We start from the raw sequence: 287,064 nt of genomic DNA on the forward strand, positions 1-287,064 counted from the left end.
ACCATTTGTTCACAGCGGTTAGGGATGAGAAGCGGTGGGCGGTCGTGCTGAAAAACATGGAACTCCGGCTTATTTCGAGCAAATGCACTTTGTGTTTTTGGTGCATCCTGCAAACAATCAGTAAAACAAACCGAATTTAAGCAGATATAACACAAGAGATGAGGTTAATGCAAGTGGCAGGGCTGCTCTTTGAGCCTTGGATGGGTGGCAGCGAAGGAATGCAGACTCTCTGAGGAGTGCCCTGCAGAGAGGGCAATGAAAAGCAGAGTGCTGGTGGTGGCTCGCGGCCGGCACAGAGAAGTATACTTGGCAGTGAAGACGAGAGTCATGTGCCTCCATTTAAATGAGAAGGAAAGAGAGGCAGGGAAGGGGAGGGAGAGAAATACAGGCTGAGCTAAGAGGCTGGGGAGTCCGCCAAGCCAAGACACTTGAGGAATGCAGAAGCAGGCCTCTCTTTGCAGTAATGCCATTACTGCTGTCTGAGTCAGGCAAACAGCTCTTCCAGTCCAGTCCAGTCAGCAAGTCTCGCAGCCAGTGTAAACACATGACAGGTAACACCTGAAAGCCAAGCAGAGAGAGGTGAATCCTGGGAAAGAAGCTCCTCTTTAAGAGCTTCCCAGCAGTATAGTGTTTCTCTTTTATATTCTAAGGAACCATCCATGTGTTTGCACGTGTGTGTGTGTGTGTGTGTGAGTGTATGCAAGAGCGCGCTCTGTGTGGTGTGACTCCTTCGGCCCTGGCAGTTAGTTAATAAACGCAGGCCTGTCAACAGCTGCTGCTGATGTAATGTGGAACTTCTCCTCACTCTCCTTATCCTCCCGCCCCACCACGCCTCCCCAGCTCCCTCCTGCACCAGCACCAGCACCACCACCCTCCCTCCCTTCTATTTACAAGTCTCACTGGGTGTTGCTGCAGACTTCCAGAGCTGGCAGCACAGATAGTGTTGTGTGTTTGTGTGTGTGACTTCCCTCCTCCCCCCCTCTGTGCAACACTTCCAGGGGAATTTACAACAGCATGTTTTCAGCTGCCATCAAAGAAAGGTCCACATCATCAGGTTGTCTTCCTAGCCAAAACACTCCTGACAGTCTGGGAGCTGCAGACCTGTTGAGTGGAGAGGATCCGGCTGGCGCAGAGTAAGTTTGGATTCCTGCTTGTTTGTCTTCTGACATTATGGGAAACTGAGCAGTTTAAACCTTCATTGGGCTAGCTGATTAATATCAGCTAGTGCCAATTTGATGTTTAACTCAATTTGTATTGTTTTCTCCTGTAGTAGTAATAGTAGCTCTGCAACATGAAAGTTTTTTTTACTGTTTTTCAGTTGTTTTTATTCATTTAAATGGAACTCTTACTTTAAAACTCCAAGATTAATCCATGAAGCTGACAGTTGAGCTTTTATAGGCTAATGAAAGTATTTACAGCAATGTTTCCTCTGTCTTATATTATGCAAATTAATGCAAAGTCTGTGGAAAGGTAGTGAAAATAGTTTTTAAAAGGCCAGTTAACTTGTAATTAGTACCTGAAACCCCCAAAATGTAAATGCTTTGTGATTTAGCTGGTTGTAAGAAGCAATTTCAAGATTTCAGAACAAAATTTAGTCAGCTATTTACTAAGCTAATTAGCTTTGTAGGTAAGCCCAGTTGAAATCTGTGATTGCTATCCACTACTTATTTGCCACCCAGCATGTAGCCACATTAGTAATTGGCTAATTTCTTCATCTTCTTTTTTTCAAAATGAAATAAAAATAAATACACTTTTGAGAACTGCTTTTTGCTATTGAGAAGTCCAAATTTCAGGTTAGCATCTTGCTACAAATGAGCTAGTCTATTAATTAGCCTATGCATTAGCAACTAGGCTAGCTAATTTGTAGCTAGGTTAATTAGCTGAGCGAGGAATGTTGAGCTAAAATAAAAATGCTGTTTAGATCAAAACATGTTTAATAACATTTTAGCAATGTGCTAATTGGCAAATCATTTAGCTAAAGAAAGAGCTAGTAAAATTGTTTTTTACAATATTTTTTGTGATGTTTAAAAATATGAAATTACTGATATGCAAAATTGCTAGATGTTGGTGTGCAAATAGATATAAAGGCTTGTATTACTGTTTTTTAAAAAAAAATATATATATATATCAAACAGGTGGTTTATTTAATTCTGAAATTTTAAAATTGCTTGATTACAACCAGCTCAACCAGATTTAAAAAGAGTCTACATTTATCACAACTGTCATTTTAAAAAGCATTTTTATAATATATATTTGTGGAATTTATGTAACGTAAAGCAGACTAAGCATTACTGTAAACAGCTCAAATTAGCCTAAAAACAAAAAGTGATAAACTCATAAGAATACATGAATGTGTTTGGTTTTCACATCCTTCTTTGAGAGAAGATGCACATTGGAAAACATCTGCATAGATAAACATGCACAAAAACGCTGTTGTTTCTCAAGCTGTCAGCAGAAGCCTGCCGATGAAATGCATGTGTTCAGTTTTTCAGCAAGCTGCCCATCGCATGATGCTTGCATACCAAGCTGAGAAGGGGGCACAGTTGTGTATTTTGATAACGCTTGGAAAATTCCTCTGCCCTCTCTTGGCATGCTGCATCACTACTGGGCCTTTGGAGAATATTTTTCTTTTTTTTTTTTCTACCTGAAGCACTATCATGAGAGAGTTCAGTGGAGAGTCACGCTGCTGAAGCATGCTGCGAGTCCCCCGGCAGGATGTTCAGTTAACTTTTTTTTTTTTTCCAGGATGTGTATGTAAAATGTCCTACGCATCTGGTGGGATAATCGCAGGGAATTGCAGGGACTCCCCTCATGAACAGGATGACGACATTGTAGTCATTGTTTTTCTTTTTTCTCTCCAACAGACCTCTGACCCCTCCCTCCTTTTTTTTTAAACCCCCACATTAAATTGCCTGCTAAATACCACTGACTAAAGAGGGCAGACAAGTTCGGGCACAGTCTTTGTTACTGTAAGTGACTGAGAAAGACATCTCACTTGGCAAAATTTTACTTAGGAAGTAATTAAAGCAAAGTACAACACGAGAAAACGAGCTTTGTCAGTCTTCTCAACCAAGCCCATCTTTAGTGAACAAGTAGGCTAAGTCAAATATTAATACAATCTTCAAAGAAGCATCCCGACTGTGAAGGCTTCATGCAAATTCTGTAAAATGTATCATTAAATGGTATGAATAAATAACATCACAATGTGGAGGACTCCACATTGAGACAGAACTGGAGCAAAGCGAGTGAAAATATAAGCACAGCCCTGTTTAAAAATGCAGAACTGGGTGTCAAAAATCTGTCTGTTAATGCACACCAAATGATTTACAAATGCCTCTGAGTTATCCGGCGTGTCTCACAGCTTAAAAGCATAACGAGGAGCTCCGTTTGTTCCTTACTTATTAAATATACAGGATTGTGTTTTCTCCCTTAGTCACGCTGTCCTTGCCTGTGAGCGTTTGACAGAAACGTGGCAGACAACTGCCAACATTTGCTGGTTCCAGCTTCTGAATATCCAAAATCTGCTCTAGATTACATCTGATAGAACTGAACACTTGTAAGCTTTGAACTGTTTATGAATTTATGAAACAAGAAGCTATTTTAGCCCATGGGATCTCAAAAGGTGCATTTCTTTCATCTTGTGTGCAAAATCTTATCAACTTATTGTGGAAAGAAGTTTTCATTTGGTCTTCACCAGGCATTATCTTGTGCACAAAATATGTATTTGTCATATGAATGAGTCATCTTACCCAAGTAATAATTTTATGTAAACTGGGATCTTACTGAGCTAGTGAAGTAGTGGTAGTTCCTCTTTTCACTTGAGTAGTCTGCCATAAACTCCCATGCTCAAATGCTAAATTGTACATTATTAAAAATCAGCTTCACAGCCTTACTGCTTTACTTTATACTGTAAGGTAAAGACCCAACAATAATATAAGGAAAAGCCCAAAAATCAGATGACCGCCTATCAGTAAGCACTTGGTGACAGTGGGAAGGAAAAACTCCCTTTTAATAGCAAGAAATCTCAGGCAGGACCAGACTGAGGCTACATCCACACTAATGCGTTTATGTTTGAAAACGCATCGTTTTCTCTCCGTTTTGCCCTCTCATCCACACTGAGACGGTGTGTTCCCCAAGGAAAAACGCAGCGTTTGGAAAACGCTCTCGAAAACGGATACATTTCAAAACGGAGCTGTCCCGTCGCAGTGTGGACACTCGAAAACGCAGACTTTGGAAAACGATGACACATGTTGGTCACGATGCAGTCATGTGACCACTTAAACCAAGAATTCGGTGCTTTGTCTTGCCATTTCGCCGCCACATTTCAAAGAGCCGGAATGTAAATAAATGGCAGAGGGAAATGACACAGGTCGAGTTGTCTTGCGTTTCACGCATGCACGGAACGGCAACGTCAGCGTTTTCGGCCGTTTTTGTGTGGACACGCAACTCTTTGAAAACAACTGAAAACATGTTTTTCAGATGAAAATGCCGTTTTCAAATCTATCCGGGCTAGTGTGGACGTAGCCTGAGAGAGGGGCTGGTTGACTGAGTAACTGGAATGGCCTGATTGACAGATGTCCTGACCTGAGTCTGGTGGGGCTAATCTGCTCTCTTTTTACTTTGGTAGAACAAAAAGATTGGAGGTTGGAGGTCAGGTTAGCGGAAAACAAATATGCCATACACACAAGTAACATTAATGAGTCCAAGGCTAAACACTACCTGGACTCATAATAGTAACTCTTCTACAGTACAAGCGATTGGAATTAACCACATTCCTCTTTCTATACGATGAAATAATTTACCAGGGCTCCATAACCAAAGGGAAGCTTTTTGGATTTATAAATTATAGGCCACTAAATATCCTGGCTTAAATGAGGACTTAGATGTTACTTCTTTTTTTTTTTTTTTTAATAAACTTTATTTGCCCTTGAAGATGCATTTAAATGATCTGCAGTGTATGGTGCTCTGATGTGTTTTCTTGTCTGATTTGGACTGAATCTTGTGAATGTTTCTTGATATCTTTTTGGGCTCTTGCATTTAACCGGATTATTGAAGACTCATCCTATGGGTAAAGTTTTACTGGTGGAATTTTCCACTCTCACCCTAATTGGAAATTTGGCATGATCTAAAATATCGCCATGTTGGTGTCATTCGTACACCATTATAGTAATGTTGGTCCAGGATCAACATTGCAACTGACCTATGACAGCTGAGCATTAAGCTAGTATTAGCCTAATGCTATTAAAACTATCACTAGCAAACCATTGATTGGTCAATTGCAATATTGATCATGGACCAACATTGTTGTGATCGTACAGGAACAACATTAGCATGGGGATTTCAGATACACACTAGTGAAACACCATTACAAAAGATTCAGTTTGTTCATTGTTGCTTGTTGGAGAAATGTGTTGGAGTTTTGGGTTGAATATGGCCGTGCCATGAGAGTAAATGGATTTGGAGTTATGGGATATTATAGGTCTCATCCACTACATCTAGTCACCGTGTGTGTAGTGTTGGAGCTCCAAAATCTTACAAATATTGTGGCCACCTCAGAGGTTTGTACTTCAGTTTTGGTGAGTAAAATTCTACTGTTTTGTTAGTTGTAGATTGGTGACCAAGCTATAAATTATCTATATAAGGTAACTTCTGGCTCCAAAAACCAACGTGCGGGTGGCCAAAATGCTAACCTTGACGTATCAGAAAGTGGAGTCCAAAACCAGTGGGTAAGGTCATGGTGGTCATCTTTTGCGCAGTCTGTGGGTGGTAGCAGGCAAAGCTGACATTTCCAGATGTCCTTCTCCCCACCAACACTTTACTGTTCGTCCTGGGAGATCCCAAGGTGCTCCCATGCCAGATGAGATATACATTCTCTTCAGTGTGCTCTTGGTCTAGCCTGGGGTTTCTTCCCAATTTCCCAGAAAAACCTCCAAAGGGAGGCTCTCAGAAGGCATCCTAACCAAATGCTCCAACCACATCAGCTGTCTCTAAGCCAGCCACCCTACGAAGGAAACTCATTTTGGCTGCTAATTATTATTATTATTACTATTACTGTTACCCAGATCACATGGTCATAGGTAAGGTGTGGAACATAGATGGATAGTCCGGTACAACACCCACACCAGTGCTGATACTGGACAAGTCTGCTTTTAAAACCATTAAAACCCCCCAAACTACAAATTACCATGACATTCATGCTCACGAGGAGTGTCTGTAAACTACTGACCACAACTGTACATGTCAGTCAAAAACATGATTAGTATTTATGTTGCCCATGAGCAAAGTGTATTTATTAGTGTATTTATTAATAAATATAATTATTGTCACAAACCCACAAACTATTTTGTCTTGTGTGAAGATAGTACACAACATTGTAGCTGTGTCCCAAAATGTCGGCTGCATCCTCCGGAGGCCGCATTTGAAGGCCGATTACGTCACAGCCAGGCGACGAAGGCTGTCCCAATTCGTTGATTCCTTCAAATGCGGCCGACAAATGCGTCCTTCATTTCCCGAATTTGAAGGATGGGTCGGGTGTGTCCTTCGTGGCCCACCATATCCCAGAATTCATAGCGCGGCCCAGCCAATTTCAGTTTCCAACAATGGCGGCCGCTACTAAGTTTTAAAATTTGTCTTATTAATCTTTCTGGGTCCCAAAATAAACTTTTAACATATTTTCAGGCGAGAAAGTAGCTGTGTAAACTTCAAATATCAGCTCGGTTTATCAAGACAACGCATATTTGCAAAAAGTGCGCCAATGTTTTTGGAGACGTCTGTGGTCAATGGTCAGTCGAGCCAGCGAGAGCAGCGGACTCCCGGCTTCATCGTTTCAGTCCCTGCTGTCTTTCGCTACTCAGGTTAAACATGATTTATAAGTCACTCGGATAACTTAAAAATGTAATTGTTTGGCTTTTTTCTGTGTTTTATTTGTTCCGGTTTGACTGAGATCAAAGTTATTAGATTATTAGATTAAATAAAACTTTATTAATCCATCGGGTGGGTTCCTCCTTGGTTTTCACACAGCCAACTGATTAAACAGAAGTGTGAGACGGTCGAGAATTTACGCCAGTGTCCTGTTATATTTTAGATAGCAAGGAGCAGACGGCCGAGTTTATTAAACTCACCGAGACAGAGGTGACGCAGATCTGAAGGCTAGACCGTCCCATTTCACAGCCTCGCACTTCCGGCCTTCTTGGTCTTCGAAGGACCCGGCCCACGTAGACCGCGAAGGCCGGGTCCTCCAAAGGATGCAGCCTACGTTTTGGGACACAGCTTATGACTAACCACACACTTTCAAAATTATTATGACACTTTAGGGCCTCCATATTAGTAAGGTGAATTGAAAATGAAAATAAACTGCAGCTCTAATCGAGTTTGTCTTCACTCGGCCTCGCCAGCTATAGTCATTCTCACTGTGTTCAAAGGACGTAGGCTGTTTATTCAGTTATGTATAGGCTGTCCTTGTTCCTTTGCAATCATAATGACATTGAGAACTAAAGGCCTAAGCAAATAACCATGCTTTCCTGCACACAGTTATGCAGACATGTGCATTACAAATCCTTTCCATACCTTCAACACAAGCCCATAATTTTCTAATAATCTAGTTTAAGTGCCAGAAGGAGACACACATGCTCATGCCGCATGATCTCAGTGCTGATAAACTTGCGCATGCTGAGACTGGCCTCCTCGTATAAGATTAAAATGAAAGAACATAATCATGGTTTCACAAGCAAGCATAAAGCGTATGCGAATCATCCCTCGCCTGGATTATCAGTATTCATTTTAAAGAGCGTGTTACATTGACCTGTTAGCCTTGGCAATAAGCCTCACATCTTCACACCCACATGATAAATACTCACCTCACTTAACCTGATTACCAGCAGTCTAAACACTCATATACCGCGGAAGAGGCTATACAACATTTAGACAAAACCTTCATCTTAATGATTGGTTTCCCCAAACCATGACAGCAACAACAGGCCAGTGTAAAATGCGGCCTATTGTTTGGGACCCTCAGACGCTGTAATTCCACGTTAGGTTGTGCCAGGCTAGTGGTGCCAACTGTACCGGGACACATGCAGAGGCAGGATGAGACAGGCCGGCCAGCAGAGGGACTCAAAACATCCGATCAGCACAGGCCATCTGTGCTGCTCTCTCTCCACACATTAAAAACCCCAAATCAGGCACTCGCATGCTTCAATTTTCTCCCCAATGAATGGAAAGTAATAGCAGCCCCCACTCCCAAAACGTTACCCTCCCACTGCAGCGAATTAAAAGCGAGGCTCAAACGTATAATTTTCTCCCCGGTCATTCATTCATTCATTCAGTCGCAGCGGACATGGTAGTCTGGATGAATCATTCAGAAGAAGAAGAAGAAGAAAAATAAAGAGAGAACTAGGCTGTGGACCGTAGGGGATGCCTCTGTGCTGACCCCGTTTCAGCCACCCCCCCATCCTTCATTTAAGCCAGCGCACAGGGTACAGACACAAAAATGAATTGGTTCCTGGGGCAAAAGGGGGGTGCACCAATCAATGTCCAATCTCCATCCATTTTCAGGCCCTGGCACTTCCTGGCACCCCTGCCCCCCATTTTGGGATATTGATCACAGAGTTCAGAGTTACCATTTGGCCAAGAGGCTTTTGTTTCCAAGACCTAAAGGTTTCCACTAATTATACAAAAAAGCCCCCATACTGCTAATCTTTGGCTCCAGATGGCCATTTAAATATAGGCTTACATGTATTTGCTCCACTATTTATCATATAATTTATTATATAACCCGTGACTAAACCACTTCATACTGTATACATAAAGGGAGGGGGAAATCATTTCCCATTGCTCAGTTAAATGTTTTGTTGCACAAGTGCCAAAGTTCAGGCCACCCCCTGCTTAAACCAACCACGACAAGGACTTTCTTATTTGTGGCGAAGAGAGAATATGCGTGGGAGAATCCCTTACTATACTAGGTACAAAGGGCGGTATTGTCACTTGTGGCAGAGTGTGATCTCTGTAACACTTACGAATCAAAAGCCAGAGGGTGGAGCAACAGTGTTTCTTCAGGAGGTCCCTTTACTGTATGATTATTCAGCCCTGCTGAGTTAAGAGGGCCAGTAACAAAAAAAAAAAGCCAGGGATTGCAATAAATGCACAGCTGCCTAATTTATCCCACCTTACAAAGGAACAGTATCAAACCGGAGCCATGACGATCCATATTCATGGACAATCTGGGCTTGTTATTGCCATTTATCCATGAGGCTGTTTTCTGTACAGCGATCTCTCAATGGGTTTAAGTGTTATCATTAAGCTGTTATCCCCTCACATTATCCCTGTTGTAGTTTCAGAGCTGTCTGGGGCTCTGTGACTTCAGCTGGGTCCTCTCTTGTTCCTGGAGCAGATGTTAAAAAACGACTCCCACCTCAAACAACCCCCATTTTGTGTTGTACACAAACACACACATGCACACACACCATCCTGCCTTTCCTCCCTCCTTCCCTCACCCTGGCATCTAATTAGGCCTACAGCACAAAGACTCCCAGATGTCAGCGTCCTCCTGGCCTCCTTTGATTATATCCTTTCCATCCCACTGCCTTGGTTGCCGACTGGCTGGGGGCCGTGTGGACTATAGGCGTTGACGCGTGTCACTTTGTGTAGGTCAACACTAGTCCAGTTTAACATATCAGTAATTGCTTTAGGTGTAAATCACGGGGAATGAGGAGGGAGGCGGGACAGTTGCAGAGAGGCCCCTGGATTGTCATAAATGTTTGCAAAGTGGTGTCAGTTCTTGGAATATGAAGTATAACTTCAGCTAAACGCAGGAGAAAATCACATTATGTAGATGGAGACTGAGTTACTCTATTGTCTGTATCTCTAATAGCTCGTCCAAAACTACTGTTTGTCAATCCCTATTTAAAAGAGCATTCATCATGGCCAACAGCCCCTAAGTGTTTCATTTCCTTTAAAACCAAGCAACCGAGAAATACGAACGATCGGTCGACAGTCAACAAGTCTGTCGTCTGAGGAAAATTGGCCATGGCTTTGACTTTTACAGATGGCGGCCACGGCCGTAACTTTCAGCAGCAATCAGATTTCCATGCTTCCATGATCACCACATCTGCCCAGTGAACGCTTAATGGATGAGATATTGATTAGTTCTTTACTGTAGAGCCCAGGATTACACTCTATCATCAAGGCTTGGAAGTATTTCACACTTCATCGCCAACTATTACTCTTTAAGAAGTGCCGACGAGACAAACCAAAGCAATTACAGACTAACTCGTCTTCCTTGTGATAGCTGTGTAATGCTGTAAAATCTAGATCACACAAACAGAAAACATATCCTGTCACAGCCTCATCAAAGCAGCTTGTTCTGTTCACATATTTAAAAAAAAGGAGCGACAGAGGAATGTCTGACAATGGAAGTTGCGTGAGTAAGGGGTCTTAGTTGCGGGCCGTATACTAAAACCTTACCTAAAGAATTTCCAGTGTTGATACATGAACCTGTTGTTATGTAGCACTTTTTCACTACAAGCCCCACAATCACACACACATCCCTACAAGAGCTTACAAGTTTAGTGTGATTTGCCTTTGCTTTGCAAACTTGCAGTGTTGCTCAACTGTTTTGATCAAAGCCAAAAATTGTCGTGATGCATGCTCAATCATGCAGGTGACGAAATACCAGAAAGTTCATTCTGTTTATCTGGACGTAGTGTTTTCAGTGGGAGAAAGGTTTCGTCACTCATCTAAGTGACTTCTTCAGTCTCAGCTGCCTGCAAGTTTCTCCAACCTTATAAACAGTACTTTTGCGTAATGACTGAAACTAGAGCCACTGAATGAACACTGGGCTTTAAGGTCAGTTACATGATCATTGATATGCAAGCGCTCATGACAATTGATCAATGACCATGAGTACCATTCACAGAGAGTTGGGGAATGGCTGCAATCACAACATTGTCAGATGGTGAAAGATGTACTCTTAAGCCCCCTCCTCAGTTCAGAGATGGTTGTCCCCCTTTCACATAAATGGTCTTGATGACTTCCCACTCAAACCAGCATTCCTGTCCACAATGTACATGTCCTCATCGCTTAAAAGGTTTCCACTGGCTTTTAAATGTAAGTAAGAAGCCAGAAAATGATCTAGACTAAATTCAGTTAATTGTACAGCCCCTGACTTGTGTTTATGTGCTTAACTTTATAACTGTATATATTGTAAAAATGTTCCACTTTCTCTTGTTATCAGTGTTAAATATGCTTTTTTGATCTATTTTGTTCTCTGAGCTGTTACTGGATGTTACCTGGTACTAAGGGCAACTGACAGCACTAAGACAAAGCATCATTCGGTTTGTTCAAAGGTGCAGTGTTCCAGTGTTTTATTGCCTGCCTTTATCTCAATGTCCCTGATATGTGGCTTGTAAGGTGTTTGTTTCATCTTAATCACTTCCCATCGATCCACTGCCTCATCCCTCACACTGTACACCCAAAGGAAAATGCCATCCATGGTTTCTGTGTTGGGTCTGTGTAATCAAGCGCTGTGCTGTAATCCATTTTAATCATTTACTCTCAATTTCCTATAACCCCCTATCTCTGAATCCAAGGGAAGATTTACTTCCTCTCCTAATCTCCAGGGGAAAATAGACCAAACTAAAATGCATGCTAAACATAGACCATCATTTCATCTGTTGCAAAACACTTTCACAATTAGTCATTACAAAGCCAGAGTAAGTGAGACGGTCAGGAGTCCGATGTTTCTGTGTCATTAAAGACAGAGCATTTCACATCCTGTTTGCTGATTAGACAAATTCCTGCTACACTTGATTGCCCAGGGCTGTTCAGAAATAGGGCAGAAAGGGACAGTATCATGTTTCAAAATATAAGATCAGATCTGGATGAAAAGGCAGCGGCTGATCCTGATGTTTCATGTCGATAAGTTTGGACTTAACAGATTGGCAGTGGATGGAACATGTCATGTTGATGTGTGGGCATATTTGACAAGTGCAGTCATGCTGCTGAAGCTTTAGACAGGGTGTAACGGATAGCGCCTGCAGTGGATGCAAAAGGGTTTGTTTGTTGCATAAGTAGGTTTGTGAGGAGGGTAAGCACATATCACCTAAATTCTGAACCTAGTAAATCGTGATACAGAGCAGGACTGTAGGTTTAGCTTATAAATTTCATAAATGCCTTTTCCAAGTTCTGCCTATTCTGAACTTCTCAAGTATGATATTAACTATGATCTAAACCAAAGCCACCATGTAAAAGGTAGACTTAACCATTGTGTCACCACTTTTTAGCTACTTCTCAGGTTTTGAGTTGAACCTTTTAGCTATCAGCTATTTGATTGAAAACCAAGGACACTGCATGCTCACAGAATTGGAAAGCAGCTTGTTTAACACAGGGTGGCCATATTACAAGGCCTCAGTCATTTGGCGACCTCTGTTTGTGATGGAAAAATGTGAATTTCCTAACCAGTTGGTGAGTGGTTGCTGTAGATTGCTGGCATGAAACTGGTCACAAAGAGGTATACGGGGCTTCCCCCAAAACCCCCTGTAGCTGATTTGATCAGTAATTGTAAACCTTATTAAATGCTAAATTATCTAAACCATATCAGAGTTGCAGTCACTGTGGGCATAGAAAAGATGAATGCAACCTGAAACCAGGTTGCAACTTTAAATTCCAGTTTTCCTAATGGCCTAATGTTGCATAAAAGTCTATGAGAAAACAACCCTACTTCTCACATTATTTATGGCCTCAGCAAAGACTTTCCTTATTAGCTAATAGGTTCTAATGATAAAGCCTAATCTTTAATAATAGAATTAATACAGTTAATTAGTAGGTTCCTGCAATTGCCTCTAGATTGTATGTAAGAAACTAACTTATCTGCAAATACACTTATCATAGTTTTGCCAATGCTTGGCAAGTAAATGGTGAGCATTTAAAGACAAGTTGGCGTCTTTCATGCAAACTATGGGTAACCTTGAAAATCAGTTTGCAATTAAAGCAATCACAAGGTTTTTGCTGCAACACCTTCTTTGGGACTGATTTCAGCTAGCAAAAGCTCCAGTAACTACTTCCACAGCATGTCTTTTATCCTGTCTTCTTTCTCTCACCCCAACCGGTCGCAGCAGATGGCCGCCCCTCCCTGAGCCTGGTTCTGCTGGAGGTTTCTTCCTGTTAAAAGGGAGTTTTTCCTTCCCACTGTCGCCAAAGTGCTTGCTCATAGGGGGTCATATGATTGTTGGGTTTTTCTCTGTATCTATGAAGCGCCTTGAGGCGACTTTTGTTGTGATTTGGCGCTATATAAATAAAATTGAATTGAATTGAATAGTCACCAACCGGTTGAAGAACACACATTTTTCTTAAGTGATTATATTTTGCTGGGGGGTTGCCAACTAGTGTTTAGGCCTGTGAGACAGATGGCTAAGAGGGGTTTTTTTGTAATAAATGAGACTGTAGATCTAGATCTAAATGAGATTTAGATCCATCACTGCAGACTAATAACTAATAACACATTTAATAACTACATTTAATGCTAATCTTTTTTTTTTTTTTTACATGAAATGCAATCCACATAATTACCTGTATTCTTTAGTTTAATTTTAAACCTTTGCCTTAACTACATAACATTAGAGCAATTTGAGTTGCACTGACAGTGTCTCTGACCCCGAAGCATCCGACAGCTGACCTTTGACCACATGCTCACCAATGAGGAAGTGGTATGCTTACTCTGTACACCACCGCAGTGAGTGTAAAACCGTAGTTCTTTGTAAAGGAGTAGTATGCGTGAAGTGAAGTGTTTATCTTCTGCTGTGGCCTCAGTCAGGCCAGGTCGGACTGGTTCCCAGCGCTGTTTGGAGAGGCCTAGAAAAACAAAGAGCTGTAGATTGGGGTTTGGGGTTGGGTTAGAGGGTGGGATGCCTGGGTGACGCCGAGAGCAAGCGGTAAGACACGGCTAACAGGAACACTGTGATCCCAGTGTCCTGTGAGCTGTGAGTCTTTTGGCTGAAGGTACGGCAACAGAGACCGAATGAAGCGTTACACAAATAAGGGGGAAGGGATAGTGTGGACTGTGCAGCTCTTAACTTGGACTTTGATCTCACTGTAAAAGGTGAAAGCCCTCGTAACAGAGGAAATGCGACCCACCTGATATGAGGTTTTCCTTGTTGACTTTTTTCACTGTCCTTTTGTCCTCCACTCCGCCCCTTTCCCCTCCCTGAAGGACTGGCCAGGTGTATGGATCACTGCAGGGCAGCGGAAGCATGAACAGACAGCTGGAGAGGAGAGAACAGTTAAAGAGATTGTCTCTTGACAGCAACATACTGGTAAGTCATTCCTAAACACCGTCAGTGTGTTATTTTGTTAGACTATTAACTCGGTCAGGAAGTGGACAGTATTTATTGGCTAATGCCTAAGATTATAGTGGAAATTCACATGAAATAAATTTTTTTTGCTGATATCTCAATTTTCAAAGCAGTGGCTGCTTTTTCCTTTAATCGCACTGTTAAACCTTTGTGAGTGAGTTTTGTGTGGGTATTGCTTTTGGGTCCATGCTACCATTGCTTGTGGTTTGTTTGGACTGCATTTCCCACGAAGCAGTTGGCGGTGCTCATGGTAAATACCTGCTGTTTTTGTTTATTCAATCTGGTGCAAATGAAAAATGTTTCATTTCCTGTCTTCAAATCTTTCCCATTCATGACCCTCTTTTATTCACTGTTGAGCACAAAAATGTGATTTAAGAGATTTAAGCATTTTTTTCCCCAAGTGCATAAACACACCCACGTGTCAAACAGAAGTGAGAAAGGACAGTCTGCCACAACTGTTTGTGAAACACTCTTTGCCCACCGGTGACTGACAGGCTTATCTCTATGCCCGGCTGCTCTTGCAAATCACAGGAGTGGAAACTTGTTTTGTCTCAGGGTTAACTGAAGGTGAATCTGCTCGAAAGAGCCTCTTTGGAATGTCAAGTGCAGCCTTTAACTGGCTGCTGTGTTGTGTCTGCATGGGAGAAGAGAAGCTTACCCCCCCCTTCCCTTCGGTGCATACAGTACGGTCACTGCGCAGGAAATAATAAATCAAAGAGTCTTAAAATAGCATGAAGATATAGGAAGTGATGAAGTCATCAAGAACACGTTTGTTGCAAATGAAATGGCAAATGTTTAAAGCTGCAGTTTGTCCATGTGACTAACCAATTAAACAAAAAACACACCGCTAAACGCTGTAAAGCCGTTAAATAACGTATGCATGCTTATGCTGCAGGTCAGGGGTTTAATTTGTAGTTTGTTGCCTGCATTACAGACCATCAGTCTCTAAAGAAGTCGAAACATGTTTACACACTCTATTGACTTGACCTGACTTTATAGCTTTCTGCTGACCTTTCTTTACCAACTCCTGACCTGCAAGAGAGCCTCAATCCTTAGAGTCCGTACAGGAGAAACCAAGTGCAGACCCAGTGAACATGCTATTGATTTCTGTAGTTTTACAGTCTTTTCTTTGGACGACAAGAAATGGTGAAAGTGTAAACAGAAATAAGTAGAATTTAAGTAAATATAAATACACCCTGGAAGAAAAAAAAAGTTTATTTATTTGTATACGTTTGTTTCTTTGGTTTAATTTAAGTTTGTCCCCAAACTGTTCTCACCTGTTAAGGAGTTGAGGTGTGAAATACATCCTAGACCTCTGAAGGTTCTTATCTATATCGCATATTGTGATGTGTGCCACCTGCTACTCTTAAATTACAAATTTTGGTGTTTAGGCTACAAAACCTTATAAAAGCGCTGCATCACACCATGATAGTAATATGTAATTTATATCTAATTTATATATGCAAAACTTGACTTATGTATGACATTTTGTAACATTGTCATGTTACCTAGCAACCACCTGCCAATGGGCTAAAATGACCCTTTATTAGTGTTTGTGCAACTATAAAACCTTATAAAAGTGTTGTGTTTAACTTCACAATAATAAAGTCTAATTCATATGTTCAAAACTTGGCTTATGTATGATATATTTTAACGTCAACATGTTGCCTAGCAACCACCTAGCAACGGACTAAAATGACCCTTTTAGTGTGCTCACTGTTAGTAGCATCTAAATATAGAAGAATGGAAATGAATACTTAAAACAATAATAAAAAAGAAAAGAAAAATATTTCGAAATGTAAAAAATAGAGAGGAATTTAAAAAGAAATTGAATGGAATAAGTGATAAATAAAAAACTGATAGAAATAATTAGAGAAATGTACATAGATTGATAAAGAAATGAATAAAATTGAGAATTAAACAAACGAAATATTGTAAGAATATATAAATAAATGGGAAATTCATAAGTAACTAAAAATAAATAAATAAATGAATAAAGAAGTTTGAAAGAAACAATATAACCTCGAATAAATGTAGAAATATAGAAAAAAATGAATGAAATTATGAGATGAATAATTCCTTTTTTCAAAAATTTTTATTCATGCCAAACTAAACTAAATGGCCCTCCATACTTTTTATCTCTCCATGAATACATCTAACACGACGTTACATAACAGTCGGTGTTTTTCCCCCAGCAGCACCTTTACAGTCACTTCACATCCAGATGTCCACAGTCACTGTCCTCACTGGATCGTTGTTGCTAATCAAGGAAATGCAGGAAAATCTGTGACTGAAAGAATGTGATATACAACGATGTAAATTAGACAATTAAGAAAAAGTAGCTCCTCAGAAAACGGTCTTGATTTTCTCTGACATTAACCTTTGAGTCTGTCAGTAATTTACTTCTTAAACTGAGAGTTGAGGATGTCGAAGATTCACTGTGGTGACACACTTAAATCCTCTTAGGAAGGCGAGACACTTCCTGGTTTATCATTTATTCACCGCGGTTTAGCTTTGTGAATATGTAACTTCCTTTGACACAGCACACGATGACTGGATGATGTCTGTTTTTGGCTGAACGTGTGATCCTTAGAGAACTTCCAGACGTGCCGATACGGGCTGATGTGAGACACACTGTGGCTTTAATTGCTTAAATTGGACACACAGCGGCCTGATTTACTGTGAGCCTGAATCTGGGTCATGTTTGTGATATGGCTTTATGATTCAACATGCTCACATTTGTCCACTCAACTATCCATGCATGCATTTTTTTCTCTCCCTTTTCCTACTTTCTCCTTTCTTTTATCAAATATATCGGCTTCTTTCTGCCTTTGGTATGTTGTTAATTTCACTCTCACTTTGTGTCTTTGTTTTCTCCTATTAGTTTCCTTCTTTCCAACTCAACTCTTTCCTTCTCTCTCTAATGATTTATTCCTACTCAGGGCAGCAGGAGCAGAAGGAGCACTGGGTTGCTTTAGTAGTGGGACATGTAGACGCCTGGAGCATTTTTGGTAAAGGTCCAGTGTAGATCTGGTGGCAGTTTGCAGCAGATTTGATTCCATGCCATGAAAAGTGGAGCAAATCTTGAAGTTGAAGAAGAGGGTTATTATGTCGCTCGATACTCAAATATGCACATATTGCACGTTGCCACTGACCCACCGTCATGTCTTTAGTTAAATGAGGCTTTGTTCGACTGAAAGTCAGTCAGTTCGAGGCCGACCTGCGTCTTTATCCTTCCAGTGCTTGATGCGGGACATGCTGTCCATGGCCCTTGTGGCCCAGCTGGCCCTGGCACAGATAAACCCACTAAGTTCTGTAAACACTCCTTTTCCTGGGAGGATATGAGGCTCCGATACATTTATTTTTTCAGGCATCTGAGAAAACACAAGAGGCGGTTTCTGACATTCCGTCAGACGACAGGCATGAGCGTTCATGCCCTCGTTGTCCTTCTGTGTCACTTGAAAAATCAGGCTCTACTGGTTGTGTGACTGCAGATTAATCCCAGAGAGATGACCAGTAGTTGTCCCCTTTATGTAAGATTACACCCATGTTTCATGCAGAAAGTAGCTTGAGTTTCATGGCCTGCTGTGATGATGAAATGTATTTTCCACTTGAGGGACGCCCCCGAAGGCTTTTTCAGTTCACACTAGCAACACAAAAATGAAGACAAAATGCCATATGTCAGCTGAGGAACAGGTAAAATATTTATGTCTGCTCCTCTTGGATGGATTACATGACCTAGCTTCTGTCAATGTGGGTAATTTGGCAAGCAGAGGGCTTGAATGTCAGTTACATATGCGCCGTGTTTCCTCATCGTACTCATGTTCCTGAGTTTGTTTGCTGAAAGCTGTTCAGAGCTCGAGCTTTTCCGTCTTTCTGATTATGTTTGTGTTTGATGTATTGTAAATGCATGTGCAAGGAGTGGAGTCACAGTCACTGTTATCAGCATTTTATTCATGTAACAGTCTGGGTTGGACTATATAATCTGCATCAGGTTATGTAGCTCAGTGATGGCCCAGAGTTGCAGCAGCAGCTCTCGCGAGTAACTGGGGCAACATTTGAATTACATAACAGCTGTGTTGCTGGGTTGATTCTGTGCTTCTATTTATTTTTATCATTTGATGCCCGCCTGCGGAGGAGACTCTCTTCGTCATGCTGGGACGTGCACGGTGAGCCCAACGGCCGTGGACGGTCCGTGAGCTGCTGCTGCTATCTGCAGCCAGCCAGCTTTAAGTAGGTCATCACAGAACCTCAGTCAGGGTCTATCCAACACAGTGGAGTCTAACACACTGGTGTGGTTCATTATCATGTCTGAGGATTGAGGTGCTGAAAATAAGATTGTGTTTGATGATGTTTCAGGACTCATACCTGTGCATCCTTTGGGGTGCAAGGTTTCATTTTAGGGTGCTGAACAGCAACCAGATGTGACCATCATTAGTGGAAAGGTGAACTGAGGAATTAGTGTTAAGTCACTGCAAACACACTCACAAAAGCTCGAGCAAAGACAACTAACTGCACATCAGTTAAGTTATTTGTCAGATAACTGCATTAAAATTACTCTAAAAGAAGCCAACACGACAAACAAGGTTGAAAAGTCCTGTTCAGTTAATTAAATTAGCTGAGGGGATGTGTAGCAGACAGCTAGCAGCTTACACATCCATCACTCAAAATGCCCATACCTCCATTAATGTATAACCATAATAACACTTAAACGGTTGAGTCATAAGCAAACTCACACCTTGTGCAGCTGCATGAATGTACAAATGACCTATGGAGAACAAAACTGTTTTGTACTAGGCTGTAAACATAATTATTTCTGCTGTAAAGCTGAGCATTTTAATGTGGTAATCTGTGAGGACTGACTCGCTTTTGAAACGAGGCTAAAGGGCCCCCCTCCGCTTTTTAAAAATTTTTTTTTTTGCATCTTTTGGCACATATGCATTGGTTTTATTTTTCCATTCTTCACCCAGAAGTTGCTGCTTGTTGTACACCATTAATGTTGCATTTTATCTTCATTAAAAACACACAAATGAAAAACCTTTACTGTTCAGGTGAGTTTAGGATATATTTAGTAAGTGTGCAGCAATTCAATTAACTTCAATTAAAGTCTATGAATCTGGCTTTAAACCGGATTAATTCAAAAGGAAGCTCTAAATGTGCTGGAGGTTATCAGCCGATGCAAATCTATTCCTGATCTGGTTCCAGTCATTCTTTGGTGAAAGCGCCCCACCTGAATTGCTGTCATCACAGCGGTGATTGTTGCTGCTCAGCAGTGTACACAAACTGCATCTAAAGTGGGAATGTAGAGAAAATACTTGGCAGATTGCTTGGAGCTTTGCCTGCTCTCACACCTATGTGCACCTGGTCTCACTGTTGAATTGTTTTTTTGGAAACAACACAGACCTTGTATATTCAGCCTGAGATGAAAGGCCAAATTGAATCAACAGCACATGTATGTAATCACTACCTCATAGCACTGAGCCCTAGTTTTATCTTGTTAACCTCTTGACATTCATGGGAAACCATCTGGTTTGGACTTGAGGGAGTAGGGGATTGCATATAAAAGATGGATATAGAAATTAAGAATTGAAGTGCTTTAAACCTGTAGTATTTCTAATTTTCAGCAGGGGAAAAATGATGATATAGGAATCTAAGAGAAAATCACTACTTTTCACTTCCTTTCCATATGTTCCTTGTGAGTTTGTGGTCTCAATCGCTCATTTCAAGACCTATTTCATAAAACATATTGTTAGATACAGTCAGTGAAGTCAGGGCTCTTTAACGTGCATAATAATGAGCTGCTAACTGAGGCTAACAGCAGCTAACTGAGGCTAGCAGCTGCTAACAGAGGCTAACACAGACAAAAGCAGCAGCACATACCAACAGAAAAGTTAATTATATCTTCAGCAACTCACCTTCGTTTCACTGTCAACGGTGAAAAGTGAGCTTCACTGATTCATCTACTCATATCAGACTCCTTTCACAAGTTTTACAGCCTCCTCCAAAGTAAATAGATATGAACACCCGGCTGAGGTAAAGAGCGAATTGACACCTTAAACTCACTACAGATGAATAGTGGTTGTATGGTAGGATTCTGCACTTGAATTGGGTTGGGTAAGAAAGTTGACTGCAATCACCAAGTCAAAATACTGGTGAGATTTTACACAGTGTACCTTTAATTTTGTAAGTCATGGTCCTATTAGGCGTGAAATAGAAGATAAATCTGGGTATGCTTTTGTTTGTGCAATATCCCCATGTTCTCCGTCAGGTACATCCTGAGCTCGTCACATCAACATGATAGTGAGGGCCAAATGCTCAGCTTTTGCAAGACATGCGTTGACAAGTAGCATCTAGTTTCTGAAAATGTGCTTATTTTTCATTTATTATAATTTATTTACAACCCAACCCTATCTATAGGAGGTTGCTACCAAACTGGTGCTTATTAGAGAAGAGATTTAAAGGAACATCACAATGGACATGACCCCTGACATGCTCAACACTGCCAAAAATGCACTTCAGTATCATTGTCTTCTTTGCTTTGTTTTACTGTATGTCTGCAGAAATTGCTTAAAGCCAATTCTCTTCCTCACTTGTACCCAAACAAAAGACCCTCATGTGCTTCTGTCTAAAATATAGTGTCTAATGCATTTCCTAAAACAGTGAAGTAATAGCCAAGGATGCCTAAACTGATGAGAGCATGTCCCTGTTTTCTCTTCCACACTCTTTTCCCTGCCAGCATTTATGATGTGAGCAGCAGTGCAATCATGCTCGGAGATAATTGATAACAAAAGGCCAAATTGAAAACACTCCGCAGGGGAGGGTTAATAATCAAGTGCTCCACATTACTGATTAAACGCTTGCTACATAGTTGTGAGTTGTATTGAGTAAACAGCATGTGGTAGTGCTTTCCTGTTTATCTCCAAAGTATTTGGATTTTAGCTAAATCCCCCTGGCTTTTGTCAAGCCGCCTCCTCGTATAAAGTGTTTTACGTGCTGATTTGCTGCTATGTTGTTGTATCGGCCTGTTTCATTGGCTCATTCCCCAACGTCGAAAATAAGACAATAAAACTGTCCCAAAACAAACCCCAAAACAGACAAATTAGTTTGGTTTATGCTAAATTTAAGTGCAAATGAATTAGATGGCATGCCAGCGTGGAGTCCGCTAGGCAAGACTGGATTTCCTCTCCTTCCTCCCCCCTCATCCTATTATAGCTGGTTGTTACAATGCAGAATGGAGACATAAAACTAAGCAGGGGAGCAGGCTTTTTAGCTGGATGGGAAGAAATGCTCAGTCTAATCTGATTGGCTCCCACATCGTCAGGCAGACAAATGGAGAGGTTTGATATTATTACTGAGCAGCTCAAACTAATTGAGTGTAATTATACAGTAGAAATCCACCGACAATGCCGTCCCCAGCGTGGGCCTCGTTCTCACGCCATGTGTATTACAGGGTGCCAGGCTCATGGGACGAGTGCTCACTTAGTGCTCACTTAGTCTGTCAGCTTGATTCTTGAGTAACTGGTGTAAAGTGTGGTTCTGAAGCCCAGGCTGATTGGACATTTTGGGTGGGAGCCAGTTACATAAAAAAGATTTCTTCTCGGACTGGAAAGCTCCTTTCTCTCAGAGTCTCACACACTTTATCTTGAGTGCTTAAATGAAGTTTCTCGGCAGGGGTGTACCAGCCTCCGGCCGGGTCTCTGACAGCTTCCTAGGCTGCCAGGTGACATACCGTGCATACCTGGGCTCACCGCGTGGGTAGCCACGGGGCCGCAGGGTGTGGGAACCCAGCAAACTCCGAGACACTCGTCAAGTTTGAGAGACTGAAGTAGCGGCGTTTTTCTGCTCTTGTCTCATGGGAACGTCTCTGCTCTCATGTGCCTGATGATGAGCGATTACAACCTTGCCATTTCCCTAGACTCCAGTCTGAAATCCAGAGGTTTCCCCCATATTCCACCACACGCTGTGGATAAGACTAAACAGCCTCCATCTGCCTGTAAAATTGGCTTAATAATTATTATCGTCTGGTTTTCCAACCTCCAAGTTACAAGAATATTAATGTTAATAGATAGCTTATGTTTTTATTAAAGCAATTATTTAATATTTTGTGGATAGTCATTATAACATCAGGGTCTCTTTTTTCATCATATACAAAAAAAAAACATATACCGTTTCAAAGACAGATAATTCACAAAGACACGTTATACATTTTGATAACCCAAAAAAGAATATCTAAATGTGGTTGGAGATAAATAAGTATAACATTTACTTATTACTTACGCTTTTAAAAGTGAGTCTGGTATCCTCATCTGGCGTCCTAAATCAACAGTTTCAGTTTTATGACTGCAAATGATTTGAATATGGATAGTAGGCTGGATACTCTTGGGTAACCTAGTGCAAGGCATACACTTAGGGGCCTGCACTTAGGAATAGGCGAACAGCGATGTAGCCGGGCTGTTGAATGACTTTGTGGCACTGGCAGATTAAAAAAAAAAACATGGTTGGAGACTGTGGCCCAGCCAAAATTATTGTGATCGTGTGCATTGAACTCGAAATCTTGTTCATATTTGAAATGGCTGCTTCCAAGCAACCTTGATGTATGAACATGGTGATAAAACAGAACGAGACAGTCTTTCTGCTGTCGGTTTGTGATTTAATGGGGTCAAGTCGGAAATTACTTGACAATCTGTTTGTAATAATATGGCAAAGGTTGCAAATCTGTTGCTATAGACAGAGAAATTCGTATTAAACAGAAACTTACATTAACGACTTACAATCACAGTCCAGCCAAAACCTCAACCAAAAACTCATAGAAATAGTAATCTAGTTGGAATTTTATACATGGCTCAGCAATCTTGCTTTTATTTTGGAAAACAATCAGAATACAACTACTTGGCAACAAGCTTAATCGAGTAACCAATCGCAAAGAGGCATGTTGCAGACAGGGCATGCTCATGCGCGCAGCTTGACTTAGATCAAGGGTCTCCAACTCTAGTCCTCGAGAGCTAGTTTATCAAATAATGTCAGAAAATGAGTTTATTGCTCTTAGCAGAAGTTCAAGTACAGTTTAGAGATTTATTTCAGGTGAGCAACAAAAGATAACCTCGTTTTGCTTTGGGTGATAATGAACCAGGCTTTCTAAATGACCTGCTTATTCTCAGCTTGGCATGAAAACCTCTCAAGTGCCCCCTTACTGAAATCTCTGAGCCGTGTCACAAGTTGCGTGCAGTTTGTCTGCTGAACCTAGGTCCACATTGTAAACAGCGCTATCTTCAAGGTTTATAGCTCATCGCACAATCAAAGGCGCTTTAATAATCAGTCGGAAAATAAAAGAGGAAGCTTTTGGGTTCATTCCAGTTTGATTAAAGAGTGTTTTTACTTTGTAGTGACAGTGAGTTTTCTGCTCTGTGTGCATCTCCTCTTGCCCAGGGCCCACTGCCAGCCCTTGTAATTGGACGTCCATTATCCATCGTCCAATGAGACCATCCTTTGTGTCCTTTGAGTTGAGGGGCCAATTATGAGCTCTCCTCTTCCAATCATGAGTGAGATCAAAGTTGATAGCCGGGCCGCGTGCTGTCAGAGTCACATGCGTTGTTCCCCAAACATTAGCGCTTTGCACCAATCTCTATTCAGCCTGTGGTTTCCCCTCTTTGGAGCCCAGTGCCAGAAAAACAGAGGTCTTTTGAGAGGGCTGAAGTCTGCACAGACAAAGAAAGGACAGTCTCCTCTCTATCAGCCAGCCTTATCTGCCCACACAATCAAACACGTTAAACCACTCGTTGTGTCCACAAATTTACTCTGGACTCAAGTGGAAGTTTATCAAGATAAGCAAGTCACACATTTTAGGAGTAAATTCTTAGTTATTCAAGGAGATTGATGGTAAAAATATTATTTGTTTCAGTCTCACTGCACATAAGGCTTTGATTGTGCCACTGTTATGCCTTATACCACACTTAAAAGTGTGACCAGATCAGATGTTCACAGCTTTCCTGAAGGAGTTATGCTTTTCCTGGTCTTGCAACATTTAGTCTTTTTTTTTAAATCATATCTATATTTTTTTAAGTCTCACAAACTGTGCTTGAAACTTGAATCATATATCCCCATTTATTCATGAAACAAGAATCCATTAAAATAACATATGTATTCACAATATATAAACTCAGTGACCTCTTTGTTAGGTATACCTGTTAATGCAGAAATCATATAAATGGCAGCAACTCCATTCATTTAGGCATGCAGGCATGGTCAAGGTGGCTTAGAGATTTTCAAACCAATCATCAGAATGAGTGAGCCAGTGGAGAAGAAAGGTGATTTAAGTCGCTTTAAACGTGGGATTGTTGTTGGTGCCCGATGGGCTGTTCTGTGTACTTCAGAAACTGCAGGGATTTTCCCACACACCAATTTCTAGGGTTTACAGAGATTGGTCCAAAAAAAGAGAAAATATCCAGTTAGTTTTCTGGGAGAAAATCTGCCATCGATGCCTGAGGTCACAGGACAATGGCCATACTGTTTTGGGAAGGCAGCAGTCACATAAATAATCACTTGTTAGGACTAAGCTATGCAGAAGAGCACCTTGACAGCAACAGAAGACCACACCAGGTGCTTTAAAACTGAGGCTACAATTCGCACAGGCTCACCAAAATAGGACAAGATATGTAAAACCTCACCTGGTCTTGATTTCTTTAGCAACATTAAGATAGTAGTATCAGACTGGTGTGGGGGATATTTTCTTGGTACACTTTGGGCCCCTTAGTACCAACTGAGCATTGTTTAAACACCACAGGCTACCTCAGTATTGTTGTCCACTGTGCAGCCACTTTGTACTCATCTTCTGACGGCGTCTTCCAACAGCAACTTGAGTCATGAACATGACAATGAGTCCACTCAAATGGCCTCCATAGTCACCAGATCTCAGTCCAATAGATTCTCATCATGGATGTGCAGCTGACAAATCTGCAGCAACTATGTGATGCTGTCATGTCAACATGGACTAAAATCTCAGAGGAATGTTTCCAGCACCTTGTTAAATCTTTGCCGTTAGGAATTAAAGCAGTTCTGAAGACAAAATGGGAATCCAACAAGGTACTAGAAATGATGATGAACTGTTTTCTTCCAACAATAACTTCTAAGGCCAGCTATCCAAAAGTCCTATCCTAGCAGAAGATGAATTTGATCCCACTGTGCCACTCTGCTGGAAATCTCCCCAGAGGGGACCCTAACTCACAATCCATGACTTAGGAGACCAGTGCCTTATCCAGTAGGCCAATTCTGTTTGTGGAAGGGGAGATTCTGGCCATGGATGTGCAAATTTGTAACAGTTGATGTGCTGTCATGTCAACATGGACAAAAGTCTGTTTCTAGCACCTTTTTGAATCTATTCCATGAAGAATTAAGACAGTCCAGTGGAATTTTATACAAAGCTGGTGTAGGTTTTAAGCTAATTTACTTTTTTCTATTGAAATAGGGAGTCAGTAATACAAGTAGATGACTTGAAAGGCAGCATTTGTGTTGACATTTTCATCTCAAGGGGTTTTATCCAGTTTAGTCAAGGATAGAAAAAAAAAAAAAAACAGTTAACAGATCCTTGCCATCTAATAAGCAGAGACATTATTTCCATTGCTTATTCAAGGAGGGAAACTTGCATCACTAAGCAACCAGGAACTAGTAACTTAAAGTGTAGTCCATATAAATTTGGCCTTTTGAAAAAATTATAATTTTACTGTGGAGAAATGTTATTAAATACAGTGAACTTGCGGCAGCTTTGATTTCAGCGTGCCTCACCATATTCATCCTCTATGAATGTCTGACTTTTACAAGCCCACAAAATGAAAATGGATTTATATTTCAAAAAACTGAAGTCATGTTTGAAATCATCAAAGGAAAGCTGGCTCTTGTTGGGTCCAGTCATTTTAAATTTTGAATAACAAGAACTGTTACGGACCTATAAGCCTTTTCTCTGATATGTTTTTTTGTATATAGCTTAAAGAGTGTCTACTGCATGGCTCCCAACATGCATACTCTTTTCTTAGAAGCAGACAAACTTGAAACATGAGCCAGGCAGAAGGGCTTAACCCACGGTGTTAACCTCGTCCACCTGGCATGGAAGATCCATCTCCAGGGATGTTTGTTTATCGTATGCAGACGAGGCACCATATTTGGATCAAACTGGTGCTGCAGGTTTGGGTTTGAAACTGACAGAGGGCGGCTAACAGGATTGGACGTGCAGATTAAGAGCCCAGTGAGAGGAGGCTGAGGAGGGGCTGCATCTGTCAGCAGAGAGGAAACCCACCTCCTCACCTTGCAGCTGGGGTGGGGGTCGGGGGGGACAGGCTCCTTCTATAGCCTCCTGGCAGACTGGGTGTGGGTGTGGGAGGCAGAAGGTGGTGCGGCAGCACGTCCTGGCTATTCTTCTGCACAGAGGCCGCCCTGTGATCACATCCTCCTCATCGGATGCTGAGCCAAACCCTCAGCTGGGCTCTGAGAGGGCTCTTTCATGCACGGTTTCCTAAGACCAGGGCTTTAAATGTGGAGAGCTGGCTTGTTGTTGGGTTTACTGATCAATGTAGACACATGTCCATAAATTCTTTAGATGTTTTCTAAAGGTGTGGGCACATAATTTCTTTTTTTGGTTAGTTTTGGATGTTACAGCTGATCAGAGGAGCTTGGATTGAGTAGTTTAATAGATTTCGTGTAAGAGGGAGATGAAGTTCACTAGTTAGTTGCCTCTTGAAAAATCCTATATTTTCTTTTTTTTTGGTTTGTTTTAGGACCATAGGGTCACAGTGTAGTCTGTTCAGAGACAGAGGTCCCATTTTAGCCACAGTTTTATCTGATAGGAGATCATGGTTTGTATCCTGTTAGTGTTTTTTCACTTGTTTTTTGGCATTTTCTGACTCATGTTGTTTTAACTTGTAGATTTCTGCTTCAGTTTTCACTTTGCTGGTTGGATTAAGAGATAAGGATTGAAGCTCATGATGACACATGTTACGGTCGGCCTAAGATAGTGTGTCACTAACCAGTTCCAAAGGAAACCTTGTTTGTAGGTGTGACACGCCTTGAGAAAGTGCAAGAGAAAACAGCTGTCAACATATTTGTCCTTTGAGACCAGATTTCACAGGTGAGGTGTGTGTCTGACTCACTTTCGAGAACTTGAGACTTAAATGATAAGAACTCAAACACAAATAGCCCCGCCCAAAAGCGTACCCTGCTTTATCTTCTAATTTATTTCACAAGAGACCACAGTTTCTTAAAATAAACAGTGAAGAGAGCTGCAGCCCACTTAAAAACCAGAAAATTCCACAGGGACCACCCAATCTTAACCCTAGGAACACTAATTATGCTCCTGAGTTAATTTGACCCGTGGCAAATTTACTCATCCAAAAGTGTCAGAAACACTGGCATTGATTATTTTATAATTTTCTTTTATAATTTTGATTTTTGTTGTTTGTTTTCTGTAGTGATGCAGATGACATGTGACATCTCTTCTGTTCTGGGTCAATCTGACCCGCAACATAACAGGAGGGTTAAATCTTCACTCACACGAGACAAAGTGGTGTACTTCCTTTCAATGTTGTTAAAAAACATAAACAACACTGACTTTTGGCTATAGATTGCTAATGCTACTTACTCGTATATAAGTTAAGGCCAATATGTGACCACCGTGGTACTGGGACACAAACGTTAATACAAAAGCAGTAAATATAGGTAATGTCAAAAACTAACCATCTCCTATGATTAATTCTCTTTGTATATTCATAAATAGATTGGTATAAATATATAACTGTATATATAACTGTGCATACCTATATTTTAAGGTAGTGACCCAACAATCAGACCATCCCCTATGAGCAAGCGCTTGGCGACAGTGGGAAGGAAAAACTCCCTTTTAACGGGAACAGAAAGACACCTCTGCCAGAACCAGGCTTAAGATGGGATGGCCATCTGCTGCAGCCTATTGGGGGTGAGGAGTAAGCAAAGAGAGCCTGAAGTTTCTAATTACTAATAATGAAATGCAATCCGCGGGCTAAGTTATCTTTGCCCGCACTGACTACAGGGATCTGGCTAGCTACAGGATTTTTAAAGCTGTGGAGCTGGGTCTGAACCTGGTCTCCAAACCTATGAACAGTCTACATTTTTTACACATGTCATTGTTACTAAAGGAGCCTGAAGAATAACTAAACACTTGACACTGAGGAAGATATGCTAGTAGTAATTTGGCCAAGAGGTAAGGTAGCTATGCTAAGCTAGCATATCCCTAACGACACACGTGAGTGAATAGTATAAATATAAGTTGAAGTTGATTCAGCAGATAATGTGATTCTAATGTGCTACAAAACTGATCTATTAAACTATGAGATTAACCTGCAGAAAAACACCACTGTGTATAGCAACAGGAATAGATAGGATACCGCAGTGATCCAGTAGCAAGGTGCGACGAAAGGAAAGCAGGTCTTCACTCTCTATACCCAGATGCTATGTTCAGCTCATATAAAGTTTATCTTTCCTGGATGGATTATAGTGTTTATGTTTGATTGAATCTATCAGAAAATGCTGGCTCATGGTCATCTCACAGATGAAAAACATATTGATAAAATAGTATATGAATAGCTGGCGCATATTTAGTAGTAAAGTTCATTAGTCGGAGACAAAGAGTTGTTGCTTGATCCTTCAATAGGGGCTGTAGCCAGCAGTTATTTTTACTGTTCATTAATCTTCCATTTATTGTCTTAAAAACATTGAAAACTAGTGAATTTCTGCTTCTGATCTTAGTCTGCAGTTGCCCTTTGCATTGGTTGGTGGTCGTGAAGGGCCATAATGACCTCTGAATCACTTACCCTCTGCCTTCCAGGGCGCTCTGTCGCACCTATACTGGTCTGGCTTGTCGGGTGAGTTCCTACGGAGCTTCCTCGCACCTGGAGAAAAGGCTTAAAGGTGAAAACTGAAAGTGCTGGGGGCTAATTGATTTTTCTTCATTGGATTCATACATGATGCACACGCTTTGGAATTTGACTACCTTGTAATTTGCAAATAGTTTCCAACTTGATAAATGATGTAAATTATTTAGTAATTCCTACCTCACTGCTGTCTTATGGCCATTCCAAACACAATAATTGGCCTTAATTTATAATATTATATTTATGTTATTTCACCATTAATCTCATTGCAGCTTTGACAAATGGACTGTCTCATTTGCTAAAGATCTATTACTAAAACATTCAGTCATTCCCATCCAGATTCAATTTTCGGACCATTCCAGACCAAAACCATTATATGGGCATTAGTGTCATGATCCCTTTTCACTGACAAATGAAGCATCCCTAAATTGCCAAAAGATGCATTATGAAAATCTCTGTCTTTATTATAGAGACATGGATCCTCATTTAAGTGATAAAATGTTCATTATGTATTATGCATAGCTTTGTATTGTGTAATGGCTCACACTGGTTCAATGAACAGATGACTGGCAGCACTGGCGTCAGTCAAATAACTCATCTCTAAACCAACAGTAAAACCACAATAGAATTCAAAGTACTTTTCTATTTAATTAAAGTTCCATTACCAAATGAAAACTGCTTTGATGGTAAGCGGTTACTCATCTGCAGGAATGCTTTTGGGCAGGGCAATGATTTTGCACCTGCATCACCTCTGTTTGCTTCATAAAACTTGGCCAGTGTGAAGCTTCTGTCAGATGTCATAAATTCCTCTGCGAAGCTCACCCAGGCGTCTGATGACTGATGAGTTCGTAATCTTCGTTTGAACAGGAGCACCACCTGCCACTCATCTCCCATCAATCACAGTGATAGCTTAAGGTCATGAGCTTTATTCTCTATCGGAAAAAAAAGTATAGCTTATATAGGTCAGCAGGAGCAGGACTCATATTCATGGTTTGCTGCTATGCCAGCTGTAAAACTGCACATGTATGCTTTTTTTTGGTGATTTATACATTTGCAAAATGTAACTATGTCATTTTAGGAGATGTCAGTGGAAAAACCCCTCTGAAATAGTCCCACTGGAGCTTCTAGATCATGTAATTTATACCAAGCAGCAACTGCCAGGGCTGAAAATTAAAGTCAGCTCGGAAGTGCCAAAGACTGCAGTTCCTCTGGCTCCAGAAGTGAGTCAGCCCCCATAGGCTCTAATGTTGAAAAGCCAAATGTTAAGGCAGAAATAAACAAGTTTTTAGCCTGGTACAAAAACATTTTGGTGTCTGTAGTTCATTTCCCCCTTTATGGCTGTTGTACAAGAGGGGAATTTTTATATAAATCCTAGAGTCACTGAACACCAGATTTTTTAAATATATAGTCAAAATGATTGCTGCTTGTTAACAAAGCTTGGCAGCATTAACTTATAACTCAACACTGTACACATTTGTACACAAGTGATAACTTCTGGCTAAATTGAGATCTGCCAGCCATTTGTGATGGCTGGTAGCAACGTTTATCTTTTATATATATGGTCTGTGGTATATACGTTATATAGTCTCACTGCTGGTTGAAATATTGAAGCCTAGCTGATCTTATGAGTTCAATCCTTGATGCAAGATTTATAGTAAGTATGTGAACTGTCTACTTAAGAGTAGAATCTGATTGATATAGGACTTTTAAGACAGATACAGATTTTTGCTGATTTAAAACCAATCTAGCAGATCAAGAGATATTTTTTTTCTTTCAGACACACAAAACCAATCAAGAATTCCCCAAAAGTTGTTATGTGTAGTTATTTATGAGTCCTTGCTAAGATAATATGAGAGTATAGTTAAAAAATACCTTTTTGCTTTATTGTGACAACAAGCCAGGGATTACTCCGTTATGCTCTACGGAAATCTTCTTAGATTAGATTTTTGTTGTGTTTGTGGTATTTTCAAGCATGTGTGAACATAAAAGTTGCAGAGTGCTCTCTTATGGGCAATATAGCACCAACACGGTCTCTTCTTTGCTTTGCATAAATGCAGACACTGATATTGTCAAATTGCTAATATCCACTGATATATTGGTCGGCTCTACTTAATAATAATTTCTCGGTTTTCATACCCAGAAGTCCAAACTTTTACACCCCTCAATTTCTAACAACTTTTCCAAAAAGGACAAAGACTCAGTGGTCAACGTTTTTGTAGTTGACACCATTAAATGGTTAAAGTTTGAGAATCATCTACTGAAACTTCCTACAGACCAGATAGGAACTACATCAATCAGGCACGCAAAAATAAACTATGCTCGGTGTACACTTTAGGAAGAAATGTAGAAGTTCCCCCGAAACCACTTCCACATTTTTACACTCTGAATGAGAGAACTGCCATTATCTATTGTGTGGCCTACTTGACCAAACCACTGTGAGTAAATCCAAACCCCCATGTTGACATTTGAAGTTCATTCTCAGCATGTCACTCAGGAAACTGGTCAGGTGGCAGAAGCTGACTCGGGATCTTGAAAACAACGGAAAACGATCTAACCCAGAGGTCAGTTTAGAGGCTGTTGTGGAACCTTTTGATGCGATCACGTGATCTTCCTTGGCAGATTGAGCTGTAGATTGTCACGTACCTTGGAAACAAAGGTCTAGAATACTTTTCCAGGGTCCAAACTACATTTAAGTAACTGTTTTTTAAGCATGTGACCACAGTGAATGGGCTTTATCAGGGCAACTGTTCTAAAAATGCAGATGTTCAAATGTTGCCTCTGACCAGTGTCCTTATCATCTAATATTGTGGCTAAATACAGAAGATTACTGCTGTGTTTAAATCAATATGGACAGTGGCCAATATATTAGGACTTGCACTGTAGCCAACGGAAATCCAGGCCAAGACTTCCTGTTCCGGTTATTGTATTTGAATGCAGATAAATTACAAAAGGTAATAAAACAATGGCCAGCCAGGTTGAGATTGCATGTCAGCTTGTGTCTGCTTTCAGCTGCTCTCAAGGCTGTTGTTTTACCTGCATGCAAATAAATTCTCACCGAATGTGTTGAGTCAATAGGCAGTGAATTGCAAATAGTCCCCAGAAAGCTTCAAAGTACCAAAAATTTTGCTCCTTGTTAATTAAGGTAGATAAAAACAAGTGGTTTATAAAGACAGGATCTGTCCTCTGACCTTCCGCTTATATGTCTTCCAAGTAAAATGTCTGCAGATCGGCACAAAGTAGTTTCCTGCAAGAGTTCACAAGTCATAAGAGCTGTGATGCTGAGATTGGGAAACAGTCGTTAGGCGAAAGTCAGAGAGGTGCTTCATTATCTTCACTCTTTACACTTACATGGCCTAAGATTGTTGTTAAGAGCGGTGGTAACAGAAGTGGTAATACTGAAGTGGCAGAATTGTGAGTTTCTGGTCTGAAGCTGAAGTCGCCAAAAACGGGCCAAACCGCCAACTCAGAGTCTGAATCAGACTCCTCTGCATGACATGAGTTAATGTTTTATGTCTTCACACGCACTCACAAACACCAGCAATTCACTGCTTCAGCCACAAACATGTAAACATGAGTGCACACACAGTCTCCTGGGTAACTATGTGCTGTAGGTCTTGCCCAGGTGATTTAATCCAGCCTGACTTTGCTGGTTAAATATTGACAAAATGCCGATGTGGCCTTGCCGAGGAGAGAACTCAGAAGAGGCACTTTGCTGCCAGGGCTGCACGACTGCCTGCTGCATCATCATTCCAACACACACACATACACAAACGTGCGCGCACACACACACCGCTGAATGCAAACGCACACATACACCCAGTGGCAGGCAGCAGCTGAGACTCAGCTAGGGCAGAAGTGTGGAACCAAGCGGAAGAAGAGGAAGCGAGCAGACGGGAGACAGCGAGCGCAGAATGAGCCAGTTCGTGGACCACGGCGTTGTGTCGGTCAGCGGGAGGATCCGAAGCGTCCCCCTGCTGGAGCTCCTCGCGGTGAGTGCCGGTCCATACGTTTACCCCCCCCCCCCCCTCCCCCCCTCTCCTTTCCAACCCTCCGCAAGCAAAGGAGGTATCTGGGGCAAGAGGAAGGCTGTCTGGAGCTGGATGTAGGTCTGACTGGGTGATAATCAGGCTAACATCCTGCCCTCCAAACACAACTATGTTGCTTGTGCCCCAGACAGGAGGCAGGAAATGCCCTGGATAAGAAGTGCAGGAGGGAGGAGTGAGAGATGTTGATGGAGGGAAAGTTAAAGCCAAGCAGAGAGCAAAGGGAAGTAGTAGTTCAAATCTGGAGTGTGCGTTTTGTATTTGCATCTTCGGTCTTCAGCTAAAGTGGCTGTTTCTTGACTACTTTTAAATGTAGGTGGCTCTCTAAGGATGCTCTCTGTTGGACTGTCAACAATTAATCAAAAAGAGGAATCAGAGTGTTTTGAGCCTCTCTTTGCTTTTCACTGTGTGCATGTCCAAGCCTCGCAAAGTGCACGGGAATGCCGGAGTCCTCGGCAGCGCGTCATGCATATCCAACACTTTATGTGTTTCATATGTAGGTCACTCGCTGGCAAGCTATGACTACTGCTAATTAGATGCGAGAATTGAGATTGTTTTGCATTTCTGATACCCCTCCAGAAGGTCTGAGTCAGGGGACCTGCTGCCATCTGTACTTATTTACCCCATGTGGTTGAGATGGATCGCAACATGTGACAGTTTATTAGTGGGATGTGGTGATGGGTTTGCATTTTGGGGAGGAGAATCCAGCATTTGAACTTCTTCTGGCAACAGGAGATCTAAAAATACACCACCTTTTGTTGGAGGATGCCTTTCAGATATGACAACTCTTTGATGCTCGACTCTCTGTACTCTCAGATGGGTTTATATGTTTTGAAATGGAAGACATGCAGTGCTTATTGGATTGGCAGGAAAACAGGGAACACAGCAACAGATTTTTTGTAAAAAAGGATTACTTTAGAGAGGATTTTTAATCTTTACCCATCTATTTCTTTCATTCTCTCTGTCCTTCTGTAAATTCCTTTTCTGGGTTAGTAAGCCAGAGGTGTTTTGTGGAAATCCAGGGGTTCTTAGCCTCGGCCACTGCTCGGACACAATTATGCAGACAAATGTCTCCGCTGAGCTCCGAGACTCCATATATCCTTTATCTAATTACATTAACAGGAGCTGGATAGTGACTAATGGCTCGTGGAGGGGAAGGAGGGGGAAGCAACACACGACGAGGAGCTGGAGAGGGCCGCGATGCATGATTGCATTTTTCCATCCTATTTCACTCTCTCACTCTTCCTTGCCCAGATCTCTCCCTGTGCTCCTTTTAGAAATCCCCCCCTCAACAATCCCAAACCTCCACACATGTACATACAAACATACGCACACGCACACTCAGTCCCACGAGTCTTTATCCAGCCTGAAAGACTTTTATTTTGCAGAATACGTCCTGCTTTTTCTTTTTCTTCTTGGCCGTTATGCAACGCGGCATCAATGTTTGCATTATAGCGCTCAGTATTTCACCACTGCAGTTCCAATACTGACGCTGCACTCAAAGCCTAAATCAAAATAAAGCTGTGTCAGGGCCACGAGCGACTCTTCCCTGTTAACGTTGCTTTTACTGTCAATTGAATGAAAGCATTAGGTGCTCTGAGGCCGAGAGCAAATGCTGACTTTTTGCGCTCCGTTTGCTTGCGAAGCACCTTAAAAGACCAGGAGTGCTTTTTTTTTCCTTTTCTTTATTCTCCTCAGCTGGCAATGACTGTGCTACCAAAATAAAAGCTCGCCCCATGGCCATAATGAAAATAAAGATATAACAAAGGACAAAAAGCTCCTTTCTGTACTCAATATCCATCTCGTTTTGCATGTTTTCATCCATTACATAATCCCAGGCGGACCATAATAAGCGTACCGTATCAGTTCCCTTAAACGTTTCCATTTTTTTTTAGTATTATGCAAGATGGAAAGACTTGCTGGAAGCAGCTATTATGTTGAAAACTGTGACTTGCTAATGGTTTAAAACCAAGCGTGCTAATACAAGTAGTTTTTTGCATTTCATGGCTTTTATATTGGAGGTCATTTATCTGAATTTCAGGAGCTGGAACACACCCCAAACACTCCCCTTCTGGTCATAAATGCCTACTTGCATCAGTTACACATTTCCTCTTGTTTTCATACCCCAACCTCCCTCCCCCTTTTTCTCTGGTTGTCAGCTCCTCTCACAAGTATCACGATGAAGACTTTCCCAAACCAAAGCTAGTGACCTAGCTTATTTCTAGTGGTGAGGGTGGGAACTGAAAAAATACTGATTGAGGCAGTTTTCAAGAAATTATTTCTGCAGAACATTACAGCCATACACTTTTATTAGTGTTCTTCTCTCTGTGTTATTGTAAGTTCTTTACAGTGTAACGTAATGCAACTCAAGGTGACTGTTGTTGTGATTTGGCGCTAAACAGCAGGTTATTAGCATTTAGCCAAAAAGCAACACGTCCCAATTGTTGCATCCTAAAAGCAGCTGTGCGATAGCACACCTGTGCCTCGGCAGTGAGCGAACGACTGACTGAATAAACGAGGGTGTGAGCCTGGACGCGACCTTTGTGTTTTGATGGAGCTGAGCTGCCACATCGCACTGCACCGAGAGACAGAGATGAGCTGCTCGCAGCTGCAAAACATTAAAACTAATTATGGGTGGCGGCGAGACGGCTCGAGGAAGAGCTCAGAAAACAAAACAATATAAATGTATGAAATCTTTGGGAAAACATTTTGCTTTTCCCGTATGATGTTTAATTAGCAGCGGCATCCAGAGTCACAGTTTGATGGTGATGATGATTGATGGCAGGCATCGTTTCTCGTCACACAAAATCAGTAAAAACACCACTGCGGCTTTTCAAATGCGCTGGTTACGGCATCCCGAAGAGCTGATGTGGTGTTTTTAAAAAATGTCATAAGAAGCGTAGTTGGTAAATGATTTTAAATCGCAGCGTCATCTACTGTCTTTTAATTATCTTTCCTCGTGGTCAGTGAATAAATCTGGTGTCATTAGTTTCCTGTTTTGTCCTTGGAGGTTTGCAGCAGGCTTACAGGAGCTCAGCAGTCTACTGGCTCACATTACTTTATGCTAATAACCCCCAGCTGCAACCTGCACCACCCTCCTGCCTCCCTGCCTTGCTTTTGCTGCCTCACACACACACACACACACACACGAGCCCCCGGGACAGTCACGGGAGGGCCATGAAAAGGAAGCCGAGATGATTAATTAACTCTGCCCTCGTTTTGATACCGCCTTATTGGCTTTCAACAGCCGAAACTCGGCTTCGGAGCTTTGCATACATTATGCTGTCGCCACAACAGCTACCACCCAAAACAGCCACACAAACACACTTACGAAAATATCGAGGTCACGGTGTTCACTGGCGCTGCGGTGAATACGCAAAATTTCAATTTGTGGGCAGGTAGTGTTGTTCAGCAGAGAGATTTAGGTGAGTTGGTTATAGTGAACGTTGGGTTTTTCACTTATGAGAGAGAATCTGCTCCTACGGGAAGCCGGCTGTCAGACACTGACAGATATATCGATCTGAGAATGGTTGTAATTATAACTGTTGAAGCTGCAGCGATGCGCAGTCGCACAAGCGGGATTTACTGTCTTTCACGTCTTGCTCAATATCCCAACAGTTACTCGTAAATCTGTGGCAGACTGTCGTTGTCTCTTATATGACCTTCACCAGAAAATCAGCCGTGAATACAGTTGCCTTTGAAAGCGAGTGTTTCAAGAAGCTGGGTAATCATTTACTTTCAGTTATACAGTTCAGAAAATTCATGCTTTTTTTGCTACAGAAAAAAATCATCAGCAGAAAAATCGTGTTTTGCTCAGAAGATGTGGTTGTTGCACAAGTTTAGTGGAGAACTTAGTCCCCAAAGAGGATCCAGGACACACTATATGGACAAAAGTGCTGCTTCACCTGCACAGCACCCCTACAGAATCTGCTCAGCAATCGAAATCAGTGGGATGCTAATGTTGTTTAGCTAAAGACAGACTTAAATTACAATGAACTTATTAGAGAATCTGGATAACTGAACCAAACTAGGCACTAAACAAGACTACTCAGGACTTGTCTGTCGCTCAAAGAGGCCACACCCTAAACAATTTTAAGCTTTCGTACACTTTAAATTACCGAGTCATGTAAAACTTCCATGTTATGTACAGCTGTCACGAAGGTGGAAATTACTCATAAAGGCCAAAACCACTTTTAGCGTCAGGCTGTAAATGTGTTTATGTTGCACTGTGAAGTTTGACATTATATCATGGAAGTATATTGGGATTGATTTACATCGCAGACACCCTCAAGTGGCCACTAGAAGGAACTGCAGTTTTTGACACCCCTGTGCTGGCTTCATTTTGCAACCCTGAAAGTTGCCGCTCGTCTTCAACAAGCATCTCCTCCACGTCCTGGTTACCACTAATATTCGCTGTCTTTGCACTGTTTTTATGCATTTACTAACACGACCCCATGAGGTCACCACCACACAGCTGCTGCTTTAACTCCATTTAACAACTGACCACTGCTGTCAGGTTTTTGGTGATATTACGCAATTCAATTCAATTTTATTTATATAGCGCCAAATCACAACAAAAGTTGCCTCAAGGCGCTTCATAGATACAGAGAAAAGCCCAACAATCATATGACCCCCTATGAGCAAGCACTTTGGCGACAGTGGGAAGGAAAAACTCCCTTTTAACAGGAAGAAACCTCCGGCAGAACCAGGCTCAGGGAGGGGCGGGGCCATCTGCTGCGACCGGTTGGGGTGAGAGAAGGAAGACAGGATAAAAGACATGCTGTGGAAGAGAGACAGAGGTTAATAACAGATATGATTCAATGCAGAGAGGTCTATTAATACACAGTGAGTGAGAAAGGTGACTGGAAAGGAAAACGCACATTCTTACTGGTTATGTGTGCAGCATGTGAGCATTCATGTGCACTCAGATTATCATTGCTTGCTCATGTGCAAGCAAATACACTGAAAAAGAGGTTCGTGTGTGCCGCCACATGGTCATCTCACGTGTGTGTAGCTGTGTTCGTGCATCAGCATCGGTGTGTGCGTCTTTTGTGTGCCCGCTCTGAGCTCCAGGTGCTCCAGCTGGTTGTGTCCCCGCACAGTGGCCCGGCCCTGACCGACCGTCCTCTGGTCCCCTGTGCTTTTCTTTTGATGACAGCCTCTTACAGACGGCTCTACAGCATTAAAGGGCCTGTCAGGTCCCAGCAGCAGAGCTAGACAATACAATAGTGCTGCTGTATTTTGCCTATACACTGGGGAGAAAGCCTGCTGCACAGTTGTCTTTCATTTTTCTCCTTTATTTGTTTTGAGGCCTCATTCATCTCTTTGGCTTTTTCACTGCTCAGTTCCCTTCCTCTCTGCGCTGAAGCTCTTTGCTCTCATACTGTGCACACACTGGGAGTTAATGTGTTTGTCCGTGTTTCATCATCAACTCCCTCCCAAACAAAAGATCACCTGCCCGGCTGTGTGAGGCATCACAGGTTTGGAGCCCAGAGGGGAAAGCATACATGCAGCCTCATGTGAAAGTCTGTAAGTTCTGCGTCAGGACAGCTTCATATTATCTTTCAGAATGTGTTGTTGGTATAGTCGAGGTGTGGCTGGATAACCTGCGTGTGACGTTTCAGGGCTTCAACAAACAGGGACATACGGTTTAACTAAAGAACTGAGTGGACCTGAACAGGTTTGAATAGAAAATTTAATGAAGTTCTGTAGAAATTCTAAAAAGCGTTGGCAGTGGAGCAGATTTTGACAAAAATAAAATTGGCTACTAAATACTTCAGGGCATTTACAAGAACACTTGTCACGGGAGTGTGAATGCTGATTTGTATCACAGTGTGGGGCTTTTAGTTCAGTTCAGAGTGAGCTTGCTTGTTCCAGATTAGTTATCTATTTATTTGTGGTTATTTTGTGAAAATGTTTAAGTTCATTTGAACTTTCTAGAGTTCTAGTTTTTATTTTATTTATCTTTTAGTTTAGTTTTAGTTTAATTATAATAACCTCAATCTAAAAAAGCAACCTAAACTTAATTTTAAGCTGCTTTTGGAGCATTTGGCACAGATGTTTGTAGCTGAAGCTTTTTTGCACCAGGACACATCAAGGTAATAATCTGCTGCGTTTTACACATTTCAAAAGCTTTCATTGGCAAATAAATCAAATGTATGCAAAAAGTCAAGCCTTCACGCTCATAATATCTGCAGCTGTACGCACGTGTCATTAGGGTTGGGCGATATGTAAAAATTTTCCAATCGACAATCATCCGTCCAATAATCGGGTGGAGCAATGTAATCATGTATGGACTGATTTGCGCATATACAACACAGAAGTCCAAACATGGATGAGCTAATTTCCCCCCCAAAATTAGGGCTGTCAGTGTTAACGTGGTGTTAACACGATTAAAATGTTTAACGTGCACAACCCATCTGGAGCGCAGAATGAACAAACTTTGGACAAACTGGCCGAAATGCATTGACAGAGACATTTCAGGGATTTTGACTCAGTCTGTGCTCCAGATGGGTTAATTGTTAATCGCATTTGTCGTGATAACAGAGCGTTAACGCTGACAGCACTAAAAAATTTGGTATTTCTTTGGCTTTAAACCAGATGAAAGAGGTAAATCTAAGGATGTAAGCAAAGCGGCGTGCCACTTGTGTAGACGTATAGTGCGAGCAAAGTACTCAAACACAACTAACTTGTATGAGCATGTACATGTCCACCATCTGGCTGAGTATGCTAGGCTATCACCAGCTTCTGCAGCTCCATCAAGCATTTGGGAGACATGCACGAGAACATGCAAACTCTGTGGAGTCAAACGCAGGACCTTCTCAGGACTGCTCCACCGTCCTGTCCATGGATCCAAAATGTTAATTTGATACTCTCAGACCCACTTTGTGTGCTGGAAAATACACAGATTGTCACCAAACTACCCCTGAAACTTTAGAAGAAGCTGGTCTCTGAGGATGTTTGTTGTATTGGTCAGTCTTTAAAAAGCAGGTGGGTATGCAGAAGCTCCAGGCCGTCAATGTCAAGAACCGATAGTGCAGGAATTATCACCAACAATCAGGATTTGGCCCAGAAGCTGCAGAAGCTATGAAGAAGAAGGTTCAGTATTTTAAATATTGTATTTTCCAACCAATGTCTTTGAAATTGTTAATTGATTAGTTGATGAACTGATGCTGATTAACTTACACAATGATTTATTTTGCTACTCAGTAAACTAAAACAATAACCTACTGTACCATGAAGTTATCTAACCAAAACCCACTCAAAAACTCTGTAACTTTCAGATGAAGAAGTCAAAAATAGAAAGCCATTCCTGTAATCGCTGCAGGGGTACGTTAGAGGAAAAGAAAAGGTGGAAACTACTGGTTGGAGTTTCAAGTCTGATAACGGGAGGCTTTCTGGTTTGTGCTGCTTCTTGTTGTAAAATGGTTTTAATTCTCTCTGACATATTTTACAAAAAATCGCCAGTGGTTATTTTCATCGTATAAGCCATTCTCTGCAATGTTTCTCCACAATATCCTGCGCTGGAACTCGCTCATATGCAAACAAAGCGACGGAGCGGAGGCAACAAAAGCGGAGGGACCTGTTTTGCCTCAAACTGCTGCAGTGCGTCGCGTTATAATAAGGTGTTGTTTGCAGGGAACCCGGTCTCCTCTGACGTGGCTAATGCACCCTGTCAGAAGCGTTTGCGGCTGATGCTAGCCTTGTCTCCACTCTGTTAAAAGTCACTGAGAAGGGAGAGAGGGAGCTGAGTGCAGTCCGGCTCACCACATTCGCCTGCCGGCTACACTTTCACCAGTCAAGAGGCAATGACCTTCATGCCAGCTCTGCTATCGTTGGGTCCTGTCAGGGCCGATAGGTAGTCCGTTTCAGTCTTTTCCCTGCCTTGGCAATACAGACCATAAACTTTGCTAATCACACTGCAGGTTGGAAAGGAAGCCTGCTTCTTTTTTAAAAAGCAATCTGCATTTCAACACTGTACTCGATTGCTTTCTTGAGGCTCTAAAGCACTTATCATGACACTGTGGGCACATTATCTCAAATGCCAAGTATCCAATTGAGGTGCAGGGCAGAGTTATTACAATGATTAGAGGAAAGAATTCTTTGATGGCGCACCATTTTAAAGGAAAGTCACTGGCTCGAAGATTATGCAATTACACACTGCAAAAAGTCTTAGTCTTAAATTAGTTTAGCTTCATCCTTCCAACCTGGTTCCAACCTTTAAATGCTGATTTCTTAAATAATCAAAGATGAAGTATTAAAAAAAACTGAACATCCTTTTATATTGGTTGATTTATAAGATGAAGCTATTTGAATGCTAAACGCCAACATTAAAAGCTTGCTTGTTCCTACCAGAGCAAAACGGGATTAATCAATATCATCTGCATGCAGCAATGTTTGTCTGTGTGGCTCATCCAGCTGCTGGAGCCACTGACATTATTGAGTGTTGCCCAGTTTCTAAAGATATCATATGATCTGTATACCTTGCATGAGTCTATAAGTCAATTTTATGGTGATGTGCTCATGGCACTCAATGATTTTCCCTCCCCGTGGCCAGACAGCAGAGCAGTGATTGGGGTTTTATGAGGCGGAGCGAGCCTCAGGTGAACAGGATTGAATGAGGGATGCTTTCGCAGAGGACCTGTTTGACCCTCAGGGCTGATTGTCTGCAGCTCCAGTGGTCAACAATCGCCATTGTGTGTGGTCCCATGGTCAATGAAGGGCTATTGTGGGAGCTAACCAGAGGGCTATCGCACAGCAACCCAACATCCATCTGGCTCAACAGCTGTAGGAGCCAATAGATTTCCATGCAGAAAATTATGCAGCGCAAACAAGAGCCTTATGATTATTCCATTACCTTCATTCTCTGGGATTATCATGAATTTGCTGAAAATGGCCCTCGTGTGATTACTGCCCAACAAAGCATCCTGTATTTGGCCTTTGTTGAGTATTGCAATGCAATCCTGCCTCCTTCAATTTATTCACTCAAAAACAGGTTTTTATTTTGGAGGTATTCCCTGATTGGATTTTCTCTCTTCCCCACCCCTCCCCTCTCATATCCCTGCCTAAGCTGAGACACTGAGGAGAGGTCAGTGAAAATGAAGTCGAACTGGTTGAATTAGTGCATTATTAAGCCTTTCTCTTCCGACCCACTTCCCCAACTGCTTGCATGGCTCGAGTCCAGCGTGGACCGGTAACCTGGAAAGCATCTGAATAATCTCAGGACAGGTTTCACAGTAAATGGACCTCTTATTTGCTAAAAGGGTGAAATGGGGTAATGCTGAAAGCTTCTAATTTTTCTCATTGACTTAGTCTCTCCTTTCAGGCCTCATTGCCCAAAACGCCACGATCAGTCATCAGCACCTGATATGCAACACAAGAGTAGGGAAAGTAACAATTTCCTCCCCATAAAAGATGGTGAAAGATCAGTGATAACCAAACACGGAGTTTCTATCCTTAACTCTAAACTAAGCTCACTAGGTGCTTGCTGTTTAACAAAGAGATATGAAAGATGTTCTTACCCAAAGTAATGACAGAGTGAACAAGCATGCCTCTCAAATTATGAAGTTGTGCTTATTCATTTTTTCTTAATTAACTTTGGTTCACCAAATTATTTAAACAGGAGATCTGACATATTTGCGACCGTAAAAAATATCCACACTAATCTAAACCAGATGAAAGGGCTAAGAGTAATGAAAAGAATCCCCCATTTTAGTTTTTATGTCAAATACATTTAAAATTGCATTTCAGCAGTGAACAGCTGATCAGGGCAGATATAAACTGGACTCTCTGCTCTTCGGAAGCTACATGGTTCAATCCCCAGCCTCTCTAATCCGTGTGTCAAAGTGTCCCTGAGCAAGATACTAACCCTAAACTACATATAATATTAAAGCCCTCCATTAAAGCGCTGCAGTGAATGTGAATGTGTGGCAAAAACTCTATATTTCCGGTTTATGTAGCATGTTTTCAAGATTTTTTCATAAACTTTGACTTATTAAGTTGCATTTTTGGGGCTACAGCTTCATGGGACTCCAATCATTCTTGGCCATGTTTCCAGCCCCTCAGCACAACAGGATATTATAGGAGTGAGAGTTGTTTACCCTACCATGGAAGGAAAGGATCTTGTCTACTCACCCCCATTAATGCTACAGCCAATATGATCAGCCCAACTTTTGACCTACAAGTGGAACAATGCAGAGTGCTCTAGCATGTCCTGTATTATGTACCATGGTAAAAAGCTCATGCTGAAGGTAATGCTTTTAGGGGCAGAGGGCATCTGATGGGTGTGCTATTGTAAACTCTCAGAATGAAGCTGGTGCCTCACTTTCAAACAGCCTATTGGAGGGTCTGGTTGAGAAATGGCTTCCAGAGGGTTCAGTGAATGCTGGAGCATTCGCTAAAAGGAGGGGGGGTGCCCCAGATAAAGAGGGTTAGCCGAGTAAACAAATAATAATGATGGAACAGTGTTGTTATTGTAAGAGCAAATAGCTGGTGTAAGCAAAGGAAATTCAGGTCCTTGCTCTGCGAGATTTTCCCACAGTAGCGACACTATCACGTTCCGAAATATCTGGAAATATCTCAAAGAGTTTCAGTGCTGTGAGGATATGAACTTAATTTTAGCACAAACAAATAATATTTGATTTTGGGCTCCTGTTTGGAAAACGAGTTCTTGTGTTGATGGAAATGTAATTTATTTATCAGATAGACCTTTAACCCCACGCCTGTTTCAAGGAGAAATCCAGTGTATTTCAGCCCTGCTGCAAACGTCTACTGATGTCACCTCATCTGAGAGGCTTAATGAGAAACAGCACTGATGTCAGATTCCTCCCCGGCTCCCATCTGGATGAAATAAAACCAAAAAAATGGCTGCTAAAAATACGACTCCACTTGAGATGATAACAAAGATTTAGTGCCATTCACTGTGTAAATACAGCGTGTGGTTGGCTCCAGATTCATATTGAAATTCCTTCCAAACCTGGATGAGCTCTGACCGTAAAAAGCTTCCCGAAAAAGGGCCGCAATAATACCTTTAAAAGTCAATGATGGTCGATTTAAATATTTTATGCTGCTGAATTATTGGACCCTCAGTCTTCTGTCAGATCACTTGACAGAGTGCGGTAAGCCGCTGCAGTGAGAGGTCTTTGTTCACATTAACCCATGAAATGGATGCAGTAGCCTGGAGATAATGTCTTCAGGCTTAAACTATTGCACTCACGTGGAAATTGAAATATAAGACCAAAAATCTTCCCGTAAGCTTTGTGAGGCGGCACTTACCCGCAGATCGGAAACAGAGTCAGCGTCATGTTTCAATGATGGTCACCCGCAAATTGCAGACACATTTGTAAGACCTACATGGTCTCTCTGTGACGAGTTAAAAGTGTCAGAATTTCAGTTTCCATCAAAACAGCATAATAATGTGTTTGCTTTTTAAATCCTGTAGGGCAGGAGCAATAACAACATTTTTTCCACAGTATTCCAATTTTTTCCTGCCGGCACACCCTATGACCGTATCACACAGATGACCGTACCATCTGAACATTGGAGCAGAAATCAAGATTCATCAGACCAGAACATCCAATTTTCTATTGTCCAGTTTTGGTGGTTCTGAATTGTCGTCTCAGTTTTGTGTTCTTAGCTGACAGGAGTGATCTTCTGCTGCTGTGGAGATGCTCATCTGCGTAGCCTGGCTGTAACAAGTGGTTATTTGATTTCCTGACTCCTTCCTATCAGCTTGAAGCAGTCTGGTCATTGTCCTCTGATCTCTGGCGTTAACAAGACACCTTCTCCCAGAGAACTGCTGCACACTGGATATTTTCTCTTTTTCAGACTATCCTCTGTAGGGCTGCCACGATTAGTCGACTAGTCACGATTATGTCGACTATTAAAATCGTCGACGACTAATGTAATAGTCGCGTCGTTTGAAGCTTTGTAAGACCCCAAAAGACGCAGGAATAAGTAGTAGGATTTAAGAGTGTAATAACGGACTGAAACAGAAGATGGCAGCACTGCATGTACAAGGATGCCAGCTGCCATTAAACCTTGAAGAAGAAGAATCTGTGTCCGGTATCGTAGCTGTGTCCAAATTCAGGAACCGCATCCTCCTGAGGCCGCATTTGTAGGCCGATTACGTTACAGCGACAAGACGAAGACTGTCCAAATTCGAAGACTCCGACAAATGCGCCCTTCATTTCCCCAGATTTGAAGGATGGGTCGAGTGTATCCTTCGTGGCCCAGCCTATCCCAGAATTCATAGCGTGGCCCAGTTCAGTTTCCAGCAATGGCAGCAGCTAGTTAGTTTTAATATTACTCTTATTATTCTTTCTGGGTCACAAAATAAACGTTTAACATGTTTTCAGGTGAGAATGTAGCTGTGTAAACCTCAAATATCTGCTCAGTTTATCAAGACACCACATATTTTCAAAAGCGCTCCGACGTTTTCGGATACGTCTGTTACCCACCAGCTCGATAGCTAGCCGGGGGCAAGGCTCACTAGAGCCGGCAAAAAACACCGGACTCTCGGCAAATCATTTTCAAACCCCCGCCGTCTTTTGCTACTCAGGTTAAACATGAAATATAAGTCACTTAGATAACTTAAAAATGTTATTGTTTGGCCTTTTTCAGTATTTTATTTGTTCCTGAGTAAATCGCTTTGGCTGAGATTAAAGTTATAGTTTTTACACAGCTGAATAAACGTCAAGCAGACAGCTGATTATCAGAAGTGTGAGATGCTCGAGAATATACTCCGATGTCCTGTTATATTTTAGATAGCAAGGAGCAGACGGCTGAGTTTATTAAACTCCACCAAAACAATCTGCAAATTTTATTCAAATTTATCATCTTGTCTTTATTTTTAGTTAGCACATACCTTAAACACTTAAAGCTGTAAGCTAATGATAGTTATATAAGAGCAGATGCTGCTGGTGCAATAAGCTGTACGTTTTACATCCAATGGATGCATGATCTGATTAGCCAACTAATCGCAAAAATAATCAGTGACTAGTCGACTATCAAAATAATAGTTTGTGGCAGCCCTAATCCTCTGTAAACTCTTCTGAAGGTTGTTTGGCAGATCAGCAGTTTGTGAAATAGTTGGACCACCCGTCTGGCACTAAAATCACCTTTCTTCCCTATTCTGATGCTTAGTTTGAACTTTGGTAGTTCATCATGAACACGCCTAAATGCCTCATTGCACTCATTAGATGATACACCCCACCCTTTGTGACTAAAAATATTTGTTTAGTTGTCAGTTAGTCATCCGCCTGTCCACTCCCCCCCCAAAAACTATCATTGCAGTTCTCTCCTTTAAAGTCACTGCTATTTCTGAAGCCTCGAAGAATACTCGAGTGGTGGTCATGGGCACCTGTCTGTTTAGGGAATTCTGTCCTCATTCATTTCCCCCCCACCACACTCAGTTTTCTTTCTGGTTGGACCTCGAATTCAAACAAACCTGTTGTGTTAACCCCGAGGCTGCCGCCGCCCCCACGATCTGTCTGGAAAGATGCAGTGAGCATCCAGATCACAGCAGAAATAATTCATGACCACTGTAATAATCATAGCACAGAGTCCTGCTGCAGAGGTCAGAAGTCGCCATATCCTATCTCCTTTCACATTTCTCATTATTATTATTCTGCTCCAGCTTTCCTTCCTGAGTTAAAAAAAAAAAAAGAATCACCGCACTATATCTGGACCCTGTGTCTGCCAGGCCAGATAGGGGATGTGGATCTGATAAGTATGAGTGGCACAGGTGGGTTTGTGGATGACAGGAGCCTACTGCTTGTCACATTACCATTTCTCTGCTTATGGTTTCCTTGCATGCCTCCGAGGCAATCTCTGTCTTCCCCCCCTACCAGTGCCTAAAATCAGAGGCTGACATTAATGCTTTCTCTAGCAGGAATGCAATTCTTCGCCTCCGAGCTCGCTTCGACATCTGCCCGGCACCTGGGCTGGCCGACTCAGCGCACAGACAGGCCCTGTCAATAAATCAGCCTCTGGATTAAACAGAGGAGAGGCCGTGATAAAGCTGAGTCCCGAAGCTAATGTACGTGAGCTGTCAGGGAATCTGACAGAGTGTCTCAGGCAAGAAATATCCTGCAAAAACACACGCTTGGAAGGGATTTCGTCCTGTTTGCGGGTTTTGATTTGTTACCTGAGATGCTGTTCTCTCTTGTCCTCTCAGCTGAACTCTGGCACAGTAGGTAATGTTTTCCTGATTTCTTTTTAAACCTAGCTTCATGGGTTTTGTATCAGAATTGTACACACACACTGAAATATAGAAAGTACCAGCAACAAGCCAAAAGTATTGAGTGCAAACAAAGCTTCCAAAGAGTGTACAATAAGTATCAGGCAGATAGTGCTAAATGGATCCTCTTGAGGTCTTTTGCTCGATCTATAATCTACCTAATTTCCCATGTAGTGAGCGCCGTTGCTGCGGCTGGATCGAGCCTTCCTCCTGTCGGAGAACTGTTCGGCTACAGCGTGGCTCGGTTAGGTGTGGTGCCTGTCTGTCAAAGCCTGCATAAACAGAAGCCCAGCTTACCCCTGCGAACCAACCAACATCTGGTTAGCATCAGCCCTCTGCTCTGATCTGCCCCTTCTTCTGTCACTTGCCAAAGGATTTCTCTCATGCTCGTTTTTTCTTTTTTTTGTTCCTTTTCTCCCCAAAGTGTTGTCACTCGTCCTTTGGCTCTGGACTGACTGATGTTTGGCTTAAATCACTGACATAATCAACAGTGTTTTACGTATTCTCTTTATATGTATGCCATAATTAATAGTAGCTAGCTGCTGCGATTTAACTCTACGGTTCTGGTCTTGGGAAACTTCAGTTGAAGGGGATTATTATTATTATGTTTCTCCTGATTTTTTTGGTCTTGTGTTTACTGTTACAATAGTGGAAGCTCATATTAAACATGGCTAAGTTTCAAACAATGAGGTCAGTGTATATACAAGTAATCCCTGTGAGCCAAAAGCTCAGGATTTAGACGGCTCTAAATAAGCTGTTTCAGACAGTTTGTCCTACTCTTGGCTCGCTATGATGTCAATGGGACCAGATATCCCTACCCAAACAGCACTCTCCATCGCTATTATGGAGGAACGTAGCCAGTAAATCACGCTCCATCCAGCACAGCACTATTGACGTAGCCTGTATGTGGTGTTTGGGTGTTGGTAGCTCCTATATAGTGGAGACGCGTGTTTGGTCATTGGGAAGAGGTAATTTCTTCGTCCCTTAGCGCTGCTTTGACTTTGTTTTACCTCTGCCTGGGCAGCTCACATACAGAGGGCTTTGGTAGCGCTGATTTAGCTTGCTTGTTGTCAAGACGATGGCGCCATGTCACTTACCTCTGCTTCACCAAAGCTGCTGATCTGTCTGAAAAATCCAGCTAGAAAAGCGTTAGGTAGCCGGGATATCTTTTTCCAATTGAAAGCATGTAGCATCGGTATAGCTTAGTGCTACAGCTATAACTTAGGCAACAGTTATTCGCAAATCTTCACCAATCTGTCTCAGAGTGTTTGCCTCCCCCCAGGCGACCTGTGCGAATGTGGTCACTGCCATCCTTCGCTGTCCGTTCAGGTTCAGGTTACTTTACTTGTACCTGTTGGTAGATTTTGTGTGCAGTGAGTCATCCATCCTCATGTGCACATTTTCAAAACAAACAGACAACAGACAAGCGTGCAGGTGCAAAGGCACTTCCGTGTTGACTGTATACTGTCCACGACTTTATCTGAACCTTTTAGATCTCACCCAACAGAAAAAATAAACCTCCTCAGGTAAAGTCAAAATCACAATATCAAAACCGCGTTTTAGCTCTCTTTCCCCAGCAGCCGTTGCAGTTTTAAATATCCCTTTTCTTTCTTTCTTTGTACCTTTTGTCTCTTTCATCCTCTTTGACGCTCACTTGCTTTCTCGTTCTCTCGTGTAGCAGCCTCCCTGGTTTCCCCGGTGCTCTCCCGCGGCTTGTCAGGTCCAGGTTTCCTTTTGATTTCTGTCATTGCCACCCTCCCTCCCGCTCAGAGTACACCTGGCTGAATATTGGCCCCCAGATGATAATAAAAACCCAGCGAACCCCCAAGCTTGTAAAATCTGGGCACAGGCAACACAACAGACTCCCCCCTCCCTGTTTCCTAGATTCCCATCCTGTCTGGAAACACTGGTACCAGTGTGGATACACTAAGTGTTTGTTTATATTTGGAAAGGTAGCATTCCTCGACCGCTCCTCCCTGATGTGTGTTTTGGCAGAGAACATAAAAAGGGATTAAAGAGACAAAGCAAACGGAGAAAGGGGATTTATGTGACAAATGGAAAAATATATAATGCAGACAAAGTTCAGTAGCTCTTTAATCCAATTCAGCCGTGAGGTTTGGTCAGAGCAGCCTTTGCTGGAGTACTATTCTTGGCTGAAAAATGCTTCTTCAAACGCCTCCATTCCTGTTGATATATTTATTGATTTTTTCGAAGGTTTCGACATCACATACAAAGAAGGAACAGCCTTACTCATGTGCACAAACTATATGATGGTGTCTTGGTACTCTTTACGCTTAACTGCTTCATTTTTGTTGACTTTTATTTTTAAATTTACACACAGATTCAGCAAAAACACATATAAACTCCTAAATCCACACGTGTATATTTTCACATGGGTGTACCACGCATCCACAGGCTCTTCCACACAGGCAGCTCTGTGGAAGTGATCAAATATTGACGTCTGAGCTACTTTTTCAGCTCCCTCCCTGAGAGATTTGTGGCATGAACAGCTTGGCCACTGTTCCCAACAGGCATGAATGGGACACTCTGTCAAACCCAAAGAGCGGAGAAGGAGCGTATCTTAATGTTTGGAAAGATAATCTGCTGGGATTTGGATTCCTGACGGTGGCGAGGTGTTGATGTTTGGGCTGGGCCCGGCCGTAGGTGCTGCTGGAGGAAGAACATCAGATAACCCAAACTGCTGAAACCCATTCTAGATGATAAACAGGCTCCCTTTTGTATCTTGAAGTAATCCTTGGTGCCTGACACTCCTCCGTTTGGAGCAGGTAGGCAGATGAAGAATATCCTGCTCACTGGAGGCATTTGTTACACGAACGTCCTCTACTCAATGAGGCCACTGTGTGAGCGTTACAGTTTAGGTACAATCAGGCGTAGTGTAAGCACTCAACTCAGATTCAGCAACATTTAATGAGTGATGGTTCATTAACTGCGTGCCAGAAAGAGATTTTTATTTTAGTTTTCATTTCAAAATGTAATATTTGCTAATGAACACTCAAAGCCGGGATTGTTACTGTTATAAGCTGTTATAGGTCAGTCATCTGGCAATAACATGCAGTAACTTGAGGCTTTTTCCAAAGCCTCATAGACCTCCATGATAAAATTTTGAACTTTACAGCAAAAATAACCTTTTTTTATAGCCTAGTACAAACAAAGGTGTTAGTCTGTGTAGCTAAGTTCCTCCTCTTCACAACTGTATGCAAAAAAAAAGATAGTATATTTCAATTAAACTAAGCCCGAAACCTACACATAATCAGGGCACTGACAGGTGGGTGGACTTCCACCTCCCCATCATATTTTCGGTAATGAATTACCTTTCATGAAATTCTTCTTACTTTATCTACCCAGCAGTACAACCATAAAGTGATATGCATGTTGCTAACCAAGCTAGCTAGCATTAGCTGCAATCTTAGTAGTTACAAATATGGTGTCTTCTGTCTCTAAACATGGTCAACATAAGGATCCAAAGTGGTAACTCACAGTGGCTGATAGCAACCACCTTGCAGCTGGCAAAAGTCAGTGGTTGTCCAGAATGCAACTTTTCTATGATGTGAGTTTTTTGCAAATCAACAGTTTGGCAACTGGTTGTATTCTGGTTACATTTCTATAAAAATAACATTACTGAGTGAAATTAGATCACCATCCTAAATCGACTATGTCACAATTTGTGGAAGAAATATGAATTTGTGTTTTAATGTGAATTTTTGTGTTTGTAGATGGCAAAAGATTTGTGATTGTGATTTCAGTTAATTGTTGTATTAAGTAAGTAAGTAAGTAAGTAAGTAAGTGGTCGCAGACCTGGTCCCTGTCTTAGAAGAAACCAAAGGCAACAAGATGGCACAGTTGCAATAATTTGGTCATGGGAAATTTATTTTGGTCTCCTACACACCGTTTTCCCCAAGTGTGACTGTAGAATAATGCAATCTTTATAAACAACCTATAACAACAACGATAATAATAAAAGTAACATCATAGCTTAATAACAACCTCTAGCGTTTTTGTTCATTTAAACAGTTTTATTCCTTGCGTTTTTTGAAAGGCACTATACAAACTGTCAACCATTATAGTAGCAAAAATACAGTATATACTATAAATCTATAAAAGAACTGTAAAAATGCTAACATAAAACTTCAAGTCATCAAATTTAAAAAAAAAGAACTGAACAAGTCCACATGTACGAGCCACAAAATAAAAAGCTATAAATATCTAATAACGGTAAACTCCATTCATTTCACTGCTGTGCTTAAAATTAGACTAGAATTAGTGAGTGATTTGTGCAGCGTGATCAGTAAGTTTGATTGGCTCTTTGGGAACGAGGAGGGCAAAGCCACATTTCTGCCATTAAGGAACTCTCCAATAGATTTCTATTAAGGATTCTTCGAGTGCGTCTCTCTCTGTAGTGTCTCTGACTGAACCAAGATAGATGATAGCCTCTGAGGACAGAGAAGAGCCGACCTCCCAAGGCAGTAGAGGTCGTGACCTTGTCTCTGCCCATTGTGTCTTCTCAAGAATCAACAATTTCCTCTATAAATTCATCAAATCATTTGGATGCAGGAAATGGTTGTCCTTTATGCGACCGATGAAAATATCTGGGATCACATCCGCCACTGACAGCAATCCTCCCTGACAGATCAAGCTGACAGCACACAGACCTCTATGTTTTTCCCACATGAATAATAACACGCATTAACCCAAGAAGCTGCCCGCTCCGGCGATAAACAGCAGGGCTATCAGTGGAGATATCGGGGTCTGAGGATATGAGAGCCTGATGGCTGAGCTGATATTATGACGCCAGGTCATTGGGGATGTGAGTAAAGACCACTGAGAGATGTATCACCACCACAGAGCCCCGAAACATCCTGATAAGACTAATGAATTTAACTAAGGCTGAACTAAACCTGATACAAGTCTTACTGGATAATATGATAGGATCACAGTCATTAGAAATTATACTGGGGAAATGAGAATACATTTTCATTGACGCTAATTAAATTTGCAGTGTTTACATCTTTTGCTGGTGATGTTCACATAAACTTTGGAGTATTGGATGGCAGGTGTATTCGGCAGCAGACGCATCTGTGTGTTTGGCAGGAAGCCCAGACTAACAGCCCTATCAGATGTAGTATATCTCCCACACCTTGAGAAGTCACTGTCATAACTCATTCTCAAGTGTACGGTGAAAAGAAAACCCCAAAACAAAACGCCCAGAACAAAATCTTAAATTCTGTTGGCATAACCTTTGACTTGCAGTAGCCCATGTGGGACTGTTACTTTCTATCAAACCTGCAGCTTTTCAGGCTTTTCAGATGCTTTTTCAGTCCCACAGGCCTTGCTGGCATGTCATCAGTCTGCAAAAAAAAAAAAATATTCCTGGAAAGCAGAGATAGGTTGGCGGGATGGTTTGGGACGCAGGGTTAGGGAGGATCGAGGTTGTGACCTTGTCTTTGGCTGGGTGTTATTCCCAGAGGCTGCAGACCTCTACAAGGTGTCTTATCAGTCAAGCCAGGCGGAGGTTCTCATCTGCAGACACATCAAGGTGGTGGAAGGAACTTACATCAGCGAGGACTTAAAGGAACGTATCCTGACCTCTGCAGCAACCAGGTCAGAGTTTTATCTAGCTTAAAGTTTATTTATTTTTTCCAGTCGACTCCAAAGCGCAGACGCTCGTCGGGGATGTGGCTCCATCGCTCCTAATCTCCAAAAATGTGTGAAAGAGCAGAGTGTGCTTGCAAGGCTCATATGGATGAATAATGCATCTGATGTTTTATTACTGAGAAATCTGGACCATAAATCTTAAACAGATTGCACTGGCTTTGAGTGTCAGACAGTCTGCCTGTTTGCATGTTTGTGTGGTCAGAAGTGTGTTGGGTTTTATTTCACTTTATATATATATGTTCCCTCTCTGCTTCTTGGTGCCAAGGCAGTGGGGGGGATGGCACTCACATTTAAAAATTTCATAAAGGCACACAAGCAGTTGGAGGGGGGCCTGGATATGGGACTCGAGCCATGGCGCGAGTCAGGGGAAGCTCTTTCCTCGGCAGCTACTGAGCGCCTGCTTATCAAACGCTCTCACACACTTGAGTAAACACGGCTGGATAAACATTACTGAGAAGCAGCGGTCGTAGAGCATGAACATCTGCAAACACATTACCTGACAGGTTAACAATAGCTCAGCCTCTGCTTTTATTATAGCTGCAAAAATCAATACTGTGCACAGCACTGGCTTTTAATGAATGGCTTTTTAAAGTGCAATATCATCTGTACCATGGGCAATCTTTCCATTCATTCACCTTAAAAAGCTTTCATTCTGCACACAAAAAAGAATAGGCAAAATGTGTATTTATAATCAAAACGGTTTCTTATTTAGGAAACCTCAAGTGCAGGAAATAAATTACAAAATAAAGAATAAAACAAGCTTTGCCAGAATAGCTTCGGTCCTTCTTGATTTTTTTAAGTTTCTGGAACTCCACTGAGGGACAGACATCATTCTTGTAAAAGATATACCCTTCATGTATTTCCTTATTAGTCCAAAATCTTCCATAGGTGTTCAGCTGGGTGTAGACCTAGTGACCACAAACTCCATGGCATATGAAATCTTAGTAACTGGTGCAAGCTTTTTATATGTCCACACTGCAGGAACGTGGGACCAGGTTGCCAGCGAAAGGACAAAAGGAAGTACTCATCAAAATATCCAGTGATCCCTCATGCCTCATTGATGGGAACAAGATCCTAAAAGAGGCCACTTCGAATGAATGGCTCAGGTTTTAACCCCATTCTACGTTATACCTACAATAAGGAAATAAAATAACATTTAGACATTTGCTTTAAAAAGAGACTTCACCTTGTTCAGCAGCTTCAAGTCCAATTGTCATCTTAAAACACTGAGTATGAGAAACAATTTTTAGTGAAATCTGTTACCTGTAAAATTAGATTTACATGCAACAGTCCAACAAATCTCGCCTTATTCAGTTTAATTTACCACAACGTCTCCTGAAGGTCTGTTGCTCTGTAAGTGCACATCTTGCTGTCAGGTGAAGTATACTGGGACTTTTGTAAAAGCCTCTTCATGATTTAGTATACTTTGGAGGTGCTTACGTACTCCTTATGAGCTTACAGCTCTTAGGACATTTTAAGCACTGTAAGGAATTGCATTCACCAGAGCGCTGGTCCTGAGAAATATGCCTCTGATAAAGTCTCAGGTCAGTAAATTCTGTGTTTTTTTTCCCCTCTCCAGTCTACACGTGAGTACCTGGGCCTCGTGGGAACGGTACAGCTTTCACTCACGCCGTAAAACCGTCAGGAGTAATGCCTGGCTGAAGATATAACACGCGGCATTACATACATGAGTCATGCTTTAAATCTCCGCTTTAAATACCCTCCTATTTCACATGACAACAAGCATGCTGCATTCTCTACATTCCTTCATGTGTGCTGAGGATTATTTCAGTGCCCTGTCATTAGGACGAGGGCTACGTGATGACAACACTGACTTAGCCAGCTTTACTTGACTTTGATGTGGCCTGTAAATATTTCCCCTGACACAGGGCTTTTTGCAAAGAAGGTTCCCCTTTGTGGAGCAGTCGTAATCATTATGGGATTGTGTTGCTAATGGTGTTTCAGAGACAGATGTTTTACCCAAGAAGGTTCTCTTGGCCGTTTGAGAAAAAGTCACACATTTTAGTTGATGAATTGGCAGATGTTGGTTTGTTGAATGCTTGTTTTCTTTAGACCAGTGGTTCAGCATATTTGAACTTCTTCATCTTCAGGGCCACTCATGTTCAAATGTGTTCACTTAATGTCAGTTTTAATTGGATCTAGGTAACTTTCAGTTAGAGTTAGCTACAGTTATGGTAGGTACACCCTTTTTCATACCAGAACATATTGAAAAATAATCTGGTCTTTACAAGGTTTAAAATTAGGTGATGATATATTATCATACCAACATGCAGAAGTAGTTTGTGAAAACCAATCACATCTCATGATTTAGTAGCGTGTAGAACTACCTTTAGCAGCAATAACTTATTAATAATTCAGGTCTAAATGACTTTATCAGTCTCTCACATTTTGTGAAGGAATTCTGGTCCACTCTTCTTTACAGTGTTGCTGCAGTTCCTTGAGACTTTATGCACAATTCTCTTACGGTCCCAACTCAGCATTTCAATCAGGTTGAATTCTGGACTTTGACTGGCCCATTGCAGCAGTTTGATTCTTCCATTTTTCAGCCATTCTGTTGTAGATTTGCTGCTGTGCTTGGGATCATTGACCTGTTTCATGACATAAATTGGGCGAAGCTTTATCTGTCAAACAGATGTCCTCACATTTGACTGTAGAATACTTTGCTATACAGAGGAGCTCACGGTGGACTTAATGATTACAAGGTGACCCGGTCCTGTCGTTGCAAAACAAGCCCAAATCATGACCCTCTACCACCGTGCTGACAGCTAACATGAGGTGATTGTGCTGATGTGTTGTGTTTTGTGCATTATGGTCAAACATCTCCACTTTGGTCTTGTCCTTCTAAAGCACATTGTTGCAAAGGTCTTGGGATTTTTTTCAGGTGCAACTTTGCAAACCTAATTCACCTTAGGGTGAATTTGCTGGGGCCTCCACTCCTGTGGCTGCTGTCTTGAACGTTTTCCACTTGTAAATAATCTTTCTCACTGCAAATTATTTGGAAATGGCCTCACACTTCCTAGAAGGCAGCAGAATTTGCTTCTTTAAGGTTATTGCTGATATATGTATCTGTGCTTTCACCTTGCTGTTCTAACTTTTCTGCCATACACAAGTTACACCTTTTTATTCATAATATATAAGCAGTTTCAACTGTTTATCCACACTACTAGCTAGCATACCTCCTACCAAAGCATGAGATCTTCCTGTTAGAGTGTACTTTGTTTCTTCTGCAGAACACATTTCACAGCTACAAGCTTCTCTCCGCCCACCCATGTGGTCAGGATGAATTCAGAGAACACAAACATGAACAATCATTTGCCATGGTTTGCACTATTGATTAACTACTCCTGGAGCCAACGGTAAATTTAACTTTGGGAACTTAGCACTGAGCACTAATGGCCTTTTCGCCTTGGGTCTGAGTGCCATTCTGGCTCTGTTCTGTGACACTCTGAGACTGACAGATGACTTTAGGGCAGTGTTGTTAGGCACTGTAATTGGTTGCTTTCCAAACATGAAAGATTTGTCATGCTGATTAAGTAAAAATGGATGATTCCAGCGATGAAAGGGATGATGGATGGAAACTGAGTTAATGTCTTTTGTTGTCATTTTTTTTTGCATGACAGAAATTGGAAAATGTGACACCACACTGTTAAGCATCGATCTGTTGTCGTTCTTTGGCCCTATTTGCCTAATGGTCACCAGAGTGCCCTTGAATGCCAACTCGGCAGGACACCTGGGCCTTTGCCATGTTCTCCTGGCACTGGTGCAAGCTGCTGGTGATGGCTGTCTTTGAGTGGCAGTCTCAGATGCGAGATTAGGTCCAATAATTGCTTAAGAAGCAGCAGACAAAACAACTGTGCTTAATGTATTTAGATCAGCAGTCTCTGAACATCTGGTGAATTTGCTCTCAAGGCCACAGCTTAAAAAAGCCCATGTAGTGATAACAGAAGTACTTTAGGTCTGTTCAGGCCCCAGATGTGGTTCACAGGGAGGTCAGAATCATTCTGTCCTCATATTGCTCAATATTAAAAGTGCTGTGTTACAGGCTGTGAAATAGTTCAGTGTTTCATGTCTGCAAAATCAATAAAGGCGTTGAAAGCCCAAAGCCTGTGCCAAATAGTTGTATCTGATATCATTGTGTATGTGTTTTTCCACAGTATCATATGAAGTGTTCAGGGACCATCATTGCTACTCACCAGTCATGTTGTGGTAATGTCAGAGCTTCCCTGTGAATCGGGGAAAAGACATTAAAACAATGCTTATAAGTAGAAGTAATAGCATAAAGATCGGCAACGTTCATGTAGTCATGACAATGTGTGAAGCTCAAAACTTTTACCCAGGAGACTGGGTTTGTGCTCTGTGTGAAACCAAAAGGGAATATTAAGCTGACTTGTTGTTTCTGCTTCTGTAAATGATCTGTTTTACCTGTTACTTTGCTTAGGCCTGGGCACCAAGCAGCAGTATTGTGCAAAAGTCTTGAGCCATCCCCCAATCCTTTGTGTTTTGCTAAGAAAAACAGAATCATTGTCATGCTGCAAAATGAAGCTGCTGCCAATCAGATTCTTTCGAAAATGTTTTGCATGGTGGATCAAAATCTGATGGTACTTCTCTTCAGAATTCATCAATTTTGACAAGATCTCCAACATCACTGGCTGAAATGTAGTTCACACTCAATGCTGCACCTCTCTGCTGACCTCCTCCAAACACAATGATCACAGTTCAAACCAAAAATGTCAAATTTGGATTCATCACTCCATCAAACCTGTTGCGACAGATTTTCAGTCCGGTTCTTCTGTAGTTTGGCACACATCAGCCTTTTTTGTTGTTTCCCTTCCTTAAGAACGGCTTCTGGACTTTCAACCTTCCACCAAGACTGTTTCTGGTGAGGCTTTAGTGAACAGTAGATCTGTTCATTCAGTCAGGTGTCAGGTCCTTGGTGGATTTTTTTGTATTATTGTAGGGTCTTTACCTTACCACTGGCCACTGTTGTTGTCAGTTGGTGCTATATGAATAAAATGAAATTGAATTGAATTGTTAAAATATTCTTCTGAAATACTAGGTACCAAGACTGAAAATGAGGTAAAAAAGCAGCCAATGTCCAAAGAAACAGTTGAAAATACCTTCAGAAAAACATGGAGCTGAAGACCACTGAAAAGCATTACAAGGAAGAAAGTTATGAAGAAATGAGGGGTGGCTTAAGACTTTTGCACAGTAGGGTACTGCTATTATGGCAAGAAAAAATGTTAAAAAAAAGATTAAATCATAATCACGTAAAGTATATTATAATGGCAGAAAGCCCTTAAGTCAGCATGCTGTGTTATCGCAACAGTGTTACTGGTCAATTGCATTGTTGGTGCTGGGGTTATGTTGGTTTTGACCATTAATGCAATCTTAGACCATTTGTCAAATAATTGGTCATTTTTGAGGCTGTGTTGCTGCTTTTGGCTGATTATGCGGGATTTCCCAATGTGTTTCCCAGAAAAGTGTATTGTTATGATATAGTGTATCATTACAACAAGAAAAATTTCCATATTGACCAAACTTGTCTCGTGTGGACACTCTGCTGTATTTTATCATCAAGGGTTTTCCCACAAAGTTTGGAAACGTTTGTTTTTCATTTTTCTCCTTGATTTCTGGTCTACAGCAGTGACTTTGTGCTTTACTGAAGGGATTTATTTTGGTAGTGACTAATTAGAGAACTGAGATTACAATAGCTGCAAAGGGAGTTATGTTCAGATGGAGGCCAAGGTGCCGTAGTTGCAGTAAAAGCAAAAATAAAAGGATTTATACTTCACAATCAACATACATGACATAAAAAAATGGATGGTTTGCAGATACTACGACCATTTTTCCCCTCCTAGACTGAGATTTCTGGCTTAGGGACTTCTTCTTGGGAATCCCCATTATTCAATTACACTCACAGCACATGATGAGAGTGTCTGGAAATCAATGGAGAGCATCTGTCCCACAGAGATAACCATTTACCCATGAGATGTATCGTGAGCTGTCAAGCTAATATCTAATTAATTAGTCTTAAACCTCCACCGCACTGATCTGACAGCACAGCGTGTGCTCTGCTGTGTACTGCAGGTAGACACTGAGTATCTGAAAACCCAGATGTTTGAAGTATGGTGCCCGCTGTATGTGGCCTATTTCTCACAGTTACAACCCCCTTCTGCTATATGATGTCAGACCACTAAGAAGCAAATCATTAGGCCAAAGCCGAGAAATCCTAACATCTGTTTCTTCCATTCTGCTCTCAGCCTTAGCTCATTTTGTTTGTGCTGTAACTCAGTAGCGCACATTTTGTGAGTGTGGGCTATTCCCAGCTGACATTACACTGCCGGGCTTGCTTCTGGGCCAGCCATTAGAAGTTACCCAGAGGTACTTCTGGAATTACACATGGAGAGGGGATAAGAGGCTAAACTGAATTATCACACCTTTTAAAAAGCACTCCTGTCTTGACGTTCTTTGACATTTATGAAAGCAACACGAGGATGCAGTCAGGGTGTAATTTTGCATGTATTCCTTTAATCAGTGTTAGCATTTTGACTCTTTGATCTTTTACACATAAAGTTTTCTGTCTCTCGGCAGGAATACATGGACGCCAACAAATGCATTGATGAACTTCTCAAGCAGCTCGAGGAGGAGCGCCGAAACGTCCGAAGGTAAGAGGTTCTGCCTGAAGATATCAGCAGCTGCCTGCAATTCATTGCCAACCAGAGGCTGCAGAACAATGTTGTTTGGTTTTGAGCTTGAGACAAGCTTTGTGCACAGTTCTTGAGAAATGCTTTTTGTGTTGGAAGCACACTAAAAGTGGCAGACAAAGGCGGAGACTCCAGGCTCAGTTTGGGGTTGACTGGGGGCATTTCTCATGGAGGTCCTTTGGAGCAGATTTGCACAGACAATGGAAATGAAGAGCTTATGGAGATGCCAATCTAATGACCTTGTCCCCTCAATGCTGCTATCATCCTTTCCCTTCCAGCGATGCACAGCCCCCATAGAAAAGAGAGACAATTTTTAAACTTCACCCTCTTTTGTACAACCCTTTCTCCATCTCAATGGAGCTGAATTCCCCCGGCTCAAAGTAATTTTCCCCCTGAGTGAGCAAAGAGGGGCTGGGGGTTGGACAGAGGGGAAAGGGGAATAAGGGTCTCAGGATGGGTGGCTGCGGGGGGTTAAATGACCACTGACCATCCCCTTTACTCGGCCAGGACAGCCTCTTAATAAAGGAAGTGATGTGTAAAGGAATGACCCTCTCATCTAAGTCATCCCCACCCAACTTTCTAAGACATCTTGTGTGAGAGCCAGAGTGACCTAATAGCCACTTAGATGACCTGTGCAAACTGACCTGGGGACCAAATGGTTTCAAAAGCCTTGAACTTGTACAACTGCAACTGATTGAAGTACCCTGATTACCCTGGAAGCTGCATGTGAAACACAAATGCCCAGAGTAGTGTAGATTGGGCATTAACTGGTCATTAACCTGCCAGCGCCCTACCATGGAGTCCATGTGATGTCTGATTGCCCACTGGTGAGAATATAGTGGATAAATGCCAGTGGGCTCTCTTCATGGTGCTCCCTTTTCAAAGCTCTACCTGTCCAGCTTCTGTCCAGCTTCTGTCCAGCTTCTGTCCAGCTTCCCATTTACTGTTTTGTACCCCATGTGAGAAGAAAAAAAACCCCTTTGGAGTGTACCCCAACCTGATCATTATAAGGTTGTCCAAACTGGCTTAAAAACAAGGTTAGTACCCTGTTTCTGATTGGGTAAATTATACCTTTAAATAATCTAATGCTACTTGGCGTTGTACTTTGAAGTGCTTAAGCGTTGACATGTAAGCGTTGTGTCTTAGCCTTTGGCCACGTCTCTTCCTTTTGCTCTTATCTCCGCAAGGCATCAAACTTGGTCTTCTACAATGTTTTTCTAGCCATTGTGCCATTGTGTAAAACGCTCAGTCAGTAAAAGTAGACAAAACGTGAGAAACCAAACCAAACCACTAATGGTCAGTTTGGTATGCTTTAAAAAGGACTAGACCGATTCTCTAAGTATCCCCCAATGCACCCCTGCCTTGTAGAACTGACATTTGTTTCCCTGAGGTTCAAAGATATAAACTCACTCATAACTCAAAGTAGTTTTTGCCATTTGAAGTACATCTTTCAACTCAGTATCTTGATTGAAAGAATCATGGATAAAGGCTCAAGTTTTTCACGTAATGCTGGTGTCTTGAGGAGAAGTGCCATTTACAAAGATTGCTTTTATCTTCCATGGGCTCTAGTGAGAGATTCAACAGTGAGGGGCTCTGCATTGTTGCAAGCCTCTAGATGTTGTAAACAAACCAGTGGAAATCCGTACTTTGAAAATTCCTCGTCTTTGAAGCTCAGTTTTTAGAAACAACATACCACCAGCCAGGATTTGTTCTCATTTCTTTTCCAGTGTTGTTCGATTCAGAGCGGCGACAGTGATGAATGATTTCACAAAGGCTTTTGTTCAGCTAAAACATAGACCTCGACTTTAAACCCCCCCAAAAAAACCCCCGCCTCCTTCCCCTTATTAGGCAGCATCTCACGATGCTGTAGATGTCTCCCTCCACCCCTAAGAATATGGGGCCCATCAATCAGTCAAGAGGAGAAAGAGAAGCCCGTACATTCCTCTAGTTCTTTGCATCCTTCCTTATGACCCAGTGACCTACTACATTCATGGCTCTCATTGTACCATATTATGGGGTAGTTTCACACTGGCAAAGTACACCGATTGGACAATTATGGCTGATCTCTGTCCTAATTTCACTTTTTTTTATGTTAGAAGGCAGATACTACTTTCATTTGATTGCTAAATATGCACATCTTGGTCTTAATTTATATTTTGATCAAATGGAAAATAGGTGAAACTTCTTTTGTCCAGTTTCCTCAAGTTTTTTAAGGACACACTGCACACCATGCTGAGATATGCCAAGTTTTTAGCTAATAACTCTTTAGAAATCACCTTGTTAGTGCAAAATACTATTTTATGTCTGTCAAACTGTGTTATCTTTGGAATATTATATTTAGACACAACACTGGTTCATCCGTTGAGTGTTTTATGCTTGAATGTTTCATACGTCAGCGTTAAATGATAAATGATGGCTTAGGAAATGATAAATAATCCTCTGAAAATGGCCGGTTACAAGGACTAGACTAAAAGTGAGTGAAAAAGTAGCCAATGTCCAAAAAAAGCTTCGAAAGACCTCCAGAAAGCCTGGAGGGCTATTGCCTGAGAGCGCTTGAATAAATTTCAAGAATATCTGGCTCATTGGAAGCAAAATCTGAAAGAAATGAGTGGTGGATTGAGACTTTTGCATTTTTATAAATTAAAAGAAAACATGGATGTGGTGTGTTGTGCAAAAGCTGGAGTTTTCACTGATGTTTGCCAAGTGGGTGTCATCTGTACCAAAACAAGCTCCAAATGTCGCAGAGCTACAGGTGGTAAGTGTAAATTAATGAAAAACATGGATTTTTAATTATCTGAATCTAATTAAAGATAATTTTGAGTGTCAGAAACACCTGCTATATCCTCGTCATCCTAAAGCCCCATGAGTTCACATGCAGATACACAATCGCCGTCTCTTGCACTCGGTCGCAGCATCATTGCTCGATGGAGCACAAAGCCCCAGTGGGATGCTGGCCGGCCTCTCCCACTCGATCTATTCAATGTGACCACGTCCTTGACAGACGGAAACAAAAGCTCCACGGCACAGTGTCAACATCAGATGGAGCAAATCCAAATTTGGAAACATCAGACACGTTGTACAGTTGGACACCAAACCCAGGGTTTCCAGTTATTCATCATTTGTTTGCAGGGCACTCATTAAACATGATGAAATGTCTTTTTAAAGGTTTACACTCTCATTAGTGGTGGCCTTGATATGCCGCTGACACACAGTTGAGTCAGGGCAGGTTGGATGTGTTGAGGAAAAAGAGTTTATTAAAGTCGTTGCTGAGTGACAGACATGTGGTGGTGGTGGGGAACATATGGATGCTCTGCAGCACTAAAAAGCATGACGGGCGGGGAGTGAGTTTGCATGACCTCTTTTTGACAAGCTGCTGTGTCAAGGCACCGTGACTGTGTAATCTTCCCTGTGGATTAAAACAATGCAGATTAGTTTTTTTTCCTCTTTCCATCTCTACTTTCCCACTGTTGATTTGTCAATGTGCTGAGCTGGGGTTTTTTGTTTTTCCACAAATCTTCCCCTGACCTTGTTTTCAGTGGCCATAGCTGGCCAGTGTAAGGGGTCACATGGCCCAGAGCTGGTCTCACCTGCCATTTTCTGCCTGCTGGAGCAGATGGCGTTTGTCTGTGACCCTTTCCACACCTTGGAGGACAAGGAGGGATGAGGAGGGTGGCTGGAAGGCGGTGTGGGGTAGGACTGAGAGGGGAGAGGGGGGGGGCTCCCTCATAGCAACTGGGAAGTGGGGAGTTGTGATGAGGGAGCAGGGAGGGAGGCAGGGGACTCAGCTGGAGATGCTCGGGGCTTAGGACAGGTTGCAGGGAGCAGGCAACTGCAGCTGCAGCCCAAGTCGAAAGGACATTAACGACGACATCTGCTGATCAATAAGCTATTTGTCATGTTCATAGAGCAGCCCCGCTCCGAAGACGGCAGAGATAGAAAGCGGAGGTCAGATCAGATGTGCTCTTAGGTGGGGGATTATAGCTAATAGGACTTGCTTTGTGTAAGTGAATTTGCCTGTGGGTGGAATTGAAATTGGTCCATTTTTTCTCCGAGAAGCAGCTCAACATTTCTGCCTATTTGTCCTTTCTTGATCATACAATGTTTGAGCTTTAAGACCAACTATCAAAGACTGACTGGAAAGTCAAGAAAGTCCTTTCTTGAGCTGCAAATTCTCAAAATAGTTTGAGCTATTAAAAGTTTTCTGAGAGACTCTGAATTTTCTTAAAGTTTGTCCGTTTTAAGGGCATTGCTCGTACAAAGCGCCTTCGCCTTTAACCGAGGATGGCGGCGTTAAGTGAGAGAAAGAGCAAAATGAGTGAGCCTGTAAACATGCCAGAGAAAGAAAGACCACAGGAGCACCAAGCTGGGAAACAGCTTTACAAATCTGGACCTTGCTGATGTTGCTACAAGCCATATCTGGCCTCAAAGACGCCTGTGTGCTGCCGGCGGTCTGAGCAAGATGAAAGGCTGTAATCCTCAGCTGAAGTATGTGGCGAGGCCTGCTCTGCCGATGAGGAGGTGGATAGGGTTCAGCCTCCCGCAAACCCCTCCGACGCCCCGAGGATCTGCCGTCTCGCTTGGGCGAGAGCCATGCATTTTACAACTTTAATTGGATAAGTTGACCGGTCTAATGCAATAATTTGATCACGCTAAGCCTTAAAGAGATCTAATATGCTCCCAAAGTATATTTGTGCGCCCTCTGAAGTAAATGACTGAACGTAATCCATCCATTAGAGGTCACTTTACGGCCCAGGAGTCCAGACTCCAAAATATCTTAAAGGAGCAGTTAGTGGGCAAATAAATCAGTCTGTGAAACCCTCATTTAAACCTTCATGCGGGGGTGGAATTTGCCTTTTTAAATTAGTTGGTATTTTCCCTAAAGACTTTGTTATTTTTTAATAAAATGCTCGATTAAACCTTGTGGAGTGTAAACCATGAACAGCCAGTGGTAAAATGACAAAAGTCTCTGCTTTTCATGTGTAATTATCTGGTTTTGCATATTATTTTCCTACTTGATGGCCAGTACGAGTTGTTTAGCAGCCCAGTATAAATTATCAGTAGGTGGCCGCCAATAACATAACCATGACTGTGTGGTTTCACTCTGCTGAAAGGAAGATATGATGAGTTAAGTGTGGTTTAAAAAAAATCTAATTCAGAAGCTTTAACTGTGACTTTTTCTTTCAACTTAGCTTTCCCTTTGTTATAATATTTGGTTAATTTTCACCCATTTGTTTGGTTAGTTTTAGGCACCAGAGATGTTTGGTTTGGTTTATGAATGTTTTTGTTAAAATACACCCTTGTAGCATAAATCTTGTACTATAGAGCTGAATTTATTGTGTACCGTGTGTTCTATGCTCTGCTTTGTGACCAGAGGTTACATGCACTTCACAAAGCCACTAGATTTATCTTGCTGCTTACCTTAAATATGGTATATAAGGCAAAACACAGTTTATATAATTCTAATGAGCTTGAAAGTCAATATTTGAAAGTCAATACCTTTATTCTTCAGCACAGTCTGAACTCTCTTAGGCAGCTTTTGTGTCATGTCTTCAAGTAGTCTTCGGGAATAGTTCTCCATGTCACGGGCTGTGAATTATTAAGGACCCAAAATGCAGGTGGCTTCTGAGGTGAGCAAGCTTTATTGCGACGGTGTTGTACAACACAAAAGAAAGGGTGGTGAGAAACAGAACTGAAAATACTCTAAACTGGGAAAACTAAAACTTAAACAACAAAACCTGAACATGAACGAGGGTACCTTGCAGGGAGAACAACGCGGGGAGAATGCACAGAAAGACGGGGCAAAATACACAGAATGACTGAGGGGAATAACACAGACGAACCAGCAACGAAAACGAGGGAACACACACTATAAGTACACACCAGTAATCAGGGGATGGGAAACAGGAGGCAAACACACCTGGGAGACATAACAGCTGACGAGGCAGGGGAAACGAGACCTTCAAAGTAAAACAGGAAACACACCGACTGAACACAACACACACCAACTAAACACAGGCTGGGGGACACAGACATAGGAACATGAAACGTGAAACAGGAGAGTACAAAAACCCAAGATAACCAAAACCACAGAATAATAATAAACTTAACATAAACACGGAGTCACAGACTCCGGACGATGACACTCCAGGCTCCTTGAAGGACATGCAAAGCTCTTCTTTGGATGTTTCTGCCTTTTGTTCTGTTCTCTGTCAACATGATCCCACACTGCTTCAATAATGTTGAGGCCCGGGCTCTGGGGAGGCCAATCCATGACTGATAGTGCTCCACTGTTTTTCTTGACAGTGGGTTTGGGTTGTTTTCATGCTAAAAAAAATTAAATTGCGCCAATTAGACTCTTTCCAGATGTTACTGCATGGTGGATTAAAGTCTGATGGTACCTTTCTGTGTTCATAAATCATCAATTTTGACAAGATCTCCAACAACACTGGATGAAATGCATACCAAACCATAACAGAAACTCAGTCGTGGCTGTAGACACTTTTTTACGTGTCTCCTAACCTCCATCACACTTGTTTCCACTAATTTTCAGTCCAGTTCTTCTGCAATTTTCATACTTCAGCTTTTTCTGCAAATTCCCTTTCTTTAAAAATGGCTTCTCGACAGCCACCCTTCCACCGAGACCATTTCTGATGAGGCTTCATTCATCAGCTGAAGGTCTACATGCATCTCTCAGGTCCAAGTTTCTTCAGATTTTTTAAGGACATACTGTCATGGCTGTGTGCAGGCAAGCAGGGAGGAAGGACCCAAAATGCAGGACTCACTGAGGCAAAGTTGAACTCAAAATAAACAGCTTTATTGCAGGTTGCAGACTGAACAAAAGACTAACTATACTGGGGGGAAAATAAACTAACAGGCAGGCGTAACAGGTAACGGAACACACAGTGAAATCTGAGGGTGAGCAGACGTTAACGACGCGACACTGACACAGAGAAATACAGGGCTTAAATACACAGATGGCAGTAATCAAGGGATGAGAGACAGGAGGGGAACACACCTGGGAAAAATCACAGCTGACGAGACAGGGGAAACGTAAACTGAGTACACTCACAAAAGACACAGACCTTCACAATAAAACAGGAAACTCAGACACCGGGAACCAGACAAGACGCTGAACTGAACAGACAGATTCACAAACAGACGGGGTGACACCATAGACAGAGATACAGACGCAGACTCAGAGGCAGACCGAAGAGAACTCAAATAATAATCATAATAATAAACTAGAAAATGATAATAATAATAATAAACTTAAAGCGCTGGGTCACCGACCCAGGACCATGACACATACTACACACCAGGTTGAGATATGCCAAGTTTTCAGTTAACAGCTCTTTGAGATTCACCATATTGATGCAAAATATTATTTTATGTCTGTCATACTTTGGTATGACATAGAGTCAACCAAAGAAATATGAACAAAAGATGTTTTTTGTGACAGGCTGCTAGTAACAAAGTGTCTAAAGATGCAATTTAAATTGCTTCTTTGCTGAGTTGTCTGTTAAGTGTAGACACAACATTGATTTCTTTTTTACTTCTAAAATGATTCATAGGTCAGAGTTACGTGGCTTAACAAACAAAACATTCCTCTGAAAATGTACAAGGACTTGACTGAAAATGAGAATGAATGGGAAAAAAATGTTATAAAATGTCCAAAGAAATTTGTTGTAAATAGCAGTAAGTTGTGTGACTAGTGGCTAGGGCTGTGCGATATGTCCAAAATCTCATATCCCGATACAAGAATTCTGTCGTCCCGATAACGATATAAATCACAAAAATGTAACATTTTCTGTAAATTCTGTGAATCTCGGGCAGCTCGACCTGCGGGAAGTGTTTCCAGTTGTGCGTCCTTTACCCGGAGTCGAGTGTTTTAACTGATGCATGAAACTATACATTTTTAGACATAAGTTGTAACGGCGCCGTTTTCTTTTCCGGCCGTAGTGTGGTTATATAACATATAAGAGAAAGAGAGAACTTTAAGAAATTAATATAGCCACTACAGCGACCATCAAAACGATGAAAAAATATTGCCGTGAACAGTTTATTTTGCGACACCACAAAACAAACGATAGCGTAAAATGAAACGATAGACGTTTTTATATCGTCATCCGATATATATCGTTATATCGAACAGCCCTAGTTAACATGTGTAAGAATTTGTTTGCTTGAAGGAAGTAGCAAGTCGACAGAAAAGCTTCTTGTTTATCTTGACCTCACTTCACTGTGAACACAATGATAACCTCACTGAAGCCTGAAGTTAAGGAGGTGACACCGCCGCCCTGTCACATAAGTCAACACGTGCTAGGTTATCTTCTCAGAAACTCGCTAACTCTGTCTAGCTGGGACGATCTTCCCCATCCCCCCACACCAAAACAGTCCAGCCCTAATCCATGCACACAGTCCAGGCCCTGGTAAAATACATGCATCAGTTTTATGGAGCTCATGAGAGGAAAAGGTTAATCGAATGGTTTAATGAGGCCTTTTACCGAAGCGTCTTCAAGGTCGTTTTCATAGGTGCATTCCCCTGTTCATTGCATATGAGGACCTGCCAGTAATATGCTTCGCCTCCCATATCATTCACCTTAAGCCTTCGTGTTTCTGATGTTTTCTGATTGGTTTCAAGGTTAAGTACACTGCAGAGCCGTAGTATACTGGCTGTTTTTCTGAAAATAGCTTAACCTAATGGATCTGTCCTTTCCCTGTACATGCAGTGTTTCAGTAAACCATTTTCTAGTGGTTTCACAATATGGATATGCAGCGTTTTAAAGGACTTGTGACACTTATTCTTGGCATTTCCACTGAATGGGGTATTATCTGCATTCCTAAAAGCAATTAGGTGCACTTAAGAGACTTTTTGCCAGTGGGATTTTGTGTAATGTCTAATTACTGCTGGTGTTTCACCGGGTTCTCAGACACTCAATTTAAATGTATTGTACTGTAAAGAAACACTTCTACACTTTAGTATATTACTTTATCTGATTTCAGCTGAATTGACTGTTCACCACAATGTTCAGCTCTGTAAACTTTAGTTGAGTTCTTCACCGTACAGTGAATAGATTTTTGTCAAGATCAGCTCTAGGGTGAATATGTTATGACTCCTTTTATGCTCCTGAAAGTGTGCCGTTATTTTGACTAAAACATGTGCTGCGAAGCACTCCGGTAAACATCCTCGCTTTAAGATGAGCAGATTGAAAGAGCCCGTGTGGTTTTCATTGTTGACACAACCTGTGTGGTGGTAGTCACAGTGGTTGCAACCATGCTATTTACCCCCAGCTCAGGGCTCTCTGGAAAACATCCTCATGTCGTTGAGGAAACAGGAAAGGGTGAAAATGTGTGAAAATCAAAACACTGCAGTCCTGAAAGTGGGTGTCCTGTGATCCTCTGATGAAGTGATAAGTTGTAAAATTGAATGTTTCTTAAAGTAAAGGTAGAATAATGTTTCAGGACAATGTGCTGGTCAGTTTTAAACAGAACTCTGGAGTCAGAGCCTAAGTGGAGCAGGTGGGATGGATAAACAAACCCAAAGGGCTACAAATTAGACTACACAGGCCTCAGCTAGTATGTTAAATGCTCTTGACAGTACAATTAGAAGAAGACTGAACAAGTATAGTTTGTAGGGTTTTTCAGGAGAAGGAACAAAAGTGCCTAAAGACGAACATGGCAGCACAGCTTAGGTTTGCATCTGAACATAACACAAGACTTCTGGAACAAAATCATTTGGACCAAAGTGAAAATGTGTGGTCATAAAGCACAAAGCCAAACACCTCATATCTGCTGTCAGCATGGCGATGGAGGGGCGATGATTTAGGCTTTTCTTGCAGCTACAGGACCTGGACACTTTGAACTCCTCTGTATACCAAAGTATTCTAGAGTCAAAAGTGACTTTATCTGTTCGACAGATAAAGATCGGCCCAAAATGGGTGCTGTGACAGGACAACAAATACAGAAGGGCTGAAAAAGAAAAGATTCAAGGTGTTACAAAGGTCCAGTCAAAGTCCAGACCTCAACCTGATTAAAAAGCTGTGTTGGGACCTTACGAGAGCTGTGCACAAACCTCAATGAAAGAAGAGTGGGCCAGAATTCCTCCACAATGATTTGAGAGACTGATAACGTGAGACACAGAATAATTACTTCAGTTATTTCTGCTAAAGGTGGTTCTGTAAGTTACTGAATCATGAGGTGGACTTTTTCACAAACACATAGAACTGATTTTAGAGAGACAGGTGGAAACAAATTTAGGTGGGGCAAACAATCCCAAAGGAGGGGAAAGAAGTAAAACTAACATTTAAACTCAAACAGGAAGTGACCAAAGGACAAAAAATTGACACTGAAACATGAAAACGGAGGCGGGAGAGAGAAATGTGAGTGGTTAGAAAACAACAATAGAAACCACTAAAACAAGTGGCTACCACAAGGGCCACAACATATGCTGCCGAACATTAAATCATAGCTATTAAGAAGACAATAACTGTCCATCTTAACAAGAATTAACACAAAAACATGATGTGCTTAAGTCTCTGTCAGTGGTGTAAGGCGCTGCATGGATGAGGTGGAGAAAGCAGTTACAGATGCAGGAAGGTGGGGTTTTAATAGTCCTGTAAAACCCCACCCAAGTGTCCTGCATTTTGGGATAATCTTCCCCATCTCCAGAGATGAGCTCCTGCAGCACTGCTGCAAGAGGGCCCGGGGCTGTAACCAGAAAGTACAGCATGTAAACACAGTGAAAAAGTGAATGTCAGCTTCTGTTAACCTCTTGGTAGCTGGAGAGGCTGATGGTTGCTTTAGATCACAAGGATTGCAAAGCCTTGTTAAATGTATTACATGTAAAGATCAATAGTGCATCAATTTAGAGACTCCCCATCTGGTTTAATGATTGGTTAGAGTTCACAGTTTTCACTTTTCGGCTCTGAACATAGAGCTGGTCAGAGGTTCAATCCTCATCTTGCATATTTGAGTCAGACACTGAACTCCATATTCTCCCGATGGGTCCATTGGTGTGCTTGATGGGTAAAAAGCACTTGAAAGGCATAAAATGAAGCGGTGAACGAATGCTCGTGTGACTGGTTGAATGTGGCTTGTAGGGGAAAAGCGTTCTGGGGGCTCGGCTGGAGTACAAAAAAAACATTTAAAGCGTATCTAATTTTAACCTGCATTTGACCATCTCTAAACCAGTACCTAATCGAGCTTCTGATTGCATAAGAATTAGAGGATGCATTAAATGTTGTGTATTCTGAATTCGCTGCTTTCTTTAAAAAAGAAAAAAGTCTTTCTGCTGCGAGATCTAACTGTCCCTTTGATTAGAGGAGGATAAAACTAAGATTACCCCATAATAGCCCCCCATTTGTGAATTGTAATCACACAAGGAATGCTCTTTTTCGTAAAAAAAAGATTTACTTAAGTTTAATTAAAGATACTGCCATCAGCGTTAATCCAGCTCATTTCACTCCTAATGACTTTAATCATTTCCTGAGATCTTCCAGAGAGGAAAATCTCGGTGCACTTGATGATGTCTCACTGGACTGGCATCGTCCCCCACCCCCCCATCAACCCCCTTCCCTGCTCTAATGAAACATGACCGAAGACTGCGTTGCGGGTTTTCATTGTATTACACACTTCATCTTGCAACAAAGAAGTGAAATGACACACATGTAGACGCTCACTAACATGCAGGGAGTCTCCGGAGGGAGCCCTGCCGTGTGATTTGCATCTGTCTTGTGCAGATCCAGGGCAGGCTAGTGTTGGGTAAACAAACAGGCCTGCCTGTCTGCAGAATGGCATTTCCTTTACTCATCATTGTGCACAAAACACTCCCTGAACCTTTTCCCAAAAGATTCCCGTCCATGTTGACAGCTAAATATCCACGCCTAGCACCACCGACGTGTTTCCAAATGACTTTGCACCTCTTGCTTGCTCAGACATTTTAGATGGTTGCTCTCAGAAACAAATCTCAAGCCCAAACGTTTGGGCTAATCTAGTGTACGATTAAAGGCTGACTGGGAACACACACCTAGACGGTAGAATCGACCGGTCTGGTAATGAGCTCAAGTGACGCACGCCGGTTGCCCCTGGTCGCTCATCTGTGATCAAGCTGCAGGGGATTAATGTCACGGAGGGAAAGTGTGGCTGACCGCCAGAGCAGCGGGCCGACAGGATGTTTGTGCGTTCGTGTGGTGCACTTACTCTAACTTTTCTAAACATTTCAGGGCCCTGTACTACACCTGAGTGCACCTACGCTTCACTACAGTTGAAATATTGCCAGCTGCAGTGCTTTAAAAACTATCTGTTGTATTTAGCTCCATCTGGGTCAGCATTATCATGCTGCCCACAAAGTAATGCATCAATTATTTAACACTAGAAGGAACTGTTCTTCATAATGAGCACTTTCAAGCCCTCTCTAGCCTCGAGATATCGCTCTGATGAAATGCGAGGCATATCCAGTTCGACGGCAAAGCAAGCTGTGCGTTCGTTTTACGTGATGTGTTTATATTTTACAGGCCAGTCCAGGAATCGGTGCTCGCTGTTGTCTCATTTTAAATATTTTTTTTTTTGGGTGGTAAATTGAGCCAAAAACTTTATTTTGTGCCAGATAAATCCATTTAATAAGGTTACTGAAAGCTTTGATTCCAGCATGAACTCTCCAAATGGGAAATTTGTTTTGAACTCACTTGCAAAAATGCAGTTTACACATCGTGACAGACTTGTAATAGAGTATTTTTGCATGGCTGAATTGCTACTTTCACTTCAGTAAACGTCCTAAATACTTCTTCAACCGCTGCACACATACTACTACTACGAGCACCAGCGTCCTTCTAAACCGAAAGGACCTCAGAGGTGCTGACACTCACGCTGCATGCAGCCACAGCCAGCATACCTCAGACCACCCTGCACCCTATTACAAATCCATATCGACCCACCGGCCCTCCGGCCACTGTCCCAGCACCGGCCTGTCTCCTTCCCTGTACCCCCTCCTCCCTGTGGAATGCTAACCTAGTCTGAGTGTGTGTGTGTGTGACAGTGGTGGAGCCAGGCTGGCTGTGTGGGCGGCCGAGTGTTTCCAAACAGTGGAATCTGTCACTGACACCCCTGGCAGAGCAATAAGCGGCGCCTTAATGAGCTCAGCAGATCACTCAGCACACACACACGCGCGTTCATATACGCATATGAATTTTGCAAACATCATGTGCACACACTTACACAATGGTGTTAGTGGACTTAATTATCACTGTGACAACGTATGGATTATATTTTGCACGTATTGCATGAAGACACGCACGCAATAAACTGTAAATAAAGGATGGGAGTTGCCACCCTGACTTTACATATTAATTAGTGAAGTGACGATTTAAGCTCACGCTCACAGGCTTGGTTAGCAGGGTGCATAAGTGCATAGCACAGACGCAGATAACTGCTAATTAGTGCTGAGTATCATACAGATAAAAGAAAAGAATTTCACCCGGCAACACTGGCACGAAGAATTCTTAGGCTGTCAGTAGTGTTGTTATTACATTAATAAGAGTCCAAAGGGCTCTAACAGCACAAATGCAGTCACAAGATCCAGTTCAGTAACAAGTAGAAAGACATGTATTGGCCTGGCTAGCTAGAATCACCTGTCATTATGCCACACACAACTTTCAGCCCTAATAATGGGGGGGGGGAAAGGGTTTTGTTGTGCTGGGCTATAAATATGTGCTTACAGTAAGGGTGGTCTACAGGGATTGACTCTTTCAGACATGGCTTCATTTTTCAGTCCCAGACGTTGTGCACGTGTACAGTCAGACTGTAGTCTATATAGTAGTGTGCAAAAGTCTTGAATCACCCCGTGTTTCTTGATAATTTGCTTTGTAAATGGGAAATAGATGCAGTGATTTACTGAAATATGTGCGAACATACATGTAAACACACACTAAAGGCAAAACAACAGTGATTGTACAATTCTAACAAGCTCAAAAGTCAGTATTTGGTGTGACCACCTTTATTCTTCAGCACAGTCTGAACTCTTTTAGGCAGCTTTCTTCCTTCCACTGAGACAATTTCTGATGAGGCTTCAGTAGATGATCAGCTGATTCATCTTTAGAAATGAAAAGAAAACGATGTGTTTCTGTGACAGGTTGCTAGAAACAAAGTGGCTAAAGATACCATTTAAAACCAGTTCTTTGCTGAGTTGTCTTTTATGTGTAGTCACAGCACTTGTTCATCCCTTCAGTTATGTTTCTTTTGGTGATTCATAGGTCAGTGTTATGTGGCTTAACAAAAAGTACAAGGACTGGACTGAAAATCAGTGAAAAAGAAACCAATGTCCAAACAGACCAGAAGAAACAAGAAGAAGAAACTTGGAGACGTTTTGCTCAAGAGGAGTGAAAAAAACTTCAAGAAGGTCTGGCTTGGAAGCAAAATATAAAGATATGAGGGGCAGCTGAAGACAAATATGCACCCATGCACATCCACCAGTGTATACCTAAAATGTACGGACTTTAACTTCACATGCTTTCACAAACCCATTCATTATGCAATTACAGTTGTCAGCCCATGCACGCACACACACACACACACACACAGCCACATACAAACATGCAGATATGCACTTATGGTACCATCATTATGTAGTTAAATGGAAGTAAACAATGCTAAGCAAACAAGCATTGCTTATTTCCTGCAGGAAAAAAACACAGTGAGCCTCACATCTGTTGCACTGCACAGCGCTACTCGCTGTTTCGGCACTCCCCGTCGATCAAATTAAAGCCAACGGCACGTTCAATATTTCTTGATTACTGTGCGCGTCCTTGTGTTAATGCTGACTCAGCCATTCATTCATCTGTCTTTATTTTTTTTAGCCCAAATGGGACAATGGTGTGTAATTGGTGACCACCTGCTCGTAAAATCAAATCTCGCTCGCTCCACATTCAGATTTCCCCTCACGAGACAGCTGCGCTTATGATAAACACAATTACCCCGCTCTGCGTGACACTTTGGTCACGAGCGCAATCATCGGGCATCATGAATCTCTCCGAGTTTTATGATGACAAATGGCAATGTCGCTGCCGGCTTTAGGAGACATCTGATAACGAGTGTCACTTTTTTGGGGTTTATCTACCTTCCCTTATCTTGACGTGAGCAAGCCGCTCTATCACCCTCCTGCAGACTCATTTGGCTTCGCGTGATTGTTTGCTGAGGACATCACTGACAGTGGCTGTAGAGCACAGTGGCAGCGATGGCCCCAGCTCTAAGTTTCCCCTGGCCTTTCTTTACCCTCTTTAACTGAGCACTCCTGTCACCGGGACCCTTTTAATTCTCTGCTTTTCACCCGTCCGGTGCCCGCCTCCTCCTGCACTGGTCCTATTGGGGAGCAGACAATAGAACCCCCCCATCACCCTCCTCTTCTTCCCCACTTTTGCCTCTTCATTGCCCCCCCTTCTTCCCATCTCCATCCTGCCTGGGTTGAGGCTGCGGGCTTCATGCTGCAGTTAGTCACAGCCATTCAGCTGGGACTGATTGTGATTGTGGCAGATGGGCCGGAGTCACTCGGCCCAGCAGACCCAAGCACTTCTTTCTTTTTCCTTTTTTTTCTCCTCCTCCTCGCCTTCTCCTTCGCTTTTCGTCTTTTCGCTCTCTTCCTTGCTCTTGATCTCTTCCTCGGTTGTCTCTATCTGTCTTTTGTCAGCACGCTTGTCTCTTTGTGTCGCGGTATTTTCCCCGTCCACATTTCTCTCTCTCTCTTTTTTTTTTTGTACAAGGGCTCAATTTGGCCGGCTTAGGCCTCAGAGTAGGTGGTTGTCAGATCATTTAATGGGGACTGACACCCCCCCCCCCCCCCGATCTCCCCACAGAGCTCCCAATTTGACTATTTTCCCATATTTGCAACTTTCTGTATGATCAAACAAGGGTGCCAGCCTCAGGAAAGGATCAACCAGGTGTGCAGGGAGACAGAGCGACTACCTGAAAGTTGCAACTTTACCACATTTTTGCATGTGTGAGCTCTTCTGTCCCCCCCCCCCCCCCCCCCCCCCCCCCCCCCCCAACCCCTTTTGCTATGAAAGGAGTCCACTTAGTAGAACATTACAAGCCGGCTGCTGCTTGCCTGTTCATGTCCCCTTGTTTGAGGTAAAGATTTGCACCCCCCCCCCCCCAGCCTACAACACTGTTGTCACCCCCCACCTCCTAAAAAAAAAAAAACTCCTCCTTCTCCATGCAAACCCCCACCCCAGCCTCCCGGCCCTCTCTTTCCCCCCTGAGGAAAGATCCACCTTCAGAGAGGCAGCAGAGCAGCCGTCTCCCTGAACACATGTTAAACGTCCTGTAAGCCCGAGGAAGAGGAGGAGGGAGGCAGTCACAGAGAGAGAGGGAGAGGGAGGCTCGGAGACAGACAGCATGAGAGAGAAAGAGATAGAAGCGGAGACAGACTGAGGAGAGAAATATTCGGAGGAAAGATAAAGCCGGGAGGTGGGGTGGTGGGCGGCAGATCGGAGGCACAAAACACTCGGTGTGTTTGTGCGTTTGTGTAAAGAGGAGCCTCGGAGCGCTGAGGGAAGCGTGCATGTAGCAGGAAGGGAGAAGGGAAAGCGGTGTATCGGGAGAAGTCGGTGCACGCCGGCAGAGTGAGGGAGGCAGCAGAGTAGGGGGAAAAGGAGGGAGGGGGGGGGAAGCAAGGACTTTGAGAGCGAGGAAGAGGGAAAGGCAGTCCGGGGCAGAGCCGGCAGCGCTCTGTTTGTGGATGTAAACTTTGTCATCTGCGGGATCAGTCGGACAGCAGCTGCGGAGCAGGAGGAAAGCGTGCCAGTGGATTACCATGCGTGTCCTCTGAATGCACCAGGATGCTGCGTCTCCACGAGGGTAAGGAGCGAGCCGGCGTCAGCCGCTCATGACATGGCAAAAAAAGAAAGAAAGAAACCTTGTTTTCTTGTAAGATTTGATTGTGACTGAAGTACACTTGGCTTGGTTGGGGATTTAAGATGTGCATCACATGCATGCCGGCAGATTCACTGTTACCAGAGCTTTTCCCGGGTTATCCTCGTTTAGGCTTCCTTACTTTGTCCCGAGCTGCAATATTTCCAATTAATCCCCCAGAGGGGGACATGTTTCATATAGAAGGACTGCACACATGTGCGATTTGCACTGATTTGTGAGGGGAATCGCATGTTCTGTTGCTAGTGGCAACAGCATGGGGTCAGGGGTGCTGCATAGAAAAAACAACCCACTTTGTTTCTGACTGATAACACCAGGAAACAGACAAAGTGGAGGTTAAAGAAGCCCAGCTTTGCAGGGATTTGTATGTGCAGGAATGCATAGGCTTCAATTCTTTCCTTATACACTCACTCTCTCTGTCTCGCTTGCTCAGGCAGATTAAGATTTTCTATCCAGCCCACTAATCCCACACTGAAATGAGCTGAACTGGTTGAGGTGGTGGACAATAATATGGAATATTATGTATATATAGTCTTTCCCAGTGAAGTGGCATTAAGACCTGCAGTGTCAAAGTCACGGCAGGTCAGTAGGGGGGGTCTTCCCTTATAGGCAGCCTAATTTGCAGCAGACAGATAGATGCTCAGTGCTTGGTGCCTGCAGTCATCGCAGGGATGCCGGGGCGGCTTTATGTTTTTGGGCTGACTTTGTTATCTCTATAAACAGAACTGCTGGGGAATAGAGAAATGAGAGCATGGGAGAGCATGGGAGGTATCATCACTCTCTTGCTGGTGTTGTCAAAGCGCCAGAGAGAGAAATGCCATTCTGTCTTTTTTTGAGTTAAAGAGAGCTTTTTTTTGCCCTGGGAACTGGTGCTTCCCATCACAAGAGCAAAAAATAGCATCTGGCATGGAGTGGATGCTTTACAGCTGGGAATGCCAATGAATGTAGGCAATCTATGTGAAGGGTAACAAACAGCAGATTAAAAGGTGTTAACTTAAAGCACATTACAGTTGCAGCAGTACCCCAGTATATGAGGCACTTAGGTATATACTGAGGTATTCAGCAGAGAGCGGCCAAACAAAGCCCTAAAATCTCAGCTTCATACTTGACCCTGATCCCCCCGACACACACACACACACACACACACACACACACACACACACACACACACACACACACACACACCATGTTATCTGCTATTTGTTTATGATTTCTTTTGCACCAGCACGTTCCTGACGCCAGTTTCCACCGCAAAAAAGGTAGCACCAGTATTGCAGACGTCAGAAGCACCTACGCGAACCAACCTTGATTTATTTACTCCTAAATCCTGCTGCTGGCTGGTTCTCAGAAGGCCACCAAGAAGAAGTTATTGGAAAGGATGGAAAAGGAGACAAATTGAGGGTGGACATGTGTCAGCTGTTTGGTCTGGTTTCAGTTTAGAGCGTTTATCGGGGAGCACAGGAGCAGTCATTGATATCAACCCCACCGACCAGGGGCGAGGCAGATGTGTTGCCACAGTGGGCAGTTTGAGCCTGTTGCCCTCTCTGAAACCTACCTGGGGATTACTGGATAAGAGGATTGCCAAGTGGAGGGATTTCATTTTATAGAATTAAAACTGTAATTCTCTCCATCCCAGCCATGCCACAGTGCAACCATTATTATCATCCGCCCCCCTTTCCCCCCCCCGGTGCCACACTCTTTTATGACACACTTACTTCATTACTGCATCGTGTGTCCTACATTTAGCCAGCTTTGATTTAACGGTCAAAAGGAGTTCATCACGTGCTGGTGGAAGTTTTGCCATAAGTTCGTTGGTTGGAGTAAACAGTGAGTGCTGCAGTGGTTTGGATGCTGGATGCTGAGCCTAAACGACCCACATAAGCCTTCCTGGAACGTGACAACCATCCCCACTGAAGGGGAAAACAGTCAACCCTACAATATGCTGGACACGCGTGTTAGAGTTTGCTATATTTGAGGATTATTTGCATAGTTAGCTCTGAAAAAATCTATGGTTTCTTTGCCCTGTTTGTAGTGCAGCAGTAGTCCCACCACACTGCAGATTTTGGGCTGTTTTCCAGTTTTTGCTAGCAGATTGAAAAGGACTGATGCACCTTTACTGCTTCACACGTGGGCAGAATTATTTGATTTCTGTAAACAGAACAACAGAGTGTACCACAGATGCCAAAAACAAACAACTTTTAACCAGGAAACTGAGTCTTGAGTCCTGTGTGGGCCCATTTTTCAGTTTGGGGTGTTTTCAGAGGCTATTTTTGGTTATTAATAGAAGAAAATGATGGTTTGGGTTAAAATAAAGTATTTGTTGCTTATCTGAAGTTGATGCATCTACTACAACAGCCTTCAGCTGCAGGTCAAATATCTGGATTCCTCAAAATCTTCAAGAACCTCAAAGAAGTCCAGCAGCACCAAGCACTTTTGACCACTTTGACCTGCCACTTCTTCACAGCACCACCAGAGGTTGTTTGCATCTTGAACACATTTTCAGGTCACGTTGACAGCTTATGAAACAGCCTACGGGATTGCTGTTGGAGGACAGTCTTGACAGATGACATAACCTGAGCGTTTACTTGTCAAACAAAGGCTGGGAAAAGACGACTGTATTTTCTTTCCACCAGTCTGCCTCACTCTCACTCCTGTGCATCCGATTTTCCCAACTTTTCCTCCTCCCCTTTGGTCTCCTCCCCGTATGTGGCGCTCTGTATTCGGTGACCCTCAGCTACCACTCTGGGCTCAGGTCAAACAGAATTACTGAGGAATGTCCCTCTGTTCAATGGCTGGCCCAGTGGGCCTCAGCATGGGAGCACTTCCCCTTCATTGACAGCCAGAGGACTTTCATTTTGAGGGAGGGAGGGGGTTGAGGGCTCCTTCCAGACAAACTTTCCCATATAATTCCCAGAGTCTTTGCAGCGCTGATCGGCACCGTGGAGCCGTAAGCCAGTTTAATGATGTATACGTGTGAGGCACATCTCAGGATCTCGCCCGCTTGAGTCTTGTTGAGACACTCTGCTTCTGTGACTACAGGCCATCCAGCTCAATTAAGGCTGCTTTGAATGCATTCCTCCCCCCCATCCCCCTCGAACTGCACATAGGATCCCTAAAAACAGTATGCAGAGCTCCGTCAGGCTAATACAAACCTGTTTTTGCCAATACATCATCTGAAAAAAAAAAAAAAAAAAAAGCTTGGTAAAGAATCCTGACATTTTGCGAAGCAGCTATTTTTTTGGATGCAAGCAGCCACAACACATTTAATTCCAACTGAAGTCTCATGCTTTGGATGTTAACAAGTTGGAAATGCAGAACAATTGGATTATCAGATGTCTTTTTTTCTTTTTCTATCCTCCTCTGTCTCCCCGTTGGCTCAAGTTAGAGCAATGTCACTCGGGGAAAATATAAAGTTTAATGGTCTGACACAATTTATAACCAATAAAAGGCTTTTATTTGCTAGCTATCAATGGTCTATTGCATGAGCTGACTGTTTTGCCTGGAGACAAAGCATTGCCCAGACACCCTCGCTGACTGTTAATGATGTCATTAGAGCTGGAGCATTTTTGTGGTTTCTAAACAGATGAACTTGCTCCATGTGAGTTCAAAAAGGTGCGAACACTTTGGGTTGGGTTTTTTTTTTTTGCATTTAAACTGCCTGTTTTCCAGTCAGAACTGGCTTAAAATATTGCCTCTGTACAGAAAGCATCTTGGCTTGCAAATTTTTTCCTTTGTAAGAGCTTTTATTGATAAGTCTTAGTGTTGGAAAGGGGGGGGGCAAATCCCCAAATTGGATTTGTTTTTTAGGTCATAGCACTGCATGCCAACAGTTTACAAGATAATATGGTGTTGTCCTTGTTTACTTTACACAGGCTGACACACTTTCACAGTGCGTGCACGCACCTCACAAGTTTTCTCGCTCAAAGCGGTCTAAGCCTGATTTGCCAGCGCTCCCACTTGTTTCATATTTCTCTCCTCGTCACGGTGACGCTTTCAACGGAGCGAGCCGTTTATGAGGTTGGAAAAGGGGGTCAGTGTCGTATTTGAGGTTGCACGGGGGCGGGGAATGTCAACAAACTTCAGCTCCCCTCTATCTTGGCTGTAAATTGTCGGATAATAGTGGGAGAAACATGCGGGACCGTGTCCAGAGGCTGAAGGTGTTGGCGCAGCTGGAAAGGAAATGGAGAGAGGCTGCTGGAGAAGCTCACCTTTTGAAGCTTTAAAACTCTTTTCCAAACACTTCTCTTGTTGTATTTTAGCCGTTTGGTGACAGTCTTTACTTAGAGTGAATTACGGCAGCGTGCAGATGCTTTTAACTGCTTGGTTACCAACATGCCAGAGGGCAAGAACAGGAGCGCTATGGCAATTTTGTGAACACGTAAAAGAGAATTACTGGGACCAGACATACTTAAAGATGGAAGCTACAGTGCAAAGTGACTCTAAGTAAAGCGATGCAACTAAATGCATGAAAAATTGCCTTCAGCACACATGGAGAATAGTTATATTAATGCCATGGCTTTTGCAACAGCTGCCCAGGAACACTGAGGACACATATGTGTGCCCGCAGAGGTGGATTGCAGTAGAGATGGCTGACCCTTGGCTCAAATGTGTCTTGTTTGCAGCACCTTTGTCTTTATTGTATATGCAGTGGCCGTTTGTCCGCTTCTGTAAAGGGTTACTGTTTGCCTGCTTCTCTGAAAACGATGTGTTGACAGCTGTTGTAAAATACCCTGTAGCCTCTGCATGGTCTCCATGAGTCAGCAGAACCTTCTAGCATTGTAGTACAGTAGTACACATGAGGCTCTGTTCCCCAATTACCTCAGTGCAGGCTAGCCGGGGTGTGAAATACAGAACAATGGATGAAACATGTGACTTGGTTATATGTATGTGGGTGCATTTATAGCACTGAACATGCAAAGGGTGCTACATTAGCATTTGCATCTTCTGGCGGTAATGCACTGTTCAGGGTTACTGGACTTTTAAAGCTGAGAAGCCTGTGTGGAAAGGCTCACTGGAGTGGTGTTATTAAAACCTTCTGATGGTAATTTGAACATGTTTGTGCGTCTTTCAGAAAAACAACCTTAATGATTATATTAATCTGAAGTCTTCTGAAAATGTTGCTTTGTGCCTAAATGTGCACCATGCTCACTTTTCCATTGAAGATACAATACTACTGAGTTCTAGTGACCTTTACTTGTCACTTTCAACAAAGTACATCTCACAGTAGCCATGTGCAAAACTATGGCTATCTGCTACTGTGAGATCTACTTTCCATCCATCCATTTTCTTAACATCCAGTTCATGGGTCACAGGGGAGCCTACCTCAGCTGTCATGGAGTGAGAGGTGCGGTTCCCCCCTTGTTGTCGCCCCGTTACGCTCCAACCACGTACGTATATGTTGCATGTAGTGTGGCCTAGATCATAATTGCTTTTTTGAGACTTTCTTACAATAATTTGAGAACAAACTAAGGGTTCACGGAGATATCCTTTTGGCATCTAACGTGATCAAATAAGCAGATGTTTGAACAAGCTTCTGTATCTGCCAAAAAAATGTCATTTTCAGACTCTCCTTTCTATTACTATCTCATTCCAAACATGTCTCTATCATATCTAAAGGAGCACTTTAGTCACCTTGCCATAAACGTGATAAGGGGAGTAAGTTAGTTCTAGGAACCAGAAACTTTTGAAGCTTTTGAAAGCTGAAATGGCTCATTGGAGGAGGATTATTGAGACTTTTGACTTCAATAATTTGAGTGAACACTGACTGGAAGTGAAAACTTTCCAGCAATGAAGCAAGTTGTTCCTTTCTGTTAATATGATGGCATCTCATCCTATGAACTTTTAATGAATACAAGGTATATGTTTGTAATCTTAAAGACGTCTTAAAGTATTTAAAGAACAATTTACGTAATAGGACCTAAGTCTGAATGACAGTGTCACTTTATCAGACCGATGAAGGCATCAACAGTACACATACCATGTCTAAAAGGATGGAAAAACATTTGAGAGTCTTGTAAAAACTCAATGTTGATGGAAAGACTATCACAGTAACTGCTCAGCATCATCTCATTTTCCACCCAGGTCACCTGTAAATACCCAGACATCAGCATGCCTCAAAAGAAACACTTATTAGAAGATCAAACAGCGCCTAAAATCCTCCCACACGTCGCCCTCTTAGTGTCACAAATGTTTCTGTAGCTTTCCAACACAAACCCACCCATTTCATACCACTTCGGTCAGGTGAGGAAGTAAAATAGCCATCTTAGTCTCTTGATTGTCGTCACTCTTCACCACATCGCCAATTTTACAACTCATTTCATCCTGCTTCTGTCTATGATAGCAGGCTTTTATTGCGGCCTTTAAGCGTGGCGTCTTGGCACACGCTGAGACATTCTTGGCCTTTAGACACAGTTGGGCTTCATCTCAAGCGTACAGAGCCTGTATAGATCTGCAGAGATGTTTTGTGTTCATCTCTGGAGAAATATAATAATTTCCCAGGGAAGAAAAAATAAAAAACTGGTTTTGTTTATCTTGTCCGTTTCACAAAAAACAGGAGAACTCCTATATCATGAGGTAATTGCAGTCTTTTGTGAAATGTGCCTCACTTAAACTCAATTATGTGTCAGAGGGTGCGACATAAGTTAGACAGCCATCACTGGGGAAAATTTTAAGCAAACACAAGATTACAACTTGTTGGAGTGTGAGTATGTGGCTGGGAATGCTTTTTGATAAGCTCCGTTTTCCTTCTCTTGCCCCATTTCCACATATCCCCTCAACTGTGTTTGCTAAGGTACAGCAACAGCACCTTTCCAGTTTGGAGTCATCTCTCATTTATGAATTGCACATGAAAGCTTCAAAGTTGTCTGTAAATGTGTGTGTGTGCATGTCTTTGCATATCTTTGCAAGTGTGTTTGTACATGTGTGCTCAGCCATGTGTTTAAGATTGCCCCTCCGTGTGATCATGTCTAGCCCCATCCTCATTCTTCATGAGCCACGCTGGTGAGTAAACCCTCCCGACAGACAAGAAAGGCAGGCGGGCGGGTGCTGCGGCCATTTTTAAAGCACATCTGCTCATCCGTAATGTTTCGTTTCGTCTGGACAGGAATGCATCTGTGGCTTGGAAACAATTGAGGTCAGGCCCTGCTCGCAGAATAAGAAAACATTTAGGGAGACAGACAGCCAGGCAGGCAGGGGTAATCCACGCTTGGCGAATGCATTCCTCTCAGAGGATTCCTTATGTCTGATCTTTGTTGCTTCATAAGTTTTGGAGAAGTTCTGGCCCACTAAACAGTGCATTTAAATCACCGTCTTCACTCTGATTTTGAATATTTTTGCAGAATTCTTTGAAGAGTTTCATGCCTCTGCAGGTGGCAGCTGTTGCCAGAGGCATTAAGCGATTCCACCCCATACATATTTGTGATACTGTATGTCTTAAACACCCTAAAAACACCATCAAATTTGGCACAAATGTAATCAGATGAAAACAGAAGGCATTTTCCACATATTTCTGCAACACCAACGATGATAGTGAATGGACTGGTACTTACGGAGCGTTTTTTTTACTCTGTTTAAGCGTTCAAAGTGTTTTCTAACTACAAGATTCATTCATTCAAGCACACACTCATACAACCACTTTTTTCCTATGCCTAAACACTCTTACGGCCAGAGGGGCAAAATAGCGTGTGATAGCGCTGATATGTGTTGTTTAGTTTTGTGGGTGATTTACAAATGTTGCACTTGGTAACGTCTCACCTGTCCCCAAAGACCCAGTCGCCTTCTTTAGAAACAGCCAAACTCGGAAACTTATCTGCCAGTTCGGCAAACAGTCTGAACACAGTAGTGGCAGGCATATCTGCTCTTTAGGAGTGCTTGCAGTTTTTCTTGACTCACCGTATCTGTAGTGGGAATTAGCATTTGAAAGAGTTCTGGCAATATGAGACGAGAGACATTAATCACTTTGACAATTTTGATTGATTGATTGAGATATATGAAAAGTTTTAGGCTTTTTGTAAAAGCTGTTTGTCCTGATGAATATCTAAGCGCAGGTTTTATGTCCTTTATGTCCACTGAAATCAAAGCGGAAACTCTTCCTATTATTTTAGGTAGGAGTGTGGTCTGTTTAACACGACTTGACTCTACTGTCTTGAAGATGGAAGATGAGGAGACACAGAAGAATTAATGAGATTTTGCTTGTCAAAGTGTCTCCAAAAGCCACATTTTAGACCTCAACTCAAGAACTTATCCACTGATTGTGCCAATTTTTCTACATAGACACTTAATAGGATAAAAGAAGCAATGACTTTTTGAGGTTTTGAAGAATTCCCTGAAGTTCTTTTAAGTGGGAAAGGCAAAAAAATTTTCACACAGTCTAGTTCACAGAGATTGCCGCCATCAATCACACGCTCCAAGATTATGTCAATGCTTAGAGTCGGAGGAGGGAAAAAAAGAAAACAAAGCTACCCGGTGCGTTCTGTCAGACTCCTGTGAAGTACCGAAAGCTAGATGTTATCTCGGAGGGAAAAGCATAAACAACTCGGAGCGCTCAACATGTTGTTGACTTTGGATTAATCTCGCTAATCGTGATCATCTCAACTCGCCTAACTACATTGCTCAGTGTAGCACACACGTGTCCAAACAAAGTCCAGTACGCAACTCCTTAAATTAAAACTAAGTATGAGTCATGATGATGAAGTTATGTATGGGTGTTGAGATGACCCACATTCTTAGTGTTTGTCAAGCACACTTTTGTCCAGATTCACATCACAGGGAGGCATTTATCATACATACTTGGTCAGACTAACAGTGTTTCTGAGTGTCTAATGCAGATTATTGCTCCACAACATCAAACAAGGACTATGTTGCTGATTAGAAACGTGTCTTTTTGGAAAATAAAGACATTATTAGGCCACATGGCAGCCTGAAAAGGCGTGTGTTCTTTGTGTGCTCACAGCAGAACCTCATCACATTTCACCTCGTCAATAATTGATGGTCTTCGGTGGTGAGGTAAGGCTCATTGTGCCGGGTTGTCTGGCTGCCTGGCTGGCTGGATGGCTGGGTGTGTGAGGTGCTGACATGTGGCTCATGTTTTTCCGCTGCCCTTCACTGCAGACGGGGGTCCGTGACGAGCGACAGGAGGTCAGGAACCAGCTGTGGCTGGGAAACGGGGGATCGCCGCGGGTCAGGCCACTCCTCGCCATCCACCGCAGTGCTTCGTGGTGATTGATTGAACCTGCCTAATGCATTGGGACCAATTGAACGGTCACAGATGTGCAAGCCCCACCCCCTCAGACGCCCGTGCAGATGAAAGTGTTTACACCGACGCTGATTTTGATGCCATCTCGGCATTTGGGGTTCGACTGCAGAAAGGAATTCCTGCATTAAAGTCTTAAGGAAATGATGCTTTAATGATACGTTGCCTTTGTTGGCACAGGACTTTTTAATTACACATAATGAAGTGGGACTTTTTCAAGTTCATTTTCTCCATGAGAATGTCAGGGAACCCATGCAGAACATGAGAAATTAAAGTTGTGCAAATCCATTTCACACCCCATCTCGACTTTACTCTCTTGGCAGTTGTAACTCTGTTTTCCTGTCAGGCTGGCTTGGATGTTGTAACTTATCAAACGCATCAGTAAGCCTATTGTCCCGCACTAGGGTTTGGGACTGGGTTGATTTTTTTGGGCGGATCGGTACAGAGAAGGTTACATAACACAGCTGTAGAAGGATTAAGGATGGGAATGACTGGTCCGGAGTCAGGATCCCTCTGAAGAGGGCGCCCTATGTGGGCCATGGGGATTGCGTGCGTATCAGGGCTCTTAACCCAGCAGGAGTGCAGACGCTAATACATAAATGCATGGCAGCTCTGCTCTCATCCAAACATTTATGCATCCCTCCTGGCCACTCTGTGTACAGTTGTGGCTGAGAACGATTGAAATGTTTAGCTCCCCCATAAGCCTCGATGACAATACTAGAGAGATGGTTTATATTTATGCATCTTTTATGCATCAGGATGCATGTGTTTATGTCAAAGTGAGTAACTTCTGCAGGGAAAAAGCTGAACCAGTATGTGGTGTTTAAGAGGACAGATTAAACGCACTTGATAGCGGTGTACAGTACCGCGAGGGAAAGAGGAAACCAAAATACAGGAGACAGCGCTTCTCCCTCTTTCATTATGTGCTTAGCAGCAAACAATGTACAGTGGATTAAACCACCTGTATGGAAGAGCCGTGATAACAGTGATGAAAACACGGGCTAAACGTCTGCCTCCCACAATGTAGTTCAAAGCGCAGGGCTCCACAACATGTCAGCTCAAGCTGTGATTGATCCTCTCTCGGCCCTGACAGGTCGTGTCTTTGCATGCATGCACGCCACCGCCGCTGCGACGCTAGAGGAAAGAGCGGGTGCACACGGAGGGTTTACACAGCGTCTGAGCTCAGGAGACTGAGCAGAGGAAACAGGGTTGATCTGCTGTGAATGCGGCGGGGCGGGTGTTATGTTCGCTCTGCGCTGCGCTGTCTGTCTTATCTCAGAGACGGGGCGGCGTTTGACGCTGAAGGAAATGCATGTGAAAAGGAAAGACTGTGATCTGTGAGGTGTGTGGGTGGATGGCAGGTAGTGCGAGTTAAGAATGTAACAAAGCAGGTGCACAAACCAGGCATGTAAGCCAAGATTTTCATCACAAACTAGATGTTAAATCACTGTTTAAGCTTTAAGTGGACTCTACTAGAGCTGCTTTATATGATTTATAGTTCAAAATAAGATTTATTTATCTTACACAAAGCCACTGTCTGAAACCAGCTCCTTCCTTTATGAAAACTTCATCCTGACTGGTCCCGCTTTACAAACAGAGATTAAACAGCAGGTGGGTGGGGCTTCTGTGATGACTGTGCTAGGGCTAACTGCTCATTTGGAGCCAAGAGTAGAAAAAAAACTGTCTGAAACTGAGTTTGTTTGAAGCCTGAGCCTGTGACTCACAAACTAAGCTTAATATTTGAACACTTGACCATGTTTAATACAAGCATTGTAACTGTACTAAATCCACTTTAAAGTACTGCTTTTTGACATGATCAGACTACATGACAACCTTACTCTCGTTGCATTTTCATGAAGTTTCAATTTGTGTACTGAAGAGAAGTGCACTTGCAACTGGGGTTATCAGGTGGTTTGGGTATCTCCACTGGTGCTTGGTGGGATTCCCTTCTTTAGTAAGTCATCACCGCTATCAGGTGATTGCAATCAGCAGGAGAAACTGGAGGCCCACACCTCTCGCTACCGGCTGCTGAAACTCACTGAGCCAAGCTTCGTGACGGGTTTCAGTGGAGGTGGAAAGTGTGCACACGGTCAGCTGTCAGCTTGTGCTTTCATCACAAGATCAGGATGAAGAAGACAAACGCTTTCAAGTGTGAAATATATAAAGTTGGGGCTTCGAGTCCAAAGAGAATCATTCACTTTTGCCTCACTGAAAATATTTTTAGCTCATTTAAAGGACATTTTTTTGTAATAAGCAAAATATCCAGGGCTGAAAATCTAAGCAAACATGGAAGTGTGTAAAACTGCAGTTCGTCAAGTGGCCACTTGAGGCTCACTCTAAGGGCCCCATATTAAAATAAACAGGATTACAGCGTGCTAATCTTCTGCAGCTATATTGGGGGTACCTGCGAGCAGCCCTAATAACACAGCCTTAATGTGTTATTAGGGCTGCTCGCATTAAGCTAACCATTAGTGAGCTTTGTCATGCTTTCTTCTAGGTCCAAAAATTCAAGATGGTGACAGCTGTAATGGTGTAGATCTAGAATCCAAAACTCCACAAACAAAAGGGTGATGTCACTGTGGCCGCATACATCTTTTATATACAGTCTATGGGCAATAAACACAAACAATCTGACAGGTTATAAACAAAACCCAGATTATCCTGATTTATGTGGAAGGCTCTGGCTTGTCTCTTCTATTTGCGTCTTCCCACTGTGACGGATTACATGCTTTCAGTATGGTTTTGATAATTTGGCTGCATCGCTGTCCAAACTGTTGGCTGATTGTTTGCCTGCTCATGTTTCTAGCCCCTGTAAAACTTTGTTAATGTTATCATAACCACTCGAAACAACGTCCATAACTGAGAAAATAAGACCCGGCTTGTTATAAAATGGAATTACCCTTTAAAATGAGGCGTTTAGGGACCGCGTGCCTGCGTTTTGACCCGTTTGGACGACATTCATGAGAACATGTGGAGGGAAAAATGAAAACATCGTAATTAATGTGTTAACATGGCTCTTTGCATACCAAACTAGAGCCTTCTGCGAGAGATGGGCTTGAGATAAAGTCCCTGACTCTAACAGCCGTCAGGTTGGACTCTGTCTGACTATTTCGGGGCCAGTTTACACAGCTGGTAAAAGTTTACGACGTGATGGATCTCGCATCCATTGGGGTTGAAATGCACATGACAAATTTGGAGTGGAATATGTCAGTCTAAACACAGGCATAAACACACACAGAGTACATTACAGATTGCATTCATGTGCGCTTGAATGCAGTTCAGATATCATATAATTCCACACCAGCGCCAACTGGATGCAAGACGTCGCCAGTGAGCGTTTTGCACTGGAATACTGTTTTGACTACCGCTCGTGCCAATTACTATAATTACGTTTAACACAGAATGTCAAATTGTTCTATATTTGGCGGCGATTTTTGCCTCCGGGCGCAGTTGGCTCATGCTCCGTTGCTCCTGGAACATGCCTGTACATAAGTGGCCTGAAACTTAACCCTTTACAGCGCTGTGACGCTCAGCCATAACACAGACTGGAGGAATGCCAGGCCGGTCCCGTTTAACAAAACAATATCTGCAGTGAGAACTTCCAGAGTTTTTTTTTTTTAATGAAGGTGGTGTAATGGTGTACAGTGTGCTGTAATGGGAAGAGACACATTGTGTAATGTAAACACGAGTGTATTAGTCAGGTGTGGGGCATGCGTTCACACGGAATTTATGAATGCAGTAACCAATGCAGTAAAAGTCCAGAATACACACCCAAACGCACACGCGCACACACCCCTGCTTGCTTTACAGCATCGGCACTCTGCTTGACTTCCTCCTGAATTCGTCACTGCCACAGTGCGTGTTTCACAATCGGCTCGTTTAGCTCGCCTTTGTCTTAATCAGTGTTTTCCCATTAGAGGAATCACTGCAGTGGGAATGCCATCCAGGAGCAGGAGCAGAAACGTAGCCCACTTTGTATTTTTCCTGTTCAGTCCAGACGGTCGATTCATCCATCACCACCCGCCTCTGTCAGCTGTCTCTTAATCACCGAGGGGTTTTCCCTCCGGCAGGTAAGCCCCTCAGAAACAGCGGCGTCTTGTCAAAGACTGCGAGGCGGTGAGGAGTTGTTACTCATGAGCTATTTTTGGGGGGTTTGGATGTCTGCTATTGTTGAAGAAATGTGAAAAATGTGCAGGTGATTGGGATTACTCGGGGCTGTCTGGTGTATCTGCTTCTTTATTGGGTCCCACAGCCCCACATTAGGTGTGCTGTGAAGACAAAACAGTCGGGAACAAGACTTGGACAAAAACTTTGCTCCTGAGCTGCACACCTAAGGTTTTGTAAGATGATGCAATTCATTTATTAGGTTTGGTTTTTTTGACTCATTACTGTCTTTTTTAAGTAAGTTAATTATTTTCAAGCATTTTTTAAAGCAACTATCATATTTACCTCCTAGCAGACCTGGCTTTCAAGCCGGTCTGCAGAAACATTAATAAGTGGGTGATAACACATCATGTGCCTCTTGTAATGCACGTAGAGGACTATATTTACAACAATAATGACTTGAACAGATTCACTCAGAGGCTACGCTGCCAAAGGAGGCTTTTTGATCCCCTTACACATTTGTTGTTTTCCCAGAAATACGGATAGAAACACTTGTATACTGACAAGCCTTCAGCAAACACATTCACAGTCTGGCTTGTCCTGGAGCACCGCTTCAGTTGTTGTGGATGCCTCAGGAGGGGCTTTAAAACAGGGTTTTTTATTATCCGTGCTAGTGTGCCAAGATTTATCCCATTAAAGTCTGGAATGCCCTCACGTGGGAAATGGATTGGATGTGCACAGTCAATTTCTTTGTTCAGCTCTGTGCGTATTTGTGTGGAAGAGTTTGTTATGAGTGTGTGTGTGTCTGCCTGTAAGGCTGTAGGGTCTGGCGCGAGGATGCCCAGCTTTTTTTTTCTTTTCTTTTTTTTTTGTTTCCTCTGAGCTATTTTTGTCTGGATAGAACCGCGAACTCTGTTTTGCGTAGTTAGCCGACGACCTCGCCTCTTCCATGTGTGTGTCTGCTGGTTTGCTTGCAGGCGTGTGTGGGTTCTGCCAAAGTTGGAGATAGATGGAGGGCAGAAGTGTTGGTTTCTTGTATAGTGAGCTGATATTGATCTTGGATATCTGATACCAACCACTTAGTAAACAAGAAATGATTAGCTAACTCGAGGAATTTGATTTGCCCAGTAGAGAGCTTGAGTGTCCTCTGATGATGATAAATTTGATTTTGCAGCTGAGGGGAGGCTTCTCTTTCTATTTTCATCACAGCCTTTACGCACGAATAGAGGGAGTGAGTCTTAGGTGTGAAGACAGTTGTTGATGTTTTTGTAAGATAAAAGTAAGATGAAAGATGGAAACAAAACAAGAATTGCTCTAAATAAAAGGATGACTAAGTGGTTTCAGGTTTGTGAGGCATGATATCCTATTGGAGGAATATCAGGATTGTCTGGCAGCTGGACGTCTTTCTGTTGAAGATGTTTCATCTCTCATCCAACAAAAGTCGACTCAAGGCGCTTTACATTGTAAGGTAAAGACTCCACAATAATACAGAGAAAACCCCAACTATGAATCCCCCTATAAACAAGAACCTGGAGAGACTGGGGAGGAAAAACTCCTTTTTAACAGGAAGAAACCTCTGGCAAAACAAGACTTAGCCATCTGCCATGACTGGTTGGGGATGAGGAAAGGGAGACAGGGCAAAAGTACCCATGCTGGGTGTCCCTTAGTGTATTAATAGCTAACTGTAGCAGAATGTACTAAATTGGTGACATTTTGACTAAAATTTTTGACGTGTAAAAAAAATCCAAGTGGTCCCGGGATTGATCCTTGAGGGACACCTTTGGTATGCTTGGAAAATTATGAGTGGTTGCCTGGTGACTGCATTGGATTTTTCTTTGGTTGCAGCCAGTTGCAACAACCAGCTGATCAGAGGTTGAGCCTGTAATAGCCTCAACGTCTGGGTGACCAGCTTTGATCTCAAGGTGATTTCACAGGTCACCTGGTGTGAGGCAACCAGCCTCAAACTACTTCGGTCTGACTCAAATTGATTCCTGTTGCATTGCAATCAACCTGAGTCACTCTCTGATGTGTCTCCTTGCACTATTAACAAATGCAAGAATGCAAAGGCAATGAGATTGCAAGTCCGTTCCACGTAGTCAAAATAATGTAACCTGTGCCACTGTTTTCTTTCACAGCCTTTTTTAAAGCGACTTTTGTATTAAAAGCTAGAAGCTAAATGCTAATTTATGCATTTTATTGGGACAAACGTTTTGTCACTCATCCAAGTAACCTTTTTAGTCTAAAGACTTTCATAATCAACTTCATGGGATTTACTTACCTGGATGATTAAGCGTGCATTGAGGTATTTAGCACCTAAACCTAACCAGTGAAAGAAGTGAGGATAAAAAGAGAGGGAAAAATTTAATTAATGTTCAAGGTCCAAAGAAAACGGAACGAATGGGATCCTGGTTGGAAACCCAACATCCTCCTCCTCCCTATCTTCTGTTGTGATCTTTTGAGGACTCTTTCCAACTATCTGGAAACCACAGATGTAGTGCTGGCACCAAGGCCAAAGAGCTACCTTGTGGATAATGGAGACATGCAGGTGGCCTCTCATAAAATTGCATTATCAAACACTCTGGGACAAGAATGGTTTGCATTTTCTAAGACATACTAGAGTCCCACAAGCATAGCACTTACAGGATCAGTGGACTAGTAGAGAATGAATATGTTTTTGGGTACTTCTTGATTTGCCACTTTGTTAGCACTCAGACCTGGCACACTGGGCTGCTGACTGACTGGCCACACACTGACTCATTCTTATTTTCCTTCCCCCCTCTCTCTCTCTCTCCCCTCCATCTCCTGTTTCTTTGGTTTAGGGAAAAGTTGGCTGTGGCTCGCCTGCAGAGGGAAGTCGCACGGAGCAAGAGCGAAGGAACAATGGTAAAGTACAGTGGAAGTGCTCGGCCCTATCATCTTCACGAAGCCAGAAAAGCCACAGTATGTTCACTCCACGTACATACCCACACAGAAACCGTCAGGCTCAGCCAAAACTGTTGTGTTGGCTGAGTGTCTCGACACCTCATCAGAAGCTCTTGAAGGCAGTAATCCTGTAGAAATGCATGTGTAGGCAATAATAGAAGCAAGTACAAAAATACTGTGTTATGTGACAGTTGCCTGTTTGTGGAAAAAGCAGTGCGTTGCATAAATTTGACCTTTTCTGCACAAACTACAGGTACTTGAATGCACTGCCAGGCTCTGTGACCATAGAATGCTGCACACTGCGTCGTGTCTCTGGTAGAAAGTGCTGATGTGCCGTTCTTTTATGAGTTCTGGAGGTGGTCATTAGCATACATATGCGCTCAAAGCAGCGTATATGTTTGTGTCTGCGTTTCCACAAATGTGTCTGAATGCATTTATAGAGTGTGTGTTTGTAAGCGAGGTCAGGAAGCGAGAAGAACCGGGTGATGAAGCGGGGCTCAGCTGATTGCAGCCTCCGAGCAGACGCTCTAACCACAGGCCCAGCTGTTTCACTGCACCCCAGTGACGCCTCTGATTCTGTGTGGCAGCAGGCCTAAAGCTACAGCACACAAGGGCCGACACGCTCCGAGATCTCCTCACCGCTGCGTGTGATTATTGATCCCCAAAGGAGGAATGCTCTATTCTTTCTTCATACCTCTTCAGAGTTGTAGAGGTCAGAGCACAGGGTCAGATACTGAGCAGAGCTCCCTCCTTGGAGATGGGCAGGGGTTTGGCATGTTGCTCAAGGGCATTTTAGCACAGTAGATACTGAATTTATCGGCTGTACCAGATGTGTAGCTAAGTTTGTGCTTTGGCTTGTAAATATAGACACTAAAAGAGCACAGACAGAGACCAGCTTTACCTCTAGGACTTGTTGATGTCAGCAGATGTCAGAGGAAATCACGCTGGAGTCAGCCAGCGCTTGCTTTCTGACCTCTGGTTGACTCCAAACTGTCGCCCCCAAGCATGGCCCAGTGTGTGAAACAAGAAGGTTCATTATTGATTTTGAAAAAGGTTCAGCATTGATGGGTTGACACACTGTTGATGAATGGAATATGAACCTGACCATCACTGTTCCTTATAGGCTAGTTGTTTAAGTTGTGTCCAGTGTGTTGCGAAATCAAAATGTATATGTAGATGAAACTGATTTGGTGTTAGATCTCAATAGCTATTGAAAAAATTCATTCACTGTGTGTTTGGGGTGTCAGTTTTGGGATTGAAATATTAAAGAAAACAAATGAAACTGAGACTTTTCAAAGTTGTTGGGAAAGAAAATTTTCCTGCAAGTTTGCGTGATCATATTTTTGTGATGATATTTGGGCGATGTGGTCCAAAACAGCCGTCCTTTTTAAGATACATTTGGGCCAGACTAAACAGCCCAAAATCAAGTTAGTGTTTGTTGAAGAATAAAAGGGCCACGGACACTTGGTGATTGGTGGTATTTACCTTTAAAATCAAATTTTGTACAAACCCAAAAGATCTTTGTTTCAACCACAGAATGTCTGTAACAGACTGAAGTAGCCACTTTGAAGTTTGTGGGTTACTGTGTTGAAGCCTCTTGTTTAGTTGTTTGGTCACTGATATCCTATGCTACAGTTACAGTAGGGAACAAAACAGTAACTGGAGACCTCAGTGTGGCCAAAATGAGTGAGACTGTGTAAGATCACCACTCATAGTCAGATGAGATCTTCAAAGTGATTTGAAGGCGATAAAAAAGTCAGTCTGCTCTCAGTTTGCAGTTGAATGGGGTCAAATTGACAATTAGATGCAATCTGTTTGTGATAATACAGTGACCGAGTGTGATAAATGATCAAAAATGATAAATCTGCTTACATTCAGACCCGAGCCACAGATATGAAACAGAAATGCTTCCACAAACAGCCACGTAGCTGCTGCAAGAGGGTGATTTAACTGCAAAATGACATTGGTGCTCGATAACCTTGCTTTTATATAGGATTGTACCCAGAAGACAACCAGTTGTTTGAGTTACATTCTGAGTTCCTACAAACTTCTAATCCGATTGTCACATTGTCCTGTGGTTGATTCATTTTGTGCCGTGAACACAGTTTTCTTGGAGACCCACATTCTGGTCCACCAAACCAAATAACAGCCATAAGCAGGAGATGTGTTGATGCACGCTCAGTCATCAAGGTGAAGAAGTCCCAGAAAGCTGAATCTGTTCATCTGGATGTTGTGTTTTCAGTGGGAAAGCTCTGAAACCTCCCAGGAATACCCGTGAGAGAGTCGAAGGGAGTCCATTTGGACGTTGCGTTGGACATCCTCACTGAGAACACATCATTCAGATGAACAGATTCAGCTTTTTGGGGCACAAGTAGGAGAGTTCATGTGGACCACACCAGCAGAGGTTGGTTGCTGTTGCCCCCCACTTTTTCCTTTCTTTTTCCTGCGTGTGCTTACACCAAAGTGTCCACACGTTTGCGTGTCAACACCTCCTCCTCTAACAGTAACCCAGCTTCCTCTGACCTCAGTGCAGCCCAACCAAAATATATCTTTCGCCATGCTGCGAGCCTCCCCAGAAGGCCCGGCTCTCCAACTGACACGACTGGATGACATGCTAATTATTACTTTAGAGGGCGACGTGAGTTACTGTCTGCGCATGCACAGTGTTGAGAGAGGGATGAGTTATCTGTGCCAGACAGGAGGAGGGCGAGGGAGGGGGGGTATGGAGGAAGAAAGGGAGGAGGGGGATATCACTAAGCTCCATTTGAAATTGGGATTATCCCCATTGGATTCCCCTTCCACTCTCTCTCTGGCATTCCTGGGAGGCTTCGGAGCTCAGGCGAGGTTCTTCAATAGGAGTGAAAAAAGAGGCTGCTGCGTAAAGGAGATAATTGTCAAAGTGCTGCCAGAGTGAAGTGGAAACTGGAAACCACCCCCAGCCTGCGTCCAGTCATAGACCCTCAAAACCCATCGCCTTCTTCCCCAACATCCCCCACATCTTCGCCTGCAAGGGGATGAACCGATAGAGTCAGATTAAAACAGTGCAGACTTTTGAAGTGGCACTACCCCGCCTCTGTATCTGATGCCTCTCTTTAGCAGCCTCTGATCGCTGCCTCGATCTGATCGCATAAGGCGATCAGAGATGCCGCGAGAGTGTGCGGCAGTGTTTTTGCAGCGCCATCACGACTCCATTGTGTAGGAAAAAGAAAGGGAAGGGTATCTTTATGATCGTGCAGGGCGCTAGGAAACATTGCCACGATCGTAAGCCTCGGGTTTCGCATATGAAACAGCACTAACTGCACAGTTTACTGAGGAGTGTGTGCTTTAATTCGGCGTCCCGCCGCGAAGCACGAATACTGCTGGCAGCTTGAAGCTGCACAACTCTTGTTATGGATCGTTTGGGAGAATCACATGAAACCTTTTTAAATAATTTGCAGGGCAATCAGTAATTAGGCCTGCGCTGCATTTCACCACATATATGACCACACAAGATGCGTTTTGTTATTAGTGAAAATGATCCGCCTGTCTTACGCCTCTCACTGCTTCTTAAACTTCACATCAAGGCTCAGACGTGCTGCTTTTGGCCCACTCTGCTGAAACTCCTGCTAGAAAAACAGCAGGTTTCCCTTTAGGTGTTTGACAAAGCACAGGTCGGGGTTTATACTGCGAGAGCCTCGGCCTCTTTCCAGCAAGCTCGCTCCCGTTTGTTCGCGGCCTCGTCGCTGCTGTAGGTTTTCCCTGGAATTCTTCACGCCCCGATCCCAGAGGCGTGGTGCGGTGAGGTGCCGGGCAGGGCAGGGCAGAGCTGCTCTCTGTCTCCCACTTTTCTTTTGATGCTACTCCGAAGTGCAGTCTAAGTCCATCAGGGGCAGGATGCCGAGGTTTCCTGTCAGGGGCAGAGAACAGAAGTCTGCGTGTAGGCTTGTAAAGGCGGCGCTGCCTGCTCTGTGGGCTGAGGGGGCGGAGGGGGGCTGGGCTCGCCATTAAAAAGGCATTTAAAGCTGTTAGGTGAGATTATGACCGCTGGAAACGGCTGTCTAAACAATATGTGAAAATAAATGATCTGGCTTTGAGAACAACTAGCTTTATTTTTCTTTGGGTTTTGTGGATGCTCTGTGATATCCGAGCCTCGCCTCGTGCATACCCACACACTGCCGTTTCCACGGGCGTTCGGGCTGATTGCGGCGTTTGATTCTTTCACGGTTGAGCGAAGCATACATGCAAGTGATAAAAGGGAATTGTTTTTTATTATTTGCCTCAACTCCTCGGCTTAATTGTGCAACTTGCTCATTTAAAAATCTGATTTCTCCGGAGCATTTCATGTAGAAAATGAAGTTAAGATAAAGGAGGACGATGGGGGAGGCGCTGCGTTTGTGAATATAAAGTGAGAGCACAGCATGGTTAAATAAGCCTCCAAGCCACGATAGGAATCAGCTATTTCTGTACATGAAAATGGATTTTGCGTATGCTGCAATCTTCAAGAGTGTGTGACATAGTTTGTAACGCCACATCAAGTAACATTTGCGGTTCTCTGATGAGGGAATGTCCCTTTTTTAACAGGTTGTTTCACCCGAATCTATCTTGTTGCTACTTCAGCTTCAGGATTTCATTCAATAATTCAACATAGTCACTGAGGAAGCAGCCCTGGATAGCTCTGCAGTATGTCTGTGTTGGACTTTTACAAACATTTACACACTTTTATAGCTGGTATCAAGATTCTAAGCTAAAGCATGACTTGGGGTAGGCTTTAATGTAGACTGATAGAGGAGGTGTCAGATATTCCAGGAAATATCGGACTTAAATCATCCACCTACTCGTCGAGAGGTCGGTGGGTTGATCCCCTTGCTCTTTTCACCTACATGTTGAAGTATCCTTGGGCAAGATATCGAACCCATGTTGCTAAGAAAAACAGCACTCCAGACAAGGGGTGGTGAAGAGCGAGGACCCAACATTAATGGTAAATAATTTTTATACAGTGCTTTTTAATGCATTTCTTATATTACACAGGATGCATCAAAGAGCAACTGAGTTTAGTATCTTGCCCAAGGCATACAGGCTGGAGCAGTCAGGGATCAAACCACCAACCTTTGGATTAATAGATGATCTGCTCTACCTCCTGAGCTACAGCCAGGCCGAAGACAGGCAAGCTTGTTTAACAAAAAAGCAAGATGTCTATTTTGGCTGATGGCGGGCAGTACAAAGCATTCAAAACACAGGAAAACATGTTGGAAACCCTGTGGCGAGGAGGTGGTGACTATAAATACTGAATTATTTGCTGAATTAATCAGCAAAGATGACACAAGGGATCAAAACTAAAAGCAAAGCACAATGAACTAACTCTCAAAATAAAGCAGGAAGTGGGAAAACCAAATGGGGAAAAAGCAGACACATGGATGAACTTAGCAGGGAAACTTGACAAAGGTGAAATGAACACTGAGGGAGGAATAAACTCCAAAGCACCAGGGAACTAGGAATAGCACTAATTACACTAAAGGTAAATGTAAACACTAAACAAACCAGAAATTAAATAGATCTTAAAAATAAACAAAACTCTAAAGTCCAAAAACTTAAAAACGCTCAATAAATGGACCACAGGTTGTTCCACTTTCTCAAGTGTCACTACAGCATAGAGAGTAGCTGGCGAGTGTTTACAGCAAGTTGCTATCTCTCTTGCAAACTGCTAGCAACAGCATCAATATGCTAGTGACCAAAGCAATCGCAAGGAGTTTGTTTTACCTATTAGTGCCTGTTAGCAACCACTTGCCAACCAGTTGGGGAATATAAATTTTTCCTGAGCAACCTTGTAGCTGCCAACCAATCTCTGCATCTAAAACATCCTTTGCCATTTTGTTTTCTTTTGTTTTCTTCAGTACTTGGATTCGCTGATGGTTGGTTGGAGAAACAAGATTTACCAGCATGATGATTTTTGATGTCAGCTGTATGGTTGGCAATATCCTTTTAATTTAAGGTTCCTACTGTACCAGGTCTCAGAGGGTGGTATCTTTAGGACTAAATAGTAGATTTCACAGATGACACCGCTCTTTTGGACCCTCCTGAACATCTTAGTATTCTAGAAAATGCTGCAACTCCTGCTGGATTGAAAGTCAGCGAGCCAAAGACTAAAGTCACATCCTTTAGCTATAGAGATCATTTTAGACTTTAAACACTGATTTTATCACAATGTAACCTGGAATAAGGACAAGAAACTAATATCAATGTGGCAGCCCAGGCATCTGCATCCAGCTGAAGTTATGACTCTGACTCTCTTAATATTTTTACAAACACCCTAAAGACCAGTTAATCGCTTCACAATACCAGCTAACACACAGTGTCTATTAACAGCTATCAGATATATAATTATGTGAACTTTTGCAGGAAACAAACAAGATTTATTCTTTCTCAGTGTTCTGGCACATACGAGCAGGCTTTTGTTTGAAGGAGAGTTAGATTTGCTCCTGTTGGCTACCCCTTTGTTGCAAAAAATCATCTGTATTTGTAAACAAAGACCGGAGGCAGGGGGGGGGGAGATAAAACAAGAAGCCTTGGCCTGGATATCTGCTGGCTACACAGGCCCCCTGAGGCTAAGTCATCAGACTAGCTAATGATTGGCTGAACCGCAACAGACACCAGAAAACCGTATCAAAGAAGTCTGAAAGCAACATAACAGCAATTACTGTCACAAACTTACTACATTAGAAAAATACTGTGTTATACTGGAAGATAGCGACATTTTGTCCCTGAAAGGCACCAACATTTAAAATAAACGCAAAGAATGAGACAAAAACTTTCCTGGACTTTTCCAAGATTACTAGATAAGTGTGTAGCATTTGCATATTATCACCAAATAGAACTTCTGTCATAACTAACACTGTTTAAATAACCATATGTGTGGCTTTTCTGCTCACCTGGATTACATTTATCCAAATCAAATAAGCAAATAAGGCACACTGGCAGGGCTCCGGGTCGGCAATATTAATTAATTTTGAGCACGGGGTTTAATTAGTTAGCTGTAAGTGGATCGAGGTATGATGATTATCTGACAGTGATTTATTGGTGTGTAAAAAAGAAAAAGCACCTTCAGAGTGGACATGCTCCGTAGCATGCTGCCAGCAGATAAAGGGGCTCTCTGACGGGCTTAAAAAGGAGAGGCTCCACGTGGAGCTCGGGTGCTCAGGGACCCTCATAGAGGGTTTCTGACAGCTGTTTGGAGGATGTGTGACAGCGTGGAGGTTTGGGAACTGGGGGGGACTCAGGTGCTGTCTCTGCAGATTGGCCTTATCAGCCACGGGCAGGGGCCGCGGCCGCGATGGGGTCCCCCCGCAGGACTCAGCACATTCACCGGGTGACGAGCGCTGACAGCCAGGTCCAAATCGCATCTCCACACCGTCCCATTCTGGGTGTGTGTGCGTGCGTGGGTGGGGTGGGGGAGCTCCCTTGGCAATGATAAATGGGCCACTCGTATGATTTTGCATATTCCTGGGGTGTGTGTATTATTTGCCACAGTGCCCGTGGCTGTCTAAGAGAGCAGTGGTACACTCCAATAGTGGCGCTCCATGATAATTGAATTGATGGAGTCTTTTGGTGTGGGGTGGGGGGATAAAACAGTGTTTGGGCTTACTTTAGTCACAAGTAATCGGAAAACACACACTCGTGCACTTTGATGCTTTCTCTTCTGTTTCTAAACAAACAAGAGCATAATTATAATTTTTATCTTTACGACTTGTATCTGGGAGCCAGCCAGGCCAGGAGGCCCGATCCTCCTCGTCTTACACTTTCATTTGAATCCAGCCTCGCTGATGCACACAAACAGCCCGGTGGCATGTTTTATTAATGAATGGAGAACCTGCGCAGTGCTTTGTGTCCCTGATGTTTGCTTTGCCAGCGAGCCTCCGAGCCGCTCCCGGCCCCTTTGATTAGGCAAAGAGCTCCAACTGAGGCAAGGGGGGGGGGGGGGGGGGGGGGGGGGGGGGGGGGAGATGTCCTGTGTAATGAAGAGATTATTGGGCCTGTACCCCCTAACCCTGAACGAGTACAGTGTATATACAGTTGCAGATGGACATCCTACAACACGATGGGACACACACACATGCACTTAACCTGATAAGGTCGCAGCACAGCACAACAAGGAGAGGCAGAGGCCTCTAATTAATTTAGAGTCCTTAGTGGATCTTAGAGGGTATGGGGGGGGGTTCCGAGTATTCTAGTAATTCAGCTCGGATGAATACCATTACCATCTAATGTTGTCCAATTACCGAAGCGGGAGGCTTCATTTTGGGCTCGAGTGCAGCTAATAAAATCCAAAGCCGCTCGGTGTAACAGATTCTTCATTTATTTCTCAGGCTTTGCGTGTTGATGGTGATAAATTCTGTCACATACAGATGGATATATTTTTTTATTTATCTCTCTGTGGCAGAGGTCAAATTTAATCCCCAAACCACTCCCCCCTCCACCCCCCACCCCCTGATGCCCAAATCTGGGCTTGTTTCTGATATATGTGGTATAAAAATCCAGCAGGAGCTATTTTATAGATTACACCCCCTATTTCATTTGACATTGGCTTCTTTCTCCTTTTTTTTTCTATCCGCTGCATTGTTTAATAGAACAGGAGCATGTTGCCCCCTGCAGGACAAAGAAGGCGGCACACCTCGCCTCATCCCGTCCATACAACAGCGACAGGCTGTCAAGAGAGCGGGGATTATCTCCTCAGCGGCCGGATTAACTAAAATAAATGTTCTCACAGAAAGTTGCCAGGCGTGTTTTCATCCTCTCGGTGTTGACTTTGAGATCTCTTCCCAGGGCTTTTTTTAAAGAAGTGTTGTCTTTGTGGCAGCAGCGAAGCCTTATTAAAGAATATGCTTTCAATTAGAGCACCAAAGGAGGAAAGAAAAAAAAAGAGCGAAGTTGCTGCAGACAATAAACATTTCAACCGAGGAGAAATGTATTGCCGGGGATTTCTGGCCACAGAAAGATACAGCAATGTTTGATTTAATGTCCTCAGGCCTTGTAAAATTGCAGAAATTATATATTGAACAAAAGCAACGCAGGGCTTTTACTACAATGTAGAGACTGTAAATCCTGTGTTGTTATTGAGGTTGTTGGCAAGACTCTGTCAGCAGACACGTAGCGTTCGGTGGTTTATGCCTGGAGGCCTGTGTGGGCAACAAAAAAATCAGGACTAAAGCTGCTACTGCGCTTTTTTTGTTTTGTTTTGCTGAACAAAGCCATGCATGTTGATGCAAATAAAAGGCCTTTGTGCTCATTTGCATCGAGGTGAAATTCAGCTAAACTGCTGCGACGCTGGAGGCTGAAATCGGCGCCCGTTTCTTTAAACGCTAAGTGGAAAATGTGTCCTATAAAACATAAAACAACTTTATGTGTCATAAAGAAAGAAGAACCAGAAAAGTAATATATATATATATATATATATATATATATATATATATATATATATATATATATATATATATATATATACGTCCAGCTCCTGGCAGGGGGATGCACTACTTTACGTTCTTGTATGAGTGGATTTACAGCAGCCATTACTCCTGACAGGGAGAGCCTCACCGCTGCACATAGTAGCCGCGAATTTACTGCCGCGGTGAAGACGGGGACTGGTTTTAATGGTGACTCTGGTTTAATATTCCCCCTCAGCAGCTGAATCACCCAGTTAGGATCTGCTTTTGTAATAGAAGTAACAATGTAGAGACACAAGGCTGTTTATAAGGAGAGTATGGTCATACGGAGTAATGGAGCAATGCGACTCGGTGTCACATAACAGTTGTTTAGATGTTTTTCTTTCCAGTTTGGTTTAATGGTTTTTCATGAGAAACCCGGCATAAAGGAGGGCCTCATGTCGAGGAGGATGTTTTGTCCATATGCCACACAGAGTGACACGCTCACTGTGTCTGACCTATATTCTTTCACACCACAAGATGTCCCCATAATGCTTGTCTGTGAGAAAGCACTCCAGCTTCTTTGCAGGCATGCACTGAATAATACCGCATCATGACTGGTGCTGACGATGAGGGTGAGGATGGGCAGTAAGTCACTCCATTTGCACTGAAGAGAACTGATGAAGAACTGACAGGATAATCTGGTGATTCCCAACATTTTTCATTGGCTCTAAAGCTCTGATTGACTCCAAAACAACTAGAATATTTAAGCATGTGTGCACACCCTCTGTTTAGAGTTAACCAATCACATTTAGATTCATGTTAAATAGTAGCCAGTACACATCTGTAAACAACTGAATTGATTCTCATTGAACTCTTATATAAAGTTCAAATGTTTTATCCAGAGGATTATCCAGAGACTTACTTTTACAGCAAAGAGCTTTCAAAACTTCAGATGTTTAAAGGAATCTGTCAGGAGAGGTGCAGGAGAATTTCCAAGGTAACAGATGTGTTTCCATAGATATACTGTAGAGTACAGTGAAGGCAGTTATTTAAAAGGTTATTTAAAACTTTTATTCACTTATGTACAGTAGTCTCTGTTTAAAATACTAATGCATTCACTTCAGATGTTTTCTTCCACAGAGCCAGACTTTGTGGTAATGTTTAAAGTGCTCTGGGGGATTAGTTCTCTAGGCTTCCTGAAGCTTTTTTTGCACGTTGACTCCTTTATTACTCATTTTCTGTCCAGTCCTTGTAACTGACCATTTTCAGAGGAATGTTTTGTTTGTTTGTTGAGCCCCTTACACAGACCTATGAGTCATTTAAGCACAAAAAAGAAACTTAACTCAGGAGATTAACTATTCTTGTGACTATGCATAACAGAGAACTTTGCAAATACCCAATTATAAGATGTGTCTTTGTGCGTTTTTGTGACAGGCTGCTATTACCAATCTGTGAAAGATGTCAAAGATACCACAGTTTGACAGACATAAAATAGTCCTTTTGCACCAGCAAGGTGATTCCCAAAGAGATATTGGCTGAAAATGTAACATATCTCACAATGGTGTGCAGGGTGTCCTTAAAAAATTTGAGGAAACTGGACAAAAGAAGTGTCGGTATCTGTTCATTTGAACAGTGTCCCGTTTTCCTAGCCAAAGAAAAGAAATCAGAAGTGAGTCGAGACTTTTGCACGGTACTGTATATCCACATATACGTTTCTCACCACCTCCCTGGGTACTTGTACTCCTAGGTGGGAATAAAAGGATGATAATCATCTCTAATCAACCCTTGTTAAGCCAAAGTTGAATCTCTTATTCACCAAACACTGCATCTTTGTTTGCAAAAGAAGAAACTTTTTCCCTTTTTCTTTCTAGTGTGTGTCTTTGGCCTCAGACCCATTTGCAGATATTTTACAATCTTGTATTTTTAGCTGATATTCCTGGCAAGGCTTTGACAGTTGGTAGATCACCCAAATCTACGGAAATGGAAGCCAGTGGCTTTGTCATAGACTGTCAGCAGCAGCGACAGATGCTTGGCTTTATGTACAATAGAAACTGCCAGACCAAGAGAATGATCCCAGCTTATTTGCTCCGTCAGCTAAAAAAAAATCCTCCGCCTTGCTGCTAGGAATTTGCTTAAAGCTTTTTCTGCAACTTTGTCAAGAAAACTGGAGGAGGGAGTGTGCCACCACAGGGACCTTAGTCTTTGAAGTTGGGTTTGAGGCAAGGATGTCTTTCTCTTTTGGGATCCAAAGACAGAATCCTTCAGAAATGAAGAATCCAATTAAAGAATTGGAAAAGACCAGAGAAAACTGGCTAAATGCTTCATGGAGACCATATACACCACAAGCAACATTTATAAAGCTCTGATATCAAGGAATGGAAGGCAGAGATAAGTAGGCATAAGTGATCCCACCTTCCTCTTACTGAGGAACTCCAGCTTTTTAATTCAGGATCTATCAATAGTTGGGTCGAATGAGGTCATGTTTACTCATCATCATAAGTATAATGTAAAGGAAAAAAAGGTGAAACACGCACAAGAAGAGAGGACGGTTGGCATGGTGTGAGGAAGAGAGGAGCAGGGTAAACATGCTATTCATAGCTTCAGTGATATCGGGGAGCATTTTCTGAAAAGATCTGAAATGAAATGAAAAGCAGGAGAAAGACTGAGGCACGGGAGGGCGGGCTCAGTGATTTCAGATGACATTTAGTGTGAACTTTCTGTCATAGAGACAGAAAGAAGCGGAGGTTCATTATGAGCGTTTCAAAGTAACAACAAACTACTGGAAGTAATGCCAACCGAGGCGGCCTAAATGTCATCATGCCCTTATTCTTTTATTTCCTCTCACACCTAAAGTCAGGGGAAAAAGCGGCGAGGCGTGGATTGTTTTTTTCAGCTAGGACAAGCTGTGTTTGGTTTCAGATGTTTGGTGAGCAGATGTTTTGGTGATTATGATGCTGAGACAGCCTGTGTTTGCTTGCCCTGATCCGAGGAGGGTCGAATATTTGGGGAAGGGGGTCGTAAAAATTGTGGCATGTGACTCGAGGGTGATCTTTTTTGCCCCAGGCCACACACTGCCTGAGAGTTGATCGTCCTTCTGCTCTTTCCCACAGCGAGAAAAGCTGATCCACGAGCTAGAGGAAGAGCGACGCCTGCGACTGGAGAGCGAGAAGCGTCTCCGGGAAGTGACGGAGGAGTCCGAGCTGGGTCAGGCGCAGGTGGTTTCACTGCAGCAGCAATTCTCCAGGTAAAAGAACCCAGGAGCACAGAGCGGGCTTTAAATCCCATTTTTCAGCCCTCACTCATTACGTTTGAACAAAAGGAATAAATAAAAACAAACAGAGGACGAATTACAAAGTTGCTATGATACTGATCCTGATTTATTCAGCATCAGCAAATATTGTATTCAGCCCTCTGTAACCCTGTGTGGGAGGGGATGAAAAGTACGAGCGTCTATAAAATGATTGTGTTTCACTTGAGTGATTTCATCTCCTTTTTATGCAGTGCTATGAAAAAGTATTTGCCCCCCACACCTGATTTCTTTGTTGTTTGTTGTTTGTCTTAGTTGTTTTACCCTGCGTAAGTACAAAATTCAGTTTTTCTTTGATGATTAACCACATTTGTTAGAAAGCTGAGTTCAGTTTCACAAGCCACACTCAGGCCTGGTTACTGGCAGCCCTGTTGAATCCAGAAATCACTTAAATAGAACCTGTCTGAGAAAGCGAAGCAGGTTAAAAGACCTCAAACAGCAACACATCAGGCCATGATCTGAAGAGCTGAGAAACAAAGTCACTGACATGTGTCAGCGGAAAGGGTTAGAAAGCCAAGAAAGGTTTTGTAACTCCAATGAACCACAGTGAGAGCCATTATACACACATGGAGAAAACTTGTATCAGTGGTGAACCTTACCAGGAGTGACCAGCCTACCAAAATTACTGCACCGGAACAACATTAAAGAACCACAGGCTTCACTTTGAACTTTGACCTCAGTTAAGGTCAAAGTTCCCATTTCACATTTACCAAAAACATCTTGATGATCCCCAAGTAAATATCCTGTGGACTGACGAGACAAAAGCTGAACTTTGTGGAAGGTTTGAGTCCCGTTACATCTGACATAAAACTAACAGCATTTCATAAGAGTGGACCAAAATTCCTCCACAATGATGTGAAAGACTCACTTGCACTTATCACAGAAGCTTGATTGCAGTTCTTGCTGCCAAGGGCGGAACAACTACTTTTTAAGGTTATGGGCATTAACAAGTAGGTTTGGATAACTGTTTTCCCTTATCCATGCCTTTGTTTAATATTCAAATTTGCTTTGTTATCTGAAACATGAAAGTGTGACAAATTTGCAAAAAACCCCTCAGAAATCAGGAAGGAGGCAGATACTTTTTCACAGCACTGTATCTGTAACATTTTAAAGAAGAAAAAAAATTACTTCTTAACCCCATTTAAGGGCAACCACCCACACATAAATCCTTGAACTGCTTTTCCATTTATTTTCTGTTCTTATTTGAGACTTTATGGATGTGTCGGACACCACGCTAGATGAATAATCCTTGGGTAATAAAAGGTTTTAAAGAGATGACCTCACACGCTTTCCTTTCACTAAACTGCAGGTCATCACAAGCCATCTGCAAGAAATTGTAATCAGTGAAGAAATGCGCTTAATCCTTCAGAGGTTTGACTTATTTCGAGTCCCTTGCATTACTTGTTGTCCTACTTTCATTTGAAAAGGCCAAAGCATCTGGTCATCGAGTAATTATTGTCTCTTTGCTACAAAAGTTATGACAGGAGTTTGAGTAGATTTTACTCAAAGTCTGTAGCTCGGAGTCAGAGTCTGGACCCCTGGATGTTATTTTCTCTCTGGTTTGAACTCTGTTGCCCTGGAAAAGGGCACCTGTGTTCACTTTTTTTTTTTTTTTAACTTTTCATTCACGAAGGAAAAATGAGCCATGCTAGACTTTTCTGTCTTCTAAAATATGTCTTTACCAGAGGCTTAATAAAACTGGACTTTTGGACCCAATGCTAAGAAAAAAAGATAGATGTGCAAGAGTGAAGAATCTCAACTCCCATATTCTTTATAAAAGTGCATTTAAAGGTATTTAAAGCTATGTCCACACAGAAAGCATTCACAGTGACATTCAGTGAATTCAGGGGGGAAAATACTGGTTTCCTAGTCAGATACCTGAATGATCCAGACCCAAAGTGGGCATTCCACCCTTTTCTAGCTGAGAATCATGGGCATAGGGTTAAAAAGATATTGCAGACAATACTGAGTATAGTTGTATGGAACAATACAGCCAGTTTCTGATTTCTATTCTGATCAATGCTATCACCCAGCAGACAACCAACAAACACGACTGGGTCAGACATGGAATGAAAAGGGTGAGCTGGGATTGAGGTGGGTTGCAAAGCAGCTTGCAGAGGCAGCAAAAAAAACGGAGCCAGGTTAGGCCAAAATTGGCGCGGTGAAGATTCCAATCTGTCCCAATGCGGCTTTTGAGTTAGTAGTGCTTTTCTACTCTATTTGAGCACTCAAAGCGCTTCCTTACTACAAACGTCATTCAAACAAGTACCCTTTTCTATACCTGTGCACTTTTAACCCAACAGCTCGGGGGTTCAGTATCTTGTCGAGGGATATTTTGGCATGTGGGCTAGAGGAGCCACAGCCACCATCACTGTACTAAGCCTTTGCCTGGGTACTGAGTTTAACCCTTTGCTCCAATTTCTTAAAACTTCACAGTAAGCTGCAGTAATGGGTGATCCAAGTGATCAGAGTAAATCTAATAAAACAAACTTTTAAGGAGATATCAGTGGCATGTACAGCAGCCTGGAACATTTTTTCGCTGAATAGTCCAGAAACCAGTAACTATCCCTTTTAGTGAAAGCAATAGATTTTTGCCAGCAATTTTCTGCAATCAGCACAATCTTTCAGTAACCTTCAAAATCGAGACCTTGTTCCCACTTTTTCTATTTCTCACATTCTTTTCTTTGCTTTTCCATTTCATCAGAGCACTTCAGTGTCATTTCTCTGAGACGCTTGACCTTGTCTTTTTCAGAAAAAGATCGTCCGATACATTACTTTTGCTTTGCAGAAAGGGAACCCATAAGGCGTGAAGCCCTTAAACAATGCTCTCGTCATAACTTCAGTAACCTCTATTTCATGAACTCGTCCTCCTCTTTGCAGCTGCTGAAGTGTGACAGAGAGGGACAGCAAATCAAGAGCCGGGGCCCGAGTTGATGCCATAATTAGGCGATAGGCATTCAGTATGCAAAAGGACGGGGCTGGGGAAAAAAAAGAGTCTGGGGGATTTTACATTGACTGCTTATCTTCTCATTAAGTTGGTTGGAGAAAATCCGGTACGTTTTAATGGTCCCAGTGTTATAGTGCAGACGAGGGCAGAGTCGCTGCCAGGGGAGGAATAAAATATTTAAGAGCCATTCCAAAGATTTATCACATATTTAAAATGTTCCATTGATGCCTCTGAATTAAGCTCAGCGGTGTTTCTCACTCATGTTGGCCTTCCTCGCATTCCTGATGCACATTTATACAGTTTACACTGTTTCGGAGATAGCTGAGGGGAGTTCATTTTGCTTTATCCTTCCTAAACCTGAAGCAGTTTTCTGTTTCCGGCATTTCCCCTGTCCACGTCTTCCATCGGGGTCACCTTCTGACCTTTACGTAGACTTATTGGGTTTTTGCACAGGGTTCCCGGCATAATAAAGAGTGCAGATACAGTGCACTCGTTCCTCAAGGCTAAAAGTGAATTAGTGAGATAGTAGCTCGCAATACAAGAGTCAATGTGCTGAAGCCAGAGTGAGATGAAGTACAGCAATTCTATTAGGGGGGAGATATATGAAGCTTATCCCTGATTGGGTCCTGCACAGGTCCCCGCAGAGCCAGATGAATTTGTCTGCATGGCAGGGGTTGTCCAGATAGATGGCTCTCATTGGGCGTCCGCCGGCTACCGTTCCTGCTGCCAAGCAACGCCGTGGCAGTAAAGACAAAGATTCCATTATGTCCTTAAAAAGCGCTCATCGAAGCGGGGATGTTCGGCCCTACCTCGCTTGGCTGTTGCCATTCCAGCGGTGTGGCGCGCTGACATCATGCTCGATTGCTGCAATTTCCCCGCGTCGTCAATGCTTCTTAGCAACTCCCAAAGGGAACGCGGGGTTAGGGCTGCAAGTTCGAAAGATATCTCCCCGCTCCCCTAACGCCTCTGCAGGATTTCACTCTCAGAGCCTTAATCTTTGTTTAAAGCGATGCCCGAGCGCTTATTTGAATGTGAACGAGTCCACTAACAAGCATGTGGAGTGTGTTTACTGGTACCTGGTCCCTTCGCCGCATTAGCATGCTTACATGGCAGCCAATAATCTGCGGTGGCAGATGGGACAACAGTGTGGTCACTTTAATTAGCCAGTAAAAAAAAAGAAGCCTTCCTGTAAACCTTTGCCCTACTTGCATCTGCTGTTTCAGTTATTGGCTTACGGATGCTTGCCTTCAACCGGCAGACGACACTTATTTACCTCTCTGCTGGCTGACTGATTGATTCGGGCTCATTATTTGTTGTGCATTTGTTGTGTGTGTGTGTGTGTGGGGGGGGGTAGAAACCTTAGTTCATCAATGTGTCTTTTTGAGTTAATACCCACAAATCATGTTAAGTGGATGTCCAGTCTTATAAATAGACCGTGATCTGCTTGACCTCAGGCAACAATTGATTTGCGTGTCGCTAATTAATTGAGGTGGCACTTTTGGAATCACAGAGATGAGGATGGAAATAAGGCGGACCAGTCGGAGCGATAAAAGCCAGCCAAGTTCTTTAGCTGGGGTATCAGACTCTATGCAAATAAGTAATTTCTGCTCCGAATTCTTTGCTTTTTGAGCTCTCTGCTTTGTTGTGTGATGATGTGAAGCAGGAAGGTAATGAGCTGCTTGTTACAGCTGCTCTTTACTGTATCAGATACGTGAACAAACAGCAACACCAAACAGAAAAGATCAGTCGGTCACCCCTACAGCCAGACAAACTCCAGGGAATCTCGGCTTCTTACAGCCTTTGTTTTGTCTGCTTTGCTTTTTTTCTTTCCTTTGTAATGCTTGGGCTATTTTTTTCCCCTTTTTTTGGCAGGGGTAACAATTTAAGGCAGGAATTGGCAAAACTGAAACAACTGGCTTTTTCTTTTCAGCTTTCACCCTCAAAAAAAAAACAAAAAAACAAGAAAGAAAATAAAAGAAATAGCTCAATTTGCTCCCGAGATCAGAAAGCTGGCATTCTTCAACTGACTGGCCACTTAACTCTAGACATAGGTCTATATCCTCTCCTCTGCATGCACACGCACCCTCCCCCAACCAGTTGGGCTCTTAGCCTGGTGTGGGTCACATGCCCAACCTACCCTGACCGACCCCCTCTCTAAGGCTTCCCCCCACTACTTGCAAGGCCTCTGCAGTCATTAAACTCCAGCGGATTAGCGGGAGACTTCAGCAGCGTCCTCGGCCCACCCTGGACGTCCCTGCAACTCCACACGGACACTTTAAGAGCCGGGACGGGCCCAGTAGGGGAAAAACAGAGAAAAGATGGGGGACACAACTTAAAAATCTTCTCGTCCTTCCCTAAATGATAGCATAAATTAATCTCAGGGACAGAAACAATCGAGCGCATTTGGATGTCTGTTCTCTGAGGCCTTGACTACATCTCGGCTCCAAGCTCAGACAGGATGACCGCCGGGGAGACACAGGGGCCACTGGGGACCCTGCATTAAAAATGTGGCTTGAGGATGAAGAAGACAGTTTTTGCAGGTAATGAGCACAAGTGCAAATTTCATTTTACCCAGGAACTTTTTGCAGTGATTTGTTTTGTTTCCTTCCTCACACTCTAAAAACTTTATTGGACTCATCTCTCTGCCTGTTCTTGGAGGTCAGACACTTCCAGAAAGGAGTGAAAATGTGAAGTCCTTGTTTTCCAAGAGATTCCTCTCTACTTCTTTCTGCTCTATCTTTAAATCAGGCTCTCTGTCGCCCAGAAGACGGGCGCGCTCATTGACAAAACTGGGGCGTTTACAGCCGACTCGCTCCACTTGACTTTGACTCATTACTGTCTTTGAAGGGCCCTCTTCACACAGGATATGGGAGACTTATGGCCAGACTAACAACAGCAGCAGATGACGACGGGTGCCTGCAGATTTACAGCCCAGCGGCGTGCTCTTTTCAGCACGGTGTGTGAGAACATGCATGCACGCTTGCATACGCAGCGTATTTAGGAGGCCGGTGATGTAAACATGCAGGAATGGCAGCGCTTTTCAAGTCTGGACGCGTTGTTTGGACAGTCACGCTCAGGTTGAGATCCCTCCGCGGTCTGCAGCATTCATGTTCTGCTCCCATTACCACCACCGCCGCCACAGCTGGACCGCCAAAGCCTGATAGGCTCAGACAGGGGGAGCTGAGTGATTGCGCTCTGTTTGCAGATCAATGCCCTCTCTTCTAATCATTCAAGCATCCAGCCACGCCAGGTCCGAGTGTTTTAATTTGGCGCATTCGAAACAGATCTTCCCCCCTCCTCCCACTCCCTCTGCAGGGTTTAGCCAGATGAATCAGGCCCTCCTTTCAAGGCGACACATCTTGGGTCATTAACAGGATGGAGGAGGGGTCAGTCTTTTTTGAAGTTACTTCCTTGCTGTTGCCCAATGGGGGAATGGGTCTGTTAAATAGATAATAGGTGTCTGGACTATTTTGGGAGCACCTCATATTTGAAAGGATTTATTGGTCCGTTTCAGCCCCCTCCCTCCTCTCTTTAACTTCCAAATCTGACCAGGGAATTATGTCTGATTGAACTTAATTTGGGTTATTCTACTCTATCACTTGCACTAAATTACTAGCCCATAAGAGGGCTTTGGTATCAATCTTCCCATTTTTCTTTGAAGATAAGACACAGTCCCCTCACTTAAAGCGCTCCACTGGGCTTCTGTGGCAAAAAGTGACCCATTATCTGCTTGTAATTGTGTCAGACGGCCACAAATACTTGCACATGCCCTCTCCATTGTACCACAGCAACTTCCACCTTGGATTAAACATGCTGGTTATGATGTTAATAGGTCAGATTACAAGCGTGTGTGGAAGTAGGGCATCCATCTACAGCAGCAGCAGCTCACCGGCTTTCTCTGGAGTGTGAAGCTGGTGGCTGTAGCCTAAAGCCAAAGAACATGTAATTCAAACTGATCTCATGGTTGCACTATAGATTTGGCTGTCTGGCAGCTGCTCTGAATGACACATATACACAGATGTGTTACACAAGCAGCTCACCTACTTCCTAAAGGGTCGATTCGTCCGCCTCTGCCCCTGTAGTTCAGCTGAGGTGAGTTTTAAAAATATAAACACTGAATTTCTTCCTCTGAAATAAATCAAAGAAGGGTCACCTCGGTGTAATAATCTGCCTGTTTGCCATTCATTGCTGCAGAATGCTAAGCAGGAAATCTTTATGGTAATCTTTACTTACAGGATACAGAGTTCAGGTTTGATTTTATTCACAAATGATTTCTCAGTTTTATTCCAGTATTTAAATTTGGCTGTTACTTATTTATTTGTTTGTTTTTGCCTGATTTTTTGCAAGAAATGCTGATCAGTCAACCAGTTACTTTCTATAACAACTTAGGTCTCCTTTTTTTCCCAAACTTTCAGAAAATAGCCAGTGTTCAGGCTTACATTTTGAAATTGCGCATTCGACTTAATATAAAGGAAGGCTAGTCAGATTTTACTCAGTGTTAAACGGAGAACTTGGAGTTCACATGGGTTGCAAAGTGGCTTGCAGCCCCTTTGTCAAAGGAGAATAAAATGAAAGATTAAGTAGTATGGCCCAATACTTTTGTCGATGCAGTGTATATTGGACGCTTGATGTACAGTAGAAACCATGCACGAGTGATAACAGACATGCCATTGGCAGACTTGAATTTGCATTAAATGGAGAAAATTGGGTTGACATGTGTTGTAAAGCGGCTTGAAGATGCCAGTTACAAAGCTAAATAGTAGACTTCAATGACTTCCATGGGTGACATTAAAGATGGATGTAGCTTCCAGGTCTGAAAAGTGAAGCCAATTCAGAAGTGCCTTAAATCTGTAATTCTTCCAGCTTGTTAGATTGCCTAGAGAAGTTTGATTGTTTAAAAGTCTATGAGGAGGACGTCTATGCTTCTCGCTAGACTTATGTCCCCAGTAAACATTTTCCTAATAGGATTATAGTTTAAATAGCTTGTTTGAAGTTAAGTTTAATACAGCATAAAGTTCTTATTGTGAGTAATTATCCCATTTAGGGTAAAATAGATGACAAATAAGAGAATGATTTAAAGAGTGGCAGCTAAAAGCTTAGCTCAGAGCTTTTAAATCCAGTGGGTACATACATCTTTTTGTCTAACCATTAGTAAAAGAAGCCTGAAATATATTTAACTTATCCAGACTAAGAGAAACACATACATATCCACACTTCTTTTGGGAAATCAGTACAACTGATTTGGTTTCTTTGCTTTTCCTTCAAAATGGCTTGACTGGGTTTGATCAAGCAATGTCTTCCACCCCTTCTCTCCATCTTGACCCCTTCAAATTCCCAAAAGTCCATGGTAGGAAGAGGCTGTAGGCTCTGGGTGTAAGTAATGCGCTACACGCTGTCATCACGACTAAGGTCTCCCGCTGGGATGTCTTGCTCAGTCTGTAGCTCTCTCACACATGTGGGATGCACATGCCTGCAGCCCATAAGGGAGATGCTTAGAGAGGCTCCAGCTAGATGCTCTCGAGAGCCGATGGCTTCTTTGCTGCTAAATGCTTCCTTTGGCCAGGGGTGAACATCTGGGACAGACCTCGTGAATTTGTACTCTAAATCCTTCCAAATGTAGTGGAAGTGCTGGGGGTTGATGGGGATGAAGGAGGAATCTAAATCTGGTCGCCTCCATATGTCCTTTTTAATTTACACTCTTGCAGGCTAGTCCTCGATTGCACCCGGTCTGTGCAGTCTGTGCGGCGCTTCTGCTCAAAACCCTTTTGTGGTTATTTTAGAAGTCTTGGATGGCTGAACTGTTGTGGTTTTTGCACATTTTTACTATTTGTCGTTGTCGTCACAGCAGTCGGCCAGCAATGATGTATGAAATATGATTTACGGGGCACACTAAATGCTCCGGCCGCTTGATCTCTTTTCCCCCTTGCGTCTCTTGCATGTGTGTCTTGTTGGTCAGGTTAAAGTTCTCTGGCGAGAAGCAGCGGTCACAAGGGCGAGGACCTTTGAAATGCTACTCCACTGTAACATGCATGACTGATATGCATGACTTTTACAACTCTGACCTGTCCTCAAAGCCAAACTCTTCACCACCAGTTTTGTTTGCCTCTCTGCTTCATTTAGGTCACGTACTAGAAAGGGTCTCCTTGCGAGTTTTCTGCAAAAACAGCTCTAAGAGGATAAGAGTGGCTTAGCATTGTGTTAAGCTAGGCAATCACCCGGTGGGTGTGTGTTGCTGGAAAGGAGTCTGAGAAGAAGAATGGACTATTTCGGGGCCAAAAAACAAGACAGTTTCGCAGCGCCTTGTTAAGGTCAGATAAGGCGATTGAAGCTGTCGATGAATCAGTCACGCGAGGGCCCCTCATGGCCTCGATTCAGCCGCACAACCAGGTGATTGTTCTCAGTATCGTTTCACCAGCTTTGGGATATTCCAATTGTGCTCCGGTCAAATCAGATTAGAGGGTTTCAGTCAACCGAAGCCTGACTGCGGCGCTGATAAAGTGAGAGTGCGACCACAGTCGGAGAGAGCAAGAAGAGCGTCCTCTTGTTCACGTGAAGATTCTTTGAGGATTCAGATATTTCATCCTCACATTATGGTCTTCATTCTCTAACACATGCCTGTGGGACTTTCTGTGATAAAGAGGAAAAAGAAAGTAAAAGACCTTGCTTTTATTTCTAATTCGGGATAAAGACAAAGTGCCTGCCGAGGAACGCTGGCAGCATGAATATCCCCACAATAGGAGTGTGTATGTGTGAGTGTGTGTGTCTCCTGCTTCATCTGAGCTGTGAAACTTGCAAACATGCACGTGGCAGGAGAGCACTGACTAAAATTAACCAAAAATGTGATGGTAGAAAGCGACTCGCTGGAAGTCCTGTGGAGCTCTCTGATCGTGCGGTGAGCGTCCTGGCATGCTGCCTCCCTCTCAGCTTTTCTTGCACGGAAAGTGTCGATTTTATGAAAGCCAAAGCCTCTTAATCACTAATAAAGACCCACACAGCTACACATGTGCGTGTACACAAACACACACACAGGCTGACAAAACAGGGGGATCCCTGTCCTTACTTGTGCAAGTCCCCCCGCCACCGCCCTCCCCATGCTATCTGAGACTGCTGGCCTGCTTGCCGCCCAGCAGGTGCCCTTCTCTTGTGTGGAGGGCTTAACATGGGACATATGGGAAAGTCTTTGCCTGCCAGATCACTGTCTTTGCACAGGCTAGTGCCGGATAATGACACGTTGGAGACACAGCAAGTACAGAGTGATAACAGGAGCTGTGCCGTCAGGCTGACTTGGTTGACCCGGCCGCTGGACTGACCGTCGATTGAGTGAAAAGCACTCAGGCTTATATGATGACCGCATGACCTATTTTAGCCCAGAGACCCACATATCTGCTGTAGTGTCTAGGTCACTTTACAGCGGATGACTTCACATATGGAGCTCAGGGACGTCTACACGGTGCTTCTGGCCTTTTTCCGAAAAAACGGCGGCAGTAAAAATGGAGAAAAAGTCAAGATGGGGTGAGTTTTGAACTGCAATTTTCAGCTTTTGGCAGAGGTTTTTGGAGCCCTTTGATCATTTTCAGGTCTGTGAAGGAATTTGTCATTGAAGGTTAGAGCTGAATAAAGGGGGATGCAGTTTTGATGAATAGAAATAGTTTTGAATGAAGCGTTTGAAGTCATTGTGGCTTCTGACAGCTGTATGGCAAAAAGAGGAAGAGGACTGGAAGTTTTTCATATGCTAACTGTATCACCCGCTCTGTTCTGACAGTGCATCGTTTTGTACCGCTGCGGATCGCTGTCACATGAAGAGCTCTGAGCTCGTGTGCGTTCTCCGTGTGTGTGTGCGTGTTTGAGAGGAGGCGAGAGGGGTGTGTTAGCCTTAACATCGTCGACCCCAGGCTGAAAATTGATTGGAGTCTTAATTGTATTTCCTGGACTGCTGACAAGCACCACACTTGAAATTCAGCCGGTGCGCCACAAGGGTCAGGAGAGTCAGAATTGGCATTTGCCTTTTGTCCTTTCCTTCGTCTCTCCTTCCCAGAATGATGCTTTGAGTAGGTCCCTGCAGGCACTTTGAGATTAATCACACTATCACACTGAGCATGTTTTTTATGTAAACTAATGCTCTGTCATCTGAGGGTTATATTCCATCCATCAAAAGCATTTAGCGTACTCCCTTTCTCTCACATGTAAATATGTTTCAAGTAGCTGACTTTAGCAGAGACAAATTGCACTGTTTACTTGTCTTGTTTAGCTGGGAGCTTGTCCTGTTCTTTACTTAGCTCTGGAAACATACGTTTGCTTATTTAAATGCACTACTTTAATGCTCGAGGTACCGCATTACTTCATAATTACCTCTCTCGCAAACACTTTCTAACAAATTAATGCTAATTATTCAAAGCACTCTTAGTCATAGTGCCGGCTGCATGAGTTGCTGAAGAAAATGAGATTAGAACGAGTAGTTCAGGCACAATACGTCAGATCACAGTTCAAAATTCAAGCAGATGAACTACAAGTCAGTTCCAAAAACTGCTGATGCTCTGTTAGCTGTCAGGAATAAGAGAATTTAGTGATTTTCAAATAAATTGGAAACTCTATTGAATATGATTTTTATGAGATTGAAGAAATTAATTTGCTTGTAGATTTAAGCATTTACGTTATGATTAGGGCAATAAAAGACTGAAAAAGTAAGGTAATGATAAAAAAATAGAAACACCTAGTGCAACCTATGAGGTTAATTAGTAAGATAACTGGATGTACACTCTTCATTAGGTCCGTCTCTTCAACTGCTCATTAATACAAATGGCACATGGCAACTTCTACTGAAGTTCACAACGAGCATCGGGGGAAAAAAGTGATTTAAGTGACTTTGAATGTGGTATGGCTGTTGGTACCTGAAGGGCAGATCTGATTTCTCCTCACACAACCATCACTAGGGTTTACAAAGGACACACTTCTAGAACTGAAAAAGAGAAAACATCCAGGGATCGGCAGTTCTCTGGGTAAAAATGCCTCACTGAGCCTCACTGAGGAGAATTGGCAGAATGCTTGAAGCTGACAGGAAGGCAAAAGTAGCTCAAATAACCACTTGTTATGAGCAAACTACGCAGAAGAGCATCTCAGCAGCAACAGAAGACCACACCAGGTGCCATTCTGTTTAGTTAACAACAGGAAACTATGGCCATAGTTTACACGGGCTCACGAAATCGGACAATACTAGATTGGAAAAACGTGTCCTGGTCTGATAAGTCTTGATTTCTGTTGTGACATTAGCATAAAAACATGAAAGCACTGATCCACTGAACACTGGTTGGATGTACAACTCTGCAGCAACTCTTTGATGCTATCATGTCACTATGAACTCTGAGAAATGTTTCCAGCAGCTTGTCATATCTGTATTACAAAGAATTAAGGCAGCTCTGAAGGCCAACAGTATGTAAAAAGGTAGTTCACCACTCTGCAAAGGTTAGTGAGGACAAAAAAATTGAAAATTTCAAAGAATTTGCAGATTCCTGCATCTACAGTATATAACATCGTTTACACAGTAACAAAATTCAGAGGAACTGTGTTCATAAAAGACGAGGCTGAAAACTAATATTCAGTGGCCATGTACCTCGGGCCCTCAGTGCATTGAAAACCGGATTGATTCTGTAGTTGGAAATCACTGCGTGGGTGCATTCATTGTTGAATCTTCAAATGCAAGTAAAAATTTCTAGTGTTCAGGAAAAAAAGGGGATGTTTCGAGCTCAGAAGATCTCAGATCTTATTGGAAATCCTGGAGACAGGAGCAATTAGGGCTGGGCGATATGGCCTAAAATTCATATCGCGATATAATTTGAAGCATGTGCGGTAACGATATATATCACGATATATTCTTTTCTTCTGTATAACGTATTTTCCACACTATAAGGCACACTTAAAATCCTTTCATTTTCTCAAAAATCGAGTGTGCCTTATGTAGGAATTCTGGTTGTGCTTACTGACCTCGAACCAATTTGGGCAGAAATCTGTTAAAAAATGTTTTATTACAACTTTGGTAAGCAGCACTGCTTGATGGATTGTCAGAGCATTACGGCTGCCGTAGTGAGGAGCTTCGCGGAGTAATCTGGGTCCAAAACTCTGTCAACTTCAGGTCCCAAAGTCAAACGAACACTGAGAGTTAAAAACGGTCTAAATTATTTCATCTTTAATAAAATCATCAGCGTTGCTGCTTTATCAGGTGTAACAATTAAGTTTTACATCCATGAAAACAGAAGTTATTAAATTTAACGGAGTTAGAAGTAGCAGGAAGTTAGCTCGCTAGTTTCCACCTAAACATTTCATACCATGTTCTGACTGATTTTTGAAACTAATTAAAACGTACAGCTCTGCTACGACTTCCAACATAAATGAAGACAGAAAACTAAACAGCAGTGGTGTTTGCAGGGTTACTGAAGTTGGACTACCTGGTATATAATGTTGTGCTACGTGATTGCTAGCGACACAGCTATGTTAGCATAACATTAGCACAGTGAAGCTGGAGGATGAACACCAACTTTTTCTCCACTCGATAAAAGTTAACATGAGGGATTCTGGTGGTCAGGGACAAATGCAATCGCATAGCAGCTTTTGGCTTTCCCCATATTTCAAAAGTGCTTCATCTCTTTGCTATGACTGTCGGCCGCCATAATTTGCAGACGATAATGGTTGTAGCCGCTGCGATGCTTTCGACCAAAACAGGCGCAGCTTGATGACATCATCAACATGCGCTATCGCGATAGAGCAATATAGTCAAAATCTCTATCGTTGGCCAAATTTATATAGTTTCTATCATATATCGTTTATATCGCCCACCCCTAGGAGCAATAACTCTGAGGAATATATTCAGGTCTGGAGCCACGTACGCTGCCAGCAGATGACTTTTTTAGAGAAGGCCTTGCCTATTTCAGCAAGACAACGCCAAACTAAAGTCTGCAAAAAAAAAAAAAAAAAAAAAATCTAAGCAGCAAAAAGAGGAAAACACTGCTGTCAAAGCCACAGAAGCTGGTCTCTTCAGTTCCCAAATGCTTACAGAGTGATGTTCAAAGAGGAGGTGATGCAACGCTGTGGTAAACATGTCCCTGTCCCCAAGTAACAAACGAGCATTAAATAGAATTTCAACAACATATTTTTTTAATATGTTGCCTTTATAACATTTCCCGGTCACATGTGGACATTAAATGATTTGCAAATCTGTGGAAATGTGGTTGTAGCTGTAGCAAACGGAGAAAACGGGAGAGTTATCGCCACGCAGAATAAATCTTTAGTCCAGATGGAGCCAGATTTTTCTTTCTGTCAACAATGAGGACCTCCAGTCCCCCAGCACCACCGCTAAACTTCAAAGTCTTTCTGCCCGAGCCTTCAAAAGGACCAAAGTCTATCCAGTGAGATGCTACACACACACACGTGCACACATGCGCGCGCGCGCACACACACACACATCTGTGGCTTCAGTGATCTCTGAAATGGAAGTGGTATGGAAAACGAGGCACCTCCAGAGCGCACTGGGTCTGTTTAGAAACACAAAGGCTCTCTTTCAGGTGTGCCACAAAACCAGACCTTCTCCCTCCTCCACCTCCTCCTCCTTCTCCAGCCACAATATGAGCAGCAGGCAGGCATCCTGAGGCATCAAAGTGTTTCTCACCATCCCGCCACTTTAGTAAAGTGAAAGTCACCGAGGCCTTGCCAGTTCACAGCGAGTTATGCAGGTGTGGACTTGTGTGCAACAAAACCAAACGTTTTGCCAAACCATGTCATTCATGTATTCATTTAATTCTTCTGCTTCGCTTTCCCGGCTTATCTGGTGCATGTTTTCATGTATTAGAATAATTTCGACTCCATCTGTTGTGTTGCTTAATGAAATGTCATCGCAGTTTAGGTTTAAAAGCCCCCTCCACACACGTACACACACATTTACCCCACACACTGCTCTACATATTTATAGTGCATTCTCATAAATTGTTGGCAATTCGTTCCTGAATTGTCGCGGATGAGATCAACAAAATAATGAAGTGCTGCTCAGAATCAGCTCATGCACGTCACGTTCGGTTGGAATCAAAAGTCGCAGCTTGAGAAACCGAGTGTGAAACTGAAGGTTAGGTGTTTTAAAAAAAAGACCTTTGTGACTTCTTGAAAAATTGCTAGGGATTTATCTCTCGGGCTCATAGATATCTCAGTGGCATGTTAATACACAGAGGCAGACACTGGTGCTATATCTGTTGGTGGTCACCTGCCCAAATCCCCTCAGCCCCAAGGACGGCAACCGCTTGCAATGCTGATCATGTTCGTCCTTGACCCATGTCGGCGTCTCCGGACACCGAAGCTGTCCGTGTCTACGCCCTCTTTCCTCCATAGGTTGTGCTGATTAAGGGCAGCATTTAAAGCAGAAACTGGAGCAATCTGCCATCAGCTCTGCCTGACTGCTGCTTTGACTGTTCGATCAGCAGCTAGCAGCCTGATTACAGCCGGCTTTATGGCTCAGCCTGGACAGATGGTGTTCCTCCTCTGCCCTGCCTCCATGTGCTCATTTTCACCCACTACCACATAGCTGACAGCCACTGCTGATCACTGAAAAACCACCAGGAACATCGTTGTGCTCTTGTGCCTTTGGCTCCAAAAATATGAATGGATCAAACCACTGGTCAGTCACGACATTATAAAAATGAAGACAGACAAAATGAGGAGCATTGGTTATTGTCGGGTCCTGGCATTTTTATAGTTTCTACTTTGCACAGTCCACCAAAATCTGTTGGAGACCAAACACACAACTCCCCGGTGGCACCAGCTTCCTTGAAAATGGCAATGCTCCCTACCATAACACTAAAATAAGAAAGACAACAAGAAAGGGAAAGAATAGCGTCCATGGGAGAGGCCAAGGAGAAAACCACTGCTGACCAAAAACAACACAATGGTTCGTCTCACGTTTACCAAAAACATCTGGATGATCCCAAGAAAATATTCTGTGGACTGACGGTTTAAGTCCCGTTACAGCTGACATAAAACTAACAGCATTTCATAAAAAAGATCATCACAGCAACAGTCAATCATGGTGGTGGTAGTGTGATGGGGCTGCTTTGCTGCTTCAGGATGACTTGCTGTAACTGATGGAACCATGAATTCTGTTCTGAAGGAGGATGTCTGACCATCAGTTTATGCTCTGAAGCTCAAGAGCACTTGGGTTTTGCAGCAGGACAATGATCAGAAACACACCAGCGAGTCCACCTCAGAATGACTCAAAAAAAATTTAAAAAAAGAAGGTTTTGGAGTGGTCGAGTCAAAGTCTGGACTTAAATTGGATTGAGATGCTTTGCATTGTCCTTAAACAGGCCGTTCATGCTGGAAAACCCTCCAATGTGTCTGAATTAAAACAATTCTGCAAAGAAGAGTGGACGTAATTCTTCCACAGTGATGTGAAACACTGATTTCCAGTTTACACAAACTCTTGATTGCAGTTCTTGCTGCCAAGGGCAGCACAACCAGTAATTAGGTTTAGGAGGCAGTTCATTCTTTTACACAGGGACAGGTAGGTTTGGATAAAATTGATCCCTTAATAAATGAAATCATGATTTAAAAACTGCATTTTGAATTTACTCAGGCTATCTTGACACATGTAAGTGTGACAAATATATAAAAAACTAATAAATCAGAAAGGAAGGTTCCTCACAACACTACGTGAGAATCCTGAAACCTTGGAGAATTTCTTTGAATTACACAAGTATTTTTTAAACTGTATAACAGTGTCCTTGTAGCCCCCACATACAGTTTATGAATGTTTGACATTCTTGTACAAATAAGTCAAAACTTTGATAACATTGCCTGTAAATGTTTAAAGGACTTCCAGAAATTGATTGAAACTCTGGTTGGTTAAACTTTTTGAATGATTCATGCACTTTTGCACTGCCTCAGTAAGTAATACAAGGCCTTCTGTCACACTGACAGACACATGAGTCACGACTTTGAGGCTAGAGAAAAAAGGAGGTGATAGTCCTTGCTAATGCAAATAGCATGCGGCAGACTGGGTTGAATGTCGCTCTGAACGTTCAAATTTACATCTCAACTCTTTCCGTGTGGGTCCTTCCTTGTGTAACTTCACCGCAAATCAAACCAATCAAAAGTTGAAGAAGAAGATGGTGTCATGAATCCAGATGATTCCCAGCTGACAGTGTCAACGTTTTTTCTTTTGTCGAGACTTTTTTTTCAATTTATTTATTATTTTACAATGACTGCCTGTCACTCTGGATCCTCTGGTGCTCCTGAATGTCAGTTTCATCTTATCACTTCCATTTACATGATCCCAGCTGGGCCCGAGATTATCTTTCACAGCTTATCTGGTGCTGGGGTAGGTTTTCTTTTCTTTTTCACAGAATCACAAAGTGAACGCCTGTGAGGTGAAAGGTCACCGTACAGCGCTGGGGATTGAGAGGGGCATGTGGCTGCTATTCAGATGGAAATAGGTAGAGGTGTTTTCACTCTTTGGTACCTGTTCTGCATGCAGCTTGCAGCGTTCGCAGCACAAAATAGAAGCAAAAGATTGTTTCTGAGCAGACGGGGCCTTGAAGGTCAGGGCCGCTCGCTCGGTTTGTGCTGCCGCGATTGCGCTTAATTCAAGTCATCAGCGGACGTGAATACGGCTGTGCGCTGACACACGCCTAGAAAATCTCACACAATAAGTCAGTAAACACTGCGACTGCAGTTTTTTGCACTCAGTCTGGTCATTTTGGACGACATGTTCCTCGCATAGCGAGCGGAGCAGAAGTTGGGATTCAGTCCAGAAAAATTACGACTCATCCATCTTGTGTCTCTGGCTCTGATTCAGTCCATTCGCTTTTCATTTTCACTTCTGAGCCATTTGTGTGTGTGTTTGTGTGGGCTTTCTTATGGAGAGTATTAAAAAAAGGGAAGAAGAACGCAATGATCCGTTTCAAACAGCAAGCCTTTAGCTTGAAAACAGATTCCATGTCAGATGTTTTTAGCCGAATATTTGACTCTGCTCATCATTTTGAGGCTGCTGGTATCACATGGGTTGGGTTGTTTTATATACTGTTGAGGTCATTTGGACCTTGGCTCTGAGTTACTATCTTTTTTGGAGTAGTGGAACCTAAAACCCTGAAAGGCACCGTTATTAGCCTTCATCTATCTCTGTTTTTGCTTGGGTGAGCGTGCATGAGAACAAGAAGTCCTCAAAATTAAATTAAAAAATGCACCATCCTGCAGAAAAACACATCTGCCAGTACATGCCTCAAATCTGAGGGTGGTGGTGAAGGTTTTATTAGATTTTTCAGGAAAGATGAGGGTTTGGTTTACAGTAAGACAGGAAAATACAGTACATGAACTACCCCATCTAAAAATGGGGCAGGTGCAGGGCCAGAAGACATATCAACACATGAAAAAGTCCAGCTTTACCCATTTATTCTTAATATTATTTATTGTTTGGGATCATTATCGTGATGAAAAATGAAGATGTTACCAATCAGATGCTTTTACCAACAATTTTGACAACACTCAGACCTAATTTCATGTGTAAAAAAACGTATTTAGAGCTAACAGGAAAATAAACTGTTTTAAAACTACACTTCTTCACTCCTACATGTTTTGTTGACCCTACATGCACCCTGAGCTCCTCCGTACGCACACAGTGGCAATGTATAACATTAGCATACTTCCTCGTTTGCTGGGTTGATATTTAGCAATGATGTTGTATGAAATTAAATAAAATAAAGAACTTAATATTAGTTTTAAGGACATTATAGCCTCTGACTTTTAGGTCTCCACATTTCCCACTAGTGCATCTTTTTTTTCTGATGATGTGTGTTTTGTGTGTGCAGGATGGAAGAGACAGTGCGGTCACTGCTGCAGAATCAGGGTGTCCTGGAGCAGACTGCTGTGGACACGGTGGACATCATGAAGGTCTACAAGGTAAACTCTCATTTCAACATCTCATTACAGTGAGACTGTGATGCCAGTCATGGTCCAGAGAGAGGTTATTCTTAAAGCTGCTTCAATCTTAGGAAAAGGTACAGAAATAATGAAAGGACAAATGAAGTTTGTTGTTTTCAGAATTTATTTACTGACATGCAGTGATCATTTAGTAGAGACATGCGTCTTTGTCTTCCACTGTTTGTTTTTTCTTATTTAGCTGAGAGCCTGGGTATTGACTAAAGCCAGACTGAGTCAAGGTGAAAGAATTCATTCCCGGCCCTGTTATGTAAGAGAAATAGCTGCTGGGATTGAGCAGAAATGCAGAAAGAATAAGTAATACCGTGTATTTTTGAAGCTTGGGTCACCTTTGGGGTCTCACTTCACAATTTGGAGCTGAACATGTTTACACAGCAGTGCAGAAATGCTTCGCTCGGTCTATCATCAGTAGGGCATTATCTGAGAGGCCTAACTATAGAAAACAAATGTTCTTTTGCCCCCAGCTATGTGTGCTGCATTCATTTGTAGTCTTGAAAATACTTCAGACTCTTAGAGTATTTATTAAGCCTCACTGGTCGTTTGTTTCTTATATGTCACACTAGGGGCACACGGTAACTACAGTGTCCATAAAGCAGCAGCCACATTATTGTCTTTAACTTCGAGCCGGTGAAATGAGAGCGAAATGCCTCGAGGGAGGAGAAGAAAAGGGCAGCCACTAGTTCATGAAGTATGCAATAAAAAGAGTGTCTTTATTAATGACTACATGTGTATATCACAAGACAGGAATAGATGCAGAAAAAAAAAATCCTTGACTGATGAGTGCGAATCAAAGTGTCCCGAATAAAGAACAAGGACCGTAAAGTTCACTGTCAGTGGCTCTGTTGCTTATTCCACTGAGTACATGTGAAACATGGGTTTAGCAGCCATAATAATAGACTCATGTCTGAAAGTTGTCCTGAGGCGCAAAAGCTTCATCACAAAAATACAACTCGACAGTGCAGTCTTATGAAATATATATCAAATGAATCCACTTTGTTAATATGCAGATAACGTTGTCTGTTGTCTGTGCATATAAAATAATCCCTTAAAAAGGGAGTGTGAGGGGAAGAAACACTCAGTCACTGGTGTTAAAAAATTTGGGGTTCTGAGCATGAAGTACCAAATCTGTAGTTCGTCTAATGGCCACTTGAGGCTGTTCTCCAAAAGCGATTCAATTCACCCTGGACACCCATGTTAGAAAATACTTTATAGCTATAGAAAGCACATTTACAGTTTAATACAAGAGTGTGTCTGACTTCTGTGCTTCCTTCTTCACAAAAACTCTGAGTGGGGTTAATTGTTTAATAATATTTGCTAACCTTTGGTTTGAACCTTACTCTCCCAAGTGAAACTTCTGTACTCTTTATCTAAAGCCTTAAAAGGAAAACAATGGACAAACTTGAAGAAACTCAAGAGCCAACTTTAATAAATTGTCCATTAAATACTGGAATTAGGGGTAGCAACTGTGCTAATGGATTTCTGCTACTACCCACTTCCACTAATTGGACTTAATTGGATCTCTCTAATGTTGTTTGCGATTGAATTATCTGAGGAAAAATATGACCTGCTGTGATGTATAGAAGATTGTGGTTTATGAATTAAGTTCGAGTATTTTACTACAGTGTAAATAAATCTATACCGTAGATACATCATAACCATTAACACTGAAGAAACCCTATGCCATTTCCTGACATGCACCTCCATTGCCTCGATGAAGCCCAAAACGCCTTCGATTGGCCTGTTTATGCATTTTCAGCTACTTCTTCTGCTGCCATTTTCAAAAGCGACTGTAAGATAAGGGATCAACTTGAAGAGAGAAAATCAGCCACCAAATTGGTTTTTGGTGCCAAAATTGCATGAACAGGTATAAATGCTGGCAACTGTATTGGCTACTTGCCTTGGCTCAACACAGAAGTCTAAAATAAGCTTTAGTCTCTTACTTAGGCACCTGTTATCAGATGGCACCTTGCTAACTACACTTGCTAGTGTTAGCTTATAGCTTAGAACTCGTTGTACTCCAAACATGGTAACTTTTGCCGTCAAAATACCAACAAGAACGCTAACACTGCAAAGCTTTTTAACTGCAGAAGGTGGAAATCTAGAAAAACCCATTGCAATTAAACAACAGGGAGACTCCCCTCTCAATTGTTCTTTGCCCCTCCGACCAGTCAGTGCTAGTTTTTGTCTTCAAGTGAGATTTGAACTCTACTCTCCCAAGTGAAAGTTCTGTGCTCTTTATTTAAAGCCTAAAGACAAACCAACAGGAAGATCAGGAATCTATATCCCCCTCAAAACCTTAGCTAATATATTCTGAAAGGCTACTATATATACAAGATATGTTTTTATGGTAGCCTATATTGTACTACATTACCATTAGTATGTTAGCATGCCAGCTCTCTACACAGTGAACTGCTAGCTAGATTAAAGCAAATTAAAATGGATATACATCACATAAACCTTCATGGAAACGATAGATCACAAAATGATAACAGATATGTGAAGGACTTGGATTTCTTTATCTTTTTTAGCAACAGAAGTCAAAAATTTAAAAACAAGCTAAACTCAGTGATCTGCTGCTTGATGTAAACTGTAAACATTTCCTCATGTCATGATCAGCAGCGGATAGAGAATATACTTGGAGAGTTATTGTGCTATTCCCATATGGTGTATAACTAAACACCAGCCGCTCCTACGCAGTGATGTGCTTCTGCTGCCGCTGCTGTATTCTGTGTATTCAGCAGGCAAACTCAATAACTTGAAAGGGCAACGTGAGGGACAAAGTTCCCTCCCCTCTCCCACTCCAGACTCTCTCTGCGGAGATTATTACAGAGCCCTTTAACGCCGTCTGATGAGCAGTCTCTCAAATCACAGGCTTCACAGGCGAACGAAAGCAGACTTAAAACCTTGACTATAAAGTATTGCCTTGAACACAATTGTCTGATGGAATCGAACAAGATTGAAAACCTAATACGTGTTTAGACGACATTTAATCAAGCGGTGGGGTGGGGGTGTATTCTGAAGGACATTATTTCCAATTTCTTTTAGAAGAAAGTAGCAGCTTGGTCTGTGCAGCTTTCAGATTTAAAAAAATATGAGTTGCGGCTATTCATCTGTGATGCTAACCTCATTTTTGTCCAGCACATTAACCGCAGGTGTCTTCAGACTTCATCTGCTGAGGAGGAAAATTTTAAGGCACATGCACAGTGATATGTCGCACTCAAGTTCTCACTCTGCTCTTGTGACTTAGGATGCAATAATACCTTCATTGTCATCTAGCTAACATGGGTCACAAGATGATGAATTTGTGAGGGAAAAAAAAGAAAAATGTGGCTCTGTGCATCAAATTTGGGTCTTTACCATCCAGCTTTTCCTCACATATTTATTTTATCCTGTGAATCTTTGCCTCTTTGAAAACCTGTTCAAAAGAAAGAAATCAAAGACTTCTGGAGGAGAAAATTGCCCTAAATGATAAAGCACTGAGACACTGCTGATTTTAAAGAAATCAGCCACTCTTGAATATCAGATAGTATTTTACTTCATTCATTTATTCAAGTGCAAGATTTGGTGTAGGAAAATAACAATTCTTTTCTCAAGAATCATCATTATATTCAAGCTGTTATGACTGAGGTTCACTACTGGACTCCTGAATGACCCAAACAAAAGTGCTTACAAATCTCCAGAACCAAGCACTGTATATCAAAGTTTCTAGCTTAACAGGATTAACGTGCTGTTTATCTTGTTGGGAGTTGGAAGGTATCAAACTGTGTCAGTTAAATGAATTACTGGGATGTAGTAACAATGCAAACAGATAAATACCCAGTTTTGCATTTTTGTAAATGGTGAAACCTCTAATAAATATTCCACTATATTTAAAAGAAATCGTCAATCGTCAGTCCACTAAATGTTATCGCCACAGGCCAAAGACAGAAAAGTCACCAAGGAAGTAAATGTCACCCCTTAATTGGCCAGACTGGATCCCTCATACCTGAGAAGGTTGCTGGACGAGGATAGTACGCTGTTTATTTGCAGTTTATATATCGGGAACTATTCAACAACACATTTTTGAGAAATATTTGCAGGCAGTGAAGTGAAATATTGGAAACACTGGTTGTTCTCGATTCTGTCATTATTTGGCTGTTTTTGTCCATACCCATGATTCTCTAGTAAAACTAGAATTTTACTAATTAAAACTCAGTTTTAGTGCATATTACTGCTCACCAAGCACTATTATTTGTCGACTGACTTTTAGTGCCAACTGGAAGTTGATGTTAGAGGAAGTGCGGCTTTGCTTGCCCAGAACTCCAGCTGGGCAATCACTGGTTGTGGGCAAGCACTGACTTGGTTTTCCTTGAAAGTCCAAAGACCAATTCTGAGTATATCTCATCAAAAACAATTGTTATTTTGCCCCCAGGTTTATATAATTTTTCTTATTTCAGAAGTTATCTTATACTGGCTACTTCTTGTCTCTTACACTTATTAAGGTACGGTGAAATGCGACATTTAGAGAACATCAGTGCTCATATTTTATTAACATGTTCAGCCTATGATGAGCGCTTGCAAAGGTCACCAGCTGCAAACACTGGAACCACTATTTTAGGTTTAAAAATGCCAGAGAGCGATGACTTTAATATCTAAACTACTGCCAAAGCAAAATTCACCTCAACTGAAAAGTGGAGTCAGATACGTTTACAGCTTTTAAAGTAAGAAATGCAGAACAAAGTGTGCATCAGAGTTTTCATCTAAGGTGATGTCTTCAAATTGTTTTCTCAGACAAACACCTGATAGAAAATAAAGAAAAACAAAAGCTGGAACAATCCACTTTGGGGCTTGTTTTCTTCTTTAAAATTCACTGACATTACTATTAATTTTTTTTGTTTAAATTTGTTTTTTTCAGCCCTTGTAGCAAAGAAGCAGATGATCTTTTTCCAGCAAATATTGATGGATAGATGTTTTCAGTAAGCATCTAATGTGAGACTCCAAAGATCCCTTGAAAAGCATGAATAGTGTTCTAACTGTGATCAAGAGTTTTCTTTTAGCAATTTGACGCTAGTCAGACAGTACCTCATTATTAGCTACTTATAACCAGTGTTTAATTATCACAGATGCCAGGAATCACCAGAAGAGAAAAGATTGCTGGCAACGAGACTGGGTGAGACAGACACTGTGTAAGGGCAAAGAGGGAGAGCACAGGAACCCCATTATACAGAAAAGAAAGCCCCTGAAGGTCACTGCCACTCTTTAGAAAACAAGAGAAACATGATTAGGGATTATGGGATGTTTTGGAGCTCTGTTGTTGAAGCTGCTTCCCTGTTGTCCCATCTGATCCTCTCCCCTTTTCCTTTCTTCTTCATTCACTCCCTCCTTCCCTCTGAGTTCTGCCTTTCACGCCTCCTTAACCGTTTTACCCTGAAACATTTGTCATACCTCTATTTTCAATCCTTTCCTCCCATCTGCTCTGCTTTTTGCTCGCCAAATTCATGCTTTGATTTTCTGTTCCTTATTTTTCCCCCCCTCTAACCTCTTTTCGCTGTCTGTGCATCAGGATAAACTCTCTGAGGAAGTGCAGAAACAGCACGACGGCCCAGTAGAGAAGGGCTCCCTGCCGGTGACTCGAGCAGAGCTGGACCCCAGGCTGCTGCTGAATCCTGAACATGATGCCAGCCAAGCAGAAGAGGATAAAGACAAAACCAAGCTCCTGCTGGAGCGCCTCAAGGCCCTGGAGGTACTAACTCGCCACCACGCATTTCTGTTGTCTCTTTAAGTCTCTCCTGCTTTGAATTTTTCCGCTTTCTTTTTCTCTCTGCCTACCTCCTTTTCCTTCTGAGTTTTCTTCATTCGTGCCTCTGTATACTTCTTGCATCCACACTCCTAGCCACCCCTGGCTATCCTTTGTGGCCAGCCCGTCTGACAGTTGTCAGAGTCCTTGCTTGGTTGTGTCTGAAAGCATGACAGCTCATCAAATTCTCCGGTCTCCTTCATTTGGAGAGCAAAGTCATCCTGTGAGAATCACCGCCGGGGCCTCGGGCTGTACTCCAGCTTTGGTTTGTTTTCCTCTGCGCTTGGGGATTTGAGCTATACTCCGCCACGAGCCAAAGCAGCCAAAGCAGATGCTCAGCCACAGCGATCTACACTGATTGTTTTTTGTGCTGAAGCCACCAGACACATATCTGCTCAGATCTCTTCAGTAATTAAAGTGCCCAGGCTTAATTAAGTTAGGCTTTTAGTCTTCACTGATACACTCCTAAGTGGCTCCACGTGGCTTTTTGGTTTTGGTGTGGTGAAGGGTGCGTGGCACTCAGTCTTACCCCGAGTCATGTCACTCATTTCATATATTATCATCCCAGTGAGTTGATGTCATCCTTTGTTATTTGTCACATGCATACGGCCAGGAGCTGCCCTCTTCTACCTTCTAGTCTGGCTCAGGAGGCTATTATCCTCCGCTGCATCAGTGATAAACAGAGAGCAACACAGATTATCTAGGAGGAAGTGAAGAAGTAGAAGTAGATGTCATGACCATTTCCAAACCCCAGCCAGACACTTTGGTGCCTAAGCTTAACCCAGGGGTCTCAAACTTCCAGCTCCAGAGTCACATGTGTCACATCTCGTTTATCCAATTCCAGCAACTCTTCTAATGACGGTGACAAAAGAATTTAATTATAAAAATGAACAAAGAGGTTTGTTGTTTTGCTTTTTTTTAAAGATAGTTTTCTTCCTGGTGTGCTTGATCTGTGCACTTCAGTTATAATTGAAATGAAAATGTTACTTTTACTGAAGCTATTATGCTATATAGAGCACGCCTGATATAGCATTTTTACAACTGAAACCGAGATTTGGTGATTTTAAAAATCTGATGTTTTATTTCTTTTAGACACACATTACAGTAAACTAATTTTCCAAACATATGTTATGCGTAATGATTAATCATTATTAAGGTAATATGATAACACAGTTTAAACATGATCTTGTTTTATTGGCACGACTCGTCACTCGTACTCGTTTATGCTCAGCTTGGATCATCTGGTTATTGTTTGGTTATTGTTGGCTGCAAAGGGAGTGCCCTCTGGTGGACAAACTATGTAACATCAACATTCAACATGGTTGAAGGGTGTTTTTCCTATCCCTGGTTTACTTTTTAAATTTTCATTTATTGGCCTTTATAAATAGCAATTCCAAAATAGCTACGTTCAGTCGATAATATCAGCCCAGGAGATATATATCAGTCATGCTCTAATGCTACATGTTTTATTAATCAAAAGCAGGCTTGAAGTACGCCTTTATATGTCAGTAGGTTTTTTTTAGTTATTTCAAATATAAAAACTTATTATATATAACAAGTACACAGTATTGCACCTGTTACTTATGTTAATGGTGTAATATGTATTTAGCTGACTTCATTATAACCCCCCACACAGCAGTGTCTCCATACAGCTTGTTTAAGCCAAACCTTGCTAAAAAGTGGCTCTTTTGATAGTAAAGGTTGTTGACCTCTGATATAAACAAACAGCACACATATTAAATAAAAGCAGAGTGAATAAAATTGAAAATAAAAGGCAAGTTGTTAGAAAGCTTGTATAAGAAAATAGTTTTGAGCTCGGGATTAAATGGATGAAGCTTCCACCACCATTCTTGCTTCATTCTGCTGAATTTGGTTGCTGTTTTCTGCCCTTTGCTTCTGCTTCGCTTGGTGGAGCAACTTGCATTTAATGAGGTGGGAATTACCTACTAGATACTACAGAGTACCTTCTACTCAATTTAATGGGTTCAAAACAAGTGCTCACGAACATTTTCGTGTACACAGGCTGATAATAAAACAATCCAAATATTTCAGCAGATGCCATCTAACAAATAAAACAATCCAAATGCGTGTAGGAAAATAAAGATGACACTTTGGTAGCAAGAAAGACACATGAAGGAGAAAGAAGTGAAAAAGTAAAAACAGTCCTCAGAGTGTATTTGATCTTTTCTTCCTTTTGTTTGTTCGTCCCTGAAAGAAAACAGACCCTAATTACAGCAAAGTGGCAGATAATTGCCTGCCTGTTGCTCCTCCAGCGGTGAGTTATCTTCTGAGACTGGCGGAAAGTATGGTCAACCTGTCCCTGCGATCCATCTGGTGAAGCGCATTACAGAGACGCTACATTTTAAACAGCTTTATCAAAAGTTATCTGCCGTTTTTATTCCTTGCTGCTGTGTGGGTGATGGATGCACCCCCAGCTAAAGCAGCAGGAACAAAACAGAGGCAATACATCACTGCCCCTCATTGTGCATAAACTCCACTGGCACTAAGTAAGCACCGCCCGGCTCCTGTTTCTGTTTCTCTTCATTAACTTGGCAGGCACGCGCTGCAGTCTGTAACTGGGGCCTAAATGAATACACATAGCACATTCTGGGAGAAATGGCCACTGGTCATTTTACTGATTAGGTGATAAGGGCATTAAAGCTAAAATTACCCAGGAGTCCACAGCTGACAAACACAACCTGATAAATATTTAGCAAAGACCCAAAAATGAAAGCGTGTGAGCCTGTTGTAAGACGTGTAAGGGTACATACATTATATATGGATTAGTTTGAGTCTCAAGATGTCTGTACTTTACATATTGGTGGATAAACTGGATAAGCTATAGGTTTGTAATTGCAGTAATATTATTTGACAGCATACATATATTCCTATCAGCTATGTAAATTGTTTTGATTTTACCCATGCTAGTTCATTACTAGGAAGCACCAAATGACAGGGAGATAAAGTAGAGTACTAGTTGATGAAGAAAATGACTAAAGAGCTAAAGAGCCAAAGAAATGTTCTCAGAGAATGGTGGAGCCCAAAAATAGAGCATAAAGAAGAGTCTAAACCTTAAATTATTAGGCGGCTAAACAGTGATTAGTGAGAAAAAACTACTGTCAAAAGAAGATTGTACAGTAATTTGAATTTTGCAGTTCTGTTCTGGAACATTCCCACCCTCACATTTACGTGCACTATATGAACTAAAGTGCTGGGCCACCTACACTTCCAGGAGCTGCTCAAGCATAGAAACTGACACCATTAACATGAAGCTTCTGGAGCACAGTTTTTGTGCTGAGGTTAATGCCAGAGGACTTAGCATAGCATTGTTTACGCACTCATTGACTCGGGTCTGTATCTCTATGTAGTCTGCCTTTTCCTGGCTGAGTTCCTTTGGACCTTTAATGCTTCCACTTTCCAGTAACACCACCTACATTTGATTGCGGAATATCTAGGAGTAGGAGTAACGCTCTAATCCAGTTAGCTCTTTAGCATGACCCGTGGCAAGGTTTTTGATTTCAGGTGGGGTTTTTTAAGTCCCATTGCCACAGAGGTATAAAATAAAAGATTAAGCTGTGGAACCCAATAATTTTGTCCCTACAGTGTAGATTGGAAGCATTAAAGGTCCACAGCAGGTCCAGTACAAAGCAGGCATCAATGATAACAGGAATGCCATTTGTTATGTCAGACTTTACTCAGCGTTAAATGGAGAAAATGGGGTTCAGTGGGGTTGCAAAGTGGCTTGCAGATGCAAGTTAAATAGACTTTCATGACTTCTATGGGCAACATTAAAGGTGACTTAACTTCCAAGTTTGAAAAGTGAAGCCAATGCAGTAGTGCCTTAAACCTACATTCTTTTAAATAATCACTAGGGGGCGACAGCTGTGGTTGCAAAAAAAACATCCAATGCTGTAGATGTCTGTGGGAAAACGCCCCTCAGCCCTGACCTGTGTACACACTTTCCAGATGAGTTCATGAGCTCAGTCATTCATTTTGGATTGTATAAATTATTTAAATTAATTAAACACATTTTCTAAATTATGGTCATTCTAAGGATGAGAAGCACATTAAATGTTTCACTGTTAGATGCACCCCTCGCTTGTCACATCTGGTTTCAAAACAGCAGGATGGTAACCGTGACAATATTTCAAACCAGTGGGTGATGTCATGGTAGCTATATCGGTCTTTTGTACTGTCAGTGGTGACTTCAGATGAATCCTGTTTCATTTCTAATGGCAACAAACAGCTTTAAAATGGCCCAAAATAGATTTTTCACATAACATGAACATTATTAAATAATCGAAGGTTTTTAGGTTTTATATTATTTAGGCATTTGCTCTGCCCCAAGTCATGAATAGATTTTAAAGTTAGTTACAAGAATTGTTATTTACACTGACATTATGACTGCAGGTTTGTTGTGGTGTTATAATAATACACTGAACTATGGCAGAATATGATAGTGGGATTACCCGGTTTGACTGAGAAGGTTTATTGTCAAATTTTTAGTGCCTGTTGTGCTGAGTTGTACTATTTTCAATGACAGACTAATCATTTTACCTTGATTCTTGGTCTCAGAAAGCATCATCCATTCCAGTCTCAACACAAAGTTCATTTTCTGCCACCTGCCAAGGATGTGCTCCCGCTTAAGTGTTTTCCCTGGTGTAGACACCTCAGGGCTTTCAGTTCACCGCCATTCATTCTTCTAACAGCGACATAACTTAATACAATGAAATGTTTTTACTATTTTGACATAGTAACCTTGAAATTAAATACTATATGATTATTTAATATAAAATTTCTGGTGTCTTCTGAGGGGCAGGAATGTAAATAATCCGTCCAAACCGTGCTACCTCACAGACCTAAATGTCACATGCATGTGTTTCCATGTGCAGCCCTGTTGCTAAGAGAGCGGTGCACTTCCAGGTTGCTCATCTCTATAACTACAGCACAAAGAAAGAAGGAAACGAGCACGTCCAGTCGCCAACACTTAAAGACTTGCATGCCACTAAAACAACATAGCAAAACTGGTAGCGCCTCATACTGAAGCTTGAGTTAAAGAAAATGAGCTGCCGTGTAGGCGAAGCTCTGGCTTAAATCATCACATATTTTAAAAAGTCATGCTCATTTCTTTTTGGGTGTGAATAAATGGGAGCTGATTTATTTGTTTTTGTTCTTCTGCAGTTAATGATGGGAATATGAGTCTTTGCTGGCACATTTGAATCATAAATTAAGTTGTGTAACAGTGATAAATACACGGTCAGGGGGATTTCCCAAGCTAAATGCATCTCTTGAAAATAGAAACTAACACATGAAATGCTCGAGCTCTCTTTAATTGCTCAGGCCATTCATTAGATTTGCACTCATAACCACACGTTGCAGGCTTTGAGGCTTTAATTAGTCAGTGTTTCTTCGTAAGACAGCATTGTTGGAGTGTTTTGGGTTGTAATCATGTTTCCCATGTTTTCATCAAGGGATTGGTAGTTTCTAGAAAAGGGCAGAGGGCGAGAGAACCAAAGAGTCTGACAGCTCCTAATATGCTGCCTGCCTCTGACAAATTGGAAACTCCCAAAGATCAATAGGACGCCACCTCATCGCTTGGCAAGCAGAGGAGATATTCTTATTAGGTCCGGGCTCCAAACGGCTAGCTGCCGCCCCAAAGTTCAGCATCATAACTTCCATCCCCTTGACCTTTTTCTCAGTTGCACTTGGTAAATTTTTATTGGCTGTCCTGATTCAAAGTTGACATATGACCTTTGTGAGGGAAGTCTCAGTCTTAGCCGGAGCTACGCTCGATTGCTGCTCCTGTCTCTGTTGTTTTTGTTGCATCAAACATAACTGGAGTGTGTGTTGTTTGCAGGAGGAGAACTCCACCCTGGCCTTAGAGAATGAGAGTCAAAGGGAGCAGTACGAGCGGTGTCTCGACGAGGTGAGTGCACACCTTGTTTATCTTTATTCATTCCAGGCAACATTCAAGGACGTTGAGTGGCTTGTGAGATGTTTTACTTACCTTAAAACTGAATTTGTTTTGACAGAATAAAATAAATTGTATTGTGGACCTGAAGATTAAGGTTTTAATGAGGTCCTGAGCCATGCTATGGTTATCTTACTGCTTGGCAATTTACTCCAGCCACAGCTCGAGGAAGGCTGGAGAGAATTTGTTGATAATGACAATTAATTTTATTTTTCATGCAACTAAATCTTAACGCACACTCTTTTATCTGACATTTTTTTGTCTTTTTTCACATCCTCTGTTTACTTTTAAACTGTTAAGTAACAACACACACACATTTACATAACTCTATACTATCCAGGCTAAATTAATAGAAGATATGATAGTTAATAGCACTTGCCTTTGGAATTTTGTTATGTCTATGTCTGCACTATATGTTAAATAAAGAATCTAAAACTTCACAACTACATGGATACTACTTATTTTCCATACTTTTAGCAGCTGCAGTATGCAGCGCAAGTAGTTGGTAGGCCATCAACAGTATATCTATAGGATGCAAAGACAGGAAGGAAGTCAGGAGTGGGAGAAAGGACATGAGGATAGGCAGTCAGTAGGTGTGACAGATGGGTTCAAATTGGAGGTTGGGATACCTGATAACAATTTTCTAAAATTGAAATTCAAAGACACAACTAGAATTTCACTCATCAAAACTGAAGCATAGACTTCTTTACAGGCTGTCAATACAGTTACTCACACATTAAGCCGTATTATTTGACAACTAGTTGCATAAAAAATACTCCAAAAAGCACCAACACATCAAAGCACAAAGTATCTGAAGTTAAGCCTAGTGGACAGCTAGCAGCTAGGTAGGCACTTAAACAAGGCCAGTTTGCAACAATGTATAATTTTAGCATTATGATAATACCCCATTCTTTCTTTCTTTGGTTTTGTTTTTTCATGCTATAATTCACCAGGAGCTAATGCTAGCTAGTGTGAATAGCATAATACACAACAGAAATGCGGTAATCAGCGCTAAAAATGAAATACAAAGAAACTACTAGAATTTCACTCTTCGAGACTGATGGACTGAAGTACAATTATACACACATTAAACTGTAAAAGGCACTAACACTACAAGCACAGTCACTCAAATTAGCTTAAGCTAAGCTTATCGTACGGCTGTTATAGCATACGGCTGGTATCCATCCCTCTGTAAAGTTCTCATGGAAGCTGAAATTATTTATAGAGCCCAAAATGTTTCTTGCATTAGCCTTTAAACATGTTTATTTCTGCTGTAAAGTTGGTCATTTTAATATGAAAATCTGTGGTGATTGACTAGTACTTGGTGCCAGCCTCAAGTGGCCATTTGAGGTACTGCAGTCTCTTTTGCTCCTTAGCTACTTATTTTTCCTTCTTTTTGTAACTGTAACGTGCAGTTAAGTGCTTGTGATGCAAGTCTGAAATGTCAGCTTGTATGTAGCTTCATCCTGACGTGAACCAGTGTTTGTGCAGAAATAGTTTACATAACAATATCACTTCTGTGCCCTCTGGTTATTTTGTGAGAGCTTGTTAAGCACTGTTTAGGGAGCCACATGAGGGAAATGAAGCAGCCCCGGCTCTGGGCTGTGCCTGCTTGCTGAATTACTCCGGGATGGAGGGAGCGCTGCTAAAGGAAAGCATGTCCAGCAGGGACAAGTCGCCCAATTTGTCCTCAAACCGACAAGCTCAGCAGACTGAGCAGATCTGCCGCAGGGTGGGAAAGACTGGTGAGAGCATAAGGGGAAATAAAAATGAGAGGGGGTGAGGAAGAAGATCGAAAGTGAGCGGTTAAAAAAAAAGAAAAGAAAGTACAGGGAAGCGGGGACATTGTTATACAGAGCTGCATCCTCGATGGATTGCAGCTGGAGTAAACTCAGCCTTCGTCTCCTTTCTGCTTCCCTGCTCTCACTAAGATGGCTCAGCTCGGTTTTGTTGTGTTTATTTGTCAACTGTTTTCCTTTGTGGTTGACTTTCGGTGGAAGGACGGCTTAGCAATAATCCTGTTTTAATGATGGAGACTGTGTGCGCCCCTCTAACTAGAACAACAGTGTAACAGAAGGGATGATTTTTTTTATGTTACACCAGCTGTCTGTCTGAAATTTTAAAGTCGTTTGTTGTGTTTGTAACTTGTTTCCAGGACGTACAGCGTGCGCAAGTTCACATCCTCTGTCAAACACCATTAACTCCGGTTTGTTTGATCACAAGAGGCAGATCTGTAACTTTGCGGTTCCACAAGCAGGGCTCATTTTGCTATGTTTGCCCCCATCTCTCTTCGTTCAATAAACGAGAAACGAGGCGCTCGAAAGAGCCGATGGGGCTTCACGGGGTATTAATGAGCAATCAATGGGCAGTAATCGTAGACGCTCCTCCATCGGCGTTGCGGTCTGAAGTGCGAACCGCTCTGAGACCAAGACCCGGGCACAGCAGCACTTAAGTCAGGCACACCTCTGATACCCTACATCAACCAGGCGCTGTCAATACCACCATTATGCTGTGAGAGCTCAACATTGTCTGCACGAGTGTGTAAAAGAGACACACACACCCAATAGCGGAGGAAAAATGTGCAATGTATTGTGCCACAGCGGTTGCTTGGGCTCATAATAATTCATCCGAGGTGTAAATTGGCTGAGGAAGTACAAACACTCCAAAGTGCAGTGTAAGGGTTTCTATAGAGGCCCGGAAGGGTCATATGAGGTCAAGACTTTATTATGGTGCCAAAGCAGATAAATTATATTCTGTGATGTTTTCTTTTTCTCTTTAAGGTTGCCAATCAAGTCGTGCAGGCGCTTCTAACCCAGAAGGTTTGTTACTTCTTTTTCTCTTAATGCATGCTAATATAAATTAATGGATATACTCTCAGTGTTGTTCTAACTGTCATGTGAATTTTACACTCAGACGATGCTCTTTCTATTTGTCCTCCTGAATCAGGATCTGAGGGAGGAGTGTCTGAAGCTGCGAACAAGGGTTTTCGATCTCGAGCAGCAGAATCGGGCGCTCGGTGTTTTGTTCCAGCAGAAGATCAAGCCGGCCTCGGACCTGCTTCTCCAGGTACGCTGCCCTTCCCAGAACCTACCCTCCTGTCGATACACTACATTGTAGGTGATCAAATGGCAGGAAATGTATCGTTAAACAGCTAAAGAACAAAAAACAAAGAAGAACAGAGTGTGTTCCTCCCCTCAGCTGACCAGACCGGTCGCTGCAGACGGCTGCCCCTCCCTGAGCCTAAGGGAGGTTTCTTCTTGTTAAAAGGGAGTTTTTCCTTCCCACTGTTGCCAAGTGCTTGCTCACAGAGGGTTGTCTAATTGTTGGCCTTTCTCTATATTTTTGTAGAGCCTTTGTCTTTCAATACAAATCACCCTGAGTTGAATGTTGTTCTAATTTGGGGCTATTTAAATAAAAGTGAATTGAAAATACAGAGGAGTTCATGGTCCACTCAGTGACTGTGAGATGTCCAGGTCCTGTGGCTGATGATCAGTTAATCGAGTGCTTTAACCCTCTTAATGTGAAGCAGTAAGGAATGATTTAGTTTGCACAGAGCTGCAGAGAGTCTTGTCATATGCAAGCTTTGCAGGATCATACCGTCCTCAGCTACTCTTTTGCCAGTATACTTTATTTTAGTCTCGCTACTACCACATAAATGTTTAATCCACAAAGTACTGTATATAGATATTTGAACTCAAACATAAGTCTTTGCTCTGGCTTCTCCAATCGAAACAGCCACCTCCTCGGGTTACTGGCAAACTTGAGCAGCAGACTGAATATCATATTATATAGTCAAATTTTATAGTTGTTAATATTATTTATCCTGAAAAAAAATTAAGGTATACATTTTAAAAATTAAGTAGGTCGGTTTGGGGTCCTATAGTTTTAGCCTGAGTTTGCATATCCACACTCAAACATGGTGGAAAGAACTCCTCCAGTAAACGACCCTGAGTGCTTCTCATGCATTTGAAGTTTTCCCATTTTTAGTTGTTTTTAAAGAGCTCTGGGGTCCTAACCAGAGAAAGAGACTGCTAAAAAAGAAAAGAAAAAACAACCCGTAAACACTTTGATTGTTTACGGGTTGACGTCTTTCTCTCTAAGCTTACATATGTGCCATTTTAATGTTACTTTTATAGTTTTATGTTGAGGATTCACATGAAATTGGGACTCCCTGCAGCACGGCTTTCTACATTAAAAACTATGTTGGAAGTCTTTAAATGGCAGATACAAACTTAAAACATCTCCTGCCTTCCCCCAAAGTAGAGTGTCTTCCCTGGTGCCCTCTGGAAAACAAATCCCCTCCTCCAAATCAAAATAACACACTTCACATAAGTTCTGAAATGTTTGCAGCGCCAGGGCTATAATCTGCAACTGTCCACATCCCACAAACAACAAAGATTTGAACCCTGTAGCCATCACCAAACATCACTGTACTTATACTCCCCACAAACCCTATATTCTCTCAGCAGGAGTGGGTGTTTTTTTCTCTCCTTTTGGTCCCAATTTACTGAAAAGTGTCCATGTGTCCATCCAGCAGAATCTTTAAGGTGTAATTATGAGGCAAACGGACCTGCGGCTGTGTTTTTACGCAGCTATTGTCAACCATGATACGAAGTCAGAGGGGAATATGATGAGTCCGGAAAGTGGAATGTCACATAATTGTGGCTCTTTCTGGTCAATATGAAAAAAAAACATATATATATATATCAAGACACCAAGAGAAGAAGAGCAGGCCGTCATCATGGAGAAGAGGGAGAAAGAAATTATGGGTAGATAAGGAAAAGGAAGGACATGAGATAGCAGAAGGGGGGGGGGCATTGAGGGCAAAAACAGGAAGTGGTACAAATGCAGAAAATGAATTTAAAAAATGAGGAAAGAGAACTACTGTGGTTGTAGGCGTGTTATAAAGATCCTTTCAAGGTACTTCTGCTGCCATTAGCAGACAGGCAGGAATATTGTTAAGTGAAAGTGCAATATAAAAGGCTGGAAGAAGGATACTGCCGACACCGCAGCAGAAACCAAAGAGGTGCAATCTCACTGAAGAGGTGTATTAAGGCACTCAGGAATATGATAGAGTTTGAGATCAGGTTCAGTCGTTATTGAGATCCCATGCGGGTAATTGGATTGCGGCGTATTGCTTTATATCCCTCCGGCATCCAACCGAGACTGTTTTTCTTCTTCTCTTTCCGGCGTGATTCAGACATTATGAGTACGTACGTAACGTAAGGCAGGTGAAAGGAACATAATCATGTAACGTGTGCGTGCTACAGTGCTGTTTGTGTGGTTTCTACAAGCGTGTGGGTTTTTGTCCGCTCATTATTTAATAGCAACATTTTAACCATCATCAGGGTGATTCAATGTAAGAGTTAATCATAATGTGATCACGCCTCTCCGGATGCTCGGCGTGTCCTTTATGAGGGCTTCAGTCGTGTGTGGGAGAGCTGTTAAAAACAGCTATATTTATCCACGTCACAAAAGCTCGGGACTTCCTACGGAATGGCTATATTTTTATCTGTCGTGCTGTATAATTATTATTTTTATAGTTATTTTTTGCAGAGTTAGATAAGAAGATCGAGGCCACTTTCTTATCTTCCTGTTCATTGTAACACTACAACCATAGAATCTATAAAAGACAGATGTAGCTGCTATTCATGGGTAGTAGTGGTGGTGAAGTGCCTCTGAAGCCTCGAGCTGAGCAATTCCTGTTGTTCTTATCTTAGTGTTTTCAAACCAGATGTGACGGCTGAGAGGCAGAACCAACCAAAAAATGAGTACAATGAGCATAGCCAATGAGCATACCCTTGATAATCCTCCTTTCTGACTCCAATAGTGACCACGAGCTACAAAATGAACTTTGTGTTTTATTTAATAACGCCTGAAATCAACAATTGAGCCCATTAAGTCATCAAGAAAGTATTTATGGAGGTCCCAGAACAAGGGAGCTTAGACTTCAAAGCCTTACCTCACCCCCAACCGGTTGTGACAGATGGCTGCCCCTCTTTGAGCCTGGTTCTGCCAGAGATTTCTTCCTGTTAAATGGGAGTTTTTCCTTCCTGCTGTTGCCAAGTGCTTAATCTTAGGGGGTCGTTTGATTGTTGGGGATTTCTCTGTATTGTTGTCGGGTCTTTAACTTACAATATAAAGCACCTTGAGTTGAGTTGTTGAGATTTGGGGCTACAGAAGAATTGAACTGAGCTAAATTGAATTAAATATACAACCAGAATATCATGGGCCGGGCCTCTGACCCAGCACTCCAAGTTCATTATGTATTGTGTATTTCTAATACACAATACACACGGTCTGCCCCCGCAAACCGTGACACAGAAGTCTGTGTATTCTTCTTATAAAGAATACAGGATTTGTGTTAGCACAAAGCTCTCGACTACACTACAAAATGTCACATTTATTAAATATGGTCAAATGGAATATACTGCATTGGTACGCATTCACTTTATATCAAACACATTTTCCTTATTAATTAAACATTTGAATAATTTGTTTCTTCTGACTGGTCTCTGGGCCTATGTTACTGGGGCCTCAAATAAAAGCTAGTTGATAGTTAGCTTAACCCTCTCCTCCCCCTTTTTAATGGATTACACATTTAGTGAAGCTGAAAAATGCAAGAATCTTTTTTTTTTTTACATAGCTTCTCTGTTTACAGCTGACGTGCTAAACACACTGAACCAATTACACATTCATCTTATAGAAATGAGGCTGTCATTATTTAAATAGTCATGAATACTCAGTTGTGAAATCTGCGTAAGCGCACAGCAAAGGACAACAAACGGGTTTGGATTTTGTATCTGTCAGATTACAGATAGATTTTGTGTTCAACTTACTAAACCAATTGAGCAGAATTACTTAAGAGAATATGAAAATAACCGGGGTGAGTTTTCATTTCTTTTCTGTCCTACACCCTGAAGCCGAGGGAGACTTAATCACCGATATGAGTGTACAGTTTCCCATTTAGCTCTGGACCTTTTTGCTTATCAGTAATTAAACGTTCCCCAGTTCCCCGTGGGCATCTTGAGTTCCTCTGATAAAGAACCATAATGCATTTGATAGTGAATGCACCGTTTGTGCACCTTCTCTGCCTTCAGCTGAAATGTTTTTGTGTGAAAATGCCACATATTCATTTCTGACATCCACATGTTAAAAAACAAAACAAAACAAAAAGCACGATTTCTCAAACTCTGCACTACGACCAGCTATGTGTAGTACCAGCCACTAATGCTGCTTGGGCTAGTGGCAATTGAGTCACCCATTACTGGGACAAATGCTTGTTTTCTTTTTCAAACCTACCTCTGAGCCCCAAGGACACAGCATGCATGCCGTGACCTCATTACTGCTCATGCGGTTGTGAAAAAGTTGTAAAAACTTTGTGCACAGAAGAAAAAAAGAAGTTTGCAATAGCAGATTTAAACAAATACTCTTCCACAAACATAAATAACAAAATTTGCAGAGTGGAGCTTTGGAATGTCTGTTTTTAATGGAACTCCATGTATCTTACTTTATTATATTGCAGCGGAGCATTTGTCTTAGTTCCTGCTACAGTGCAGTGGGCAGTGTGTAGCTGGAAATTTAGGAAGAGCCTTTGTGATGAGTCAGACGTATAGATCCGGTCATGCAGGTGAGCATTATGTGGATGAGTAGGTGTGTGTGTGTTGTGAATTAATCTGCGAGCACGGCTTTTCTCTCTTGTGCATGTGTGGGTGTGTTGCAGGACGATGTGTTTTTGACAGCGAGTGCCAATACTGACGTATTTGTTTGGAAGCTATTCTGAGCCGACGTTCATTATCTTGAAATATGACCACTGTCAAAGCAGAAAACAACAACAACAAAAGAACAAAAGCAGGAAGGCTTTTTCCTTCTGTTCAGTATATCTTGAAAAGTTTGGCTCCCAGACTAATGAAGTTACTCCAGACGTTAGCTAATAGTCAATAAAAGGCCATTATTTGCATGATATATTGCAGTCATCTCTGCATTAATGGGATCTTCACAATTTACATTTTTGACTTTGAATGTCAAAAAGTTCAAGAAGCGTACAGTCGGCCTTGTCAGCTAGCATTTCCTTCACCTATCTTTCCCCCCGTGACCCTGTGACACTATTGACTGAATCGTTGATGAGGATGCTGAGGAGGTGAAATCCAGCACCGTCATGATAAGATCAGAGCCCCTCCGTGACAGCTCAGCCACTCCCATCCTGTGTGGACAGCATCCAGGCCCGGCCGTGTCGCATCAGAGCTTCATGCACAGTTATCTCTGTGGACAGAATAAAATAATAACCAAACAATGTTTATTTAGATGGTGCTTTTTACAAGCAAAAACTGCAAAGTGCTTTATAGACAATAATCGAATTTTAAATTTAAAAAAAAGAGATCAACTACAAATACTGCACATTTATTAAAATATGGTTAAGAGCACTGTGAGGGTCAAAAGGTTTAATGTAAAAAAGCACAAAAGCAGAAATGGAACGAAGCCGGTTGCTAAAATAGCAACGAGTGTTCAGCTGACGCAGGTCGGTCACTGCGACCTCAGCAGCTCAAACACCGCCTGTTCTTAGTGAGATTATGTTTAACAAAAAATAATTTCAGATAAAAAATGTTACAAGGAAAGTGTGAAGAACTAAAAGATTAACAAAGTAAAATGACAATTACAGAACCTGAACTGTATTTTTTTTTTTCAAATCCTGTAGATGTTTTTTCATCTGTCTTAAATTAAAACTTTTTCGATATGGTTTTGATGTTTTCTTGATGAAACATTCTTTGGAAAAGGTTGTCAGCTTTGTTTTTTTTAACAACCCATGTGAAAAAGACAGCTTTTTATTTAAAAACCTAAAACTATCACATATCATAATAATAATAATACTAATTAGGCCGTTTATACTGCACAATAATTAAAACATGCTTAAGAGCAGTACAAGACAAAGTTTAGACGTCACAGAAGCAGAACTGTCACAAACCCGGGTACAGAATTACCCGAGTCCTAGCTGGCACAGGTTGATCAGCAGCTCAATCGCCGTCTGTTCTTGGGAACAGTGGGATTGTGTTTAACAAACAGTTACAAACAATTTTACAGAACCTGAGACTGCACTGTATTTTGACAAAATGAAATCAACTCAAATTTTATTTTATTACATTTAGTCCTGTAGAAGTTACTTTTTTTTAAATGCTGTGATGCTTTCTTATAATTTGTTTTTCAGCAGTTTGTCGGCTTTTAAAAAGAAAAGTGAAAATTGCATATTTTTATAAGACAAAAATTTGCACTTAAAATATATATTTTTTATTTAATCAAAGAAAACCCCTAACTCTGATGCATTTTTTTATATGTTAGGTTTTTTTTGCTCTTTTGCTGTTAATGCCTTAACACACACACACATATATATGTATATGTATATATATATGTATATATATGTGTGTGTGTGTATATATATATATAGTATGTATATATATATATAGATGTATATACGTATGTATATATATATATATATAGATGTATATACGTATATATATATATATATATATATATATATATATATATATATATATATATATATATATATATATATATATATATATATGTGTATATGTATATATATATGAAATGCACTATTGGTTAAGAAGTGATACTGTACATTGAGCCCAAACTAGTACAACTGCACAATACTATTTTGCCTTTATTTACTTTTGAAAGAATGTGATCTCCTAAGCTTTCCAGTGCACAGAACAAACCCTTTATATTTATAAATCTGATGAGTGTTCGGCAAGATCATTTTAAAAGTTAAGTTTTGATCTGTAACAGGCAAAAAAAAAAAGATAGAAATCCTCCCTGTAGCTTAACTGTTTTTGAACTCACTGAAACCCGAACACGTTAGAAAGAACTCTGTGCCAGCATCTAAAGCTGGATGCTTTTATAAATCCTACAAATGTTAAGGAATACTGTCTTTATACAGTTTGTTCAGCGAAAACATGGAAAATGGGCATCGATCTGTTTCCATGGCAAATTACCACCTTGTCGCTGATGGTACAAAAATCAGTCACGCTAACAGCTTATTCACAGGCTTTCTCTAATACAAAAAGCAGCTTTTCTTTTGGATTTTTTTTTTGTCTGAAGTTGGAGTGAAAAATCCACAATGAATGCAACACAGGTTGCTTGTTCTAAAGAGACAAAAGAAAGCAGGGAAGTTTTGGTGTCATTAGAAGTTGTGTATTTTTTCTCTTCACAAGTCGATATACACAGTCGGCAAAGAGGTTTATGGAAGTAAATAAAATGGAAACCATTTTTATTTTAAAACGTTCATGCCATTGAAGGAAAATTTGAGGAGATAATTTTCAAAGCTCAGTTTCCATTTACCGAGGGTGACTTTTGCTTTTATAACACCCAATTTATTTTCTTCAAGGGGTGCACAGCATGTGAGTCGCCACTTACTTTAATGGTAGAAACTGAATTTAAAAAAAAAACAACAAAAAAAACAAACGAAAACAAAGCGACCAGTGCGTAGAAGCACATGAATATACTCCCTAAGTGAGCATTAGTTCTACCCTTGGCAGGAAACGCAGCACAAGATCAAGTGTTCTGTTCCTGCAGATTTCTAGTTTAAGTTAATTTGAGCTCAGGGAATCCAGTGTAATTAAGTTCTGGGATTAATATGTGGAAATGTATTTGGTTTTGTATCCTTCCCTCTTAAGCATGAGAGTGAAATAACAGAAGAGACTAGCACAAATAAAAAAAGGGGAAAAAAATCAAAGCAATCCCAAACTCCCTGATGCAATTATTTCCTTTTCACATTATTATTATTTTTTTTTTCTGGACGATGACATTAATGACTTTGAGGGAGAGGGATGAATCGGGGCTCCGTTTGGCACCAGTGGAGGGAATCAGATAGGTAAAAATATTGCTCCGCCTCAGCCTACTGTGCAGTTGTTTGAGATTTTCAAAAATGAATTCAAATGATTACTTTGTTTAATTGCTTTCTTTTAATATTTGTCATTCGAGGGAGATTTAGACAATACTCAGATCAAAATCCTCACGCCCAGCCGAGATGCTACAAAAAGGAATTTCAGGCTATGCTGTGCGCCGCATAAAGTACTGATAAAGATCTTCATACCAATTATGCTCTTCTGTCATCTCAGATGCTCCTCTTGAGATCCCCCAAAGTCAAAAATTCATCTTTGCGTGTACTTCCCGTTTGACTTTCAGAAACTCCACTCTCGGATCATGGATCTGTCTGCAGCAGATTTGCTCCTGGAGCCAGAAAGAAGCAAGGCTTTCCTACTTTCCAGGAATACAGACTCCCCCTCTAATGTAAGCCTAATGGGAAACATTAAATGTACTTTTTTCCCCCTACCCATATAACTCATCCAAGTGTTGCAGCACAACTATACCCCCATCTCCCATCAAGAAATCATTCCAAGATATTAAAATACAGATCTAAAATCCAAAGCCGTGACCCCTCCTGTGCTCTCAGCAGGAAAAGCCAGCAGTATCACTTGGCACTAAGAGGAATATATCCTTGTCATATTACCAGAAAACCATCGATTGAGACTCGTCTTCAGTAAAAAATGACTCCACAGGACACTCTGGAACATTAATCATCTTATATATTATGCATTAAGGCCCGAAAATGAGTTTGCTCCATTTCCTTTGCCCTTTTACCCCTCTGAGGATGCCACCTGATAAACCCTAATGCGTGCCATCGGAGCAGAAAAAGAAAATGAAATAATAATGGCCGAAAAGCGAATTATGAATCATCTTGTAATCAGGATGAGCAAAACGTCTACATATCCTTAAATAAGTCGTGTTAAGTGACACGCACACGAATGTGAGAGTAGAGAATTGAAACCTGTGCCATGGATGTATCGGATTCCTCATCTTAAACTCCACTGTCATTGTTAGATTGTCTGCAGGGAAATGCTAATTGGACAAACATCTGCCGCGGTGTGGTGACTGCACACGAAAGATGATTGATATAGGTATTTCTTTAAGTTTAAAAAGTGCAGTACATCGACAATTTAGTCGACTTTTCTGTGATATTTGATTGGGTGTGTCACGTTTTTCTTCAATACCGTTCATCACAAAATCAACAGCATGATGGCAATTAGATATGCAGCAGTACCCAACACATACACACGTTTGATGTTTAGTCGGACTAAAGGAAAGCTTATGTAACTCACAAACATTGTTAAGCGGCCATGTAAGTGACTCCATCTTAATGCTATGTCGCCTCTTTTCTGTGTCATAGGAGGTTCAGTTGAATGGAAAGGCAGGTCTCCCTGTGGCCAAATGTCTGAGCCAGCTGAGCCTGACAGTGCCAGCGCCCGTGTACCCACGCAGCAGCTGTAGCAGCAGTGAGCTGTCGCTGTCGAGCGCGTGCAGTGAATTCTCCAGCGGCTCGTACACCTGGAATGATGGACGCTCCTGTGGGAAAATGGTAAACCACCTCGCTCATCAGGCTCATTAGGGGTGCTTTAGTCTTTATTTCGAGACCTTAATTAATCCCAAAACCTTCATGCCTGAGTTTGCTGATTATGTTTCCAATTGGAGTTTAAAGCTTCTGAGAAAATGTGGGATTTCATATTTAAAGACAGTCCTGCACCATCCTAATTCCAAGCATTTAAAATATGTGGTGGAATAAAAATAGCTTGCACACAAAAGCCAACATTATGATTTGCTTTTCTCAGTTCTATTGCTTTACGTACTAAAGAATATGTGTTCTTACTACACAGAGACTGACTCTGCCTCCTTTCTCTTTCCCATTTAGTCGTCTCTGACGTGGGAGAAGAGGCTGAGTTTGGGTTCGTCAGCCCCTAGTAATATCTGTGCTGCTCAGGAGGAGCACCTCCCCACAAGACGTAAGGAGAGCCACATACTGGAAGGACTGAGAAAGCTCCAAAGGAGGAAACACAGGAGCTCCTCCTGTTCCTCCAAGGTCTCCAAGTCAGGCTACAAAGACTGCATGAACTCCAATGAGGGAATCTACTCACTGGGCATCAAGAGTAGCAGTAAAGGGGTGTCTAGGCCTACCCATGTGGGGAGAACTGCTCGGGGAAAGCAGTTCGCTTATGATTCTGATGATGCAGATGATGAACTGGCACATTCTAGTTGTAGAGATAACATTCCCACCAAGGACAACTGGTTTCACTGTAAGAAGCTCTCACACAGCATCTCAGACAGTTTATGTAGCTGGGAGGGAACGCAAGACAGCGGAGGTGACACTATCTCAAGTCCTGTGGCTACTAAACACCCTTCTGGGTATGACTCAAAGGAGCAGCCTGAAAGACTCATGAGTTTTATTAACAGCCTTCTCCCTGAAGGAGGGCGGATATCAGCTTTTACGAGACCATCGAAGCTGCACCTCACCCCTACTGAACCAGAAGTTCCCCGTCTGTCTGATGCGGATGATCTGGAGGAGTTAAAGTCTGAGTCAAGTGACATTCGAATGTCCTTTAGCCAGCCACCAGAGCAAGCCGAGAGGGACTCGAAGAGGTTGTCAAGAGATGCTGCCAAGCTGATTACACAGCAGTGCTTGCGGAGAGACCAGGTTCGTACCCAGTCTGCAGATGGAAGACCCAGGCCTTTCAGCCTGATTAAGGAGCCCAAAGTGACCAAATGCACCCAATCTGAGGAGAGCGTGTTGACAATATTTGATGCAGAAGGAGAGCCTATTGAATTTTGTGCAGAGAAACTTGCAGCAGCTGCTGGGACTCAAAAAGACATTCAGGGTAGCAAAGTAGTTCCTGACTACACAGAACTGGTGCCCCAAGAGAGGCCAACAAAGCAGAAACCCTCAAAATCAAAAAACTACAGTGTTCTTGAGTCTCCAGAGAAGCCGTCTGAATATCAGATCAGGACCCACAAGCCAAGGGAGCAAAGCAGTAGCAGGGAGGGAAGTGCAGAGAGGCTATCAATGCAGCTGACTCCACAACGGAAACTTATCAAACCACCAAGCAACCGAGCTAGTAAAGGCCATTCCATCCCTCCCATGAATGATGCTGCTGGTTCCAAGTCCAGTAGTTCAAAGATACCTGGTAGTAATAAACCTTCAGGGTCCCCACTGAGATTATCTAAGAGTTCTGCCACTGAACCAAGTAACAGCAGGAACTCAGGACCCCCTGGGCAGGAGAAATCCCCCTCCTCTCCGACAGTTAAAATGTCCAGATTCATCAAGACACCAGGAACCTGTATTCAAAGCCCAAAAGCGGTGAACTCAAAGCTCCCCAGCAGGGCCGAATGGAATAAGGGCGCCTCATCGAGTTCCCCTCACCTCTCAAGGAGACACCTGGAGTATGCTGACAATGGCGAACAGCCAACCAGAGACAAACACTGTGAAAACAGCAAAAATAAACTCAGGTCCCCCTCTCCTCCCCCTCCCCCGGGCCGCACCACCTCTTTACTGATCAGACCAAATTACGAGGGGTCGCCAACCACTGTGAGGGGTCCACCCCCAAGTTACCACACCTCACTTTTACCAAATATGCAATCAACGCTACCCATCAAGGATAAAGACTGTTTAGACTTGGATGCAGGCTACGGGACTGCACTTGCACCTCAGAAACTGGTTGACAAAACCAGTCAGCACCTTCAAAAGTCCCCTGCCATGACTAAGACACCTGCTAAAGGCGATTTCAAGCGGATGACCACAAAAGACTACCTCCCTTCTGCAAACTCAGGGTGTGCTCGAGAACCTGAAACCGCACCTAAAACCTCGAAGAATGTCCCTCCTCCCTACAGTGCCCTCAGAGGGTCCTCATTTCAGAACTCACCTGCAAGCAAAAAAGGATCTGCTAATAAAAATGTCCATCAGTCAGTGCAGAAGACCTCTATTAGTTTACCTATTTCACTTCAGGACACACCTCAAGGTCAGGCAGAGCCACAAACTGGCAAAGCTTTAGACAGCTCTATTATTATGTCCCCTAACCTAGCAGAAAAAGCCTCAAAGACTCGCATCCCAATGGGCTTTAAGGCATTTTTAAAGTCTCCTCCTAGCCATAAAAATAGTCCCTCTATACCAGGCAAACAAGAGAAAGATCATATCAACTCAGTCTCCAAGGAGACTGTGACTTCAAATGCTTCTGCCCAGTGTGACAACTTGCAGACAGAGTACAATATTGATTCACCAACCAAGATGTCTGTTACAGAGGGGAAAGGTGAAGTCCAGTGTAGGTTACTGGAAGAAGAATTACAAGCTCTTGTGGTGCCAGAGGAAGGGGGTGTTTGTGATAATGGGAAAAGGAGTAGTCAGCTTTTTGGCAGATCCATATCTATTGCTGCCAAACCTCATTTAAAGCCAGCGTTAGGGATGAACGGGGCAAAAGCTCGTAGCCAGAGTTTCAGCACCAACTACATTGAAAAACCAAGCATCAATTGCTTAGATGGGCCGGGAAAAATCAGAACTCAGATCATTACCAACTCAGGTGAAAGGGGTAACTCTCTGTCGAGACAGAGTTCCTTAGAAGCGACCTGTGCTGGGTTAGCAGAGAGCCCTGTTCATTCCCCAAGGACAAGACTTAGCCACTATGGAGGCATGACAGGGTCAAATAGTCACGGCATCCTCCCTGAGAGAGCTTTCAAATCGGGTTCTAAAGTTGAGGGGTCACAGGGCATAGGGAAGGGGGAGGCAGTCATCTCACCTTCTCACAAAGTGGTTCGTAGTTTACCCATCAGTGATAGGACTGGTTTAAACATCCGTAAGCCATCGAAGGTTGCCTCTCATCCACAGTTTCATCCTCCGTCCTCTTGTGTCTACGGCTTGGAAAATCCAGTTAGAGAGACAGAAGACAAAGCAGCATTCCCTAATGAGCCAGACTTCAGCAGGGAAGTCAAAACCCAGGCAGACTCCCCAAACAAACACCCAGATATGGAGGAGAAAAAAATCAGCCCAACAGTCACCACTATTGAAGAGAAAGTCATGATGGGAATTAAGGAGAACGTGCAGAAATGTCAAGAACAGGAGAAGGTTGCTGCCACCGAGGCCAAACAGAAGACAGGTCCCTCTCTGGCAAACTGGTTCGGCCTCCGTAAGAGCAAACTTCCAGCTCTGAGTAGTAAAAAAGCCGACTCTCCCAAGGGAAAAGAAGAGAAGAAAGAGCTGAAGATCGGATCAGTTCTTGGAGGCAAACAGATGAAGTCTGACAAGAAGAAGGATAAGAAGAAAAATGATAATCAGCAGAAAGAAAGCCAGGAGGTGCAGGGTCTGTCTGAGATGAACAACAAGCTTAGCTCCATTATGGACCACTGCAACAATCAGATGGGTCAGATTGCCAGTCAGATCCAGTGCACGACGGCCTTTATTGGAAAAGACCAGTTCGTGAAAGAGCTTCTTGGCAGGTGAGTTAGCAACACCTTTGTCATTAAGAAAATCAAGTATTATTATCCTAATTGATCGGATGCTGTGCTGATTATTTCCTGTCACCAAGCTTTCTCAGAGATGCCTTCCTACCAAGTGAATCAACGATTCAGAAGCAAAGTAGTAGCTCTATTACATTAAACATGAACAATCCCTACATTAAGCTTGTGTGTTTAGAGAAACACAAACAGCAGCTGTCTGTTTGAGGTGTGACTCTTCACTAGAGAGTATAAACAGTTTGCGGATCAGACACATAGTCAGCAACACTCAGGATTATTGTATGTTTAAGCCACAGTCATCTACTCTCTTTGCTCATTTTCCTCTTCAAAAACCCAGCTGACAGATTTTTATCCTTCAAACACTTGTGAGGTACCACTTCATGCAGGTTGTTAACAGTGCGATGACATTTCCATGTGTGTCTGTGTGCGTGTACACATGTGTTTACCTGTGCGTTCATGAAGCGAAAGAGTGGGTCAACGCAATTTATCAGCAGTCTCGCTTTCTACCTGGCGAGTTGATAAAGGAAGTACTCGGCACACAGACATGAAAAACAGATCAAATCTTATTTCCTGACAGGACCGCTGTGAAGGGCAACTCCGTGGCCACATCGCCGCCTGGGATCTCCACGCCCAAGAAACACAGCGAAACGAAGGGAGATATGGAAATCTGTTCAGATACTGCTGTAAGTGGATAAACATGCACTGCAGACTTTGTTACAGTTTTTGGGGCAAGCTTGTTTGCAGTGCACGCATACGTGCAAAATTCCCATAGGTTTGCACACTTGTACAGTATGAACATGTTCACAAACAGATCCACAACACCTCTGCCTCTTCACCATCACATCCCCTGAAGGCTCAATATTGATTCGCATTGTGTTCTGACTCAGCCTACAATTCATCGCCTACGTTTTTTATCATCAAACCCAATCCTGTGTTGTTGTTGTCTCCACAAAGCTGAAGGTTTTTAAGCTATATCTCGCATAGAGGCAGCCATCAGGCTGTGGATGTAGTACAGACTTAAATTAGGCTCCTATCAGCTGTTAGATTTTGTAAATCATATCAGTGCACTTTGTAAGCAAAATGCTAAAATCATGACCTTGTGGGTTTATTCTTTATTACCTGTCAGTCAAAATGCCAAAATATGACGGAGAGCCTGAGAGCTTGAGAGCTTGAGAGCGACTGAAAGAAGGGAGACAGCAATAATAAAAGAAACTGAAAGGAGCAGTCTGAACAGGGGGAAAGAATGACAGTCTCACCGCATAATGTAGGAAATTTAATCCAGATGATGTGAAATTTTGATAACATGGAGGAGCCCCTTATCGCAGGCACTCAATTTGACAAAAGAGCCATTTAATACCATCCTCCAAGCTTTCCGTCTATCTTCTCCCCACAGAAATACAACAAAAGAGCCACACTTTATGACCTACAAGCTCCTTTTACACCACCCCCAAAACCACATTTTTAAAATAACCTAATTAAAGTATGGCAGAAAGTCTGTGACAATTACCTTACTTCTTTCTGAACAAAACTTTCAACACATTTCACAAAGCCAGAAGCTTGTCCAGTCCTCTGGAAAGTCATATAGTACGTGAATCGGTTTAACCGATCCTTTTCATCCACAATTTTCTTTTGCACATTACCTAAAAGAAAGCCTTTTAAATTGATAAATGTTAACAGCTTATACAAACAAAGCTGCATTTATACTGTCTAATATATCCAGAAGGTATCCTGGGGTATGTGGACAGCTTATCTCAACTCATCTAAAAGAAGAAAATAATTAATTGATTAGCAATAGAAATGTAACTATAAACATGTATAGGGATTTGGATTGCGTAAGTAATAAAAAATTGAGAAAAGACATGTCAAAATACCTGGATAAATGTTGGCATAAGCAAGAGAAATTTTTTGCAGGAAAGTCACAGTAGCTCGCTAAAATTAGGGTTAAAAAGGGAGAAATTATGACCTAACAGCGTAAAAATTTAGATGAAGAAATGAAAGAGCAATAAAACTTGCACCATCTAGCTAAAACTAGCTTAAACCATTACACAAGCTAGCTAAAAATATGAATCAAACATTTAATGTATTACTATCAGTTTGAATTGTTAGCTAAAAATGTATTTAAAATACTTTTTTACATGTAGAAAATATAGAAAAACGTGTGAAATAGTTATGAATATTAAGTTTAACATACTGGTTGAAATTGTTAGATAATTATAATAGATAGACAGTTGAAATGACTTGCTTAAATGATGTGGAAAAAGCAGAGCGGTTTAGCTAGCAGTTAAAAACAGTTTCTGCTAAATATGGTTGAACAAATTAGTAAACAATGTTAAATATTTTAGCTTAAAGTATTAAATGCCAGATGAAATTATTAGCAAAATAAGAATAGATGAACAAGCTGTCAGTAATCTAATAGTTGGGATATTTCACTAATGCTACAGTTGTACTAGTCATACGATACTAAAATTATTCAAAGCACGGGCTTTCACTGTTATTTCAAAGTTGGGGACCACTCCCAGTAAATGTATGCCAATCTGTCTGAGAGTGATTGCAGGCAATCTGAGCTAGACTAGGATTGTTTGGAGAGCGGTTGCTGCAACGTCTTGCAATCAGTTGACCAATGTGAAAAAATTCAGGGCAGTTACTGAGCAACCACTGATTTTCTCTGTTCAAGCAAGAAGGTTTCTGTCCTATTTGTACTGTGGTGTGACTGAATTTAATTGCTATGATTGGTTACTAAGCTGAAAGTGTTTACAGTTTAAAATAATTTTCAAATAAACGTGTTTGAACTTGAAAAGTGGGGATGGTGAAGGTGTTCTCAGGTCTATCTGACAAACCATTAAGGGTGTGTCAGAAAAAAGGTTTAAAATCTTTGCTTTACGTCATAACTTTGTCACTAACATGGAGTTTGTTCATTTTCTAGACCCTCATAATGACAGAGAAGATCAACCTAAAGGCTGAAAATGTAGAGGGACACATCCCAGACGCAGCTTGTCAAGACCACATGTTAGGTGAGTCTGTGAGTTACTTTTCAGCTTTCGCTAAAGGCAGTTTAAATGAACAATATCTTTCCTCTTCTCTGATTTGAGTTGTTACTTTGCCTAAACTTCACGTCTTCTCTTCTCTGGGTTTCATACTCTATCTGCAAGTGTTTATCTCACTGAGTACAGGTTTTCATTTGGCTTAAACCTGTCAAAAATCAACCGGTGCAACAAAGCATTAACACATTTTTACAGTTGCGATTTCCTGATGTGACTGACAACTCAATTTCGTCGCCAAATGATTCCCCTCACTGCCAGACTCACCATTACTGTGGGGAAATAGCAGCAGTTGCAAACGGCACGTTGACAGTCTGTTCAGGTGATTGACATGCAGCCGGGTGATGTTTCACAATGCCTGAGCAGCTAAAGAAGTGAAAAAATAAATGCATCAAACAATTGTGAGATGAGATGATGACTGTTATTATGTTATTACTGCAGAGCGACAAACTTACATTGTAGATTGTAGCTTGGTGAGGGGAAGGAGGGGGTGTAGGTGCTGTTTACTGGATGTGGATTGCACCGTGTTCGTTACTCGGCTGTCACTCACCGGGTTATTGACAAATTGTTTCACAGATTCATCTCAAAGTACATAATGGCATGCTTCTTGAAATGTAGCTCTATTGCAGGTGTGAATTTAGATTTGCTGATAGCAGGGTAGCGATTTTGTTTTTTCTCTTAGTTTTATTAAAATAAATTAGATGGGTTATAACCCCAGCCAGTTTGTTTCGGAGGGAAAAGAGGGGTGTGCAGATAAGTCTGAATCATTATTTTATTTGTTCCTTCATTGCCAAAACTTGGGAGAACACTAAAAATGTAAATAAAATAGCATATTCTGATGGCAAATGGTTAGGATGGCTGTACTGTCAAACCATTTCGTGCCCTAATAGCTGTTGTGCTTTATATGTGCTATAACTGCAAGAGAGAAGAAATCGAAAATAATAAAAGATGTGAGTGAAGTACAGGTAAGAACAGTATCGCAAATAAAACTTCAAATAAAATAAATAGTATATTCTAAAATCTCAGAAACGCTACAGGGAGCTGAAAACCATTAAAAATGTGTCCTTCTTAGAAGCCGAGTTGGAGCTGCCACTTAGAGCAGCTGTCTGAGGAAGCAAAAGACCCGAGGGCCAACCTGTACATGCATGTTAAAAATAGAATTGCAGGACAGCGTGTACAGCATGTAAAAGAGGTCACTTAAGGTGATGAAATTCCTGACTCTGTGATTCCTTTTAGACAGGGCAAAGCCCTATGGGTACTTTTTTTCAAGCATGTAACTTTAGCATTTTTGTGTGATTTTCAGCTGTGATAGGTAGGAGTTTTCAGAGAATGAAAACCTCCAAAAACCAGACACAGCTGATGAACATACACTGACCGGACACTTTGTTAGCTACCCACAGCTACCCACTCCAACTTCAAAACTGTTTCAATTTTTCATGGCACAGATTCAACGAGGTGCAACATTCCTCAGACTTTTCTGCCCATATTGACATGATAGCATCACATAGTTTCTGCAGATTTGTCAGCTTGCACATCCATGATGTGAATGGGCTTTAGTTGCTTAAGCTCTGGCGACTGTGGTAATCTTTTGAGTACAGTGAACTTTTTGTCATGTTCAAGAAACCAGTGTTATTTGAGTTTTGTAACAAGGCACCAACAACAACTATGCCATGTTTAAAGACACACCTTACTTTACCATTGTGATGCTCCTGAAAGGATAAGAATCTTTGATTGCTGCTGCTAGCACAGACAGCTTAAATAAATAAGCCACAATGTACCGGCTTTTATGAAAGTTGGCTCGCCAACGACTGCTCAGAGTGGTGGCTTTGTAAATTCTAGTATTGGGTTAGACCCCCTTTTGTCTTCTGATCAGTCTTAATTCTTCATGGCATAGATTCAACAAGTTGAGATTATCTGAGTTTTGTGACACAGTGTGTTATCCTGCAGTCATCAGAAGATAGGTGCACTGTGGTTTTAAAAGGATGGACACGTTCAAGCTCAGTTGGTACTTAGAGCCCAAAGTTTTCCATTTTGTTTACACCAAATTCTGAATGGCGTGGCACAAATCGAGACTGATCAGACAACAAAACATCCAATAATCTGTTGTCTTGTTTTGGTGAGCCTGTGTGAATTGTAGTCCCAGTTTCCTGCTCTTAGCTGACAGGAGCAGCACCCACTGTGGTCTTCTGCTGCTGTTGAGATGCTCTTCTGCATACCTTGGTCATAATGATTGGTTATTGTACTTCCTGTTGCTTTCCTATTAGCTGAATATGGTCTGGCTATTCTCCTCTGACCTCTGGCATCAACATGCTGTTTTTACCCAGAGAACTGCCAAACACGGGATATTTTCTATTTTTCCCTGTAAACTCTAGAAACGTCTATGTTTTTGAAATACTCAGACCAACAACCATGCCACATTCAAAGTCACTTAACTCGACTTTCTTCCTTATTCTGATGCTCAGTTTGAAGTTTAGCGGGTCGTCTTGATCATGTCTACATATCTAAATGCACTGAGTTGTTGCGTTACTTATTAGATTAGATATTTGCATTAATTAGCAATTGAACAGGTGTACCTAACAAAGTGGCCAGGGACTGTAGTTAAGAACTTAGGTGCTAAAGAGTCAGAAAGTTGGTGGAGATCAAAACGGAGCAAAAACAACTGAATATTCAAAGGTTTACTAACAATAGCTATAAAGTCTTAGTCTCCAAATGTAATATATTTTAACTAGATGGAAAAGCTGGCCATTGTTCTCTGGGGTTGCATCTTAATTAGTCCTGTTTGTATGCAAAACATGCATGCTGGTGACAGTGAAAAATCTATACATCTGCCAGTTCTCACAATTAAAATAAATGTGTTTGTTAAGGCTGAGTGCAGATGGAAATAATCTCCACAGAAGCACAGAGTTGGCAGATTGAGCTGCGAAGCTACTAATCAATCACAAAATACTTTTGGCTTGAGCCACTAATAATGGGTCTGAGCCATGTCACCAAAAATAAAAAAATGTTAATTGTTTCTGTATTCTGGTTAACAGGCTGCCTTCTTTACATTCTGCCAACTAAGCGCTTCCCGACAGCCTGAATTAAATATTTAATAAAGGTTCAGCTGTGGCTGCTCGTTGCTTTTCAGCACTGCTATAATGTCACGTCCCTCCAAAGTGCAGCATTCACAGGCTTTAATGCCAGGTAAACACATCAATCATATAAATAGTTTACATCCAGCCGGTTTATGATGCAAGCAGCTCGAGTTATGAATGTGGGCTTGGAGGTTCACTCTGGTCAGTTATTGTACTGTGCATTAGAAGAATTTCCCTCAAGGCAGGTATTTTTTTCCTCATAAAGGGACAATAAATAACGTTTTGACTGACCCGGAGCTCAAAATGACTCTAATACGTCTGCAGAGGTTTGATGGCACTGTTGATCAATACTAATAATTCAGCTATTACTTCACCAGGTGCTGATGTGTGTGCTGTTCAAAACTTACTTTGTAGACTTTTGTTTTTAGAAAATGGCGCTGCCTTTTTAAAACAAACAAGCACAAAAGTACAAAATAACAGAAAAAGACTGTATTCTTCAGCCAAAGAGGAATAATTTCAACTGGATGTTTGCTCCAGCAACAAAAGAGATAGTACACTCTGTTGTATTAATCCAGCCTTACAATTTCTGTTGTGTTTTTCTTCGTCGAATAAACCCATTTCCACACAGAGGAGGTATCAATAAGGCAACTCTCTCTGCTCAAACCCTGGAGGTTGTATACAGAAGTGATAGGGAGCTCATGAAAAACTAGATTATGTCCAGTCGTTGTTCCCTCTGGGTAGAATTACTGTGGACCTTGTTATAGTTTGGTTATAGAGGGCATTTTGAACTGCCAGGCTTGGCATTCAATTACACAGCCGTGTAATCTATGGCTCTCTCCGCCTTTCGCTCCCATATACAAGTAAACATCCATGTGCATACGGAGGCTATGACATGCACTGAGATCAGCATTTCTGTTTATTCCAGTACATGTAAGTGTCCTCGAGGGCCTGATAGCAGATACATTTGCAACTAACAGGCCATCTGTGCAATGAACATGGTGTATCTGTACTTGCACAACACTTATATAAGGACTCGTTTTCACAGTATGTTGTAAAATCTGCTTAAAGTTGGCGACATGCACCAATTTTTCTTCTCAAAAACTCGCTCAAATATTCCCCTACTTTGTGCATCTATTGGCAATGCTTTTAAATTTAGATAATGTACATTTAAGTAATGTATTTGGCTTCCTTGCTAGAAAAACATCCAAAGAGAAAATGAATAGATGGTATGAGCTTCACATCTAAGTGTAAATATTGTTTTCTGTTTTTCTTTCTAGCGGTAAACTAATTCTGAAGTATGCCCGATTAAGTACTTGCAAATTCTTTTTAAACTCACTGTGAAGCACGACAGCGCTGAAAGAAACCCTTTAAGCTTTAGTAACACTGAGAGGCAGAATCTGTAAATATCTACGCATTTCTGAGAGACTGAAGAAAAGAAAGCCTTCAGGTTCGCTTTAAGAGTTTTTAACAACCAATACTTGGAGATGCAGAACTGATGAAAAAGTCTTGAACTTCCACTGTTTTTCACTTCAGACAACTTTTTAGGAGGTTTACACTCCAGTATCTCCGATCATACTTCTCATCTTTCTTGTTTCCCAGAGAACCAGACTTGAGCAATAGTTCTCCAGACTTTCTGAAGGTCTTTCAAAGTGTTTCTTTAGACATTGGCTTCTTTTTCACTCACTGTCAGTCCAGAACTTGTTCCCAACCATTTTAAAAGGAATGGCTTTGTTTGTTAAGCCACTTAGCTCTGACCTATAAATTATTCAAGCATAAAAAGACTCCTAACTCAATGGATGAACCAGTTTTGTTTTTGTATATAACAGACACCTTAGTAAAGAGCCTATTTCAATTTTTAACTTTGTTATTAGCAGCCTGTCACAAAAACAATGTTTTTCCAATTTCTTAAGTACAATCTATGAAAAATACCAAAGATAACTGTACTAGTATGGTATTTTTGCACCAGGTGATTCCCAAAGAGATAATAAGTAAAAACTTGGTCATACCAAAATCCGACTTTCGAGCTCGTTAGAATTCTACAAATTTTGGTTTTGCTTTATATGCTGTATTTACATGTATGTTTACACATGCTTCATTAAATCACTATTTCCCATTTTCCTTGCAAAATAGAAAGAAGTGGGGGTGGCTCAAGGCTTTTCCCAGTGCTGTAAATTAATCTGAATCTTTTTGACCCAAGAATTACTTTGACGTACTTTTATCTCATTATGCAAAACTCTGGCAATGTTTAATATGAGCGTCCACCATTGGAGCAGTATACACAGCTGAAAACAAGAAAAGGAATAACAGGTCCCTGGTAAGAAAGCTAATTAATCCTCAGTGGTTTTCAGTGTAACTCAGCAAAAAGTTGCAAACCACTAATAATTAGCCGATGTAACTGTTGGCCATTACCGTTCACAGTTACAAGGGCCTGTGCTGTGCTGAATGGCCATCCATCTGTTCCAGCCTGAGTCAAGGCTCTGCAAACTGTGGTTTCTAAACGACATCCATCTGTTCCTACTCGCTGTCACATCGCCTGATTACAACCCAGCGTGCACTCTGATGAATCCAAGGAGCATGTCCTCGGGTTGCAGCTCAATCGTGTATTTAGTTCAGAATTGCTGGCAGCAGGTGTTTCTTGTGTACTGTGTACTATATGAGAACTGTGTGCCTCTCACCATTGTGATAACTACAAATGGGCATCAGAAAGGAGCTTCCAAAAAGTACTGTGTCAGTTTAAAATGTTTTGTTTTCTCTCTTTTTCCATTTACATTGTGTTTTGAACCTGCTACAGATTCCTTGTTTACACACAACCCTTTCCGCTGCATGTAAATCCAGGTCCTCCTTTTCTTTTCCTGTGTCGTTGTCTCCTGCTTCTCCCAGACGTCACACTCCTCTCCCTGTCACTTTAGGCTTCGGCTGTCAGATGAGAACCCTGGACAGTGGCATCGGCACCTTCCCTCTCCCCGATTCTGTCACCCGGGCCAGCGGTCGCCACATCCCTAAATCTGAATCCAGCCCCGAGGGGGTGACCGGCGGCTCCTCTGAGCTCGATCGGGAGCCTCCCTCTTCTCACCCTGACCCCTCACAACCTGATGTGAAAGTGCCTTCCCTTTCAAAACCCCACCCGCATGTCTCTATGAGCATGGGTCACTCCCTGTCTGACCCCACTGTGACCTGCAGCAACGACAACGCCCAGGACACCCAGAGCCGCCTGCCCAAATTAGCATCCTCAGGTAAGACCGGAATATTAACTGTAAACAAATGCCTCACAACATAGCCTTCTTTTTCCTGTTTGTAGACCCTTCATAGTATTGACCGGTCATTTTAAGTGGAATGGCAACCCGTTGAGTCGAGTTCCCTGTGGCATCGCAGACAAGTTGTACTCATTGGTGTAGAGTGAATCAGATTGACTGCAACATGATGGGAGTTTCATAAATTAGAAGCAGTTACTTACAAACTTTTGCTGAGAGCGATTGCAGTCAGCCAGAGCTGGTCTCGGATCGTTTGGAGACAGGTTGCCTTCCAATAAGCAACCTGTTTAATCGTCTTGTGATTGAAACTGTTTCCTTAGAAGTTGAGGGCATTGCACAATCAACCTCTGGGGAACCAATTGGTTGCTGCTAACTACTTGCATTCGGTCACCAAATGCAAAAGAAAAGAATCAATGCAAACACTGGGCACCCACCAATTTTTCCTAAATGGAATGAGGTTGTAGTCCTGAATGGAAATCTGTGGAAGATTTTTTTGAAACAGTAGAGATGGCGATTGCCCAAAAAGGCCAACTGTTTGCTTTGAAACAGTCAAAGTGGAGAATATACCCAGCTAATCGTGTTGTTACACTGACATGAGTGCATCGGTATTGGATTAAACACCTAACCAAAATATCAGCCAAGTAAATATGGCTGGCTAGTTTGTGAATCTCTTGGATGAATATTTGATTCATAGTTAATCTGCCTTTCAGGCCAAATGAAAAAATCCACTACAATGACAGCAGTTTCATTTCTGAAGATTTTCCTTTAATGTTTCAAGTGATGGTTGATGATTTTCTGCGGTATATCTACCTGCAGTCACCCTAGCTTGTGCATTCACTTGTGTAAGCATTACATTTACAACTTGCAGTGCTTCTTAAATCAAAGCAAAGGTGCCAGCCTCATTTATATCTTACAGATAATAGATGTCTGGCTTTATTAATCTAATATATCACTGATACTCATCAGTGCTTTGTACTGTTAGCTTTGTACAGCACTTTTTTTCTTTAAATTAACTTGAAGGTCATCAGAGCTGCCAGGATGTGGCACCACAATAGAAAGAACAGTACTTTTCATTGTGCCTTTCAGGCTATTCATGTTTTCCATCGAGGTCACAGTGGAAATAAATTTAAATCCATGCCTGTAAACGTTACCGTTATCATGTTTGATGGACAAAAAGCCTAGGCTCGAAAGCCTCAGACAGTTTATTTACCTTTCAGGAAGTTAAGTGAAGTATTGAATGTCACTGTACTTTATGTTAATGCATTTTTCTCCTGACTGCTCAAGGGCTCCCGAGGAGCAGACAAGAGGAAGCCGTTTGGTTTATTAAACTCTGATTAAAAGAAGAACCTTGTTTGTTCAGCTAATTCAGAGACTAATGCATCAACACTGACATCTGATACTCAGTTGAGATAGTAGAAAGCCATACACTCCCACTCCCCGAGGAAAACCAACAAACGCAATTAGATAGGCGCGTCACCGCAGCCATAGATCATAAAGCACCTTCTGCCTCAGCGTCGGCCATGATGCACGGCAGAACTGTGGAGGGTAGCATGCAATCAGATGGCTAATTAAAGCTACAATAACATGCAGGGATGAGCACTCACACCCGGAGATTTATGCTTACAAGACATTAGGCGGCATCTCGTTCACCCCAGTGCTGCGGTGTCACTGCAGAGGCAGGAATCTGAGGCAAAACTACAAACATAAAGTGGCTCCTGTTGAGTCTTCCCTGTGAAACAAGTTGATTAGGAAAGCCTTAACAGTAAGCTGTACGTCTTTATCACAGGTTTTACCTCTTTGTCCTTTCCTGCATCATTATAAAAAATTCAAAAACAGTAAAGGATACCTGAACAGACAGAACGTCTGTCACATTGTTTGTTTCGTAATGGGTGAGAGGAAGAAGGGGAAAGGACTTTTATGATCTCCATGCAGATTTCTCAGATGGAGACAGAACACGAGCCAAAAGCAGCCCGTTATTGTAATGCAGCTGAAAGAGAGGTTTCTGAATGCGAGACAATTAAACTGGCGTCTGACAGCACTGGGTAGAGTGATAATAAGACGGCCCAACGTCATTTGGGGACGACAGCTGAAAGCTGTTCTGTTGGCTGCCAGGAGTCGTGGATGGAGCAGTCACAGGGTGGACGCTGTTAATGTTTCATTCAGATATGCGAATGGGAAATGGGTTTGTAGTCAGCTGGATGAGTTTCGACTGAATGGATGTACAAGATGTATTCATCCCGTGGTTCATCAGCCTGTCAGCTAAAGGAGAAATTACCACGAGAGTTACAGTGGTCTTTCCCTGCTCCACTCCCACGTCTATCTGCCCTACGTCCAAATATGTTGCAGTTTGTAGTTTATAAGTAAAAGTCCTTTTCGATTGTCGCTCTGAAGTATTTGACTGTTCCTCAAATGACTGTCGTGGTAGACTTCTGACTTGCTAGCTTTACAGCTGTTTCTCCTGTTTGTGCGGTAGCATCTAGCTGGCTAGCAAACCATTCCTTCTGTTTTGTTGCTGAATATCCTCTAGTTGAATTATTACCACTTTTTGGCAGCAGTGGCACATTATACCCTATCAGGCACATCGATTAGCACAGAAAATATATCCATTTTTAGAGATTGTTTGTTATAAACTTCCTGCCTCATTTCTCTTTTATATCCCTCGATTTCTAGATGCAATCCAGACAAAGAGGTTGAGTTTTTGTGCCCCACGCAGCAACATCTCAGGTTCCACTGAGGACAAAGAGACAGAAGCAGAGAGGAAGATGAAATCCAAGGACCATGATATGCTGGGCGTAAGTCGTTTACACTTAGTCTAAGTTGACATATTTGTGGTTCTTAAAGGGACTCGAGAGATACCCAGACACTGTCTCAAACTTTACACAGTTTCAAAGATGAAATTCTTTCATTAGCTGCAGAGTTGAAAATGGTCATTGCTTGTTTTTGAGTAATGAGGTAATAAAGTGGTGGCCACACACTAGCATTTTTCCCACTAATGTCACCAGGGAGGCTGTATACTTACCAACTGTTGAGGGTAACGTGTTGTGAAGGAGCTTCTTAGAAATATCTGTTTTTGTTGCAGTTAATTACTTTTGAATTAAGCAGTTACAGTTTTTTAATGCGTTTCTTCAGCGCTGCTAAGCTAGTGAGATGGCAGAAAAGACAGCCTTTTCTTCATGCAAGTATTCACTTTATTTTGAATATATAGTTGAAAGGAGACAATAACTGCATCACAGTGAAATGCAGTGTGCGTGTGTTGAGAAGAATAATGATGGCCGTGCTGCAGCTACACAGCATCAGTGCCTAGCTTTTAGGTCAGCTGAAACTGTCACTTCAAGGGGGATTAATTAGCTTGTTGCTGATTATGTAGTAGAGGAGAATACATTCAGATGTAGAAGTCCGGTAGGATATACTCCAATCTGACAACATAACCAACATGCACAAGCTAATTATTACCTTTATTTAACCAGTAAGTCCCATTGAGATCAAAGAAATCTGGCCAATATCTACAGCATGATGTGCAGTGTACAGATACTCACACAATCACTTCACTGGTTAAAGTGTGTTTAGAATCAGATGTTTCTGCAGTTAGTCCATGTCAAAGGTGCACAGGAAAAAAAATTAAAAGAAAAAGAGTAACCCAGAAGTACTGTAGACTTTACTCTCCTTAGCAGGTAAGATCACACAGGCCCAGAGACTGGTCTGCAACCTCGTGGCAACCTCCAGTCATGAGTGAAAAAATGCGTAGTCTCCTCACTTACGTTCCAGAAGGCTTTTTATTTAACAGTTAATAGTCTCTGTTTCTGGTTTGTGTCACGCTTTTCACAGTTTCACTGCCATTTAGCAAGTAGTTGAGAAGTGCAACTGCTGCAACCACTAGAGACCAAAGCAATCAAAAGGAGGTTACTCCCCAGGCACAGTAAACCTCTTTGCAACTAGTTTCACCTAGAAAGCAACTTTCAGCAGCCAATTGCCAACAAAGTTATTCTTGGTTGCCAGGGGGGTTGTCGACCAAACTCTAGACCTGTGTGACTGAGGTCTTATAGACCTGGGATGCAAATAGTGCTTTTCTAGGGTTACTGACCGCTCCAAGCACCTTTACACTACAAGACACATTCATATGCACTAACGTAGTGCCTTATTACATGCTGTTTAGGTGCTTTAGCACCACATCAGGGGCATTTATAGGGTTAGTATAGTTGCTAAGGGGACACTTTGACACTTTGGGATTGGGATCTATGGCTCCCAACCAGTCTCCAGGCCTTTGTGGCTCTGTAACATTACCGACTGTTTTATAATGTTGCAAATAACTTATAAAAGTAAGCTTTCTCAAAACTGTGGGTATCTACATATGAATAACTAAATTTGCTACTGAGCTAAAAAAAAGAGAGAAGCTTAAACACCACTTTGCTTTGCAAAAAGTTAACTTAGTCATGAGGGCTATATTTAAAGTTTTTTCCTGGTATCTTCTCTGTGCAAAAACCAGACTGCATAATAGCGCTCGTATGGCTTTGAAGGCGCGTTATGTCTCTGTTTTAAAATTACTTTTTTGTTGTCCGTGAATAGGAAAGAGCCTTGCGAGTGTGCACGTACTCAGGCAGCAGCAGCGACACTGAGACTGAACCCGAGGGGACGGGAAGCACTTTGGGCTCGCCGCAAAAGACCCTGATCAACAGAGCTAAGAGGAATGACTCAGGTGTGGTTGAAAGTTGTAGTCGCTGAATCTTTCATGAAGCTTCCTCAGTCGTTATCTTTTGTAGAAGTTGGATCAAGTTTAACAAAAAATGCATTTTTTGTGAATCTGTTTCCTGCGTTTCTAGTTGAGCAGAATGAGGACACCCTGAAGAGAAGAAGTGTGGAAAAATCCTTGTCAATCATGGACTACTACCAACACGACATGTTCTCGCACCTGGAGAAGGACAGCAGGAAGATTTCGCAGTACAACCTGCTGCACAAGGAGTCGGCCCTTGATGGAAAAGCAGGAGACAGGCTCAGTGTGAGTATTCAAACTCCTCATTGTTTCCCCGCTAATCAGATTCACTCATTAACAGCTGTTTTACAGGCTTGCTGCCGATTTCCATCAAGCATTTTATTCGTGTTAAACCTTCCTGTCCAGGAAGCCGTCCAGTAGGTCACTTTCTAAGTGTTTAAATTTGGAGGGTGAATGTTCTGTATATTAATAGTTATTATTGATTGGTAGGCCTCAGAATACCATTAGAAAGAGAAAATGCACTACGCCCTGTGTTTGTTGTTCTAGGATAAATCAATTGGCTCTTAGCGTAGCCCAAAAAGAGGCACTTTAAAGTGTTAAAAGCCGTGCAGCTCCCAGATGTATGCTTCTTTATGCAGCATAAAGAGGATGAGTATTGAGTCACAAAAACGGCGCCTGACCTCAATGAAAGTCTTCCCAGGATGGAAGATGCATAATTTTGCTTTCCTTGCAGCAGAGGCAGAGGGAGGAAGAATAAATTGGACCGTTAGGATTCTCGTATGTCGCAAACTTCGGCAAGGAGATTCCTCAGATGGTCAGACTCCCGAAGCACAAGAGCTCTTTCAAAGTCACTAAAACTCCAAGGGTTTTTCTTTTTTCTTCCCGCTGGAGTTGTTTGCGCTCCCAAGGTTTTTCTCTTTGGCCGTTTGGAATCGTTTACAGATTTTCACGGAAAAAATCTGCCTAATTGCTTTCGATCGCCTCACCCTCTTGTGTCAGCGGGTATTTGCCTACAAGTATTTAACACTGCTGAATGACAAATTAGAATCAGAGACCATGAAATGGCCTGCAGCCTGCAATATGCCGGCTCCGTGGGACAAACTCTCTTACAGTGCGCCTGCCCCAGCAGCAGCAGCCCTGACATAAAAATCCATAATTTAAAAAAAAAAAGGCCTGAGTCAGCACGACTTTTTAAGAAAAACTATTGTCTATTAGAGATGGGGGAGAAAAATCTCAATTTATGGTGTGGGCTGGTTCTCGACCTCTGAAGTCATCTTGGAATTTAAAATGAGATCAGATCGAATCTATTTGTAATCATTTACACCCACAAATTAGAATAAATAAAGCATTTTTTTTTTTAAATTTAGATCTCATTCCCACCATTAAACAGTCAAGTTTTGTTGTGCACATGCAGCCTCCATCTGAACCACGCTGCAGATTATTATGACAAATTGCACTGGGTGTAGGTGATGCAGTGAGTCCAGGGTGATTCAGCAAGTAAACACACACCTGAGTGTCCTGAGAGCGGCACTCGAGCACAAATGAATCCCCCCTAAGCTCCGAGGTCAGTTTGCTGACTCTGCCAAGTCAAGCAAAAGCAGCGTTTCGATCAAGTATTACATTATTGTACAGAGGCCGAGTCACCATTTAACAAAGCAAAGTTCAGCGACTCCACTCGAACTACAAGCGAGGAAACAGGAAGAGAGACATTTCTGATTCTGATCCGAGTCCCGGTGGAGAGGCAAAGCATCGAACGGGAAGTTTTTGAAGTGGCGCTGTGCGGCCGAGCTGCAAGCACAGCTCCATTAGCCCACACGCAACGGACTCAAACAGGACAAGCAAGGCTGTGTTTGTCTCATCCTCAGACCTGCCTGTCATGTAATTGGATGCGCAAGGCTACATTTCCCAGTTGAGCGTTGGCTTGCAACACTTACAGGGACTGCTGCAATAATGTGAGGTCAGAAGTTCAACCCCTGAAACACCCAAGAAGCACGCCTTGTCAGAGTGAAACCCGTGAAAACTTGCTGTCATAAAGCTGCTCAACTTTCTTTAAAAAGCTGCTTAGTATTGTTTCACAGCTGTGAGATTATATTAGTCTGTGGATGTGCCTAATTCTAATATTCACGTGTTTTTGAGCACGTACTTTAGGCCCAAAGCTGCAATGGCCCCAAATGCAGTTTATCAATAGGCCTACATTGTACAGTAATACAGCGATAATGAGTGTTAGCTGCTACCACTTGGGAGTAATGGCCTTGTGTGTCGTAGCGTTGGAGGTTTATGAACTGATCCAAGAGATTAAAGAAACAGCTTCCTCAATAATATATCAATGTTTAGCTGACACTGTCATGAGGAGTCATTTACTTGTAGACCACTTTGCAGGTTTCTAACTCTAATTTCAAGACACTTTGCTTTTGGTATGAAATGTGTCGTATTTTTCTGCTATTCGTATTATGGTAGTCATGTTTACTGCAAAAAGTTCAAATAAAGCAGCAACTTCCATGCATGAATAACAAAAACAACGACATTTCAGAAACTGCAGTTTCTCTACTGGCTCTGAAAATGACTCGTTCCCCATAGACTTCCAGTTTTACAGAAGAAATAAACAACTTTCCACCCAGCAGCTAAAAACTGTTTTTATGGTTTTAACCAATTTTCCCCCAATTTAAGAGCCTGGCTGCTTTCACTGGAAGGTGGGTGCCAACGCAAGTATCCACACCTGTCTGCTAGGCTAACCAAATAATGTGACGAATGATATCTGTTCCTGCTACCTTTAGCTTACATCTCAAGTCCCATTTCTCTCGAGGTAAAGCTGGTTGTTTGTTAATCCAAAGGTTAGTGGTTTGCATGTCAAACTGTCCTTGAGCGAGATACTGACCCCAAGCTGTCCCAATTTAGAACTCCTCGAATGAATGTTAGACAAAGTGCTTAAAGAACTTGTAATACCTGTTTTTTGGTATGCCTTTAGTACCAACTGAGTTTGATTATGTCTATTGCTACAAGACAGGATGGATCTATGCATGCGTGGGCCCTGTGATTGGCTGATACTGACTAGGTATTTGGATTAATGAGCAGTTAAACACACGTACCTAATGAAGTCACCGGTGAGTGGAAGTACCAGTCCATGTAAAATGTGACTTTTCAAACCCAGGGAGACAAATCCAGATGAAGAGGAAGTCTGATTAGCTTTAATAAAAGGTAAAAGGTGTTTCAAATGCAACAACAGCACACCTGAGTTTGTCTAAACTTTTTCTTAGGTACAAATAGTATCGTAAACTTACAGTTTTTAGACAAAGCACCAATAAAACACATACAAATACAGGGCGATCGTGGCTCAAGAGTTGGGAGTTCGCCTTGTAATCGGAAGGTTGCCAGTTCGAGCCCCGGCTCGGATAGTCTCGGTCGTTGTGTCCTTGGGCAAGACACTTCACCTACCTACTGGTGTTGGCCAGAAGGGCCGATGGCGCAATATGGCAGCCTCGCTTCTGTCAGTCTGCCCCAGGGCAGCTGTGGCTACAACTGTAGCTTGCCTCCACCAGTGTGTGAATGTGAGAGTGAATGGGTGGATGACTGGACGTGTAAAGCGCTTTGGGGTCCCTAGGCGGGACTAGTAAAAGCGCTATACAAATACAGGCCATTTACCATTTAAAAAACCCAAAATACAAATAAAAAAAGAGCAGCTGTAAAATTTAACCTGTAAAGTTTGACTCCACCTTACTACTGCTGCATAGTAAATTTACTTACTCCCATGGGAACCCACTTACTGAAGCATCCTATCGCTCTGTGTACGTTTGCTGTGATTTTACTAGCAGCTCATTCCACTGATTTCAAACTTCTGCGTTAAAATAAGCATTCGTGTCAACAATAACCTTATTCGTCAGCCGTGAACCGGCCATAATGATGGATGACTGCTTCTGAACCCATTTACCCCGCATTATTCCTCTGAAAAAGACAATCTATCCGAGTGTCATCACCTCCTCACCCCTGGCTGTGCACGTCCACACCTGTGCGGCCGCTCTCCTTTTGTCGTGGCTCGGGAGCATTTGACTGTCACCGGCTTTAGTTTGGGGAAGTTTGGTGGCTGGTAGCGGGCCTGTGTCAGAGCCCCGTGATTTAAGCGCCTTTAATAACCTTTCACAAACACTCAGGAGAGTGATGTAAAGCTCAGCGGCTCCCATCAGGGCCCTCACAGCCCGTGCTGGCCTCCCATTCATCATCCTGACAGCACCTGACAGCCCCGCTAACGGCATCCCCCGCCCCCTTCTCCTTTCTATCCTCTCCTTCCTCCCAGTCTCTCTTTCTCCCACGTGTCTTTGCCTGTCTTCCCCTTCAGTTTTGCCCCTCTCTATTTCTGTCTCCCATACAACTCTCTTTGTCTTTCTTCAAAGTTGACTTCGCCCACTTTCGCTCTAAACAGGTTTCCTTTGTCTCCTTCTGTCTTGTTTTTGTCCTCCTTGAATGAACTTTTGTGCTTTTATTGCTTTTCCTGCTTACTCATTACTTTCCCCCCTTTATTTCCACGCTTTGTCTGGGATATTGCTGCAGAAAAACAGCATCAGAACTTGTGCCAAGGTGTGGCATTGGTGATATTCCTGTGGCCCAGGTCCAAACAAAACCCTTCTGTGTAGCACAAATCAGCAGACTCCTCAAGTGTGGAACAGCTTGTTACCTTGGGCAGTAATTACATGGTGAGGGTTAGGGGAACATTTCAGTTGACATGCAGTTTGAAATAAGGCCGCTAGATAACCAAAACTGCATCAGTGTACAAATAAATATCAGCAGCAGGAATATGCGCTTCCACCTCTGTCACTGTCAGGCTGATAGCATCGCCAGAGTCAGATGGAAAAGACCCCGAAATAGAAAGCGAGAAGCCGCCATCGCGCTTCCACCACACTGGCCCGCGATCAAATTACTCGCGCAGTGGTGACAGCAAAGACAACACATAGCCTGAGACAATAAATAAGTTATATTAACATTTCCCCTCCCACCACCACTGTTGTCCTCATTGTAAAGTAACCCAGACGCTACGATCACACAATGCACGGACACGAAGTTGCTGAAATTCTGTCAGCAACAATAGAAAATGAGTTTTCCAATTACTTCTCCCTCCAAACTTTTCTCAAACCTGACACTGACCAAACTTGTGATTTGTTGCCTCCTTTCAGCACAGTTCACACTGAATACACTTTCACGTCATTGAAACTGGCCATGAATAGTTTCTAATAACCATTCAACACCCAGCTTGATGTCTGTCCACAGCTGCTCTGATTTTCTTGCTGATAACATGGGAAAAAATTGTTTTGTTAGTATTAACACAAATCTCGCTTCATAATGCCTCCATGTGCTGAATACAGATCTGCTTCTATGAATTTTTTTTCTCATCACATCCTTTCGGCAAACTTAAATGCCAGCAGTGGACTTGTTGCTTTCTTTTGAGGATGAACAAATAACATCTATGTCAAGGTACTTGAGCTCTCAATCTTGGCTCGTGGTGACAGGAAGGTTTGCTAATTGGTTTACAGTGCAGATCATCTTATTGCAATAAACCAGTCAAAAGAAGCAAGTCAATCCTCCATATACATTCATGTTAAAAATACATGCTATTCAGGAGAAATAAACATGTTTGCAGCCTGTTACGAAACTAAACTAAACTAGATGAGTGTTCCTTTAATCCACCCATTTTAATTGTATTACGGTTCAAAGTTATGCAGTATTAAAGCATCATCTACGTATAAATATATAATGATGAACCATGAATGTACGTACCAGCATAGCCATACGTTTGACACTCACTGATATGTCAGTAAATGGCAGTCGTTGCAATTTACATCTGGACCAACTGCTTTGCATCAGCTGCTTTATTAAATAGAAAAACAAGAATAATATAGTTATAAATATGCACTGATTAGCAGTGTTGGTCAAGTTACTTGAAAAAAGTAATCAGTAACTAATTACTGATTACGTCCCCCAAAAAGTAATCCCTTTACTTTACTGATTACTTATTTTCAAAAGTAATTAATTACTTAGTTACTTAGTTACTTTTTAAAAACACGATTTACAACCTGAATAGGTGATAAAGCGATAGATCTTTCAGCCCAATTCTACTTTTTCTGCATAATCCATCATACAAAATGTAATCAAATGGAAAAGTCTCTTTTTTTTAACTTGTTTTATTAGTTTTAATCTTTTAACTTTATGCATCAAGTAAAAATTTAATTATATGCAACATTCTCTGACTCGAAGAAATTTGTTTAATATTTAAACCTATTTTCTGCACATTCCAGCACATAAAATATATATTTTTTTGTGCTAACAGTCACTCTTTCAAATAGATGCAAGTAAAACACAGCAGAAAATAAATAAAGTCAAAGACTAGCGGTCCTTTTGCTCTATTTTCACCTGTAAAGCAGGAGTAGGGTAGGCGGAGGTTTACCCTGGTGCAGGTGTGCCGCAGCGGTCAGTGGAAGAATCTGCGAGTTTCTCTGTGAACTTCCCATTACGTCGTAGCGCACTCGGTGTTTACTTGGAAGTTTAGGGGTTTTTTTTCGCTGTAAAAAGAAGTTTTCTTCCCACGCACAACGGACACTAATGTTTTTGTTACTTTTTATGGAATCAAACTCAAAATAAGGTCAGTACTTCCGCGCTTTAAACGCTGCACGCTCACTCTCTCTCCCGCACTCCCGCACGCATATGTTATCCATTGTTGATCTGCACACAGCTGTTGCCACGAACGTCGCACTCGCTTACGTCACTGTCATGAGACATTCTCGCAAAAACTCACGGTTTTAGTAACGCAGCGTTCCTACGGGAAAGTAACGGTAATCTAATTACCGTTTTTGCAATAGTAATCCCTTACTTTACTCGTTACTTGAAAAAAGTAATTGGATTACAGTAACGCGTTACTGCCCATCTCTGCTGATTAGTGTGTAATTATGTTTTCTAACAAACTGCAACTGCAGACTCAAGATATGAGGCGTCATGCCAGTGTTTTATTATATGAGAACGTGTCCTCTCCACCAAAGAAGCAGAAACGCGAAGGAAAGAGAAAACGCAAACAACATTTTAATAAAATGTTATCGTCAAGCCTTATCTCCTGAACACTAACACGCAAAAATCTGCATAAATATACTCATTTATTCCTGATACTGTTATTATCAGCACATTAGATATGTGATGCTCCTGTCTCTGGACATCTGACAATGAGCTCGCTAAACAGCAGCAACAGCTGGTTATAAGCTAACTTTATGCCAGCTAATGTTAGGCTTGAGAGTCCTAAAAATCACACTTTCCCTCTGATAACAGTTAACCTACTCCCCCCAACCGGCTTCCAACCCGGCGACAGGGCCCTGTCCATTCCGGGGGCTGTCCACGCCTCCAGCGGTGGCAGCGACTCTGGTCTTGAGGCCGGCCACGCCTCCAGCAGCGGCGGTGATGCTGGAGGCGGCCACCTGGCGAGCCAGCACGGCCCTGCAGGCACGGTCGTGAGCCCCCGTTCACTGGCGGCTGGACCAGCGTCTGTCGTGTTGGAACAGCTGGTGTCTCGCTCTCGGCCCCAGGTCGGCCCCAGGTCGCCCCCTGAAACGGGGACCTCCATTGCCTCCGGCTGGAGCAGCTGCTCCACTGTTTCCGGCTGGACAGGACCCTTGTTCACATCCTCCGTCACTGCCGCCTCCGCTCCCGGCTCGAGCAACACCTCGCGCGGCTCCTCTTCCTCCGGCCGGCACAGACCCTCGCGCGCCTCGTCTGCCGCCTCCGGTTGGAACGGATCCTCCACCGCTCCTGGCAGGAACAGCCCTTCACCCGGCTGTTCCCCCTCTTCCGGCAGGCGCGGATCCCCACGGGCCATGTCCACCACCTCCGACTCCCGAGATGCCCCACGCGGCCCCTCCACCGCTTCCACACCGTCAGGATACACTGGCGGCGGCGATGCTGACCAGGCTTGGAGCAGCATCGCCAGGTTCGCCATTCTGTCCAGGTGACGCTCGGTCTGGACCCGCAGCTCTTCCCGCTGGGGCGCACCTCCTCCGCCTGCTCCCGCTGGGTGGCCTCCATCTCGGCCGCCCTCTGGGCCAGTTCCTCCCTCTGGCTTGGTTGTAGGCCCGCCATGCCACGTCCTGGGTTTCGACACCAGTGTGGCGCGAATAAGGCACGGCGGGACCACAAATTGTTATTTCGAGCCATCTTTATTTGCTGCGGCTGCAGCTCACAGACTGCCAGCCGCACATGAACCACACCACAAACACTACACCAACCCCTGAGTCCCCGTGTTTTAACACGGCGGGCGTGATTGCGGATGCCGTGCAGGTGCGTCCGCACGGCACCGCAGACCACGCCCCACCACAGTGCTGCTTTCACAACATGCTTGTGTCACCTTTGGTGCAGCTACCATACAAGGCTGTCATGCAGGCTATGAGAATTCTCTCTGTTGTGCATGTGTAGAAGGTGATGAGCAGCTGTTGGAGTGGTTTGGCTCTCATCAGCCTCCTTAGAAGGTAAAGTCATTGTTTTGCCTTACCTGTGGCTGCTGATGTGTTCTCATTCCAGGAAAGGCGACCCCCCCCCCCCCCCCCCCCCTTTCCCCAGGACCTCCAAGATGGCAACTGTTACTAGCTCCATCTTTTATTTACAGAGTGTGGCTATTACAATTTTGGTCATTAAAAGCTACTAAGTATAGCAGTGTGCATACAATTAGTTTGACTTCATGAGAAATCTGAAGGATTACAAATCTAAAGCATAGACGTGTAACATCTGTACGACTCAGAATATTAACGTAAAAAGGGAAAAATACATAACAGCATGGGAAAACGAGAAAATGTTTCTTGCTTGAGCCTTAATAAAAGACCATTTCACTCAGCTTTTGTAGCAAGCAGGTCTGCTGAATTTGAGTTTAGACATCCTATTACTGGCATGTGATGCAGAACCAATTGCTGATTCGGGCCCTCGTGTTTTCAAGAAGGAAGCTCTCACTGAGACGTCCGCCTGGAGCCTGAGTTATGTGTGGAGCCATCATTTTGGCTGCGCCCGCAGGTGGTACAGAGACCTGCACCGGGAAGCTTCGATCTGCTGGTAATTGTGTTCCTCCGAAATCAAACCCAATCAGCGATAGCACAGCCAACCCCCCTTTCTTTTCTCTCCTCTTGTTTCTGACGAATGGAGGCTGGCTGAGAGAATCAGCATCTGAAGACTGTTTTTCACTGTCGCACAACTAATCACAGATTCACGTTGTGCACTCTTTTTTTTGCCCCCAGGCAGTTTAACGACAGTTCTTTTCATTTTTGTACAGCTGACAAAAATCTGACACAAAAATAGGAAAGCTATGAAAAAGCACGCGTGGGTGTCAAATTAAAACTCGTCCGGTCTAATCTGCATTCAGCACCTGTTTTTAATTTGGAAGTTAACCTCCGCACCTGCCAAAAAAAAAAAAAAAGCTCCTCCTGTGTGTCAGATGTGAGTCACACGTCACCTCTGGGCACATTTTTCCTTTAATATTTCTTTTGATTCCGGCCTCTTTACAAATTTATGACGACTCCGCCTCCCAACAAAGGTCACCGTGCAGATTAATGGGCCTCGATGGGATGTTAGGGTTTTGTGTTGATTCTGCATCGGTCACAATATGAGGTGATTACTTTCCTGTTTAACTTTTCAGGCATTTTCTTTTACATTTGCATGTTTAAAACTATTCCAGGATTTGATGCTCTTATGAGACCTGCTGCATTTAGAGGCAAATGATTTCCTCTCTTCCCTCTCAATCCTTTCCTCATCATGACATAGTTTACACCTGGGTTGGCACGTGAATGTAATTAGGTTGTTAGTAAGAGAACAAACTGAGACGACTTCACTAATGTTTCACTATAGAGCAGTGACACCCCTGTATCGAGCACGAACAGCTGTCACTGCATACATCTACAGAAGCACCACAGCACCAAACGTGGAATATTTTGATAAGATAAGAGATGAGGCTAAACCCTAAATGGGCACACTTCCATTACATACAGACCTTAGAATGAATTAAAAATATAAATAATAAAAAAATTAATTAAAATAAGCTGTTCAATCAGTGGTTTAACAGACAACAGGACTAATTAATTAATTAACAGCTGTGCTTACACTGTGCTTCCTGCTACAGTTCAAAATCACGTGACTTCAGCTTCTTGTACATTGATGCTATGAGCCTGCTCCTGCTCTGTGGCTGGAAATGTCAACCCTGTGGACTAGACTAACAGCAACAGGCTCATGTGAAACTTTCACCCTACAGTATATTAATTAGGCTGGGATATAGCAGCATTATGAACATAGACATTTTTACAGAGTAAACAAAAAAGGTGAGCTAATGTCTCCTTAGGTCACCAACTTTTACATATTGTTAAATCAGAAATAACCAAATTAAACTTTTCTCGTTGTGGCTTCTTTGATAAAAAGGAGAAATTCCTTGCTTTATGACTTATTCGATCAAACCCTTTTGTTTTTTATTTAGGTGGAACTTTTGTAATAAAGGCTGTGAAAGCATGTATTTATGGCCAAGTAAGACAAATGTGATTACGTTTTCAGTGTGATAAGAGGCAGATGAGACTTTCATATTAAGGGGAACTTTTAAAGATCTCTGTGTGTGCGTGACCCTTGCAGTAAGAGTTTGCATGGGCCAAATTGTGCTAATAAAGTTCAGTGGTGTATGTGTTTGTGCTCCTTGTGTGAAGTAGTTCTGGATTTATGTCCGAGGGGAGATACAGCTCGCAGCTAAATGCTAAACGGTCCGGGTTTGGAGGGTCCCTAGAGGTTGTCCAGCCCCTGCAGCTACTCCTCTGTGTACTTACCCCTGCAAAAAGCACCTATGAAGATAGCTGCTGTGCTCCCAGGCTCGATTTGTTGCAGAAATAAAGTTGTTTACAGCCTCTGAGGAGGTGTTTTGATGCTGAGGGGTACAGTAACTAGCTTGTTAAAGTGTCTTTTGAGACACGCATTAAAAAGATACTGGGAAGCAGGTACATTATGAATAAGAACAGACTATTTGTAGGTGTATGTGTTGTGTTGCTTTCCCTCTGAAGGGATTATTTTACTCTGTGATTGTGTGGCAATGGGTCATATGACAGTGAAGCAGACGGCTAATGCATGCTTTTACAGGTTTTGTAGCTGAGTTAGCTAAAGGTGTGTTTTTTGGTCCGGCACATTTTGGCATCAGCTAAGAGATGAAACCACTCCTGCTAATTGAAGCAGTGTCAACAAACAGCAGCTTTTTTACTAATGTAATCCTACAAAGCAGATGGTCAGAGGTAATGCAAAAGAAATAATAACGTTGAATGGCACAGTTAATGTAGCAGGAAGAGTGCTGAGGGGACCAAATTCCCTGCGATGAATGCCTGCCAGCACCCAAGACGTACATTTGGTCGTTGAGCGTGACAAAAATCTCAATATAGATCACTGTCATACTCACTGTTGTTAGAGTAGAGACAGGGCAGCCCAAAAGTTCACACTGCAGCATTTACCGTAACATAAAGAGCGTGTATTTGCTCTTCATTAACAGACGTTCCTTTCTCTCTGCAGAAGGAGATTCCCATGGAGAAGATGCCCGTTAGCGCAAGCCAGCCGCTCTCTCTCGACTTCTCTTTGGAGTCCTTAAACAAGCTGAATCAGAGCAGCTCCAGCAGCCTGTACCCGGACACGGGCTCGGGCGGCCGCAGAGCTGACTGCCACGCCGACGGGGGGAAGAGCGGGGAGAGCTGCTTCAAAGGAGACGAGGCCTCGTCCTCCTCCAGTTTCACGAGCAGGCCCGGGGTGGATCCCGTGGGCTCCCTTAGTGACTCGCTGTACGACAGCTTCTCTTCCTGCACCAGCCAGGGATCCAACGAAGTCTGAAAAAGCAGGGCTGTAGAGATGGAGTCCAGTTTTCAAGACATTTCTCTTACATCTTTGGACTCCTCAAGTGTTTCTTTGGGTTTCAGATTCTGTCCTTCTTATTGGAAATCATGCCTTGATTGGCTGGAGGTTGAACGACACAGTGGACCTATGGAGTGGATTTTTGTGTAGATTACATCTGTTTTTCTAGGGGATTACCCCTAACAGGGTTGGGCGATACATTAACATTTTCTGCCACATCTCCACAACGAATTATTTTGGCAAACTGAGGTACACCTTAGCATCTTAAAGCAGCCATTCCCAAATTAAAAATATATATTAATTAAAAAACAATCAATTTGAAGTGGCATCGTTTTGGAAAGCCGACATTTTAAAATGTTTGTATTTATTTATTGTAAACGCCCAAACTTTGGGAACCACAGATGGGATAACAGCAACTCTATTAAACAATCAGGGTAAAAAACCAGGAACATTTGGCATGTCAGTGAAAAACTTTGATATCTGTGTACAGCTTTCCACTCTTGCTTATAAAACCTCCAGAAAGTAAGGAGCTATTGCACTTTAGAGTTAATTATTTACAGCGACATTATAAAAGGTGGACGTACTTCCGAGTATAACAAAATAAATAAAGAAATAAAGCCAACGCAGAAGTGCCTTAAACTTGCATTATTCTTTAATAACCACCAGGAAATGCAGACCTGTAGTTCGGGAAAGACTTCTGTCCTGTAGAAGTCTATGGGAAAATAACCCAGAGACAACATAAGTAAACACTTTTGTGATGAGTTTATTAGCTCACTTGCTTAATTTGGGTCATACTCAGTAAATATTTAAGTCCATTCTGTACATTCTTTGAAGTTTAACGATTATCCCGGGTGTGCCATGTCCGTCGCTCGTCAACTGCAGTTAAAAAACATCGGAAGTTTGAACTTCTGAAACCAATGGGTGATGTTACCATAGCCACGTCCATCTTTTATACTGTCTACGGTTGCAACGCAGAAAATTAGCAAACTAAAATGTCAAAAATCTCCCGCAATAATACAACCGCCAATCATCTGAGCCGGTCACTGTCCTATCGCCCAGCCCTAAACACTAGTTTGTTTATTTTCTTCTTTTTTCTCAACCTTGCAAAAAATGTCTTGGTTTTGGTTTGGATCTGCTCTTGATTCCCTCTCAACCTTCAGCTAATCTTGGAAAGGACTTGTCTCAGTTACAGCCCTGCCATGAAAGGACGAGTGCCGGTCCTCTCTGCCTACAACAAGAAGCACTTAGAAGAGCTACAGACGCGAGGATGAATCCTCAACCTAAAAAAGAAAAGAAAAAAACAGGACTTTTAAAGGTTTGGCTTGGGTGTGGTGGACTGGACAGCAATACACGTTTGTATCATTAGTGACCACCCCTCCTCCTCCTCCTCCCACCATGCTGGGGTACTTCTTATCATTGCACTGTAACAAATACTGTACAAAGATGTGTAAAATAAAAGAAAACACGACAAGCAGAATGGGCAATATTTGCATAAAACTCCATGTTTGAAACTCCTTTAAAACCCAAGGTGTCATTTTATGGATTGCTGCTATGGACAACGCCCATTGAAAAGTTACCCCCCCCCCCCCAAAAAAAAAAAAAAAACCCCACCTGATTCATCTTTGTCTACTCTCTTGAAGCAATATTTTTCAAAGAAATAATTAAAGTTTTCTTTATTTTTTAGTCATTTTTTTTATCATTTTAATCTTGTTGTGTTTTTCCTTAAGCAGTTAAACACCCAGTGGTGGCAAACTATCTCCGCAGCTTCTCTAACGAGGATGTTTCCACATGGTACATGAATTAATGAGACCAGGTACAGATAAAACAAGCAAATATAAGGTGTCGTCGCCCGTAGCTCAGGGAACATACTGGACTAAAGTCGATTGTAAAAATGAAAACGCAGCCATCGGGAAAGCGTAGACAAATGGCTCTCCAAGCATCCAAACGTAGTCTCATGTAGCATAACACACCCAAACTCTCCAAAACCTCAGCTTTCCTCTCGTGGCTGTATATTATGTTGTATATATTAAAAAAATATAAGTTAATATCAGAACGGGCATTGCTGATCGATATATATGCAAGTAAGAACAAAAAGAAAGTAAAAAGATGTAAATTGTTTGCCAATCGTTCAACCTGTTTTATGTCTGCTGTTTGGCGTCTTGTGTTTTCTTTCGGGGGTTCTTTATCTTCTTCTTCTTCTTCTTCTTGTTTTTAAAAAAAGTAAAAATATTATTTTGATCAATAAGAGCTCACACTAAAATGTTTTTTATCACTTTATTTTAAAAGACATATTTGAACTTTAGGAGGACTTATGCCAAATTTCTCTCTGGAATTTGACCAGCTGGTGCTAATCAACAGAGCCAACTGTGTGTTTTCGATTTTTCTATGAAACTGTTAATATTGTATGAAGAGAGTCTGAAGAGGACTTGTGTATTTTTCTAGATGTCCAGTATTTATACCCACATTTTGTACTGTCAGACTGTAGTGTGATTGTCATGCTTCACCTCTTTCCTTAAACCTTCCTTTGTAAAGAGAAAGTTACCAGCAGTGTTACTTTGGTAATTAATATTATTGTTATTATTATTATTACTGTGTGCAATTTGTCTGTTACACTAGACTTTAATGCTATATTTTATGTAACTATTTCCTAAATAAATATGAGAAACTATTTCCTATTTCAACCTGAGCTGCAGGATGTCTGTGTGTTTTTCTGAGCAATATAGTGAAGGAGGTGCTACGAGCACCTTCATGCACCTTCATGCACGGTGATTCATTTGACCTTTCTTTGAGTGTGAAAATCCAGGTTTGGAGAAAGCCCTCCCCAAAATGTTTCATGGCGTGTAATCACCGCTTCCCCCTCACAATCTGTCAACAGGGGCTGAAGCTCAGAGCTCTCGCTGCAGAGGGATTTATAACCATTAGTCCCCTGATGGGCAATTATACGCATATAAATAAACGCAATTAGTTTAAGCACGCTTGGAAGATTTCTCTTTCTCTGTGTCTGCCTCTAAAGCATAGGCTTGTAGGTTATTTGATCAGCACGCGAGCAGATTTAAAGTCGAGGTTAAGTAGTATGCTTTTTTTTCCTTTTGTTCTGTGCACCTCCTCAAGGTGAATCACAATGTAAAGAACTGACAGTATTAGACCAATAACCCCTGTGAGCAGCATCTGGTGACTGTGGGAAGGAAGAACTCCCTTTTAACAGGAAGAGATCTCCAGCTGACCAAGTCTCAGGAAGTGGAAGCAACTGGTAGAGGATTAGGAGAAAGCGAAGAGAGGAAAAAATAAGAGAGACATAAGTGCACTGATTTATTATTAGAAAAGACTGTATTAAAATCTCATGAAAACATCACAGAATTTGGTGATGACTACACAGCGGTATTACAAAAATAAAAATGAGTCACAAAGTGCAGAACTTAATGGATTTTCACAGCACTGAAAATATGACTCATAAACTGAAAAGTAGTTCAAGTTCTCAAAGTGAGTTTCAGAGACGTGCAAACGGTCCGGAAGCCAAAGCCAACGTAAATTGCTGCAAATAATAAAATGGAGCAGTAATCAAGTGATTATAAAAGTCTTCCATAAAAGATGGGTTAATTTTACAAGTAATAATCAGGCACACAGTACTATGTACAATGTGTATGCCAAATTCTGAAAACATCTGAAGGTAGCAGCAGCGATTGAGACTCATCAGACCAGGCAACATTTTTCCAGTCTTCTGTTGTGCAGTTTTGGTAAATTTGAATTGTAGCCTCAGTTTCCTGTTTTAAGAGAAGAAGAATAAGATGACTCTTGGTTGATGTCAGGAGTGGCCCTCTGCTCCTGTTGAAATGCTCTTCTGCATACCGCAGTTGCAAAAAGTGGTTAGTTTAGTTAGTATTGCCTGTTTTTACCAGCTTGAACCAGGCTGGTCAACAACAAAGAATTCTAACTGAGAGAACTGCTGCTCACTGGATATTGTCTCTTTTACAGCACATTCTCTGTAAAACCTAAAGATAGTTGTGTGGGGAAATCCCAACACTCAGACCGACAACCATGACACATTCACACTTAAATCACCTTTTTTCTCCATCCTGATGCTCAGTTTGAACCTCAGCAGGCTGTGCCTGAGGGCCTGGAGTTGCTGCCATGTGATTGGCCAATTAGATATTTGCATTAACGAGCAGTTGAACGGGTGGACCTAATGAAGTAGTTGATGACTTAATTAGCCACATGTTCACCAACAGTGGTGTTCACAGGTGTATTGAGCACAGATTAATAAGCTCAGGACCCCAACACCTGCAGCGGAGGGAAACACTGGAGCAACAGCGATGGCACAGTCTTCTCCTCTGAGTATGTACTTAGAATCCAAAACTAGATGATAGTTTTTAAAAAAAGATGGATTGCCTGACTTAATTTAATTGTAAAGATAACATTTTTCTGCTCTGTGTAGTTTGTACTGACAGATGTTACTTAAATAACAAAGTTTAGCTCAGTGCACACAGGCAGGTACAGTTTTGTTACAGTTACAGTGATTCAGTGATAATTATCAATAGATAAATCAATCTATTAGTGCAGGGTCTTTACTTCACAGTGTAAAGTGATTGTTTGGTGCGATATAAATAAAACGGAATTAAATGCATTCAGTGACACACGCGCGCGCAGATAAAAATGTTCACATTACATCTTTTATTTTCCAAAGTAAAGTGATCACACGATACGTCATTAAATGGCGTGAATACCAGTAATAGTAAACGCACCGTGGCCCTCCACCCCACCTTAGAGCTGACTCAGTTACATTAATTGATATTAAAATGTGCGTCTGCACGCAGACTATTTACGCCATTAAAAAAACATACACGCCGCGTGCGTGTTTTATGTGATCCACGCCACTGAGAGTCTGACATGACCGAAAGATTTTAAAAGCAGACGAGGGGAAAGTGTCTCCTTTTGCGGGGGCTACGGACTCCATCCACTGAAATATTCTGGCGAGCTGTTAGGAAGCACCAAAACGCGCCAATCCAAGTTTTGCGCACGGGGGATTTTATTTGTTATCCAAATCCACACGCCAGCCAGAAAGAGTCACGGTGAGAGGATAACAAGTAATGATGCGCAATTAGTGCGCGGGCACAGGATGAGAAATGGAAACGCCAACTGTGCGCTCCAGTCACGTGAATGCGCTTTACGATTTCTGCGCCCCGGATCTGTCTCCAGGCGCTGCGTGGAGAGGAGACGCGCACTTTGCAGGCAGGAGCTTCTTCTTCTACTACTTCTCATCCCCTCTCTCTCTTTTCTCTCTTTTTCTTCGCTGTCACTTCAGTCAGCCGGGAGAATGAGCGGATCCGAGTCCGGGCTGCCTCTGCGGCGGGTCGACCTCGTTGTCTTATAACAACCTGAGGGAGTCTACGCGTGTTTGTCCCCCCATTCTTCTTCTCTTGGTCTCATGTTTCCCCTCCGAGCATCATTTGGGAGAGAATGCGTCTGCTCGTTTTCGCGACTTTGCTCGGAGTCCTCCTCGATGCGGGTAAGTGCAACTTTGGGGAGACCGCAGTGGTCTTGTATGAAGATAGAAGTCATGTCCACGCACAGAAAGGAAATGCAGACTTCGTTTAGAGCCAGTCGAGATGAACTTTACTTTAAAGCCGGTGTAACATTTTGGAGACTCGTCTTTGTGCCAATAGATAAAGAATAAAAAAGAGAAGCTTTCCAGATGTTTTTAGATAAGTGGAGAAATAGCAGGCAGGATTTATGGTTTTGGAGAAGGAGTGCTCCCCTCCCCACCCCACACCTCACACACCCCGAGCTCATTTTGGAGCAAAGTGGGAACGATAGTAAGACCGATCCACGGCAATGACGCCCTTTAAAAGTGCGAACCGCTTGTTCCCGCTGCTGCATGACTTTCTGCCACATCGCGCTGATAGTATTTAGTTGTTCCGAAGTGCGTCAGGTGATTGGAGTTAAGAGCATGGCGATATAGAAGCAGCAAAAAGGATGTGGTTTGTTTTTCTTATCAGCTTCTGTTTTCTGTAGCGGAACTAAGAAAACGGGGGATTTGGAGCAGTTTTCTAGAAGTGATGAGCAGAGCTCGGGAGCTGGATGCTGCCCTGGTGTCCTGGTTTCAGGAGTCTGCAGGTTTTGCTTGGTTTAAATGTATTAGGGTGGTGTTGTGGTGGTGGATATGATATGAGGACCTTTAAAGTTGGAGGTGAATGCTTGCTGCCATTTAAATGATCGCACCAGTGATCTCTTTAAGCTTGAGTGGGATGTTTAGGGCAGGCGTTTCTGCAGGGATGGATTTTTGAGCTGCTCTGATGAAGATATCCTGGCACGGAGCAGTAAGTGAGCATACGCAGTGATCTGATGAAAAATGCTGAGATTTGATTATATAAATTTATAGACTTTGCTTTTAGTTATGATGCAGAAAGGTGGCACTGAGTCTGTAGATCATCTGATTTTCAACCGCAGCAGTCACTTAAACAGGACTACAACGTCATTGTGGGCACTGTGATGTCTAATTCATATGTTTACTTACGCTAACTTTCTTTTCGCCTCACGGTTTGTGCAGATCTCTTCATGGCATGAGGCATCTCACGTTTTCTGGCAATAGGAGAAGAATAAATATTTTTGTGATTTCTGGGCTCCTTTTTTTTCTCATACAGTATAAAAGTTCATAAAGGCCTATGGTGCTCTTTCAAAATAAAGGCTGAATATATGTATTTCAAATTAATCCTCATGATTCAGCTTGATGACTGCAAGAGAAATATGTCTGCTGCATCTGCGATGACTGACGGAGTCCAGTCCACCTTTTAAATTAGAGCTGATCTTTTAAAGCTCCACAGAGAATGATTTATTTGAAAAATGAGGACCGAGTAGGTCTTTGAACAGCTCCTGTGGGGTCTGCAGGTGCCCCTGCTGGTAAGTTAAAAGAAGCGGTTGATGAAATTGGCAAAAACCCACATAAAAGTGCATTTTGTATGTTTACAAGAGGTTGCAGTAGCAATCTGGACTCTGGTTTTAGTACCTCAGGGGATGAGGATGCAGATGGGTCATTGTGCACTGGCAGATTACATTTAGCGCGGCAGCTTTGTGTTGTAAATGGAGTTTTATCAGCTATAAAATCCACGGGTTACCAGGGAATTAAGAACAGCCACTCTGAGCTTTGCTGATGTGTTTTCTTTACGGCTTATTCTGTGTGAATTTATAACCTCTCTGCTGACACTCGAGACATCCAATAAAAGAGAGCAAAGAAAAACATGTGCTTTTATGTGCTTCGTGCAGTCAGGAGACCTTGTCTCTGTCCATCTGCTTGTAGGCGTAAAGTCAAAACACCCAGCGGGAGATAAAAAGATGACAGTGCGCTCTCGTGGAGCGCCATTAGTCACGTTTGGAGCAAATATACCGTTGAACAAATGGTATATGTGCTAAAATCTGTACAAGCATCTATCGCTCAACTCTGGGAGAACACAGGGGAGGAAATAAACACACAGCCCCGATTCACAGATACTGTGAACAATTATCAATAATCCAAGAAAAATAGTCCTGTGAAGAGCAGCTTCAAACTTGAGAAAAGTCTGACAAACTTCATCAGTCGTCACCTGTGCTGTTCATATGACGAATAACGGCTATCTAAAGCTACTAACGGCTTTAAAGCTGCTGTTTGAAGAGGACAGGCTGAAGCCCGTACACACCCACAGGATCAGCCATGATGAGGTTTACAGTGAGGGAGAAAGGGTGACATCACCACACACCTGTGGTGGCCAGTTGCTATGGTGCATAACGCCACTCAGAGGAGGGGGAGGTGTGAAAAACCCTGTTGTCTGAGTCACTGAGGTCCAGGCTCTGGAGAGGCCAGTCAATCAAATAAATGTAGCTGTTGCCAATTTGACACTTTCTAGATGGTTTTGCATGGTGGATCAAAATCTGACGGTAGTTTTCTGTGTTCAAAATGTATTCATTTTGACAAGATCTCCAACACCACTGGCTGAAACGCTGCCCCAAACCATGACAGAGCCTCCACCGTGTTTTACAGGTGGCTGTAGACACTCGTTGTTAAGTTAAACTGGGACTGAAAATGAGTTTAAAAGCAGGCAATGTCCGTGGACCTAGTGACTTAATTTAATGGCCAGCAGGGGGTGACTGCTTTTGCTTTTCAGATTGTACACACTCTCCTTGGTTTACGACCTCAGTAAACACTTTTTCTGATCGTTTGATGGACTCAAATGCTAGATTCAAGTTCTAGGTAATGATTGGAAAATTAAAAAAATCATATTGCTTGAAATTTCATAGCTTTGCACAGTCACATTAATCACAGAGCATCATTTATTATCACTCAGTGGTGCATAATAGAAGAATGCAGCTTATGTGCATATTTTTAAGTCTTTAACGTATCAATAAGTAATATCAAAGTTTATTCGGAATGGCTCCAATCTCTCAGGAAGCTAAGATTCCACCTGCTGCTAATCTTGAGTTTGCAAACCTCTTGGAAACAGTGGCTAGGCCTATCTTTCTCATTTTCTTCACAAGATAAAAAAAAATCTAGCCACCTTTTTAAGCTCCGCGTTTTTGACATTTGACAAAAAAAAAAACAAATGTTAAACGCATTCTTTTGCTTATCAAGCTGTGACGGGAGGATTGATTATCCACGTGAAGAACTCTGTAGGGCGGGAAACAAAAAAAGTCCTGCAATAACTGAACATTTCTGCTTCCACTCTGTGTGGCAGGAGATCCCCTTCAGATTCAGTGCTACCAGTGTGAGGAGATGAAGCACAATGACTGCTCCACGCCAGAGTACATCGTCAACTGTACCGTCAACGTACAGGACATGTGCCAGAAGGAGGTGCTGGTCAAATCTGATGGTAAGCCGCTTCTCGTTGTTAGCTCATGAAGTCTGGCAATGCCCCAGTAGAGGCCCCAACGTTACAGAGATTAAAGAATTATGTATGCTTGATGGAGGAATGTCTTTCTTGGTTTTCTCATTCCTTTACGCGCTCCAGAACAGAGTCCATAAAGGTTGAGAGACTGGGATTAATGCACAGTCTGAGCCAGCCAAAAGTACAAAGATAGAGTTTCTGTTTATCAGTAGAAAGAAGGAAGGTGACCGTCTGGAAACCAGAGATGAAACTGAAAACACATCGCTCAGAGAGAACGTGACTTCTTAAGTTTTCTTCTCTGCCATTTAGGTGAGGCTGCCGTAATTGACTACGCTCGTTTTGGTCGTAGCATGACTTTTATTTTCGAGTCACGTAAGTGGTGCCTACATAAACAACTCTTTAAATTAACTGTGATGTTTGCAGATGTGTGTAATTTTCTCTGTCATTAGTGACAAAAAAGAAAGTACCCAAGGATACCCAACTTCTTCCATCCCAAAATACCTGTTAATCGTTGTGTCTTATTGACTGGTCCAAAAGAGCAATCCCCTGTGATTTTCAGTAAAATAGACATTGTTATCTGTAATTTAGTTCCTTTGCTCTGCTTTGAAGGAAAAGAGAAGCACTGACTGATGTGTAGGCTGACTCTAGTGTAGGACTCGGTATCACAGAGGGAACACTGCGCTGTGGTACAGTGTGTAAAAATGTTCCAGTTGTAAACCTACATAAACGTTCCCATCCATTGCTTTTATTTGCAGGCTTGTTTTCACATAAGCCTTATTTGTATTGTGATGTTGTTTTGCTGATCCAAAACCCCAGCCGACTGAAACTACTTCATTCAACTCATTTGTCAAAGACAAGAGGCTTTCATTCAGCTGCCACTGACATAAGATTAGATTAGTTTTGTGCCGCCTTACAGGAAATAAAATAGCTCAGTCTATAGAGTGAAAAAAACTGACAGTTTGGAAAAGAGGTGGGACAATTTTTTAAGCAGACATTTTTTTAAAATCCCAAACTAGTAAACCTACCAGGGGTGACGTGGTAGAAAATGCAAACAATGATTAACAAACCTCCATTTATTGTCTAAAAATGTATAAATATGAAATAATAAAAGGAAAAGTGGATACAACCACAATACGGGTGTAGCGTTTGAACTTTTATTTTACATCCAGAGCAGTATAAGGTAGAAAGTTTAATTTGTTTTGTCCACCAGAATATTATTTTGAGCTATCTCAAAATTTGGACTTACTGAGTATCTTAAAATTTATTAAGTTAAAATTTTGGCATATCTAATTTGAAATTTCAAGGGTTTTTTTTGAGATGCTATCTAACATTTTAATTTATTGATGGTAAAACTAAATAATTAAAATTCAGTAGAAAAATCAAGCTTCCATAAAATATTTATCTGTGTATTTATCTGCTAACATCTGTTTGGCTAACTAGCATAGCCAAGTGTGAAAAGTATTAGCATAGCATTTCTTCAAAGACTAAAGCTCATCATTAACTTTAAGGTTGTTGAGTTAAATCTTATTTAAAGAGCTGTGAAAGATTTCATCCAAGGTGTTCTCAGTTTCTAAACTGAAATTAACGTGATTTTCATTACATTTTGAGGACGTTTACACTTTAGCATCCCCAGCTAACATAATCAAAAAATGTGCACAGACAACAGCTTGTTCTTCTAAAAGTCTTTTCTATTATAGTGTTGGGAAAAAAACTTTTTCAGTTTTATTCAGTCCTGTTCCTTTAGTTCAATTTCTTCCATGTAATAAATGTATTTTTTATTTAATCTAGATATTAATTAACCTAGTATCAAACATATTTTTGTAACATTTCTTCTAAGGCCCAAACAGTCATTAGCTATCAGTTTGCCTTGTTCACTCTTGGGAGCTTGTGCAAAATGCTATTAGAATCTGAGCTAAAACTGTCAACAGTAACCTGTTCTTTGTTGGATTTTGGTGTTTACATATAGCTCGATTTTTTTTAAAAAAGAAAAATTTTCTGTTGTAGTACTGATATTAATATAATTAATCCAAGGCTAAAGCACATCATTAATTATCATTTTATTGTGTAAATGTTTTTCCTGCCTTAACAATTATGTTATTATATATATATTAATATCAGTTTAATTTCTGATATTATGCAAATCAGAAATTAAACCAACATTAGTGACTGTAATCTGGTTTTTGCTCCGTTTTTACTAAATTTGGGAATGTTTATTTTTCAACTACTCCAGCCATCTTTACACGGTATTGTGCATTAGCTTTCCCTAACACGTTTGCTAGCCTAGTATTTGAAGTAAAAATATTCTTTATTTTTACAGACTGTCAATATTATGTTTGCAGCTACCTGCAAAAGTCCCTTCAGATAACAAAGTTATCATTGATTGGCTTATCAGATTTTTCCTATTAGTTGTCAAATCTCAGACAGCACGTGGCTTGATGAAGTGTCTTATAATTGGAAGTTTATAGGTTCAGTGTTTGCAACAAAATAGCCTTGCGTGGTGTCCTTGAGTAAAATATTGATCCCTCATAGCATTGCCTCAGATAGTAATTTTAGGCTTTGCCTTGACAGACAGAGAAGCAGTTCTGTAGAAACATGTGCCTTATTACCACATACCAAACAAGCACTATCAAGGGGAAAAATGCTAAGATGCACATTTTTCCTGCCTTTCCACTTAAAGGAACTTCCTGCTGCAGAAATTGAATTTATCTGAATTTGATTTAATCCACACTTTTTTATTGTCCAGCAAAGGAATGTTTCATTTGCAGACAACAGAAACAACCACATGAATAATACAGTAACAATACCACATAGATGACAAAATGCTTCCTATATGAAGCATACCGTAGAAAAACATAACAAATAGCAGCAATAGGTACCAGATAGAGAAATGTTACTTGATAAAGAAGTTAAAAGATAAAAGAAGATTTTTTCTGTTTGAACACTGGAAACATTTAGAGAGCTCTTGATTATTTTTTTCAGGGATACATTATCGGAAATCGTGTGCATCCTCGGGGGCTTGCCTCATTGCCTCCTCTGGCTACCAGCAGTTCTGCACCGGCAGGTTGAATTCAGTCTGCATCTCCTGCTGCAACACCCCACTCTGCAACGGCCCCAAGAGGAAGCGTCCCACCAACTCGGCGGCAACGACCACCCTGCAGACGAACCGGCCTCTTCTTCTTTTCCTGCTCACACTGCTGCTCCTCCTACTGACGTAGATGATGTTCCCGCCACAACTTCGCTGTACAGTTTGTTTTCTGTCTAAACCATTTAAAAGAATTTACCTTTCCAATCAGAATTACAGTCAAGTTTGTAAAAGAAAGCATGGTGTTAAAACCACATAAGCGAGGGGATAATATGTAGATAGATTTAATGTTTTTTGTTTTTGTTTTTTTTAAATCAGTGTGACCCAAAATGACTTAGGCACTGAGCTTATCAAACACAACAGTAATTACTCAAGTCAGGGCCAAGAGACAGATTTCTGCAAAAACCAAAGGGTTTTTACAAATTTCCCCATGGGGGCCATTAAAAAAATGCATGTTTCAGACACTTTTGCTTTGCTCTCACCTTGCACACAAGGAAAGTGCATCCATCATTCATGCAGAGTATATTTTTCCATAAATAGATATTCCCTACTGCAGAGCCAGTAATCTATTGCTGCTGAACTTCTACTTCTAAAATAAAGCCTAAGTAACAAAAACCCCAGTTACTTGAATGGCCACTTGAAGGTCACTGCAAAAGGAACCCAGTCCCCCGAGTACCTTTAAATCAGATATACACATGCTCAAAGCATGACCCCCCCCCCCCCGAAAAAAAGAGCTTTGGTTTGTTTCTTTTCGGTAAAACTTAATTTTTATGAAAAGCCGCAGTTACCAGAGACCAGTCTGCAACCATCTGGCAACCACCGGTGCCAAGGGACGAATCTGTATTCCTCAACCAGTGAGATCATGATTGCTTTTGTTGGTAGCATTCAAAGAGGTCTCCTTTTGATTGCTTTAGTCACTAGCCGTTTGCCAGGGTTGTCAGTGGCTGACATGAGAGACACCGACTTATCTGCAAACAAATCAAACAGTGGAAAAACTACAAATAATGCAATGCAAACTAGAAATGCAGTGACCAAATAAAGGTATCTCCTTTTTTAATGTGTTGCTTGCATCAAAAAGGTACAACATTTACTTTGAAGGCAAAGATTCTCTGTGTCTGGTTTGCATCTTTTTCAAATTTTACTAAAGATTGGGAAGTAGTTGGTAAGTGTTTGAAGACAGGTCAGCATCTTCTGTGTAAACCACAGGTATCAACAGCAGTCTGCTAGCAGCCAAAGCAATCTCAAGGAAGTTTTGGCACAGCACCCTCTCTGCTACCAATTTCTCCTGGTAAAAATCAGCAACCTCCAACAACTGCTCTCCATGTGGTTGGTTTTTCCTTGTGACCGCCTAAGTGAGGCCCAAGGCTTCAAGTTAAGCATGATTAAAGGTATGGACAGTACTGCAAGGGATGAAGTACCAAACAAAGCCTCAATGGATAGTCTACAAATCACTGGGTAATGTTATGGTGACCCGTCTGTCTTATATATACAGTCTATGAGCTCAGCCTGTAGCTTCACCACATAGAGATGGAGCTAAACTAGGTACAGGACCTTTTGTCGGCCCTCTTTTAGGTAAAGCTGATCAAGTGTGAGTTAATGCTTTAGTTCAGAGGTGGGCAACTCCAGGCCTCGAGGGCCGGTGTCCTGCAGGTTTTAGATCTCACCCTGGGTCAACACACCTGAATCACATGATTAGTTCATTACCAGGCCTCTGGAGAACTTCAAGACATGTTGAGGATGTAATTTAGCCTTTTAAATCAGTTGTGTTCATTCAAAAACCTGCAGGACACCGGCCCTCTAGGCATGGAGTTGCCCGCCCCTGCTTTAGTTATAGCTCACAACAGGTTGTCTTAGTTGTGCACAAAACCTGGAACCTATGAGAGGAACCTGACCTGGGAGACAAAGGACACTGTGCTTCTTTAACAGATTAAACAAATAAGTCTTGTTATGTCATTTTGACAGTTTTAGAAGTGAAGGTAGGTGACTCTTGTCTTCTAGACAGAGCGAGGGGGATTGTTTTCCCCTTCTTTCCAGTGATTAGCTGAGCTAACTACCATCTGGCTGTAAAGGTAATGGGCAGATGTGAGACTAGTATCAATCGTCTCATTTGATATGCACTAGAAAGCAAATTAGCATATGTCCTCAATCTATTACTCTTAAATTAGCTAAGGGAAATCTTAATGCTGCTCTCTACAGTGATAACTGCTTTTCCTGCTTTGCAACAGTTTGGAGGCCCTAAACAAATAATTTTTCTCATCTTTTAATAAATGAATGTGAGTGGAGTGCACAAAGCCCTGATTTCAACCAAAATTCAACATCGTTGGGATGAAAACCAAAACAGCGAGTGTTGGATTGTATGTGTTGCCTGAGTTCACTGGCTGTGAGATATTTAACATGAAGGTGAAAAGACTAAACACACACAGAAATGGTTTCAAAGTTACTGTTTTAAGATAGTTTTTTCTTTCTTTCTTTCTTTCTTTTTTTAAAAAAAAAACAAATACATACGATGTGCTTTTTGTTGCCACAGGTCCATCCCGGGGTCTGGACCTTACGAGGAGATTTGGACACCACATCGGCTTCGTAGCTTCTCAGCTTTATGGAAAACTGTCAGTGTTATTGATAAAATGGCGTAACCGCTGAGAGTGACACTGAAACCCCAGAGAAGTGAAAGCATACAGAGCTTTGTGAATCATTGATTGCTCGGGTTTGAAGAGGATGCGGCTGAGGCATCTCTCGCCTTTTTTTCTTTCTTTTCTCTGTTTTTTTTCTCTTTTGGCTTTTTGTGAAGTGGAGCGTTTATGTGAAGAAGCTGGTCTCAAGTTATTTTCTGGTTATTAGATGCTGTAAAAAAAAAAGTGCTGGTGGAGGTTATAATACTTTTGAGCTTTTTCATTTTCTGGTCTTACGGTTTGAAACAGCGCTGCTGGTTTCATTTTCCTGTCGATGCTGTAGCTGTTTATGCTCTGAATACACAGATTTGACCTTACGAAGCCAAACTTTAGTTTTATTTCTCATATGTTACCGTGAAGACTGCACTTTGACTGAGGCAACAAGTTGAAGGTTTCCCAGCTCTCTTGCATCTTCCTTTCACATTTATGCTTATTCTCCACTATCAACCGTCATTTCTCTTTGTTTCTGCGCTCTCAGTCATAGGGTTGCTTATGCGATATAAAACACTATTAGTAGGCATTAATATTCCTGTGTAGAATGATCTATTAAATTGTCTCATAACCTTCATATTACATAGTGCAGAATAATAAGAAAAAAATATAAGTACAAATAAAATTCTCACTCGAGACTTGCTTCAGGTGATCTCTGTCATATTTCCCTTTAAGTATCCTTCATGGCCCCAAAATTATGGTTCCCTCTGCATGCTGTAAAACAAATTTCATAACTGAAACCTGATTTGATTCTCATATTTCAGTGTTCAGATGAGCATTTTAGAAAATTTCTGCATTTATATTTGCCTCTAAATGATCTGTTTGCCTATTTATTCTTATCACGGATATTTGTTTGGCTATCTGTACCGTATCGTATTTATTCTGTGGTGAATGTGCTGTGGACGGCGATGCAGACACTCCGGCGCTGTATTTTAATGCCACACGTGAAGGTTTTAACGGTCCCGAGGAGAGCGGAGGACAAGAAACTGCAGTTCAAGAACGTCAAGAGGAAAGGCATACTTGAGTTTATTACTTCTAGATTTGAAAAAGCTGTGTCAGAGACGGGCCATCTGATAAACTTTTGTCTTTTTATTGATCTTCTGTGAAGAGTAACACTGTATTCTGCTGATATGTGATGTAAATAAATGTTGCAGAAATGTTGCAGAAAAACTGCCGTTAAGCAGCAAGACGTCGTGATTTCACTCTAAGAGCTCGTTCACTTTCTGTTTGAAAACTAAGAAGCTTAACAGATAATGGAGTGCAAAATATTAAACATTTAATAATAATTCTGTTACTTTTTGGAAACTTCTTGGTCTATGTAATAAAGACAATTTAAGGCGGGGAAATTGCAGGACTTCTGACCAAAGCAATAATAATTCATTAAAATGACAGTAGAAGCTAAAAAAAAGGTGATTAGAAATTGTATTTAAGTGAAATAACAATAAAAACAAACAGAAACAATATTGTGTGCTTATAAAACAAACTAAAATTTATAATCTATGGATAGGGAAACGTCCTCGGCTTTAGTCTTCGTCAGTGTGGTCAAATTCGTCCAACAAGCACCGAGACAGTCTGGACATTTATTGAGACCAGCATGTCCGCATGTCGTCAAGTGTTTGCATTGTAATTGCTAGTCTGAACCTATCAAATCTGCCCCTAACAAATGTCACGCACATTACAAATGCTTTCATTGGCCACTTTATACTTTTTCTAAAAACCAATCCCCCACACTATTACACCACCAGCAGACTGAATGGATACAAAGCAGGCTGATCCATGTTTTCATGTTGTTCACACCTAATTTTGACCCTACCGTGTGAATGTTGCAGCAGAAATCAAGACTCACCAGCCCATGCAACGTTTTTCTAATCTTCTTTTGATCAATTTTGACGAGCCCGTGTGAATTGTAGCCTCAACTTCCTGATCTTACCTGACAGGAGTGCACCCGGCGTGGTCTTCTGCTGCTGTTGAGATGCTCTTCTGCATAACTTGGTTGAAATGAATGGTTATTTGAGTTGCCGTTCGCTTCCTGTCAGCTGGAAGCAGTATGGTCATTCTCCTCTGACCTCTGCCAACAACAAGACATTCTGCGTAAAACAGATGGTTGTGTGGGAAATCACAACAGTTTCTGATGCTCAGCTTGAACTTGAGAACGTGACCATGATCGGTTGTGTTCATGAGCAACAAAAAAACAACTAAAACTAACACTGAAACTAGGAAACACCAAACTGAAACTAAACAATATAAAGTAAAAGAAAGGTCTGCGTCCTTGGCAGCACGGCCTCACCTCTGCTCATCAAGGCAACCTCGGACCCTCAACTCTTATTAGTTTAGCCAGTACTATTAGATCAAGCACCATTTTCAGTTCTGCTACCATAATTGGAAAAGGAGTTCTCTAATGACCAGTCAGCATTTATAACATGATAAACTTACATTTGGTAACACAGGGGGCAACTGCAACACAGGAGCGATGGTTACTGAATGTATGCCTGTGTAGATGTTCCCTTAGAAATCAACAATGAATGGATTCCTTTAATCATACATTTTTATTTACGATATATCTACTGACCTTCTGTGCTCCGACTTACAGAGGTTACTGCTTAATTAAAGTTAATTTGTTGAAAAAATTGCTTTGAACACAGATTCTTTTTCTTCCTTTGCAGTAATTAGAAACAAATTAAGCCTCTTAACAGAATATTGCTGTAAATTTACAGCCACGCTACGTCCAGATGAACATGGAGGATTGAGCATGCATCAAGACATTTATTTCAGACAGTTTGCAGCCTGCTTTCACTTATCGTTATTGAGCAGGAAGCACAGTCTTGTTACGTGAATCTGCAGTTGATAGAAAGACTGCCAACAGTGTAAACGTGATAAAAGTGTTATATCACACAGAGGACTTTATCAGAATGAACAGCCTGTTTTACACCTCTGTCTTCGAGTGGCTGTTTGTCTGGTAGCTCGGTCTTTGAAATTTGCAGCTCATGTATCTACAGATTCATTTTTTTTCTGGGAAAAACAGTTTTCCTCCTCAGTGTATCATTTTAAATACACTGCTGTGAAAATCAGTTTGCCCCCTTCCTGATTTCTTAGTTTTGGGGTCTTTCTTCTTCTTTGTTTTCCATAGTTGTTGCACCTAAATGTTTCAAATCATCAAGGACATGTTAATATAAAAGATAACCTGTGTAAATACAAAATGCAGTGTTTAAATGATGATTTAATTTATTAAGGAGCAGCTCTCAGGTGGGAACACCCCTAAGCTGTGACTTCATGTGTGCTAAACGCTGCCTCGTGAGCTACTTTTCCAGTTTCTTTCCCGACCGTTTTGAAGACTTTTGACAGCCCAGTTGTGGCTGCAATGATAAGCGTCACCAGTAATGGATGATTGACTTGTAAGAGCCATAACAGTGTTTCCAAGTAACCGTTTTCAATTATACGCCTGACAATGCAGCGGTGCATTGTTTGAGACACAATAGAGCAGCTCCCACTCGATGAGTCCTGCAGACTATAGAGAGAAACGTGCAATAATTTTTGGCAAAGCGATAAAAAGACAACCGTCGGCTTGTTGGAGCCATCATGAACGCGGCGACGTTACTCACATTAGGGGAGGTTAAACCTCAGTTTTGTGTGTGTGTGTGTGTGCGTGTTGCTGCTGCAATTTAAACTTTGTGCCTGTCATCAGTGAGAGTCCTGCAGTGTGAGGGCGCGCCTGTATGACTGAGCATCATTAAGCATGAATGCGGAGGAGGGCGAGGGAGTCAGGGCTGACGATCACAGAGGGGAAGTGCCGACTGCAGACCTCTGGGGGATAAGAAGCAGCAAAAAACAGGAGATTATTAAAAATAATAAGGCCCTCCTCTGCCTTGCTCTAATGACGCAGTCACAGTACGACTCTGGCAGCGGAAATACTCAAGCTGACGAGGGACCTCAACTCATCTACTTTTGTTTACTGTTGTCTGGAAATGAGAAGGAAATGATCAGTTCTGGTGTGGGAGGCACAGATCGCAGGACAAGAGAGGACAGCGAGATCAGAAAAGCTCCAGAGGGTCAATTAGCCTCAGATACTGTACACATAGTTAAACTAAATGAAAGCAACCCTCCATCAGTATGTCCAACCTCCTTAAATTCCATTAGCTGCAACCAGCGAATCAAAGCCCAGCTGTGGGCCTTAAATTAAGACGAGACTCTATTAACAGATTGCACTGTCTACACCGTCAGGCCTGCAAAGTGGGTAGAGCCAATAATGATCCTGAATCTGATGACTTGGCAGTCAAGCTGACACAAACTGCTTCCCTCCAATCCACTTTAGAGCACAAACACAAATCTCCATTCCACTAAGTGGGGCCAATAAACACAATTTAGCGCAAAGGGGGAGATTAATCTGTGGCTGTGAGGACGTTAACAAGCATCGGACGAGTGTTAAATACACTCTGCACCTCAGCAGAGAGAAGCAGCTGAATCAAAGAGGGCCAAGTAGAAGAAAATTTATTTATTTTTAAATCCCTGCATTTAACGGAGGCTGTTTAAAAGGTGCAGAAGCTGCTCTTTGTGTGATTCCAGTGAGTGACGCACTCTCAAGGTGGAAGGCCTTGAAAACGTGAGCAGTGGTGCCCTCTAGTATTCAAAAGAGTGACACACAAAAATATGAAGCTCTGAATGACACACTATAAGAGTTCAGAGTGGGGTCAGCACAGTGTTATAGACCTCCAAACTTCATATCGCCTTCAGATTAACTCAAGAACAGTGGATAGAGAGCTTGACTGAATGGGTTTCTATGCCATGGTGATTTACGGCTTCTATATATCCAAGCTTTACATTGGAGAGTTGTGAAGACCTTTTCTCCCAACTTTATGGGAACAGTTTGGGGATGGAGTCTTCCTGTTACAACATGACTGCACACCAGTGCACAAAGAAAGGTCCATAAAGACATGGAGGAGAGATTTTGGTGTGGATGAACTTGACCTCAACCCAATAGAACACCTATGGGATGAACTAGAGTGGAGACTGTGAGCCAAGCCTTCTCGTCCAACATCAGTATCTGACCTCACAAATGTGCTTCTGAAGGAACGCTCAATAACTCCCATAAACATTGAACCTGTGGAAAGACTTCCAGGAAGAGTTGCAGCGTGTGTTATACAGTGGGGCAAAAAAGTATTTAGTCAGCCACCGATTGTGCAAGTTCCCCCACTTAAAATGATGACAGAGGTCAGTAATTTGCACCAGAGGTACACTTCAACTGTGAGAGACAGAATGTGAAAAAAAAATCCATGAATTCACATGGTAGGATTTGTAAAGAATTTATTCGTAAATCAGGGTGGAAAATAAGTATTTGGTCAATAACAAAAATACAACTCAATACTTTGTAACATAACCTTTGTTGGCAATAACAGAGGTCAAACGTTTACTATAGGTCTTTACCAGGTTTGCACACACAGTAGCTGGTATTTTGGCCCATTCCTCCATGCAGATCTTCTCAAGAGCAGTGATGTTTTGGGGCTGTCGCCGAGCAACACGGACTTTCAACTCCCGCCACAGATTTTCTATGGGGTTGAGGTCTGGAGACTGGCTAGGCCACTCCAGGACTTTCAAATGCTTCTTACGGAGCCACTCCTTTGTTGCCCGGGCGGTGTGTTTTGGATCATTGTCATGTTGGAAGACCCAGCCTCGTTTCATCTTCAAAGTTCTCACTGATGGAAGGAGGTTTTGGCTCAAAATCTCACGATACTTGGCCCCATTCATTCTGTCCTTAACACGGATCAGTCGTCCTGTCCCCTTGGCAGAAAAACAGCCCCATAGCATGATGTTTCCACCCCCATGCTTCACAGTAGGTATGGTGTTCTTGGGATGCAACTCAGTACTCTTCTTCCTCCAAACACGACGAGTTGAGTTTATACCAAAAAGTTCTACTTTGGTTTCATCTGACCACATGACATTCTCCCAATCCTCTGCTGTATCATCCATGTGCTCTCTGGCAAACTTCAGACGGGCCTGGACATGCACTGGCTTCAGCAGCGGAACACGTCTGGCACTGCGGGATTTGATTCCCTGCCGTTGTAGTGTGTTACTGATGGTGACCTTTGTTACTTTGGTCCCAGCTCTCTGCAGGTCATTCACCAGGTCCCCCCGTGTGGTTCTGGGATCTTTGCTCACCGTTCTCATGATCATTTTGACCCCACGGGATGAGATCTTGCGTGGAGCCCCAGATCGAGGGAGATTATCAGTGGTCTTGTATGTCTTCCATTTTCTGATGATTGCTCCCACAGTTGATTTTTTCACACCAAGCTGCTTGCCTATTGTAGATTCACTCTTCCCAGTCTGGTGCAGGTCTACAATTCTTTTCCTGGTGTCCTTCGAAAGCTCTTTGGTCTTGGCCATGGCGGAGTTTGGAGTCTGACTGGTTGAAGCTGTGGACAGGTGTCTTTTATACAGATGATGAGGTCAAACAGGTGCCATTCATACAGGTAACGAGTGGGGGACAGAAAAGCTTCTTACAGAAGACGTTACAGGTCTGTGAGAGCCAGGGATTTTCCTTGTTTGAGGTGACCAAATACTTATTTTCCACCCTGATTTACGAATAAATTCTTTACAAATCCTACCATGTGAATTCATGGATTTTTTTTTCACATTCTGTCTCTCACAGTTGAAGTGTACCTCTGGTGCAAATTACTGACCTCTGTCATCATTTTAAGTGGGGGAACTTGCACAATCGGTGGCTGACTAAATACTTTTTTGCCCCACTGTAAATCCATTGCAGGAAATACCACTGAAGCAGGACAAAAACAGACTATTAATAAAAATGTAGGGCATTTTGGACATTAGGCAGTGCACCTGGGTTGTGGGATTATCTTCCACATGCCTGTTTAACCTTGCAAAAATTTTTCTTTTCCTTTGCATTCTAAATTAAAACCTCTTTAACACTATTTAAATACTATTTACCCCGTTGGTACAGTTCTGTTGTTTCACGGTGATGCAGAAATGCTGTTTTTCCCTCAGTAGGAGAAAACACGCCTCAGCTGTTTTATTTTATTTGATGTAGGGAGGAAGTCCTTCTTCAATAACGGCTTCTGCTCTGCTGCCACTGACAGAGATGAAACAAAGTGCTTCAGCCACAGTTCTTGATAGAGATTTTTCATTAAGCAGCCGGACTCCACAGGAACGAGAAGAGGACGGTTTCTATCAGAGGCTGCAGAGCCAAGGGCCTTTATGGGAGACTATGTGGTGAAGAGACTCTTGTGTGAGTGATGAGTCTGCCTGAGGACAAAGGGCCGATGTTCTCGGGACATAGGATTGGCTTTAATGTGGGAAGGTGCTCGAGAGACAGAATCAACCCCTAAAGCTCATTCCTGCTCATATATCGTCTTTATCAGCAGGCCTCCGCGCTGCGGTGGAGGGCTGGCACCAATTCGTCTGGCTTCTGATGGGACCTAAATCACTGATATTATCTGGTGAAGTCAACAGAGCGAGACGAGGTCGCTTTCTATTTTTGATATGGGGAAAACCTGCAAAGACAGACAGCATAAAGAATAAACGCTGGATACTTTTAACACCGCAAATGTTTGAAGTCTACGTTAAAATCGAGCTCGCACAGAAAGTACAGGTCATTACAGAACAGGTTTGCTGCTCTTTGCAGTTACATTATGTTATTATTCATATTAATGGTGATGATATTGTTCTTATTTTTTTATAATTATTATTTCAATTTGCAAATTCAAAGTGAAAAAAGAAAGATGCTGCATAAATTTTATGTCAGCAACATATCCATCCATCCTTCTATAATAGTAATATTATTGATTATTGTGTGACTTATTCATATATATTTATATATATTAGGTTTTATTTTGGAGACAGTGGACAGCATCTTGACAACGTGGTGAATGGTGGTGCACAACCTCTGGGATACATTCTCCTCCATTTAGTACTTTGTGGTTATAGCACATACAACAATGCTGCAGGGAGGACAATAAAACAAACCAGCTCTGTCCACACAGCATAATATCTCAGAGGCCACCAATCAGATTCTGATTCAATGTGTTAAAACTGAAAGAAAATAAAAGGGAAAATATGCAAAAATAACAGAAATAAAGATTTAAACTTCAGAGGTTTTAACATGACAAAGTAATTGTTATCAAACATTATGAAACATCACCAAAAAGAGAGGGAATATTTATATTATATATACATATATAAATATCATTTTGGTTATAACAGACTTTTGAACCTTACGTTGTTTTTTGGCCACACGGGGGTGCTATAGCATTTGTTTACCTGATTATTAAGAAACAGTCATATCAAAGCATTATTCAAGCTTTAAATTCACATTTGTTTTTATTATATTTAGTTGGCTAAAAAATGCCAGTTTTAATGGTATTTCAAAAGGATTCTTTTACAACAGAGAGTCTATAATGTTTTTATGCTTTAAATCCCTGTTTGCTGGATTTAACTTTGCATATGACCACCCAGCCTGTGGTGATGTTCATGCAGACATGGTCAAGGTGACCTGCTGAAGATAACACTGAGCATCAGAATGAGGAAGAAAGGTGATTTAAGTGACTCTATATGTATGGTTGTGGCAGATGGGATACAGCAGCTGAGCATCGTTTAAACACCACAGCCTACCTGAGTATATTTACTGACCATGTCCATCCCTTTATGACCACAGTGCACCGTCTTCTGATCATCTTCATCATCTCAAACTGTTTATTTTAATACAACAAATGAGATCACTGCACTCAAATATTTCTATTTCTGGCTCTGTGTGATTCTTTTTTAAAAACAGACATCATAACATGGTGGTCTGTGGCATGCAGCTCTGTTTGTGAGCACAGACGCCCCGCCCACTCGATGTTTAAACCTTCCATTTGAGAGGGCAGCCAACAAGAAGAAAGTTGTCTAAAAGGAAGAGGAGCTGAAATACCTGAGTGGCTCCACTAAGACTGAGCATCAGATAAATAAGGATTATTTTGAACTCTTAATCATCTCTTCTAGTTGAGTCTAAAATTAAAATATGGAGCTGGAAAGTTGTTGAACACCAAACTAATCATCAGTTACATTTATTGTTATTTTACTAACAGTACTTATATATGTCGCATGATTATTTTTCACACTGTGGTGACACTTTCCCACTTTAAATGTTGGGTGCAGGTTTATTTACATTTTGCTCTCAGCTGTCTGGACTGCACTTACGCCATGATGCTGGATAAGGCAAACAGCTCAGCCACTAAGTACGAAAGGTAGCTGAATAGGAAGACAAAGAGGGGCTCAATCAGGCGGCGCTGTGGGTGAAACGTGACAACCCCAGCCACTAATCCAAACAGAAGGCCAAATAAGACCCCGCCCTGTGTGTGATTGCAGCCATTCCCCAACTCTCTGTGAATCGTACTCATGGCCATTGATCAGTGGTCTTTGATCACTGCGTTTTGATCAGTGGTGGTTAATCAATGGTCATGAGAATTTGCATATTAATGATCAAGGAACTGACCTCCCAGCCCATTCGTTCATTCAGTGGTGCTAGTTTAAGTCATTATGCAAATGTACTGTTTATAAGGTTGGAAAACTTCAGTCAGCTGAGACTGAAGAAATTACTGGGATGAGCGACGAAACATTTCTCCCACTGAAAACGCTACGTCCAGATGAACAGAATCAACTTTTGGGGATTTACTTACCTGGACGATTGAGCATGCATCAAGAAGATATTCATGTTGTCCTACTATTTATATTTTATTCCAGCACAGTTGGTGTGGATCACCGACAAGTTCAACGACAATAAGGGGCTATTCAACTATTGTTCTATTATGTTTTTCTACCGTTGCAGTTGCAGTCTCCGTCCACTTGGGGCCACAGTTGCACGTCTGAACCTGCTGACTCTGCACTAGAAGAAATTCCACCGCACCCGGAAGCGCTCTCCGTTCGGCTGCTATTCTGCTATTCATTCAGGCTGCAGCGATTTCATTCAGCCGTTGTTGATCTCTCCGCTTGTGTCGGGCGCCTCATTTACTTCTCCGTGGACAGATTGAAGGAGAGCGAGCATGGCTGGTCGGCTACCGGCTTGTGTTGTTGACTGCGGTACGGGGTGAGTAGGAGGACAATAAAAGGCTAGTTAGCGTTAGCTTGCTTTTCATTGACCACATAAGCGACTGTCAAACTTTAGCTAACGCCCTATTCAGCCTTCAGGCTGGGGGCTTTTGCTCAGCGCCTCTCTGTTATTCTGAGCTCGTCGGTAAAGTCGGCGTTAATGCCACAAATCCAGCCAAAGTTTCCAGCTTTATTTTGAAGGCTTTTTGTTCTTCCTTCAGCTTTGTCATTGCTGTTAGCTGCTGCTGCTGCTAGCCGCTGAAGCTAATGTTACTTCCTGGAGAAAGCAGCCCTCATATTACACACTTACGTTCGCTCAAGCCTGGAGAAAGTGTCTTATATCCCCGATTTTGTTCCCTTTTAGGTATACGAAGCTCGGATATGCAGGAAACACAGAGCCACAGTTCATCATGCCTTCATGTAAGTAAACAGACCCCCCCGCCCCTCAAAAAAAAACCCCACTAAAGACCTAAAACTAGTTTAAACACAAGGCAAGGTCGAGCATGTGGATTTATTTACGTGCTGGGATGCTGTTAGAGAGCATATTTATTATTAAACTGCATTATTCGTTAAGTTGCATAAACACCAACAGTTTAGTGTGGATTGCCTCTGTGTGGTTTAATGCAGGTTAACAGTTTCAGGCCGACTTCCTTTCACCCTAGAGATGTACCAGAGCAGTTAAACTGGTTTCCGTAAGGCTGCTATCATATTGGAACAATATTTTCTTATCAACTCACGCACAGCAGGTTTTTCCTGGCTCATAATGTAAATTCTAGTAGGGAGGGACTGTGGTTGTAAGCATGATTGGTCTGCATATATTTAAGGGAGTGGGTTAGACGTACCTCACAGATCACAAGTTGGACAAAGGATGTTTAATACCAAGACCTCAGAGCACATCCATGGATGCGGTGAAGGAGAACATGCAGCTGATCCGCTGTGGTGACCTCATGAGTGTGCGACGCCATCAAACTGTGAGCAACTATTTAGACAGGAAGGAGCTGTCCTGTTTCCACTCATGTGACTGAGTGTCTAAAATATCTTTGCCAAGCTAATTGTGTCCAGTGTTGGATGATTTTTTTTGTTTTTTCTTGAGCCGATTGAATCTAAGTTTGCTCGACTAATGTTATCTCAGGATGTAAGTGCATGATCAATCCTGTTGTTCATAGTTATTTAATAAAATATATTTGGTACTGTGCTGTACCAATTTTTTGTTTTCTTTCCACCCGTGATATTTACAGTTTACATCGTTTGTCTGCAGGTATTGCGATCAAAGAATCGGCCAAGGTCGGAGACCAGGCCCAGCGCAGGATGATGAAGGGAGTCGATGATTTGGATTTTTTCATCGGGGACGAAGCCATCGATAAACCGTCGTATGCAACGAAGGTGAGATGGATGCCGACGTGGGGGCCGAGTCAGATTTGTGTTTGAGGATCGATATTAATGCTGTTTTTCTCTCTTTGCGTCCACAGTGGCCCATCCGTCACGGGATTGTGGAAGACTGGGACCTGATGGAGAGGTTTATGGAGCAGATCATCTTCAAGTATCTGCGGGCAGAACCTGAAGATCATTACTTCCTTTTGGTAAGACCAGAGCACTGTGGGTTAATGGTAGTTAGAGGTAACCAGCAGGCAGGGCCCCTCCTCTGTTTTTTCTTCTCTACACCAAACACAAACTTCTGTTAACTGTGGCCTAGAGGGCAAAATACAGATGTTCTCAAAAGAGACCAAACAGGCTGAAATCAAGTCAAAAGTTTTCCCTGTTGTTACAATTTAATTGACCCGACAGTTTAGAAACCTCACTACACTCCTAAAAATGAAGTTCGACTGAATCAACGACTGCACTCAGGTCGGCCGAGTATATTTGTGGGATCAAATTGTCTCAGTGGTCTCAGTGTTGTGAAACTGGTACGACCTAAATAATATAATAATTCCTCTTGTTCCTATTGGTCGTTTTCCATTACATGTCATTACATTACAGTTGAGCCCCCTGGGTGTGGTTGTTATAGTGACATGGCTTGAAGTACTGTGACGTCATTTGTATGCGACACAATCACAAATCACAACAATAATCGCCTCAAAGCACTTTATATTGTAAGGTAGATCCTACAGTAGTAGAACAGTGTAAAACGCCTACAATCATATAACCCTGTGAGGAAGCATTGTGGCGAAAGTAAAAAGGAAGGAAAAGCTCATTTTTAACAGGAAGAAACCTCCAGCAGAATCAGGCTCAGGGTTGTGCAGCCGAGTGCTGCGACCGGTTGAGGGTGACGGAGGAAGGTGGGACAAAAGACATGCTGTGGAAGAGAGGCAAAGAATAACAACTAATGATTAAATGCAGAGAGGTCTATTAACACATAGTGAGAAAGCTTCCCAAGCAGCCTACGTCTATTGCAGCATAACTAAGGGAGGATTCAGGGTCACCTGATCCAGCCCTAACTATATGCTTTAGCAAAAAGGAAAGTTTGAAGCCTAATCTTGAAAGTAGAGATAGTGTCTGTCTCCCGAATCCAAACTGGAAGCTGGTTCCACAGAAGAGGGGCCTGAAAACTGAAGGCTTTTAATACTCTAGGAACAACAAGTAGGCCTGCAGAGTGAGAGCGAAGTGCTCTAATAGGGTGATATGGTACTACAAGGTCATTAAGATAAGATGGGGCCTGATTATTTACAACCTTGTATGTGAGGAGCAGGATTTTGAATTCAATTCTGGATTTAACAGGAAGCCAATGAAGGGAAGCCAAAACAGGAGAAATCTGCTCTCTCTTTCTAGTCCCTGTCAGTACTCTTGCTGCAGCAACATAACAGTGGACAGACTCTGGGACCACATTGTGGGTTTGTGTGGAGCAATTTCAGTTTTGATTTTCATGAGGAAGATGGACTTTTCATAACTCATCGAGTGACGCCACTGACTGGCCAATCTGTAGCATTTAGTATGTTGACATCACATTTTCGGATCACTTGGAGCCCCTGCCTGAACGGACACTAAAGAAGTAATTGGTACCAGTTGCTACCGCCTAATGCAGGGGTCCCCAATCCCAGTCCACGAGGGCCGGTGTCCAGGTTTTAGATCATACTCTGGGTCAACACACATGATTAGTTCATTACCAGGCCTCTGGAGAACTTCAAGACATGTTGAGAAGGTAATTTAAATCAGATGTGATGGATCAAGGACACATCTAAAACCTGCAGGGACACCGGCCCTCGTGGACTGGGATTGGGGACCCCTGGCCTAATGAAACCCCTAAAAGTCGAGCTGTGCCGAGTAACCATTAAACCATCTCAGCCTCGCCTCTCGAATCTGTCAGACGTGTCCGCTCCTCTTCAGAGACTTTTTTCAATACAAACTGCTAGGGAATCAAGAGTACAACAAAAACAGCAACGACCGTCTCGTGTGAAAGATCAGCCTAAAATCTTCTGTCTTCCCTTTTCAGACAGAGCCTCCCCTCAACACACCAGAAAACAGAGAGTACACTGCAGAGATCATGTTCGAGTCCTTCAATGTCCCCGGCCTCTACATTGCTGTTCAGGTAAGAATGCTGCAAAGGCTTTTCTGAGTTTTGGAAACAAATCCCTAAAAGTTCAAACCCACCACTCACAGCTGGTTCAAACAGCTCAGACGTGTGAGCTGCATGCGTATAATTAGATTTGTGTGTTTGACTGAGTATGCAATTCCGAGGATGTTTTATGGGGAAATGCGGGTTTTCACTTCTTCTTTTTCAAGGTTTCACAGTTTGTTTGGGTTGTTCTTACTTCATATAAATGCACATAAGTGTGCTGAGCCTAAACCTATGTTTCATGATTTTTTTTTTTTTCTTCTTCTTCCCCAGGCTGTCCTGGCGCTGGCTGCCTCCTGGACATCCAGACAGGTGGGAGAACGGACGCTGACGGGGACGGTGATCGACAGCGGAGACGGGGTCACACATGTCATCCCGGTGGTCGGTGTCGCGTCTTTTTTGTGATTATTATTTGCTTTTTAGCTCCCAGCCTCACTTCCGCTCCCTGGAGCTCTAAATCTTTGCTCTGTGGCGTTCCAGGCTGAAGGCTACGTCATCGGCAGCTGCATCAAGCACATCCCCATCGCCGGTCGAGACATCACATACTTCATCCAGCAGCTCCTGAGGGAACGAGAGGTGGGGATTCCTCCAGAGCAGTCTCTGGAGACGGCTAAAGCTGTCAAGGTCAGTACGCTTCATGTTTACCAACCAAAGACAGGTTTAAAAAAAAAAAAAAAAGCCATTTTTTCTAATGGCCAGCAGGGGGCGATAAAAGCAGCCAGACTGTATAGAAATATATGGGAAGGTGAGCCTGGCTTTCAGTTGTCCGATCTTGGATTGGAGTAAAGATTTTCCTGATGAGTTCATGGTCTCAGTTACTAGGTTAAAGTCTTAATAAATATGAAATTATGCTGCTGTACAGAGTACAATGGACAATAAAGCAGGGTCAGTTCAGTTGCAGAGGGGGTTTCTCATCAGCTTCAGCTGCTTTGGTGTCAATTAAATTAACAACAGGAGCACTAGAGAGGCGACAATGAGACAACCCGCAACAAAGGAACGGTTTACAGCTGGAGGACACTCACATTTTTCATTCCTCATCTTTTCTGACTGTTTTTTAGTAGTTTTGCTTTTGGCTAGTCTCAGTGTCACTACTGCTAGCATGAGACGACACCTGGACCCTACAGAGGTTGCAGAGGTAGTCAAACCCCTCCAGGATGGCACATCAATATGTGCCACTGGCAGAAGGTTCGCAATGGCTGTATCCCAATTCAGGGTCTGCAGCTTTAAAGTACACAGCCTTAACGGTCCACAAGGGCCGCGTACTCAAAGACCGCTAAGGCCGGAAGTGCGAGGCTTGTGAAATGGTCTAGCCTCCATCGCACTGCCCAGGTTGCCTAGCAACCTGGGCAGTGCAACCAAGTATCTGAGGTTGAGACCACAGGACTGAAATCATGATTATTGGGCTTCATTTCTGTACTGAACAGTCATTTTAAGATTAGCTAGTAAATAACAATTAGCTAATGTTGTTCATGAGACTAACGTCATCTTACTTTGGTGATGTAAATATAATATGGCCAATATTAAAGTTATAATTTCAATCATTATTAGTTATTACAGCAGTGAATGACTGTTTCAAATACTGAGCTGCAGTAAAGATTCAAGCTGCATTTATTTATATTTCCTGTCACCTTGAATCTTCACTGTATATATAACTGTGTTATATATAAGAGACAAATATTGTTCTTTTAATATGTTGGCATTACTAAATTTGTCTCAGTACTCTTTGGGCGCCCCTCTTCCGCCGTTTTTTGTGCTATGCATTCTGGGATATGTGGGGCCATGAAGTCTACACTGCCACATCCTTAAAATTCAGGGAAATGAAGGACGCATTTTAGGGTCGCATTTCAAGCAGCCTTTGAATTGGGACAGCCTTCGTCGCGTCGCTGTGACGTAATCAGCCTTAAAATGCGGCTTTTAAGGCTGCAGACCCTGAATTGGGATACTGCCTATGTCTCAAAAGCATGGAGGAGATTCCGGGAGAAAGGCAGTTACTCCAGGAGAGCTGGACAGAGCTGGACAAGGGCCCTAATCTATTAGCAGGATCGGTATCTGCTGCTTTGTGTAAGGAGGAACAGGGTGAGCACTGTCAGAGCTATAAAATGACCTCCAGCAGGTCACTAGTGTGAATGTCTCTGACTTCATGAGGGTCACCTGAGGGCCCTCTAGTGGGTCCTGTGCTCACTGCCTTGCACTGTGATGACTGATTGGCATTTGCCACGGAGTACCAGATTTCCATGTCCATGTAGATGAGTAGACGTATAGAAAGGTGTCTCTCAGTCAAGGAGCTCAGAATCAAAACACAAAAGCCCGGCTCTGTGGTTGTAGATTTTCTTAGCGAGTCCTGCTGAGGTAAAAGATCTGGGGTGCAGCTGTTCTGTTGTCATCACTCCTGCCTTAAAGCTGGCACTTCGTTACTGAAAGAGGCATCGGCAGGTCACAGCAAGAGTGCAGACAAACCAGAAGGATTATGTGACAGCCTTGGCACACAACTTGAGGGATTGCTTCATCTCTGTAGCTAACTGCAGGGTCATGTTGGCCAAGCTCTGTAACAGAGTTTAGAGCGACAAGGTTTAACTGGGCCTCTGTTCACGAGGACACCTTTTGTGTCGTTGCAAACAGCATGAGCACCAGTTTGAGTCATTGTGAAGCTGTCCTGTCCATGCGGTGTTGTTTTTGTATAGATTTTAATTTATAAATGGAAACTAACTCAAGATGCAGTCTGTAAGAAAACAAGGCAGAAAAGGAAGCGATACCTTTGACAGATGATTGCTGTACTGCTTCTGTCATGTACTTATCAGTTTGGCCACTAGAGGTCAGTGTGGCATCAGAAGCATCAAAATCTGAGAAACTTTATTAATCCCAGAGGGAAATTGAGTTGTGATAGCAGCAAATATACAACAAACATCAAGCACTCAGATAAAATGATTGTAGAAACAGATGCTACTAGAAGCCATAGTAAGTTATACTGAAAACTGCTAGCCTCTCCATTCATTCCAGAGGTTTAAAACAGGAAGCTCGTCGTTGTTTGTTTAGTTCCATTTGCATTTGTCTTTCAGTATTGCCAAATATTTTTTGCTGTGTGTTTTTAGGAGCGGTTCAGCTATGTGTGCCCTGACCTTGTTAAAGAGTTTAACAAGTACGACACAGACGGCAGCAAATGGATCAAACAGTACACGGGCGTCAACGCCATCACCAAGAAGGAGTTCACCATCGACGTTGGGTACGAGCGCTTCCTCGGCCCTGAGATCTTTTTCCACCCTGAGGTACAGAACACGCGGACACGCTTTGCTCACATTTCCTCTAATTTTTTGTTGTATTTTTACTTTTTTTTTTTTTTTTCTTAACTTTAAATGTTTTTTTGTTTTCATCCAGTTTGCCAACCCAGACTTCACCCAGCCCATCTCAGAAGTGGTGGATGAAGTCATCCAGAACTGTCCCATCGACGTCAGGCGTCCTCTCTACAAGGTAAACACACACCTGTCTGCTTCTGTTTGAAACATGGACACGCAGCACATAGCAGCAATCATTTTGTGTTGTGTCACAGAATGTCGTGCTCTCCGGAGGCTCCACCATGTTCAGGGACTTTGGCAGACGTCTGCAGAGGGACCTGAAGAGGACTGTGGACGCACGACTGAAAATAAGCGAAGAGCTGAGTGGTGGGAAGTTGAAGGTAAGGGTGTAGAAGTAGCACGAGGAGCTGATACAGGCAGCTTCACATAAATCTGTGAAACACTTTGCTCCATGGAAGAAAGCTTTCTTCCAAAGCCTCCAAGCTTTTCAGTAAACTGTTGAGCACAAATCATCTTTGTTTTGCAGCCCAAGCCCATCGATGTGCAAGTCATCACCCATCACATGCAGAGGTACGCTGTCTGGTTCGGGGGATCAATGCTGGCATCTACTGTGAGTATTTCAAGGACATCTGTACCTTAGCACTGCAATCAGTGTTTTCATCATAGTAGTAAATACACTCTCTACACTCTCTAGTTCTAGTGATGTAAGCTGTACGCTTTTAACTCCATAATATATGCACACCGTTACTACCCATGTGTTCTCTTAACTGTCCAGTACTTACTCGCTTTACTACCCAGTACATACCCGCTGAAATATCTCTATTCTCTTAAGTATTCCGTACGTAAAAGAACTTATTTTGTAAGTTTCCTATATGATGGTGCGCATTAGAAAGAAAGCTAACAGGCTTCTTTTGCAACATTTAAGCCCTGAATTTTTTTGTTTACACTGTGACGTTTCCAAAATTTTATCCAGTTTTTAAGTTTGCTTTGTTACATTTGTGTGTTGCTTCTGCAGCCCGAGTTCTACCAAGTGTGCCACACCAAGAAAGACTACGAGGAGATCGGGCCGAGCATCTGCCGCCACAACCCCGTCTTTGGAGTCATGTCTTAGGCGATGGAGAGAAAGAGTGCATTCAGGGGAGGCCAAGAAGAGGAAAAACAAAAACAAAAAACGGACGATGCAAGACCTCACGTGCTGTGGAAGTCCCTCCAGCCTTTGCACGGATGCTCCGACAGATTATTTGTATAGAGCTACAGTGGACCAAACAAACTGCCAGAAGAGTGGCAGCATCCTCACAAATTAGAGGAAAGAGGTGACTCGGCCCAAAGGATCCTCTGATAAAATGTTTACTGCAAGTAGGCTGATGATGATAATAATAATAATAATAATAATAATGATGATAGGTGATAAATCTTTAATTTCTGCGTGCCTCATATATGTACTTACTCTATCCTCACAGGATTGTAAAATGTAATTAATCAACATGAGTCCTGTATAAATGCAATTCTGTGTATATGGGTTGGGTTGTGGTATGTGTTCTGTACTCTAAAAACTGAAAGTGTAACGGTTGTTTTAAGAAACACATCATGCTTTGCTACGCGATTACTCAAAAGCTTGGAGCCACTTTTTAAAATCTCATGTAAGATGAAGTGGATCAGAAATGTATAAATAACTCTGTAGGCATACTTGGGTCCATTTTCTGAAACCATCACTCCTCTTTTAGTGGCAAATAGTGTTCCCCAGTTCAAATTTAGCATGTTAAAAGGCCGCTAATTATGCTAGCCTGACTGAAAACTGTCCTGCTGATTTAAAAAGCAATGCGTTTGGTTTTATCGATGTCTGGGGCATCATCGTTTGGGATCAGCTAAAGTTAAAGTGGAAACAAACAAGGCCTAGAGTATTCTCTATTCTCGTTCTAAGAACTGGAAGATTTCAGTCTGTGGTGTGTACCAATCCTTTCTTCGAAAAGCCGAATCTGGCTTCAGCTGAAGTGGGTGCGCAGCTGACCTGGAATAAGTGCATCTTAGGGCTGAGATACCAGGAGTCTCACAGCTTCTCAGGTGGCAGCATCTTTAAATGGTACCTGTAAGAATAACATTGTGCCGGTTTGTGAAGGGATAGTACACACTGTTGTATGACAGTTTAATTTTTCTGCAGTTTTCATACAGAGAAAAGACGAATGATTCAGATTTATTGCCTCTTTAATCAGCACAGCTTTCAGCTTCACTATCATCATTGGAAAAGTTTTTATAAATACATTTATATCTAAACGACCAGTCAACCTTTTAACAAGAACAAAATGTTCTGCTAGGTGATAAAGGAGCAATGCTTGCTGAAAACGAGACCCTGCATGAGCCTACGTCGATATTTTAATAATTCGAGGAGCTTCTGTACGTGCGTGTGCTCTTGGCTTGTGTCAGCAACTGTTCATCTGATCCACTTGTTATTTGATGGGTGTATTGCTGAGCTCCCAAATACGTGCAGTATAAAGTGCAATGAAATAATCTGGATGGGTGTTCCTCGTGAGGACAAAGTCACTGCTCTAACTGTGAGGAATCAGGGAACATCTGTAAATGGTAGCTACTCACATAGCACGCACTGCCCTGCTTCCATTTAAATTTATTAATAATTTGTGATGAAAAAATTAAATCTCAGAGCTTCTCTTTCAAGGACAGCTTTTTTTCTAAGTGACCCCAAAGGCAGCCTTTCTTTGCAGCAGCTTTATGATAATCAAATGGGTGCAAGCATTAAAAAAAGGAGGAAAACAAAATAGAAATCACCAAAACAAACTGACCATTCCCATTTCCTTTGTTTGTTTGTTTGTTTTTTTAAGTACCCTCAGTACCTGGAAGAAATATTTATTTGAATTTACATGAAATTATTTGCTCATGTTTGTTTCTTCCTGGTTCCTCCTGCAGCATTATGACTCTTTGCTCTTTTTTAAAATTTCCCCCCATTTGTATTAATCATCTCTTGAACAACCCGTCGTTGAAGGAAAAACAAAACGTATTAATATATGAACATGCAGTTTGAATGACTTGTTGGACTGTCACTGTTGCCTAGATCTCAGTTATACTGGATAGCCTTGTACTGTACCAAATCTGGATTTCAATGCTGGCATTCCAATAAACGCCAAGGAGATGTTTCTTCACGTGTTGATTTCTCTGTTTCGGGCTTTATTATCTTGTTTGCTTTGCTTCTATTTTTAAATGTACCCATCCTATTTATGCGTGTCTGAGCCCTGGCCTCTGTAACTGTATCCCTTCCAACATATGGTGCACATTTATTTTAATTCAGCCACCTTCTTGTGCCCGATTGGTCAGCAGTAAAAGGGAAGCCCTGTGTAGAGTGTCATGTGTAATCGAAATGTCCAGCCTCTTAGGAGTCTATCAGACTTTTTAAACATGACATGTTAATAGAGTAAGAAAGAGAAGCACCGAGACGGAGGAATCTGGAAAGACTTAAACATGTCGTCCAGCCTAAGGTTGAAGGTGCTCCTCTTCTTTGCTTTATTCTTTGGAGCAACAGGGTTTCTCTTCCTGATTCTCTCCTGTGGGACTGAGTACTGGCTGCTGGCTGCAGAGTCCTGCAGCAACCCCGGACAACACAGCCTGAGAGACGTGAAGAGCAACATGAAGGTATTTGAACTGTGCAGGAGCGACGAGTTGATTTATGTGATGCCTTTTAAGAAAGGGAAACAGTAGTTTATGAGTAAAGATGTATTTATGAACATGCATATTTAAAATAGAAATATACTTTGAAATATCAAAGTTACAAAAACAGACTGAATGACTAACATAACATGGAAAACTGTTAATACGCAAAATTTGTCATTTAAAAAAAATTTAAAGCAGATTTTTCCACATTAAAATATGTTTATTTATTAGATAAAACTTAAATGATAGCGTAATGCTTTGAATTTATATCTAAAATTTGAGTGAACATCATCATTTTATAAAAAAAAAGAAGTAAAAATACACAAGATTTCATGTTAAATTTTGAGCTACTGCAACTGTATTTTAATGGAATACAGGAATTTTTGTTTTTTTTATTCATGCAAAATATTTGGTGCCCAAAGTGCTACCTTTTTTATGGGTTTAACAAAAAACAAACAAACAACAAAATAAAGACACTCAGTATAGGAATGCACCAGCCAGAAACCAATGTGTCAACATGTTACATGATGCCATTATTTTGTCACAGTAACCTTCATCACCATTGCCAGGCTGCTTATTACACATCACTTTGTTGCTGTCATGTCGCTAGTGGACCAGGTGCATACTCTTGTTGCCTAGGTAACCTTGTAACACCCATGTGAACTGTGTTCTTCGCTCTCATTGGTAATCGCTTCAATTGTGCACCTCAAAGTTGAGAAAGGTTTAACTTTTGGACCCGCCCACTTTGTTTCCACAGCAGCAGCAACCTGTAGTTGCTGGATGGTCTTTTCTGTGGTCTCTGCTGTCCTATGTGTACGCCCCCTCAGGCACAGGGGGCACAGCAGAGCAAAATAAATAACTAAATAACCCTGTAACTGTCCTGCAAACATCATGAGGAGCACTGAGAATTGTTGTATGAGGCTTTGTTGCTGACAGTGGACTAGAAAATGTAAACATGTGTCTAATATTTGATTCAATTTTAGATAACAGATGCAGAAATGTGGTTTCTATAATTTAACATAGATTTGTTTTCTAAAAACAAAACGAAGATTTCATGTAAATTTAAAGCTATAACAACTTTATTAATTTACTGTCTTGTAAAAATATAGAAATTTTCTGTATTTTTATTAAGAATTTTGTCATTTTACAGCATTTTTCTGTTGCAAATGACCTCATAGCTTCTATTCCTAACCAGTTTTCCTTTAGCTTGATGGAAAACATCATAAGGTCATGGAAAGGTGTGAAAAATTGAGAACTGTTACGTATTACTTTGTCACTGCACTGGACTAACAGATATTTAACACTCTGGTTCCTAAGCAACCCTGTAATATATTTAGCATCCATAATTGATTTTTGTGGGGTTACCCACAGCACGTCCTATATACTGTGTACCATGGGTTGCATTTGTGGCTAGTTGGTGATGTTGGGGTAAAATAAGTATTTTCACACCACTGACCCTTCACATTTGCAAAACAACAGATGTTATTTTAGGCCCTGTGCATGAGAAGGGGCTATAGACATATAGTGTACTTGTGCATCAGATACGTTATCTATGACTTCACTTTGTAGCTGTAGACATACAAATTGAATATTTACATATAGTGTCTCTGGATGGTGATACTTGAGACTTAAATGAATGGACAGGGAACATCAAATCTCGGCCACATGAGAGAAGATGAGGTCACAAAGTTCAGTGTGCCAACTTGCAGTATTCCCCCAGTTGGCTTTTGCACCACTCCCTTCAGACCACACGTGCAGTTTTTTATGGATTCAGATGATCAGGCTTTTATTCTTGCACTGATATCCTTTTGTCATTTGTCCTGATAGTTTTTGCATTGCTTAAAATTTCAGTATTCTTTCTCTTCTTATACTTTTTGGCTGCTTTAACTTGATTGTCATGCACTCTAGATTCATTTGAGACTCTGTGAAGATCAAATGGACACAAAATAAAAAAACGCCAATCCCATCAGGATGTTTTTGAGCAGGATCCTCTTTCAGTGTAAGCTAGAAGAGCTCCAGTGGAGGGTCTCTGGGTGCAAACTTCCTCAAATGTGTCTGTTTGCTGGCAGCTGATGGACCCCCAGTCTTTTTCTGTAGCAGGCTCTGGTTACCCTGACACATTAAACCTGCCTCTTATATGCTGTAACTTAAACATCTCCCTGCCAGCTCCAAACACGGGTCAGAAACAGGGTTTATTTCCACAGCTCTCATCAGATGTTGTTTTCTGATCCGACAGCATTCACAGGGTGTGACCATTTTCCACGAGGGTCTGTTCTGGCGGTGCTCCTACACGGCCTTTTCTCACGATTACTCAATATGGGACCTTTGGATCTGTGAGAACCTTCATTACATGTTTTATAAATGGCAAAAATAACACAGTGAACCTTTAATTGTGACAGCTGCCTTTTCCCCCCTCTTCAGCAAACCAGCCTCTACCAAAAGTCTGCGAGGTCGCTTTCCTCTTCCCTTTTCCTGCTAACAAGCCGGTGGAGCTGTGGGAGGAGCCGCACAAGTTTCCTGGACAGCCTCTTGAACGCAATGCGGCCACTGGTTGAAATCACTTTGTTATACAGGCAGCACATTGTTACTGTAAAAACAGCACTGAGCACTGACTGGCTGTCGTGTTTTCCTCAGTTTTCAGGATCTGCTGGACCATCTTCTTTGTCATGGGTTTGACGGCGATCGTCATCGGGGGATTTGTTGTCATCTGTGCTGGCCCACTGACCAACCACAAGCTCTATAAAGTGGGCGGGGCTCTACAGCTGCTTGGCGGTAAGGCTAAATATAGAATTGGAGGCTTCTTCTCAAACAGATCCTCAAAAGCTTTCTTCACAAGGAGACTATCATGAGAACATTTCACAGTTTGTCGTGAGATTTCTGCCCCCCCAAAAGAAGAAATTGTATAATTTACTCCATTTGTAATGACGGTTTTGGTCACAGTCCTCTTATCCAGTGTCCATCTGTCTCTGAAGTAGGAGAACTATTTTTGGCTGATCCCTTATTCACTAGAGATCATTACAGCAGGTACTTTTGCCATCTTTTCACGCCAATGACACAGTCTGAAGGGACTATGGGTCTCTGGCTAGAATTGAACCAGTGACCTTTCTCTTCCCCAGTGAATCTACAAACCACTACACAGTGAAGCCAGTGTTCTGGCTTTGAAATAGCAGATTTCTATGACTGGCCAGGAGTGCTGCAGCAAACGTAGCCATTAAGTTGTTTAAAGTGGCTCTCCACCGCTCATATCCACCTATTTGTGTTCTTCCGCTCTAATTGAGTAGCTTTGCATGACTGACAGATCAAAATAATCCTAATTTATCGTATGCTGGGCAAACCCTCCCCTCTGTAGGCCACTGTTTCTGACCGGATGCAGTTTTTTAACAACACCTTAATAAAACCTTTTTTTTTTTTAAACTTGTTTGGATAAAATGTGTTTTAATTAAAAAAAAAAAGAAAAGTACTTTCATATCTATGATAAATAATGTAGGATTGTTAAAAAAATATTATATTTAATGTGCATAATGTGCAATAATTTTGATTAGCTGATTTGGAAGAATTTATCAATAAAATAAAAAATTTTGCATAACTTCAAAGACATAAACATGTCTTGAAATTTTATTTCTAAATAGTTTAATCCTTTCAAGTAAAGTAGCGTATTTCTAAAAATCATTATAAATATTAATGAATGTTAAACACAAAGTTTCTAGTGCAGATTTGGCTTTGGAATAAAAAATAAATAAAACAAAAATTGTTCATTTTCAGAAAAATATGTTTTACAATTTTATTTCCAAAATATTTTAATGCTTTCAGCTACACTCCAACTAATGTAGAAAGTAATATTAGTAATATTAGTAGTATTAAATTCATTTTAGTAGTATCAAAAAAATAAAAATATTTTAAAAATATTTTAACTAGAAATCACTGAAACTAGAAATAATGTAACATTTATTAGAGGTTCACATTTGTTAGCTAACACTGCCTCCAGGTCTGTGTAGCTCAGTTTTAAATGAGAACATGTTTGGAGGTTGTGTTTGAGGAGTTTCATTTTCTGCACATTTAACGGTTTCCCTGTTTTGGTGTATTTGTTTGCTGAAGCTCTTGGCTAAACTTTTATCTCAAGAATGTAATTTGAAAACGTGCGGCTCCAGCTAACCCCAAACACCAACCATCAATACCTTTAGTCTCAGGACATCCTGTCCTCTTCTGCAGAGATCACACAAGAAAAGAAATCGGGAAAAAAAAATCTTTGTTACGAGCCAACATTTGTATGAAAATATTGGTAAGGTTGCAAAATTTAGAAATTAGAAGGGAGGAAAGCCTTTCCCGTGCTTTGGCAAACATGTGAGCCATGTAAAATGTTTTTATGCATGCTTCCAATTTCCTGTTCTACGCAGCGGAAAAACAGAAGAAAAAACTGTCTCATTTCACAATGACTGCATTGTTTGTACTTATGAAGCGGCACGATTTATTGTTTTACTTTGAGCAGTCAAAACAGGCAGTAAAACACGACCTGCTGTGCCACTGACTGGTAAAAACCTGTCCTGCAGTTTTACATGTGTCCCACGGAGTGAGGACAAAAGTGTAGTAGATGACACGCTGACAAAACAAAACAAACAACACAGTATTTAACAGAAACACATCAGCTGAGAAAGGCTGCAACAGAAGTCTTGTAAAATGAGTAGAAATATTTAAACTGCAGATGTCATCTGGCATTTTTGCTCCCATTACATTCTTGATTCTCCTGTAAAGCCTGGTTATTATGTCTGTATATTGATCAGAAGCTGAATGACCTGCACTGTTTCCTGTGTGTCTGTTAGGCGTGTGTCTGTTCCTCGTGGTGGTGATGTATCTGATGTGGATCCAGGTCCTGGACACTCTGGATCAATTTACCCTCAACCAGAAAGCCTCTCGCTGTCCGTCTTTCCATCTCAGCATCCAGCACGGCCCCTCGTTCTTCCTGGCTCCGGTGGCCGTCTTCTTCTGCCTACTGGCCGGCCTCCTCTTCGTCCTGGTCGGACGAAGCATCGAGAGTAAAGAGCTGGACAGCACGGACAGAATCTCGGAGATTTCGACAGATGAGCTGTGAATACAGACAGTCGACTTGTTCAAAAGTTCACCGCTCCACGTGTCTGGAGTGAAATGCCGTGTGCTTGGTGTGTAGATGAGTTGCAGATGTGGAGCTGATGATGCTTGAGAAGAAAAACAAACGTTTGTGGCTTAAAATCAGTCACAGGAGGCTCCTGAAGAATCAGATTTTGTCTTGTACCATCGACTGAATGCTGTGACTTTTAGTCTTTTTAGTTGTCTCATGTGTAGCAGCATTAAGCATTAAAGAAATGCTTACAGAGTCCCTGGCCAATGATATTCATGTTGTTACCATCCTTTATATACAGTTTACAGTCCATTCAGATGATAGACTGTATATTAAAGCTGGACATAACCAATGTGATGTCAAGCATTGGCATTTGAACTTTGCTTTTTGAAGACCTAATGTTATCATGGCGCCAGAAGTGACCATATCTGAAGTGCTAAGTGATTAGCTTGGTTAGTAAGCTTGCATTCATAAACTGCACATATCCGCTAATTAGTACTAAAAAAATACCAGAATTTAATTCGCCAAAACTAAATCAGGCTGCATTAATCAGATAAGTTGATTTAAAGTTATCCAAAAGGCATCAGGACCACAAACACAGAGGAGATGTTGAGCTTCGTGAGGCCTCGAAGAAAGCTAACCGCTACCACTGCCTGAGTAGGCTTCAAGCTCCTATTTGAAAATCCATTCAACAGGACTGTTGTTTAATTACTGTAAAGTTGAGCATTACAACAGTCTGATTACATCATAACATTATAAAGTATAGCTCACACTGAGTCATGTCGGCTTCATTTTTCAGGTGGCCGCCACTTCATTTAAAGTGGAAATGTTGATTGTGTTGTTGCTGTGGGGAAAAAAAGAAACAACTGTGTGTTTGTTTTTAATACAGTGACATTTGATTGACTAGTCAAATGGTTTACGCCATTATATTTTTCTCTGATCTCATTTTGGTTAGAGATTTATTTTGTTTTTATTTTAATTTACGTGATCGTATCGCGTGTGCTTGAATTACTGTTTACCTCATTGTTGATACATTCTTTTGTTGTAATTGAAAAAATATACAATTACACAATATAAAAAGTTAAGACAGGGCATCAAACCAACGTTCATACAGGACAATTTTCAACACATCAAAAAGCGTCATTTACATTAAAGGTATATCATGACCTAAACCTTGTGCTCTTTCAGGTTTGTTAGTCATTAACGTGCGTTACTAAAGATAGTAGGATTTAGAGGAACTGCACTTACGTGGAAGACCAGAGAAGTTTAATATGTAAGAAAAGTTGGTTGGAAACTGAGCTGTTGAGACTCGTTTTAAGACATTTGACAGAAACAAAGGGACTTTGCCATTACTGTGATGTACATGACGGGACTTGGTGATCCATAAAAGTAGAGTCGACCTTGTAGGTTAAAGCTGCACGAACCTGTGATGGGAATTTTTGCGGTCACCAAACTAAAACCAGTGTAGGGGCGTGTACCAACGGGCGCGTATGGGGTTAAAATCAGTTTGCTTACTCAAATATTTGTTCAGTTTCATGTTCGACATTTTACTCCAGTCAATAAATACTGTCACTTTACATTTACTGCATTTTGCTGTTTGTAAAGGTACGTTTTTCTCTACTTCTACTCAAAGATTTCATTGCATTGACACAGCATACGGATAGCAATCGAGCATATGTGCATATAAATGACGACCAGACAGTTCAGATTTCATCTGTTGACAGTTTAAAGCCAGTTTTTACTCTGTCGCAAGAAAGTAACCCCCCCCCCCCCCCCCCCAGTGAGTAATGTAATTCTTCTAAATAAAAAACTATTTTCTCAAAAAGCTTGATGTTTTCAAACAGTTATTTAAGAAACTGAAATAAATTCTAGACTCATTAGAAAAATAATGTAATTCTTCAAGCATTTTTCCATTTTATGACCTATAGCTAAAAGGATTTAAACAAATGTATTGAAAATTATGAGAATATTCTGTGACTTATAAATACTGTGCATCTCTCGGTCTAGATAAATACACGCAGCATGCATCATGGGGAAGATTGCTGACGTGACAGGTGTCCAGATGACACTCAGCTGAAAAGGCTGGTTGTTTGGGAAGGTGACTGTAAGGAAAAGTTTGGTACAAAAAGCTGCAAAAGATACAGAGATGTGCTGGCATTAGAGGAGCTTGGATCACTGAGTGCAAAATCAATGCAGCGCTTCATGCCTTCATTGACTGAAAAGCAGATTTCTGCAGGGAAAAAGGTGCAGTGATTTATTGAAACACGTACAAACATACATATAAATACAATATATAAGGCAAAAACAGTTTGTACAATTCTAACAAGCTTGAAATTTGATATTTGGTGTGACCACCTTTATTTTTCAGCACAGTCTGAACTCTGTCATTAAGTCGTCTGCAGGAATAGTTCTCCAGGCTTCTTGAAGGACATTCAAAGCTCTTTTTTGGATGTTTCTGCCTTTTGATCTGTTCTCTGTCAACATGATCTCACACTGCTTCAATAATGTCTGGGGAGGCCGATCCATGACTGATAGTGCTCCACTGTGTGATTTTCTATCCAGTACCTGGTTACTTGTTCACTAGCACTTGATCATTATTTTTAGCAAGTATAAAGATCTGGATGGATCACATCAGGATTAGTATGATTTAAGAGTAAAATCAGAGGCAAGCAATGCTTGACAGGAAGTCACTCCAACCGTACAGCGATGTCAAAAGGACCAAAACACAAAAAAGCTTCCATTGGTGAGGATAAAGTTCGTCACTGCAAATGATTTTTCTAATCTATTTAACAGATCCCATTGTGATTAATGCTTCCCCGCTCTCACTCTGCCTTTATTATAATTGATAAATCAAGTTTGACAAAAGTTGAAGAGAGGAAGGCCGCTTCAGTGTGCGTGGAAGCAGTGAGTAGATTGAGTGTGACTGTGGCTGCCTGTCATGAGGACATCAGGCTGAAGATCTGAAATGCTGGGTCAGAGGGATGGGGATAATAATAAATTAGACTGTCATAATCCATTTTCTGATAGGAGGGCTGCTTTAGCCTGCATGTAAAGACGTCCGGCAGCCACTAGAGGGCAGAGTCGGCTCAGGATAGCGTTTGGAAGCGTTGCCTCTCACCTCATTAAAATCACTCTTATCCCGCTAGTAGATTCCTTACGATGATGTCCGACAACATGGCAGTGAAATGCAGAGTCGCAGTGCACACATCAGATTAGGTTTGCTAAGGGAGGGAAGCAGGAGTGAAATTTGTAAGTGATAATTAAGTCAACTCATTCAATTTTCTCTCACAAACAAAAGAATTATTATTTTTTTCCTTCCCTTGAAATTAAGTATTACTAACATTATATCACAAGGAGGAGGAGGGGGTGGAGGCCCACAGTCACACCTTTTATAATTGGAAAAGGCAAACAGAAGTGAGACCTCGAGATGATACAGTGACGAAAACGAGTCTTTCATTATTCGTTCACGTCTCACGCTCCTGCTCTTATCCGTCCCTTCTCTTCTTAATCTCCGCTGTGAACTAGGTGAGCATAATTACACCTGAGCATGTCACGTTCATTCCCCCAGCTGTCACCAAACATCTCTGTCACCTCCTCGTCGTAGCCCAGGGTTGATCTTTACTTTCTAATAAATGCAAGGAGATCCAGTCAAAGCATTTGGTCATAGAGATTGTGGCAGATTCATTACTCGATCCAGGAGTGCTTTTGGGAACATGCATGCACTCATCGCCACTGCCAGGAGTCCTTTAAGTTGCGACATCACACTTTTGTAGTGGACAGAGCTGTCTGCTTAAAGGAGCTTACCACAAAGAAAAGCAACCCAAGGCATTTATTTTACACCCTCGTAAAAACATTGTTTCATAAAAATAAAGAAAGATTGTGCAAATGTTGATGGATTAACCATCATTTATCAGCTTTAACTAGCAGTTTTTTCTTGCTTCTGTTGTCCTTGTGAATGGAAGGGTGCCAAAACTGGCATCCCAACTGCTGGGGCAGGTCAGTCTTTACCAGCATTTTTCAGTAATTTCTGTGCCATTTTCCAGATGGCACAAAGAGAGGTGGATGCTTTGTTTCCTGTTTTGGCTTCTCCCTTTTCAGCTCCACTGCTGGAATGATGATTTTCTTCTGTCATTTAGGAGAAAACTGTCAGCATGCCCCAAGCCCTTGTAAAAATCTTTATGACCAACACATCAACCATTAACGCGCCCCTTAACCAGTCCCTTTTGTCCTCCCATTCATGTTCCTTTATATTTTTATTAACCTCTGTGGTTTCTAGGAAAGGTCTCTCTAAACTCAATGAATACATCAGAAATTTACCTTTATATAGTCGCCTCAGGGCACTTTATATTATAAGGTAACGACACTGCAATAATAGAGAGAAAACTCCAGCAATTAAGCAACTTTGATTGCTAGACAAAATAAGGAGACATCAAACGACCCCCTATGAGCAAGCACTTGACGACAGTGGGAAGGAAAAACTCCATTTTAACAGGAAGAGATTTAGCTGAGCCCTTCTAATTAAAGAACTGCTTTATTTCTTCATTGCAGATTCAATAACAAGGTGCTGGACATTTTAGTCCATGTTGAGATGTTAGCATCACACACGTGCTGCAGATTTGTCTCGTTGTGGAGGCCATTTCAGTACAATGAACTCAGTGTCATGTTCAAGAAGTCTGAGATAATTTAAAGTACTTGACTATGTATCCCCAGTGGCCTAATGGATAAGGCACTGGCCTCCTAAGCCAGGGATCATGGGTTCGAGTCCCATCTGAGGTGCTTTTCCAGCAGTGTGGCACAGTGGAAGCGTGCTGGGCTCATAACCCAGAGATTGTAACCATCCTCTGCTGGGACTTTTAGATAGCCAGCTTTCTGTCATTAACGCAAGTTGTCTCTATATACACTCACTGGTAACGCCATTTCTAGTACTGGGCTGGATCCCTTTTCCCCTTCTGATCTCCTTTAGTTCTTCAACAAGTTGCTGGAAACATTCCTGAGAGATTTTGGTCCATGTTGGTCCATGTTGACATGACAGCATTACACAGTTGCTGCAGATTTGTCAGCTGAAGAGAAACTCCTGTTTCACCACATGAGATCCCTGTTGGATTGGTTGTGTGGGAAAATCCTAGCAGATCAGCAGTTTCTGAAATACTCAGAACAACAACCATGCCACATATATATGATATATATGATGGTATATATATATATATATATATGCTATGTAATGTGCAGCCCCAGTGGCCTAATAGATAAGGCACTAGCCTAAGCCAGGGATTGTGGATTCGAGTCCCATCTGGGGTGGGTCCATAACACAGAGGTCAATGGATCGAAACCATCCTCTGCTAATTCTTTCAGATATCTGAGTTTGGTGGTTCAAACGGACACGGCTCTCATTAAATCTGACCAGTGTTTTTTCACTTTAGTTTATCTGAACCTCATGGTTTATCTTAGGCTTTTCCGAAACTTCTCCAGGCCTCGAAAATACTGTCACATTGCATTTTTCCAGATTCTTCATGGCCTTTTAATCCCTATTCTGAAGATTAAGTTAGCATAAGATATCAGTGACTAGGTTTCGTAGGGTTGTGGATAACATTAAAAAAATAGCAGCAAGTCCTATTTTTAGTCCTGAGGGACTAAAAATAACATCTTGGCATGTGGTCTTGTTTCTGATGATGCTCGAATACAGTGCCAATGATCAAAAAGACAGGCTTGGGTTAATGTATGTATATAATGCCACTGAATCAAGCACCCTCTGCAGTGAGAAGCTGAAATAATGATGTATAGAGGTTTTTTTTGCTGCATTCACAACATATATAATGAGCATCCTTTAAAAGCAGAACACGGCCTTTCGTCTGATCCCCCGCCTTCCCTGAACCTCCCCCTGTTTGCTTTGCACGTTGGTACACTCTGCTCTACCTCCACATTACCCAGAGGCCAACCCAGGGGGCGCAATTATTCAGGCCTTTGCTCAGCCAAGTAGAAGAAATTAGCCTCGTCTCCCGAACCAAGACCTTCTAACCTGCACCAGGACCTCGGGCTGCCTCTCTGACTAGCACGACCCCATGTGACTTCCCTCTCCAGACTTCGTGTTTTCCATACATATGAGCCCGAGCTGGCCGGAGCCACGCTCGGCTTCCATATGGGCTCTCTTTGCACTGGCTGGCAATGGTGGGCTGGGGAGCTGCAGGTTATAAAATCCAACACCCCCACACACCACCGCCGTGCACCGCTCCTGGGAGAGGATGCTGGCGGCCTCGGGCTAGTGATGCGCTCTTACAGCAAATCAACATTTAAATCTAAAAAAAAAAAGGATAGCATCTGGGCTCAGATGTGTCATTCTGCGTGGCCTTAAAGCTCCGATTACAAAAGAAATATTGAAAATTTAATTTGCGAATACAACCAGAAGTTGTGTAACCTTTACCAGACACTTCACATTCAGTCAAATTACTGCAGGCAATGATCTAAATGAGCAATTATGGGAAAGAAGAAAATGGTTTAATAACTCCTGTGATGACAGAATATGGTGTGCAGGTGTAAGGGCAAAGAAGAAAAGCTTCTCTACCTCCCTTTTATATTTTTATCTTGATCTTTTCTTTTGAGTCACAGGTGAGCTTTGTTTACTATTTCCCACCGAGGCTTCTAGACTTCTGATTGGCCAACATTTCTGCATGGTTAGGAATATAGCGCCACCTGCTGCTTTGGCATGTTACTAGCAGCGTTCCTTCATTCCTTCATTCCTTCCTTCATTTCTGCCTTTACATGTGGAGGGGATTATTTTTTAAAACGAAAACGGAAAATCTCAGTTTTCAAAAATACCCGTGTACGTGTGGACGTAGCCTGAGATTTGATCCAATGAGAAATGGAGATGTTACCCAGGAACTCTGGGAATTACACCGGTGTTATATTTATTACATACCTTGAACAAAGTGGTTTTCTTTTTTGTGTTTCCTGAATTACACCTCAATTTTAGGGTGTTTTCACACCTGTAGGTTGTTTACTCTGTTCATCATCAGTTGATGAATTTGTAAATTTGTAGCTTTTTTCCATTGGTTTGGTTTGTTTTTGCACAGAGAAAAATCCAAGTGAACCAAAATGCGTCACTACAAACCATGTGAGAACATTCACTCTGCTCATTGGCCAGGTGTGTCTGGGGCGGGAGCAACAAACAAAAATATAGGAAGAAGGTGCAGTGTGAGAAAAAGGAGAACTGCCGTTCTTTTTACGACTAGTTGCTACCCTGTGCAGACCTTTGCACAGCTATAGTGCCTTCCTGCATTAAGAACACAAAACACACATGGTTTTTTCATGAGTCTGTTTGGAATCGTACATGGCCCAACTGCTCTAAAGCGCAGCTGGTAATTACTTTTGTAATTACATGTAGGTGTGACAAATATGCATAAAAAGAAGAAATAAGAAATTCTTGCCTTGCTGTAAAACTTGCAAAAATACAGTTAAACGTTCACAGGGCAGATTGGAGTCTTTGCCAGGCTGATTCTGGCCCCCGGGCCTTAGGTTTCACACCCCTGTGCTGGGCTAAACTACGGTTTTAGCAGCAGGTCTGTTCCCATAAATGCTGAAGTAGCAAAGTGTGTGGACTTACACTGCAAACGTAAACACTGAGTACAGTTATAGCTACATGTAACGCAAAGAAGAACTACACATAGCCCTCTGTGGGGTCCGTGGATTTTATTTTTCCAAGCTCAGATCCTTGAGTACAACCGACCAGGTGACAGGTGGATTGACTTTGAGCAGTTAATTCCATCTCATTTCATATATTGGGTGAATATCCCTCCTGCAGCCTGTGCACACTGTATTTACCCCCCTTCTTCCTCTCGGCCCGTCTTCCCTCAGCTCCCCACAGTATGTTTTGCACTCCCTTTATCTCTTCTTTATGACAGGCCTCTTACCTTGTGACTATAGATATCCCTGAGCCTTATCGTGGTGAGGGCCAAATGAGGCACAGGAGGAAATGATGGCTTTTCTTTATCTGTGGCCTCTCCAGGCCGCTATTTCATCAGGTCAGTGTGTGTACATTTGGAGAGGCAAAATGCTTCTATTGAACTAGCACCCACAGCCGTGCCTCTTGGCTCCAAATAGGCTTTACCTACTTGTCCATGTTTTCTCCCCCTTGTTCCCACTTATTCTGCCTCCCCTCTCTCTTCGCCTCTCCCTCGTTCCCTCATCCTTTTCCCAAAGAAAGCGATCAGCTCTGTGCACTGGAAGAGGGAGCAGAAGACGGCGAGAAAGATTAAATCCAAGTTTCTTTCATCCGTGAACGCTTTCATCTCTGGTTTTTAGCAAACAGAGAGAATTATCAGTGCCGCGACTGACGAGGGGCGGGGGTGGAACAAGGGAGGAGCTGGAGACGAAGAGGAGGAGGTGCAAAGTAAGGTGGTAGCCAACTGGGAAGAGGAAGGGAATCCACTTGCCGTGCAACCTCTGGATTTGTTCAGCATTAGGTTTATCTACTGAGGACCAGGGGAGCTCCTTTTTGTCTTGACTCACTATTTCTTACTATAGAAAACTCAAGTTACCTCTGAAGACCATCAGGAAGATCACCACACCCCTCCAAGTCTCAATCCGACTTATAGATTAGGTGTAAAAAGCACAAAACGAGCCATTAACAGGTAGACCCAGCAGACCTAAGGAGTCAAAAAACAGTCTCTTATTTAAGACCAGCGCTAATCCATCCTTCCAAAAATGTCACCAAAACTAAGCAGATGATTTTTTTTCTCCCCAATCTATTCTGTGATGCTTGGCATGCCGTCTAATCTCCACTGTTCGGAGTGTTTTTTCATTAAATTTGTGTCAGGACTAATTTCGAGGGGAATGAATACAGATGTCAGGATGCCATCGAATCCCATCGCGGGGCCTTTAATGAGATAACAGGCTTTAGTCAAAGAATTAGCGCTATTGAAAAAAAAGAAGAAAAAAAAAGAATGAGATTAGTTCAATGGGATGTGGATGCAGAGTAGAACAGGGTGAGGGAGAGAGGGGAGACCAGAGTCATATCAGACCTGCCCTGCCAAATCACAAATCTATTTCCGACACTGGTATTAATTATCAAACTAAAGCTGCTGTTGCATATTGATTCATCGGGGTGCGCACTTGTATTATCTCCTATTAAGCAGGAAAAAAGGGGAGATTATATGAAGCCTTCGGGGGCGTTTTATGGATCCTGTGAGACGGTTAAACCGTGTCACGGACTCCAGAGCAACAAGACGAGCTCCCTGAGTTTCTGAGCGTGTGTGTGTGTTTCCTGTTGTTGCCGCTTATGTGGGCTCGAATGCAGACTTAAGCTTTAAATTTGATTATTTTTGGTGAACATTTTTCAATTAGCCCCACAATCCCTGAATATATTCCTGTGTGCAGACACATCCGTGCACAAGTGCAGACAGCGATTTTATAAAACTGGGGAAAACAATGAGTCGGGCAAATGCTATTTGTGAATCATGTACAGACGTGGAAAAAATTGTTAGCGCCTTTCTGTTGAAGAAAAACTCACAATGGTCACCAGAATAACTTTAAAGTGACACAAGTTCTATAAACAAGAGTGTATAGAGAGCCCAACTCCCCCCAAAGGGCAGGCGACACTAAAACTTTGATGTTTTATTGTGTTTTTATTACAATATGGTGACGATGGCCTGCTAGGGTGTCAATGTGATGTGATGTAAGGTGTCGTATTGAAAAAATAAAAAAGTTTGTTGTAAAGCTCTCTTTATGACCTAAATGGTTTACTTTGACCTTGGGCGCTAACAGTGAGATCAAGGTCAAATGGTTAGCTAACTATTACTTAGATACTCATGCACAGACCCTGCACAGATTCAAGACACCCTGCACGTTGCATAACTGAGCCCTCTCCACTGGAGTGTCCAAATTCAGGGGCTACATCCTTCGAAAGACCTGACCTACCCGTGTCTTCGAAAACCACAAAGGCCGGACGTGAGCGGTTGTGAAATTGAACAGATTTGCGTAACCAGCTATTCCTGGCCTTACCTCAGCGTATCTTCAATCAACTAGCAACAGTGACAGCCTGAAACACACAGCTGTAAGGTGTAAAAATGCAACCAGAGCTTCTGTACCTTCGTCACCAACGTGCTTTTGCATCTCAGGCTGAGAGATAACCATGTCCAAGTAAAATAATTTAGTTTCATCTACAAGCTTTTAGATATTACATGTTAAGTTTAACTAGTTTTACAGGTAATTTCAGCAGCTCAATGACCAGAGATCAAATGTACCCATTTACTTAATAGCTATGTAAACTAAATATCTCTCAGATTTAAAATACAGTAGAACATTTTCTAATTTTTTAATATATTTGACCTTTTAGCTTGTCTGTGTGCGTAGAGTGGCTGGAAAAATGTTACAAAGCTGATAACAGACTCTCATTTTTGAATTGATGAAAAAAAGCCAATTTACACTTATTAACATGTTTAACTTAAGCGTAAGAATCTGAATAATGCTTTGATTTAAACTGTTACAAGTACTAAACTATAGCAGTAACATTTTGTACCTTCAGTGTTTGCATATTTCTAAATAACCCTGTTAATGGTCAATTCAGCAGACAGTGGGAAGCTGCATCTCAAAGCACTCTCCGCAGACCACCCTGTGTGAAGCTCCACTCACCAAACAGAAGACATATCTTGCTTCAGTAACTTCCACATTTTCGTTGTCCACACTTTTGTTGTACATATGCAATGACAATAAAATATGGTGGCCCCTAGAGACAAAGCACGTACAAACTCCAAAACACTTACAAAATCCAAAACACTTACAAAATCCAAAAGACGTGCAAACTCCAAAAGACGTGCAAACCCCAAAACACGTGCAAACCCCAAAACACGTGCAAACCCCAAAACACATGCAAACCCCAAAACACTTGCAAAATCCAAAACACAACGGAAGTGCTCCAGGACGCTAGGGGCAGTGTTGAGCTTTTGTTACCTAGTAACGACCACAAGCCAGGAAGTACCAATGACCGGATTTGGGGTCTGCAGCCTTAAAGGCCGCATTTTAAGGCTGATTACGTCAAAGCGACACGACGAAGGCTGTCCCAATTCAAAGGCTGCTCAAAATGCGGCCCTCGAATGCATCCTTAATTTCCCTGAATTTTAAGTATGGGTCGGTGTAGACTTCATGGCCCAACATATCCCAGACTTCATAGCGCAGCGGTGGTGTGGATAATTTTGCCGAAAAAAAATGGCGGAAGCGGAGCGGATGAAGAGTAAACTTTCAGAAGTAAGTACTGAATATTCTGTCACTTATTTATGCGCAAATGTTTTTATAATGAAGAACATTAAAACATTACTGTTGGCCACATGTCGGGAAAGTTATGTGACATTAGCTATGTTTGTACTAACTTGGTTTTAAAGCCTTTACTTCAAAATATACGCCGTTCAATAGTTGACTTTAATCTTACAGAGAATGTGATGATTTTATGGATAATTAAAGTCAGTCATATATCCACAAACACAACAAGCTGAAAGTCAGTGATACTGCTCGGTTTGCAGTCCTGAATATCACGGCACAAGCAGGATTCACTGCACTGTTAATGTTAGCTATGTTATATTGCTGCCTCTGTTCGGTGGTGTCGAGCCAAACGGACTTTAACGTGTGTCTGAACGAGCTGACGGTTCACTCGTTAAGCTGAAAGAAAGATGCTTTAATCACAGGAGTCACACATGTGTCCACTGTACCATCTGGGAACTCTTCTTGTTTAGCACTCGTAATAACACAAACACTAAATCCTCCTCCTCTTGTGCTGTTTTGTAGCAGTGTATACACCTGAGACTGTCACCTGTCTGTCTGTCCTGCACTCTCTCTCTGTTTCTTTCTCTCTGATTGTGTAATAAAAGTATGAACATGTATTTATAAGTTACACTTGTGTTTGAATCCTGCAGCTTATCACACATTTGATTTCCATGTGTGACAACTGCAAGTGTCCAGAGTGAGGACAGACTGAGGAACCCACTGCTGCACATCATCTGTGAGGCTTTGCACCCCTGATGATCCACCAGGACAAACTCAGCAGTGTGTGAGGAAGAGGAGGAGGAAGAGCCAGCAGCAGCTGACAGATGGAGAGAATAGACAGACTGTTCCCTGTTTGTGAAGGACTGCTAGGAAAGTTTAGAATAACTAATTGTCTGTCCTAAATCAGTCTTATTAGGTAATGTTCAAATCATTTTATCATTCCGGTGTTTTCAGTGTGGGAGAAAGTACTCAGGGCCTTCAGGTTACACACTATGAAAGGCAGCAACAAGTTTAATGTTCAGAAACCTAAAGTATGTATCAGCAGCAGAATGGACCTAAAAATAAATGTTTGTTTCAGTTCTATGAAGCTTTGAGTATTTTGGATTAGTAGCACTGCTGTGTTTGTTGCATCATATTGCTGTAATTGTTTATATGCTTTATATACCCATTTAGGGTATATAAAGCATAAATTTAGACCCATTTAGCAGAAGTCAGCCTGTTTAAGGCTCTGATATCTATTCTGTATTACTTAAAGCAGTTATGACATGGTCTGATTTTCTCACCCAATAAAGGAACATTCAATATATCAGTCTACTCTTCATTTTTATCAGAAACAGTTATCACAGCTTGTAAATTTTCTTTTTATAAATATATGTAAGCAATGAGCCAAATGTAGTAATGCCAACATACTGAAGGAACAACATTTGTCTCTTATATATGATACACCTATATATGCACTGTCAATATACATTTTGAACCAGCTGCAGACGTCAGAGTAACAACTGACTGACCCTCACATAAAGTGCGTTACAGTAGTCCACAGGGGAAGAAATAAAAGCATGGATCACGGTTTCAAAGTGCTGCCTAGAAAGAAAAGATTTCACTCTTGCCAGTTGCCTTAAATGATAAAAACTGGACTGGTCCAACTTAAAACCAAGGCCAGTAACAACAGGTTTAAAATAAACTTCCAGGGGTTCCAAATCAAAAGAAGAGGACTCACAGGGGCCACTGGGTCCAAACACCAACAAATCTGTTTTCTTTTCATTCAAATTTAAAAAGTTTAGAGCCAACCAAGCTTTAATGTCATCTAGGCATGTCAAGAGAGGTTTTATTCAGATACCATCCTTCTGCTTCAGTGGCAAATAAATTTGGCGGTCATTCCTATATACTTGTCTTTGAGTGAAGATTTAAAGTGATAAGACAGTATTTGACACAGAGTTCATGTTCACTGCTGTAATAGCTAATAATGATTAATATAATAACTATAATATTGGCCATATTATATTTACATTATCAAAGTGATATGACTTCAGTCTCATGAACAACATTAGCTAAATGTTATTTACTAGCTAATCTTAAATGACTGTTCAGTACAGAAATGAAGCCCAACAATCATGTTTTACTGTCCTGTGGTCTCAGCCTCAGATACTTATCAAATCACACAAAGCTCTTGTAGAAACAAACAAACAAATGAACGAAATATGTTCTCCTTCATTTCTGTCAAACAAAGTTGTATGACACGTTTCCAGCGGTTAGTATCATGGTTGCTAGGCAACCTGGGAAGCGCAACGGAGACTAGACCGTCCCATACAGGCTATGGTCGTGTCCAAATTCATGGGCTGCATCCTCCTGAAGACCCAGCCTTCGCGGTCTACGTGGGCCGGGTCCTCAGAAGGTCGGGTAGGCCGGAAGTAAACGGCTGTGGAATTGGACGGTCTAGCCTTCAGATTTGCGTCACCGCTGTCTCGGTGGAGTTTAATAAACTCAGCCATTTGCTCCTTGCTATCTAAAATATAACAGGACACTGGAGTAAATTCTCGACCATCTCACACTTCTGTTTAATCAGTTTTCTGTTTGACGTTTATTCAGTTTTATTTTATCTAATCTAATCTAATAACTTTAATCTCAGCCAAACCGATTTACTCACGAACAAATAAAACACTGAAAAAAGCCCAACAATAACATTTTTAGGATATCTAAGTGACTTATATATCACATTTAACCTGAGTAGCAAAAGTCCGCGGTGATTTGAACATGATGTGTCGGGAGTTGTGCCATTCTCTGCGGCTTCAGTGACCCTCGAGCTCTCGGCTAGCTATCGAGCTGGTGTGTAACAGACGTCTCCGAAAACGTCGAAGCACTTTCGCAAATATGCAATGTCTTGATAAACAGAGCAGATATTTGAAGTTTACACACCCACATTCTCGCCTGAAAATATGTTAAAAGTTTATTTTGTGACCCAGAAAGATTAGTAAGAGTAATTTTAAAACTTAGTAGCGGCCGCCATTGTTGGAAACTGGAGTTTGGCTGGGCCACGCTATGAATTCTGGGATATGGTAGGCCACGAAGGACACACCCGACCCATCCTTCAAATTCGGGGAAAAGGAGGACGCATTTGTCGGCTGCATTCGGAGGAGTCTACAAATTTAGACAGCCTTCGGCGTGTCGCTGTGACGTAATCAGTCTACAAATGCGGCCTCAGGAGGATGCAGCCCATGAATTTGGACACGACCTAGGTGTTTGCAATAAACTTGCCGTTATTTTGCAAATCGAGCTCAACACTGCCCCTAGCGTCCTGGAGTACTTCCGTTGTGATTTGGAGTTTGCATGTGTTTTGGATTTTGTACGTGTTTTGGATTTTGTACGTGTTTTGGAGTTTGTATGTGTTTTGGAGTTTGCATGTGTTTTGGAGTTTGCATGTGTTTTGGAGTTTGTATGTGTTTTGGATTTTGTACGTGTTTTGGAGTTTGCATGTGTTTTGGAGTTTGCACGTGTTTTGGAGTTTGCACGTATTTTGGAGTTTGTACGTGTTTTGAATTTTGTACGTGTTTTGGAGTTTGTGCGTGCTATTTGGAATTTGTAAGTGTTTTGGAGTTTGTACATGCTTTGTCTCTAGGGGCCACCGTAATAAAAGGCTATTCTATTGTACTCCATTCCGTCAGATCCAGCAACACTGCCAGAGAGAACTATGGAAGTTTAAACAAACAGTTCCGGAAGAGGTCACTCGTTCATACGCGTTAAGAAAAACTGTAATCCTTTCACTGCTCTCCTGCGCTGCCCTCAGCTTTCTTTGCTGTCTCATGTTATCTCTGATGAGGTCTACCAGCTCATCCCTTTGCCCACCTCTTGTAGATGGCTGAGTCCCTCCTCATTTTCTTCCTTGTCCCTCTCCTCTTGGTCACCCACTGCTGCGCTTGGCCCTGAAGTGTCCTTAGGGATAGAGGTAACTAGGAAAGGAGGCCTAGTTAAGGGCCCCTGGAAGCTGCTTCATGTTTTCTAGCTTTTCAATAAATGATCTTAGGAACTTATCACACTCTTCAGCAGAGATGGTGCAGACAGAAGCTGGGACAGGGTTGACTGTGATACAGAGAAGTCTCAGGCTACGTTTCACAGGCGTAACCATGTTTGAAAGCTAAGCAAGTCTCTTTGTTGGTTTGACTCCAGCTTAAGATTTCTCAAACAAAGTGTTTGACTCTTCACTCCAATGGGAACGGTACCAAGTTTTCAGGTGAAGGCCAAACACCCACTGAGATCAGATCTTTCAACAGCTTTCACACCAGAACTCCATTATGCATGACCTGTGTGGTAATTTGTTTGTATAACACCTGAAGCATTTAATGGCACCTCGAGTGGGGCCGTGACTATATTATATCTTGCCGTGGGCAATAGTCAAGGCTTCCTGTGTGTAAATGAGTTGTATTAATGACATGCTTACTATATAAAGAAATGGCAGGGACCTCACTTTTAGACACAGTAATTGGAGTTTTGCCCATAACCTCTGGGATTTTAATGAATGAATGCCGCTAACGGTTAAATCTGGAACCTCGTTAAAACCGAAGGGATTGCATTTTTGAGTCAGGCCTTAAAACATGACTGCAATGGGCAGTGACTCGAGCTCTGTGCAACACAGTAGTCATTTATTTCTTGCCAAAAAAACAACTGAAGAGTGCATAAGGTGCAAATAAAACCCAGCTAACACCTCATCTACGGTGGAACTATACTGACCACAGCTTTCCCCGAGAGAGGAAGGATTTGTTTCGCACCTCGTATCATAAAAGGATTTCTGGAAACATAATCTGACGTACAGTATGCTCGGCATGCAAAAGCCCTGTTTGAGATGATCAGAGGAGGTATATAACAGTCACTGTGACCAGTGTGGGTGGTATCCAAAGTATTGAGGTGCACACTTCACAAATAATGAGACCTCCAACAGTGTGACACCCATTTCACACATGGATGGCATCTGTGATTGGGAAACATATGTTTGTATTGATGTATAATTACGAGCATTGAGTTCCTCTACTTCCTCTAAGTTGGTGGAAATGACTCCGTGGTGTGTATGATTGAGTGTGTGTGATAGAAAGACAAAGAGAGCGAGGGGGAGAAAGTGTGATGGAGAAAGAGCATCAACACCCTGCTGACTGCACTCAATCACTTTCTTAATTATACAGCGCGAACGCAAGTCGCTGTCTGTCCGGAACCAAAATCACGACATATCATCTTCTGTATCACCTCCTCACTTTCCACCATCTACTGTTCAGGTGTTACGCAGGTAGCGAAGCCGGAAAAGTATAGTGATTACACAAGAGGTGTGAAGACTGACGTTTGCCTCGCCATCGCGATTGGTTGCGCGGGACTTGGGGATTCTGTTTGTCCCTCTCTTGCCCGGAGAAGAAGGTGCAGGAGAAACAAAAATAAAGAGGTGCAGAGGAGGAAACCTGAAGGATTAACAAATTCAAGGCAGAAGAAATGGGGAGAGAGGCAGAGAGATTGGAAAGGGGGAAGGGAGGCAGAAAAGGTGAGGGGGGGGGGATTTGGATCGGTGGGAGCAGGGGGCGGCGTAGAGGACGACGAAATGAGACCAAATTTTCTTTGGCAATCTCCGTGTTCCTGCTGCAGGTGCTGGGGCCATTTCACTAAAGCAGGGCCAGACGCGAATGTCATTAGTTCCTGAGCCCCAGGTGAATTTGCCACAGTTCCACATGATTAACCCAGATAATTGTGTGTTGATAGCGAGCATGGTCGATGGAATACAATTTTCGGGCCCAGATTCCTAAACAAACAGCTCAGCAGCAGCAGCCACCGCGGTGAGCCAGGGAGACGGGATAACGGCAGAATACCGTCACGTACCGAGGTTTACAAAGAGATGGGGTGAGGTGGGGTGGGTAGTGGAAGGTTTTTGAGGTGGTAGGTGGGAGTCAGGGGTAAGACAGATTAAAGAAAATGTTAAATTTGCTGTTATCTGATGTAAAACTTTGAAAGAAAAAAAATCCCTTGATTTTACATCACAAATGAAGTCACTAAAATGTTTATGTGGAGTTTTCATAGGTTAGTTATAAAACCTATGATATAAAAACAAGGAGTTTCTTCCAAACAACTACTACCTTCATAAAAATATTTTTAAACCAATTTTAGCTTTAATGTAATTAAATTCACTCAGATCTCAAATAAAATTTCTTCTAACAATAAGGTGAGGTTAAAATAAACACCCATAGACTTCTGTTAAGTAACAAAGACTTAAAGCCTTTAGTCCATGCAGTGCATAGTAAGCCACAAAGGACCATTTTGACTCAGGAATAAACCTTACATCAGTTAATTAGAGTCACATAATTGCAGATAATTTTATTTCTCAAACAGGAACACTCTTTAAAAGTGCAGTCAATTTTTTTTTACATTATTCAACAGAAGAAATTATACTGTACTTATACAGAGAATAGTATGTAATTATATTTTTCAACACATTGTTACGCTGAACTTGTAAACAATTAACAATACATACAAGAGTTATTACTTATTTTTAGTAGATTAGGGCCTCAGACAGCTGACAAGAGCTGTCTAAACAACAACTGATGATTATAAGCTAGCATTAGGCAAGCTAATGTTAAAAATAAATAAATAAATCACACTTTCCCTCTGGTAAAAAATGTGATTACATTCTCTGATTGTATACCAGTTTATTTGCTTACAGTATGAGTGATAATGTTATGTCCACTTCAAAGAAGATTTGACTAATGCCAGCTAACAGCTAGCGGAGGCTAACAGCAGCTAACAATGGCAAAAGCAACAACGCTTAGCCACAGGAAAGTTAGTTAACTTTTTTTTTGCTGCCAATATCCGGTCCTTTCTGGAAAGCTGATACACATGTGAAAATGTGCATACTTCCTGTTACCCCTAAAGTTTAAAAGTAATCATTTTCCTGCTTGTCTTGGATTAAATTTACTGTTCTGTATTTGTTTACATCAGTAGTGTCTGTTGTTACAGTGAGGTCTTATTTCATCTGACATTTAAAGGTTAGTTCTTGTAATGCAATAAACTCCTTTCTTTTTGTGTTTTTCCTTTCATAAATTTACAAACTCATAAAGGAGAGTCTGCATTAAATCTGCATTTTATGTTGTTAGTTATTGCATATCATTATTGATAAAAAAGATGATATGTATGACTTTTGCTATATGAGCAGATTAACTTTTTTCAAACAGTCACTTAATTTTTATTCATGGACCACAGACTTATTTACCAAAAGAACAATTTTTTGACGCATAGTTGAAGTTTTATATCCAATTGGTGTCAAAGATTAGGATAAATCCTATTAGGTTACACGTGTATTTTATAAAGCAGGGATAGTTTTTTGTTCACATTAATTTGTCTCCATGAAAACTAAGAAAAAAAAATGTCAAGAGCATATCCAAACAACAATTGGGCGATATAACCCTAATTCTACACAGATGTTGGCCAACTTTTTTATTATTATTTTTTGTTTTCCTAAATTTTGAAACTTCTAGATTAAAATAGAAAAGCAGATTACATCGCTCCAACTTTCTTTATTTTCTTTTAATTTTTCAAGTTTAATATAGTAAAAATTCTTATTTTTATTAAACCTTTACTCGCTCTCCCACAGCTCGCCATCTTTACCTCAATTTGTTTCAAGGTTTTCTCATTGCTGATTGGCTCCTGGGTTTCTTTGTCCCTTAACTGAACTCACCTGGAGCACATTATATAAGAACTGCAGCTAAGGTGAGTTTCCTTTATTCTTCTGATTTTTTAAAAAAAAAACTTTTTACCCTTCTAAGTTAATGACTTAAAGACAACCCTGTTTTCTCTTTCACAGTTTAGCGGTCCATGTGAGTCTTCCTTTGTTAAGTTAAGCTACTGTTGATGATTTAAAGGAAAATTAACCCACTGCAAAATCACTGATGGCTGTTTTCTTTGCATTCTGGCTGGATGCCCATGAGGAATTAACTTTCATCAAATCATATCTTTTAGGTCAAATGTGATTGGGTGGTAAACCAACAACATCTTTTCCCACTTTGATGGCAGACAAAACCTACAATTCCAGGTCAAGTAACAGAACAAAACTCAAGACTACCACGCGCTCTGTGAGGTTTTTCAAATCTATTTTTCCTGCATGTGTTCACCATGGCTTTTGCTTTCAAATAAAACTTGCTGAGCGAGCATGAAAACCATGAAACTGCCTGTATTTATTCTCTGGCTTATGCGATTTACAACCCGGCGTGCACCGCTATGGAATTCATCAGCAGGGTGTGAGAATTAGCCAGAGGTGAGAGACTAACATGATGTGCTGAGTAAACACACAGAGGATACAAATACAGGCGACGAAAAGACATAAACCTGATACTGTGAGCATGCACACTGGGGTTTTTTTATGATTAACTATATATGGCAGAGCCTGTATGTGTGAGAAGACCAAATCAGCCCACTCATATACATACCAACTGGGAGACTTGCATATGGTTGGGGTAAGATGGATGGCGTGTCCCTGGTTTCCAAAGCAGTAATGTAATTTCCCCACAGTGCCTTCAGGTTGATGGGATATTTGGTTTGGTCAGATATAATCTCTGCTGTTTGAATTACTCCGGAGGGTTAAAGTGAAAATTTACTTACAGCAATAATTAAAGAAAAAATTACAATAATTAAAATGTTACGTGGGCTAAATTAGGAAAAAATGACATTTAAACTCACAACCAGCAGTTTAACTTGGCAGAAAGACTGGAGAAGACAGCGCTAGTCACCATGATCCAGGTTAATCAGAACCTGTAGTTTTAACACCTTTTAAAAGTTAAATTAACATCATGTAATGTGTTAATTTGATTGCTTTAGAGGTGTTAGTGCGGAGTTTCTCAATGTGTTTGGCTAGGCCAACTTGCTAGGTGAATGCATGCAGTACAAGCCATTTAGTATGATCCCTTAAATGATGTCTGTTAGACTGATTGGAAAAGTGTGTATTTAAATGGACTGGCACTGTACATTCACACTTTGATGGATGCTTCAAGGGCAACTTGGGGTTCGGTATCTTACCCAAGGATGCTTCAATCTGCAGACTGGTGGACCTGGGCAGTAGTACTACATGTCAACAGTTGGATATATTCAAACTAAACACGTGTATTAGTCATTTGTTTCTACTGTCTGGAAAGATCAGTGCACGCAATCCTGAACGAGATATAGAAGGGTATCTGAGGTACAAGTTTGATTTGCAATTGTAAAGTGTGTGTAATCACAAATGTTGCACATTTACTGTTCTTTAGGATTCATCTTTAGGAAAATGTAGAATAACTATAAAATTGTGTGTATATTTTTGTAAACCAGCAGATTAAATCACATCAGAATGATGGAAACTATAGATCAGATGCTACCCATCATCTGACACCCAACACAGAGACAGCATAGGCAGATGGGTCAGGAAAGAGTTAACCATTAGCAGCTGTGCCATGCTACAGTCTTGGATGCTTACCTGGTTAGTGATTGGAGTGTGAGATAGCAGTGTAGGAGCAGTCCTAAAACTACCAGGCTCTAAAACGTAGTCTGAGACTTGGAAACTGCTACCTCTGAGATGTTCTACCAATATTTAACGAACATGTATGATTTAGACTGGGGGCCAGAGGCCTGTACCAGAACTGGACTCAAGTGCAGGATGAAGTGCGGAGGCAGAACAGTTGAACTAAGAAGCTTTTATTTACAATGACACAGGGCAGACAAGGAGAAGCAAAACCTAGAACCTTGGCGTTTCATGACACACAATATAATACAAAACCTAGAAACTTGACTTGATACACAATACAATACAAGGTAGAGAGTATAGATGGCACAATACCACTTTTTTTTATGTCCGATACCGATATCATAAATTTGGATATCTGCCGATACCGATATGAATCCGATATAGTGTGTTTTTTAATCAATAAAACTGTTTTGTTAGTATCTTGCTGCATTTTGTATAAGATCATACTCAAGTTTAAATAAACAACAACACTAAAGCTATTCTGTTATACCTGTATTTAAAAAAATACACTGCACCCAAAATATTTCATAGTTCAGCAATACTGATCTATCTAATAAACGTAAACCTACTCAGTCCTTCCTATTCTGGTATTTTAAAGAGTACTTAGCAGAAATCTTAAGCAACCTAACTAATAGGGTTGCAAACTCCCAGCAAAAAAAAAAAAAAATAGGGAACCACACCCCAACCTCCACCTCATGATGCTTATCGACGTAATCAACTTTAATTTGATGCAGTGTGGAGAAAAAAAATGCACAGAAATAAATTATTTTTCAAGAATAATTAAATAGATTCAACATCTTTCTTCAACAAAATTGCAGACTGCACAGATGGTATCTTCCCAAAGGAAAAAGCAGTATAGCTTACTAGGGTATATTAGACTTAACAGTTACTATATACAGTAATGGACTTCTATACATTTTACATAAGATTAAAACTTTGGGTGTACGATTCAGATAATTATTTATTAAAAGCTCGACATTTTAAATGAGAATAAGAAAGAAAAGTATGTCTTTGTGCCCCCCTTTTCCCTGTTCATGCCCTATCGGCCCCCCTGGCTAAACTTTGCTAGATCCGCCCCTGCACAGTTACCAGCCGTCAGCTACGTAGAAAAAGATCCTGGTGTAGAACATAAATAAATTCTAACAACAGCTTATCAAGCTTAAACGTGCTGCTGTTGTTCAGCCGCTGGTTTCCTCTTTCTGGTGCAAAGTGGGTGATAAACAAACAAGAGAGACGAGTCATGACAGAAAAGCCGATCAGCTGATCATTAAGCAGTTTCATGATTGAAGTAGCAGCAAGAAGAGGCAGTCGCTCCAGGTATTGGTTGTTAAGCTTAACGCGGGAATGCTTTACAAACATTCAGAGATGAACTTACACACTTGCTTTACTTCTCTCTGGGATAACTTTCTCGGAGATGAAATGCTGGTTTGGTAGTAAGGCTTCAAACACACACACTGTACGTGAGCACACTGCTCCGACTTGCTATGGTTATGAGCCGAGTTACGCCGTGTCGCAAGTTTTGTGAGGTGCTTTTTTTTATATTTAATGGATTGGATTACATTTTTTTTTATTTTTCTCTGATATCCGATCCAGTAATTTACGTCAGTATCGGACCGATACCGATACGTAATATCGGATCGGCCCATCTCTAGTAGAGAGTCCTAGTGTGGCAGCCCGAGGTACATTACATAAGCGGTGACTGGTGGCGTGGTGCTCGTGGAGTGCAGAGAAGGAGAGAACAAGTGTTAGTGGGTTAATGGGCTGGGCCAGAGATTCTAGTGGATACTGAGATGGAGTGGCTTACTTGGGCAGGAGGACACTGAGGCTTGGAGGGGGAGGCAGAGGTCCGAGTGACTGGCAGAGGAGTGTTAACAAGGTCTGACCTGAAGTTTCCAGAACTGGAACTGGGTGGTGATGGCAGGAGGGCAGGCAGGTTAGTGCGGTTGGTAATACTCCCTGGAATGTGGCTGAAAATCTTTTAGGGGTTTGTAACCAGAGTCCAAAAGGTGACTCTCAGTAGTGGTGTCGTGGTGTAGTGGACTGGCGGAGCTAGGAGCAAGGAAAACAAGGTAAGCATACAAGAACTTGGATCTTGAGCTAGAGTTTGAGCCTGTTACCAGCTTAGGTGGGTTGACGAACTGGCGGTGAGGTGAAAGGGAAGCTGGCCATAAATACCCTCCGTTGATTGCCAAGAATTAACTCCAGGTGCGTTGTCCGGGTGAGACCACGACACAGTCAGGATGTTAGAAACAAACCAAAGCCCCAGGCACACAGGCTTTAGAGGCCCATCTGGTACCTCATTGGCAATCCAGACTCCTGGGGCTTGAGGATACCTCACTATACTCATACACCTGAATAGCTTTAAATCAGATCTGTCCAGTAGTTGGACATTACTGTACGCCCTTGTCTTTTGTTCAAAGAACTGTGTGCTCAGAAACAACACATACAGGGCATTCTTGTTACCTGAGTAGGCAGGTGGGCCCATCTGAGGACTGTGGACCCTTGCTGCACCCTTGCCTAAACCAAACATGTTTTACAGTGGTAAATGTTGTGAGCTGCATATGGGGACTTAGTCTCCAGATATTGAATTTAGTTAAAATGTGATTATTATATATTTTTTTAGTAAGCATGTTCAGGGAAAGGCATACTTTCTTGGCTAATGCAGCTTTAAAACATAGATTACTTTCATTTAACCTGTCACCTCCTTACCTTTAGAGAAGTAAAATGAGTGAATGCTTCTGTGAACAAAAGGCTCGGCTCAGTCACATCGATACTGAATACAAAATCCTGCTGTTGCATCATGTGAAAAAAAAGGAAAAAAGAAAAGAAAATTCAACCTGTTAGATGCTGACAACACCTGTTTTATGAGAAGTATGCACCTTTAATCTTGTTTTTAGGCACATGTGTGAAGCCTTGAGTCCCAGGAATACGGTGCCGTAGTCTGCCAAGTGAATTTGTAAAACACCATCAAAGAAGAGGATGAGGTGAAAGAAACACTGGGGTTTGTGTTCCCACCAGCAGAGAGATAAAACAAGTCATGGAGCCAGGTGTGGATAGAAGGAGTAAAAGACAGAGAGATGGCAATGAGGAGAGAAGAGAAAGGAAGAAAAGAAGCATAGACAGCCAGTCTCCCTGGTGCATTCTGGGAGTTGAACCTGGCAGGAGAAATTAGCGGCGTTCGCACTAAGTGAAAAGGATAATCCCTCTCTGACGGAGAGGAAGGGAGGGGGGGGGAGCCGTGCAGTGCAGCAATGATCCCTCCTGTGTTCCTCTGATTTTAGGTTTCAGGTTTATTTGTTAAGAGGATAAGCCCTTCTTCTGTATGCAAACCTCAGAGGCGAGAGGTTTGCTGTCACTCCTATGCCAAGACGATGCTGATTTGAGGATGCAGTTATACTGGCTGCAGGCCCGGGCAAGAAATTCACTGGAGCTGAGCATGGCTACAGGTGGGGTGAGATCCCCAACAAAATATGACTTCATGGTAACTCAGAGCTAACAAGAAGGATGGAGCAGTTCCTTCCCAGGTAGCAACAAATGTTTGGCTTAGATGTGGCACGCATTTCCTCACAAATTTGAATCCCATGCCATAAAACAAAACAAAATTTTCCACTGATTTGGACCACTGCCTGCTATTCTGATTTTGATTTTCAAAAATTTTATTTGTGGGATCAATAAAGTATCTCTCTAATTTGCAAAATGAATGAAGTGCTAACATAGCGCTTTAGTTCTACTACTAGAGTGTAGAAACCATATTTAGCAATGGAACCAAACTTAGCTTGAATCATGTGCTTCGATGACACCAACAGTCATTTTAGGAGTAATGTTTGTCGAGGAAGGAACTATCTTCCCTTAAAAACATTGTACCTCATTGAATTTTCATCCAATTTTCAAATATCCTTTGAGTTTTCCCCCTTTGAGTTGACACCCACGTCAGTTGGTTCTTGGCAGACATGGAAAGCAATGAAGTGCATATACTTACTGTACTAATTTTCAGCTATCTGCACCTTTGTTAAGTATTTTCTGATTTATTTTTTTTGGCAAATTTTTACTGCTACTTCTTGAATTTGAACACAGACACAGGCTTTTCTATTTCTACTTCTTACTCTTCCAGTTCTGCTCAGAAGAATGGTCAAATACAGCACTTTGGATGTCTACCAAAAGTATCTGGCTGAGGTACAACTTGCTAGGGGACATTTAACCAAATATTAATGGAGGTTTATGCATATGTTTGAACCTATGTATACCGTTGACCCCGTATAGAATAGAGAAAATTCATCTACCCAATTCTTGTTTTTTAACGGAAAAAGACTTTATTGAAAACCCCAAGTTACCATGACATTCATACCCATGATGAGTGTGAACTTTAGACCACAACTGTATGTCTTTCTCTTGTTTTTACACAATTAACTGGAGGTAGATTTTCAGATCTGTCAAAGACGTGTCGACAAACTAGGAAATACACCCCGAGGATTTTAACTAAACTATAGAAATATTATACTTTTGCTTAAAACTCAAATGCTTAACAGTGAATATTAAACAGTGTTGTTGATTGAAATGCCCATCCCTACTGAGTATAGGTTGAATTGGAAGAAATCCCTTAGTTTATCTCCAAAAAAAGTTAGACAAAAAGGGAACACAGTAGCTCACTTTTTGTCCTTTCAATTCACTAAGCTAAAAGCAGCTCACAAACGCTGTACATGGTTTTTTTTCCTTGTGTATCTCCTGAAATCTGTATTCACCTAACTGTAGGAGGACTGATCTTAAATCACTTCCATCTCCGTGTAATCTTCTTTATTCTCCACAAAGATGTGAAGTCGCCAAACAAAGGCGAGCATCAAAAGAAGCATACTGGGAGTGACTGTGTTCAAAAGGATTCATATACAGGAAGATGAGCATCAGTAAGATGCACAAGGCCACCAGCTGTTATTTGCCTCTGTAAATGCCCAAAAATGTCAGATTTGGACAGGCTTAAAAGATGAGGGGAAAAGCCCTCCTTTTCATGTACATCCCACTTACTCAGTGGTGATTGAATGCTATCAAAGACCCAGGGACTCCTACACAGACACACGCATACACACTTTATAAACAGATTTCACTCTTCAAAAGTGTTTTTCACTGGATAGCACACAAGATATGGGAAACCACTGTATAAATTATATGACAAGAGAGAAGCACTAATGAAAAATGAATGCACTGCTTGGCAAACACAATCTATTGAAACTGAAAGAGCGTATCAATTGCATAAATATGTTTCTCTCCATTGTTTTTTTTTATTCTGTTAAGAAAGTAATGACACCAGAAGCAGCGCAGCTAAGTATCTCAGGATGTGTTTGTATCCATGTCTGCTCTTGATCACCGCCACATTGGTTCTGTACTCGTAGAAAGTTTGTTAAATGTGCTTATCCACCCAGATGGAACAATTATTCAGTGGAAATTGTGTTGAAATAACAAATGATTATGAAAGCAGTTACACTTCGTTCCCCTCAACTTCAAATTTATGGTCCGAATGCCGCCCGATGGGAGAGATGTTTACTCTGTATCAAAGCCTGCAAGTCATCTCCACTTGTGTGAAATGGCGAGTGAGTGAAATAAGTTTTTAATGTATGAGACGAAACTGCTTTATCACTGAGAGTGACCACCTGGTTTTCTTTTCTTTTAGCAGGAAGTTCAAACTTATACAAAGCACATTAGCAAACAGTGACTTATGTATGGTTTTATATTAGCATGCCACATATTATAAAAGATAACACATACACATTTGGGAACGATCTGAGCCCAGGCTCAGTTATGGCTCAGGGAGTTTGGCCAAATGTGACCCAAGATTTTCAGTACTTGGGTTACGCCACATGTGGATGGGAGCTATACAAGATGGAGGTGTGGAAATGAAGAATGAGACTCTAAGAGATCCACAGATGTGGGCCACATTTCTGCCAAACATTTAATGTTATATCTAAGCTCAACCTTCGGTATGACAAAAAAATGGTTTCTCAAAAATGGACTCACTGACTCTATCTTTTCTCCATGTGCTACTACTACAAAACATCAGTATTAGAGCATATCACTGATGATAACAGCTGCAACCAAATATATCCTTAGAAAACACTACAGAGATTTCTTTTTTTTGGATTAACGAGAAGGTGGAACAAGGTGGTGGAAAACAAAAATTTGGGACTCACTGCAAAGCAAATCTGGGGTAATGCTAGATGTGATAGATGGAGGATTATGCATCAATATGGAAAAGGGGTTTTAAAATGCTCTAATAGTACTAGTAGTAGTATAGATGCCTTAAATTATAAATACAGTAGTATGAAGATAGTCTAGAGATGTGAACTAAAAGATTTTTAAAACCTAAATATTAAATCTGGCTTGGGTATCTTAACACTAGTGTAAACATATTGCATTGCTAATGATCAAATCTATTTTGACATTTGGAGGACCCATTTGAGGTTTTAGATCTACAACTTCTTGAGTGACTCCTGAGTGTATTTAAATGTTTTTCTGAGTGCACAGTGAAGCTGTGTTTGTCCCATCCACCCTTTTTTTCTCTCCCTGCAAGCACTCACCGATGAACATCCTTGGGCTAACGAGCGCCTCATCGATTCGTTCGGGACATGGAGAGATAAGAGAACAAACAGGTTGAGAGCTAAGAGATGCGGCGGGGGGATGGTGGGGTAAAGCGACAGAGAAAATGAGGGAAGAAGAAAAAGAGCAGCAAGAACAAGATATTCAGACAGTCTTTGCCTTCATCATGTTGTAGGAGTAAAAGGTCTTCAGGTTCGTTCCACCTGCAAATCATTTCCTAAGGAGATCAGGATGAAACACCTTATTATGTGTTAAATGTCATGGCAGTGTCATTAACAGGCTGCTCACTTGTTTGACTGAACAATGATTCACCCGGCTGGAACGGTTCCTGGTGACACCAAAGTGTGGTGTTCATGTCACATTACAGCTGTACCTTTGAGCAGCATTCATGCTGCTGATAAGTTCCTAATGATATCATCTCTCTTCATCTGCAGGGAAGCCTCTCGCTAACAGTGTGCCAAAAGGGGATCAAACTTTTTATTTCAGCACTTTGTCACATGGTTAGAGAAAGTGAAAAGAAGATAAAGGCAAGCAGGACTTTGGATTGTTCTGTTTATAAGTTCTGCTAAGGTTTCTGCTGTGGGGGAGGTAAGGAAAGATGATTTTAATGGAAAGGCTATTGCATTATGACTGTACTCCATAACAGCCACAACATATTTCTACTACTCTTTTTGTAACAAATACATTTTTGTAGAAACTATATTTTAAGATAATATAGTTAACAGATAGATAACTTAGTATTATGTCTCACCTCAACATAATAAATCTAGAAATAAAAAAAAAATGGATATGAACAGTTATGGTTTTTGCAGTGTTTTAATTCTGCATTGGGTAGTGAGTATAATCAGATAGCAGACTGGATCCAGTCTGCAGTTTTTTCCTGTCTGTTGAAGGCTAGCAGTTTGCTGTTTAGCTCAGCTGTCAATGCTGCGAGCGAAATGTCCATGTTTATCTTCTCTGGAGGAGGCTGTAATACTTTTTGAAAGGAGTCTGATATATGTCAATGAGTCAGTGTTGTTGAGGATATCCTGAATGTTTGTGTCAGTAAGCCCTCCTGTTTTTGCTGCTGTTAGCTACTATTAGCCTCTGTTAGCTGCTATTAACCTCTGTTAGCTGCTATTAACCTCTGTGAGTTGCTGTTAGCTGACGTGAGCGAAACTTTCTTTGAAGTGGATCTACAGGGTGGGCCATTTATATGGATACACCGTAATAAAATGAGAATGGTTGGTGATATCAAAGTCCTGTTTGTGGCACATTAGTATATGTGAGGGGGCAAACTCCTCAAGATGGGTGGTGACCATGGTGGCCATTTAGAAGTCGGCCATCTTGGATACAACTTTTGTTTTTTCAATAGGAAGAGGTCCATGTGACACATCAAACTTATTGGTAATGTCACAAGACAAACAATGGTGTGCTTGGTTTCAGCGTAACTTTATTGTTTCATGAGTTATTTACAAGTTTCTCTTTGTTCACAGCCACTGACATGTCGAAGAAGTTAACACGTGAGGAGCGGATCGAAATTGTGTTGATATCTGGTGAACGCAGTAACCGGGTCATTGCAGCAGATTTCAATGCAAGACACACTACGAGACCACCCATCTCCCATGCTACAATCAGCAAACTGCTTGCTAAGTTTCGTGAAACTGGTTCAGTGTTGCATTTGCCAAAATGTGGACACAAGAAAACTGTCACTAATGAAGAAACATCAGTGGCTGTCCTAGCTTCATTCAGCAAGCGCCCACAGCGTAGCACTCGCCACATGTCACTGGAGAGTGGCATTAGTCGAACATCCCTTCGGCGGATATTAGCTGCTCACACATGGCACCCTTACAAACTCCAGCTACTGCAGCATCTCAACAAGGATGACCCAGATCGGTGCACAGAATTTGCAGAATGGGCAAAACAAAAATTGGAACAGGACCCTCAGTTCATGCAGAAGATTTTGTTCAGTGATGAGGCAAACTTTTATGTGAATGGTGAAGTTAACAAAGAAAACCACCGCTATTGGTCTGACACTAACCCACATTGGATGGATCCCTCCAAGACTGTTGGAACAACAAAAGTGATGGTTTGGTGTGGTATATGGGGAACAACAATAGTGGGTCCATTCTTCATCAATGGTAACCTCAAGGCCACTGGATATTTGAAATTGCTACATGATGATGTGTTTTCCTCTTTATGCACTGAAGCTGGCACGTTCCCTGAGTTTTTCCAGCAAGATGGTGCACCACCACATTATGGGTGCCAGGTCCGAGCATTCCTAGATGAACAGTTTCCTGGAAAGTGGATTGGTTGTCGTGGGCCAGTTGAATGGCCCCCAAGGTCTCCCGATCTGACCCCCTTAGACTTTTATCTTTGGGGTCATCTGAAGGCAATTGAAGAGATGTGCAGCACCTGAAACCACGGATACTGGATGCCTGTGCTGGCATTTCTCCTGCGGTGTTGCTATCAGTGTGTGAAGAGTGGGAGAAGAGGGTTGCATTTGTCACGGGGTGGAAAGGGACAAGTTAGCTATGCTATGGGGACGTGGGAGGGATTGCTCGTGGTGGCATTGGACTGTATGGCGCACTGTGTTATATTTTCGCTTGGGGGTAGAAAAAGGAACCGAACTCCAAGAAGGCCGCATGACTGGAAGCTGGGCCTTAGCAGGGACTGTTAATCTTTCAGTGTGGGGGGATGTCACGGGGTGGAAAGGGACAAGTTTCTAGGGTTTTTTACTATGCATGTTTTGCCGTGTTTTACCTTTTTTAATATTTTAATATTGTACACTGGTTTGTTTTTTATGAGTTTTACTGCATGTTTTTATGGTATTTATTTGGTGACTTGTCCTAGAAAGACTCCGCCCCTACCTGATTATAAACCTGATCACACCTGTGAGGTCCCAGAGGCCAATAAGAGGGCCTGGCAGACCACAGAAAAGGAGGCTTGAGGAAGGGGCTTGGAAGGAGGGTTGAGAGACGGGCAGGAGCGAGTGGTGTCAGGCGGCGGCGCCTGCAAGCCCGGAGGGCTGGTGAAGGTTGGCGTCAGCCGAGAGAGGAGGATACCAGGATGCCGGCAACCAGAGACGCGGAGCGAGCGGTCCGACTGCTGCAGCAACAGGAGGCCAGAGTACGCGTCTGCAGGGAATTGGAGGCGACGAGACGGGCCGGTGCCGATTGGCAGTTACAAAGAAGCGGCGGGCAGAGTTAAGAGCTCTGCCCACCCGGGGTAAGTCTCTTGACTTTCCCCTTTTAATGAATGAAAGCTGCCCAAAAGAGTAGTAACTGCCGCTGCCTCCCTTCCTTTAGCGCACCGGGGCGCAGAACGCGGAGAGGAAGGCGAGGACGCCGCCGGGTTCCCCTCCTGCACTGCTCCACTGGATTTTTAATTCTTAGTGACTCTTATATCGTGGCGGACGCCACTGGACTTTTAATGTTGTATTTTACTGATTTTTATTGTGTTGTCCCCTGGCCAGGGTTTTTTTTAATTCATTTTACATTTTTAACTATTTAAATATAATAAATTATATTTTAATTATACAGTTTTAATTCGTGTGCTTTCCCTTGGCGGCTCCACTGCTCTGTCCGTTTGGAGGAAGGTTTCCCTCCTTTAAACAAACACTGTGAAAAACATCACCTTCGCTCCGTTACACATTGACAATCCAACACAATGGGCACATTTTATAAGTGATCAGAAACTTGTAAATGACTCATGAAAGAATAAAGTTACATTGAAACCAAGTATGCCATTGTTTTTCTTGTGACATTACCAATAAGTTTGATGTGTCACATGGCCCTCTTCCTATTGAAAAAACAAATGTTGTATCCAAGATGGCTGACTTCTAAATGGCCACCGTGGTCACCACCCATCTTAAGGAGTTTGCCCCCTCACATATACTAATGTGCCACAAACAGGACTTTGATATCACCAACCATTCCCATTTTATTACGGTGTATCCATATAAATGGCCCACCCTGTAATATTGTTGGACTCTCACCTTTAGTGAATAAACTCTTACACCATCTGAGAATGTAATCGAACTGTTTGTCAGTGGAAAGGCGGATTTTTGTAGGAGTCATTAGGATTAGCATTAGCACTAACATTAGCTGGTATCTTGTAAGTAAAATTTTAGTTATAGAGCACCTTTCGAGACACATCACAAAGTGTTCCAGAAAGAAATATGAAGGCATTTAAAACAAAACAGACAAAAAGTTAACCAAACGCAATTCCAAAAAGATGAATTTTAGTTGCTTTTTAAAAGCGACTGCTGAGTCCACAGATGTTAAACTCAGTGGAAGAGAGTTCCACAGTCTGGGGGCCACACTGGCAAAAGCTCTCTCTCCCTTAGTTCTCAGCCTCGTATGCTGTATAACAAGTAGGTCCTGATCACATGACCTCAGGGACCTGCTGCTGCATGTTTTTATAAGTTTGAGCCCTGACTTCAGTTCTGGAGACGAGGCTTGAGGTGGCACCGATGGCGTTTTCTCCTTTCTTTTCATTCTTTGGTGAAGGGGGCCCCTTCTTTGATGATGAAACATAGACATGATCCTGCATGTCTTGAGTCTGAAGCTTCAGGCACTAAGGCAACCCCCCCCCATGATTTCTCTTCTCCTCCTCTACCTTTGTTGTACTACATACGTGTCCAGTCTCTATCCACATACATAAAGGAAACAAAAAAGCGATTAGGCAGAAAAGAGATAACCTTTCAGGTCACTGTATTCTGGGCGATCGTGGCTCAAGAGTTGGGAGTTCGCTTTGTAATCAGAAGGTTGCCAGTTTGAGCCCTGGCTCCGACAGTCTCGGTCGTTGTGTCCTTGGGCAAGACACTTCACCCATTGCCTACTGGTGGTGGTCAGAGGGCCCGGTGGCGCCAGTGTCCGGCAGCCTTGCCTCTGTCAGTGCGCCCCAGGGTGGCTGTGGCCACACTGTAGCTTGCCATCACCTGTGTGTGAATGGGTGGATGACTGTGTATAGTGTAAAGTGCTTTGGGGTCCTTATGACCAAGTAAAGCGCTATACAAATACAGACCATTTACCATTTATTCAGGTCACATTCAACATACTGTTGCTTGCTTCTGTGTATTTTTATTGGATTAATTATAAATTTGTAAGATCGCATCAATTTGTTGGAAGACATAATTACATGATGTATAGTTACAAGTAGGGATGCACCGATACCACTTTTTTGGAAACGAGTACGAGTACTTGCATTTCAGTACTCACCGATACCGATACCGAGTACTTAATAAAAACATGATTTAAATTTACAGGTAATAGCTTTAGTCCTATAATTTAACAAAAAACAAACAAACAAGGGACTAGTTTGGAATTAAGAACATTTATTTAAAATGAAAAGCATGTTGTATACAACATATTACAGAATAAATAATTATAAAAAAACAAAATTTAATTTTTGTCTGTTTCTCTGTTTAGAAGTCTCACTAGCACAGTCACAGCTGGGATGACATCAGAGGCTAGTGCGTCGTAGCTTCTCACTTTTTTAGTTAGTTCCTCAAAGGGGGCGAGGATGGCAACAGTCGTCTCCATAAGAGCCCATTGGTGAGCGGTGAGATAGTAAGGGAGTTCGGACACATACACGCCCAGCGCTCGCTTTTGCTCAATGAGGGACTGGATGTAATACGTGCTGCTCCAGCGCGTCTGTACGTCTTGCTGCAGTCTCTTTATTGGCTGGTTGAGCTGTCCCTGAATGTCCTCGAGGCGGGAGTAGGCTAAGGCGGAATGTTTAAAATGCCCAACTATTTTCCGTCCCACTGCTATAGCATCAGCTATGCTCCTCTGTGCTAATAAGCGTGGGTAAATAAGCGTGGGTAAACTCTTTGTACTCGTTGTCATGTTGGGATTTTGGTACTTGATCAAATTACTTGTGTTAAATGCGCTACCTTTTGAGCCTCCTCTGGACAATTTCGCTGAGCACAATTTGCAGCCCGCCTTTGTTTTCGCGTCTTCGTTCACTTTGAAATAGTTCCACACGGCTGACTTGTCGCCTGCCCGTCTCTCAGCTCTGAGCTGCAGCCGGGGCCTGGGGGCGGGCACTCGGGGCCTGGAGGCGGGCACTTGGGGCCTGGGGGCGGGCACTTGGCGCCTGTGATTAACCCCTTACATGCCGCTCAAACATAGACAGGTCTCAGACCGTGGTATCGGTCCCCGGTATCAGGGGACTTTTGACGAGTACGAGTACTTAAGAAAATGTGGTATCGAGGCCGATACCCGATACCAGTATCGGTATCGGTGCATCCCTAGTTACAAGCACAACATGCTTTTATTTCTCTATCAATTAGCCTCAAAAAATTACTGACTCTACGTTTAACTATATAAAAAGGTGTAAAAGAAATCATAAACCACTTCTAGTGTCTGGTGAAAGCAGAGGAGTAGGCAGCTCCTTTCCACACAAGCCCCAACAACCACTACCCAAAGGATCATTAGGGGGTCCATTGTCCCTCTTTTGGGGTGGGGGGGCACTCCCACAGGGCTTTAATCTGGGACTCTCCACCATTTGACCTTAGAACTGAAGAAGCTTCTCGGTTGAGAGGAGAAACATCTTCAAGCAACTTAAAGAAGTCCAGATGCTTTTCTCTTCAAGCTCCTTAGGCTACGATGACCTGGATGACTGAGAACCTTCACAGACATACCACTACCCAGATATTTTGGCAGTTTGTACATTGCCTGAATTAAAGTTTATGGCCTGAGAATACACTAGTACTTATACTTGTGTATTTCTATGCTACTTGAGCACTCATTCACCCAATCAGCTTTTTCTCATCCTAATAACCTTTTAACCCAACATTCACACACTTGCACTCCAACTGATACAGTAGGTACAACTTGGGGTTCAATGTCTTGCCCAAGGATACCTTGAGAATTAGTCTGGAGGAACCAGCGATCGAACCACCAACCTGGACGATGTGCTCTACTTCCTGAACCACAGCCAGCCCTTACTGCCCTGTGCTACCACTGAATACTTCAACATTTTTATTGGTTTTAATGGATTTTACCCTCCAGCAGATTTCTCAGTCCTTGGTCAAATTGGACTTATGATTTTACACTGTCCACTAACTACGATGCACTTTGATTTATAAATCAGATTAAAGACAGCAGTTGTGTTTTTTGCAGTTGAGTGACTGTAATTTGAATGGCCATTCATGACAAATCATCATATCAACAAAAAGTGCGGTATTACCTAGCCATCTGTTTGCCCAGATGTCCATCAGAAGCACAGATTGTTGTTGTTGGGCTCAGCTTTAATCAAGAATACTGTACAAATCAAATTTTCATGCAGTGCATGAGGACACAAGAACATGATTTACATATGAATTGCATAAAAATTATGTGTTAAATGTCATGGCAGTGTTTTTGCATCCAGCCATCTTCTTCTGCTCATATATTTCAGGGCCATAGCGGTGCTGGGGCCTATTCCAGCTGTCATAGGTACCAACCTACCTATCTATCATAGGTACCCTCTCTGGTCATCCACTTAATTACCATTGCCCCTTTTTTTTTGATATTTCTTTGGCTAAAGCCACTGTTACAACTGTGTTTGCTGGGTTTGTAGGTGTGAAGTGACCCAACACAACAACATATCGCCACAAAGCTAGGCAATGCCTTTGTCTTCAGGTGATTTGAAATGGTGACATTTTATGTTAATCATATTTGACTTTGTTTCTTATATTGCCAGTGATATGTTCGAGGGAAAATAAGTCTTAGTTTGGGTTTGTAGTGTTAATTGCTATGCAGAGTTGCATAAATGACTGACATTTAAGAAGAGTATTTTATACAAACCAATACCACAAAGCTTGAAAGGAATTAAGGTTCCCCTAATAATCTTCCTGCAAAATTTAAGTCAGATTTGACAGTGTGGTTTCTGTTGGAACTGACATGTCGTTAATTATTTTGACAAAACACATGGACAAAATTCAAAAACAACTGATAAAAAAACTTTCCATGATCTCTGAAGCATTTATTAAAGATTATTTATCCAGTTATTTATGTTAAATAGGCCATTTATTATACTTTCTAAACAGATCTTTAGTTCAAAATTTAGTATAGAGAGCTATGATGAAGGAGTTCTTGAACCAGGTCGAAACTGGACCAAATCACACCATGAAGGCACCAAATATGAACATGTTATGCAACTTGTATGATGTTAAATCTGACCGAAGTTTTTCAAAGATGCTGTTCTGTTGTAACACATCAGGATGTTTTAGACAGTCTTCTCCAGACATTTTACTATAAAAGGTAACTTTGAGAGTCCTCTGTAATGAGATCATGTTTTTCTGATGAGTGGTTGCAAACAGGCTTTAAGTATTCTGGGACACATCCAGAGCACAGAGTACTGTTAACTCCCACTAAAGATCAGTGACATCAGGGATGTATCTGTGGGGTGGGGTGGCACCAGCCCCCTTGAGAATACCCCCCCCCACCCCCACCCCCCAAAAAACAAACAAACAAACAAACAACAAAACACAACAACAACTACAACAAAAAAGACACATAGGGATTTACTTGGGTACTATGTACTTGCACTTCATTTAAGTATTTCCATGGAATTATAAGCTACTAAACAATATATAAATAATGAGACAAAAACAATCAACAGCTGTAACATTAAGCATATATAAACATCACTAAATCAATAAAATGATGTATACAATTATAAAAAAAAGTGTATGAATACATGAGTACATTTACCTTAAAATATATATGTATTCAAGCTGTGAACTATTACTCAAAAAGAATTTTGCACTTTGCAAACGAACTATCCATCACAAGCTTATGCAGCTCCACTTCCCACATAGTAAATCTGCAACAGGATGCAGGGCTGCAAATGAGCACACTTATGAACATTTTCACGATTCAATATTCTGATTTCCTGTGGTCCCCCATGGCTCCCCATTTAAAAAAAATCCCCCAAAATTCCCCTTAGTGATATCCAACACTTCACAGAGAAAATTTGGAGGTATAGCTCATATTAACAGCCTGATGAGTGCTTTAGTCGTGCCACAGTACTTAAAAGCTCGTCCATAGTTGCATTAAAGAAGAGAAAATGATATTGCTGGGGCAGGGCATCAATAAAAGAATCAGGAACTACTATTTAGGATTTCAAGTCATTAATTTGATCCTTATAAAAGTTTAGAAATTTTAGAATTCCTCACTCAACCACATAATCTTATTAAAACTTACAGGATTTAAAAGATGGTCCACTGTGTAAAAAAAGGCTCTGGGGCTGTGCTCATTAGTGTGAATTAGAGTAGAGCAATACTTGGCCCTTGCCTTCTTAACCTGTTCAATGAAAGCAAGCATTAATGCTTGATAATGTACCTGAAGATTATAGCGGGAATCTCTTCCAACAAAATGATTAAAAGCAAAAATCTCCAATGTATTTGTTTCATCCTTTCTCGCATTTATGTGGACTGGAATTAATTTGTGCTACACCTTGTTAGAGCATGCAAAACCTGATCCTTCCATAATGCCACACACCCATCAACAAAAGGGAATTAAATCCTTTGTAAATATCAAACTAAGACCTCCCAGTCACAACAAGGACTCTCCTTGATGGCTGTCTCACAAGCATAAGCTATCAAACGAGGCGGGCTGCTTGTTTGGGTGTGGGGTGGGGGGTTTGAAAGAAGGGACTAGGATGAGAGCCAATTTTTCTTAGTGTCAGCGATAAAAATCCATCTGATTGAAATTGCGGGCCATTATGATATGAGAAGTAGAGTGCTAGAGAGATGGGTAGAGACGGGGGAGAACGAGAGAGTGGCTGCACAATTGCTGAGCTGCTCCTTTCTTTTCATTTCCAGATGAAAGCTAATTACGCGGTGTGGCGAGAAGACAGGGCGGCGTGCGCGTCGCAGGAAACGGGGAGCCGAGGTGGTTAATTGGGGTATGTGATTACACAGGGCTGTAGTTAGAGAGAATTAGGCAACAACACACTCGGCAGCACAGCTCATCATGGCGAGAGTGAGAGGAGCGGGCGATGACGCTGATATCCTCCGCACTCACCTTGCCCTCAGCAGACACTCCATGAGGCCTGCAGACTGAGATTTGATTTTTAGATTTAAAAGAAGCCTGTTGGTAAAAAAAATTTACTCTTTCGCTTCCATTTTTGGCACGCTGCACTTCTTAGAGGTCATTTGGCAGGGAAAAATCATAAACAGCTTTCAGTATATTTGATGTCTGTAGCTGCTCATGTTTATAGTTAACATTAGTGCAAAAGTATTAAACAAGAAAGCATATACAACAGGTTTACTGTATTCTGTATGAACAGGACAATATGATATGATTGACCATTAAGGTTGTCTGGTAAAATATAAACAGGTTCAACAGTCAACAAACACCTGCAAGGCATGTCAGCAACTCAGTGCCTTTAGGAATTTAGACATGATCAAGGTGACCTGCTTTGTAGCGAGCATCAGAATGTGGAAAAACGATGACTTAAATGAAATTGATAGTTAGTATGGTTGTTTGTGCTAGACGGGCTGGTCTAAGTATGTCAGAAACTGCTGATCTACTGGGATTTTTCCACACAAGCAACATTTACAGAAAACTTTCTGAAAAAGTCCAGTAAGCAGCAATTCTCCGGGTGAGGATGAGGATGGCAAAACTACTTTGAATTGACAGAACGGCAACTGCAACTCAAATAACCACTCATTACAACCAAGGTATGGAGAAGAGCATCATGGCAGCAGCAGAAGACCACACTGCTGCCACTCCTAAGACCATGAAGCTGAGGCTGCAATTCACACAGACTCATCAAAACTGGACAACAGAAGATTGGAGAAATGTTGCCTGTTTGATGAGTCTTCATTTCTGCTGCAACATTCAAATGGCAAAGTCAAAATTTGGTGTAAAAGACATGAAAACATAGATCATCCTGCCTTGTATCAACAATTCAGGCTAGTGCTGGTAGTGTAATGGTGTGAGACACTTTATGACACACTTAGAGCCCTTTAGCAACATAGTTCAGCTTAACAAAGACTAATTGAGTATTGTTATTGACCATGTCCATCCCTTATGACCGCAGCGTACCATCTTCTGTTGGCTGCTTCCAGCAGGATAACACAAAACTCAAATAATCTCAAACTGATTTCTTGAACATAACAATGAGTTCACTGTAATGGCCTCCACAGTCACCAGATCTCAATCCAAAAGAACACCTTTGGGATGTGCAGCTTATAAATCTGTAGTAATTGTGTGATGCTGTCATATCATTATGGACCAAATCTTCCAGCAACTTCTTGAATCATTGCCATGGAAGATCAGGAGACAAAAAGGGGACTTTGGTCTTGGTCTTGTCTTGGTCTCGCTGTCTCGGTCTTGCTGTCCCAGATTGACATAGTGGTCGGGAGACTTGGAGTCAACAGTATCCATGACACACAACGTAATGTTCGATAATGTGTCGTGCGCAAAAGCAGAGAGTGCTTTGTAGTGAATCAGAGTCGACTCCCATTGAGCGAGAGCCGGCTCCTCACTTAATTTCCTTTCGCTGCTCAGCTCTCACACAGTGGCTCAGCTATGCTCCAATCCCTCCATATTGTGGCCAATCACATGTGAGGATATAAGATAATATCATTATGTGAAAAACAGAGAGGGTGAGAGACGCGACAGTCAAGTGGAGCGTGTGTCTGTCCTCTCAGTAAGTGAGTGAGACAGTAGACAGCGGTGAGGAGGGCTGTGTGAGTGCATCGCAAAAACATATAAATATGGCTGACACCCATAAACAAAGCAGCATCTGGTTGCAGTTTAAAGACTTTTTTTGTCTCTGTCTCGACTTTGTCTTGGTCTTGACTCGGTCTGTATTGGTCTTGGTCTAGGCGGTCTTGACTACAAGTCTAGTATCAACCCAGTACTAGACATCTCATAACCAGTAAGTGCATAAAGAGAAACTTGTATTCCATTAATGACTGCAAGCAAACTGGCTAAAAGTCCTAGCAGAGGATGGTTTCGATCCATCGACCTCTGGGTTATGGGCCCAGCACGCTTCCGCTGCGCTACTCTGCTGGAAATAACCCCAGATGGGACTCGAACCCACAATCCCTGGCTTAGGAGGCCAGTGCTGTATCCATTAGGCCACTGGGGCTGCACACAGAGACTTAACATGATGGATATTGTGTAGTGTACAGCTGGTACATCGTAGCTTTTGTATTTAAATAGCAGCTTGAGGTTCGTATCTTGCCAGCCTGTTTGGCATGAAGATTGGAGTAGCCAGGGACCAAACAACCAACCTTCTGAGTAGTAGGTGACATGTTCTACCTCCTGAGCTACAGCCACAAAGCTGCAGTGCGTGATGCTATCACATCAATATGGATCAAAAACCAAAAAATGTTTGTAGCACCTTGATGAATGTGTGCCATGAAAAAGTAAGGCTGTTCTGAAGGCAAAACCGGTCCAAACTAGTGTTGTACCTAATGAAATGCCCATGGTGTTTTTTCCCCTTGACACAGCTGTTAAACCTCATCAAACAGAATTTGTATTGGAGATGAGACACAACTGTACCTTTACTTTTATATGGTCAGCTCAGCTGTAGCAGAAAATGACCTACAGCATGAACCCTCTCACTGTGAGCACTATTGATGACACTTCAACGACCTGCACTCTAAATTTCACAACATTATCTCTCTGTTAGATGGTCTTTATTGATCAGCACATTATTCAGAGTGTCTCCCTCCCAGTGCATGTACACTCTTTACTTTTTTATCTTCAAGAACAAAAGAACTGGCCATGAAAAGACATTGGAAAAGTGAGTTAAAGGCTGTTACCACTCTGCTACAAAAATAAAGGGAGCATTTGACTGGGTGTCACTGGTTATAAACACAAAGGTCCTGAAAAGACATAATTATGGGAGCTGAAAAGAGGGAATTGTAACAGTAGGAACATCTGTCTTCCTATGGCATTATCTCTTACCTTCACAAGCTTTCTCTGGCATCATTCAGCTCGGGTCAATACATTTCACCTGTGAATGTCTTAGGAAGGGTCCATGTGTAAGTGAAAGGGTAGACCATCCTTCATTGTGAAAACAATAAAACTGGAGCTGCAGCCTCAAAATAAAGACTGGTTACTACTTTTTACTGCCAGTTGTTACATTATGTGAAACAAACTTTAATGCTATGACAATTGTCAGATATAACAGCCTAGTAAAATTGGTCTATAGTGCCAAAAATGTCATTATTTTGTAATCTGTGTCAGTGAAGCAGGAATAACATGGGTTAAAAACTAGAGAGATTGGAAGAATCAGTGAAAGAGGTGCCTTATGTGCCATCATGGCTGATCCATTCATGAAAGAAAGTGTCTAAGACCTCAGAAACACAGGCGTAGAGATCGGCCAGGGACCCCAGACACTGACCAGTGTAATCTGTGACCAACTGGTGAGTGGTTCCTGACTATTTGCTATTACTTACTAGGGTGAAATTGGTCATGAAGGCATATACAGTGCTGCTTTAAATTCCTGGTGATTGCTTTGCTTGCCAGCAGCTTCTATGGAAGACGGCACTGTGTCTGTAAACACCTGCAAACCACTCACTAATCGACAGTGAACTTGCAAAAAGTCCAATATGGGCATTTGCTCTCTATGAATACATTTTTCTAGCAGGGGGTGATGTTGCTGTCCTGCTTGTCACCTACCTTGAAACCATGCTAATTTAATAATACAATCAAAGTTACGCTAGCATGTAGTAAGCAGTTTTAACTCAGGCTGGCATGGACTGTAAGGTTTAGAGTCAAAGTCTGGGTTGATCCCTTTATTGCAGTCTTTTCACAGTTCCTGTTGTCCCTCTGCCATCTTTAAAATGTCCCTATAAACAGGATTTCTAGCACTTCTTTAAATTCCTGTATGCTACATGCTAGCTTGTATGCATGGAATGATTTGCTAGCCAATATAATTTGTATAAACTGGTTAGAAACTGTCATTGATATTCATATTCAGTCATCTGGCGAGGTCTCTTAGTTGACAGTATTTCTGGGTGTAATCAATCATCCTGAATTTTAGGTTTGTGTGTGATAGAGAAAGTGTTCTTGAAAAGGGGGGCATTGTACAAACAAAGCATCAAAAACAGCTACAAGTTTTAAACACCTGCCTCTCTGGAGAAATTGCTTTGGCCAAAACGTATAGCACGGCCACAACAGGATGAGGTTAATTACCCTGAAAGCCCTTTTTGTGGCGTCTATGCATGTGCGATCCCTGCATGAATATGAATCCTCACCACTCAAGCACTCTTCTGCTCAGTTTTTGTTTTTCTCTGTGATGACCTGGCCGCTCATTTTCCCAGAGGACCTGTTGTGTCCGGTAAGCCCCCTTGACCAGCGGCGATGACCTCTCGTATCAAAGCTGCATGTGTAGAAGAAGTAGCTCACATCAAAGGTGGCGAGCCTACCAAAATAAACCGAGTGTTGTCGCCAGACTTCGGTCCGCCTTTGAACCTCCCCCACCCCCGATCTGCTTGACAAAGCTTCAATTAGCCGACATCAGACCACACGCAGGAAGCGGTGGTTCCTCCTCCTTCCATCTCTCATTGCGAGCCCTTCTTGATTCATGGACGCTTTGTTTTTGGTGAATAATTCCTGCCTAGTCAGCTGCTCTTATTGTTAATCAATCTTAACCACCCACACGGCGATGAAGGTAACTCAGAGATGAGAGCAAACAGAGGCACATTAGAGGCGGAGGTGTATGTTTGAAGGGGCGTTTGACATGGAACTGGAGTTATTGGTTATTTTAAAGGTTATTTCTGTGTTACCTGACAGCATTTAGGTGTGACAGGAACCGAGGGGAAGCAAGCGATAGGAGGGATCATGTCAGGTTCAACGCGCTGCTGATTCCCAACACAAGGAAACTTTGTTTTAAGGGGATTTGCTCGGGTTGTGAACTCCAAACAACAGAAAACAAGACTAAAATGTCCCAAAGCAAATGTCTTCTCAAAGTCTTTGTGGCCTCTGTGGTTTGTGTAAACACAGGCAGCATGGAGCAAATGTAGAGCATGTACAAAATAACTGCAGCTATGTGGCTGCAAAAATCATACCCTTTGCATATTCCTGTACGATGTTGAAGCACACACAAAAAAACAAAGCATAGTTTTTCAAACATCTACTCTTAGGAGTTGTTCTGGTTGCTAAAAAATACATGCAGTTGCAGAAATGTCTACAAAAAATGACCCTCAACTCTGTCAGTAAAGTTTAGTTGCTAGTTTCAGGTCACTTTGAAGAAAACATGATGCTCAATTAGTACATTTTGGTTATTATTACAATCAGAAAGTAGGAATATTCACAGTATCACTTAAAAATCCAAGTTGGTATATAAATCCGTTCATGTATGTCCACGTTTTTAAAAAGCAGGAATGAACAGAGGCCGAAGTTGTTTGACAAACACATATTATTATTTAATTAAACCTGTGAATCTAAAAAATGCATGACTGAAAAAGTCACTGATAAGCAGTGAACACAGACAGATAAGAAACTGATAAATAAATAAATAATAAATAAATCTAATGGTAAAAATGTGGAACAGTTTAATAAAAGTAACAGCTGAAGGTGTTTTCTAAGAGTAAGAAAAGAAGAACTCGAAATTATTTGCTAATCTGTTAATAAAATAAAACAAAATATTAGCTGTAAAGGATAAAAGTTAATATAACTCTCACAAAAGATTTTCTTATGTTGGTGAGATTTATTATTAAAACCACTTCTATTACACATGATTCTTTACACAAAATATGACAATGGTCAGATTTAAAGGCAAAAATGCCCAAACTTTATTTATCCCCTTTAAATTATGGGAACAATCCTGCTCAATATCCTACCACAGCTTAGCTGTTAAAACTGGTCACTGAGCGTAATGAAGATGCCAGATAAACTGCTCAAAATCAAGGGAGCACTTGATCAGTGCAGTAAAACACAAAGTCCTTTAAACTTCAGGGATATCAGTCTGTTCAGTTAGAAAGCAGAATCCACTGTGAATCCATATCAGCTGCTTTGGTGCAAATCAAAGAGACAACAGGTGCACTGAAGAGCCAACAACAGCACAAAGGGAATGGTTTAGCAGGTGGTGTCCACAGATCATCGGTCTCTGCTTATTCTTTTTGACAGATTTTTCTCTAGTTTGGTTTTTCTTAGTTTCTTGGTACCTGCTGACAGCATGAACTTAAATTTGGGTTGATAAGTAACTAAATGCAGTAAACAAATAGCTAAAACTGTAAGCTATGGATAAGTAGCTCAGATAGTCCCTGAAAGCAGTCCAAATCCAATCAAAATCAGTTCAGATGTGAACACGAACGCTGATGTTGACAAAGATGGTTCTGAATCCATCTACCATGTTTTCTGAGTATGCAGAAGAAAAAATGTTATCTGTGCCCTCAAATTGAAAGAACATAGACATTTGCTATATTTTGTACATGGTGCTGAGCTGAAAATGTAGACAGAAAAAGTAACAACACACTTTTAATAAAGCCAGGTTGCATTTTTTGGGGACCTTATATCTTTGTGGCGTCATGAGAAAAGCAGCCACTAGATGTCACTCTAAGATGTGATAAAAATCTAAAACGCTGCCTGCTGTGAAAGCGCTGCCTCCAGAACTGGGACAAAAAAGCACCTTATTTGTCTCTAATGAAATACCAGCATGTTTTGGTAGTAAAAATAATAATCAAACCTTAATAAGCAGTCGAATTTAAGAGAGTAACCTCTGACTGGAAGCATGTGATACTAAAAAAAACATAAAGGAGGGGGGGGGGGGCTCACAGACATGAGTGCAAAAGGAATGAAAAAACGCCTAAATTAGGCACAAAAATGTCTTCAAACTTGCAAAAAAATTAATTAAATGGTTAAATAACATTAGGTTTAATGTGAAAATCTTACCATGCAAACTACTGAAGGAAATGAGATAAGAAAAGTAAATAATCTTCTGTTATTGCAGCATTCCCAGATGCACAATTTTTTTTCACTCACTTTCTAAACTGCACATATCTCATTTCTCAATTTGTTCTGGCTACAAAAGCAGATGCCTTTATTATCCATTTATACCCCGAACCACCTAGTTCCCACAGTAAGCCACCTCTTCTCAACAGATTGCCATTCAACCTAATTTATGCAGGGTAACCTTTTGTAAAATGTCCATATGCTTGATATGCCTCTCCTCGCACGGGCGTGCGCTAAACAGCTCACTGTAAACACAGATGGACCCAACTGCTGCAGAAATAGAGGTGAACATCTGTATGGAGGAAATCTAATGTACCCTATTGCTATTATACTGCTGTCCCATATGGAAACAATCCCCATCGTGTGCACTGAAAACAAGTACACAGGACAGTGAAATGCTGTCTGCTTGTGCACAGAGTCCAAAAAACTGAAGTGCATAGATTTTGAATGCACTTTAATAAATTGTGCTTCCTTTTTTTTCGCTGTCGTCTTTCTTTTGTTTTTCAATAGGATGTATATATTTTAATAGAGCATTCAGATAGGGACTACTTTGTGTCCCAGCACAGACAGCCAGCGATGATTGAGTTCAAACACCTTCCCCTCAGAAAGCTGACTCAAGGCGTACAAAGGCCACTGATGAGGTAAACGAGTTTCCCTCTCCCCCTGTAATCTCCTTGTTTTGCTGCCATTCTGAGAAAGACATTCAAGGGGTCTCCTTCCCTCTCACCATTCACTGTCGCATTCACACATTTCACCTCGCTGAATGACGATTCCCGCGTTATAATTTGGCCAGAAAATTATTAGGCAATAGATTGCCACGGCTATCGGGAGACACCGGGCTTACTGTGAATGGCAGGAGCGGTATTATCTCAGCCCTTTCATGGAACTGCATGTTTCAAACTGGCAGCTAATGATTGAATTAATTCGACAAAAGCAAATGATGTTTCTTTCGGTCTCAATGGCAGGGGAAATTCAAAGAGCAATTCTTCAGGTGCCATGTCGTCTCGCAGAGAGAAAAGGCGGGTAAATAATACAGAAAGGAAGGAAGCGTTTACAATTTAAATAGGCATTAGTAAGTCATAACCCTCGGAGCACGTCTCTCATCCAAGCTCCCCGCAATCCATGTTTAGGATTCACCCAATGTAATATAATAAATGCACTGTTTATAAATTTAGATAAACCCATGTGACATTTAAGTGTAATTCTCATTTAAATGGGACACTTTGCCTCCAAGTAAGTAAACGTGTTAGAATAACATGAAATCTGCATTCTATTACACACACAGAGCGCCATTGAGAGCGTGTTTTACATAATTTCACTGACTGTCTGAGAAAATGAATAAACAAAGAATTATGTAAAATGTTGTGATCTGAATTACTGAAATAATGCACATGATTAGGATGCGTGTAAAAGGGGGTGGGGGTGGCGTGCTGGCACTGCGCGGAGTGTTGGTGGAAGTAAAAAGCAGGGCAACAACAACTCCTGCTAGAAAGTCATATTTATAGAGAGCAAAGGCCTATATTTGATTACTATTTTTAACTAACGTGCACGGTGAGCTTTCAGTTCAATTCAACTGGGATGATATTTTCTAAAAACAGTGCGGCCAAAGCATCTAAATACAATTTAGTGAAGTTAAAAAAAGAATTCAGTGTGCTTAAAATGCTTTATAAATAAATATATATAGCAAATGTCACACAGATCTTCTCCTTCTGCGAGGAGTATTTTTAATTTTTAGATGTCATTTAACTCAGAAATGTGGAATTTCCCAACTGATTTGCTTAAATTAAGGAAGGAATGCATCTCTGTTTTAGTCTCATCTGTCAGTTGTCATCTTTGTGTCTTCCTTGTTCGATTTCCAGTTTGTGGTCATTGACTTATAGTTTTTTCAAGTCTTTCCGATAACGCTCCTTGCACTGTGTTCACAATTCGGTTTAATCTGATGTTTTGATGTTTGAAGCAGTGTTGTGCCAGTTAGTCTGATTGAGGGCTCGTGTTTAGGGTTTGCAGTACTTGCCCAGTTGTGGTCATAGAGCCTATACTTGTAGTTCTTTCCAGTGTTTGAGATAACTCTCTTTGTAATGTGCTATAATTTTGTTTATTCTGATCGGTGTTTGGAAAGCAGAGTTAGTCTGTTAGTTCAAGCAACAACAGGGCACTCTTTTCCTGTCTGATCCCTTGGATTTACAATATTTTGCCATTGTGGTTACAGAATCTACACTTTTAGTTTTTTTTTGGTCACCATCCTTTCAGATAGCTTTTTTTCCTGTGTGTTATAATTTGGTTTAGTCTGTTTAGAGGTCACACTCTCACACAGGACACATTGGTTTCGGGATACAACTGAGGATTTCTTGGGTTCTAGCTTTAAGATGTTTAAAAAAACGAGTACTTTATTACGGATGTTAATTATCACCCTATAATTGTGCTTGGTTAGCGGTCTCTCACACTTCAGAGATATTCTGCCAATTCATAATGTACATTTAGGTAACAGTCTACTCAACTTTAGTTTTTAGTTTATTTTTCAGATAGGTTTCTTTGTGTTGGGTTATGATTTGGTTTACTCAGATTGGTGTTTGGAAAGCAGTGTTGTTGTGGAAGGACCAACTGACATAGGACGTTTCTTTCTACTCTCACCTTTTTGATTTTTTAGAGTCTTTTTTCAGGGCTGGGTGATTTAACTTGATATAAAAAAACAAAAAAACAACAATTCTACTTTGAATGTTATCATCCAAAATTAAACTATCACTCAGAAGGATAAATATTCAGAAGAAGTTCTAGACTTCATTAAATATGGTTGTGACCAGTGTTGGGAAGGTTACTTTTAAAATGTATTCCATTACAGAATACAGAATACATGCCCCAAAATGTATTCTGTAACGTATTCCGTTACGTTACTCAATGAGAGTAACATATTCTGAATACTTTGGATTACTTAATATATTATCATGCTGTTTACAACTACATGAATGTACTATTGCTGTGATTTATTACTGTTACTGAAGGTCCGCGGCTCCGAACCGTAGTAAAGGGACCTCTGGCTAATACGGGCTCATAGCCGAAAACTAGCTTTACTTTGTTGTCTGGGTCAACTTTGCTAGCGAGAGACAGAGAGAGGCGTTGAAAGGCTGCTCCAACAGAACTTATTGTTTTTGGAGGAAAACACGAACACGGTGTACAGTCGAGTCTTAATAGCTTACTTACAACTGGGCTCGTCAGGCTCTCTTCTTGGCTGCAGTGGTTATTATTATATTTACATGCTTCCAGCTCCCGTTTTTGCTCGATGACAGCTCGTACTTTTCCTTTTTCTCCCTCCTCGCTCACAGACACATAACGGGTATGGCAGTCCATTCTCCCTGCAGCACGGACTACACTGCCCATGATGCTACATTCTTTAGAGTTATACCTGTAGCATTCTGCCTATTAGCTTAGCACAACAACAACAACAGGCGCTCTCTCACCCAGGAAACACGCAGAGAGAGAGCGTCACCCTGTAACCATGGCAACCGTAACGCTGCAGCCTGGAACAACAGAACGTAGCTGTCAAACAAAACCCAAACAGTCCTGACCCGCCACAATATGAAACAGGGAAGTACCGCCGTGTAATCCATTTATTTCAACAAAGTAACTGTATTCTAAATACCACCTTTTTAAACGGTAACTGTAACGGAATACAGTTACTCATATTTTGTATTTTAAATACGTAACGACGGTACATGTATTCCGTTACTCCCCAACACTGGTTGTGATACACAACATATTTGAAATGTTTTAAAAAGCTTATGAATGAGTTTTTGAGCATCCTACATATAAATACTGTTTACTTTATGTTGCTGCTTCCTGTTTGAAAATGTTCACTACCTGCCCTCCGTGGCAGCTGGAGTTGAGCTGAACTTGTTGTACTACATCAAGGCGATATCCAAAACAAGATGATTGAACTTTGCCATTGGCCCCGCTGTTGTTTTAATGGTGCTGCATGGATTTTCTTTAACATGCTGCCAAGGGACTCGCATTAGCATGCCATTTAGAACCTGCATCCTTGCCTGAAATAACACTTATTGCATAATATCCCGATGAACAAGCTCCCGTAATACACCACAATTAAGCTCGGGAAGCGTTTTGCATCTGCCAACCCTCCACTAGCCGTGATTATTTGGCATTGGGTACACAAAGGGTTATGGGCAGTCGTTTGATGGACACGCAGGCCTTTTGATTTTTAATTGTAATTGTAATCCTCTCCACTTGAGGACTTGGAAATGCATCGTTTGAACACCCCTCTCCCCCATCCCCATCCTCCATCTCTCTACCCCTCTTCCCCCCACCTCCTTCTGCGATGGTGATGTGGAGTATTCAACGGCTGCCCACTTCTCGCTTGTGTGTAGCATTAAAAGGTGTAATCCTACTGAAATGTAAATCACCGTTCTTGAAAACAAATTACGCACAAAGATAACAGGGCCAGCGCTCTATCAATAAGGCATCAGAAAGGGCCAGAGCAGTCGCTCCGTTTGTGTGTGTGTGTGTGCATTTTGTTTAAAAAGAATTTTCTTTCAGGGGCCAAATTGCAGCAGAGCTGTTATCAGGGGTAATGGTAAACTGTCAGCCAGGCCAGGTTGATTACAAGGTTATCGTAAACAATCTCGTCTAACTGCTGTGGACAGACTGAAGGAAGGAGGGAACCAGATGAGTCGCACACATCACATTCATCAAGCACATTTAAAAGAACGCTCAGGGGTTCGATGGTTGCCATCACCGGCTCCTCCTGTCTCTCTAACTCAAGATAATTGCCCCTATTTCTGCTTCTCCTCTTGGTGATTTTTCTCTGCAGACCTTCACTCGGTTGTCCCGTCGCTCCATCAAGCTGCATGTAATATTAGCAGAGATGAAATTTGCGACTGTCAGTTTGTCAGCTGCGAGGTCTGGAAATGCTTCATCTGAAAATGATGGTTAAACCCCGATGAGACAGAAAGGTGTACACGGACAGTAACTGATAGGCTCGCGGGGCAAAGGAACGCCAGTTAAGTATGACATCAACAGGAAGATTGATCAATTTCACATTTCATTCTGATTTGTTGTGCATGATGTGCCCAAAAACAAGATCCATTTCCTGTTTGAAACATTGCCTTCATATCCCTCTGAGATGTATGTAATCTAAGAGAAAGTGTGTATTTAAGGGGGGGAGCAGCGTTGCCCTCTGCTCTAGCATTGCTGCCTTCAACAGGGCTGTTATTGAGTTCAATCAGCTCCTTTGTTAGTGCCAAAGTCATTCAATTAAAGGGAGCTGGAGAAACAAATTTGCTACAAATCGAGCCCTGAGAGGGCCGCACAGAGAGAGAGAGAAAGGTGAGGAGGGTGGGGCAGGTGAGGATTCGTTTCGTCGAGGTCGCCCTCTGTCCTGAGTTGGAGTCCTGATAGTACGGATACATAGGAAGGCGGCGGGGGGAGGCTTTCTTGGGCCTTCTCCATTAGAGGGCTGGGTGGAACAATCGGCTCCGTTGTCCCGGCCGGGAAAGTGATGAGGTTGCAAATGGAATCCCGGAGAGGGAAACAAAAGATGAGGAGATTGTTTGGTGCAACCGGACTCCCGGGTAGGTGCCCCTCTTGGACACGTTAATTGATCTCATTTGTTACCTATACCTGCCCGATCAAGCTGCTATCATTGCCCAGGAGAAGGAGGGGTGGGGGTGGTGTGCAACTAAGCCTCGCTGGGACTTGTGGTGTCATGTCCTGTAAAGAGAAGGAGGCATGACAATAATAAAGAAACACCAAAGAGAGCAAAATTGCAAACAGAAGGGATGGTGCAGATCTCTATACAAAGAAAAGACACGAAGAAAGATGCATGAGAAAAGAGAGTGCAGTCAAACTGAGACAGAACGAGAGCAGAGGAGAGTGAGAGGGCAGCTTCTCCTGCCAGTCCACGCTCTAGTCTTACAGGCTTCATTTCACTGCCGCTCTCTGATGGGCCCTGAAACCGGACACTCCCAAATATCCCAATTACACCTGCACTTCTTGTCCTTTTGTAACAGGAATTCTGCTTTTTCTTCCCTCCCCACTCTTCCCCCCAGAATCTCCGCAAAAACAAAGCGCACAATTGTCCAACGCGGAGCTGAGACGACCTGCTCAAACATCCATGTCTGTTTTACTGGAGGCGGGCGGATCGGATGTGCTTTTAATAGTCCTAATTGGACACTGTGTTAGCCTGCAGTTATGTAAACTGTACATCAGCTTACTGCAGTGACAGGTTTTGCGATATTTTGAGAGGAAAGTCTGGACACTATTGGTGTGATCCCAATCCTGTGTTTGCAAGGCGACAGTAGAGATGGCTGTTGTGCTGTAAAAGCCCACGTGACATGACAAAAAATGTGAGGAAAATAGGATTTTAATGTTAAAATGTGAAATTTTTGCAACCCAAGAATGCATTGGAGTGGCTGATTGATAGCATCATTTGTATTCTTTTCATATTCCTGCTCCTCTGCATTGCTGTTTATGCTAGTACAACCTTTTTATTACTTACTGAAATTGATGTACCGACTACGCACGGGCCGCAGAGGCAGGGGAAAAGTCTCAGAGGACTTTACCCTTCGTGTTTTCATGAGCTGATTTGCTACCTTCTGGTTGAGCAATGATGTGCGTATCCTCTCGCCCTCAGTGAGACAAAGTGCAAGTTTGTTTGTTCAAGGTCTCCGTAAAGTGAGCGTGCAATCGCTAGCTGCGCTCTTTTGTCTCAGTGTGTCTTTTGCAACTTCACCACCCCCCCGTACCCTGCCATCCCCTCCTGCCGGCATGTCTTCTGAGCTGGCATGGCAGGGTGAGAGCTCTCCAAGCTGCCCGCAGCTTCTCATGCATCCTGCTTGGCTGTCACAAGATGCGATGGGCGCCATTCAACCCAATTAGTGAAATCCACTCTGATGTTAGGAAGAGAGGGGAAAAAGGAGAAAGAAATCACATTTTTATTTCGCCCCCTGTCCGTCATCTGCCAATTTCACTGGAAGTAAGAGAGTGGCACCAATTAATGACCGTGGGCCGGAGGCGGCACCAGCACTGGCACAAGCGCAGCATGTTTCAAGCGTCGGGTGGCATCATGCGAGGCCTGCTTCTCTGCCGACGCTAAAGCAAATGAAATGAGACTAATGGGGAGCTCGTTTCCAGCCGCTGATTAAAAGGCCTGGGAGCTCCTGAGGCATCGCCCAGGTCCAGGTCTAGGCCCAGCATCACGGGGCCTTCACATTGCTCCTGTAATGTCATTTTGGACATCGGCACGTCTGTCTCCCTGAGGTCATCTTTCTTCAGAGCCTCTCATTTTTGTTTGTTCTGCAGCAAAAGGCGGGTTAGGAAATCTACGCTTTCCTTTGGGGTGTTAATTAAGGGGAGCATCCAAAATTAATCAGCAAATTCACTAGGGCGAAGGGCGATGTGTCTGAAGGCCTGGAAACAAAGTCCGCGGAGCACCCACGGAGAAAGAAGCCCTCGGCAATGGCCGGGCGGATAAACAAGTGCACAGACGGTGATCTGACACAAAAATTCATGTAAGTATAAAATTTTACACTCATTTTCCCTGTCAGCTTGTCACAATGAATTATAAAGGTTGATTCGCTTATCCGGCTAAGGGAGAGATCACCCACGCCCGGTCATCTGAACACCGTCATATGGTCAGCGTCTGCTGGTGGAGGCCCGTGCTAGCCAGAGAGCTAAAGCTACATCGGTGGACAAGGCGGGAGCACCGATCACCACCTGTATCGATGAGCTGCTACCCGAGAGTGTTCAGATGATGTTGAATCTGCAAATTCGACCGGCTCCCCAGTCTCCCACCTTAAAGAAAAGAATTTTCTCTCTCTTTTCCCTTTTCTCCTTTCATTCACCTTATCCTCACTTTCATTACGCCACCGCACTTAGATAACTCTCCATTTTTGTCTTTCAATTTATCTTTGGAGTTTTTTTTCCCACATTCTCTAATTAGCACAGTGCCTGCAGGCTATTTGTGACCTTTCCATATGTAAATAGATGGATGCTTCCCTCCCTCTCCCCTCTCTCTCCCTGTCTCTCCCCTTTTCTCTCTCCCGCTCTCTGACTCGCCGTGACAGGATGTGTGCAGTCGGAGTAGGCCAGTGCTCATGTGTGGATGGATGACACCACTCAAGGCATGTTTGGCAGCGGCTCCAGCGATATCAGGGAGCGAGGTGTTCGGGGGCCTGATGATTGACAGCTGCCAGGTGTGACACTGCCAGCCCGACAACGTGTGTAGCAACTGTCTGCTGTCACTTCCCCTCTCCTCATCGTCTCTGGCGCCGAGGCGCAGCGTCACTCACGCCGTCCTTTAAGCTCCTCTCGCCCAGGGTGCTTCTGCAACTTGCAGCTGGAGTTCACTTCGGAGTTCACTTTGGAGCGGCCTTGCAGCGATGGTTTCTTAGTCTTGGACAGAGTTTGTTTTGTACTTTGGAGCAGGTATTTTTCCCCAGGTGGTATTGACAAGTGAAGAGAGGAAGTCTAAGCTGAAGTCTGATGAAACTAGTGGCCTTTTTCTGTGTCGCTTTTTGAGCCTAATCTGCTCCAGCTAGTGCCATTTAGTATAGTGAATCATTATGTACAAAAGCACTGTTCACTGACCAGTAATGCGTCTGGGGGAATGATTTCAACAAAAATAGAAGATGCTGTGTTCGTCAGTGGACACTAAGAAAATGTCTGTGTAGGTTCTCAGTCATCCAGGCCTTGGAGGGCTAAGGAGCTTGGGCAGAAAGCAGCGGGGCTTCCTTAAATTGCTTGAAGATGTCTCACCTGTAATCCAAGATGCTTCTTCAGCTCTAAAACCAAATGGTGGAGTTTAGAACCACCTAAACCAGAGGCCAAACATCTAAAAACGAATCCCAGTATCCAGCCCAACCAAGGGTCCAATCCAGCCCACAGTGGATGCCTTTGCAGAGTAAAAACTGTAAATAAAGAGAATAAATTCTGCCCTTTTCACTTTTACATTTTGCTGTAGCTGATTTGTTTTGCAGTTTCTTAACTATGAAGTTTCCTAAGTAACAAATAACAAAGAATTTGCTGTTTTTTTAACATTGGGTCCTTGTTGTAAGAAAGTGGCAGAAAGTGCTTGATATACTCCAGTAAAGAACTCCAGTACACATGAAATGCTTCTGATACCGGTACTGATAAGTGTACCTGATAATGCAGAATTTATCCAGTGTGGCATTTCCACCAGTAATTTTCAGCAAAGAGGCACACATTTTAAAAATGGCCCAATGATAAGCAAATATTAGCCCTGTTGCTTATGCGTACAAACTGACACTGCCAGTGCTCAGTGTAGACTGTGACGCAAGCTAATGGTGCTAAAATGCGGTGCTGATCTGAATTGTGCTCTTCAACAGGGAAACTTGGCAGAGGATGCCTAGTGTCCTTCCGTTTTTTGGGTTTTCTTTTGCTATTTTTTATTTCATGTCCGTGTCGTGCAGTTCAGTGGATGAATTATGCTACATGGAAAAACATATCAAAGGACCTTCTGAGTTTTGGTGGTGGTGGGGGGGTTGTATCTGAACAGTTGCTTCCCACTGCTGAAGTTACATGCAAGTTAATGCAATTCAGCCATAAAATGGTGTCAAGACCCTGGTTTGAATAATGGCCTCTCTGGCTTCCCACCAGGCTCCGCTCACAGAGACAACTTTGGGGAAACAGCATGAAAACATGTGAAGTCGGCGAGACAAACTGGCTGCTGGAGAACTTTTCTCGATGGCAAAAATGGAATACGCTGCCGGTATGAATTCCGATATGGATTCTTATTCCTCAGAGACAATCCAAAGTGTTTTTCCTCGCATTTGCATACATTACAGGCTAGATTGCCAAACCAGATCACTTTAAAAGACAAATGCATACAACAGCTATGAAAGTGAACCCTGTTATTATGGCATATTAATTGATGATAATCTTTTGTGCCAGTTCACCACTTAGAACCGGGTGATCTCTGACCTGTGCGGATGATTAATATAGATGTAGAGCAGGAAAACACAGATGAGAGAACGCATACGCCGCAAATAACTCGGAGGAGTTGTCATATGCTGTGCGCACACGCTGCTGTGCAGACAGCGACATGACGAAGTAAATAAAGATGAAATATATGCGACGTAATTGTTTTACCCCGGCATTACATTTAATGCATGAATTATGTCTACAAATGGCAGGTCTCTCCCTTTCACTTTGGAGAGAGAAGTGTATTTACAGACTGCTGGTGGTCCCTGGAGGCCCCCGTTTCCCCTCTCAGCCGTATTTAATACCTCTAAAGTGCATAATTGCTGATCAGAGAGTCTGTGATGCTCTGTTTGGTGTGTAAAGGACTTCTTTCAACAAGGAGAGGAGAAGGGAAGGGGGAAGGAATGCTACACCTCCAGTATCATGTGCCATATTTGTTCACAGTGGCTGGTAGTAGCAGGGGCAAATACAACGGCAGAGTGGCTGTCTCAATAGCGAGCCGGTATCTCTTTACCGGAGTCTTTTTGTGCAAAGGAAGAGGGTTGGTTGTCGTGTAGTGCTGGCTGACCACCGGGTGCACAGAAAGCCACTTAATAAGTAAAAGCTCAGTGTGATTCTGATCTGGCACAGTGACCTCTGGAGAGGCACACCCACCGGCTCTCTCTGTCCCTCAGTGTCCACGTCCCCCCAACCACAATGGGTGGCGGGGACGTGACATCAACATTATTTTCCCCCCTCTCCCTAAGCGAGCACCTGCTCAGCCGGCAACCACCACCAACACCCCCCCTCCCCCCCAGAGTGGTGTCCCCAGCCAGGGCCAAGGCCACGGCGCATTCCAGCCCGACACTGATGCGAGGTGACCGGACCGGACGGTTCACACGGCCCCTCCAGTAGTGCTGGGGCTGCAGCCAGAGTCGCACACAGACAGCTGGGGGAGATGGGAGAGGCGGAGGAGGAGGAGGAAGAGGACGAGGAGGATGCAGGGCACAAACAGCCATAAGAAAGAACAAGTGGAGTTAAAGTTGACAGGTTCAACAGAGCAGCTGAATGTCAGTAACAGCGGCCAAAGCAGTGCTTGAAAGTAAACACAAAAAGTTGTTGTTGAAGTGGTAATCTGTGTTGTTTATGTAGCTTTTTTCTTTGCTTCTATCTTAAGTGTTGAGTGTCTGTTGTTAATGATTATTTGAGTATCAGGACTTCCCACAATCCCACATTGTCCGATATATAAAATTACATGTTTTAAATTTTTAATGTTTTAAATTTTGAATACATTCAAAATTGAATACTTTCAAATTTATAGATTTTAAATAGATATAATTGTGCTTCAAACATATATTTGCGGAAACCTATATTTACCCAAATACGCTATCCTTCAGGATAATATGAGCACCAATCGATGCTAACACTAGTTTGCTTTGTTTTTTAAGTTAAGACCTGTGTTTTTTTAAGCAATAATAAGATAATAACTAATTATTTCATTTAAATAAGGTTTTCTATAGCTATGCATGAAAGAAAATTCTTAAGCTAAAGCTAATGTTATTATTATCTTATATTTTAACGAACTGAAAACTTTAAGCTAATACTTTAAAACAAACAAACAAAAAAACCTGCAAAAGAACCATGGCCTAAACCCTAAAAATCATGATTAGGTTACAAGGAGGACATGTGGTGAAAAATTTATATCAGTTTACATTTGAGTAGCAAAAATTAGCTTTTTAGCTAGCTAATATTGCTAAACATGTAGCTGTTTCTGACGTAAAGCTAATATGCAACAATCTGAATTCTTTGTGTCCTAATTTGTTGTTCTATAATAAAAATATCCAAGTAATAGACTACATGCAAATTGGAAATTAGTGGGTTATGTCACAATGTCTGTTTAAAAGATATATTAAGCTAGTGTGCTAGCTAAAAGTCATCTTTTCACTCTTTAATCGTTACAACTGTAACTGTCACAAAGGCATGTTTTTTGTCACTTATCAAAACAGTTTTGGGTTTTTCACTAAAGGAAAATCACAAAACTGTGATAATATTTTTAACCCTAGGTGAGATTTTAAATATATTATAAATAGCCAGAAATAGAAGTCCATTAAGGGAGGTAAGTTTCATTGCTTGAATTACATATAGACCAGTTTTGCTTATGTACATTTTAAGGCCTGGAAGGGGTAATTAATTAACCTGAATCTTAAAAACTATCCGTAAACAACAGGACAAAAATATCAAAGCTGAGGCCTATTGTAGTTTATCTACTCCTGAAATTAAGCCAAAATGTCCTTCCTGGACTCCAGAAATAACAAAAGTAGCGCTGAGACATTTTCATTCCAAGCCATTCACTCGAGTCTTTAAACATCACTCATGTTGTTAGTCTCTCAGCTTTACTGTTGAACAAAGAGTTGTTGACTGAAGAGGATAATCTTGAGAAGAGGATAAAATATTGAGAAGGTATCATGCTAAAGTAGTGCTTTGCACTGATTCAGTAGCACACTTAAATATTTTCAAACAGTGGGTCTATTAATTATTTATAGAAAATCCCTGTGTGTTCAATTTAAGGCATTATTGTAAGTTTTACTATGAAATAAAAGGAATGCTCACATTGTGCTTTTACACTGCTACATATACACAGAAATAAAGAATTTACTGTCATTTTTAGAGCTAAATCAGAAAATATGATAGAAATAAAGATAATCTTAATGTCTTAATTAAACATATCTGCTCTACGGCGACAAGTATTTCGCTCCTTCTCAAATGCAAAGATCACTAGCTTGTTCTCCATCAGGAAAGTGTTAATTAATGAAAGCTTGGCGCACATATATGCAGGCCCAACGGCAGCTCCTGCACTCAGGCAGCCACTTATACACTCACACAGCCGCACACACAGACACGCAACCTTATTAGCCGCTGTCCTCATGTGGGATCACCGTTTGTTGGTGAACCGTTGCTCCGCTGAATGAAAGGGAGAGAGGCCTGAAATAATTTGTTTAATTTGGAGCAGCTCCCAACTCAGCAGGTGAGAGGAAGGGAGAAAAAGAGCGTGTGTGCGTGTTTTCTTTTTGTGTGCAGTCGTCTTATCAGTGTGTGTTTGGCGGAAGGTCAGGGTCTCACTTCACTTGCCCCAGCTGCAGACCCTCAATTTGTTGGTTTGGGTCACGATGACATGTGGAAAGCAAAATCTCCTCCACCCCTTCCACCCGCCCTCCTGCCACTTCCTACCTAACCCGTCCTCTGTTCCCCGACCCCCCCACAAACCCAACTCCTAATTATCTCTGAATAGCAATTTTATTGAACCCTAATTTGTGGTAATGAATTGTGATAGGAGGCGCAGCAGAGAGAAAGAAAAGAAAACTTCACCCGCCTCCTTCCACACACACACACACACACACACACACCTCTCTTTGTTAATTGTTAGGGCAGCCACTCTCACCCAGAGCTGTTGCTGATAATCAGTGTTATTGTCCGTGTTTCACCCTTGCTGACCACAAGATGTTCATATGACGTCCCATTCAGGGTTAGCTACATGAGAACAGATGCAAGTGAGTCGATTTGCCTGTAAAGGTGGGGGTCACGCCAACGCAACGTGACTTAGAAGAAATCTGGCTCCGCACTGGGATCGATGAATAGCAACCCCGTGGCGACCACCTGCATGCAGAAAACAAACACACACAAAAACAAACACTGATGTGCTGCTTTGTCATCTGAGGGGATTCTGAACTGTGGACCTGTGTTTTGGCAGAGCTCAGCCACTTGAAAAGCGGTGAGTGAGGCGGCTGAAGGGCACTCGTCCAGTCGCAACAGGATTCTCCTCTGCGGAGCGTCGTCAAACGGAAACAAGAGTTCTCATCAGCTGGGCCGGGGTCACGGGGTCAAACCGGAGGGCTCTGACACAGATGAGTCTTTCTTTCTACTTTCTCTCTCGGAGAAAGGAACTGAAGGTGGATGCATATCCATAAAGAGTGGACTGTTTCTTTGATATCTATGCATATGCATATCTAATTTTTTTATCCCCACTCTCACCAAATGCTTGCTTTTAAGGGAACTTTGGATTTTTATCGTTTTCTTTTTCTATAAGTCTTGCTGGACTTTGTGGTGTGCTATAAACACAATTATTTTGAAAACTCTTAATTAGTCTGAATTTGTCTGTGAAGGTTAATTTATTTAAATCTACTGTTTGTGATCACGTCTCAAGATCGATGCAATTTGGACTGAAAATCTTTTGTTAAATTTAAATATTATCATTGCAATGCAAAGTAAATATCCCAGATATCAAAGGGGATATTTAGGATATTAGACAATCTGGAAGTCATTGGACTCACTTCCCATCTGCAAAACTAGGTCTGCTGTTATTACATTACTGGCCTCATGTAATGAGTAAGTAATGGTGTTTAATAATGTTGTCTTATACTGTAATGTGGCCTTAACAGCATCCTATTTTACTCTGAGCCACCCTCACTAGTGTATCCAGCCATATCTAAAAGCCTTATTTACATTTTTCTGACAGGAAATTAGCAGCATAAACACACCATAGCTCCTCGTCTTTCCCACCACAATTCATTTGCAAACCATCCCGAAGAACATTATCTCAAGCCATGTGATATCTGAAAACAAAACAGCCAAAATGGAATAACACTGTGGGCTTTCAGATGTCTAAAAATCCCAATAATTTAAAGACTAGCTTTATTTCTTTTTCACTTTTACCTACCCAGAGTGAACAAAGCCCCACACAGGCCAACTTTCCCCCCTCATGATTGGAAGGGATCTGCAGCCTATATCTGGTCATACAAACACTGTTTGCTCTGGGCTTCCTGTCTGTGGACTTACATTACAATGTGTAGATTTAGAGATTGGGAAACTAAAGTCACCAGGCTTTTCAGTTGGATAACGGCTTCCTCTCTCTCTCTCTCTCTCTCTCTCTGCCCCCCTCCTCCCCCTCCCTCTCCAGCCCACTGTCTGTCACACTGTCGTCCAATACCAGATGGTAGGCGTTCAACACGGAGAGCAGCGCCGCTAAGCTAAAATACCTGATTACAATTCACCAATACAATTCAAATATCATGGGCAGGCTTAAGGATAATACCTCTGTAACAATATCATTTATTTTTTTCTCTGTTCCCTTTATCCTTGTTTTACTGGGAGAGGAGACTGCAAAGCTCTTTCTCAAACAGATAAAAGAAAAGATAACCTTTTTTTCACCCCCCCAGTCCTCTTCCTCTGATCCTGTGGGGATTATTACTCCCTCCCGTCCCAGTGCCAATAAGAAAAATAAAACCAATAGGAAAATTGAAAAAAAGGGACACAACTTTGTACTTTTTTATTCCACATTTAAGAAAAATAAGCACAAAAAATTAATTTGAATGCAAATATTTATAGTATGTAAATCTTGCCTTAGCTGACATTTCAAAGCCATGACAATAATGAATGAAAATTTTATGCCAAATTCATATTTATGCTGTTTATTCATATTTGACAAATGTATTCAACTCCAGTACTGTCATACATATACATTGTTCTTGTTAATGCACTAATAAACTTCACATTAGTGGTGACATATTGAATAAAACCCATGGGCAGTTTGTATATAAATAACAATAATAATAATAATAGATACAGTTACATTATAATTTAAAATCCCTATTATAATTTTAATGTAATATTCTGAATGATACCAGAGGGAAAACACATTTTAAGTCAGCTTTATTCAGCATTAAAATATTTTGAGATAGTTCTAAAAGTAAAAACAAATAATTATTTTATTTAAGATTTACTGTATAATTTGATAAAATGTTTTCTTTATTACCAGTAGCATGTTTTATTCCAAGTTAAGCTATTTAGTTTTATACGTGTGTTGTTCTGCAGAGACTGTTTTGTTAAAAAGAGAATTTGTAATTCATGCTGTAAATTCTGGTTTTTGATACATCTGATGAAATTAAGTTAATAAGCAGCAAAATTCAACATATTTAATTCATTTTTTATTTGTTGTTTTTTTTTTTGCAACTTTTTCTTTCAAAAGGATGCAACAGACATTATTGTACAACATACAATACAACATACTTTGGATGTTGAATGAAGCGAGACAGATAAGAAAACTGATCATGCACTCGTCAGTTTTGAAATTTTAGGACATTTTGCTTCCATAAGAAACATAAAATGAATGGAAATGTCTCATACAAAAGTAGATGTTCACTTCGTTTTATTTTACTACACTTTATGTCTTTGTTATTTAATTTAACTCTTGTAATGCAAAACTATATGTGTACTGCAAAGTAAGTCATCAGATGAAATGGAATTTTCAGTTTTATCTCTTAGTTTGTCCATGAATACAGATTTTTACTAAAAATGTATGTAATTGAACACAACAAAGATACACACACACACACACACACACACATATATATTATAGAATACTGTATTTTGTAAAAGTGTGGGGAAAGGTTCTTGGTTGCTGCCAATAACACAAAACAGATTTTGTCTGCACAGTAAAAACTCCAGTGTGTTAATGAAATAAGAACTTGGTACCTGGCTTTATTCAGTGTTCAGATATCCGCTTTGGAAAATGTTTCATAATTGGTACATTTTTGTAAAATATTGTCTAATTTGCATGTTAAAACAGAAAAGTTCTTGTATTTTGTTAATGTAATCAGCTTTTTATTCACCTGTAATGTCTGTCTTTAATCAACATGCTTTAAACAATAAGTATCTTACATTGTTTCATGATAAAACCCTTTAAGAAACCGTCGTTTTATTAAACAACGTAAAGAGAGATTGTTATATTACCGTAAAATTTGAACATTTCATATTCAATGTCAAATTTGAGGCGATACAAAGCAGCAGTGACCTTGTGCTTTTTGCAAAAAATAAAATAATTATGCTTTATTAATAAACTAAAATCAAGATATGCGACTGGAAATTTGTAGTTTAAATAATGGAAATGACAGTATAACTACGAGTTATAAAGAGTGTGCAGCAACGACAGGAACAAACAACAAAAAAACCCCCACTGTGAACATTTTTACTTTGTGTACTGTTACACCACTGACTGTAAGATTTGCTCTACAGGAACTTAACACGAGAAATGATCCTCACACAGTCAACACATAACTTATACATACGTTAACTTTATACAGACCTGCGATGTGAACGTGTAACAGCTGACACTTGCGTTGCTGCTGTGATGCAGGACCCTCATTTCACCATTTCCAGCTTGACCCTAACGTGCGTGTTTTTAACTTTCTCCAGCTGGTTTGGGGAATGTTCACAAACCCAGCAGTTTTAGGAATTTTCCATCACCCAGAGGAGCACGTAAGCTTCAACCAAACACATGAACCCCTTTCACAAAAGTGGATTTGGGAGGTTTTTCGACTGACAGGCTTTAAAGACAGAAAACAGCGGTTGTTCGCTGTTTGGAGGCGAGGATGTTATTCTTCCATGGCCAGAGTGTGTTTTTCTCTCAGAGTGTGATCTCTGGTGTGGGCAGAGGTGCGTCTAGCCGCCCACACCGCTGGCACTGCTGCCCATGTAGCACCCATAACACTGAACCATTAGTGGCATGGCAGTCTACCCACATCTCAACCACCTTCATTAGTCATTCAGCTCCTTATTTTTGTTTGGTTTCCCCTCTGGCTCCTAATTAATGCTTAATCGAAACTGCTGAACTGAGCTGGTAGAAAATTCATGAATATTAAAATCGACCCTGACGTTTTTTTCTCACTTTCTCCTCTTTTTTTTCCTTTTTTCACTCCCTCTCTCTCTTTTTTTTTTGGTTTTGGCTTGTCAACAGTAGTAGCCAGCCGCCATTAATTTCTGTTGCTGTCACAGATTTAAGACGTCATCCTTTTTTTTTTACTGCTGTGATGGAGGATAGTGGGCAAGATTTTGCCAGTTTGAAGTGAACTCTGAGTTTTTCTTGTTGCTTTGATGTATGTTTTTTTTCTTCTTTCAATTCAAGGGCACTTGGATGTAGTTCGGCTTTGATGGAGGCCCTTAAGTTGAGCAGACAGAAAACTCATCAGGTTTTAGACCCTCGACGTTGCTACAGATGGAAACAGATAAATGCCGTAACGTCGTAAATTCAAATCCCGTGATGTGTTTGCGGATCGTTTTTAATTCACAGAGGAAACTTGTTAAAGTTTTCTTTCAAATCGCATTCCCTAAAACTGATTTCTATTGACCCGTGCTGACAGAGCTGTTTGCCGGCTGGAAACTCTGCCACTCAATATTTGGTTTCATAAGTTTCAAACTGCCGACTCAGCGTTAGCTCTGTTATATGACCAAGGTTACTAAGTTCATTTCCCCCCCTTAAATCCTCTCAAATATTAGTTTCTGAATTGATCAAATTCTGAAGACTGTTTTTGTCTGGAAGCTTAAAGAATTAAAGGAAGTAGTTTCCAGGCTTGGAAACGACTTTCAGGAGAATAATTCATATGATGAAAAAGGCATGTTTAATATTTAATATCGTATTTGAGAAGTTACAATGTAGCAAGAGTCCCTCGGTTCCTCCAAAATAAAAGCTGCAATTGGGTTTTTATTTATAAGTGCGAAACTTTAGATTTCCAACGATGGCTGCGAGGGAATCTTTACAAATGAGATACGTAAGGAAATGTACAATTACCCAGCTATTCATGCAGCTTACAGAGGATCGCTCCTAAATGTGTTTTCTTGTTACCTCTAATGGGACATGATTATTAATATTTCCTCGGAGGATGCCCCGTCAACTCTGTTCAAAGTTTGTGAGCAGAAAACCATTTAAAAAATATACGCTAGCCCCCGCTGTTTATCATATTTTATTAAAAGAAAAAATCTGAATCTGGAATGAATTTATTCCAGCCTCTCTCTCTCTCTTTTTTGGGCTTTCATTATTCAAAACCCCACACAAGATGTACTTATATAATAATGTGTGATTGTGGAAGAGCAGCAACAGAGCAGCACGATCACGTCGCTCTTTGTAAAGAAATAAACATATGTCTATATTTGTTGTGACTAAATTGATGGTGGCAGAGCAGGCAACCCAAATTGAAATCTTAGTGACAATTTCTCTGAAGTTGCTCAAATACAATTTGACTTCTGACAAGGGGGGATGCAATTTATAAAACAGAACATGCCATCAGTGGAGGCCGGCATTTGCATAATGAGGATACTTCCATTTCCGCCAGCAATGTTTTTGACAGCCTCTAACTAAAAGCTGTGGCGGAGAGGAGTGAGAAATGTCAATACAAATAATCCAGAAGAGGCAGAAAGAGGGGCGGTCAGGGCAGCCACCGGATCCATCAAAGAGCTCGGCGAGCAAAACAAACACAGTTTGGCAAAAGTCAAAGAAAAAAAATGGCAGAGTGCTCAAGCTGCAGTGATGCTAGGTGACCCTGGCATAAAAGGGACAGAGGGGCCTTCTGCCCTGAGCTACGGCGATGACTTTGAACGCACCGGAGAGGAGTTGGACCGCAGGAAAATCCACTCCAGAGGTTGCTCTGATAGGTTGACAAATATGACTGAACTGACGCTAATGCCATGCAGCTCTTTTGCTCTAATTGTTGATTCAATTTGCTAATGACTAATTTGATTTAAGTGGCAGGCACATCTCCATGTGTGCAGGACATGGAGAGGAGAAGCATAAAAAATAAAAAAAATGGACCGGAGGTGGCGTGATGGCTTGTCACGCAAAGGCTGCGCGCCTATGAATATTCCATGAGAGTTCACACTTAATTGTTTCTGATTTGTTTATTTTTTTCAATACAGTGCTTTAGCGCACACTCCATCAGTCTCTGTGTTGACACCCCGTGCACCAACCCACCCCACGTCCCCCCCCTCCGCCTCACCACTACCGCCGCCTCCCGCTCATGCCACCCTCTCCTCACCATCCCCCACACTTTCACAAGTGGTGCTCAGATGTCCATCAAACGCAGCAATGAAGGATCGCTATAAGTTGTTGGAGCCTGTCAACAAAAGCACTCTACCACTTTGTCCCCCCCCCCCGCACACCAACACACACCCGTTTTCCCTTGTTGAGTCCTCTGATGTGAAGGAGCAGATGAATTTCTAAGCAGACATTTTCGGGGCCCCCATCGAGAGCCCGCTACCTGTTGCCAATGCAAATGGATTCCGAAACTTGCAAAGATCCGAAAGGAAGTGCATTGTTCCACATGCCGAGCTGAGCTCGAGTCCGCTTGCATGTCATTTGCCTCTCGGAGCGGACGACGCGATACTTCGGGCGGATCGAGAATAAAGCTCGAATGTGACCCCGGCGCTGCTCTCGAGCACACGGCGGCTCAAAGCGGCCGCCCTGTCCAAGTTTCCAGCGGCGCAGAAAGAAATGGCGAGAGCCAGGATAAACGTTTGTGCTGATATTAAACGCGTTCCAGAAAACTGTAACATGAGTATCGTATGAAGAGTACTTACCCACATGAAAGCCACGAGGGACGGCCTCAGACTGAGCTCCTCTCCTCTCGCTTACTGGAAGCACTGGCGTCCAACCGTTTGCTGTTTGTAACCGCTCCAAGCCTGTTGAGAGTTCTCACGTAGGGCTTTTTTTTTCTTTAAAAACCCTCTCCTATACCTTTTTGTTCTTGCCTTGTTCTGGCCGGTCTCGTAAAGAAGCGAATCGCTTTCCGTTTTGCCTTTTATCCTCTCCCTTGATGGGCCTTTCTAGCTACATGACTTGCAAATCACGCGGTGATACTGAATGGGATTGGCATTTTCGGATGTAAATACATAGAATATTTCATATTTGGTAATGGGCAATGGAAGGCAGATGGAAGCCTAATTATTGTATAATTATATTTTTCCCCTCTCTGTCTGGGCCGGCGATGGTGAATAAATATAGCCGCGCATTCATGTATTAATTCGTCTGTGTGGATATTTATTTGGTGTTTGCTCATGTATTCATTTATTAATTTATACACTTGGGTCGTCTTTGCATCTGGACAAACGAGGCCGCTGCGAAACGAAGAGCTCACCCTCTGTTTTTGAATCGTGTCACCGGAAATTGCGGGGAAGCGGCCAATCAGACGATGCTCTAAAAGAGTTTCCCGAAACTCTTGCAAATCAAAGTCAAACTTTGCTCATTTCTGCAAGTTCTCCCCCCAACCTCTCTTCTTCTTACTACCGGATGCGAGTTGGCGATGCAAAGCCCGGAGAAATCCAAGGCAGGTCACAGGAGAGTGACAGTTTAGGGCAGTTTATATTAGTATCGATAAATAAACATTATTTAAAACATCTGTCAGGCCCGGTTAAATATCTTCCGTGTGGTTCAGTGACTTCACCAACCCAGGGCATCGAATATTTAATTATTGTACTAACTGAATAATGAAAAAGTCAATTTCCAGACCGGCGCCCCGTATGCAGAAGACAATTGCATTTCTAATATCTGCATCTGAAATCTTCTTCACACACCCTCCCCTTCCTGCGTCCCGTCTCGATGCCTCGCAGGGGCTGCGAAGTCTCCCGCATTACCATAGCTCTCTTCCTGACTAAGTCTGTTCCTCATATTCACTTGTCGTGGCTAATTACGTGTTTAACCCTGTGCTGGTGAGCTTGTTTTACATTCAAATTTATGGGGACCTCGCTGATCTGAAGAAGCAGGAATGAGTGGGGACGCGACAGCCGAGATCAGTCTTCTGGTAATTGATTATCCTCTTAGAAAAAGCGACAGCTTCCAGAGGACTGCCGTCTTGAAGTTGTTGACCTTTGACCTCTGGCGGGTTGGAAATGCAGAACGTAAAGGTCACAGGTGGACGGTGGGAGAGCTAGCTGTACGTTTTCTAAAGTGTTTAATTTAACTGTTTTTTGGGGGACTACTATTATTATTATTATTTTTATTATTATTGTTGTTGTTTCTGTGGAATTTCATTTACATTTTTATTGCCAGCAAATGGGAAAAAATTGCTCTGTTTTCATATAAACACAATGCTGCAGCAATAATTTTCTGATCTTGTTGCTTGTGGAATAAATAATTACGCATATGTTGTCAATATTTACATTTCCACTGTTTAATTTAATTCTAATGGAAGTCCCTGGGCGATACGAGCAGCAGCTAATAGAAGCGAAATGATTAAAGCCCTTTCTCCGTAATAACCCTGCTGAAAACACAACTTGCTGTACTGTAATCTAATGTAGCATTTCGGTGTTTACAGACTTCTGTTGTTGATTTAATTTCCTGATGTGATATTTTTTCAAAGCCTCTTTAAAGGCGTCTTCTCTGATAGGTTTTTATTAGTTTTGGAGTAAAACAACAAGAAGACAATTGCCTGCGTAGGTTCCTGCATTGTAAATACACTCCTTGGACTCGCCTTTTTAATCATTACCACACACCCTCCCCTCTGTACAGTGGTTCCATTGTGCTGTAAGCGCCGTGCATGGTGTGCGTGTGTGTGTGTGTGTTTGGCATTCAGTACCAGGCTGGGTCAAAGCAGCTTAGTTCCGATCTGTTGGGTGACCTGCCCGAGCCTTGCTGGCCTCACTGACCCGCATGATTTCATTATGGAGAGGTGTGGTGCATGGCCTGTGCATGCACACACACTTGCACACACACACATGTATGGAGCTACAGCTGGAAAACGAAGACATTTGTACATACACTCAGGGAAAAAAAGGAGCAGGAACATATGTATATACATGAAAGGAAAAAAAAAAGTCTTTCTTACTTCCTGGAAGACGTGTACACAACCGGTACTTTGAATTGAAGTCAGTTTTTCATATTTTTGTGCTTTGACTTAATTCAGGCAATTCGCTTTAATTAATCCACAAATTTTACATTAAAAATTGCATTTGAAAAAAAGCTAAAAATAAAAGTTTCCTAAATTCTAAAAGTTGGTGGGGTGCAGTGCTCAAAAACAAGCTGTCCTATTCAAAAGTGCGCCAACGACAAGCTGAAAAAAGTTTTTTAATTCTTAACATCTTGTAGATACACTAGTAACAAAGAATATTAAGAATTATTTCACCCCAGTTCAAAGAAATCTTCAATAAAGAACAAGATTTAACACCCAAAACAGGTTTTATCTCCTCCATTCAAAATTCCTCTGACGAAAGTCTAAAACTAAGCCTGCATTTACAAAATCAAGACATGAGGAAGCAGACGATTGTTGGATGCAATTTGTAACTAACGTGTTTTTGTTTGTAGAAAACCACCGTGGAAATTACTGCCTTAACTGTCACCAGCAACGAGAACGAATCGATCCTCGGTCCGAGGAAAAGCAGATTTCTGCAATCACACACACACAAACATACACTTAAAAGAAAAAACACGTAATTCCATACAGTCACTGTTATTTCTCTGATGTGCTTGGACTGTGTGTTGAGGGTGGTGTACAGCACACCATCACTAGATGGCGATCTAGGTTAAAGTAGGGTGCTGCTGGGAAGCTTGGAAAAGCAGACCACTGTTGCGTGGCAAGTGATCCTCCTTACTGAAGTGTACACACTAATGGCATGTAGAGCTATGGAATAAGACTAAATTATTCCTGGGACTGGGTCTGTCTTTTATACTCGTGAGTGATCCAAGTTCTGAAGGCACAAAAACAACAACAATACAATTTTAATTGCACTTGTTGGGAACACACTACTTCCAATATCTGATTTTTAAAAAATTACGCGAGATTGTGTTTTGACTCTAGCCAACCCCATTTAGATTTAAGCGAGATCAAGATGAGAAATTCATGTCTGAGTGTGTTTACAATGACAATAAAGAGGCGTGGTTAAAAACACAAATTACAAATATATCAAGAAGTAGTAGAAAGTATACTTCCCATTATTGTTTAATAATGAACATGCAGTTACAAATGTAAATGTTTATAAGGGGAACCAGCACATATGGCTTAATGTGAAGTTATTTTTTAAAAATAATTGTAACATGCAGATGATCATAATCATCCAAAAGCTGTATGAGAGCATTTTTCTG

General features: G+C 41.9%; 4 protein-coding genes and 1 non-coding gene across 15 annotated transcripts; all 5 read left to right on the top strand.

Moving 5' to 3' along the window:
* Nucleotides 1-992: 992 nt before the first annotated feature.
* On the top strand, nucleotides 993-181,429 carry LOC102788058 (nck-associated protein 5-like). Of its 10 annotated transcripts, none has more exons than XM_087835751.1 (20): nucleotides 993-1,133; nucleotides 14,204-14,306; nucleotides 59,804-59,877; nucleotides 93,007-93,127; nucleotides 105,615-105,748; nucleotides 124,595-124,685; nucleotides 130,267-130,446; nucleotides 136,358-136,426; nucleotides 139,252-139,290; nucleotides 139,418-139,537; nucleotides 147,671-147,775; nucleotides 148,713-148,901; nucleotides 149,232-152,797; nucleotides 153,393-153,498; nucleotides 155,739-155,826; nucleotides 161,837-162,160; nucleotides 164,849-164,970; nucleotides 166,742-166,871; nucleotides 166,996-167,171; nucleotides 178,422-181,429. In XM_087835751.1, the coding sequence occupies exons 1-20, from the start codon at nucleotides 1,015-1,017 to the stop codon at nucleotides 178,731-178,733; spliced, it is 6,168 nt and encodes a 2,055-aa protein (XP_087691877.1). In that variant the 5' UTR covers nucleotides 993-1,014; the 3' UTR covers nucleotides 178,734-181,429. The 10 variants fall into 10 exon arrangements, with proteins under 10 accessions (XP_087691877.1, XP_087691878.1, XP_087691886.1 ...); XM_087835752.1 differs by having other exon boundaries at nucleotides 93,007-93,070; XM_087835754.1 differs by lacking the exon at nucleotides 993-1,133 and adding an exon at nucleotides 13,918-14,092.
* A 2,348-nt stretch (nucleotides 181,430-183,777) lies between these two features.
* Nucleotides 183,778-194,671, top strand: LOC102799601 (ly6/PLAUR domain-containing protein 1-like). Of its 2 annotated transcripts, XM_006792898.3 has the most exons (5): nucleotides 183,778-184,257; nucleotides 187,454-187,588; nucleotides 187,913-187,975; nucleotides 190,583-190,843; nucleotides 193,213-194,671. In XM_006792898.3, the coding sequence occupies exons 1-4, from the start codon at nucleotides 184,209-184,211 to the stop codon at nucleotides 190,816-190,818; spliced, it is 483 nt and encodes a 160-aa protein (XP_006792961.1). In that variant the 5' UTR covers nucleotides 183,778-184,208; the 3' UTR covers nucleotides 190,819-190,843; nucleotides 193,213-194,671. The 2 variants fall into 2 exon arrangements, with proteins under 2 accessions (XP_006792961.1, XP_006792962.1); XM_006792899.3 differs by lacking the exon at nucleotides 187,913-187,975 and having other exon boundaries at nucleotides 183,845-184,257; nucleotides 193,213-194,666.
* Nucleotides 194,672-203,212: 8,541 nt separating this feature from the next.
* LOC102799322 (actin-related protein 3) lies at nucleotides 203,213-211,886 on the top strand. The gene is made up of 12 exons (XM_006792897.3): nucleotides 203,213-203,414; nucleotides 203,781-203,836; nucleotides 204,675-204,799; nucleotides 204,886-204,996; nucleotides 206,844-206,939; nucleotides 207,240-207,347; nucleotides 207,447-207,590; nucleotides 210,056-210,229; nucleotides 210,339-210,431; nucleotides 210,511-210,636; nucleotides 210,783-210,866; nucleotides 211,272-211,886. Exons 1-12 carry the CDS (start codon nucleotides 203,371-203,373, stop codon nucleotides 211,365-211,367), a joined length of 1,257 nt encoding a protein of 418 aa, XP_006792960.1. The 5' UTR covers nucleotides 203,213-203,370; the 3' UTR covers nucleotides 211,368-211,886.
* A 1,713-nt stretch (nucleotides 211,887-213,599) lies between these two features.
* Nucleotides 213,600-220,582, top strand: LOC102799032 (transmembrane protein 182-like). The gene is made up of 5 exons (XM_006792896.3): nucleotides 213,600-213,895; nucleotides 216,150-216,246; nucleotides 216,335-216,463; nucleotides 216,548-216,685; nucleotides 218,731-220,582. The coding sequence occupies exons 1-5, from the start codon at nucleotides 213,725-213,727 to the stop codon at nucleotides 218,997-218,999; spliced, it is 804 nt and encodes a 267-aa protein (XP_006792959.2). The 5' UTR covers nucleotides 213,600-213,724; the 3' UTR covers nucleotides 219,000-220,582.
* Nucleotides 220,583-223,708: 3,126 nt separating this feature from the next.
* On the top strand, nucleotides 223,709-223,781 carry trnar-ccu (transfer RNA arginine (anticodon CCU)). The gene has a single exon. It is a non-coding gene; the product is annotated as a tRNA-Arg (tRNA).
* The last annotated feature ends 63,283 nt before the right edge of the window (nucleotides 223,782-287,064 follow it).

The sequence above is a fragment of the Neolamprologus brichardi genome, chromosome 23 (genome assembly GCF_056152115.1).
Source record: "Neolamprologus brichardi isolate AB-2024 chromosome 23, ASM5615211v1, whole genome shotgun sequence".
NCBI lineage: Eukaryota > Metazoa > Chordata > Actinopteri > Cichliformes > Cichlidae > Neolamprologus > Neolamprologus brichardi.

What these genes read in the sequence shown, in the direction of transcription:
- LOC102799032 (XM_006792896.3), top strand. Translation starts at nt 213,725, where the DNA reads ATGTCGTCCAGCCTAAGGTTGAAGGTGCTCCTCTTCTTTGCTTTATTC. An exon ending in AATATGGGACCTTTGGATCT is followed by an intron (nt 216,247 to 216,334) that starts GTGAGAACCTTC and finishes CCCCCTCTTCAG; the next exon opens with CAAACCAGCCTCTACCAAAA. An exon ending in TGAACGCAATGCGGCCACTG is followed by an intron (nt 216,464 to 216,547) that starts GTTGAAATCACT and finishes TGTTTTCCTCAG; the next exon opens with TTTTCAGGATCTGCTGGACC.
- LOC102799322 (XM_006792897.3), top strand. Translation starts at nt 203,371, where the DNA reads ATGGCTGGTCGGCTACCGGCTTGTGTTGTTGACTGCGGTACGGG. An exon ending in TCACACATGTCATCCCGGTG is followed by an intron (nt 207,348 to 207,446) that starts GTCGGTGTCGCG and finishes GTGGCGTTCCAG; the next exon opens with GCTGAAGGCTACGTCATCGG. An exon ending in AGATCTTTTTCCACCCTGAG is followed by an intron (nt 210,230 to 210,338) that starts GTACAGAACACG and finishes GTTTTCATCCAG; the next exon opens with TTTGCCAACCCAGACTTCAC.
- LOC102799601 (XM_006792898.3), top strand. Translation starts at nt 184,209, where the DNA reads ATGCGTCTGCTCGTTTTCGCGACTTTGCTCGGAGTCCTCCTCGATGCG. An exon ending in GGTGCTGGTCAAATCTGATG is followed by an intron (nt 187,589 to 187,912) that starts GTAAGCCGCTTC and finishes TCTGCCATTTAG; the next exon opens with GTGAGGCTGCCGTAATTGAC. An exon ending in GACTTTTATTTTCGAGTCAC is followed by an intron (nt 187,976 to 190,582) that starts GTAAGTGGTGCC and finishes TATTTTTTTCAG; the next exon opens with GGATACATTATCGGAAATCG.
- LOC102788058 (XM_087835751.1), top strand. Translation starts at nt 1,015, where the DNA reads ATGTTTTCAGCTGCCATCAAAGAAAGGTCCACATCATCAGGTTGTCTT. An exon ending in CTCTTGACAGCAACATACTG is followed by an intron (nt 14,307 to 59,803) that starts GTAAGTCATTCC and finishes GTCTCTCGGCAG; the next exon opens with GAATACATGGACGCCAACAA. An exon ending in AGGCGCTTCTAACCCAGAAG is followed by an intron (nt 139,291 to 139,417) that starts GTTTGTTACTTC and finishes CTCCTGAATCAG; the next exon opens with GATCTGAGGGAGGAGTGTCT.